The 288,358-nt window shown below is 45.1% G+C and overlaps 3 protein-coding genes across 8 annotated transcripts; 2 read left to right on the top strand and 1 right to left on the bottom strand.

Moving 5' to 3' along the window:
* Positions 1-12,708: 12,708 nt before the first annotated feature.
* LOC143807966 (uncharacterized) lies at positions 12,709-30,707 on the bottom strand. Its single transcript, XM_077290119.1, has 2 exons — positions 30,687-30,707; positions 12,709-15,390 (listed from the first exon to the last, which is right to left on the bottom strand). Exon 2 carries the CDS (start codon positions 15,271-15,273, stop codon positions 13,351-13,353), a length of 1,923 nt encoding a protein of 640 aa, XP_077146234.1. The 5' UTR covers positions 15,274-15,390; positions 30,687-30,707; the 3' UTR covers positions 12,709-13,350.
* A 34,892-nt stretch (positions 30,708-65,599) lies between these two features.
* On the top strand, positions 65,600-266,170 carry CCDC150 (coiled-coil domain containing 150). 6 transcript variants are annotated; one of them, XM_077290128.1, is made up of 28 exons: positions 65,600-65,735; positions 69,176-69,324; positions 71,773-71,984; positions 73,349-73,527; positions 80,099-80,167; positions 88,139-88,255; positions 88,328-88,457; positions 121,910-121,953; positions 144,966-145,058; positions 156,950-157,057; positions 157,148-157,272; positions 160,702-160,879; positions 178,912-178,980; positions 187,258-187,350; positions 211,497-211,580; positions 212,518-212,625; positions 213,399-213,461; positions 214,213-214,341; positions 214,455-214,624; positions 240,934-241,027; positions 241,200-241,369; positions 241,456-241,582; positions 245,843-246,034; positions 255,507-255,575; positions 255,682-255,831; positions 255,909-255,995; positions 262,746-262,850; positions 265,672-266,170. In XM_077290128.1, exons 2-28 carry the CDS (start codon positions 69,179-69,181, stop codon positions 265,798-265,800), a joined length of 3,240 nt encoding a protein of 1,079 aa, XP_077146243.1. In that variant the 5' UTR covers positions 65,600-65,735; positions 69,176-69,178; the 3' UTR covers positions 265,801-266,170. The 6 variants fall into 6 exon arrangements, with proteins under 6 accessions (XP_077146243.1, XP_077146248.1, XP_077146246.1 ...); XM_077290129.1 differs by having other exon boundaries at positions 65,676-65,790; XM_077290127.1 differs by having other exon boundaries at positions 65,676-65,847.
* LOC143807972 (uncharacterized) lies at positions 172,413-176,259 on the top strand. The gene is made up of 2 exons (XM_077290134.1): positions 172,413-173,771; positions 173,866-176,259. The coding sequence occupies exons 1-2, from the start codon at positions 172,874-172,876 to the stop codon at positions 175,881-175,883; spliced, it is 2,916 nt and encodes a 971-aa protein (XP_077146249.1). The 5' UTR covers positions 172,413-172,873; the 3' UTR covers positions 175,884-176,259.
* Positions 266,171-288,358: the final 22,188 nt, after the last annotated feature.

Raw genomic sequence — 288,358 nt, 5'->3', positions numbered from 1 at the left:
CGGAGTGTCTCACAACTCTGCCCCCGTGCCAGAAACCAGTCCGGGTGCTGCCGCTCTGTCCTCAGAGTCCGCCCACGTCTATAGTTGAGGAGGAAGCCGGAGGCGGGCGGTGAGGCAACTCAAGGGGGCGTGGCTACAACGCAGTCCCAGGGAACGGAACGAACAGCGGCAGGGGCTGGCTGGCAAATTTTAGCCAGGGGGCAGGCACACAACAGTGGCCCACAAGTTGTGGCGGCCTGTTTTTAAACAACTTACCTCATGCTGCTGCATAAAACAGCAACCAAGCTTACCAAATAGATATGGGAGCAAAACCGAGCTTAACATAGTAAGGCTGGTTTCACACTTGCGTTTTTGTCTGCAGCGTTTTTTGCACAAAAAACGCATGCGTTTTTTTTCCCTATATTTAACATTGAAAACGCATGCGGTTTTTTTGTATGCGTTTGGTCGCGTTTTCAAACGCATGCGTTTTTTTTCTGCATGCGTTCATTTTCAAAAAAGCAACCTGTAGTATTTTTTTGCGCTTTTTTTTGCCGCGAAAAAACGCATGCGTTTTTTCGCGGCAAAAAAGTGCATTGCTGTCTATGTAAACGCATGCGTTTTTAAGCACATGCGTTTGTTTGCGTTAAAAACGCATGCGTTTTTATAGAAAAAAAACAGAAAACACACTGAAAAGTCACCCACCACCATCAAGGTGATAAAGGGATCCAAACCCTAACCCTAACCTCACCCCTAACCGTTTAATGAACATTTTCTGACAGTCATAGTGCCACGTATTTCAATGCCATGTATTTCAATGCCACGTATTTCAGTGCCACGTATTTCAGTGCCACGTATTTCAGTGCCACGTATTTCAGTGCCACGTATTTCAGTGCCACGTATTTCAGTGCCACGTATTTCAGTGCCACGTATTTCAGTGCCACGTATTTCAATGCCACGTATTTCAGTGCCACGTATTTCAGTGCCACGTATTTCAGTGCCATGTATTTAAGTGCCACGTTCTATAAATACTATACCTACGTGGTTATACGTGGCACTGAAATATCGTGGCACTTAAATACGTGGCACTTAAATACGTGGCACTTAAATACGTGGCACTTAAATACGTGGCACTTAAATACGTGGCACTTAAATACGTGGCACTTAAATACGTGGCACTTAAATACGTGGCACTTAAATACGTGGCCACTGATTAGGGTTAGGGGTAGGGTTAGGGTTTTTTGTTTTTTTCTTGTTTTATTGTGTTTTTCTATAAAAACGCATGCGTCTAAAAAACGCATGCGTTTTACCGCGTTTACATGCGTTTTTTCACACATGCGTTTTTAAAAAAACGCATGCAGATAAAAACGCAAGTGTGAAACCAGCCTAACATAGTTAGTAAGGCCGAAAAAAGACATTTGTCCGTCCTGTTCAGCCTATATTCCGTCAGAATAAATCCCCAGATCTACGTCCTTCTACAGAACCTAATAATTGTATGATACAATATTGTTCTGCTCCAGGAAGACATCCAGGCCTCTCTTGAACCCCTCGACTGAGTTCGCCATCACCACCTCCTCAGGCAAGGAATTCCAGACATATCACATTGATATGGGAACAGAACTGAGCTCAGGACATGTATATGGGAACAGAATCAAGCTTACTACAGACACACAGATACAAGAACAGATTCGGTTATCAGAAACATCATTTTGTGGCCTGGAAGTTGCATTTTATCCACATAATTTCTGCCATATTCAAACTGCATATTTTCTGTACTTGTCACGTGACTGCTCCATACATGATGCATACGCAAGTATGAGCCAACCTCTTATTTAAATTTCTCTCAGTTGTTACCCCAACATTTGCTCGTGATTGGTTATATGCAAACTGAATAAAGACTTGATGAGCACAGAGAGTGAAATCAATGATATGTTAGTTGTATATTACAAACTGTGAGGGGATGTGCCCACGATCAGTAATTGCTGCAGGTTTGACGCTGCGTACTTATGCAGCGTCAAACCCACAGCGGAAGGATGGTACAGCGAAGTGGATGGGATGTCAAGACATCCCATGTCCATTATGCGTCCATAGTCACCTGCGGATCACCCGCGGACTCGGACATGCAGCGCGTCTCTCCAGACCACAGCCTGTCTATTTCTCTTGTGGAGCAGCTCGTGACTGCAAGAGAAATTTCACCAATAGAATGTATTAGACGCGGTGAATCTGCACGGTTCAGTGAACACATACGGATTCACCTGCATTCAATAGACAGCAGCGCTTTGGACATAGCGGACATGCACTGCATCCACAGCGCTGCTAATTCCCGATCATGTGCACCCGGCCTTAATCTTCTGCATGTGAAAGCAGATTCACACAAGTGTACATAAAATCATTTAAAGAGTTTCAATCCAGAAAAGTCGGATGACTTTTTCTCACTTGTCATCTGTGTGCTGTCCATTTTTTTACAGTAGCAGCTATTAATCATTGACAGGAACATTTACAATTTCCTATGTTACAGGATTGCAATGAAGTAGCAAAAATTGGATGTGGCATCTGATTTTTTTTTTGTAACCATAGACTTGAATGGGCACAGTCAAGAGAAAAATCTATCCATCACCATTATAAAACATAACAAAAACAGTCATCTGAGACATCCTATAGTTTATACACTGCTCAAAAAAATAAAGGGAACACTTAAATAACAGAAAATAACTCCAAGTAAATCAAACTTCTGTGAAAGGAAACTGTCCACTTAGGAAGCAACACTGACAATCAATTTCACTCACTCGGATTCATTTGCCAATCCGCTCCGGATCCGCAGCCAAATCCGCAACATGTGCACATAGCCTTACATTTCTTTGCCACCGCAACATAGCAATAAAATGCATTAAGAGACGATCAAAAAAATCAATAAATAATAAAAACGTCAGCTCAGGATACAAAAAATAAGTTATTACCTAGTCCCTAATCCCAAAAAGCTGGAAACGCTACGTGTCTCTGAAAATTATGATAAACTAGATGGCAGCCCGATTCTAAAGAATCGGGAGTCTAGAATCCATATATACTTTATTTATTAAAATGTAAGAATAATACAATTAATAAATAATAGTAAGAAAGAACAAAAAATGGCTGCACTCACCAGCTCTTGACAATTCTTGACAGTACGGCACATTTCTGATTGGTCGCTCGCGGCAGGCGGCAACCAATCAGAAAAGTGCCGCGCACCACGAAGGCATATATCTTTGTCCACCCTGAGCGGGTGTAGGACGCTGGTGACGTCACTTATCTCCGGACATTATCTCCGGACAAAGCCACGGAAGTTGGCACAAATTGCCGGAAGTAGTATTCTAGGCAATTATATATTAGATTTTAATGTTATCAGTGTTTACCTTTGAACGTTTATATTGTATTGTCCTGTCACCAGCCATGTGTACGATTATCGGCCGAAAGCCTCTCTGGAACGAATAATCACCCCATGTAAAGGTATCTTTATAAGTTAAAGATTCAGAATACTATGACTTTTATCATATCCTGAACAGTCAAGTTTTTTATGAACCGTTAAGGTTTTCTGGTTGAAGTAAAAAAAACTCTGAGTGTTTACAGTTTGAAACCATAAAATGTTGAAAAATTATGTCATTCTTGAGTATATCACTCAATGGTGCTCATAAACGTGTCAAATTTGATCTATAATATACTTTAATATACGTTACTTTAATCTTTAATATACTTAAGAACAGGGCCCCAGACATCACACAGGGGGTCTGAAACACCGCACAGTGGTCCAAAATATCGCTGTGCTCTGCCTGGGGCCCCATATGCTGCCTGGGGCCCCTGTGCTCTGCCTGGGGCCCCATATGCTGCCTGGGGCCCCTGTGCTCTGCCTGGGGCCCCTGTGCTCTGCCTGGGGCCCCATGTTCTGCCTGGGGCCCCTGTGCTCTGCCTGGGGCCACTGTGCTCTGCCTGGGGCCCCATATGCTGCCTGGGGCCCCTGTGCTCTGCCTGGGGCCCCATATGCTGCCTGGGGCCCCTGTGCTCTGCCTGGGGCCCCATAGGCTGCCTGGGGCCCCTGTGCTCTACCTGGGACCACTGTGCTCTGCCTGGGGCCCCTGTGCTCTGCCTGGGGCCCCTGTGCTCTGCCTGGGGCCCCTGTGCTCTGCCTGGGGCCACTGTGCTCTGCCTGGGGCCACTGTGCTCTGCCTGGGGCCACTGTGCTCTGCCTGGGGCCCCATAGGCTGCCTGGGGCCCCTGTGCTCTGCCTGGGACCACTGTGCTCTGCCTGGGGCCCCATATGCTGCCTGGGGCCCCTGTGCTCTGCCTGGGGCCACTGTGCTCTGCCTGGGGCCCCATATGCTGCCTGGGGCCCCTGTGCTCTGCCTGGGGCCCCATATGCTGCCTGGGGCCCCTGTGCTCTGCCTGGGGCCCCTGTGCTCTGCCTGGGGCCCCATGTTCTGCCTGGGGCCCCATGTTCTGCCTGGGGCCCCTGTGCTCTGCCTGGGGCCACTGTGCTCTGCCTGGGGCCCCATGTTCTGCCTGGGGCCACTGTGCTCTGCCTGGGGCCCCATAAGCTGCCTGGGGCCCCTGTGCTCTGCCTGGGACCACTGTGCTCTGCCTGGGGCCCCATATGCTGCCTGGGGCCCCTGTGCTCTGCCTGGGGCCACTGTGCTCTGCCTGGGGCCCCATATGCTGCCTGGGGCCACTGTGCTCTGCCTGGGGCCCCATATGCTGCCTGGGGCCCCTGTGCTCTGCCTGGGGCCCCTGTGCTCTGCCTGGGGCCACTGTGCTCTGCCTGGGGCCCCATATGCTGCCTGGGGCCCCTGTGCTCTGCCTGGGGCCCCATATGCTGCCTGGGGCCCCTGTGCTCTGCCTGGGGCCCCTGTGCTCTGCCTGGGGCCCCATATGCTGCCTGGGGCCCCTGTGCTCTGCCTGGGGCCCCTGTGCTCTGCCTGGGGCCCCATGTTCTGCCTGGGGCCCCTGTGCTCTGCCTGGGGCCACTGTGCTCTGCCTGGGGCCCCATATGCTGCCTGGGGCCCCTGTGCTCTGCCTGGGGCCACTGTGCTCTGCCTGGGGCCCCATAGGCTGCCTGGGGACCCTGTGCTCTGCCTGGGACCACTGTGCTCTACCTGGGGCCCCATATGTTGCCTGGGGCCCCATATGCTGCCTGGGGCCCCATATGCTGCCTGGGGCCCCTGTGCTCTGCCTGGGTGTAGGACACTGGTGGCGTCACTTATCTCCGGACATTAGCTCCGGACATTAGCTCCGGACATTAGCTCCGGACATTAGCTCCGGACATTAGCTCCGGACATTAGCTCCGGACAAAGCCACGGAAGTTGGCACAAATTGCAGGAAGTAGTATTCTAGGCAATTATATATTAGATGTCAAAAAAAAAAATGTATACAAATTTTGGAATTTTTTTGCACCACTTAAATAAAAAATGAACTACATATGTTGGGTATCTGCGCACTCATACTGACCTGGAGAATCATATTGCCAGGTCAGTTTTACCATATTATAGACATGGTACATAAAAACATCCAATAAACAATTTTGGAATTGCATTGTTTTACAATTTCGCTGCACTTGGAATTTTTTTCCCCCATTTCCAGTACACTATATGGTAAAATCAATGGTGCCATTCAAAAGTACAACTCGCCCTGCAAAAAATTAGCCCTCATACAGCTATATTGATGAAAAAAATAAGAAAGATATGGCTCTAGGAAAAAGGAGAGGAAAAAATGAAAACGGAAAATGGCCCCTGGGTTGAAGGGGTAAAAGGGGGTGGTCTGAAACGAAATTTGAAGTTCATCCTAAATGTCTATATCTAATGTAATCATTGAATCACATTTCTAAAAAATTTTAAGTAACAATGTCCGACGGCTCCCTCTCTGCTGTAACTCTTCTTTTTTTTCCACTTCCATTCTGAATACACTAAATTTGTGACCCCTTAGAGCATGCTGGGATACAACAACGGATCTTATCAGGGGGCTCGGCTGAGGTCACTAGGGAATTTTTAATTAAAAGTATACTAGAAAAATGATTCTAATTATTAAATTAAAGGGGTTGTCCAGCTTCGGCTACAAGTCTGCAGTCACTCTATGAGACTGCAGACTTGTGAATCTTCACATTGGGTGAACCACATGCTGTGAGGATTCTCAGGAGCCAAAAGCGGCAGACACGTCTGCGAGTATGTGGTTTACATACTTCCGTCCACATTCCAGCTAGCCTGTTTCTGGCCTCGCTCACTACACTGGCATGGAGTGAAGCTGCGACCATCTAGTCGGCATGTGACCGCATGTATGAAAATGATACATACTGTCAGTCATGCGCCCACAGCTCCTGGCTCCAGAGAAGCCTCACACCGTGCAGCGTCACATAGGTTACAAGTCTGCGGTCACTCTAAGGCCAGACAAGTAGAGAACCCCTTTAAATAGACATTTAGGGTGAAATGTTGTTGCAGACCACCGCTTTAGCTTCTGCATGCTTTCATCCAGATCCACAAACTTCTCATTTGCTCAGGGAAAATCCACAGAGCTCCTGACACAGAGTGTACAGTGTAACACCCCCAGCCCATCACACCACATACAGTGCAGCACAGTGTAGGATTCTCCAGCCCATAGCATTACATACAGTGCAGCACAGTGTAGGATTCTCCAGCCCATAGCATTACATACAGTGCAGCACAGCCCAGTGTAGGATTCCCCAGGCCATAGCATTACATACAGTGCAGCACAGCACAGTGTAGGATTCCCCAGGCCATAGCATTACATACAGTGCAGCACAGCACAGTGTAGGATTCCCCAGCCCATAGCATTACATACAGTGCAGCACAGCACAGTGTAGGATTCCCCAGCCCATAGCATTACATACAGTGCAGCACAGCACAGTGTAGGATTCTCCAGCCCATAGCATTACATACAGTGCAGCACAGCACAGTGTAGGATTCTCCAGCCCATAGCATTACATACAGTGCAGCACAGTGTAGGATTCTCCAGCCCATAGCATTACATACAGTGCAGCACAGTGTAGGATTCTCCAGCCCATAGGCCCATAGCATTACATACAGTGCAGCACAGCACAGTGTAGGATTCCCCAGCCCATAGCATTACATACAGTGCAGCACAGCACAGTGTAGGATTCTCCAGCCCATAGCATTACATACAGTGCAGCACAGCACAGTGTAGGATTCCCCAGCCCATAGCATTACATACAGTGCAGCACAGCCCAGTGTAGGATTCTCCAGCCCATAGCATTACATACAGTGCAGCACAGTGTAGGATTCTCCAGCCCATAGCATTACATACAGTGCAGCACAGTGTAGGATTCTCCAGCCCATAGCATTACATACAGTGCAGCACAGCACAGTGTAGGATTCCCCAGCCCATAGCATTACATACAGTGCAGCACAGCACAGTGTAGGATTCCCCAGCCCATAGCATTACATACAGTGCAGCACAGTGTAGGATTCTCCAGCCCATAGCATTACATACAGTGCAGCACAGCCCAGTGTAGGATTCCCCAGGCCATAGCATTACATACAGTGCAGCACAGCACAGTGTAGGATTCCCCAGGCCATAGCATTACATACAGTGCAGCACAGCACAGTGTAGGATTCTCCAGCCCATAGCATTACATACAGTGCAGCACAGTGTAGGATTCTCCAGCCCATAGCATTACATACAGTGCAGCACAGCACAGTGTAGGATTCCCCAGGCCATAGCATTACATACAGTGCAGCCCAGCCCAGTGTAGGATTCCCCAGGCCATAGCATTACATACAGTGCAGCCCAGTGTAGGATTCCCCAGCCCATCACACCACATACAGTGCAGCACAGCACAGTGTAGGATTCTCCAGCCCATAGCATTACATACAGTGCAGCACAGCCCAGTGTAGGATTCCCCAGGCCATAGCATTACATACAGTGCAGCCCAGTGTAGGATTCCCCAGGCCATAGCATTACATACAGTGCAGCACAGCACAGTGTAGGATTCTCCAGGCCATAGCATTACATACAGTGCAGCACAGCACAGTGTAGGATTCCCCAGCCCATAGCATTACATACAGTGCAGCACAGCCCAGTGTAGGATTCCCCAGCCCATAGCATTACATACAGTGCAGCACAGTGTAGGATTCTCCAGCCCATAGCATTACATACAGTGCAGCACAGCACAGTGTAGGATTCCCCAGCCCATAGCATTACATACAGTGCAGCCCAGCACAGTGTAGGATTCCCCAGCCCATAGCATTACATACAGTGCAGCCCAGTGTAGGATTCCCCAGCCCATCACACCACATACAGTGCAGCACAGCACAGTGTAGGATTCCCCAGGCCATAGCATTACATACAGTGCAGCACAGTGTAGGATTCCCCAGCCCATAGCATTACATACAGTGCAGCACAGCCCAGTGTAGGATTCTCCAGCCCATAGCATTACATACAGTGCAGCACAGCCCAGTGTAGGATTCCCCAGCCCATAGCATTACATACAGTGCAGCCCAGTGTAGGATTCTCCAGCCCATAGCATTACATACAGTGCAGCACAGCACAGTGTAGGATTCCCCAGCCCATAGCATTACATACAGTGCAGCACAGCCCAGTGTAGGATTCTCCAGCCCATAGCATTACATACAGTGCAGCACAGCCCAGTGTAGGATTCCCCAGGCCATAGCATTACATACAGTGCAGCACAGTGTAGGATTCTCCAGCCCATAGCATTACATACAGTGCAGCACAGCACAGTGTAGGATTCCCCAGCCCATAGCATTACATACAGTGCAGCCCAGCACAGTGTAGGATTCCCCAGCCCATAGCATTACATACAGTGCAGCCCAGTGTAGGATTCCCCAGCCCATCACACCACATACAGTGCAGCACAGCACAGTGTAGGATTCCCCAGGCCATAGCATTACATACAGTGCAGCACAGTGTAGGATTCTCCAGCCCATAGCATTAGTCTCACATCCCCACACACAGTGTAGTAGCACCCCAGCCCCTTCTAACATACATGGTAACATACAGCCATCACCTCATATACCTGTTAGCAGCAGACCCTTATTATAGCCCCTCACCCCGCCCACCTCAGTACACAGTAATGCACACAAGGCCACCTGTTACCACACAGACAGTAGACACCTCAGTAACACACCACCTTCCCTCACTGCACACAGACTATTAGATGCTTTTTGCATCTTACTATTATTTCTCGTCCAGAGGCTGCTGTGTGCAGCAGGAAGAGAAGCCCCGACGGCAGCCCAGCAGGAGGAAGAGCCAGCACCGAGCACCGCACATGTCCCGGCTGCAGGGGTCCAGGGAAGGGAAGGAGCCCCTGAATCCTCCTCACCAGCCGCTGCTGCTGACAGGAAGTGCCGGCGTCCTTGCTGCAGAATTTAAAGGTGCAGTGCTTCTAAAGCAGCAAGTGGTCAGGAGGCCCTAAATAGCTGCTCAGGGACTGGCCCGGGGGGCATATGCCACCCTGCCACCTAGCCCAGTCCGCCCCTGAACAGCGGGTACTAATCGGGCTCTCTCTACGTCCCGGAAGTGGGCGGGGCTTCACCGGCGGCCGCAAATTCGGGATTTTAAATGCCCGAAGCGGGACAGCGGGACCCCGGTGCCAAAGCGGGACTGTCACGCTGAAATCGGGACGGTTGGGAGGTATGCTTACATTAAGGGTATGTGCACATGTTGAATTTGATAATAATTTGATAAATCCGCAGGGCAAAAACGCCGCGTTTTTCCTGCGGATTTATTGCGGATTTACCGCGGTTTTTGTGCAGATTCCACTGCGGTTTTACACCTGCGGTTTTCTATTATGAAGCAGGTGTAAAACCGCTGCGGATTCCGCACAAAGAATTGACATGCTGCGGAATGTAAACCGCTGCGTTTCCGAGCGTTTTTTCTGCAGCATGTGCACTGCGGATTGCGTTTCCCATAGGTTTACATTGTACTGTAAGCGCATAGGAAACTGCTGCGGACCCGCAGCTGCGGAAACGCTGCGGATCTGCAGCAAAATCTGCAGCGTGTGCACATAGCCTCAATGAGTGATATGTATTGTAACTTCTACAATGCTCTACAGCAGAGGGGATTCAGGTGATCAAGCGTCCACATGTTCAGGGTTTCAGTACCTGTAGTATTAGAGGTAATGCTGACGTCATCCGCCTGCGCAACTGTCTCAGAGAGCGCGGGAAGGAAGCAGAGGACGGATCCTTGCAACTCTGCTGTCATTTTCTCCTGTAGGCAGCGGAGCTGCAGGGATCGCTCACTGGCCATGGGCCCCCTGAGCCTTCGGAGCCGGAGAAATAGGCCACATTGCCCTCTTTATTAGCCGCCCGGCAGGGGCCCCCCTCCACCTCTGGGCCCCGATGCAGCTGCATCGGCGGTATGTCCGCCTCTGCTCCAGAGCTTTTCTTTAATAAAAGGAGGCATTACCAGTGTGAGACATGTAACTAGCACAGAACAAGAGAACTCTGCTGTATTGCAACCCTAAATAAGAATAGAGGTGACAAAGGGCAAAGAAATATAAATCATGGTCTGGGCAGTTATAAATAAGTCAAAAACTAGTGCTAATAATCTATTGCCCAGCTTCAATCTATGCCATGGATTCAAAAAATCAGACCGGTTATCAAATAACTTGCAAGAGAAAAAGGGGGAGGAAAAGAAATCCAAAAGATAATCTATGGTCTTTCAGTAAAATATGCTTTATTGTGGAAGGCACAGAAGCAGTGGCAGCAACGGATAGCCACCAACAAGGTATAGAAAGGGCACTGAGAGACCATGCATGCCATATTTATAAATATTTTATACACAACGTATGTAAATAACAAAGGGCAAACGATGTATTCAAAAGCATGTACAAATTGGTAAAACTTTACATAGACATGTACCAAATTAGATCACATACAGGTCAGTGCCGTTACAGCTCCTAGTAGAGCCTAAAAACATGCTAAATACAAGATGGACATATTCTATTTTAGATAAATAATAAGAATACATCACCCAAAAAGTGCAGGCAAGTGCTGGCAGGTAGAGGGTCCCAGTGCCCGCCCCAACGCGCGTTTCGGAACACCTTCGTCAGGGGGCACATTATACAGCAAAAGGAAGTGGTATAAAAAGGCCACGCGCAGGAAGTGAACTGTGCAAGTGCTCCGGATGTGGTTCGGCGCTCCCTAGCAACCACACACACCGCAGAAGAAGGCATCGTCCAGGCTGTACGTATGGAAAACACGTGGGGCCCCACGTGATCCGCTCACAACAAAAGCCATGGGCGGCGCCGCCTGCAGAGGGTAGTGGGTAGGCGCATGCGCCGAAGTAATTGCGAGATGAGAGCCGCCATATCATCTGAGGGCAAAACATAGCCTGTCATGATGGTAGCCAAAGGGCAAGTTAAGCCCATACAGAAGTCGCGGCGGCTCAAAGACAACATACTGGTTAAAGTGTAAAGGGCAATGACAGAAAAACAAAAAGTGGAACAGACCAAACGATACATACATAAAACACACCAGAGGTGCTTCTGCTAAATAGACTAAGGACAGGGCAACAGATAAACGAATCTACCCAATTTGAAACTATAATTTACTATAAATTTCTTACTAATTTCGTAGAAAAGATAAAACATCTCAACAGTACATAAAGAGCCATAAACAATGCAGATTGCTATATACCCCACCCCCCACCTATCACCACCTCACATTGCACATGAGTCCCTGAAAAAATAACATAAAGGTCCAAAGACCATAACCCTGAGGGAGCAGTGCATCCAAAAGTGGACACCTGGAGGTCAGCATGCATCCATAAAGTGACTAAGGATAAAGTAACACCTGTCTATCTTTCATATAAAGTGCGGAAGTAACTAGCAAAAGGTGCAATGCTTACCAGCAGATGAGTGGGAACAAGGGGGGTCGGATGCACTGCTCCCTCAGGGTTATGGTCTTTGGACCTTTATGTTATTTTTTCAGGGACTCATGTGCAATGTGAGGTGGTGATAGGTGGGGGGTGGGGTATATAGCAATCTGCATTGTTTATGGCTCTTTATGTACTGTTGAGATGTTTTATCTTTTCTACGAATTAATAAAGTTATATGACTATTTTTACCGGATGTAATCAGTTTGCTCCTTTTTCTCCTATTTTTGTCTGATGTTTATTGGAGCTGAGGTTGTTTGAACAGGGGTTGCGGACAATTTGTGTCGCTACCCCTGTTTCTCAAATATGTATATGGGATTTCTGTTGCCACTTTCTTTTGCTGTATAATGTGCCCCCTGACGAAGGTGTTCCGAAACGCACGTTGGGGCGAGCACTGGGACCCTCTACCTGCCAGCACTTGCCTGCACTTTTTGGATGATGTATTCTTATTATTTATCTAAAATAGAATATGTCCATCTTGTATTTAGCATGTTTTTAGGCTCTACTAGGAGCTGGGACAGCACTGACCTGTATGTGATCTAATTTGGTACATGTCTATGTCAACTTTTACCAATTTGTACATGCTTTTGAATACATCGTTTGCCCTTTGTTATTTACATACGTTGTGTATAAAATATTTATAAATATGGCATGTATGGTCTCTCAGTGCCCTTTCTATACCTTGTTTGGTGGCTAGCCGTTGCTGCCACCGCTTCTGTGCCTTCCACAATAAAGCATATTTTACTGAAAGACCATAGGTTATCTTTTGGATTTCTTGTCCTCCCCCTTTTGTATTGCAACCCTGTCTACTGTTATATGGAAGTTGAGGCACTGAGCGTAACCTGCAGATGTTATAATCACACACAGCTCGGCAGTGAGATGAGCAGAGCAAAGAGCAGCCATTACACTGGTAACTCCCCCTTTTATGCAAAATAATCTATGGAGGCAGACTCTCAGGCAGATCAGTGTTCAGCCCATAGCCCTGCACAGTTCATTTACATATAAGAAAAAACAAGGATTTTTCTGGAATAAAACATCAGATTGCAGATATCAAGGTATCATTTTATTCAGCTTCCTATGACCTTTGTGCCCATTTAGACCGCTTGTGAGAGGTGATCCTGCTGACAGATTCCCTTTAACAGAGAAACCATGAAATAGAGTTTTAAGAAGCTCATTGTTATTTAATTAAGAACGTAAACCTACATGTTCGGAAAGTTAGCAGAAATCCCTTTATAACCATTAGCTGAAATTAGCCTTACTTATAATATGCAGGCCTTAGCATGGATTGTAGCAAATGTATATCATACAGGATCATCGTGTCTTTACAAATGATTGACAGTACAGTTAGGCTGGGTTCACATTGCGTTGGTGCAGGGCGTTCAACACATGCGTTAAACGGACTGCACCAAAGCTAGTGCCTTTTAAAGATCGCGTTATGCGATCACGATAGCGCAGATGCTCCACCTTATACAGCTAGTTAGATCATTCTTCCATTACATCATTTCTCTTTTCAGGGTCTAATGGAACACTGGCTGGATTTGATTCAATCTTGTTTTTTTTCAAGTAAGGTAAAATGTTATTAGTGTAGAATGTTTCCAGTGTCGCCTCTGTTTGCTTCCAAAACTCAAAGTCAAAATTTACAGGCAGAATAGTGGTCTCTTTTCGTGTGTGGACAACAAGCTCTGCATATGAAGTGTCAGTAACAGCCATATGACACTGAATTTGAGTGTAGTAGGCATGGTCCAATCGTAAGGCGTAAGATGTCCCATCCCACCTCAAGCAGAAGGAGCGATGTTTGCAGGCCTGTCGTAGTGTACTATCAGGATGTTTGTGCAAACACTTCACCAGAAGAGGCCAGCTCTTATTATCCTTCCGGTTTACTGCTGTTCTGTTGGTACATGCTAGCCAAACTTTCTTGTTGTGGTGCAGCACATCATGCTCTTTCACTTCTAATCTCTGATTGTGTTTTTCCAAATTCATCTTCTTGTACTTATGAATGGCATCTTCCTCCATTTGTTGGATCCACTCACTTCTTTTTCTCAATTTCCAGTCACCTGAGCTCAGCATAGCTCTTAACTGTGATACAGGCATTCGCTCATTTGGGTTCTTAGCATAGCGACTGTGAATAATCTCATGTACAGAGGAAGCCATTATGTAATTTTTACACTCACTACTCAACTTCGATTTTTTCCTACAATGGTAAGGATGTGGTCTACGTTGGAAGGGTCGAAGGAATGCCCAACTATTTTTGGAACCAAGAGACACTTGCCCAAAAGTCTTTTTTTTGGCAGTTTTCTTTTTTAGATTTTTTTCTAAAGAAATAACAGTATAAACTGCTTTGCTGAAACTCAGAGATGGCAGCTTTTCTTTTTTTTTTAATTGTGGGAAATATTTTTTCTTGGGATCCGACAACACCTGAATGATTTCAGTATTATTTTCTGCATGCTTGCTGGAAAATTTTGTTTTATCAAGGGCGAGAGACACATCCTGAGGAAATAGAAGGTGTTCAAAATTAATTTGGATAGGCTGTATAAACTTGATCAGGTGAAGCAGATGGAATTTGTAGTATGTAAATGATTTTCCATTACTTTTTGTAGAAAGATTGTTATTGGGATGGATGATTTCTTCAGATTTTTTTGAAGTGTGGGTTGTTAAAGCTGTATTTTTGAAGCTTGGAGAAGGATTGTTTGTGATTAAGGAGAGCTTTGGCTTGATGAGCACAGTAGACTTCTTCAGTTTGCTTGAAACAGATTTTGTCTTCGAAATTGGACATGAGTTTTTCTCCAAAGGCACAGATTTATCTTTTGCTTTTCTGGTACATTTCTTCTCTTTTTTCTTTTTGTCTGGATGAGAACTACCCTGAAGGTTTGTAGATAAATTATTTGCAGGTTGTGAAAGTGAATTGGCTTGAGCAGATGTGTCAGTCTTGTTTTTAGATGCTTTTTTTTTCTTGGTATTGGGTTTTATTGAAGCACTGCTTCCCTGGATAGGTTGATCTGCCTTCTTGACATTGAGATTTTTGTTGCAAGGCACATTGGAAATTATTGAAGAGTTATTACTTTGAATATGTTGAGCTGTGCAACTTTCAATAGTCAAATTTAAATCACCATTTTCCTGTTTATCTGTGTTTTTCGTATTTACAGTGAATTTCTGCACTGTGCGTGGTGTAGGATAGCCCGATTGCAAAGAAGAATCCTTTTCTTGATTTAAAGATGAAGTATTGGCAGACAGTGGAATAAATTCAATCATTTTCCGGTACAAAGTGCCTGTTGAAGTGCAATATAGATTGCCTGTTGCTGGGCATTGTAAGTATATTCCATTTGGGTTTTGTGGGTCTGTCGGTAAATGCACAAATAGATATGATTTATCCAAAATTGGAAAGATTGGAGCTACTGAGCGATGCATGATCAGAGCAGCGAGATGGTTAGATGACTAGAATCCAAATGATGTGAGCACCGACATGGGTCGCTGTACATAAACAGATGAGCCAATATCGAGTTTGATAAAGAATGAAGAAAAGACCTGGGGATCAAATAGGATCATTAATATTTATTATATGGTCATTTTATAATTTACTAAAAAACATAAATGTACACAAAATTGACAGATACCCTACAACAGTGTTCCCCAACTCCGATCCTCAAGCGCCACCAACAGGTCATGTTTTCAGGATTTCCTTAGTATTGCACAGGTGATGGAATTATTGCCTGTGCAGGTGATGCAATTATCACCTGTGCAATACTAAGGAAATACTGAAAACATGACCTGTTGGTGGCTCTTGAGGACCGAACTTAGGGAGCACTGCCCTACAAGATTGACACGCATGCATGATTTGTATATTACTAAACATATTCCACATTTTAGAGCTCCAAATCCCCTGATTTTCTTCTTACAGCCAAAAAGCGCTAATTGTAAGCAGCTACCACAATGTAAGCCTCTGAATTTACTAAAGATGGGTTCACTATTGTGTTGGGTTGCTGAAAAGGAGATATATAAATCTGTATGAGGTAAGCTGGTTTTAAGGAATGGAACCACGTATTCCCTGCAGTGGACACCATTTATTCCTGTCAGAAGTGCTCAGTATATACATTTTTAGCAAAGTGCCAGCCAGGGCGCAGACCAACTAAAGCCCTCTACAAACCCAGCGCTGAGCAGTCAATTTGCATCCTGATCGGCACTGTGATTGTACCTATACTTTATAAGCTAAGCATTGCTGACAATACTAACACTGCACAATAAATTATAGGGATATTTTTATACAGCTCTGGCAAAAATTAAGAGACCACTGCACAGCTTTATAAAAATCAGCTTCTCTACATGTCTGACAGCCATTCCATTCCAGTGTCAGTTGAATTCCAACCAGAGGTCACCTCATTTTATTTAATGTGCTTCTGATTAGGTGATCATTAGTGATGAGCGAACCTACTCGCCACTACTCGGTACAGTATCACTGTACTCGGCGAGCATTGAGCATTTCCGGGATTACTCGGTGGGAACTCGGGTCTCCACCCTGCATTTTTGGCGGTCTTTAGAGACCCAATCAACATGCAGGGATTGTCTGCCAGGCACTGTAACGCCACCGCCATCATTGTTGTGGTTTTACAGTGATTGGCTGGCCTCACAGCATCATCAGGGGTTTATCAGCTCCGGAATCGGACAGTGTAGGGAGAGCTGCTGCTGAGATAGGGTCAGATTTGTGGATTTCTTACTTAGTGTGTGGTCTACCATCCTAAACTACCGTACTCAATCCAGCTAAACCAACAGTCCTTGTAAGGACTAATTCCGGAGTATATAGGTTGCAGTGTTAGGTAGGCAGGGGAGTGTACGTCGCTCTATACATATCAGTGCAGGGCCTGCAGGCACTGTATGTGTGTATATAGATACATCAAGAGGGTCCATTCCATTACTGTCTGCTGCTGCTACCTATAGCATATATTGACCATATACACCTTTTTTTTGCCAGGTTAATAGAGATTATTTTATTGCAAAGCAATCCAGAGCCCTTTTTTTTCTCCATTTTCTTTTTGAAACTGCACAATACAGCCAGATTCTTTTCCTAGCACAGCGTGAAAAATCCAGCAATTTTAAAGGGGTCACAAAAATAACTTATGAGTGCGCAGAAAAATCTTTCATTTTTTTTTGTGGTACGGTAGAGTAGAATTTTTTTTGAGTGTCTTACACAATTTCTTGACACCATTTTGCTGAACGCAAAAAAAATACATACAGGCCACATATTTTACATTGTGGTATATCTGTGACACGCCTCATACATCCGTATTCTAAAAATGTGGGAATTTTAGGCCTAAATTCCATTTTTTTTGCTGTCTGTTACTTTAGCTATATACATTACTATTTTGCAAAGCCCCCCCAAAATGCAGGCCACATATTTGGCAGTGGTATTTCCGTGACAGGCCTCATATATCTGCGTGCTCCAAGTTTGGGCATTTTAGTCCGGTATTCCATTTTTTTTCCTGGCTGTTACTCTACTTACAGTGGGGCAAAAAAGTATTTAGTCAGTCAGCAATAGTGCAAGTTCCACCACTTAAAAAGATGAGAGGCGTCTGTAATTTACATCATAGGTAGACCTCAACTATGGGAGACAAACTGAGAAAAAAAATCCAGAAAATCACATTGTCTGTTTTTTTATCATTTTATTTGCATTTTATGGTGGAAAATAAGTATTTGGTCAGAAACAACATTTCATCTCAATACTTTGTAATAAATCCTTTGTTGGCAATGACAGAGGTCAAACGTTTTCTGTAAGTCTTCACAAGGTTGCCACACACTGTTGGTGGTATTTTGGCCCATTCCTCCATGCAGATCTCCTCTAGAGCAGTGATGTTTTTGGCTTTTCGCTTGGCAACACGGACTTTCAACTCCCCCCAAATGTTTTCTATAGGGTTGAGATCTGGAGACTGGCTAGGCCACTCCAGGACCTTGAAATGCTTCTTACGAAGCCACTCCTTCATTGCCCTGGCGGTGTGCTTTGGATCATTGTCATGTTGAAAGACCCAGCCACGTTTCAACTTCAATGCCCTTGCTGATGGAAGGAGGTTTGCACTCAAAATCTCACGATACATGGCCCCATTCATTCTTTCATGTACCCGGATCAGTCGTCCTGGCCCCTTTGCAGAGAAACAGCCCCAAAGCATGATGTTTCCACCACCATGCTTTACAGTAGGTATGGTGTTTGATGGATGCAACTCAGTATTCTTTTTCCTCCAAACACGACAAGTTGTGTTTCTACCAAACAGTTCCAGTTTGGTTTCATCAGACCATAGGACATTCTCCCAAAACTCCTCTGGATCATCCAAATGCTCTCTAGCAAACTTCAGACGGGCCCGGACATGTACTGGCTTAAGCAGTGGGACACGTCTGGCACTGCAGGATCTGAGTCCATGGTGGCGTAGTGTGTTACTTATGGTAGGCCTTGTTACATTGGTCCCAGCTCTCTGCAATTCATTCACTACGCGGGGGGCGTGGTTCTGGGATTTTTGCTCACCGTTCTTGTGATCATTCTGACCCCACGGGGTGGGATTTTGCGTGGAGCCCCAGATCGAGGGAGATTATCAGTGGTCTTGTATGTCTTCCATTTTCTAATTATTGCTCCCACTGTTGATTTCTTCACTCCAAGCTGGTTGGCTATTGCAGATTCAATCTTCCCAGCCTGGTGCAGGGCTGCAATTTTGTTTCTGGTGTCCTTTAACAGCTCTTTGGTCTTCACCATAGTGGAGTTTGGAGTCAGACTGTTTGAGGGTGTGCACAGGTGTCTTTTTATACTGATAACAAGTTTAAACAGGTGCCATTACTACAGGTAATGAGTGGAAGAAAGAGGAGACTCTTAAAGAAGAAGTTACAGGTCTGTGAGAGCCAGAAATCTTGATTGTTTGTTTCTGACCAAATACTTATTTTCCACCATAAAATGCAAATAAAATGATAGAAAAACAGACAATGTGATTTTCTGAATTTTTTTTTCTCAGTTTGTCTCCCATAGTTGAGGTCTACGTATGATGTAAATTACAGACGCCTCTCATCTTTTTAAGTGGTGGAACTTGCACTATTGCTGACTGACTAAATACTTGTTTGCCCCACTGTATATATCAGCACTGTTTTGCGTCTAAAAAAATAATTAAAAAAAGGCCACATATTTGGCAGTGTGGTATTTGCGTGACAGGCCTCATATAGCTGCGTGCTCCAAGTTTGGGTATTTTAGGCCGGTATTCCAGTTTTTTTCCTGTCTGTTACTCTACTTATATGCAGCACTTTTTTTGCATTTAAAAAATACAGGCCACATATTTGACAGTGTGGTATTTCCGTGACAGGCCTCATATATCTGTGTGCTCCAAGTTTGGGCATTTTAGGCCAATATTCCAGTTTTTTTTCTGTCTGTTACTCTACTTATATACAGCACTTTTTTGCATATACAAAATACAGGCCACATATTTGACAGTGTGGTATTTCCGTGACAGGCCTCATATATCTGTGTGCTCCAAGTTTGGGCATTTTAGGCAAATATTCCAGTTTTTTTCTGTCTGTTACTCTACTTATATACAGCACAATTTTGCATTTAAAAAAATAGAAAATACAGGCCACGTATTTGTCAGTGTGGTGTTTCCGTGACAGGCCTCATATATCTGCGTGCTCCAAGTTTGGGCATTTTAGGCCGGTATTTCAGTTTTTTTTCGTGTCTGTTACTCTACTTATATACAGCACAATTTTGCATTTAAAAAAATAAAAAATACAGGCTACATATTTGGCAGTGTGGTATTTCCGTGACAGGCCTCATACATCTGTGTGCTCCAAGTTTGGGCATTTTAGGCCAATATTCCAGTTTTTTTCTGTCTGTTACTCTACTTATATACAGCACAATTTTGCATTTAAAAAAATAAAAAATACAGGCCACATATTTAGCAGTGTGGTATTTCCGTGACAGGCCTCATATATCTGCTACTAGTCTGCCTGTGGGGGGTGCTGCCTTATACTACAGAGTCTGCCTGTGTATGTGGGTGCTGTCTTATACTACAATCTGCCTGGGGGGGTGCTGCCTTATACCAGAGTCTGCCCATTGGGGGTGCTGCCTTATACTACAGAGTCTGCCTGTGGGGGTGCTGCCTTATACTACAGAGACTGCCTGTGAGGGTGTGTGGAGCCTTATACTACAGAGTCTGCCTGTGGGGGAGCTGCTTTATACTACAGGGTCTGCCTATGGAGTGCTGCCTTATACTACAGAGTCTGCCTATGGGGTGCTGTCTTATACTACAGGGTCTGCCTATGGGGTGCTGTCTTGTACTACAGAGTCTGCCTATGGGGTGCTGCCTTTTACTAGAGGGTCTGCCTATGGGGTGCTGTCTTATACTACAGAGTCTGCCTATGGGGGAGCTGCCTTATACTACAGGGTCTGCCTATGAGCTGCTGCCTTATACTACAGGGTCTGCCTATTGGGTGCTGTCTTATACTACAGGGTCTGCCTATGGGGTGTTGCCTTATACTACAGTCTGCTGCCTTATACTACAGGGTCTGCCTATGGGGTGCTGCCTTATACTAGAGGGTCTGCCTATGGGGTGCTGTCTTATACTACAGAGTCTGCCTAAGAGGGTTCCTTTTACTACAGGGTCTGCCTATGGGGTGCTGCCTTATACTACAGGGTCTGCCTATGGGGTGCTGCCTTATATTACAGAGTCCGCTGCCTTATACTACAGGGTCTGCCTATGGGGTGCTGCCCTATAGTACAGAGTCCGCTGCCTTATACTACAGGGTCTGCCTATGGGGTGCTGCCTTTTACTAGAGGGTCTGCCTATGGGGTGCTGTCTTATACTACAGAGTCTGCCTAAGAGGGTTCCTTTTACTACAGGGTCTGCCTATGGGGTGCTGCCTTATACTACAGGGTCTGCCTATGGGGTGCTGCCTTATATTACAGAGTCCGCTGCCTTATACTACAGGGTCTGCCTATGGGGTGCTGCCTTATATTACAGAGTCTGCTGCCTTATACTACAGGGTCTGCCTATGGGGTGCTGCCTTTTACTAGAGGGTCTGCCTATGGGGTGCTGTCTTATACTACAGAGTCTGCCTATGGGGGTGCTGCCTTATACTACAGGGTCTGCCTATGAGCTGCTGCCTTATACTACAGGGTCTGCCTATTGGGTGCTGTCTTATACTACAGGGTCTGCCTATGGGGTGTTGCCTTATACTACAGTCTGCTGCCTTATACTACAGGGTCTGCCTATGGGGTGCTGCCTTATACTACAGGGTCTGCCCATGGGGTGCTGCCTTATACTACAGGGTCTGCCTATGGGGTGCTGCCCTATAGTACAGAGTCTGCCTATGGAGTGCTGCCTTATACTAGAGGGTCTTCCTATGGGGTGCTGCCTTATATTACAAAGTCTGCCTATGGGGTGCTGTCTTGTACTACAGAGTCTGCCTATGGGGTGCTGCCTTTTACTAGAGGGTCTGCCTATGGGGTGCTGTCTTATACTACAGAGTCTGCCTATGGGGGTGCTGCCTTATACTACAGGGTCTGCCTATGAGCTGCTGCCTTATACTACAGGGTCTGCCTATTGGGTGCTGTCTTATACTACAGGGTCTGCCTATGGGGTGTTGCCTTATACTACAGTCTGCTGCCTTATACTACAGGGTCTGCCTATGGGGTGCTGCCTTATACTACAGGGTCTGCCCATGGGGTGCTGTCTTATACTACAGAGTCTGCCTATGGGGTGCTGCCTTATATTACAGAGTCCGTTGCCTTATACTACAGGGTATGCCTATGGGGTGCTGCCCTATAGTACAGAGTCTGCCTATGGGGTGCTGCCTTATATTACAGAGTCCACTGCCTTATACTACAGGGTCTGCCTATGGGGTGCTTGTTATGACCCCAATGGCGAGGGTCTCAGAGGAACGTGGAAGTCTGCAGAATACAAAAATCCAGCTCATAGGGCAGTGGTAACTGGGTTGACCATATATCTACTCCTAACGCCAACACTAGAAGTAGCCGGGGATCATTCCTACGTTGATTCTAGATGACACGCGCCAGCCGGAGAATCTAGCTACCCCTAGTAGAGGAAAACAAAGACCTTTCTTGCCTCCAGAGAAGGGGACCCCAAAGCTGGATAGAAGCCCCCCACAAATAATGACGGTGAGGTAAGAGGAAATTACAAACACAGAAATGAATCAGGTTTAGCACAGAGAGGCCCGCTTACTGATAGCAGAATAAAGAAAGGTAACTTATATGGTCAACAAAAACCCTATCAAAATCCACACTGGAAATTCAAGAACCCCCGAACCGTCTAACGGTCCGGGGGGAGAACACCAGCCCCCCTAGAGCTTCCAGCAAAGGTCAGGATATAGATTTGGAACAAGCTGGACAAAAATACAAAACCAAAACAAATAGCAAAAAGCAAAAGGCAGACTTAGCTGATATAACTGGAACCAGGATCAGTAGACAAGAGCACAGCAGACTAGCTCTGATAACTACGTTGCCAGGCATTGAACTGAAGGTCCAGGGAGCTTATATAGCAACACCCCTAACTAACGACCCAGGTGCGGATAAAAGGAATGACAGAAAAACCAGAGTCAAAAAACTAGTAACCACTAGAGGGAGCAAAAAGCAAATTCACAACAGTACCCCCCCCTTAGTGAGGGGTCACCGAACCCTCACCACGACCACCAGGGCGATCAGGATGAGCGGCATGAAAGGCACGAACTAAATCGGCCGCATGAACATCAGAGGCGACCACCCAGGAATTATCCTCCTGACCATAGCCCTTCCACTTGACCAGGTACTGAAGCCTCCGCCTGGAGAGGCGAGAATCCAAGATCTTCTCCACCACGTACTCCAACTCGCCCTCAACCAACACCGGAGCAGGAGGCTCAGCAGAAGGAACTACAGGCACAATGTACCGCCGCAACAAGGACCTATGAAATACATTGTGAATAGCAAACGACACAGGAAGATCCAGACGAAAAGATACAGGATTAAGGATTTCCAATATCTTGTAAGGCCCAATAAAACGAGGTTTAAATTTGGGAGAGGAGACCTTCATAGGAACAAAGCGGGAAGAAAGCCATACCAAATCCCCAACGCGTAGTCGGGGACCCACACCGCGGCGGCGGTTGGCAAAGCGCTGAGCCTTCTCCTGTGACAACTTCAAGTTGTCCACCACATGATTCCAGATCTGCTGCAACCTATCCACCACAGAATCCACCCCAGGACAGTCAGAAGGCTCCACATGACCCGAAGAAAAGCGAGGATGGAAACCAGAGTTGCAGAAAAAAGGCGAAACCAAGGTGGCGGAACTAGCCCGATTATTAAGGGCAAACTCAGCCAACGGCAAGAATGTCACCCAATCGTCCTGATCAGCAGAGACAAAACACCTCAAATAAGCCTCCAAAGTCTGATTGGTTCGCTCCGTCTGTCCATTAGTCTGAGGATGGAAAGCAGACGAAAACGACAAATCAATGCCCATCCTACTACAAAAGGATCGCCAGAACCTGGAAACGAACTGGGATCCTCTGTCTGACACAATATTCTCAGGGATGCCGTGCAAACGAACCACGTTCTGGAAAAACACAGGAACCAGATCGGAAGAGGAAGGCAGCTTAGGCAAAGGAACCAAATGGACCATCTTGGAGAAGCGATCACATATCACCCAGATAACGGACATGCCCTGAGATAGCGGAAGATCAGAAATGAAATCCATGGAGATATGTGTCCAAGGTCTCTTCGGGACAGGCAAGGGCAAGAGCAAACCGCTGGCACGAGAACAGCAAGGCTTAGCTCGAGCACAAGTCCCACAGGACTGCACAAATGACCGCACATCTCTTGACAAGGAAGGCCACCAAAAGGACCTGGCCACCAGATCTCTGGTGCCAAAAATTCCCGGGTGACCTGCCAACACCGAGGAATGAACCTCGGAAATGACTCTGCTGGTCCACTTATCCGGGACAAACAGTCTGTCAGGTGGACAAGACTCAGGCCTATCAGCCTGAAATCTCTGCAACACACGTCGCAGATCCGGAGAAATAGCTGGCAAGATAACTCCATCTTTAAGAATACCAACAGGATCAGCGACTCCAGGAGCATCAGGCACAAAGCTCCTAGAAAGAGCATCGGCCTTCACATTCTTTGAACCTGGTAAATACGAGACAACAAAATCAAAGCGGGAGAAAAACAATGACCAGCGGGCCTGTCTCGGATTAAGGCGTTTAGCAGACTCGAGATACATCAGATTTTTGTGATCAGTCAAGACCACCACACGATGCTTAGCACCCTCGAGCCAATGACGCCACTCCTCAAATGCCCATTTCATGGCCAACAACTCCCGATTGCCCACATCATAATTTCGCTCGGCAGGCGAAAACTTCCTAGAGAAAAAGGCACAAGGTTTCATAACAGAGCAACCAGGGCCTCTCTGCGACAAAACGGCCCCTGCCCCAATCTCCGAAGCATCCACCTCAACCTGAAAGGGAAGTGAGACGTCAGGCTGGCACAAAACAGGCGCCGAAGTAAACCGGCGTTTCAACTCCTGGAAAGCCTCCACGGCAGCAGGAGCCCAGTTAGCTACATCGGAGCCCTTCTTGGTCATATCCGTCAAAGGTTTCACAATGCTAGAAAAATTAGCAATAAAACGACGGTAGAAGTTAGCGAAGCCCAAGAACTTCTGAAGACTCTTAACTGACGAGGGCTGAGTCCAATCAAGAATAGCTCGGACCTTGACTGGGTCCATCTCCACAGCAGAAGGAGAAAAAATGAACCCCAAAAAGGGAACCTTCTGTACACCAAAGAGACACTTTGAGCCCTTGACAAACAAAGAATTTTCACGCAAAATTTTAAAGACCAACCTGACCTGCTCCACATGCGAATCCCAATTATCAGAAAAAACCAAAATATCATCCAGATAAACAATCAAAAATTTATCCAGATACTTCCGGAAAATGTCATGCATAAAGGACTGAAAAACTGAAGGCGCATTGGAGAGCCCAAAAGGCATCACCAAGTACTCAAAATGACCTTCGGGCGTATTGAATGCGGTTTTCCATTCATCACCTTGCTTAATGCGCACAAGGTTGTACGCACCACGAAGGTCTATCTTGGTGAACCACTTGGCACCCTTAATCCGGGCAAACAAGTCAGACAACAGCGGTAAAGGATACTGAAATTTGACAGTGATCTTATTTAAAAGCCGATAATCAATACAAGGTCTCAAAGATCCGTCCTTTTTTGCCACAAAAAAGAATCCCGCACCAAGAGGGGAAGAAGACGGACGAATATGTCCTTTCTCCAGAGACTCCTTGATATATGAACGCATAGCGGTATGTTCAGGTACCGACAGATTAAACAGTCTTCCCTTAGGAAACTTACTGCCTGGGATCAAATCTATAGCACAGTCACAGTCCCTATGAGGAGGCAGTGCACTGGACTCAGACTCACTGAAGACATCCTGATAATCAGACAAATACTCCGGAACTTCCGAAGGCGTAGAAGAAGCAATAGACACAGGCAGGGAATCCCCATGAATACCACGACAGCCCCAACTTGAGACTAACATAGCCTTCCAGTCCAGGACTGGATTATGGGTCTGTAACCATGGCAGCCCTAAAACAACCAAATCATGCATTTTATGTAAAACCAGGAAACGTATCACCTCGCGGTGTTCAGGAGTCATGCACATGGTAACCTGTGTCCAATACTGCGGTTTATTTGCTGCCAATGGTGTAGCATCAATACCCCTAAGAGGAATAGGATTTTCTAATGGTTCAAGAGTAAAACCACAGCGCTTAGCAAATGAGAGATCCATGAGACTCAGGGCAGCACCTGAATCTACAAACGCCATGACAGGATAAGATGACAGTGAGCAAATCAAAGTTACAGACAGAATAAATTTAGGTTGCAAATTACCAACGGTGACAGGACTAACAACCTTAGCTATACGTTTAGAGCATGCTGAGATAACATGTGTAGAATCACCACAGTAGTAACACAAGCCATTCCGGCGTCTATGAATTTTCCGCTCATTTCTAGTCAGGATTCTATCACATTGCATTAAATCAGGTGTCCATGAGGGAATTTGCGGTTTTGCGCTCCCGCAACCGCCGGTCAATTTGAATAGCCAGTGCCATAGTATCATTCAGACCTGTGGGAATGGGAAAACCCACCATAACATTCTTAATGGCTTCAGAAAGGCCATTTCTAAAATTAGCGGCCAGTGCACACTCGTTCCAATGTGTCAGCACGGACCATTTCCGAAATTTTTGGCAATACACTTCAGCCTCGTCCTGCCCCTGAGACATAGCCAGCAAGGCCTTTTCTGCCTGAATCTCAAGATTGGGTTCCTCATAAAGTAAACCGAGCGCCAGAAAAAACGCATCAAGATCAGCCAATGCCGGATCTCCTGGCGCCAGCGAAAAAGCCCAATCCTGAGGGTCGCCCCGTAAGAACGAAATAACAATTTTTACTTGCTGAGCAGAATCTCCAGATGAACAGGGTCTCAGGGACAAAAACAATTTACAATTATTCACGAAATTCCTAAACTTAAACCTGTCTCCGGAAAACAGTTCAGGAATCGGTATTTTAGGTTCTGACCTAGGATTTCTGATAACATAGTCTTGTATGCCCTGCACACGAGTAGCCAGCTGGTCCACACTTGTAATCAAGGTCTGGACATTCATGTCTGCAGCAAGCATAGCCACTCTGAGGTAAAGGGGAAGAAGAAAAAAAAAAAAAAAAAAACTCAGAATCTTCTTTCTTATAATCCCTCTTCTGCAATGCATTAAACATTTAATACTGGCCTGGCAAACTGTTATGACCCCAATGGCGAGGGTCTCAGAGGAACGTGGAAGTCTGCAGAATACAAAAATCCAGCTCATAGGGCAGTGGTAACTGGGTTGACCATATATCTACTCCTAACGCCAACACTAGAAGTAGCCGGGGATCATTCCTACGTTGATTCTAGATGACACGCGCCAGCCGGAGAATCTAGCTACCCCTAGTAGAGGAAAACAAAGACCTTTCTTGCCTCCAGAGAAGGGGACCCCAAAGCTGGATAGAAGCCCCCCACAAATAATGACGGTGAGGTAAGAGGAAATGACAAACACAGAAATGAATCAGGTTTAGCACAGAGAGGCCCGCTTACTGATAGCAGAATAAAGAAAGGTAACTTATATGGTCAACAAAAACCCTATCAAAATCCACACTGGAAATTCAAGAACCCCCGAACCGTCTAACGGTCCGGGGGGAGAACACCAGCCCCCCTAGAGCTTCCAGCAAAGGTCAGGATATAGATTTGGAACAAGCTGGACAAAAATACAAAACCAAAACAAATAGCAAAAAGCAAAAGGCAGACTTAGCTGATATAACTGGAACCAGGATCAGTAGACAAGAGCACAGCAGACTAGCTCTGATAACTACGTTGCCAGGCATTGAACTGAAGGTCCAGGGAGCTTATATAGCAACACCCCTAACTAACGACCCAGGTGCGGATAAAAGGAATGACAGAAAAACCAGAGTCAAAAAACTAGTAACCACTAGAGGGAGCAAAAAGCAAATTCACAACAGGTGCTGCCCTATAGTACAGAGTCTGCCTATGGAGTGCTGCCTTATATTACAGAGTCTGCCTATGGGGTGCTGTCTTGTACTACAGAGTCTGCCTATGGGGATGCTGCCTTATACTACAGGGTCTGCCTATGAGCTGCTGCCTTATACTACAGGGTCTGCCTATTGGGTGCTGTCTTATACTACAGGGTCTGCCTATGGGGTGTTGCCTGATGCTACAGTCTGCTGCCTTATACTACAGGGTCTGCCTATGGGGTGCTGCCTTATATTACAGGGTCTGCCTATGGGGTGCTGTCTTATACTACAGAGTCTGCCTAAGAGGGTTCCTTTTACTACAAAGTCTGACTATGGAGTGCTGCCTTATACTAGAGGGTCTGCCTATGGGGTGCTGCCTTATATTACAGAGTCTGCCTATGGGGTGCTGCATTATACTACAGAGTTTGCCTATGGGGTGCAGCCTTATACTACAGAGTCTGCGTATGGGTTGCTGCCTTATACTACAGAGTCTGCCTATGGGGTGCTGTCTTATACCGCAGAGCTTGCCTATGGGGTGCTGCCTTATGCTATAGAGTCTGCCTATTGGGGTGCATTATACAATATAGAGTAGGCCTATGGGGAGTGCATTATACTATATGGAGTCATATGGGGGGTGCATTAGACTATATTGAGGACTATTTGGTGCATTATACTATATGGAGGCTATCTAGGGGACCATCATACAGTGTGGAGATTACAGTGAGGGGGTCATCTTACAGTATTGGAGCCATCAAACAGTTTTGGGGCTACTATGGGGTCAGTATACTGTGTGGGGGTGCATTACAGTGAGGAAGCATCATGTTATGTGTAAGAGAGCATCATACTGTGTATAGGGGAGCTGTTCAGGGGGAGACTCGGGACATTATTCAATGTAAAGTAGGCACTTATTGTTATAGGGGAACTCAGGCTACTGTGACTATCAAAGGGGCACATAGGGCAATATTACTTTCTAGGGGGCAAAATGTGGGCACTGCTTTCTAGGGCACTTGTACCCGGCATTATTATATTATAGAGGGTTGCTTTAGAATTTAGAGAGCACAGAGAACCACACAGCAGGGGCAGTAATAGGGACACATACAGCAGCAGCGGCTCTGCATTGGGGTATCAGCAGGATGAGGAGTTTGTGCAGGTTGGTGATGGCTGAAAATATGAGGCGTGAAACGTGTCTTTGTTGTATTCTCAGCAGCTGAGTCCTGACTGGAAGAAGTTGTCATGTCGGTCTTGGGCAGATGGAAAAAATGCGAAAAGTGACGACTCCATCAGAAAAAACGTCAGCGGTAAGTCATTATCTGTAACTGTGCTGTAATCTCTTATATGTTCTGCCACTGACCATATAGCGGTAATATCAATATTGGTTTTTATATAAAGATTATTTACAGTAATATCGCTGTCATCTGCTGAGGTTCTCCTCCACTATTAGGGTGCGTCACCCAGTTGTAATCAAGGCTACCTGGTTAGGGGCCCACTCAGAAGCTTCACCCCCCTGAACCAAAACCCTAGCTACGCCTCTGCCTGGTGCCTTTACTGTGCTGTGTGGGGCTTTGCAGTAGAGAAAGCTAAGTGTTTATTTCCTCATCCGTTTCGTGTTTGTCACTATCCCCATGTGTTAATATCTGCAGTAGTGCGGCTAGTGCCTGTCGCCAGCCAGTGTACTAGCCAGGGCAGAGTTATGTGACAGTTAGGGACGAGGTATCTTGTCGGCGGCGGGGGGAAGGACCTGCATAGGGCGTTAGGGGATTGCAGGGTAATGCTCAGGGCCATCCGTTGAGTCAGATCACACCGTGACAGAGAGCATAATTACGGCCATCGCGGTTGGAAGGATCTGACAATTTTCTGGAGCACATACCTCCCATATTCCGACAAAACAAGAAGCCATGGGCCAGGAATGATGTGTTCCTGAAGATTCATAAACCTGTTTAATCAATTCCCGACATATGAAGTACAGTTACGTCATATGCCGGCTCCCTGACTTTGATGCAGGTTCGTAAGCTAAGCCTACATTGTTCCCTAAGATAATGCCTGAATTGTGCAGCCATTATGTGCCCTTGACAGCCACATGTGGAACGGAGCTCTGTCCATGAATGTTATCTTGTTAAATGCCGCTGTCAATCTCTGACAGCGGCTTTTAATGTGTGACAGTATGGGGGCACGTCATTCCATACGTCCATCAGTACGCATGAAATGATCGTAGGGCATCGATGGGATTCCATGGCAGCTGGTGGTTTGCTGAAAACCTCTGAGCTTGTCATGACAGTTCTCATGTGAATCCCAGAGTGTAGTTGAGGTTTAAAGGAGATCATTATTTTCACTGCTCTGTATAGTACAAGCAATGGATAATCACAGATTCAAGTCCCCCAAGGGAACAAACATGTACAAAAGAAGAAAAATGTTTTTAAAAATGTGAAAGCTCAAATCACTCCCTTTTGCCCCATCAAAATGATGCAATTAAAAAAATACACGTATTTGGTATAGCTGCATTCATAAAGGTTAGAGCTATCAAAATATTAATTTATCTGATTGGTAAATGGAGTAACGTGAAAAAAATCAAAACGCTAGAATTACGTGATTTTGCCCGTTGCAACATTGCAATGAAATGCAATAAGAAGCGATCAAAACATTGTATCCTTCTCAAAATGGTATCAGTAAAAATGTCAAAAAACAAGTCCTCACACAGCCACATATCCCAAAGAATTAAAACATTATGAGTCTCGGAAAATGGTAACACAAGCAAAAAATTATTTTTTTTTATAAAATTTCCACATTTTTTTCACCACTTAAATAAAAAAATTAGGCATTTTTGGTATCTGCTTAACCATAGTGACATAGAGAATCATATTGCTAGGTCACTTTTACCATACATTGAACAAGGTAAATAAACCCCTGGAATTGCTCTTTTTTGCAATTTCAACACACTTGGATTTTTTTCACTGCTTTCCAGTACATTATATGATAAAATAAATAGGTTAATTAAAAAGTACAATTTGTCCTGCAAAAAAAAAAGCCATGATACAGCTATGTTATAGCTCTTGGAAGAAGGGGAGGAAAAAATGAAAACGAAATAACAGAAATTGGCTGCGGCGTGAAGGTGTTCAGGAGGAAACTTGCATGCGTGTCTATTAGTGAGAATCAGATATATCTATTGATAGCTAAATAATTTGTATGTAAAATATGAAAATCATCTGTATATTACATGGATGGAGAATCTGAATGCATATTTGTACAGTAAATCCCATCCTACCTTCCTGTTCCCCTGTTTGCTACAGAACATTCACGAGACTTTGACAGCCGTTTCCTACCTTTGCTCTCCAGCAACTCAAGGTTGCTCATTGCTCTCTGAATGTTGTACTCTGAATTCAGTAGATCCCAATCCTGTGGTTATTACATTCCTAAGTTTCGTTTTCCTTTCTATGACTTCACATTTTCTCAACCCCTAGTGGTGAGCTATAAATAACACTCCTTATCCCCTTCAGTAACATAGGTAAATATACACGGTGACTTGCAAAAGTGTTCAAAAGACCTAAGATGCGGGAAGAACGCGGCGCTCCATTTTTAAGTGCTGCATAGCAGGTATATAGTGGAAAATGTTGTAAAACTATTGCACACTTAGAGATCAATTTAATGTATTTTTATTTACTTACTTATTTACATCAATATACAGCGGGTGAAATAAGTATTGAACACATCACCAATTTTCAGGTCACCAAGTAAATGTATTTCTAATGATGCTATTAACATGAAATTCTCACCAATCCATCACACAATCTGCAACTAATGCAGAATTCTATGAGATGAGAATCCTTCAGCTATTATTTGATGTACTCTACAGACCATCCAAAAACCAAAACATACTAGTGCAAATAACAACAACACAGACTCAAACAACAGCGATCGACTTCCTGGGATAAAGGCGTCATTTACTCGCACATCAAATCTCTTTTGTAGTGCAGCGTGGTTGGTGCAGTGTGACAGATAGGCAGGGGCCACAGGAAAGTTCACAGCAAACGTCTTTAATGTCCAAACAACTCACACAATGAACAGCACACAGTATCCTCCGGATCGCAGCCGGGCATCTCAACAGTCCGTATACGAGACTAATTCTCGAGGGCGACATGCTGCAGGGGTGCCAGACGTTCGCTGATCTTGGCTCTGTTACCTCACACACAAGCTGGACGCTGCAGAGCCACCTGTTCTGCCACTTGCAAACAAACACTGACACACCCAACCCTTTGCTGCAGGGTTTTTAAGTGGTCCACTTGTAAGACCCGGTCCAGAGGGAGTGAACTGCCCCACTACCATCCAGTAGTTCACTCCAAAAATAAAAAACCCTTAACGGGTTTTCCTGAACAATGCCTTGGTCAAATAAGGCTACTTTCACACTAGCGTCGTGCACTGCACGTCGCTATGCGTCGTTTTGTAGAAAAAACGCATCCTGCAAAAGTGCTTGCAGGATGCGTTTTTTCTCCATTGACTTGCATTAGCGACGCAGTGCGACGCATTGTCACACGTTGCAACCATCGTGTGACGGTTGCGTCGTGTTGTGTCGGACCGTCGCCACCAAAAACGTTGCTTGTAACGTTTTTTGATGAGTCATTCCCATCTTTTCCGACCGCGCATGTGTGTAGCGCCCCCACTGCCGCAGGGCCGAGGGGTACCCGGTACCGGGCCTCTGAGTCTCTGTTCTGGGGTTGTCACGGTGGCTAGACCCAGTCCGTGACCCTGCTGGGAAGGGGGGTGCATACAATTAAAGGTGAAAGTGTGGTGGTGAGGTTGCGGTGCTGTGCAGGTCGCAGTAAATAACGAGGACACCAGGTTGCAGTCTCTTTACCTCTTTACTGAAGGATTCTCAGTCCTCAATCCGGAATACGGTTAACCGGGCTGCGCAAGTCCGGCCGGTCCAATGGCACCTCCAGAGTTCCCTTTACAGGTGGAAATATGTGCCTTCCTGCTAGCGCTATGTGTTGTGGTCCTCCCCTGCTGTGCTTACGGGATAGTCCCCACAACTGTTGTGTCTGTTTCTCGTGTTCCCTCACAACTCAACTCGATTAGGTGATGTTCTGCTAATCCTCCGTCCCTCCCTGATGTTACGGTTGGGACGCACCCGTATGACGGATAGGCTCGGAGCTCTTCCAGGACCCTAGAGTCGCCCCTCTCCACAGGTTGCCCCCTATGTCTTCTTAGGTGATTTAGGTGAGACAGCCCGCCTATGACTGACTGTCCTGCCGTTGGTTTGAAGTATTGCTTGGAGCTAGACATATAAATACTTCCTCGGCGTTCCGGCCGCCGGCTGTGCGCCTCAGTAGGATGTTGCCTCGGTCTTACAGCACGACTCCTACTGGTATTCTCCTTCTTGCTTTGATCTCGTTTCTCACTCAGCACAATAAATCTCGCTTCTGATCCTTTCTTAGGGCACCGCCGCTATGCTGAGCAGGCACAGTCCCGTGACGTTCTTTCTCGTTGCCAGGCCTCTGTCAGGATCCCACCCCTGACAGGGACCCTACCGAATGTTCCCCCACAACACCCTCCGCCACAAGGTGTTGCCTGGTTCCAACCCAGTCAGCTTTCTTTCTAACTTCCTGCCTGATCCCCAGTTTTACCAAAGTGTGCCTGATCCCCAGTTTTACCAAAGTGTGAGGAGTGGCCTATTAAATAGCACCCTTACCTCCCCCTGGAGGCCAGACTGTGAAATGTATTGGTGTCTGTGATGCCTGGTCAGATGAACTCCTTCAGTGCCATCAGACGTAACATCACTCCCCTTAGCGGCAGAGCGACATTACTGCAATGACCAGGACTCTGGGGCGCTGCACTCCCCCCCGGTTAAATCCAGTACTCCTGGACTGGGAAGAAAACAACAATACATGTCAGCAAAAAGACATACAATTTTTGTGAGTGCAATAACAAGTAAACTTTAACAGAGCTTCCCTTTATGGGAGGTGAGGACACTTGAACGTTACAAACATGGTTAAATACTTTGAATAACTTAGTATAAATAACTTTTCTTACCCAACCGGGTATTCTACTTAGTACAAATTCTCGAACAATAATTTGACATTGCCTTTAAGGACGTACACTCTGCATCCACCAAAGACCTTCTTATAATCAAATTATAAGGCAATTAACTTCATTCTCCTTCTTTAAGTCTGCAGGACCGCCTGTCCTAACTGCTCCAGGCCTGCTGCCTCTCCTTTCTATACAGGACCGCCCCTTTCCGCCCGAGCCTACTGCCTTTTTCACTACTATACTGTTATGACCCCAATGGCGAGGGTCTCAGAAATATCAGCAAGTCTGCGAAGTACAAAAATCCAGCTCATAGGGCAGTGGTAACTGGGTTGACCATATATCTACTCCTAACGCCAACACTAGAAGTAGCCGGGGAACATGCCTACGTTGGTCGCTATATGTCTCGCGCCAGCCGGAGAGCTAACTACCCCTAGAAGAGGAAAACAAAGACCTCTCTTGCCTCCAGAGAAAGGACCCCAAAAGTAGGATACAAGCCCCCCACAAATAATAACGGTGAGGTAAGAGGAAATGACAAACACAGGGATGAACTAGGTTTAGCAAAGAGAGGCCCACTTACTAATAGCAGAATGTAGTAAGATAACTTATATGGTCAACAAAAACCCTATCAAAAATCCACACTGGAGATTCAAGAACCCCCGAACCGTCTAACGGCCTGGGGGGAGAACACCAGCCACCCTAGAGCTTCCAGCAAGGTCAGGATACAGATTATATACAAGCTGGACAGAAATGCAAACAAAAACAAAATAGCAAAAAGCAAGAAAGCGGACTTAGCTTAATCAACACAGGAACCAGGATCAGTAGACAAGAGCACTACAGATTAGCTCTGATATCAACGTTGCCAGGCATTGAACTGAAGGTCCAGGGAGCTTATATAGCAACACCCCTGACCTAACGACCCAGGTGAGCATACAAGGGATGAATGACATACCCAGAGTCAAATCACTAGTAGCCACTAGAGGGAGCCAAAAGGTAAATTCACAACACTATACGCAGTATAGAACATATCATTTTTCCTTCAGTTCAAGATCACTGAGCCATCTCTATATGGCTCCTAGGAGGACTCACTAACTAACCCCATCCGGGTTCACTTTCTGTCCTCATTCTTCCATCAACATTATCAAACATTTGTCACAGTTAACTAGTTAGTTACATATAACTTCTTCATATCAGCATCATCACTTCTTCTCTCAAGACATTATTGCCATTCAACCATCTTAAGGCAACGCGGTTCATAAGTGCAACACGTGTGAACATCCCCTTTAAGAGGGGACCAAGTCTCTGAGGTAGTGCAACTTCTCAAGCTGCAAGTCTGTTCACTGTAAGGACTCCAGTGCTGTTTCCAGGAACAGTTTCTTCGCAAAGAGTCCTTCTTTTAAGTAAAACCAGTAAAGAGCACCCTTAAGAAGGTGCAAACTATTTACAATAAGTTTGTATCATGCATTGTTCATGATTCGGCAGTCTTTATAACTGGTGCAAAAAGTGGAAACAAAAACAAAAGCAATAGGGATCCCGGGTCAACAAAGGGATCCCTTTAAGAGTTAACCCTGGACGGGTTTTAGCAGCAAACTCAGGAAACAGTTAACTGAACTATATACAATCCATAAAACATTCCTGCTTACTCATTTTCTGGTGGTTCCCCCCTGGGGCTTTACCTGGCAGGTGGCCCTCTGCGGCCCAGGCAGGCCGGACTCCAAGTCTACTCCCGATGCCAGGTGTACCCCATGGGTTTGGGTCTTCTGCACAACCAGGTCGTGCGCCGCGATGAGTGTCTGCGTAGGGCGATGGATAGTACTGGCGACGGCGGAGGCTGCAGCAACCGCTTCAGCAGCAAGCTCCTCCCCCTCGGTTCTGGATACTGCCAGGACGGCCGTACAGCGCTGCATATCCCGGGTCCACCAGCCGCTCCCCTTCAGGCACCGGCGGTATGTCACTACGTCTCCCGGTTCCAGGAGGGACTTTGCGCCATCCCCACACAGGCAGGGCTCCACCTCGTCCCTGGTGATGCGAACCCTCAGGGCCGTTCCAATCTCCTGGACGAAGCCTTTCCCTACCTGGGGCTGGTAGACGATCACAACGCCCCACTTCGGCAGGGAGCCCTCCAGCAGCTCACCTCATGCCTCCCGCTTCACTTCTCGCTGGAACTCCGCAATCAAATGGTTCCGATATTCTCCCCATGGGAAGGACCCGAGATCGTGCCCCCCCGGTGCTTTGGTGCCAGATGGTGGGGACACCGGGGCACCAGAGGTCGCAGCAGCGGCCGGGTTGGGTGCCGAGGTGAGGCAACCCCCCCGGGGGTTGTGGCACTGGAGACCTTCACTCGAGGTAGCTCCCTTGGTGCCACTCCACTCTCCTGAGGGCGGCACATGGGCTGGGGACTGCTCAAGCAACGGATGCTCCATCAACAGCTCCCATGGGTCCAAATCCTCCAGCGGGGGCATATCGGAATAATCCTCCGGTGACGGGAGCCGATGCGGGGCCATCCTTTTCCATAGGCCTTCACTGGTCTCCCGTCCCACCTCATCTGAGTCATAGTTTCGTTTCTTCGGTCTCCGCCCGCCATAGAAAATCAGTAGGCGGATCTCGTCTGCTGACGGACACGTCCTCAGGATGCAGAAATATTTAGACTGGGCGGCCATTATCTTTCGCTCTCTCCAGCTTGTCTACGCCCACTCCACGCCCTTCTTCTTCTCCTGCGCTTCTCCTTAGCGCTACAATGGCGGCGGTTTTGGCGGTAATCCTTGTAGTAATGGCAATACACAGTCTTTCCAATAAAGCACAGTCCAAGCACAGTAAATCACAGTTCCAAGGCACACGTGACCTGATTCTTCAGGCTTAAGTAGATCCTGTTCGTGACGCCAAGTTTTGTAGCGCCCCCTGTTATGATCCTTAGTGGTTGAGGATCACAAATTACTCCAGCAAGGAAACTAACAAAGGACAAGCTCTAGGGAGGTGGAAAACTGGACTGACCGCAAATCTGAACCTATCCAAACACACTAGAGGTAGCCGGTGAACGTGCCTAAAATTCCTAGACGTCTCGAGCCAGCCTGAGGAACTAACTACCCCTAGAGAGAAAGAAAGACCTCTCTTGCCTCCAGAGAAATAATCCCCAAAGATATAGAAGCCCCCAACAGATAATAACGGTTAGGTAAGAGGAAGGCACATACACAGGGGTGAAAGCAGATTCAGCAAATGAGGCCCACTAATACTAGATAGCAGAAAATAGAACAGGGATCTATGCGGTCAGTAAAAAACCCTTACAAAATACCCACACTGAGATTTCAAGAACCCCCGCACCAACTAACGGTGTGGGGGGAGAAACTCAGTCCCCTAGAGCAACCAGCAAGCGAGAAATCACATTTTAGCAAGCTGGACAAAAAACATGATGTACACTGATAATCAGAAAATGAACAAACAAGAACTTAGCTTGTCTTGGAGAGACTGGGAGCAAGGTAGTCACAAGAAATCTGAAGAGCACTGAATACATTGATAGCAGGCAAGGAACTGAGTATCCAGGTGACTTAAATAGGAAACCAACCAAGGATAACGAACCAGCTGATGCAGCCAACCTGCAGAAAGACAACACTACACAGTACCGCTTGTGACCACTAGAGGGAGACCAAAAATAGAGTTCACAACAGTACCCCCCCCCCTTGAGGAGGGGTCACCGAACCCTCATCAAAACCCCCAGGGCGATCAGGATGAGCCGCGTGGAAGGCACGAACCAAATCGGCCGCATGAACATCAGAGGCGACAACCCAGGAATTATCCTCCTGACCATAGCCCTTCCACTTTACCAAATACTGAAGTCTCCGTCTAGAGATACGAGAATCCAAAATCTTCTCCACCACGTACTCCAATTTGCCCTCGACCAGCACCGGAGCAGGAGGCTCAACAGAAGGAACCACAGGTACCACATACCTCCGCAACAAAGACCTATGGAACACATTATGGATGGCAAACGATGCTGGGAGATCCAAACGAAAAGACACCGGTTAAGGATTTCCAAGATCTTATAAGGACCGATGAAGCGAGGCTTGAATTTAGGAGAGGAGACCTTCATAGGAACATACCGAGAAGACAGCCACACCAAATCCCCAACAAGAAGTCGGGGACCCACACCGCGGCGGCGGTTGGCAAAGCGCTGAGCCTTCTCCTGTGACAACTTCAGATTGTCCACCACATGGTTCCAAATCTGCTGCAACCTATCCACCACAGAATCCACCCCAGGACAGTCAGAAGACTCAACCTAACCCGAGGAAAAACGAGGATGGAAACCAGAATTGCAGAAAAATAGGCGAAACCAAGGTAGCAGAACTAGCCCGATTATTAAGGGCAAACTCGGCCAATGGCAAAAAAGTCACCCAATCATCCTGATCCGCAGAAACAAAACATCTCAGATAAGTTTCCAATGTCTGATTAGTTCGCTCGGTTTGGCCATTAGTCTGAGGATGGAAGGCCGACGAAAAAGACAAATCAATGCCCATCTTAGCACAAAAAGTCAGCCAAAACCTGGACACAAACTGGAATCCTCTATCAGACACAATATTTTCAGGAATGCCGTGCAAGCGAACCACATTCTGAAAAAATAGAGGAACCGGGCAACTTAGGCAAGGGCACCAAATGGACCATCTTGGAAAAACGATCACACACCACCCAGATGACAGACATTTTCTGAGATACTGGAAGATCCGAAATAAAATCCATGGAAATGTGCGTCCAAGGCCTTTTCGGCGGGACAGGCAAAGGCAAAAGCAAACCGCTAGCACGAGAACAGCAAGGCTTAGCTCGAGCACAAATCCCACAAGACTGCACAAAGGAACGCACATCCCGCGACAAGGAAGGCCACCAGAAGGACCTAGCCACCAAATCTCTGGTACCAAAAATCCCAGGATGACCCGCCAACACTGAAGAATGAACCTCGGAAATAACTCTGCTGGTCCATCTATCCGGGACAAACAGTCTCTCTGGTGGACAACGGTCAGGTCTATCCACCTGAAATTTCTGCAGCACTCGTCGCAAATCTGGAGAAATGGCAGACAAAATCACTCCCTCTCTGAGAACACCAGCCGGCTCAGAAACTCCCGGAGAGTCAGGCACAAAGCTCCTAGAAAGTGCATCAGCCTTCACGTTCTTCGAACCAGGCAGGTATGAGACCACGAAGTTGAAGCGGGAGAAAAACAACGACCAACGAGCCTGTCTAGGATTCAGGCGCTTGGCAGATTCGAGGTAAATCAGATTTTTGTGATCAGTCAGGACCACCACACGATGTTTAGCTCCTTCGAGCCAATGACGCCACTCCTCAAATGCCCACTTCATAGCCAACAACTCCCGATTACCAACATCATAATTTCGCTCGGCAGGCGAAAATTTTCTAGAAAAGAAAGCACATGGCTTCATCACAGAGCCATCAGAGCTTCTCTGCGACAAAACAGCCCCTGCTCCAATCTCAGAAGCATCAACCTCGACCTGGAAGGGGAGAGAGACATCTGGCTGACATAAGACTGGAGCTGAAGAAAACCGGTGCTTCAGCTCCCGAAAGGCCTCCACGGCCGCAGGAGACCAATTAGTCACATCAGAACCCTTCTTGGTCAAATCCGTCAAAGGTTTAACCACGCTAGAAAAATTAGCGATGAAACAACGGTAAAAATTAGCAAAACCCAAGAACTTCTGAAGACTCTTAACAGACGTGGGCTGAGTCCAGTCATGAATAGCCTGGACCTTGACTGGGTCCATCTCCACAGTAGAAGGAGAAAAAATAAAACCCAAAAAGGAGACCTTCTGTACTCCGAAGAGGCATTTTGAGCCCTTCACAAATAAAGCATTAGCACGCAGGACCTGAAACACCATCCTGACCTGCTTCACATGGGACTCCCAATCATCAGAAAAGACCAAAATGTCATCCAGATAAACAATCATAAATTTATCCAGATATTCTCGGAAAATGTCATGCATGAAGGACTGAAACACAGAAGGAGCATTAGAGAGTCCAAAAGGCATCACCAAGTACTCAAAATGGCCTTCGGGCGTATTAAATGCTGTTTTCCATTCATCTCCCTGCTTAATGCGCACAAGGTTATACGCACCACGGAGATCTATCTTGGTGAACCAACTGGCACCCTTAATCCGAGCAAACAAATCAGACAATAGTGGCAAAGGATACTGAAATTTGACTGTGATTTTATTCAGAAGACGATAATCTATACAAGGTCTCAAAGAACCGTCCTTCTTGGCCACAAAAAAGAATCCTGCACCAAGAGGGGAAGAGGATGGGCGAATATGTCCCTTCTCCAAAGACTCCTTTATATAACTCCGCATCGCGGCATGCTCTGGTAGAGACAAATTAAAAAGTCGTCCCTTAGGGAATTTACTACCAGGAATTAAATTTATAGCACAGTCACAATCCCTATGAGGAGGCAGGGCACTGGACCTGGGCTCATCAAATACATCCTGGTAGTCAGACAAAAACTCAGGGACCTCAGAAGGAATGGAAGAAGCAATAGACACCAACGGAGTATCGCCATGAATTCCCTGACAACCCCAACTTGACACAGACATAGCTTTCCAATCTAAAACTGGATTATGAGCCTGCAGCCATGGCAGACCCAAAACGACTACATCATGCAAATTATGCAGAACAAGAAAGCGAATCACCTCCTGATGTACGGGAGTCATGCACATGGTTATATGCGTCCAATACTGAGGCTTATTCTCAGCCAATGGCATAGCATCAATTCCCCTCAGAGGAATAGGAAATTCCAAAGGCTCCAGGACAAAACCACAGCGCCTGGCAAACGACAAATCCATCAGATTCAGGGCAGCACCTTGTTATGACCCCAATGGCAGAGGGTCTCAGGAATAATGCTAAGTCAGTAAATACAGAAAACCAGCTCATAGGGCAGTGGTAACTGGGCTGACCATATAACTAATCCTAGCACCACAAATACCAGCAGCCGGGGAACGTTCCTACGTTGATCCTAGACGTCTCGCGCCAGCCGGAGAGCTAACTACCCCTAGAAGGGAAAAGAAAGACCTTTCTTGCCTCCAGAGGAAATACCCCAAAAAGTTGGATAGAAGCCCCCCACAAATAATAACGGTGAGGTAAGAGGAAAAGACAAACATAAGAATGAGCTAGGAATTTAGCAAAGAGAGGCCCACTAGCTAATAGCAGAATATAGAAAGATAACTTATATGGTCAGCAAAAAATCCTATCAAAAATATCCACACTGGAAATTCAAGAACCCCCGAACCGTCTAACGGCCCGGGGGGAGAACACCAGCCCCCTAGAGCTTCCAGCAAGGTCAGGAATCACATTTAGTACAAGCTGGACAAAAATGATAGAAAAACAAATAACCCAAAAAACAAAGAAGCAATACTTAGCTTAATTTAACACGAACCAGGACCAGCAAACAGGAGCAAACAGAATGTGTCTGATAACACCGATGCCAGGCACTGGACTAAGGTTCCAGGAGGTTTATATAGCAACACCCCTGAAGTAACGACCCAGCTGGGTGCAGACAGAGAGAAGGAAATCCCAGAGTCATATCACTAGTAACCACTAGAGGGAGCCAAAAAAGTCTAATTCACAACAGCACCTGAATCCACAAAAGCCATAACCGAGTAGGACGACAAAGAACAAATCAAAGTAACAGACAAAATAAATTTAGGCTGTATAGTACCAATGGTGACAGGTCTAGCGATCTTTTTTAAGCGTTTAGAGCATGCTGAGATAACATGAGTAGAATCACCACAGTAAAAGCACAACCCATTTTGACGTCTATGACTTTGTCGCTCAATTCTGGTCAGAGTTCGGTCACATTGCATAGACTCGGGTCTCTGTTCAGAAAACACCGCCAAAGGATGAGCAGATTTGCGCTCCCGCAAACGCCGATCAACCTGAATGGCTAAAGCCATAGAATCACTCAGACTTGTAGGGGTGGGAAACCCCACCATAACATTCTTAATGGCTTCAGAAAGACCTTCTCTGAAATTTGCAGCCAGGGCACACTCATTCCATTGAGTAAGCACTGACCATTTCCAAAATTTTTGACAATACACCTCTGCTTCATCCTGACCTTGAGAGAGGACCAGCAACGCTTTTTCTGCCTGATTCTCAAGATTAGGCTCCTCATAAAGCAGTCCAAGAGCCAGAAAAAATGCATCTACATTAAGCAATGCAGGGTCTCCTGGCGCCAGAGAGAAAGCCCAATCCTGAGGGTCGCCACGCAACAAGGAGATAACAATTTTAACTTGCTGAGCGGAATCACCAGAGGAACTAGGTCTCAGAGATAGAAATAACTTACAATTATTCTTAAAATTTAGAAACCTAGATCTATCTCCAGAAAACAACTCAGGAATGGGTATCTTTGGTTCTGACATAGGGCTATGAATAACAAAATCCTGAATACTTTGCACCCGTGCAGTAAGATGATCCACACTAGAAGTCAGAGTCTGAATATTCATGTCTGCAGCTGAGCTCAAAACCACCCAGAGTTCAAGGGGATGAAAGAAGCTGAACAGACTGCAGCAAAGGAAAAGCGGGAGGAGAAAAAAAAAAAAAAAGTACTCAGGTCTTCTTTTAATCCCACTTCTGCGATGCATAAAACACTTTTTGGCCTGCTATACTGTTATGATCCTTAGTGGTTGAGGATCACAAATTACTCCAGCAAGGAAACTAACAAAGGACAAGCTCTAGGGAGGTGGAAAACTGGACTGACCGCAAATCTGAACCTATCCAAACACACTAGAGGTAGCCGGTGAACGTGCCTAAAATTCCTAGACGTCTCGAGCCAGCCTGAGGAACTAACTACCCCTAGAGAGAAAGAAAGACCTCTCTTGCCTCCAGAGAAATAATCCCCAAAGATATAGAAGCCCCCAACAGATAATAACGGTTAGGTAAGAGGAAGGCACATACACAGGGGTGAAAGCAGATTCAGCAAATGAGGCCCACTAATACTAGATAGCAGAAAATAGAACAGGGATCTATGCGGTCAGTAAAAAACCCTTACAAAATATCCACACTGAGATTTCAAGAACCCCCGCACCAACTAACGGTGTGGGGGGAGAAACCCAGTCCCCTAGAGCAACCAGCAAGCGAGAAATCACATTTTAGCAAGCTGGACAAAAAACATGATGTACACTGATAATCAGAAAATGAACAAACAAGAACTTAGCTTGTCTTGGAGAGACTGGGAGCAAGGTAGTCACAAGGAATCTGAAGAGCACTGAATACATTGATAGCAGGCAAGGAACTGAGTATCCAGGTGACTTAAATAGGAAACCAACCAAGGATAACGAACCAGCTGATGCAGCCAACCTGCAGAAAGACAACACTACACAGTACCGCTTGTGACCACTAGAGGGAGCCCAAAAATAGAGTTCACAACAGCCCCCACTGCCGCAGGGCCGAGGGGTACCCGGTACCGGGCCTCTGAGTCTCTGTTCTGGGGTTGTCACGGTGGCTAGACCCGGTCCGTGACCCTGCTGGGAAGGGGGGTGCATACAATTAAAGGTGAAAGTGTGGTGGTGAGGTTGCGGTGCTGTGCAGGTCGCAGTAAATAACGAGGACACCAGGTTGCAGTCTCTTTACCTCTTTACTGAAGGATTCTGAGTCCTCAATCCGGAATACGGTTAACCGGGCTGCGCAAGTCCGGCCGGTCCAATGGCACCTCCAGAGTTCCCTTTACAGGTGGAAATCTGTGCCTTCCTGCTAGCGCTATGTGTTGTGGTCCTCCCCTGCTGTGCTTACGGGATAGTCCCCACAACTGTTGTGTCTGTTTCTCGTGTTCCCTCACAACTCAACTCGATTAGATGATGTTCTGCTAATCCTCCGTCTCTCCCTGATGTTACGGTTGGGACGCACCCGTATGACGGGTAGGCTCGGAGCTCTTCCGGGACCCTAGAGTCGCCCCTCTCCACAGGTTGCCCCCTATGTCTTCTTAGGTGATTTAGGTGAGACAGCCTGCCTATGACTGACTGTCCTGCCGTTGGTTTGAAGTATTGCTTGGAGCTAGATATATAAATACTTCCTCGGCGTTCCGGCCGCCGGCTGTGTGCCTCAGTAGGATGTTGCCTCGGTCTTACAGCACGACTCCTACTGGTATTCTCCTTCTTGCTTTGATCTCGTTTCTCACTCAGCACAATAAATCTCGCTTCTGATCCTTTCTTAGGGCACCGCCGCTATGCTGAGCAGGCACGGTCCCGTGACGTTCTTTCTCGTTGCCAGGCCTCTGTCAGGATCCCACCCCTGACAGGGACCCTACCGAATCTTCCCCCACAACACCCTCCGCCACAAGGTGTTGCCTGGTTCCAACCCAGTCAGCTTTCTTTCTAACTTCCTGCCTGATCCCCAGTTTTACCGAAGTGTGAGGAGTGGCCTAATAAATAGCACCCTTAGCTCCCCCTGGAGGCCAGACTGTGAAATGTATTAGTGTCTGTGATACCTGGTCAGATGAACTCCTTCAGTGCCATCAGACGTAACATCACTCGCCTTAGCGGCAGAGCGACATTACTGCAACGACCAGGACTCTGGGGCGCTGCACTCCCCCCCCGGTTAAATCCAGTACTCCTGGACTTGGAAGAAAACAACAATACATGTCAGCAAAAAGACATACAATTTTTGTGAGTGCAATAACAAGTAAACTTTAACAGAGCTTCCCTTTATGGGAGGTGAGGACACTTGAACGTTACAAACATGGTTAAATACTTTGAATAACTTAGTATAAATAACTTTTCTTACCCAACCGGGTATTCTACTTAGTACAAATTCTCGAACAATAATTTGACATTGCCTTTAAGGACGTACACTCTGCATCCACCAAAGACCTTCTTATAATCACATTATAAGGCAATTAACTTCATTCTCCTTCTTTAAGTCTGCAGGACCGCCAGTCCTAACTGCTCCAGGCCTGCTGCCTCTCCTTTCTATACAGGACCGCCCCTTTCTGCCCGAGCCTACTGCCTTTTCCACTACTATACACAGTATAGAACATATCATTTTTCCTTCAGTTCAAGATCACTGAGCCATCTCTATATGGCTCCTAGGAGGACTCACTAACTAACCCCGTCCGGGTTCACTTTCTGTCCTCATTCTTCCATCAACATTATCAAACATTTGTCACAGTTAACTAGTTAGTTACATATAACTTCTTCATATCAGCATCATCACTTCTTCTCTCAAGACATTATTGCCATTCAACCATCTTAAGGCAACGCGGTTCATAAGTGCAACACGTGTGAACATCCCCTTTAAGAGGGGACCAAGTCTCTGAGGTAGTGCAACTTCTCAAGCTGCAAGTCTGTTCACTGTAAGGACTCCAGTGCTGTTTCCAGGAACAGTTTCTTCGCAAAGAGTCCTTCTTTTAAGTAAAACCAGTAAAGAGCACCCTTAAGAAGGTGCAAACTATTTACAATAAGTTTGTATCATGCATTGTTCATGATTCGGCAGTCTTTATAACTGGTGCAAAAAGTGGAAACAAAAACAAAAGCAATAGGGATCCCGGGTCAACAAAGGGATCCCTTTAAGAGTTAACCCTGGACGGGTTTTAGCAGCAAACTCAGGAAACAGTTAACTGAACTATATACAATCCATAAAACATTCCTGCTTACTCATTTTCTGGTGGTTCCCCCCTGGGGCTTTACCTGGCAGGTGGCCCTCTGCGGCCCAGGCAGGCCGGACTCCAAGTCTACTCCCGATGCCAGGTGTACCCCATGGGTTTGGGTCTTCTGCACAACCAGGTCGTGCGCCACGATGAGTGTCTGCGTAGGGCGATGGATAGTACTGGCGACGGCGGAGGCTGCAGCAACCGCTTCAGCAGCAAGCTCCTCCCCCTCGGTTCTGGATACTGCCAGGACGGCCGTACAGCGCTGCATATCCCGGGTCCACCAGCCGCTCCCCTTCAGGCACCGGCGGTATGTCACTACGTCTCCCGGTTCCAGGAGGGACTTTGCGCCATCCCCACACAGGCAGGGCTCCACCTCGTCCCTGGTGATGCGAACCCTCAGGGCCGTTCCAATTTCCTGGACGAAGCCTTTCCCTACCTGGGGCTGGTAGACGATCACAACGCCCCACTTCGGCAGGGAGCCCTCCAGCAGCTCACCTCGCGCCTCCCGCTTCACTTCTCGCTGGAACTCTGCAATCAAATGGTTCCGATATTCTCCCAATGGGAAGGACCCGAGATCGTGCCCCCCCGGTGCTTTGGTGCCAGATGGTGGGGACACCGGGGCACCAGAGGTCGCAGCAGTGGCCGGGTTGGGTGCCGAGGTGAGGCAACTCCCCCGGGGGTTGTGGCACTGGAGACCTTCACTCGAGGTAGCTCCCTTGGCGCCACTCCACTCTCCTGAGGGCGGCACACGGGCTGGGGACTGCTCAAGCAACGGATGCTCCATCAACAGCTCCCACGGGTCCAAATTCTCCAGCGGGGGCATATCGGAATAATCCACCAGTGACGGGAGCCGATGCGGAGCTATCCTTTTCCATAGGCCTTCACTGGTCTCCCGTCCCACCTCATCTGAGTCATAGTTTCGTTTCTTCGGTCTCCGCCCGCCATAGAAAATCAGTAGGCGGATCTCGTCTGCTGACGGACACGTCCTCAGGATGCAGAAATATTTAGACTGGGCGGCCATTATCTTTCGCGCTCTCCAGCTTGTCTACACCCACTCCACGCCCTTTTTCTTCTCCTGCGCTTCTCCTTAGCGCTACAATGGCGGCGGTTTTGGCGGTAATCCTTGTAGTAATGGCAATACACAGTCTTTCCAATAAAGCACAGTCCAAGCACAGTAAATCACAGTTCCAAGGCACACATGACCTGATTCTTCAGGCTTAAGTAGATCCTGTTCGTGACGCCAAGTTTTGTAGCGCCCCCACTGCCGCAGGGCCGAGGGGTACCCGGTACCGGGCCTCTGAGTCTCTGTTCTGGGGTTGTCACGGTGGCTAGACCCGGTCCGTGACCCTGCTGGGAAGGGGGGTGCATACATTTAAAGGTGAAAGTGTGGTGGTGAGGTTGCGGTGCTGTGCAGGTCGCAGTAAATAACGAGGACACCAGGTTGCAGTCTCTTTACCTCTTTACTGAAGGATTCTGAGTCCTCAATCCGGAATACGGTTAACCGGGCTGCGCAAGTCCGGCCGGTCCAATGGCACCTCCAGAGTTCCCTTTACAGGTGGAAATCTGTGCCTTCCTGCTAGCGCTATGTGTTGTGGTCCTCCCCTGCTGTGCTTACGGGATAGTCCCCACAACTGTTGTGTCTGTTTCTCGTGTTCCCTCACAACTCGATTAGATGATGTTCTGCTAATCCTCCGTCCCTCCCTGATGTTACGGTTGGGATGCACCCGTATGACGGGTAGGCTCGGAGCTCTTCCGGGACCCTAGAGTCGCCCCTCTCCACAGGTTGCCCCCTATGTCTTCTTAGGTGATTTAGGTGAGACAGCCCGCCTATGACTGACTGTCCTGCCGTTGGTTTGAAGTATTGCTTGGAGCTAGATATATAAATACTTCCTCGGCGTTCCGGCCGCCGGCTGTGCGCCTCAGTAGGATGTTGCCTCGGTCTTACAGCACGACTCCTACTGGTATTCTCCTTCTTGCTTTGATCTCGTTTCTCACTCAGCACAATAAATCTCGCTTCTGATCCTTTCTTAGGGCACCGCCGCTATGCTGAGCAGGCACAGTCCCGTGACGTTCTTTCTCGTTGCCAGGCCTCTGTCAGGATCCCACCCCTGACAGGGACCCTACCGAATCTTCCCCCACAACACCCTCCGCCACAAGGTGTTGCCTGGTTCCAACCCAGTCAGCTTTCTTTCTAACTTCCTGCCTGATCCCCAGTTTTACCAAAGTGTGAGGAGTGGCGGGTATACAAGAACACATATGAACACAAAAATAAATTGGTGATAAAACCAAACACAATATAGTGTACAAATATAGACACTCACAACATGCGACCTACCCAAAACAATTTTTTACAGTAATAGAAAAAATAATCGAGTAGTGGAGTGATCACATGATAAGTATGTAACCAATTATAACACATATAACGACAACAACATCATATACAACATATAAACAAATACATTTGGTAACAAAACATAGATACAATCTGTATAGATCATCACAAATAATCGGACGCCGTGGGAACCAGCATCAAGAAACCGCATCAACTCAGAAACCGCAGACACATGTGCGTAACAGGCATCACTTGGACCGCTCCTTCCCATAGTATAAACAACATATATGGCAGATGAAACATTGTCACTGAAAAAATAGATAAAAACACAATTAAAAACAAATAAATAACACACAAGTATATGGAAAAAAACCCCGCACTAATTAGTGCACATCACCCGGGAGACCCCAAGAATGGAGCAAACGATAGGCACTCATTAAGGCCAAATGGGTGGACCGTATTCAACGTCCAGATCCACCTTGTCTCCAGTCTTGCCAGGCGCCCAGATAAACCACCACCCCTAATGTTGATTTTCAGCATATCGATACCACGTACCCTAAACAGGGTACTATCACAATTGTGCAGATTTTTAAAATGTCGTGGTATCGTCTTGAGGGTGGAGGCGTCCGTGTGACCGGCCGCCGCCTGAATGTCCAACACGTGCTCCCTCGTACGATCCGCTTTCTAGCACGCGGATATAGTCGCAGGGTAGTTAAGACTGCCTACCATCGAGCCAAGCATGCTGTGAGAAATGATTTATTATACAACACGAGTCACAAAGGGAATTCTAAAAGGACGGATGACCAAGTAAGGTTTGTTACGACATTTAGCTCGCAGTCCAATAGGGTTCGTTCCATTTTGGAACGGACCTGGCCAATTCTTAGGGTGGACCCTGTGTTGAAAAAGATCATACCATCTAGACCTTCTATGTCCTTTAGGCGGGCTAAGAATCTGAGGGACCACCTTGTCTCCAGCCATTATCCTGAGCGCCCGCTTCCCACCTTTCTTGATAGATTTAGAATGAGGGGTGGATGTGTTCCGTGTGGCAGGTGCGTCGCCTGTCCTAATATTGACCGTTGTGACAGATTCTCTAACTCTGGTGGCACAAGGTCTTTTGAGATTCGTCAACGTATCACGTGTACCACGAGGTACGTAATTTACTATGCCACGTGCCCATGCGGCCTTATTTATGTTGGTTTAACAACACGCCAACTTAAGGTTCGTACGAGGGAGCACGTGTTGGACATTCAGGCGGCGGCCGGTCACACGGACGCCTCCACCCTCAAGACGATACCACGACATTTTAAAAATCTGCACAATTGTGATAGTACCCTGTTTAGGGTACGTGGTATCGATATGCTGAAAATCAACATTAGGGGTGGTGGTTTATCTGGGCGCCTGGCAAGACTGGAGACAAGGTGGATCTGGACGTTGAATACGGTCCACCCATTTGGCCTTAATGAGTGCCTATCGTTTGCTCCATTCTTGGGGTCTCCCGGGTGATGTGCACTAATTAGTGCGGGGTTTTTTTTCCATATACTTGTGTGTTATTTATTTGTTTTTAATTGTGTTTTTATATATTTTTTCAGTGACAATGTTTCATCTGCCATATATGTTGTTTATACTATGGGAAGGAGCGGTCCAAGTGATGCCTGTTACGCACATGTGTCTGCGGTTTCTGAGTTGATGCGGTTTCTTGATGCTGGTTCCCACGGCGTCCGATTATTTGTGATGATCTATACAGATTGTATCTATGTTTTGTTACCAAATGTATTTGTTTATATGTTGTATATGATGTTGTTGTCGTTATATGTGTTATAATTGGTTACATACTTATCATGTGATCACTCCACTACTCGATTATTTTTTCTATTTCGCATGTTGTGAGTGTCTATATTTGTACACTATATTGTGTTTGGTTTTATCACCAATTTATTTTTGTGTTCATATGTGTTCTTGTATACATCTGTTCCATTGGTTATTGTTCGCATTACTGTTGATGCACATTGGCCGTGTGGCACTTCTGCCCTTATCCCTGGTCCCGCCCACTGTTTGACACGGGGTCCATGTGGGTCCCCATGTGATCTGGTGTCTGCAGTGGTGCGATGCCGTTGGATGGGTGGCGGGTGCCTGTCGGCTACTGTGTGCCGCAGTCCTGCGATTCCAGTGTGTCCGATGCCGTGGTTATTTGTATCCGGCTCCGCACTTTTATTCTTAGCCGCTGGCTATGTATGTACTAAGGGCTGTTGCCCCATACCAACATGGCTGCCGGTATTTGCTGTGCAGTGGGGGTTGCTCCGTCTTACCTCTTGGCTCCGCCCGCTATCTGGCGTCCTGGTCACATGGGGCCCCATGTGTTCTGGCGTCGGCAGCGTTGTGCGGCGCTTCTGGGTGGGCGGCGCTTCTCCTGCTGGCCGGCGCGTACTTCCGGCCTGGGGCTCTATTTAATTGTAGTGGTGTCTCCTCACCCATACCCCCTGAGGAAGGAAGTTCTCACTTCCGAAACGCGCGTTGGGGAGGGCGGGAGAGTACGTGTGTCCCTACTGTGATATCAGGTATGTGATCAGAGACGCGGCCACTGTGTGTTATGGTCCGGTGCACTGACATTTGTTACTTTGCGATGTCTCCTAGGGCTCCACATATATTCTCTCTCTGCCTTGTGTATATTGGTAAAATCCGTCACTTTTTAACCATGTGTTCTGCCATTCATCTTGTGTAAATTATCAATAAATATCTTTTGCATATATGTTTGCAACTCTTGGACTTTATTACACTGAATTATGTTTGTGGTGTTTTCCAGTTGGATTTCAGTGTGTCAGGATATGTCCTGAGATTTACTATGGGTCACATATATATTTGTGGTTTTTAATTACAACATGCTGCAGCCCCATAGTTGTGTGTGTTTTTCCGTTTATTACTATATTTTTTCTCAGCCGGGGTGAGTTTCCTACTTAGGTAGGTGACTGGTTGTTCCTCTCCGTTCACCTCCCGCAACAGGACCACTCCTAGGCCTACGTTAGAGGCATCCATCTGCACGATGAAGCTTTTCTAGAGGTTGGGGATAATGAGGACTCGTAGTATAAGGTAGCACCCCCCACAGGCAGACTCTGTATTATAACCCCTTTCTGCCATTGGACATACTATCCTGTTCATATGCCCGGGGACTTAATTCCCAGGGATGGGATAGTACGTCATAGGCGATCAGCCGTGTTCATGGGGGAACGCGGCCAATCGTGGCCGGGTGTCAGCTAATTATCACAGCTGACATCTGGCACTATGTACCAGGAGCGGTCACGGACCGCTTCCGGGACATTAACCCCCGGAACACTGCGATCAAACATGATCGCAGCTTTCCGGTGGCATAGGGAAGCATCGTGCAGGGAGGGGGCTCCCTGCGTGCTTCCCTGAGACCCTCGGAACAACGCAATGTGATCGCGTTGTTCCGAGGGTCTCCTCCGTTCTCCTCCCTGCAGGCCCCGGATCCAAAATGGCTGCGGGGATCCTTCCGGGTCCTGCAGGGAGGTGGCTTGCGAGCACCTGCTGAGAGCAGGCGCAGGAAAGCCTCCTGTACTGCCTTTCAGATCGCTGATCTGACACTATACAGTGATCAGTGATGTCCCACCCTGGGACAAAGTAAAAAAAAAAATAAATTACACTGTGTATATATATATATATATATATATATATATATATATATATATATATATATATATATATATATATATAATCTCCAAAAAAATATATATATATACCTAACGCATCGGGTATTCTAGAATATGTATGTATGTATGTATGTATATAGCAGCCACATAGTATATAGCACAGGCCACATAGTATATAGGAGCCATGTAGTATATAGCAGACAAATAGTACGTGGCCTGTGCTATATAGTATGTGGCTGCTATATACATAGATATTGTAGAATACCCGATGCGTTAATACAGGCCACGCGATATATAACAGTGGCCACGCAGTATATAACACAGCCCAAACAGTATATATCACAGTCCACGTACTATATAACACAGGCCACGCAGTATATAGCAGCCACGTAGTATATAACACAGGCGACGTAGTATATAACACAAGCCACGCAATATATACACAGCCCACGCAGTACAAAATACAGGCCCCATAGTATGTAACACTGGCCACGTAGTATATAGCAGCCATGTAGTATATAACGCAGCCCACGCAGTATCTAACACTGCCCACGTAGTATATAGTACTGCCCACGTAGTATATAGCAGCCATGTAGTATATAGTACTGCCCACGTAGTATATAGCAGCCATGCAGTACTGTATATAGTACTGTCCACGTAGTATATAGCAGCCATGTAGTAAATAGTAGTGCCCACGTAGTATATAGCAGCCATGTAGTATATAATACTGCCCACGTAGTATATAGCAGCCATGTAGTATATAGTACTGCCCACGTAGTATATAGCAGCCATGTAGTATATAGTACTGCCCACGTAGTATATAGCAGCCATGTAGTATATAACGCAGCCCACACAGTATACAGCAGTGTGGGAACCATATCCCTGTTATAAAAAAGAATTAAAATAAAAAAGTTACATACTCATCTCCTGGGATCCAACGGCGCGCTGGCGATGTATGCGCGGCTGCCGCCATCTTCCGTTCCCAGGATGCATTGCGAAATTACCCAGAAGACTTAGCGGTCTCGCGAGAACGCTAAGTCTTCTGGGTAATTTCGCAATGCATCTCTGGGACCGGAAGCTGGCGGAAGGCGCGAGCGCATCCTCGGACTACGGAGGGTGAGTATAGCAGGTTTTTTTTTATTATTATTATTTTTAACATTAGATTTTTTTACTATTGATGCTGCATAGGCAGCATCAATAGTAAAACGTTAGGGACACACAGGGTTAATAGCAGCAGTAACGGAGTGCGTAACCCACGGCATAACGCAGTCCGTCACCGCTGGCATTAACCCTGTGTGAGCGGTGACGGGAGGGGAATATGGAGCGAGCGGGCGCCGGGCACTGACTGCAGGGGAGTAGGGAGGGACTAATCGGACTGTGCCCGTCGCTGATTGGTCGCGGCAGCCATGACAGGCAGCTGGCGAGACCTTTTGTCTCTCACTAAGATGCGGTCTCCAAACTGAAGATCTGTCGACCATGATGGGGTCCTCTCAGCATGCTCTGACTCCCGAAGCTTGGTCTGTACCAACTGATGCAAAGTCTGCAGGCGATAACGATGTTCTCAAACCCAGGAGGACACCTCTGTCCGTGGGTAGCCTTTTCTGGATCCAGCTCCAACTTGGTGATTCCCTTTCCAGCCCGACCAAACGAGAGAGAATAGGGAGTGTGGCCCGTAGTTCGGTGCACTTGATTGTTGTATAACCAAATCTGATACATACTCAGGCCACCGGGCTTTCCGGTCTTCTTCTAGGGTTCTCAACATTTGAATTAACGTTCGATTGAATCGCTCACAGGCGCCGTTTCCCTGAGGGTGATATGGTGTGGTGCGGGACTTGTCAGTCTGGTACATACGATGTAATTCTTCCATCACTTTTCCCAAGAAACAGGAGCCCTGGTCAGAATGGATCCTTGTTGGACATCCATACAGTGGAATGAAATTTTTACAACTTGCATGTGCGGCTGATTCTGCGGTCTGGTCTCTAGTAGGAGTCACCACAGCAAATTTTGGGATATGATCCACCATTACTAAACAATGTTCATACCCCGGGTGGGCGGGCCCCATGATTAGATAGTCTATCATTACCTGCTTCAAGGCGGGGGATGTCACAATGGACTGTATGGGGGCCCTCTGCTCCAGTGGCTTAGCCAATTTGCATGCCCTACAAGCCTCTTCCACGACCGTCTTTAGCTGGGGATGAAAAATGAACCGTTGTAACCACTGAAAAGTCTGAAAAGTCTTCTCCTGACCGAAGTGTGCTACTTTTTCATGTGCTTTGGTGGCTATCTCAGACAACAGTGATTCTGGAACCAAGACTTGTCAAGTGGCGCCCAGCTCTGCCTGAAGTTGCACCTTTCAGTATAGTAAACCATTCTTCATCTGAAGGCGTTCCCACTGTCGAAGAATCCGCAGAGTTCCTTGGGACAGGGTACTTCTCTCCGATGAACTGGGGAGTCTCTTTGAGGTCACACACCGTCTAAGCAGAGCAAGCTCACTATATTCCTGTTGTAACTGGATCCACTCATCCCGAGACCGGCCCAAGACGCCCTCCTGAGCAGGGATTTGTACCTGGTTCAGCGATGACCCCACCATCCTGGCAAGGTATAGGAACCTGGGGACCTCCTCACTTTCGAGTTCTTCATCTCTATTCCGATCAGGTTTCACATGTTTCACCCTTGATAGGACATCTGCGTGAGTGTTCTCTACTCCCCTCTTGTAAGCAATTTTGTAATGAAATGTTGCCATCCTGGCCACCCATCGCTGTTCCAGAGCTCACAGTCTTGCATTTTCTAGGTGAGCCAATCGGTTGTTATTGGGGCACACCAGAACCTCTGAACCAGCCCAATATGCTGCGAACCTCTCCGTCATAGCCCACACCGCCAGTAGCTCCAACTTAAAAGAACGGTAATTGTCAGGATTACGTTCGGAAACCAGGGGCGTTGGCCAGCCCGAAAGGCATTCGGTTGAATTCGTACAGGCCAATGGGTAGAATAAATGTGGTCTTTGCTCGATCCTGTTCAGACATTGGCACTTGCCAATAACTGCTGGCGAGGTCCATTGTAGAAAAGAATTTGGCTTTTCCTAATGCAGACAGAGATTCCTCAATCCTAGGTAAAGGGTACGAGTCTCGCACGGTACACGCATTGAGTTTCTGGTAATCCACACAAAAACACAGAGTCCTGTCCTTCTTCTGCACCAGCCCTATTGGAGCAGCCCAGGGACTCTAACTCTCTCTCATGACACCTTTCTGCAGCATCTGTCCCAACATGCCCTTCACCTCCTGGTACAGCTGTGGTGGAATTTGCTGATACGTTCTCTAATGGGCGCGGTATTTCCAGTATCTCATGGCCGCGGTGCAGCCAAAATAGTCTTCATGGCAAGCGAACACGTCCCTATATTGCCCTATCAGAGCTTCCACTTGTTGCACCTGAGCCTGAGTGAGTCCAGCCAATTCGGCCCGCATTTGTTCCAGCAGAAGTCATCCATCCTGAATATGTCAGTGCTCTGATGTCAAAGAGGAGTTCACCGTCACAGTCCAGGGGTCTCCTTGTTGTACGTCCAGCTGCACAGACTGAGTTGGCACTATCTCTTCAGGCATCAAGAACCGTGATGTCCTCATCCTCTAAATCAGTGTTCCCCAACTCCAGTCCTCAAGGCCCACCAACAGATCATGTTTTCAGGATTTCCTTTGTATTGCACAGGTGATGCAATTATCACCTGGGCAAGACTAAGGAAATCCTGAAAACATGACCTGTTGGTGGGCCTTGAGGACTGGAGTTGGGGACCCCTGCTCTAAATTGACGCAACGTACAGGAACAGCTCCATCACGTACAATGGCTAACTTTTGGACCACCAAGAATCCAGAGGGAAGATGCTCTGAGGAAGAAGGCTCAATTTGAATCTCGACTCCTTCCAATGGGACATGAGCTAGGATGGGCAGAGTGAGTACTGTTTGTCCGTGTTGTAGAATAAGCTTATTAGAAGCAGGAACAATCACTTTGCCTAATATTCCTCCTTCATCACAATTCACTTCAGCTTGAGATGCTCGCACTAACTGTTGGAATACTTTTCTTTGAGGTGTATGTGGACTCCATTGCTTCAGAGTCTCATTGGAGGGTTCATTGATGAGGAGACTCCAAAATTCCTTTAAAACGTTCATCCCTAAAGTGGCTGTATGTCCGCCACTCACTTCTCCCTGGTTTAGCATCACACCTGTCCGTCCTAGATCCTTTCCACAAATGGAGACTTGCATCCATGCCCCCCCTTTGAGTGGGATGGGCAGTTGGTTGGCAGTGATTAACTTTATCACTGGGATACACTCAGGCCGTCTTGCTTCAGGAAAATGTTGCCGAAGTAAGTTTCAGGCATCGTTGTCACTTGTGAACCAGTGTCCACCAGGCAGCGCACGGCACGACCATCATACTCGGCCCAGACTAGAGGGCACACTGACGCTAAACTTATGGGACTTCCACTACTCCTCTGCATCTGTTCTGGCTGCGGGCGGCGTCCCCCCAGCTTGAAGCTTTTTTAATGGATGACGGGGTGGCACTCTTCCCCGGCATGTACACTCCTGCGCTATGTGTCCACTCTCGCCACAATTAAAGCAAGTGAGAGGCCTCTGCCGATGGAGTATTCTATTATCACGGCGGGACTCTGGGCCTTCCCTGTTCCCGGAAGCATTTGTGGCAATCTCTGACTTCTTTTTAATGTCAGCCAATTCTCCTTTAATATTCAGAAGTTCTCTCCTTAATTCTTCCACCCCTTGGGGTTCGGTGATTGCACTCACGGTCACCTCCCTGCTTTGGACCTTCCCCACCGGGACTGTCACCCTCTGCTCCTGTTCACAAGTGCACGCTTCACTCCCTATTTCAGCAAAAGTCACCCGGGGGTTTACCTGCACATGCTCTCCCAGGGTCTGTTTCGTCATTATGTCCTGCAAACCCATCACTAGAAAGTCTTGCGGCATTATGTCGGTAGGGCCTATATCAACGCCATCTTTCCTGACAATCACAGTTTGTAATTCCTGCAGTGCATTCATATACTGATTCACGGTCTCCGCCTCCCTCGGCATGTGACTAAAGAGACGTGTCCGCAGTTCCCCTACGTCTGTGGGGTCTCCATGAGTTTCTTCCAGAATATGCAGCACTTTGCTAAAAGTGTCTCACTTCCTGGGGGTCCGCAACATAACTGAGTCTCTGGCTTCTCTGTCCAATGCCATAATAGCCACTTCGGCTTCCAATGCAGGGGTCATGGGATGCATCCTCATCATACCCCTTATGTGATCAGTCCTGCTCCACAACATAATGTTACGCCCCATAAACTTCAGTAAATTATTCAACATTGCTCGCATCGAGATAGTGGACCTAGGGCCTCCCCCAACTGCTTGGTCTGCCGCCTCCATGCTGTTACACTGCATCCTGCCGAATACGCCAAATGTAAGGTACTAGCAGGAACGTGGGATGCAGTGACGAGCAGGAGGCAGAGCAAGAGTTAACAGATTTCATATCACAATATATGTCCCAACAGTAAATACTCCACGCAGGGAGAAAGGGGGTGTAAGTATACAGGCCCACAAAATATATTAATCAATAAGGCTACGTTCACATTTGCGGTCAGCGCCGCAGCGTCGGGCGCCGCATGCGTCATGCGCCCCTATATTTAACATGGGGGCGCATGGACATGCGTTGTGCTGCGTTTTGCGCCGCATGGCCGCAAGCGTTGGATGCAAGAAACGCTTCAAGTTGCATTTTTTTTGCGTCCAACTTTCGGCCAAAAAGGACGCATGCGGCGCAAAACGCAGCGTTTTAGCGTGCGTTTTGCCGCGTTTTTGTTTGCGTTGTGCGCTGCGGCGCCGACGCTGCGGCGCACAACGCAAATGTGAACGTAGCCTAAAGGAATTGCAACAGGTGTAAAACAACGGGTTAACTTATCAGTTTCTGGTTCCTGTATGATGGTGGTTGGAAGATCCCACGATGGCGCCGTAGGTGGCGCATGATGTCCGGAGCTGGTCCTGGAGAAAGGTGAAGCACTGGAACAGAGTTGCGTAAAGAGTCAGCAGGGGCAAGTTGAACCGAACAGTTAGTGTTGTCAAGGTCGGGGGTTAATGGGGGATTAGTCTCTAGAATTGCACAGTCTGTGTATGCGGGGGATGTTATGCCGGGAACGGGCCTATAAGCTGGCGTCGGTCTGCGGAGAGGGAGTCAACCTTCTTCTGTTGCACACACTCCCCTCCAAAAGCCCTGTTTTCGTGCAGCAGTTGCCTTTATATATCACACCTGCCCCCAGAAGTCAGGTGCAAAGGTTTATCCCAGTCTATCCCAGTCAGAAAGTGCTTTACCCCAGCAACAAACGTGACAGACCCGATAGTTCCGGCCCGGACACGTAGGAGAGACTACTATTCTGGTCCATCTTCCTACATATACATAAAAGGAACAGGGCTGGGATTTATACATCACATGAGACATGGGGCTTGGGTATATACATCACACGAGACACGGGGCTTGGGTATATACATCACAGGAGACATGGCACTTGGGTATATACATCACAAGAGACATGGGGCTGGGGTATATACATCACAGGAGACATGGGGCTGCGGTATATACATCACAAGAGACATGGGGCTGCTGTATGTACATCACAAGAGACATGGGGATGGGGTATATACATCACAGGAGACATGGGGCTTGGGTATATACATCACACGAGACACGGGGCTTGGGTATATACATCACACGAGACACGGGGCTTGGGTATATACATCACAGGAGACATGGCACTTGGGTATATACATCACAGGAGACATGGGGCTGCTGTATATACATTACAGGAGACATGGGGCTGCTGTATATACATCACAAGAGACATGGGGCTGCTGTATGTACATCACAAGAGACATGGGGATGGGGTATATACATCACAGGAGACATGGGGCTGTGATATATACATCACAGGAGACATGGGGATGCTGTATATACATCACAGGAGACATGGGGCTGCGGTATATACATCACAGGAGACATGGGGCTGCTGTATATACATCACAGGAGACATGGGGCTGCTGTATATACATCACAAGAGACATGGGACTGCTGTATGTACATCACAAGAGACATGGGGATGGGGTATATACATCACAGGAGACATGGGGATGCTGTATATACATCACAGGAGACATGGGGATGCGGTATATACATCACAGGAGACATGGGGCTGCGGTATATACATCACAGGAGACATGGGGCTGTGGCATATACATCACAGGAGACATGGGCCTGCGGCATATACTGTACATCAAAGGAGACATGGGGCTGGGGCAGAGGCATAGCTAGGGTTTTGGTTCGGGGGGCAAAGCTTCTGAGTGGGCCCCTAACCAGGTAACCTTGATTACAAGATTATAAGAGATCACAGCACAGTTACAGATAGTGACTTACCGCTGATGTTCTTTCTGATGGAATTGTTCACTTTCCCGTCTTTTCCATCTGGCCCAGACCGACATGACAATTTCTTCCAGCCAGGACTCGGCTGCAGAAAATACAACAAAGACACATTTCACATCTCATATTTTCAGCACGTCACCATCTATTCCCAAACTGCACAAACTCCTCATCCTACTGGTACCCCAATGCTGAGCCATATGTGTCCCTATTACTGCACCTGATACCCCAATACTGAGCTGCTGCTGCCGTATGTGTCCCTATTACTGCCCCTGATACCCCAATACTGAGCCGCTGCTGCCGTATGTGTCCCTATTACTGCACCTGATACCCCAATACTGAGCTGCTGCTGCCGTATGTGTCCCTATTACTGCACCTGATACCCCAATACTGAGCCGCTGCTGCCGTATGTGTCCCTATTACTGCACCTGATACCCCAATACTGAGCCGCTGCTGCCGTATGTGTCCCTATTACTGCACCTGATACCCCAATACTGAGCTGCTGCTGCCGTATGTGTCCCTATTACTGCACCTGATACCCCAATACTGAGCCGCTGCTGCCGTATGTGTCCCTATTACTGCACCTGATACCCCAATACTGAGCTGCTGCTGCCGTATGTGTCCCTATTACTGCACCTGATACCCCAATACTGAGCTGCTGCTGCCGTATGTGTCCCTATTACTGCACCTGATACCCCAATACTGAGCTGCTGCTGCCGTATGTGTCCCTATTACTGCACCTGATACCCCAATACTGAGCTGCTGCTGCCGTATGTGTCCCTATTACTGCACCTGATACCCCAATACTGAGCCGCTGCTGCCGTATGTGTCCCTATTACTGCACCTGATACCCCAATACTGAGCTGCTGCTGCCGTATGTGTCCCTATTACTGCACCTGATACCCCAATACTGAGCCGCTGCTGCCGTATGTGTCCCTATTACTGCACCTGATACCCCAATACTGAGCTGCTGCTGCCGTATGTGTCCCTATTACTGCACCTGATACCCCAATACTGAGCCGCTGCTGCCGTATGTGTCCCTATTACTGCACCTAATACCCCAATACTGAGCTGCTGCTGCCGTATGTGTCCCTATTACTGCACCTGATACCCCAATACTGAGCCGCTGCTGCCGTATGTGTCCCTATTACTGCACCTGATGCCCCAATACTGAGCCGCTGCTGCCGTATGTGTCCCTATTACTGCACCTGATGCCCCAATACTGAGCTGCTGCTGCCGTATGTGTCCCTACTACTGCACCTGATACCCCAATACTGAGTCGCTGGCGCCGTATGTGTCCCCATTACTGCACCAGATACCCCAATACTGAGCCACTGCTGCCGTATGTGTCCCTATTACTGCACCTGCTGTGTGATTCTCTGTGACCTCTAAATTCTAAAGCACCCCTCTATAATATAGTAATGCCGGGTGCAAGTGCCCTAGAAAACAGTGCCCACATTTTGCCTCCTAGAAAGTAATATTGCCCTGTGTGCCCCTTTAATAGTCACAGTAACCTGAGTTCCCCTATAACAATAAGTGCCCACTTAACATTGAATAATATCCCGAGTCTCCCCCTGTACAGCTCCCCTATACACAGGGGATGCTCTCTTATACATAACATGATGCCTCCTCACTGTAATGTACCTGCACACAGTATACTGACCCCTTAGTAGCCCCCAAACTGTTTGATGGCCCCAACACTGTGTGATGGCCCCTTCACTGTAATCCCCACACTGTATGATAGCCCCCTAGATAGCCTCCATATAGTATAATGTGCCAGATAGTCCTCAATATAGTATAATGCACTCCCCATAGACCTGTATAATATAATGCACTCCCCATAAGCCTGTATAGTATAATAAATATCAAGAAACAGAAAATAAAACGACCAGAAAGTCCAAACTACAGTATATTGTAAAATTAAAATATATAATTTTATTGAAGAACAGATTTAAAACAATAAGATCACAGGATCTATACATATATTAAAACATGACTTCAGATATTGTATATTATTAAAGGAACGCAACCAATTCCAGTAAATGAATGATAAATCGTGGACTACACTGATAGTACATATGGCTCATGGATGTGTGCTAATAAATATTCAGTGCAAAAAAAGGGTAAGTATAAAGTGCTTAAAAAGTGTTACTGACACTGCAAAATTAATATAAACTATATAAAGTGCACATATAAAAAATTATTTCAAACAAATCCATATAAAAAATGAATAAGTGATTAAGAACAATCCTATTTTTACAACTATATTTAAAGGGAACCTGTCACCCCGTTTTTTCGGTATGAGATAAAAATACTGTTAAATAGGGCCTGAGCTGTGCATTGCAATAGTGTATTTTGTGGACCCCGATTCCCCACCTATGCTGCCGAAATACGTTACCAAAGTAGTCGTTTTCGCCTGTCAATCAGGCTGGTCTGGTCAAAAGGACGTGGTGTCTTCCCCCAGATTTTGCTTAGTTTTCCGTTGGTGGCGTAGTGGTGTGCGCATGTCCAAGGTCCCGAATCCTCTGCCAGGGGATTGAAAAGAGCGAGATGTGCGTTATTTCCCTGTTGATCGGTGGGGGCGGCCATCTTCCTTTGGCCGCGCGTGCGCAGAAGCGGCGCTCTGCTGGCCGCGGCTTCAAGAAAATGGCCGCGGGATGCCGCGTGTGCGCAGATGGATATGGCGGCGGCCATTTTCCTGAAGCCGAGATGCGAACTCTGCTTCAGGAAAATGGCCGCCATTTTTATCTACATCATAATGGGAATACTGCAGCTCTTAGGGTTCATGGTATAGAGAAAATTTATATGTCTGGTCGAGGTGGAGATATTAGGAGACGTTTACTTACAAGAGAGGCTTTCTGGATTTTTAACCTCAACACTCGTTCCCCACTAGGGCTAAATAAAAGAAATGAAATGATGTATCATTATTGCTAAAAATTGGCATTGTTTTTATGTGTATTTTACATGTTTGTGCACTATATACTCACAGGACCTTTCCTGGAGTCATGTGACGAAATAGGGGAGTGGCTTGGGTCTGTGAGTACTATATGTATGACTCTCATTTTAAATTGTATGTGGCATGAGTAAGACCTGCATAGGTTGAAACGCGTTGCCGTTACATATGTACAGACACTTATGTGGTCCACCGCTTGTAAGGACTATTTTTAATATTTTGGACTAATAAAGTTTTCACTGGTTTTACTGGAGCTGGAGTAACCACTTTTTTTTTTTGGATCGCTATATGTGGTTACACTGACCCCTACTGGCTGCTTGGTCGATTGCACTATTGCACTTTAAATATAGTTGTAAGTATAGCATTGCACTTAATCACTTATTCATTTTTTATATGGATTTGTTTGAAATAATTTTTTATACAGTTAGGTCCATATATATTTGGACAGAGACAACATTTTTCTAGTTTTGGTTATAGACAATACCACAATGAATTTTAAACAAAACAATTCAGATGCAGTTGAAGTTCAGACTTTCAGCTTTCATCTGAGGGTATCCACATTAAAATCGGATGAAGGGTTTAAGAGTTTCAGCTCCTTAACATGTGCCACCCTGTTTTTAAAAGGACCAAAAGTAATTGGACAGATTCAATAATTTTAAATAAAATGTTCATTTTTAGTACTTGGTTGAAAACCCTTGGCTGGCAATGACTGCCTGAAGTCTTGAACTCATGGACATCACCAGACGCGGTGTTTCCTCCTTTTTGATGCTCTGTAAGGCCTTCACTGCAGTGGTTTTCAGTTGCTGTTTGTTTGTGGGCCTTTCTGTCTGAAGTTTAGTCTTTAACAAGTGAAATGCATGCTCAATTGGGTTGAGATCAGGTGACTGACTTGGCCATTCAAGAATATTCCACTTCTTTGATTTAATTAACTCCTGGGTTGCTTTGGCTTCATGTTTTGGGTCATTGTCTATCTGTAGGATGAAACGACGACCAGTCAGTTTGGCTGCATTTGGCTGGATCTGAGCACACAGTATGGCTCTGAATACCTCAGAATTCATTCGGCTGCTTCTGTCCTGTGTCACATCATCAATAAACACTAGTGACCCAGTGCCACTGGCAGCCATGCATGCCCAAGCCATCACACTGCCTCCGCCGTGTTTTACAGATGATGTGGTATGCTTTGGATCATGAACTGTACCACGCCTTCGCCATACATTTCTCTTTCCATCATTCTGGTAGAGGTTGATCATGGTTTCATCTGTCCAAAGAATGTTCTTCCAGAACTGTGCTGGCTTTTTTAGATGTTTTATAGCAAAGTCCAGTCTAGCCTTTTTATTCTTGATTCTTATGAGTGGCTTGCACCATGCAGTGAACCCTCTGTATTTACTTTCATGCAGTCTTCTCTTTATGGTAGATTTGGATATTGATACGCCGACCTCCTGGAGAGTGTTGTTCACTTGGTTGGCTGCTGTGAAGGGGTTTCTCTTCACCATGGAGATTATTCTTCTATCCTCCACCACTGTTGTCTTCCTTGGATGCCCAGGTCTTTTTGCATTGATGAGTTCACCAGTGCTTTCTTTCTTTCTTTCTTTCTCAGGATGTACCAAACTGTAGATTTTGCCACTCCTAATATTGTAGCAATTTCTCGGCTTGTTTTTTTCTGTTTTCGCAGCTTAAGGATGGCTTGTTTCACTTGCATGGAGAGCTCCTTTGACCGCATGTTTACTTCACAGCAAAACCTTCCAAATGCAAGCACCACATCTCAAATCAACTCCAGGCCTTTTATCTGCTTAATTGAGAATGACATAACGAAGGGATTGCCCACACCTGTTCATGAAATAGCCTTGGAGTCAATTGTCCAATTACTTTTGGTCCCTTTAAAAACAGGGTCGCACATGTTAAGGAGCTGAAACTCCTAAACCCTTCATCCAATTTTATTGTGGATACCCTCAAATGAAAGCTGAAAGTCTGAACTTCAACTGCATCTGAATTGTTTTGTTTAAAATTCATTGTGGTAATGTCTATAACCAAAATTAGAAAAATGTTGTCTCTGTCCAAATATATATGGACCTAACTGTATGTGCACTATATAGTTTATATTAATTTTGCAGTGTCAGTAACACTTTTTCAGCACTTTATACTTACACTTTTTTTGCACTGAATATTTATTAGCACACATCCATGAGCCATATGTACTATCAGTGTAGTCCACGATTTATCATTCATTTACTGTAATTGGTTGCGTTCATTTAATAATATACAATATCTGAAGTCATGTTTTAATATATGTATAGATCTTGTGATCTTATTGTTTTAAATGTTTTTCAATAAAATTATATATTTTTATTTTACAATATAGTTTGGACTTTCTGGTCGGTTTTTTTCCGTTTCTTGATATTTACTGCTTGCATTACAGGCTGTCCTTCCAGTCTTTGTATCTCCTAATACCTTATATGTAATATACACATATTTATATACATATATAAATTGAGAGATTTAATACCAATTATCATAATTATACTAAGAGACACCCCTGTTTTGTGTTAACTATCTGTATAGTATAATGCATTCCCCATAGGCCTGTATAATATAATGCACTTCCCATAGGCAACCTGTATAATATAATGCCCCCCATAGGCCTGTATAGTATAATTCTCTCCCCATAGGCAGCCTGTATAGTATAATGCACCACCATAGGCCTGTATAGTATAATGCACTACCCCATAGGCAGCCTGTATAGTATAATGCACCCCCATTAGGCAGCCAGTACAGTATAATGCACCCCCATTAGGTAGCCAGTATAATTCAGCCCCATTAGGCAGCCAGTATAGTATAATGCACCCCCATTAGGCAGCCAGTATAGTATAATGCACCCCCATTAGGCAGCCTGTATAGTAAAATTCACCCCCACTAGGCAGTCTGTATAGTATAATGCACCCCCTTTAGGCAGCCAGTACAGTATAATGCACCCCCATTAGGCAGCCAGTACAATATAATGCCCCCCATAGGCAGCCAGTACAGTATAATGCACCCCATAGGCAGCCAGTACAGTATAATGCTCCCCCATTAGGCAGCGAGTACAGTATAATGCACTCCCATTAGTCAGCCAGTATAGTATAATGCACCCCCATTAGGCAGCCAGTACAGTATAATGCAGCCCAATAGGCAGCCAATACAGTTTAATGACCCCATTAGGCAGCCAGTACAATATAATGCACCCCCATTAGGCAGCCAGTACAATATAATGCACCCCCATTAGGCAGCCAGTACAATATAATGCACCCCCATTAGGCAGCCTGTATAGTATTATGCACCCCCATTAAGCAGTCTGTATAGTATAATGCACCCCCATTAGGCAGCCTGTATAGTATAATGCACCCCCATTAGGAAGCCAGTACAGTATGGTGCACCCCCCATTAGGCAGCCTGTATAGTATTATGCACCTCCATTACGCAGCCAGTACAGTATAATGCACCCCAATAAAAAAACAAATAAATCCAATACTCTCCTCTCTTCCTCCTTGTTCCCACGGTGCTCCGAGCTCCAGCTCATCTCCGGACCGTGTGCGCCGAATACTGACGTCATTGCTACCACCTGTCACTGTTGGCGTCGTCAGACGCTGACAGGGGGATTATGGGAGGAGCGTAATGCTCCCTCTCTCATCACTGCGGTCAGCTGTATCAGTATCGATTCTCCCCGCTCTGCCGCAGAATGTAATTGTGTCGGCGCAAGGTGCTGGCCAATACAGTTACACAGCGTAGCTCCGAGTGGGCCTCATCAGAGCGCGGCGCCCTGGGCCACCGTCCCCGCTAACCCTCTGTGCTTCTGGGCTGCAGCATATACATCACAGGAGTTAAGTGCCCCGAGATCGCTCTGCGCTGCAGCTACATTGCGGTGCCATATAGGTGAATGGGGTCAGATTCCCGACTTGAATAAAACGCCAAGATCAAAAATAGGAAAAGTTCCATGGTGGTTAGCTCCTTGAGTTAGAAGTTACATTGTCTCCACAGCTGATTCCTGTAATGGGTGAGTTTATCATCTTATCCTTGGAAGCAGCAATAATCCACTCAAGAAAATTAATAAACGTAGCAAATCAGCCCAAAAGAGAGAGCGGTGTGAACCCGCCATGTTTGTGAGGCCACTAATAACTTCATACAGCTCACTCTTTCCCTCTAGCGACAACTACCTGTAGTGGAACCTATCAAGCTCCGCTCTTGTTTGAGCATGCGCGGTGGAGACTACCTTTACAGCGGGACAGTTTGAAGGAAGAAGCGGCTGTATCTCCAAGGTAACGGTGCAGGAAAGACTGCGGGAGCATCAGGAGCGCAGACGTCAGAAGCCGCGTATGTATCAGGAGGAGACGTGTCAGCAGTGCGCACATCGCGGGACCTTCTGCTGCTGTAAGGCCGGCATTGCCTCTATCATGGCGGCTGCTTAGCTGTCATTGAGTCTGGCGATTTCTGCTTGTGTGCTGGGTGCCTTTCTCTGGGGGATTAGTGCCCGTTAGTGACTGCGGTGTTTATCTGCGCTTTATGGGAGCACTCAGGACACTGCCGCGGTATATGTGTGCTGCACAGAGCCCCGGCTCTCACACACCGGCTGGGTTTACCCTGCACATGGATCAGGAGCGCTCATCTCACAGAATCGCGCAGTGTAAACGAGCGACAATTCATCGGACGAGTAAAGCCCTTATAGTCCTCATTCTCGGCAGCACAGCGCCCTGTGTATATGGGAGATGTGCTGCCGAGAACCATTGCAGTCTATGTGCACAGACCGATCTATTACTGACTGTTCTGTGCACGCCACTCCATCCTTTATTTTTCATTTATTGTTTTTTATTTCAGCGCTGGAGTGGTGTCACTAATGTAAGTTCCCGGTCCCCAGAATTATACTCACCAGCCGCCATCTTCTGTTATCGGCACCGCTCCACTCGGTCTCCAGCTGTTGTGACCTGCCGTTATCTCTCCAATGTTTGCTGAGGGGGTCCGGAAGACACAGCTCAATGTAAGTCTATGAGAGGGAGGCCAGAACGAGGGTCTCATAGACTATAATGAGAGCTTGTGACCATTACCTCCGACTTCCAGTCAGTCAGAAGTTGTGGTCACAAGATGGCGGCATGGGAAGAGCTGAAGAATAGAGATGAGCGAATTTCTTCGGAAATTATCGCTGAATCTGAATTTGCCATATTCGTGCTGCATTTATGTTTGAATATCAGAAAATCCTAAATCAAATTATTAAACCAGGGTAACCATTAGTTTACTAATCATAATATACCCCATAAGACCAATTTTATTAAATAATGTTAAAATACCACCAACCTGTGGTCATACCATACACACCATACACACCCTGAAAATTGGTATAGGGATGAGTGCTCCTACAATTAATCCTAACCTGGTGCCTGCCTATCTGCGGGAGTTGTCGCCCTAGGGGAAGCGTTGTGGCGCCCCCGCTCAGCGATGGCTGGCCCTGGGGTCCCTCGATAAACCCTAATGATCCAATTGGGTCCCTCTACCCAGACATTTAACTGAAGGTACCCCTGACAACTATACATAGATCACTCCTATATCTAAGAAATCCTAATCCCCACACCGTGCTATAAAAACAATAGAGAACATGTGAGAAGGCATAAGACGGCAATTAGATAAATACAGCACAATAGCTATCAATGTTGTACCCAATGTACTATCATAGACTTCTGGATCTCAAATATCTTAGCATTCCAATTTGCACAGATAACAGTACAAATAATAGATATACTCCATCATGCAGTTAGTACCCCTCTATGACACGCTGTACAGGTGCTATCATCATGAGTAAACTGGTAAGTTCAGATCAAATAGAGTACTCACCTCAAACATAACATGCCGCCCGCCTCTCATAAGTACCGCCTCAACGTGTTTCACCCCTCTGGCTCATCAGGAGGCCCGATTCCATAACATGTATCCTGATGGTATGTGATACAGAAGTCTATGATAGTACATTGGGTACAACATTGATAGCTATTGTGCTGCATTTATCTAATTGCCGTCTTATGCCTTTTCACATGTTCTCTATTGTTTTTATAGCACGGTGTGTGGATTAGGATTCCTTAGAGTGATCTATGTATAGTTGTCAGGGGTACCTTCAGTTAAATATCTGGGTAGAGGGACCCAATTGGATCATTAGGGTTTATCGAGGGACCCCAGGGCCAGCCATCGCTGAGCGGGGGGCGCCACAACGCTTCCCCTAGGGTGCCAAGCCCCGGAGATAGGCAGGCACCAGTTTAGGAATCATTGTAGGAGCACTCATCCCTATACCAAATTTTCACGGTGTGTATGGTATGACCACAGGTTGGTGGTATTTTAACATTACTTAATAAAATTGGTTTTATGGGGTATATTATGATTAGTATGTATGAATATCAGGTCTGAACATATTCGTTCATTTCAACTCTCATTGACCTCAATGAAGTTCATCAAGTTTTGCAAATTCAGTATTCGCTGCCGATCATAATCTGAACTGAATTTTAAAAAGTTTGCTCAACTCTACTGAAAACTGCTGCAGGTGAGTATAACACTAGGGTCAGGGAACTTATATTACTGGCACCACTCCAGCCCTGAAATAGAAACAAACAATCGCTGGAGCGGTGCTTTAAACGGCCACAGATGTACAGACCTGTAAACATCATTGGTCTTTTATGTCCTTGATGGAGGTGGTGGAATGGGTAATGATGGGGTGGTGGGGGAGAAGGCAATGGTGGTGGCAGTGGAAAGGACAATGATGAGGGTCGTTGGGAGGAGGCAATGATGGAGGTTGTGGAATGGGCAATAATGGGGTGGTGGGGAGAAAGCAATAATGGGGTGCGGGAGTGGGCAATAATAGGATACGGGGGGAGGAGGACAATGAGGGGTGTGGGGAATTGGGATGGGAGGAAGTGGGATTTATAATGGATTTAGGAACAGGGATAGGGGGAGGTGGAGGAAGACGTTATTATTGATTATTATGTCTAACACAGTCCCTTAGTATAAAGTGTACTCATTTATTATGTATAGCACAGTCCCTTAGTATATAGTGTACTCACTTATGTATAGCACAGTTCCTTAGTGTATAGTGTACTCACTTATTATGTATAACACCATCCTTAGTTACATACTTAGTTATTACGTACCATCCTCTCTAGTTATGTATGATGCCCTCCCTTATTATATAGCTTCCTCTGCTGTTATGTACAGTGCTGTCTCTTACATAGTGTATTCTTGTTATTTTTGTTATTCACAGCGCCCTTTTATTACATAGTCCCCTCTCTGGTTAGATATAAAATGATTACTGATGGAGGAGCCGGTGACCAGACTATCAGTTCATCAGCTCCTCCATTAGAAAAGAAGCTTTCCCATGCTCCATTAGCCACCATTGCATTATACAGCTAACAAGATAGGATGGTATGTAATAAAAAACAGGGCTCTATAAAATCCAATATGTAAGGGACGGCAATATACATAATAAAGGAGACTATGTAATATATACATGTATGCGTGTGTTACTCTAATATATAGATAGATATATATATTATGCAGTTTTGTCGCCTTAAAAGGAGGGGGGGCCCAGACACATTTCCTGAACAGGGGCCCCAAGCTGTCTGTGTCCGCCCCTGTAGTGTGTGCTACAATGACACCGCTTGGTCTGCGGTAGATCTTGTCGTATAAAGGTACAATGGTCATCTGATGTCATTTTCCTTCCTGTACACAGGGAATGGATCGACCGGTGATCCCTCCGCTCACTATCCTTCCCACCGCCCCGGAAACCTTCTCTGTGCTGGAGCAGCGGATGCGGGTAGCAGAGGAGCAGACGGCCTCTCTGATGAGTGACCTGCAGGCACTGGGTGTGAGCAGCCACCGGTGAGGGGATTTGTGGACTTCCATCTCCATACTATAAGGAGGGTCGATGTGGTCATAGATGCGGAGTTCGCCATTGTATATGGGTTGACATTTTTGGCTGTATGACGCATATTGAAACATAACGGCTTCATAAAGGGCAGATTGGCGATTTTGAAAAATGAAAACAGTCATTGCTCGATTTTAGGAAAAAGTTTACAGGAGTGTGCTCAGCCGCGAATTTACATGTAACAGAAAGGATATCCTTACTGTGTGAACCCGGCCAAACCAAAAATAATAGCCCATATTTCCATCTCACACATTTATTACACATAGACCGCATATGCCATCAATGTATGCTAGATGCTGGTCAGACTAATATGGGGCATGGGAATAGCCCTTTCCTAAAGTGCGGCCTGTCTTTCCTGAAAGATGGTATTTACTACTGTCCTTAGAGCAGAAGATCCTCACACAACAGAGGTGAAGTGTAAAATTCATCTATATAGGGTAACTTATCCATCTTCTGCCGCCCGGCATTATTACTTCTGCTCACCGTTATGCTAATATAGTACAGTAGATTAAATCTACTTTCATAATTATTTCTTGAAAAAGTCCAGTGTTTAAGTTAAAGGTTAGAATATAATGAGATGTCAAAACGTCTAGAGGACCAGCCATCTTGTTAATGTGAACAGTTCATGAGTAGGGATGAGCGGACCCATGGCTGTTCGGGTTCGACCGGACTTTTTAAAGAATCCGCTTCGGGACCTAAACTTGACACCGAACCCTATATAAGTCAATGGGGATCTGAACTTCAGTGCTGTAAAATGGTCGTAGTAAGGGCTAGGGGGCTGCAAAAGGTGGAAAATGGGGATAAGATTAGGACAATTGCCCTGCAAACAAATGTGGATAGGGAAATGACTTAAAGGGGTTCTGTCACCATAACAATCATGGTAAAATAAGATGTAAATGAATAACATAAAATTAGTAACTTCCCTCAGAGAGACTGAGGCTTACTACTGCCAGTCCATTTAAAAATGTCACCCACAGAGCATGGGGTAGAGAACCCCTACAGAAGTAGCTTGCAAACTTCACCCACAGAGCCAACCTTCCAAAGCGTTTAGTAGAGCAGCCACAGATAAAAAAAAAAAAAAATCCCTCCCCAATAAATTTGTCATTTTCCAATACCCGTAGCATCTCCATTTTTCGTGATCTCGGGTTGGGTGAGGGCTTATTGCGTGCTGAGCTGACGTTTTTACTGATACCATTTTGGTGCAGATAAGATCTTTTTATCACTCATTGCATTTTAATGAAATTTGCGGCGACCAAAAAAACATAATTCTGGCAATTTGATTCTTTTTCTCGTTGCTCCATTTACCTATCGGATTAATTTTTTTAATGTATTCATAGATCGGGCGATTCTGCTTGTGGCGATACCAAATATGTGTATTTCTTTCTTTTTTTTTAAATTGTTTTATTGCAAATGGGGGGTGATTTAAACTTTTTTTTTTTTTTTTATGTATTTTTAAAATTTATAAATTTCTAAATCCATTTTTTTTTAAACTTTTTACTGGCTTCAATAGTCATCAAAAGTCATCACCGATTGGATTTTTTGTATATTTTGATAGATTAGACGTTTCTAAATGCAGCAATGCTAAATATGTACGGTATATTTTTTATTATTTTTTTATTTTTAATGGGGCAAAAGGGCAGTGATTTGAACTTTAGTTTTTTTTTTTCATATTTTTGTAAACTTTTTTTTTTTTGTCACTTTTTACTGGAAGCTGCAATCTTCTGATTGCTTCTGCTTTACATAATAGTTCATCAGCTTTGCTATGTATAACAGAAATCATGATCTTCTATGAACGCCGGCCACATGACAAGCACAGGGGTCATCACCAGACCCTCGGCTCAGCGCATCCCTGCTGACGAGTGTAAAATGCCACTTTCAGAGATTGACTGCAGCATTAACGGGTTTACAGCTGTGAGCGGAGCACTACTCAACCCATGGCTGTGAAAGGTGTGTGATAGCTGATTAAATCAGTCGTGCGAGCCTGCATCAACGGCAGGGACACGACTTTAGACATACATGTACGTCAGAAATCGTGAAGGGGGTAAAGGAAGTACCCCACTAGAAATTGAGTTAAAACATATTGTGAATCATCAGTCGCCAACATAGGTCAGACCCGCAGAAATCTTTAGCACCAGAAAGTTATACAATCTCTTAAGAACCACCAGTGCCGGACTGTTGGAATATTTCTCAGTATGGAAATATTCCGATACTCTCATCACATGTTAAATTATCCTGATTTGACTACTAGGTATTGAATTTAATGTAACTTTTCCTTGTAATATCTGTCACCCTGAACCCTGGATTACCATGCCGCTGCCTTGCTTGCTTTGATAGGGCGGGTTTAGACAGAACGTCTTTTGCTCTTGGACATCCAGTTATTTTTCTCTATTGATTTCCATTAGATTTGCGAAATGTGAAAAGTTAAAAGCGCAACATATCCGTCCAATCAGCCCAGTGAGGGCCCGGCCTGCGTTCACTGGAGATGGTGATACCTTGTGGAAAAACTGTGAAAATCTAGTCACTCGCATGTGTCATATGGAAAGCATGCTCCAGACTCTGAAACTCAATGTTTTCCGCCTGCACACAGATCGAGAATTGAGCACAAAACACTCAGGTAAGTGGCTCCAGGAGCCGTTCTTATACGTGCCATGTTTTAATAGCCCTCCGGGCGCCTGCATTCTACCCCTGTCCTGTCCTGTGATGGGGAACTGAAATAGTTGGTTCACTGTCAGTAAAAGATCTGAAAGCAACATGCGTATTAAAAGGGAATCTGACATCACCAAAATCGTTTTTACCTGCAGACATTGGGTCATATAGCGATAGCAATTTTGGAGATGTCAGGTTCCTTATAAAGGTGTTGTCTACTAGGACAACCCCCTCTCAATCCTTGTTTCCCCCTTGTAAATTAATAACACCTATACTAACCTTCGGCGCCAATCCAGCGCTGTCTGCATTGGATCTCATGGGGATCACCTGACTTTGTTATTTTCATCAGTATTTGGTCAGTGTGTCTGGTTTTATCATCTGAATTTCACCAGTTATTTTTTTTTTGCACATGAGGAGGTTTCTTTACGACTGTAATTTTAATTTTTATTTCATAAATCAATAGTGATCATGAAAATAAGTGAGTTTGTAATATATCATGTGTCTATGTAATATACCAAAGAAATCTGTTTTTTCTTCTACTGGACTGATCTTTATTCTCAGAATTCTCAATTCAAGGGTAAAATCTGTATTCGGTGAAGTCAATTTTTTACATTACGGAGATGGCAGCTACTACTTCTATGTATAAGATTCTATAACACGATGATTACTCTTTAAAATTTCTCCTGTCAAACAAACATGAAAATTGGACAATACTAGAATACAACTAAGATGGCATTTGAGTGCTGTCTGAGTTTTTTATGGACCTATTTATTTGAACTGGCGCGTTTGATCTTTGACTAGTATAGTTGGTGCAAATCTATACGTCCCGTTCCATCCACTATGACAGTGGTCTGTGGTTGCCGCATGGAAGCCGGAGTACTGCCTCTTACCTGCTGGTATTTCGTGGGCCTTCTTTGGAATAGCAGGCCTGGTGCAACTCTCATTGTGGCGTGATGCTGGCCATTCTAAAGAATAACTGCGACTGTTGGCGGGTAATAGGAGGTACTATGGCTTCCATGCTGTGGCCTCCGTCGTAGCAGATGGAACATGAGGTGTGAATCTGTTTACACCAACTCTAAAAACTAGGATCAAGAACTGGTCTCTGTTTTGGTTTTTTTCTGGACAACTTGGTCTGCAAAAGACTTGTCGATGTGAACAGCCCCAGACTACAATGGTTAAGCAATCTATTGGTGAAAATCACAAATAGAATTTGTACATAAGAAGCAGATCTCTACATGAGACCTGATGCTTAAGGGTTAGAGATTCATTTGAAACTATCCAGGAGGATCCAGCACTGGTCAATCTAAGATTTTAATAATTTAATACCTGTAGGTGAACTTGAGCATCGTTTACTTCACATGCAAGAAGAGCATGCCCAAGAACTGAAGGAATCACAGCTGGAGGTTATGAGGTTGCGCCAAAGGTTGAACTGTGCGATTGGAGAGCGGGAAAGAGAACAGGAAGCCAAAGACCGGCTGAGTGCAGCTCTTGAGATTGCTACAACCACCAAGGTACCTTAAGAAATATATATAGTAATGTCCTAGGTGCTGCAAATAGATTCATTTTATTTCCTATATAGCCTATACATACTTCATTTTGAACTGATTAGTTTACTGGAGATTATTAAGTTGTTGCTACGGTTATAGAAAAGTTCTGACATGGGATATAGACCGATGAGAATTGTTTGATACTAGAGGGCTGCACACTTTGACCCAAACTAAATCTCATTAAGTTTCATTTGCATTGTGTCCAATATTTGGCATGTCGTCACCAGTAGAGGAATCCTAATGGGGCTCCGGTATGTGATCCTGAGGGTAATAATGGCATTGAGTCCATGTTGGTTAGGGCCAAATTCTAGGAAGAGGTGTATCTATTAATACGCTGTCATTGGAGCCCACTATACATATATTTAGTAGTTAGTACTGCTATTTATTTTTAGAGCTCCGTTGATTCCATGGTGCTGTACATGAGGAGGGGTTACATATAAATTACGATGAGCAAACTAAGAGTGACAGACTGATACAAAGGGGCAAGGACCCTGCCCTTACATGAATTGACACAGTCTTATTGAAAGTAAGGTTAAAACGTCCATTCAAGAGTTTTCTATACACATCCTCAAAGACCAATATGAGGAAAGAAGATGAATCCCAAAATGTGAAGTTTAAAAATACGTCTTTATTAAATCTTAAAATATAATTATATTAGCATGCTCTATGCTTTATATTTAGCGGTTCCATGTTTTTCGTCCTCTTTTAATTCCTATTGCTTTACTCATGCATTTCATTTTCATTTTATATTTTAAGATTTAATAAAGACTTATTTTTAAACTTCATATTTCTCCTTCGCCTCATTGGGGGACACAGACCGTGGGTGTATGCTGCTGCCACTAGGAGGACACTAAGTGATACAAAGAAAGTTAGCTCCTCCTCTGCAGTGTACACCCTCCTGCTGGCCCTCAGCTAACCAGTTCTTGCTTAGTGTCTGTAGGAGGCACTTGGGTCTGTTTTCAGACCCCAACTTTCTTATTTTAATTTTTATTTTTCTGTAAATTTTTATTTTTTATTCAACGGAGTGAAGGGGGCGACGGATCCCTTTTATAGGGCCCGCTCTCCCCCGAACCAGCAACAGGCGAGCACGGCGAGTATACCTCCCCGTCCCTCTCCTGCGACGCTGGAGCACGCCAATTTTTACTGGGGCGACGGGTTTCCATCTTTGGTCCCGATCTCCCTTCCCCCTGCAAGACGGCGAGTACTTGGAGCCTGCTCTAATGTTCCTTTCCGGGGGCCCGACATACAAGGCCCACATCACATGGCGTTGCACAAAGGGATTACAGAAGAGGATGACAGGATGGATGGAGCGCGCAGGGACAGGGGGACCTGCATTACCAGACTGTGAGTACATCAGGAGTTCCCCTCCTGCGCTCCGGATCGCTTTGCGGCCGCGCCGCCGCACACCGCCGGGCAGGCCGGAAATTTAGTCCCCGGCTTTTCAGCCGGAGTAGGCCGCAGTGGCCTCTATGGGGCAGGCGCCGGCGGTACTTGCGGCAGAGTCCCTGGGGAGAGGCGCCGGCGGTCAGGGAACTGCGGCGGTTAGCGTCGCTCCGTTGCGGCCGCCGCGCATCGCCAGGCAGGCCGGAAATTTAGTCCCCGGCTTTTCAGCTGGAGTAGGCCGCAGTGGGCAGATCCCTCCCACGGCCGTAACCCCGCCCCCTATATCGGCGCTTCTCGTCTGGGACGAGAGGCGCCCTGCAGATCTCGGGGGCCATTCTTCCTCACGCTGCCTGCGTGGAAGATGCGGTCCTGGGGGTGCCACTGGCCGGTACGCCAGCGGCAATCATTCGGCGCGCGGCCCGCTGACGCGCTCCACCGGCAGGCTCCATAAATTTAGTTCCCGGCTTTTTCAGCCGGACTAGGCCGCAGTTGAAATCCCCTTCAGGGGCGAAGGTGCCTTCACGGCCCCGATGGGCTGAACTTCGTGGATATACAGAAGCCCCTCTCCATGGTCCGGGCAGCCCCCACTGTCCCATCACTGTGAAAGCAGATGGCACAAGGAGGCGGACGGTTCCTCTCCACCTCCCTAACAAAAGGGATGATGGATTGAGGTTTATCCCTCTATCTCTGCACCTGAGGTAACGCCCATCCACGCTGCAATACCCGACATCCGCGGCGGCTCCATGCCGGGACGCGCACCGTTGGTGAGTGGATCCTGCCAGCGATGGGTTTCTGCAGCGGGATATTCACAGGCAGTCTCAGGCTTCCCTGTGGCCCACCTCCCTGAGGTAACGCTCCAGCCGGCTACAAAATTTAGCTCCCGGCTTCGGCCGATGTGTAGGCCGCACCCCAGAAGCGCACTGTGGCGCCTTAAGGCGGCTCTGCCTTTTTTCCTGGCGCTTTTCGCCTGGCACGGAAGCGCTCAATTTTCTCGAGCAACGGGTGACCACCCCTCACTTCTACGCTGGCGCCGGCTGCAGAAATTTACGCCCCGGCTTGGGCCTATTCATGGAAGTCTCGAGGCTCCGCCCACATCGTGCCTGTGGCTCCGCCCCCTGAATTGGCGCTTCTCGCTCGCTGCGAGATTTTACCTAAACCCGCATGACCAGTATTCCTGGTCTTAAAGGCACACGACCAGTATTCCCTGGTCTTAAAGGCACACGACCAGTATTCCCTGGTCTTAAAGGCACACGACCAGTATTCCCTGGTCTTAAAGGCACACGACCAGTATTCCCTGGTCTTAAAGGCACACGACCAGTATTCCCTGGTCTTAAAGGCACATGACCAGTATTCCCTGGTCTTAAAGGCACGTGACCAATCCGAAACTGGTCATAAATGAGGAGCCCTCTGCCGCTGATCCCAGTTTATCCCAGTGTAACTAGTTGCCTCAGTCTAAACTCCCTCGTAGAGCTTTTGCCATCCAGTCCGGATATGCGATTAACTGGACAGAAGCCTCTACGTGGGACGCTATGCCTGGTCTGATTTTTAAGGGCGACAGGCACTTTAAAGGGCGCCGGTCTCCCCACACCATCAACAGACGGGCACATGAAGGTCGCCTCCAGGTATCCTTTTCTGCATCCAGGCCTAACGCCAGACAACCTGTCCTGTCCACCCGGAGACCTGAACTCTGTGGATGTACAGAGGCACCCTTTTTCGGGCGTCTGAGCACCCCCCTCTGCATCACCACTATTTAACAGAAGATGCAAGAAGGCGAATGTTCCCTCTCCACTTCCCTGTTAAGAGGATGGTGGATCGAGGCTCCTAATTTTTAACTCTGCAATGACCTGCTGGAAGCAGCGGCGCATTCTGCCACTTGGCAGATTAACCGGGTACAATCTCCTGTGGTTTACCTACCAGTATCCCTGCCCGATATGTCCTCAATTAAAAATGCCACGATCTGTCAAATAGCAAATCTGGTTTGTTCCGTTTTGCGGCTACGGGTCCAGCCCTCTACCCTCCCTAGCCGCTGCATGGATTGCTAGAGCAACGGTCTCCTGCCTGGAGACCTTAACTACTTTGATTCACACCAGTACCCCTTTCCTGAAGACAGTTCAGCTGGTCAATCAAATTTTTGAGCGGGAGACTAATGAAGGATCGTACGTTCCCACAGCCCCGACCAACAGTGAAAGGGTTGTCCAGGACAGTCTAGATCTAAGGGATCTTGGTTCCTAAAAGGGGAACGAGAAGTAGGACCGATCCCGGACCTCAAACTTCTAACAATTTTTTCACAAGGTTCTTCTTCGAATGGAGTTCCTCCGCTCAGCCATTACTTCAACAAAAAAGGTGCAGTTTCTAGCATCAATCGACATTCGGGATGCCTAACCTCTTCAAAAATTCCTTTGCTTTTCCATTCGTGAACAGCATTTAAGTCACGACCTTGTCCTTCGGCCTTGCTACCGCACCCAGAGTGTTTGCAAGGGCATGGCGGCTGTCATCTTGCACCTAGAGGCGTGGCCGTCCTGCTCTGTTTGGCCGACTGTTTACCCGCCCTTGCAGGACTACGCTAAGTCGTCTATATCACTTGCGATACCCTCTCACCTGGGCTGGTGGCTAGACTTAGACAACTTCTCATTTCCAGCCCAGCAGATACCCTTTTTGAGGATGATCCGGTACTCTTCCAGAAGGGTGGTAAATCTCCCTCCAGACAAGGTCATGGTTTTTCAACAGGGAGCTCGCGCTCTTGCTCACTCATCCCCTCATTTCATTCGATTTGCTGGGAGGGTTCTAAAAAAAAAAATAAAAAAAAAAATGGAGACGACAATGGAAGCAGTTTCCTTCGCTCCGTTAGTTTTCAGCAAGTCAAGCAGCCTTTCAGACGATAGTCTGAGCTCCTTCTTCATCCAGGGTTTTTTCTCCCGGTTCCATGGTTATTAGTAACTTCCAATGCCAGTCCTCTTCTCCCGATCATTGCTCTGGAGATCTCAAAGGTAGTCCTATAGTAGGTCCACTACCTTATGGCGGGTCAACCCATCCGAATTCAATTGGACAACGCCACGGCTGTGTCATACGTCAATAATCTAGCGAGTACCCACGTTCAAGCACCATGGCCAAGGTACCTCACATGGGCCGAGATCTATCACTCGGTGATCTTGGCAGTACATATCCCAGGAGTAGAACTCTGGGCTGCGAACATATTTAGCCATCAGGGTTTCACCTCAAGTGAGTGGGAACTTCACCCGGAAGTCTTCCATCAGACCCGCCTTCACTGGAGCTCTACAGTTGTAGTTCGGATGGCGTCCTGACTGATCGCCTGTGTACTCGAGTTTGTTGTTCGGCCTCGAGATCCAAGAGCCATCGCACTGCATGCTCTGGTTATTCCGTGGTACCAGTTTCCACTTCCGAAAGCTTTTCAGAAGCAGAAAGGGCCCCAGTGATCCTCGGAAATCCGCACTGACCACGTCAGTTCGCTTGCGGAGCTGGTAGCTTTCTGTCTTTCTGCAACAAAACTGCAAGTAGGGACCACCTCGCAGGATGTTTTCACATGTAGTTCTTCCCTATTGCATACCGTTAGATCATTGGGATCTATTCTATTAGGGAAGGTCGCCCCCTTTTTTCTCGGCGATATCCTCATCCTGACGAGTCTTCGGTGCTAACGGGTCTTTTCAGACTTTTTTCCCTTATTTCCTTCAAGGCAAGGTTGTCCTCAGGCCTTCCCCGTCCCTAGTTACCAAGGTGGTATTGTATTACTACTGTCATGAGGGCATAGTTCTTCCCTCATCTCTTTTGGCACCAGTCCACAAAATGGAATGAGTTCCCCATATTCCGGACGAAGCGAGTGCTCTGAGTAGGTACGTCTTGAGGACCGCGTCCTTCCGAAGGTTGGACACTGTATCTTGGGTTTCCTAACGGTAAGAGGAAGGCTTCCTGACGTTTACAGGAAGGGTTTGGCCGTCTTCATCGGCCATTTAGCCTGGTGTATTCCTTTCACCATCCAGGAGTCCTTCCGTGTTAGATGACAGCCTATCTCCCTGTCTATCGTGGGTTCTAGGCACCAGGCGTCGACAAGACACGCCTGCAAGCTTGCGGATTCGTCCAGTCCGCATGCATTCTTGAAGCATTATAATTCCCAGACTTCCACAGATGTGACTCTGGGCAGGCGGACTCTGCAGGCCGCGGTGGCGCACTTGTAAGTAGCAGTTACACAGGGCCTGATCTGACGTTGTCCCCACCCAGGGACTGCTTTGGTACGTCCTACGGTCTGTGTCCCCCAATGAGGCGAAGGAGAAAGAGGGATTTTTGTGTACTCACCGTAAAATCCTTTTCTCCGAGCCAATCATTGGGGGACAGAGCTCCCACCCTGGTATTGGCTTATGCTTGTTCTTATAATCCGATATGCTATACTCATATATAATATGACATGCTGTAAGCTAATATGTTGTTACTGATCTCCTACTGCTTTTTGCACCGAACTGGTTAGCTGAGGGCCAGCAGGAGGGTGTATACTGCAGGGGAGGAGCTAACTTTCTTTGTATCACTTAGTGTCCTCCTAGTGGCAAGCAGCATAACACCCACGGTCTGTGTCCCCCAATGATTGGCTCGGAGAAAAGGATTTTACGGTGAGTACACAAAAATCCCTCTTTTGCGATTCATCGTCTTTCCTCATATTGGTCTTTGAGGATCTGTATAGAAAATTATTGTGGGCTTACAGTCTACAGTAGACTCTACAGGATAATGGGGAAGGATACAGTAGGTCAGAAGGTTGCGGCAGCTTCGGTGAGGTGGCAGCTTCGGTGATGGCGATGTGGCAGCACATTGCGGGCTGTAAGCTTTCTTGCAGAGATGGATTTTCAAGTTCCATCTGAATGTTTCAAATGTGGGAGATATCGGATATGTTGGGGACCCGGAATTCCAGGAGATGGGGGATACTCTGGAAAAGTCTTGAAGGCGATTGTGTGAGGAAGCTATGAGTGTGGAGGAGAGAGGGAGGTCTTGGTAGGACTGGAGATTACGTGTAGTTATCAGATTACTGTATATAATATAGTACATCATTTATCATATTAAACATTTGTTCTGCTGTATGTTATTAAAGACTACAATATATTGCAATTTTAGTCCTCATTCCCCCAATATCTTCTTTTCCTTTTCTATATAGACTGACATGACTATCGCTGCGGAGGAGCTCAAAGCTACTAAAGCTTGTATGAGCCAAAGGCTGGCTAAGGTACTGGTGGCTCCTTATTAAAACTGTGAGGCTAGAAATACCTAATGGCAACATAAATAGATTTTATTTACATGCAGTTTAGGATTTTCTCTTTCTTAAATCAATGAAATCTTTAGGATAGCCCCACCACTGATCTAGGGAGGCCTGCTGTAGAGGCCTCTCTATTATATACACTATTTCTATGAGTGAACGTCTCTGGTATGAAAGCTTAAAGGGTATATATGGGGCAGTATAAAAAACAAAAATTGTACCTAAGCATTAACAGGTAAGTAATTGCATCTTGCCTGCCTGCCGTGCATAGCGTCATTCTTCCTTTTGCCTATTTTATAGAATTTTAATGTTTATATCCAAATGGTGCATTGCAGTGCATTATACCAGCAATCAGGCTAATAAAAGTGAGCATCCCATAGAGGCACTAAATTTAAAAAAAAAATAAAAAAAAAAAATGTAGAAACATATTGTAAAAATATTTTTAAAAATTCTCACAAATTAAATTAAAATAAATGAAAATGATAAGAGTACACATATTTGGTTTCACCGTGCCTGGAATGACCCAATCTATAACTTTCAAATTAGTTAACCCCTTCAGTGAACAGCATAAAAAGTAGAGAAAAAAAACTGCTAAAAAACTATGCTTTTTCATCATAGTGCCGAACAAAAAAAAAAAAAAATGCAATTGAAAATGTCAAGTGAAAAAAATAAAACTGGTATCTCTAAAAATGACATATTGGGGGGTGTAGCTATGTAACAGGAGCGAGAGGACGCACTCGGCTAGAGCTCCTGATATCCTGATTATATTCTGGCACTTTAACCCCCTTCAGTGTGAAGCACTTACTGCCTGCTGATCCCCTGAGACCCCGGGAGGTGAGCGGCTGCTGCGGAGAGTGTACCGAGGCTTGGAGACGGCTTGGGATCCGGAGGAACCCGTGAGAGCGGTGGGACACACGAGGCGGCGGCCATTTTCTGAAGACGCGCGCTCAGGCTAACACTGAGCGGCGCCACTTCTATCAACGCTGCTGGGGCTCTTCTGAGTTCGGGAGGCTCTACGGTATAGGTGGCGGTGTGTACTAGGACTCCGTTGCGCCGGTGACAGGGAGAGTGGATTGGTGGCGCCGGTGAGAGGTGGCGGTCACTCTGCAGGCGCGCACTCAGTCAGGAGGAGCTGCTGCGCTGAACACTGTCCTGACAGCGCTATACGGGAGGTGGCCATAAACTCCATTCTAAACAATATAGTGGGGATAGTCGGTGTGTGCTCTGAGACATTGGGCCCCGATCTTCCCCCCAGTCTGAAGACACCTACCTCCGTTGGCGCTAGAAATTTGGAGGGCTTGGCCCCCCTCCTTGCTGCTTTCTCTGCGGGGCTGCGGTCCTTCTCCTCCTCCCTGGTGCGCTGAGTTTCGGACTGGACTGGCATTGCTGCGCTTAATTTGTTCTACCATAATTATAAATATCCCACCTATCTTGTGCTGCCTCACAATTACCTTATTGTCTTCCACCTCGACTAGCTATGCAGCACTCTAAGGGTTCAGGAGCTGCCGACAAACAAAAAAAATATGCCAGAGAAGACCCTCCGGATGGTGGGCGAAATCTTAGGAATAACCCCACACAGGCTTCACGTAAAGGTCGCCCATCGGACAGTAATGAGGAGGGGGAACAGGAAGAACTAACTCTCAAACAAGCCTCTGAACAATTAATGCAGGCTATCTCCTTGACCAGATCTTCTCTTACAGAAAAAATAGAGGATGTGCACACTGAGGTGGACCGCCTGAGACATGATATGCAAGCTATGGAAAGACGCATTACGGAGGTGGAAACAAGAGTATCACAGATGGAAAATACTATCCCCCCCATGGAGGCCAAATTGACAAAGGTGGCTGGCTCCATAAACGCTTGGAAACAAAAAGCGGATGATCTGGAAAATAGACTGCGTCGGAACAATATCCGGATTATTGGTCTACCAGAACGCTCCGAGGGCCAGCGCCCTGAAGAATTTTTAGAGGACTGGCTCAAAACCTCCTTGGGAGGTGAATTCTCCTCAACTTTCTCCGTGGAGAGGGCCCATAGAGTTCCCACGAGACCTCTTCCTCCCGGAGCCCCGCCGAGGCCTTTTCTGGCACGCCTTCTCAACTGCAAAGATAGAGACACTATCCTGCGTCTGGCAAGGCAGAAGAGCCCTGTTAAATTCCACAATGCCACTATTTCAATTTTCCCAGACTTCTCGGCAGAGCTTCAGAAACAGGGCACGCTTCATGGATATAATGAAACAACTCAGAGATCGTAACGTTATATATTCCATGATCTACCCTGCTCGGTTGCGGGTTGTCTTTGAGGGTACCTCTGTGTTTTTCACTGATCAAGAAGAGGCGGCTGGGTGGCTGCGAACCCACGGGGCAGCCAATGCAAAATAATCGTAATGTATTGGTGCTATTAACAGCATAATGGAGCTTTCTATGAGGGCGTCGAACTTAACAATACCGGACGCTGACACCAGTGAGGGTATCCCCGTTTTTTCTTGTTAATAGGAGCACAGGACTTCACTCCTATACTGTGGTTTTTGCTCTTTTTTTTATTTTTATGTTGGTCTTACTTGTTCTGTAGGTAGAAATCGCCACCAGCAAATACTCTGCCCTACGTGGGTTATCCTCAGATTTTGCTCGGGTACTACTGTTTACCATGTTTTGATGTACGAGTATGGGATCTGAAATAATTTGTATGTCTTGGAATGTACGGGGGATTAAGTCACCTCGGAAGAAGATTAAGGTTTTCTCACAAATTAAGCGTCACTGTCCCCATGTTGTGGCACTGGTAGAGACTCATTTGACCAGAGATTCGGTCCGTTGTGTACAAAAGCCATGGGTGCAGTGGTCCATTCACTCGTTCCACACTAGTTATTCCTGAGGGGTCTCACTACTTATTCACAGGGACGTTAGATGGGAGGCCAAAGAAGCTAGAAGAGATTCCGAAGGCCGTTTTGTCTTTGTACATGCCCTAATCAACTCTCATGAATATGTTCTATTGTGTGTCTACAAACCCCCCCCCCCCCCCAGCCAACATCTCTATCCTACGGAAGGCATTGAATTTTGCCCTAAGCTTCCCAGAAGCTAATGTCATTTGTATGGGGGACTTTAACCTGGTCATGGACCACCGCCTTGATAGGTTGAGATTGGGCGATGAGGCAGCTGGGGAATCTCCCTCTCGAGCTCTTTCACAATTGGCTTTGTTTATGGAGGGCAGTGGGTGGTTAGATCTGTGGAGAATACGCCATCCTGAGGTACAGAGATATACATGTCACTCATCTACTAGACTCTCTCTCTCCCGGTTAGATTACATATTTGGCTCTGAGCGGGTGGCAATGTGGGTAGATAGCATTGAACATGGCAATAGGGGAATATCTGACCACAGGCCAATTATTCTTAAGCTTAAATACGGACAATCCAACAATGGTATAATCTGGAAATTGAACCCATTTTGGCTTAAATTAATAGACTCTAGCGATAGAACTGTTGATCAGCTGAAATGTTTCCTCTTGTCCCATCCGGAGCCCCAAGACCTTAATACGTTTTGGGATACCCTCAAAGCATATTTACGGGGTTGTTTATCTTCCACAATTTCTTATATAAAGAGAACGACCTCAAGGGAGGATGATGAGGTGGAGAGGCGTTTAAAAGATTCGGAATATGCATATATATCTGACCCTACTAATGGCAATAGAATTGCATGGTTATCTTCCCATAGGCTATATGTACAGCATGTAGACACTAAGTCCAAGCGTAAACTATTCTTTGCGCGTCAGTCTTACTTCGAACTAGGAAACCAAGCTAGTAAATTTTTGGCCTTTTTGGTACGTCAACACAATACCTCCAATACTATATTGCAGATCCGAACACCAGACGGATCTTTGACATCCTCTACCGAGGAGATACTCCACTGCTTCCATGAATATTATAAGTCATTATATTCCTCTAAATATGATCTTGATATTTCGGAAAACTTAAACTACCTATCGGATATAACATTTCCTGTACTGAGCCGAACTCAACGGGCCTTTATGGATGCTGAGTTTACCTGGGAGGAGGTTGAATATGCTATGGCAGATATTGCTTCTGGGAAAGCTCCTGGCCCAAACGGGTTCCCTGTTGAATTATATAAGAAATACCGCGACATACTTGCACCGCTTTTGTTAAAAGTATTTCGAGGGATGTGGGAGAGAGGCTCTATGCCTAATACTTTCTATGAGGCAAACATTGTTGTACTTAAAAAGGAGGGGAAGGACCCTTCGGAATGCGGATCTTACCGCCCTATATCATTGGTCAACGTGGACTACAAAATCTTTACCGAAATTCTAGCCATCAGACTGAACTCAATTATACTAGACCTTATACACCCAGACCAAACGGGTTTTATGCCGGGCAAAAACACTTCTATTAACATTAGACGAGTCCAATCGATAGTCCAATACAGTTCATTGGTACCAGATAACTCCTGGGCGTTGGCATCGCTGGATGCAGCCAAGGCCTTTGATTCTCTCGAATGGTCCTTTCTTTCAGCCTGCCTGCAAAAATTTGGTTTCGGAGATAAATTCTTAAAATGGGTGGGTCTACTATATATCAAACCTAGAGCTCGTCTGGTAGTAAATGGCACAATTTCTAGCCCCTTTTCACTACATAGAGGAACCCGCCAGGGATGCCCCCTCTCCCCGGCTCTTTGCTCTCGCGATAGAGGCACTGGCGATACATGTAAGGTCTTCCCCGGATATTAAAGGTATAGACATAGCTGGTCGGGTGGACACTATCGGTCTGTATGCTGATGACATGGTAGTGTTTATGGATAAAGCGGAAGAAACATTGCCACAGGTAATTGCTACTATAGATACATTTAGTAAATACTCAGGTCTATATATAAATTGGGACAAATCGGCACTGATGCCCCTCTCCCATACTCCAATACCCCGCCTCGAGAGCCTCTCTCCTCTCCCTATTGTATCGAGCTTCAAATACCTGGGCATACATATTTCCCAATTTAGCAGACTTGACATACAACTCAATATATTTCCTTTGATAGAATTGGTTAAATTTAAATTTGCGACTTGGTCTAAACTTCCGCTCTCTGTAGCTGGTCGTATTAATTTAATTAAAATGATACTGCTCCCTAAACTTAGTTATTCCCTTCAGCATAGTGCAACGCCGATCCCTAAATCCTTTTTTGCCACCCTAAACTCTCAAATTACAACTTTCATTTGGGGGAATTCTAGGCCTAAACTTAAATTATCCACGCTACAGAGACCAAAACAGGAGGGATCTCTATATTATCTGGCTGGCCAGGCTAGAGCTCTCAATAAGTGGATGCCGGGTGAGTCTATTCCTAACTCTGAAAGCTACTTACTTCAATCGGCCCATATTGACTGTCCACTAAATTTTTTGGAGATGGAGAAAACTAATGTTCCCCGTTTGCTGCCTCTACTTCGTTTGGCCCCTTCAGTTTGGAGGCAAATAAAAAAAGATTATTAGTTTTACAGCCATTATAGCAGAAATGCCTTGCTGGAACAACGGCTATTTTCCGGCTCTATCTGGCCACCCGTCCACGGTTTTTTGGGTGACGCATGGTGTCTCTTCAATAGGCGATCTTTATAATGGGGGAATTTTTGTATCTTTTGAGCAGCTACAAGCTAAATATAGTATACCGAGGTCCCAGTTCTTTCGATTCTTACAATTGAGGTCAGCCGTGCAATCGTATATGAGACACTCGGGCGCAAACCATGCTATATCCTCTCTACCCTTGATAGGGATTCTCAATTCTCAAGGTCCTCAGGGTCTCATCTCCTCCCTCTATACTTATTTACTATCTATGGGAGGTACACCTACTCTAGATTCTATTAAAGGGAAATGGGGGAGACTCCTTTCCGGTATACAGGAAGAGGATTGGGATGATGTTCTTGAATCTCCAATTAAAGTATCCCCATCAGTTAACAACAGGATGACCCAGCTATATATAATACACCAAGCATATTTAACTCCGGTACGGCTCTTTAAAATGGGTCGTTTCCAAACATCAGAATGTTTGCGATGTCATTCACCGGATGCAGACTTCATTCACATGATATGGAGCTGTCCTTTCATGTCTCATTATTGGAGGGATGTGACGTCCTTGTTGACGTCGTTACTATCAACCCCTGTTCCCCTTGACCCACTAACTTGTATATTCGGTGTGTGGGGGGAGGAGAATTGGGATCACCACACTGGGATTCTCTTGCGGGAAACTCTCTTTATGGCACGGAAAGTATTGGCGCTGCGGTGGATGGGAGGTTCACACCCCTCCCTGAGATCTTGGATTGACCTGGTAAACTCGATCATTCCATATGAACGTACACTATATCAAAACAGGGGGTGTCCGGGAAAATTTGAAAAAATTTGGGGTAGATGGAACTCTTCCCATCTCACTCTGTAGTTACAACATGACTGCTTTTGGTACTGGTATAGATATTACATGGGCGGCAGATATGAGGTAACGCAGCATATTAGTAGTTAGAGTAGAGATAGGTATAATTCACGATTGACTTCTTTATTTGTTACAAATAATTTGGTATCCTTACTCCATAGCTTCATGAGAATGTTTGCTATAATATTCTATTATAGGTTTGCTAAATACATAATTTAGCTGTATGGTTCATTACGTTTAATTGTTTGAAAGCAAATATGAATGTAACGTAATTTCATTTTGTTCTTAATAAACGAATTTAAAAAAACCCAAAAAACGACATATTGTTCCAAAAAGCCGCCATACAGCTTTATGAGCAGAGAAATGAAAGAGCCATAGCTCTCAGAATATAGTGATGCAAAGACAATGCTTTTTTTTCTATAAAATAGTTTTTATTGCGACAAAACATAAAAAAAAAAATTAAATAAAATGTAAATGTGGTATCGCTGTAATCGTACTGACCCGAAGAATAAAACTTCTTTATCAATCATATGATGAACAGCATAAAAAAGCTTCAAAAGAACAATTCCTGAATTGCTGGTTTTTGTTCATTCTGCCTCCCAAAAATTGGAATAGAAAGCAATAACAAAAAGTTGTTCCCGAAAATGGTACCAATAAAAGCGTAAACTCGTCCCGAGTGGGAAATAAAGTCGTCTTTTAGTATGTGACAGCAGACAAACCTAAAAACCTGATGTTCCCAAACAGTAGTTTTCCACCACATGTAGAGTATCTGCGTACTCAGGAGAAACTGTACAACAAATTGTACAGTCCATTTTCTCGTATTACCCTTTTAAGAATTCAAAATTTGGGGCTAAAGCAATATTTTTGTGGGTAAAAGTAAAATTTTTATTTTTTTTCTTCCACCTTGCTTTAATTTTGGTGAAGTCCATGAAGGGTTAATAAACTTGAATTTGCTTTTGAGCACTTTGGGGAGAGGGGGGTGCAGTTTCTAAAATGGTGTCACTTTTGGGTATTTTCTGTCATAGGTCCCTCAAAGTCCCTTCAAATTGGTTTCATATATTTTGTTGGAAAAATGAGAAATTGGTGATGAACTTTAAAGCCTTCTAGCTTCATAAGAAAAAGAAATCTGTTTAATGAATGATGCTTATGTGAAGTAGACATGTTACGGTATTTATTAGCAATTTTATGTGACATAACGATCAGGTTTAAGAGTATAAAAAGGAAAAGTTTGAAAATTGCAACATTTTCATACATGCAAAAAAGATTAACTAAAATTCATCACTAACATGAAGTACAATCTCAGAATCACTCTGGAATTCTTCATCAGATCCCAGTTATTACCACATTAAGTGACACTGGTCAAAATTGATAACATTTACCTGGTCAGGAAGGTGTAAGCAGGCTGGGGGTGGGTGAAGGGGTTAATTCTTACTAGGAAAAGGGCTAAATAATGGGTTTTTCAGTTTTAAGGAGAACACTGTAATTGACGATCGTGTGTGACTGTGTATATTGGTGATATGTTTCTTACTTTCCCAGTTACAAGACAAGTTATCCCAAGAAGCTACTCTGCGGGCATTGCTTGAGGAGGAGCAGGCTGCGCTGCTCCTTACAGTGCAGGACATGAAGAATATTGTAGAGGAGGAGCGCACGCAGGTTGGTATCAGACCTAGACTGACTACACTGACATGTGGTGTAGTACTGAGATGCTTTCTGTATGACTCGTAGGTTCAGGAGCTGCAGCATTACTGCCAAAAAATCAGCAAAGAAGACAAAGACATAAAAGACAAGCTAGAGGCTGCAGAATCCAAGTGCCAGGAAGTTGAAAAGGACAATCAGCAGTTGCGGAGTGAAATAGGTAATTTATTAGATTGCTTTATAAAACCTGCCATGTTTTATCTGAACAAAAGTGTGTCACATCCCAGTTTACCTAAATTGATTGCATACCCTTCGGGAAAAAAAATGTAATCATTTTCGTTATTGCTACAGTTCATAAAAAATATAGCAAATTTGATAATGTTCTTAAATTTAATGTGTTACTAGGTTTATGCTGCCCAATTTGACAATCTGGCAGCATAAAGTACGGGCACAGACTGTGATTCCAGCATTGATTACTTACTGGGTTCCTTGTTGTGTCAGCTGCAGCTCTGCTAGTCCTCTCAGTGATGAGATTCCACTTTGTAGTCTTTGATATTCATTAGATTGGCTAGTCCTGCCTCTGCCATTGATTGACAGATTTCAACCTGTGCACAGTATTTTTCTGTACATGTTATTTTTGTTTGGCATGGCCTAATTAATAATTTCCAGTACATGATAGACTTATGGGCGAATGTTTGGCCCCTGGCTGAGTACAGCATTTAGTTATGTCCACTAGTCAATATAGACAATAAATGGAGTGGAAGCATGTCCACCCCTGATCCATTCAAGATTCTGAACCCAATCTTGAAATAGCTGAGATTTTTAGTGGTAGGACCCACCATTTCTTTTAAGGGAATAACTTTTAATTGTGGGAATACCCCTTAACGCCAATACTAGCTGTTTAAAAAAGGGGTATTGGCTGTATGTAACAGCTGACACCCAGTGTTAATGGTGTAGTCTCAGGAGCTAGTCAATCTTATTAATTTGCTATTTTGTGGGATGGGGTTAAATGCTGTAAATTACATTTTCTTAAACCAAGTTCCTGCAATGTGCAGCAAAAAAGCAGAAATACTTTTTTTGGCAGTGGATTCATCTTTGTACAGTTCAGCCATTCAACAGTGAATATTTATTCAGGAACAAAAATAACACAGCTTACAACTGGTGTTTCTTATAGCTTAGAATCATAGCGTCTTGTCTGTCAGCTTGCAAAGTGAAAGTAAAGTGTGATCCAGCTACACACACACTGACCAGGAATGTTCTGCTTTTTTAGTTTTTTTTCTTTTTCTCTTAACCGTTTTTTACTGGCAAATTAACGCTATAGCTGGAAACAGAAGCTCATTCACTATTAAACAGTTGTAAATAATAGTTGATTCAATATTAGAAGACATTATTCCATTTCGCCCCTTCCCCAAATACTTCTTATTCTGTCACATAGTGGTTCTCAATACTTCAAACTTGGCTCTTGGAAGTGGCTTCAGCTATCATCTGGTCAGTCTTGCAATAAACAAACTCGATTATGCGACATTCTATTAAATCACACAGGTGATGATGTTTAACGTTAATATGTTTGGTTCTCGCATTGATCTTCTCACTAATGATGATGTTGATGGCTTACCGAGATCGCCTAACAATTGGTTTAACCAAATGACCTCTTGAATTGTGTAGGCTGCAGACACATCCTCTACTTCTGTAGATGACATAGCTACAGACACCTATTTTCTGCTAGACCAGGAACTTGAACTTTCTCCAAACTTGAACAAATATCTGGTTGTAGATTATATGATCACTAAAGTCACCAGCCCAGTCTGCATCCACATAGCCTGTGAGTATTAGATCTTTTGTTGCAGATATCCTTAAATGTCTGCCTTGAGTCTTTTTGGTGCGGTTTTTACATATATCTGCAGAGAATTCCAATTCTTGCAGCGATATGACACATTTCCTTTGTATTTTAGGCCAAACAATTATATGTATATATTAGTTTCATCTTTAACACTTTCAAGAATGAAAATGGGCCAATGCAAAAGTTTGGGCACCCTGCATGGTTAGTACCTACTAGCACCCACTTTTGCAAGAATCACAGCTTGTAAACGCTTTAGTAGCCAGCCAAGAGTCTTTCAACTCTTGTTTGAAGGTTTTTCATGCATTCTTCCTTGGGAAATTCTTCCAGTTCTGTGAGATTCCTGCATCATCTTGCATGCACTGCTATTTTGAGGTCTAACCACAAATTTTTGATGATGTTCAGATCAGAGGACTGTGAGGGCCATTGTAAAATTTTAAGCTAGTTCCTTTTGAGGTAGTCTTTTGTGAGTTTTGATGTGTGCTTAGGATGATCATCCATTTGTAGAAGCCATCCTTTTTTTTCATCTTTAGCTTCTTTACAGATGCTGTTATGTTTGCATCAAGAATTTGTTAAATTTTCATTGAATCTATTCTTCCCTCTACTCGCAAAATGTTCCCTGTGCCATTGGCAGCAACTCAACCCCAAAGCATGATTTATCCACCCCCATGCTTAATGGTTGGCGAGATGTTCTTTCCCTGAAATTCTGTGCCCTTTTTTCTCCACTAATGCCTTTTGATCATTGTGGTCAAAGAGTTCTATTTTAACCTCATTGGTCCACAGAACTTGTTTCCAAAATACAAGTGCTTTTCACTAAATTAGAATATCATCAAAAAGTTAATTTATTTCAGTTCTTGGGTTTTCAGACTTCTGGTTTTTCATTGGCTGTAAGCCATAATCATCAACATAAAGAGAAATAACCACTTGAAATAGATCACTCTGTTTATAATGATTCTATATAATGAGTTTCACTTTTTGTATTGAAGGACTGAAATAAATTAACTTTTTACCCTTCGCCATGACAGCACCCACTGGAGAGATAGGGATCCGCCCCACGGAACAGGAAACCTACAGAGACATAAAAGGGGGCGGTCCCCCTCTCCTCCTCAGTTCCTCCTCAGTTTAGGTTTCCTGTTCCCAGGGGACAGGATCTCTGAAGACTACAGAAATCATACCTGGGCTAGGAGCATCCGCCTGTGCGGTTTCTGCGCGAACGGCAGGGGATGCAGTCCAGATGCAGCGTCGGGGGAGATTCCGTTAGACGGCTCCCCCCTCGTCTGGCCGGCATGTGGGATGGCTGAGTCCGGGAGAGATGACGCCGATTCCACAGGAGCAGCGCTGCAGAGGTGCGGCTTGAACAGGCTCCAGACGCGGACCACCAGGTAAAAGGGTCCGGGATCTGCGGCACAGCTGCAGCGGCAGCCGGTACACCGCTCCATAGCGCAGGCCGGGATAATGGCGGCCGCACATGCGTGGAGCGGTGTAAGAATCCCCAGAATGACCCGGAAGTAGAGGAGCACTTCCGGGTCACTCACACAGCGGTGGAGGGAAAAGCGCGGTTTCGCGCATGCGCAGTGCACCGCTGCAGAGTAAAAAAAAAAAAAAAAAGTTTACTGACCGGATCCTGGCCTATAAAAAGGGGGAAGTTGCAAACGCACAGGCGATGCAACATGTCGTCCCCAGGCAAGACTGTGGACCCAGCAGGTGAGCCAGCCAGCAGAAGGTCCTCAGATGCCAGCCACAGGAGTGAGACCAAGGATTCAAGATCCAGAAAGTCGCAGCCTCCTATTTCGGTACCGTACAGCTTCACTGGGTGAGTGTGATTTCCCCTCTGCCTATAAAGCTGACACCCTTTTCCACAAATGTCTTCTTCTCCCAGGCCAAAAAGAGACAGAAATCTAAGCACAAGCAATGTGCGTTATGTGACGAGCCTCTCCCAGATTCCCACCCCAAAAAACTCTGCAATCAGTGTATGGCGGAAACAATGCAGAGTCCATCTATGTCGGTCACAGATATACGGGCCATAATTAGAGAGGAATTACAGGCCATCTCACAAGCCAGTACCCCCCTAAAAAATCCGGGAAAGAAAAGGCTATATCCAGCTCTGAGTCCGAGGAGGAAGGCGTTATCCACTCAGACTCCTCGCAGGCGTCATCCTCTTCCTCAACACATTCCGACATTGAGGGTCGAGCTTGTTTTCCTCTTGATGGGGTGGACAACCTAGTAAAGTCCATCAGGAATACTATAGGTTGTGAGGATACAAAAGACGACCAAACTGCACAAGACATCATGTTTGCAGGGTTGGCGGAGAGGAAGAGAAGAGCATTCCCAGTAATTCCTGCGGTTAAGGCTCTGATAAAGAGGGAGTGGGAGAAACAGGACCAGAGAGGTTTTCTCCCGTCAGCCTCCAAAAGGAAGTACCCCTTTAATGATGAGGAGTTAATTTCATGGACTAAAATCCCTAAGGTGGACGCTGCAGTCGCCTCCACCTCAAAACAGTCAGCCCTACCAGTCGAGGATGCGGGCCTACTTTCTGATCCTTTAGATCGGAAGGCAGAATCGTCACTGAAACGATCATGGGAGGCTTCCACGGGCATATTTAAGCCATCAATTGCCAGCACGTGCACAGCTAGATCCATGCTTGTGTGGATTGATCAGCTGGATCAACAAATCGAACAGGGGGTCTCCAGACAAAAATTGCGGGATGCGATACCACTAATTAGAGGTGCAGCAGCATTCATGGCTGATGCTTCAGCTGACTCTCTTCGCCTTGCAGCAAGGTCAGCCGGTCTAATTAATAATGCCAGACGTGCGTTATGGATGAAGAGCTGGAAGGGGGATACGCAGTCAAAGGCTAAGATCTGCGCTATTCCGTGTGAGGGTGAGTTTTTGTTTGGGAAAGCATTAGACGAGATCCTCAAAAAAGCAAAAGAGAGGAAAAAAGCCTTCCCTGACCCCTCAATTCCTTTCTATAGGAAGACCTTTAGGAAGAGGCCGTTCGGGAAAAGAACACAAAATGAAAGATCGTCACGATGGGCCACAAGAGAGGGAAAACAGGGTGGCACTATGTTCAAAGGCCCCCCCTTCCGTAGAGACAACAAATTCTGAAACACCAGACACCCCAGTAGGGGGCAGGTTAAAATTTTTCTTTCCCCAATGGCGAAAAATCACGTCAAGTTCCTGGGTGCTAAATATTATTAAGGAAGGAATGAAAATAGAATTCCTCCAAATTCCCCATGATTCCTTTATTTTAACAGCCCTTTCCTCACCAGTGCAACAGAAGGCCCTTGAACTGGAAATTAGAAGTCTTATAGTTAAAAATGTTTTAGTTAGGGTGCCAAAGGGACAAGAGGGTAAAGGGTTCTACTCTCCGTTATTTTTAATCCCTAAACCCGATGGTTCATTTCGAACAATTATAAATCTTAAAAAACTCAATACGTTTATTAAAAATTATACGTTTAAAATGGAGTCTATTAGATCGGCCATTAAGCTCCTTTTTCCAAATTGTAGAATGGGCGGCATTGATTTAAAAGATGCCTACTACCATCTCCCTATCCATAGTAGGTATCAAAAATACTTAAGAGTGGCAGTAACTCTTGAGGGGGAGATTCATCATTTCCAGTATACAGCCATGCCCTTCGGTCTCTCCACGGCACCCAGGATCTTCACGAAGGTAATGTTAGAAGTAATGGCCTACCTTCGCCAGAGAGACACATTAATCATTCCCTACTTAGATGATTTTTTAGTTGTAGGAAACTCATCCCTTCAGTGTGCGGAACGATTAGCTGACACTGTCTCGTCCTTAGAAAGCCTGGGCTGGATCGTCAACTATAAAAAATCCAGACTCACCCCACTTTCTCTTCAGACATTTTTGGGATTTAGTCTAGATTCCATAAAGCAAAAATGTCTACTTCCCCAAGAAAAAATATCTCTTATAGAGGGTAAAGTTGTGGCGGCCATTCACAAACCTCAAATGTCCCTGAGAGCAGGAATGTCCTTGCTAGGATCCCTCTCCTCCTGTACTCCAGCCGTTCAGTGGGCACAACTTCATACCCGAACATTACAACATCAGATACTTCGGGAACAGAGAAAATTTCTGGGGCACCTTGAATCGAAAATAACTTTATCCGAGAAAGTCTTATCCTCCTTAGAATGGTGGCTAAATAAAGACAACCTAGCGGGGGGTGTCCCTTGGGTAATATCACCATCCCACACGATAACTACGGACGCTAGTCCCCACGGGTGGGGCGCACACATGGGAGATAGATTCTGCCAGGGAACCTGGGATAAGAATGAGGATTTATATTCATCAAACCTAAAAGAATTGAATGCGGTAAACTATGCACTGCGTCAATTTCTCCCACAGCTACGAGGAAGCCACGTCCGAATCTGTTCAGACAACACTACGACAGTGGCGTATTTAAACAAACAAGGCGGCACAAGATCAGACGCTCTAATGTCTTCCGCAAACAGTACCTTAATCCTGGCCGAAAAGCATCTGTTGTCCCTCTCGGCAGTCCACATCAAAGGAGAGGACAATCAACAAGCGGACTTCCTAAGTCGACACACTCTTCATCAAGGAGAATGGTGTCTCAATCCTCACATTTTCCACAAGATAACATTGTTATGGGGCAAACCCCAAATAGACCTGTTCGCTACAAAACAAAACAAACAAGTCCAGAAATTCGCATCTCGGTCCCGTGCAGATCACCCGGACATTCTAGATGCTCTTCAAACACCCTGGCAATTCAAGCTGGCGTATGCTTTCCCTCCGATAATTCTGCTGCCACAAGTAATACGGAAAATCAGGGAAGAGCAGGCCAGGATAATACTAATAGCGCCATTCTGGCCCAAGAGACCATGGTTCTCGTGCCTGCGGTCGATGTCGGTGACGGATCCTTGGGTCCTTCCCTCAATCCCAAACCTTCTCTCCCAGGGACCTTTCTTCCACCCTCAGGTGGACAGCCTCCACCTGACGGCCTGGAATTTGAAAGGCAGATATTAAATTCCAGGGGTTTTTCAAAAGGCCTAATTGATACACTCCTGCTTAGCAGGAAACCATCTACAACAAAAATTTACACCAAAGTATGGAAGAAGTTTCTTCAGTTCCATACTAGTTCAAACCCTTCTGAAGTCCCAATAAAATCTATACTAGAATTTCTACAGAAAGGGAAAGAGTTAGGTCTGTCAGTTAACACACTAAAGGTCCAGGTGTCCGCTCTGGGTGCCCTCTATGGCCATAATATTGCTGGTAATAAATGGGTATCCCGCTTCATCACGGCCTGTGAACGAGTTACTCCTGTCCACATACCTAGAGTAGCTCCGTGGGATCTAAATCTAGTCTTAGACTCTCTAACAGAATCCCCATTTGAGCCTATAGACACAGCATCTTTAAAACACTTGTCGTTAAAAACAGCCTTCTTAGTAGCCTTAACATCGGCTAGAAGAGTCAGCGACATTCAGGCCTTGTCGATAGATCAACCTTACCTTCTCACATTTCATGACAGACTAATCTTAAAACCGGACCCCCTATACCTTCCTAAGGTAGCAGGGAAGTTCCACAGGTCACAGGAGATACATCTTCCTACTTTCTTTAAAGATCCCTCTACTCCTGAAGAACAAAAATTCCATACTCTAGACGTCAGGAGAGTTGTTTTGCAATATATTGAGAAAACTAGTAGTTGGAGGCAGAGTAGGGCTCTGTTCATATCCTTCCAGGGCAAAAAGAAAGGATATGGAGTCACAAGAGCAACATTATCCAGGTGGATAAGAGACGCTATCCGGTTGGCCTATTCCATGAAAAACGAAGAACCTCCGGAGGGCATCAAAGCACATTCCACCAGAGCCATGGCTTCTTCCTGGGCCGAAAAAGGGAACGTGCCAATCGAAGATATATGTAAGGCTGCAACTTGGTTGGCTCCTTCCACTTTCTATAATCACTACAGGCTTGACCTGTCTTCTGACTCTGACCTACACTTTGGCAGGACTATCCTCAGCACGGTGGTCCCCCCCTAGGTGTTGGTCTCTGGAAATCTCTCCAGTGGGTGCTGTCATGGCGAAGGGTAAATAGCCGGATTACTTACGGTAATGCTCTTTTAATGAGTCCATGACAGCACCCAGTCACATCCCTCCCTAATAAAAGCCAATGTAATTACTTCTATGAAGTTTATATTCTGATGATACATTGTGATGATTGACTAACACTGGCGGTCCTCCGGGTACTCTGAAATTAAACTGAGGAGGAGAGGGGGACCGCCCCCTTTTATGTCTCTGTAGGTTTCCTGTTCCGTGGGGCGGATCCCTATCTCTCCAGTGGGTGCTGTCATGGACTCATTAAAAGAGCATTACCGTAAGTAATCCGGCTATTTGATGATATTCTAGGTTTGTGAGAAGCGCCGGTAGTTGTTGCATCTCATCCCATGATAGTGGCTCTGATTCGGACAGTGTTTTGACAAAGTGGGATAAATGCTTAGCTAGCTGGTATACCCTTGTTTGATCTCAATTATCTCCTGTCTTCAGATTCACTTGATTTTTATATTGCTTCTTCAGTGGTTGAATAACTTAACCAAACTTCTATATCCTTTTTCTTGTTATTTTGAAATTGTGACTGATATTGTTGTTTCAGCTGGACTACTGGTATGATGTCGTGGAACTTAAGCGACACCAAGTTCTCATCAAATATCAAAAGACTGACCGTCACTTCTAAGCAGAAATCAGGTGTGAACAGGTGCTTTCTAAGAGTAGCTATCTCCAAATATAACCAACAAATAAAGTAGCACTATAGCATGGAAACATGAAATATATGAAATTTGAATTGCATTGCTGCACTAGAAAATGTGAAAAATGTAGAATACTTAGCACATAAATTGGCCAATTCATGTGTGCCCTGTAGTCACGATAAGGTGATTTTCATTGCTGGGAACATGCTGGGTTTGCCATATCATGGCTGCTGGGTTCTCATGAATTGGCCTATCTATGAGCCAATTTTTTTTCATATTTTTTAGTGCAGTAATTCAAATTCCATATATTTCATGAAATATATACAAAGTTTTCATCAATCATTACATATCTGCTTAGGCTACGTTGACATTAGCGTTGTGCGGCGCAGCGTCTGGCGCAGCCGCGGCGACGCATGCGTCATGCGCTCCTATATTTAACATGGAGGGCGCATGGACATGCGTTGTCTTGCGTTTTGTGACGCATGCGTCATTTTGGCGCAACTGTCAGGGCGCAGAGGACGCTGCATGATGCAGTTTTTTTCTGCGCCAAAAATCATGCAAAAAATGAACGCATGCGTCACAAAACGCTGCGTTGTGCATGCGTTTTGCATGCGTTGTGCATTGCGTCGCCGATGCTGCGCCGCACAACGCAAATGTGAACGTAGCCTTATTGTGACGTTGTTCGTTTCTGGGTGCAGGATTCTATATCCTTTCTGAGTTTCACTGTAGCCCACTAGGACACCTAATTTTGCATGAGATTCACACTTGGTACTTTTTTGTTTGGGAATATGTACCAATACTTTACTTCCAAATATTCTTAAGTGTTGTAGTTCAGACTTTTTACTGTTACATTGTTCAAATGGAGTTTTCTCAGTAGCTTTACCTGGTAGTCTGTTTTGAAGATTGCAAGCTGTCATGGTTGCTTCACCCCATATGTTGTTGGCAAATCTGCATCAAATAGAATACTTCTTCCACTTTTACAAAGTGTCCAGTTCCTTCTTTTCACTACACCATTTTGTTCAGGGCTGTATGGTACAGTGGTCTGAAACACAGTTCCATTTTTCCTTAAAAAGCTGTGTGTCATTACTTTTATATTCAGTTCCATTATCTGCACACAGAATTTTTGGCATTCTCCCAAATTTGTTACATACTTCAGCTAGATATATTTCAAGTTTCTGTGGAACCTCATCTTTGCTGTGAAGCAGATAGACAACTGATATCTTGAATAATCATCGATAAATGTGATAAAAAACATCTGTTCATTCAAGGAGATTTTAGTAAAATGTGAGAAAATATCTGTTCGTTCAAGGAGTTTTAGTACTTATTGTACCACATAAATATGATCTGATTTTATAGTACTATTCTTAGTAAAGGATTTTCTTGACATTTTCACTTTAAGACAGCTAGTACACTTCATTGTCTTATTACACTGATCGACTGTAATACCATCAGTAAGTTATATTTGGAACTAACTTTCTTGTTGCTTCTGAGTCTCTGTGCAAGACGCCTGTGCCCAATATGGATACAATTCTTGTGCTGCTTTTTAGCAGCGTATGCACTTTCCTTGCATTTTAGCTGATACAGCTCATCTTTGATTTTTCCTTCTGTTAGTGTGTTACCTTCTTTTGAGATTATACAGCTGTCCTCTTGAAATGTAATTTCATATCCTTGTCTTGTGAGTTTCTTCTCAGATAAAAGATTGCTTCCAAGACTACTGAATTAGAGCACATCCTTTACTGGGATCTTTCTGCTTTGTGTTGGGGACTTGCCAATAAATGTAACCATCTCCTATTCCATCTGAATTCATGTACTGACCATTAACCAAAAATACTTTTTCTCAGACTTACTTTGGTCAAGGTTAAACACAACTTCAGTATATTATTCAGTAATGACACTTTGAACCCCTTGATTATTTTGCGATTTCAACTGATTCATTCTAGCTTTCCACACTCTGCAGTCAGCCTTTAGGTGCCCTGATTTCTTCCAGACAAAACACTTGTTTCCTTGAAATGACTTTTATTTTTGGTAGATCTTGGGTTTTTTAACCCCTTAACGACCGCCGATACGCCTTTTAACGGCGGCAGTTAAGGGTACTTAAACCACAGCGCTGTTAATTAACGGCGCTGTGGAAAAAGTGAATAGCGCCCCCCAGAGTCGGATGTTCTCTGGGGTCTCGGTTACCGGGGGTAGCCGAGACCCCAGAGAACATGATTCAGGGGTTTTTTTACCGACCCCCGGGTTGCGATCGCTGGTAATTAACAGTTTACTGGCTGTCGCAAAAAAAAACCTACAAAAAAAAAGCGATTTCCTATTTAATTTCTCTGTCCTCCGATGTGAGGATTAGGGGTGTATTGGGATTAGGGTTAGGTTTGAGGTTAGGGTTGAGATTAGGATTAGGGGTGTGTTGGATTTAGGGTTTTGATTAGGGTTATGGTTAGGGTTGAGATTAGGGTTGTTTTGGGGTTAGGGTTGTGATTATCGTTAGAGTTGTGATTAGGATTATGGATCGGGTTGGGATTAGGGTTAGGGGTGTGTTGGGGTTAGGGTTGGAGTTAGAATTGGGGGGTTTCCACTGTTTAGGTACATCAGGGGGTCTCCAAACGCGACAGCCAATTTTGCGCTCAAAAAGTCAAATGGTGCTCCCTCCCTTCTGAGCTCTGCCGTGCGCCCAAACAGTGGTTTACCCCCACATATGGGGCATCAGCGTACTTGGGATAAATTGGACAACAACTTTTGGGGTCCAATTTCTCCTGTTACCTTTGTGAAAATAAAAACTTGGGGGCTAAAAAATCTTTTTTGTGGAAATTTGTTTTTTTATTTTTTTTTATTTTCACGACTCTGCATTATAAACTTCTATGAAGCACTTGGGCATTCAAAGTTCTCACCACACATCTAGATAAGTTCCTTGGGGGGTCTAGTTTCCAAAATGGGGTTACTTGTGGGGGGTTTCTACTGTTTAGGTACATCAGGGGCTCTTCAAACGCAACATAACGCCGGCAGACCATTCTATCAAAGTCTGCATTCCAAAACGGCGCTCCTTCCCTTCCGAGCTTTGCCGTGCGCCCAAACAGTGGTCCTCCCCACACAAGGGGGACCAGCATACTCAGGACAAATTGGACAACAACTTTTGGGGTCCAATTTCTCTTGTTACCTTAGTGAAAATAAAAACTTGGGGGCTAAAAAATCTTTTTTGTGGAAATTTTTATTTTTTTTTTATTTTTTTTATTTTCACGACTCTGCATTATAAACTTCTATGAAGCACTTGGGCATTCAAAGTTCTCACCATACATCTAGATAAGTTCCTTGGGGGGTCTAGTTTCCAAAATGGGGTCACTTGTGGGGGGTTTCTACTGTTTAGGTACATCAGGAGCTCTGCAAATGCAACATGACGCTCCTTCCCTTCCGAGCCCCGATGGGTGCCCAAACAGTGGATCTATTAAAGCGTTCCAGAGTTATAACCTGACATGCGCCGAATAAACACTGACCACCAATGAGCGCTCTGCACTGACCTATAGAATGAAGGCAGTTCCGTCCAAAATTATCGCCCCCTTTTTGAAGAAGCATTTGGCGAAACGGCGTCGTCGGGGTGGTGGCACCTATATCTTCATCTCTTTTGGCTCTCAGGCACTTTATGAGAGTATTCACAAGCATTATATTGTTCACTCTTGTTCTATCTTATGAAGGAAAAATCTCTCTGGCTTTATGCAATGTCAGGCATAGGAAAGCCCTATTATTGTTTTGCACGTGCATTTGATATGGTAATGATGGGCGGTACCCTGACAGTCATAAAAGAGGACTGTTGAGTGATATATTTCATCAAACCTTATGAGTTAATGTCCACTTGGATTAATTATATATAATATAGTGTCAATTTTTTTGATTATTATGGGTTATTATAGTTTGAGTGATGTATTTCATCAAATCTATTAACTAATGTATATCTGAATTTATTATATATAATATATATTTTTCTGATTGATATGTGCCACGATGTTAGTTCTGCTTGAATTTTTAAATCTGTTTTAATATTTTGAATAAATATTGATTATTTTATTTTCTTGAATGGACCCTCTTTTTCCCTAATTACATTTTTTCGGGGGAGGTGTAGTTACTAAGGGGTTAAAGCAGATTTTGCTTTGGATACCCCACTGCTGCTTGCACTTTCTCTCTTAGGCTTCTACTCCTCTACATCTTTCCTCTGACATACTTCAATGAAAACTCATAATCTGGGCGTGCACCTAGTGCACGTACAAGTGTGTCATAGCTTTCTGGTAGACTGCTTAGTAGTAGTGCAGCAACATGGAAATCCTTTAGATCTTCCCCAATGCTCCGCAGGCCCTTCACAATTTGTAGTGTATTTCTTATGTAATTCCACATATCTTGGCCCTTATTTAGCTAAGACTGATACAACTTTCTCATTTGATAGAGCTTATTGCTGAGTTTTTTTTATGCACTTTCTGCAGCTATTCCCATATTTCTTTTGCATTTCTCATTTACATACATTCACAATCTGATCATCATCTATACTGAGGGATATAGCGCTTTGTGCTTTTTGATCCTTCTCTACCTAGTCTTCTGGTAATGGGTCAGGTCTAGACCCCTGTGTGTATTTCCACATACCTTCTCTTGTCAGCAGCATCATTACCTTGAATTTCCAGGGTTGCTAGTTCTGTTTAGTCAGATTTGGCACTGAGAATGTCACACAGTTGCTACTGGGCCCATAAACTGTTTGCATTGTATTAATGTCTCTACTGTCCAGCCACTCAACAATGAATAGAGGGATTTTTGGTTCTTACCGTAAAACCTCTTTCTTGGAGCCTTCATTGGCGGACACAGGTAACCATGGGTGTATGCTGCTGTCACTAGGAGGCTGACACTATGCAAATAAAGAAGAAGTAGCTCCTCCCCGGCAGTATACACCCTCCGACAGGCACCAGGCAACTCAGTTGGTGCAAAAGCAGTAGTAGGAACAGGTAATATAAAACTCAACCTATGTACCAACCCACAACAACGGCACGTTAGCCAACACAGTACAACTTTAAAGGAGGGTGCTGTGTCCCCCAATGAAGGCTCCAAGAAAGAGATTTTACGGTAAGAACCAAAAATCCCTCTTTCTTTCTCGCTTCATTGGGGGACACATGTAACCATGGGATGTCCAAAAGCAGTCCCTAGGGCGGGATATTCTGCAGAAAAAGAGGAGTTAGGTCGGCCGGTCAGAAACCGCCGCTTGCAGTATCCTCCTACCCAGGCTCGCGTCCGCAGAAGCCTGAGTATGCACCTTGTAAAATTTTACAAAGGTGTGAATGGATGACCACGTTGCGGCCTTGCAAACCTGCGAGGCTGAAGCTTGGTGACGAACTGCCCAGGAAGCTCACACAGCCCGGGTAGAGTGGGCCTTCACCCCCGACGGAGGCAGTTTGTCTTGAACACGGTATGCCCCTTTCGCCGCCCTTCCGAGACGATGAACGGAGAATCGGCCTGACGAAAAGAGGCAGTTCTGGAGAGGTAAATCCGGATAGCCCTGACCACATCCAACTTGTGAAGAGATTTCTCCAAGGGATGAACGAGGGAGGGGCACAAGGATGGGAGGACAATGTCCTCATTGATGTGAAAAGCCGAAACCACCTTTGGTAGAAAAGAAGGAACCGGTCGAAGAACCACTTTGTCCTGATGAAGGACTAGGAAGGGAGAATGACAGGATAATGCCGCCAGCTCCGACACTCTTCTAATGGAGGTGATGGCGACCAAAAAGGCCACCTTCCAGGATAGAAGCGAGAAGGAAGAGTCCTGAATCGGTTCAAAAGGCGCACGCTGGAGGAGGGCGTCCAAAACGAGGTTGAGGTCCCAAGGCTCGACAGGAGGACGATAAAGGGGAGCTATATGAGCGACCCCCTGGATGAAGGTTCTCACCTGAGGCAGGGAGGCCAGGTCTCTTTGAAAAAGAATGGACAGAGCGGAAATCTGACCCTTCAAGGTGCTAAGGGAAAGACCCGAATCTAGACCCGCTTGAAGGAAACTGAGAAGAGATGGAAGAGAAAAGGTCATAGGAAACAGATTGTTGTCCTGACACCACCGGAAAAAGGCCTTCCAACACCTGTGATAAATATGCGAGGAAGCCGGTTATTCTCGCCCTTATCATAGTCTGGATGACGCTATGAGAAAAACCCGCGTCCTTCAGGACCGCGGCCTCAACGGCCATACCGTTAAATTCAGAGACCGAGAACTGGCGTGGAAGAGGGGCCCCTGCGAAAGAAGGTCCGGACGATCTGGTAGCCTCCACGGAACGTCCGATAGCATGTTCACCAGTTCCTCATACCAGGCCCTGCGAGGCCAATCTGGAGCTACTAAGAGTACGGGAACCCCTTCTGTCTTGATCTTTTTTACGACCCTTGGGATCAAGGGGAGGGGTGGGAACAGATAGGGCATCTGGAACTGAGTCCACGGGATCACGAGTGCGTCGCATCCGACTGCCATCGGATCCCGAGACGTACTGGGGAACCTTGTGGTTTGCCCGGGAAGCCATCAAGTCGACGTCTGGGACGCCCCACCGCTGGCAAATCTGGCAGAAGATTGAGGGGAGAAGAGACCACTCGCCCGCCACGATGCCCTGGCGACTGAGAAAGTCGGCTTCCCAATTGTCCACCCCTGGGATGTGGACGGCTGACAGAGAGGGAACGTGATCCTCCGCCCAATGCAGAATTTTTGCCACTTCCGCCATGACTTGTGTGCTGCGAGTCTTTCCCTGATGGTTTATGTAAGCCACGGCCGTGGCATTGTCCGACTGAATGCGGACCGGTTTCCCTGAAAGGAGAGACTCCCAGCAGATGAGGGCTAGGAAGATGGCTATGATTTCCAAGAGGTTGACATGGAGGCGCGCCTCCTGAGCAGTCCAGCGGCCCTGGGCTGTGAGGTGGAGAAAAACTGCTCCCCAACCTTGGAGACTGGCGTCGGTTGTGATCACCTGCCAGCGGGGAGGGAGGAATGACCTCCCGCGCAGCATGGAGGTGGACAGCGCCCACCAAGAGAGAGACTGTTTCACTCTGGGGGAGAGGCGAAACGGGCGATCCAGGGAAAGTGGATTCCTGTCCCAGGCCGACAGAAGGGCCAGCTGGAGGGGACGAGAGTGGAACTGGGCATAGGGGACCGCTTCCATGGAGGTGACCATCTTTCCCAGAACCCTCATGGCAAGGCGGAGAGACGGAGGATTCAGGCTCTTTAGTGCCCTGACCCCTCGACGAAGAGAAAGGAACTTCTCTTTGGGAAGAAAGACCTGAGCCAGAGAGGTGTCGAATTCCATGCCCGGGAACTCCAGCCGCTGAGTTGGAATCAGGGAAGACTTCTGGTAATTGATTATCCAGCCGAGGCGAAGAAGCGTGTCCAGAGTAAGCTGGAGGCTCTGGCTACAATCCCGACGGGAAGGACCCTTGATCAAGAGGTCATCGAGGTATGGGATTACCAGAATCCCCTTTGAACGTAGGATGGCCATGACCGCTGCCATGACATTCGTAAAGACCCTGGGCGCAGACGCCAGACCGAAAGGGAGGGCCGTGAACTGATAGTGATGACCTTGGATCGCAAACCGGAGGAATCTCTGATATCGTACGCAAGTAGGGACGTGAAGATACGCATCTCGGATATCCACAGAACACAGAAACTCTCCCGGTTCCATGGACGCGATAACCGAACGTAGAGATTCCATCCTGAAACGCCGAATCCGGAGATGGCGGTTCAGCCGCTTGAGATCCAAAATTGGACGGAGAGAACCGTCCTTTTTTGGAACCACGAACAGGTTTGAGTAAAAACCCAAAAACCGCTCGCGATGAGGCACCGGAACTACGACTCCTGAGGTGAGGAGCGAATCAACGGCCTGGAGAAGTCCTGAGAGGTGGGAGGGCTGTTTGGGAGGACGAGAGAGCAGGAAACGTCTTCCTGGGGGTGAAGAAATTCTATCTTGTAGCCCGAAGTGATGATCTCCCTGACCCAGGCGTCGTCGACTACCGAAAGCCACACCTCTGAGAACAGGAGAAGTCGGCCTCCCACCCTGGAGGGATTTCCAGGTGGGGGTGACCCGTCATTTATTAGAGAACCTGTGGCCCCGAGATTCAGATGGTCTTGCGGGGTGGCTCTTAGCCCTCCAGCGCGGTGGAGGCCTGAAAGAAGGCTTTCTTCGGTCTCCTTGCGAGGAAGAACGGTCCTGGTTGGGGTTTCCTGAGGGGGCGAAGGACCGAAAGGGACGAAAGGACTGGGGGCCCCTACAGTTGAAGGGACTTTTCGGCTTGGATTGGGGTAAGGAGGTACTCTTACCACCCGTAGCGTCCGAGATCATTTGATCCAGCTGCGTGCCGAAGAGTCTAGAACCCTGGAAGGGCAGACCAGTGAGGGATTTTTTAGAAGCGGGGTCAGCGTTCCACTCTTTTAGCCAGAGAATCTGGCGGATGGCCACAATGTTGCCGTTAGCCCTGGTGGAGCAGGCCGCTGAATCAAGGGAGGCAGTCATGAGGTATTTCCCCGCAAGAGAAATCTGATCCGCCAATTCAGACAGTTTCTCAGCAGGAGCATAGGCCAAAAAGCTCCTGTGCAGGGTTTTGGCCCAGGCTTACACAGTCTTGGCTACCCAGGACGAGGCGAAACTAGGGCAGAGGGAGGCTCCGGAAGCCTCAAATGCCGATTTTGCTAATGCCTTGATTTGCCTGTCCGTGGGGTCCTTATGGGATGCCGCGTCCGGGATAGACAGAACCGTCTGCGAGGATAGCCTGGAGACGGGCGGATCGACCTTAGGAGACTCGGACCATTTGGTCAGAGTGAAAAGGGTATAACACGTCAAGCCGTTTCCTGCCAGGGAAACGCTTGCCAGGATTTTCCCAGTGTGTAGAGGTAGTGTTGTCAAACTCCCTGTCATTAGGAAAAAACCTAGAAGGACGTTTAATCTGTTTAAATGCAACAGAGACGTCCTGAGAGTTTGCTTCAACCTCCTTAAGATCAAGCGTCTGAATGATAGCCTAAATAAGGTTATCAACCATCTCCTGTGTTCCGGAAGTCTGATCTGCATCTGAGTCAGATTCCGACTGAGAGGATAGATCAGACCCCACGTCCGCCTGCGAGGAGGGGGAAGGGGCAGAAAGGGGAATCCCGTCCAGGGAACTGGACGAGGATCTAAATAAGGTCCGTTTTCTGTCTCTTTTGTCCGGTCCGCCTCTGTGATGGTCTAGGACAGGTGCGAGCGAGTCGCTGTGTGAGGCGTTCGTGGCACTGGTGGCATTAGAAAGAAGCGGGATACGTTCAAGTGCCTGGACCAGGGACTGAAAAACCTTAGTCAGGTCGGACACTGATTTGAGACATAGCAACAGCCCACTCCGGGGGAGGGGGGGCGCACTCATCCCGGGACCTAGGAGCTTCCTGAGGGATGGACATGGTGGGAGGAACGCAGGACGGGCAGAAGGGTGAAGGCTGACCTGAGGCCCACTTTTTCTTACAGTGAGCGCAGGCGTAATGGATGGCCGTAGTGGAAAAGGCCGGGGTGGGGTCGGACATAGGTGGATATTACCTTGTCCTGGAGCGGAGAAGTACTGCCGGGAGGAGTAGAGCCCGAGAGAGCAGTAGCGCTGAGCCTGCTGGAAAACAGCGACAGCGGTAGCCGCAGGTGCCTGTGTTCCCCCGAAAATCTTCTGTCCCACGCGGTGTGCTGGTAGAAAGAGCGCTGAGACAGCGCGACGCTGTGGGCGGACACAAGCGCTGAAGGGGGAAGCAGAAGAAATGCCCCCAGCAGCGCTGAAAGATTCCCGGCCGCAATACTGCCACCTGCCACCAGAGGGCGCTCAAGCGCCAAATAGAAAGTGAAGAAAAAACGGGAACTCCTGGCCGCAATACTGCCGGCTGCCACAAGAGGGCGCTCAAGCGCCTAAAGGAGAAAAAAACCCCAGGTGAGACAGAAAAGAATGGCGGGCCCGCTGCAAGTTTAAATAAAAAGGAGGGAAAGAATGCCGGCGTTATGTGAAGCCCTTTCCCCGTGGTTTAGCACGTCCCAGCGCCTGAAAATGCGACCCTCTACCCTATCAAAAGGGAAGCCTGGTAGGATATATGGAAATCGCTGTCGGGAAGGGGGCGGGGGGGGGGGGGCTTTGTTGATTGAAGATCCCCTACCTGGAGATGAGGAACCATCAGGATCCCTTGTAGACTAGAGGGTCCTGGAAGAAGTCCTCCTTCCCGCGCCACGAACTCTCCGGCGCAGAAGACGGCGTCGACCCCTAACCAGGGGGAGAGGGTCACTGGAAGTGACCGCCGTCTTCCTCTCGGCCCACTCCGAGGAGAGGGATGAGGAGGGGAAACGGGCAGGACCGGCCACCTAGGAAGGTCACCCTGAACACCCGAATGGGTGACAGGGGACAAAGTCCTGCCCAGCGGGTCCAAGAGGGTGCGATGTGGGTGATACCACACTGCTCTCCCGGCCGCTCAAAGTGGGGAAAACAGGGAGAGAAAACTGCACCCTGTTACCCTGAAGAAAAAAGTCTGAAAAAGAAAGGGGAAATGATTAATAACAAACAATAAATCCCTGTAAAAAAAAAAAGCGGATCTGGGGTTAGATCCAGGTCCGCCTCCTACAGACACTAAGCAAAAACTGAGTTGCCTGGTGCCTGTCGGAGGGTGTATACTGCCAGGGAGGAGCTACTTCTTCTTTATTTGCATAGTGTCAGCCTCCTAGTGACAGCAGCATACACCCATGGTTACCTGTGTCCCCCAATGAAGCGAGAAAGAAATATACATTCAGGAACAAAGATAACACAGCTTACAACTGGTTTTTCTTATAGCTTAGGATCTTAACATCTTGTTTGTCAGCTTGCAAAATGAAAGTTAAATGTGCTCCAGATGCACACACTGAGTGTGCAGGAACTTCTTGTTATTTTGTTTTTTCTTAACTGGGTCATTCCATATCAAGTGATCCAAATATGAATATTTTTTTTTACCTGACGTCTTTAGATTTTTTTTTTGTTTTTTTATGAAGTACAACTTTAGTGAATTGCAAATTAAAAGTTTAGAATTTTTTTCTTCATCAGTTAATTTTTTACAGATTTTTAAAGTTTTGAAAAAGCATGGATTTTGGCCTGGTATGGCTTTACATTTTTTATCATATCTTGGGCTAGAATTAAGATAAAGAGGTGGGAGAGGCATCATTTTTCTCAGAACGGTGCCAGCTTTCATTTGATATGTCACAAGACTGTTTCTTTACATTTTGTTTTGGAGAAATCAAATTCAAAATTTTGATGCGCAATTGTGAAAAAAACATATGTTTTAAAATTATGAAAACATGCATGTGTGTTACTTGTGTCCTTGTTTATATTTGTACAGGGATTCAACTTGGGACCTGTCAATTTTTTTTATTTATTTTTTTTGTTTTAAAGCCGTGAATCATCTGATTTTATGTTTGTGTGAGTTTCTTCCCTTTTTCTTTTCAAATTACAACTTATTGCATTCAACATTTCTATGTAACAATAAAGACACACAAAAAACAAATACCGAAGTGCCAGAATAAATACATCTTAATCATCATAACACAACTTGCGCCGCATTTTCAACCTATATTCATTGAACAAGCCAAAAGAAAAAAGGTGATCACATCCTCAAGTGTGGTTTTCTAAATACAGTCTCATCCTAATATGTTAAAAACAAGATTAAAATAACTAATATTTTTACCACCCATTTATACATTTAACAATTTTTTTTCTTTTATAATCACTAAACATATAATTTCTATATTTTTAAGAAAGTGTTTAACCCCTTTCTGTCATTAGACGTACTATTCCGTCCATGTGGGGTGGGCCCTACTTCCCAAGGACGGAATAGTACGTCATACGCGATCGGCCGCGCTCACGGGGGGAGCGCGGCCGATCGCGGCCGGGTGTCAGCTGACTATCGCAGCTGACATCTGGCACTATGTGCCAGGAGCGGTCACGGACCGCCCCCGGCACATTAACCCCCGGCACACCGCGATCAAACATGATCGCGGTGTGCCGGCGGTATAGGGAAGCATCGCGCAGGGAGGGGGCTCCCTGCGGGCTTCCCTGAGACCCCCGGAGCAACGCGATGTGATCGCATTGCTCCGAGGGTCTCCTACCTCCCTCCTCGCCGCAGTCCCGGATCCAAGATGGCTGCGGCATCCGGGTCCTGCAGGGAGGGAGGTGGCTTACCGAGTGTCTGCTCAGAGCAGACACTTGGTAAGCCTGCAGCCCTGCACAGCAGATCACAGATCTGGCAGAGTGCTGTGCACACTGCCAGATCAATGATCTGTAATGTCCCCCCCTGGGACAAAGTAAAAAAGTTTAAAAAAAATGTCCACATGTGTAAAAAAAAAAAAATAAAAAAAAATTTCCTAAATAAATAATAAAAAAAAATAAATATTATTCCCATAAATACATTTCTTTATCTGAATAAAAAAAAATCAAACAATAAAAGTACACATATTTAGTATCGCCACGTCCGTAACGACCCCACCTATAAAACTATATCACTAGTTAACCCCTTCAGTGAACACCGTAAAAAAAAAAAAAAAAAAAAACGAGGCAAAAAACAACGCTTTATTCTCATACCGCCAAACAAAAAGTGAAATAACACGCGATCAAAAAGACGGATATAAATAACCATGGTACCGCTGAAAACGTCATTTTGTCCCGCAAAAAACGAGCCGCCATACACCATCATGTGCGAAAAAATAAAAAAGTTATAGTCCTCAGAATAAAGCGATGCCAAAATAATTATTTTTTCTATAAAATAGCTTTTATCGTATAAAAGCGCCAAAACAAAAAAAAATTATATAAATGAGGTATCGCTGTAATCGTACTGACCCGAAGAATAAAACTGCTTTATCAATTTTACCAAACGCGGAACGGTATAAACGCCTCCCCCAAAAGAAATTCATGAATAGCTGGTTTTTGGTCATTCTGCCTCACAAAAATCGGAATAAAAAGCGATCAAAAAAATATCCCGTGCCCGAACATGTTACCAATAAAAACGTCAACTCGTCCCACAAAAAACAAGACCTCACATGACTCTGTGGTCTCAAATATGGAAAAATTATAGCTCTCAAAATGTGGTAACGCAAAAAATATTTTTTGCAATAAAAAGCGTCTTTCATGTGTGATGGCTGCCAATCATAAAAATCCGCTAAATAACCCGCTATAAAAGTAAATCAAACCCCCCTTCATCACCCGCTTAGTTAGGGAAAAATTAAAAAAATGTAAAAAATTTATTTATTTCCATTTTCCCATTAGGGTTAGGGCTAGGGTTAGGGTTAGGGCTAGAGTTGGGGCTAAAGTTAGGGTTAGGGTTTGGATTACATTTACGGTTGGGATTAGGGTTGGGATTAGGGTTAGGGGTGTGTCTGGGTTAGAGGTGTGGTTAGGGTTACCGTTGGGATTAGGGTTAGGGGTGTGTTTGGATTTGGGTTTCAGTTATAATTGGGGGGTTTCCACTGTTTAGGCACATCAGGGGCTCTCCAAACGTGACATGGCGTCCGATTTCAATTCCAGCCAATTCTGCTTTGAAAAAGTAAAACAGTGCTTCTTCCCTTCCAAGCTCTCCCGTGCGCCCAAGCAGGGGTTTACCCCAACATATGGGGTATCAGCGTACTCGGAACACATTGGAGAACAACTTTTGGGGTCCAATTTCTCCTGTTACCCTTGGGAAAATACAAAACTAGGGGCTAAAAAATAATTTTTGTGGAAAAAAAAAATTTTTTTTATTTGCATGGATCTGCGTTATAAACTGTAGTGAAACACTTGGGGGTTCAAAGCTCTCACAACACATCTAGATGAGTTCCTTAGGGGTTCTACTTTCCAAAATGGTGTCACTTGTGGGGGGTTTCTACTGTTTAGGTACATTAGGGGCTCTGCAAACGCAATGTGACGCCTGCAGACCATTCCATCTAAGTCTGCGTTCCAAATGGCGCTCCTTCCTTTCCGAGCCCTCCCATGCGCCCAAACGGTGGTTCCCCCCCACATATGGGGTATCAGCGTACTCAAGACAAATTGGACAACAACTTTTGGGGTCCAATTTCTCCTGTTACCATTGGGAAAATACAAAACTGGGGGCTAAAAAATAATTTTTTGGGGAAATTTTTTATTTTTTTTATCTTCACGGCTCTGCGTTCTAAACTGTAGTGAAACGCTTGGGGGTTCAAAGTTCTCACAACACAACTAGATAAGTTCCTTGGGGGGTCTAGTTTCCAATATTGGGTCACTTGTGGGGGGTTTATACTGTTTAGGTACATTAGGGGCTCTGCAAACGCAATGTGACGCCTGTAGACCAATCCATCTAAGTCTGCATTGCAAATGATGATCCTTCCCTTCCGAGCTCTGCCATGCGCTCAAACGGTGGTTCACCCCCAGATATCAGGTATCAGCGTACTCAGGACAAATTGGACAACAATATATAGGGTCCAATTTCTCCTGTTACCCTTGGAAAAATACAAAACTGGGGGCTAAAATATAATTTTTGTGGAAAAAAAATTTTTTTTATTTGCACGGCTCTGCGTTATAAACTGTAGTGAAACACTTGGGGGTTCAAAGCTCTCACAACACATCTAGATGAGTTCCTTAGGGTTCTACTTTCCAAAATGGTGTCACTTGTGGGGGGGTTTTACTGTTTAGGTACATTAGGGGCTCTGCAAACGCAATGTGATGCCTGCAGACCATTCCATCTAAGTCTGCATTCCAAATGGCGCTCCATCCCTTCCGAGCCCTCCCATGCGCCCAAACGGTGGTTCCCCCCCACATATGGGGTATCAGCGTACTCAGGACAAATTGGACAACAACTATTGGGGTCCAATTTCTCCTGTTACCCTTGGGAAAATACAAAACTGGGGGCTAAAAAATAATTTTTGTGGGAAAAAAAATTTTGTTTTATTTTTATGGCTCTGCATTATAAACTTCTGTGAAGCACTTGGTGGGTCAAAGTGCTCACCACAGCCCTAGATAAGTTCCTTAGGGGGTCTACTTTCCAAAATGGTGTCACTTGTGGGGGGGCTTCAATGTTTAGGCACATCAGTGGCTCTCCAAACGCAACATGGCGTCCCATCTCAATTCCTGTCAATTTTGCAGTGAAAAGTCAAACGGCGCTTCTTCCCTTCCGAGCTCTCCCATGCGCCCAAACAGTGGTTTACCCCCACATATGGGGTATCAGCGTACTCAGGACAAATTGTACAACAACTTTTGGGGTCCAATTTCTTCTCTTACCCTTGGGAAAATAAAAAATTGGGGGCGAAAAGATCATTTTTGTGAAAAAATATGATTTTTTATTTTTACGGTTCTGCATTATAAACTTCTGTGAAGCACTTGGTGGGTCAAAGTGCTCACCACACATCTAGATAAGTTCCTTAGGGGGTCTACTTTCCAAAATGGTGTCACTTGTGGGGGGGTTTCAATGTTTAGGCACATCAGTGGCTCTCCAAACGCAACATGGCGTCCCATCTCAATTCCTGTCAATTTTGCAGTGAAAAGTCAAACGGCGCTCCTTCCCTTCCGAGCTCTCCCATGCGCCCAAACAGTGGTTTACCCCCACATATGGGGTATCAGCGTACTCAGGACAAATTGTACAACAACTTTCGGGGTCCAATTTCTTCTCTTACCCTTGGGAAAATAAAAAATTGGGGGCGAAAAGATCATTTTTGTGAAAAAATATGATTTTTTATTTTTACGGCTCTGCATTATAAACTTCTGTGAAGCACTTGGTGGGTCAAAGTTCTCACCACACATCTAGATAAGTTCCTTAGGGGGTCTACTTTCCAAAATGGTGTCACTTGTGGGGGGTTTCAATGTTTAGGACTTACTAATCAAAAAATATGTAACGGAGGAAAAACCAAAAATAGCTTACAAAAAGAAGAATAACCCCCATAAAATGGAATACTTTATTGAATAATACTAAAAATCCCTATCCAATGAATCAGTGTAATGGGGCAAATAACCCCACCATATATAGAAATACGCCCTATACTAAGAACATACCAAAGATAACATCATAAAATGTCCTACTCAAGTGATATAGTAATAGTGGTATACAATATATACCTAAAAGGGTGTCAAGATAAATGTGAACTACCCCTAACAATAATGCAATACTCAATATGCAACCCTATGGTATTACCCTACCTAGATGCGGGGGTTGGCACCCTAAGAAAAAACGAGAACGGCGCCCCCGCTCGTACGGTGGCTACCCCTGGTCTCCTAAGAATTCCCTATAAGGGATAGAATGTGAAACAGAAGGCCAGTTGGCTGTATATAACTTGTCAAAAATATGTGATATCATTAACACAGCATATCCGGCCCAAACCCCCCAATGTGCTGTAAGGTAGGGATAGAGGTATAAGCTAAATATCACTGATTACAGGACAATAAAATAGAAAAATGCAAGATACATTCAGCATAATAAGGGACCAATAACATAAAACATATTAATGCCATAAACAGCAATAACCAAAGCAAGCCCCCACAAAGTGAACCTAGATGTAAGCAAGTAAATATAGTCAGCTTAGTAGGGAATGCAGTAATTGATAGAGATACACGGTTGTAGTATACTCATCTGCTGCAAAGATCAACCCCAGCCAAACGTCCATCCAACAAGTGGTGGTTCACACAGTGGATCGGGGCAAGCCAGCTCCGTAGATGACCTCTCGACGCGTTTCCCCCAAAAACATGGGTTCATCAGGAGAGTTAGAATATCAACATGGCAGTAAACGATATATATAGATACATGCAAAGATAGGGCTGCAGCGACATACCAGAGGCTATCGTTTAAATAGATGGTCTCCCAGCAAGGAAGAAAAGTGCTTCCTGTTTCCTGATACAAAATCCTTAGCCGTCCCTTAGTCCAGAATAAGCGATAGCAGGTATAGGTAAACCCATACAGACCGCCATATTGATGGAGTATGTGGCGGCCCCACACGGAAGTGTGAGGTAAAAACTGCCTCTACTAGTGTAAACAAGCCGACAGTGTCCGGTATCAGCGCTACACACTGCGCATGCGCCGAACTAAATCAGGAAGGTAGAGTAAAGCCTCACAGACCGCCATAATGGTGGAGTCCAGAGGTACGCTGTGGAGATAGTACAAACAGCGCATGCGCCGGACCGCACCAGATAGATACGATAAATCCCCATAGACCACCATGATTCTGGGGTACAGGGGGGACCATATCCAAAGAATATATAAATATGGAGCGTCCATTACGGCGATAACTCCTTCCCTTCCGAGCTCTCCCATGCGCCCAAACAGTGGTTTACCCCCACATATGGGGTATCAGCGTACTCAGGACAAATTGTACAACAACTTTCGGGGTCCAATTTCTTCTCTTACCCTTGGGAAAATAAAAAATTGGGGGCGAAAAGATCATTTTTGTGAAAAAATATGATTTTTTATTTTTACGGCTCTGCATTATAAACTTCTGTGAAGCACTTGGTGGGTCAAAGTTCTCACCACACATCTAGATAAGTTCCTTAGGGGGTCTACTTTCCAAAATGGTGTCACTTGTGGGGGGTTTCAATGTTTAGGACTTACTAATCAAAAAATATGTAACGGAGGAAAAACCAAAAATAGCTTACAAAAAGAAGAATAACCCCCATAAAATGGAATACTTTATTGAATAATACTAAAAATCCCTATCCAATGAATCAGTGTAATGGGGCAAATAACCCCACCATATATAGAAATACGCCCTATACTAAGAACATACCAAAGATAACATCATAAAATGTCCTACTCAAGTGATATAGTAATAGTGGTATACAATATATACCTAAAAGGGTGTCAAGATAAATGTGAACTACCCCTAACAATAATGCAATACTCAATATGCAACCCTATGGTATTACCCTACCTAGATGCGGGGGTTGGCACCCTAAGAAAAAACGAGAACGGCGCCCCCGCTCGTACGGTGGCTACCCCTGGTCTCCTAAGAATTCCCTATAAGGGATAGAATGTGAAACAGAAGGCCAGTTGGCTGTATATAACTTGTCAAAAATATGTGATATCATTAACACAGCATATCCGGCCCAAACCCCCCAATGTGCTGTAAGGTAGGGATAGAGGTATAAGCTAAATATCACTGATTACAGGACAATAAAATAGAAAAATGCAAGATACATTCAGCATAATAAGGGACCAATAACATAAAACATATTAATGCCATAAACAGCAATAACCAAAGCAAGCCCCCACAAAGTGAACCTAGATGTAAGCAAGTAAATATAGTCAGCTTAGTAGGGAATGCAGTAATTGATAGAGATACACGGTTGTAGTATACTCATCTGCTGCAAAGATCAACCCCAGCCAAACGTCCATCCAACAAGTGGTGGTTCACACAGTGGATCGGGGCAAGCCAGCTCCGTAGATGACCTCTCGACGCGTTTCCCCCAAAAACATGGGTTCATCAGGAGAGTTAGAATATCAACATGGCAGTAAACGATATATATAGATACATGCAAAGATAGGGCTGCAGCGACATACCAGAGGCTATCGTTTAAATAGATGGTCTCCCAGCAAGGAAGAAAAGTGCTTCCTGTTTCCTGATACAAAATCCTTAGCCGTCCCTTAGTCCAGAATAAGCGATAGCAGGTATAGGTAAACCCATACAGACCGCCATATTGATGGAGTATGTGGCGGCCCCACACGGAAGTGTGAGGTAAAAACTGCCTCTACTAGTGTAAACAAGCCGACAGTGTCCGGTATCAGCGCTACACACTGACCATATCCAAAGAATATATAAATATGGAGCGTCCATTACGGCGATAATGATATCACATTTTTGACAAGTTATATACAGCCAACTGGCCTTCTGTTTCACATTTCCTTGCTGGGAGACCATCTATTTAAACGATAGCCTCTGGTATGTCGCTGCAGCCCTATCTTTGCATGTATCTATATATATCGTTTACTGCCATGTTGATATTCTAACTCTCCTGATGAACCCATGTTTTTGGGGGAAACGCGTCGAGAGGTCATCTACGGAGCTGGCTTGCCCCGATCCACTGTGTGAACCACCACTTGTTGGATGGACGTTTGGCTGGGGTTGATCTTTGCAGCAGATGAGTATACTACAACCGTGTATCTCTATCAATTACTGCATTCCCTACTAAGCTGACTATATTTACTTGCTTACATCTAGGTTCACTTTGTGGGGGCTTGCTTTGGTTATTGCTGTTTATGGCATTAATATGTTTTATGTTATTGGTCCCTTATTATGCTGAATGTATCTTGCATTTTTCTATTTTATTGTCCTGTAATCAGTGATATTTAGCTTATACCTCTATCCCTACCTTACAGCACATTGGGGGGTTTGGGCCGGATATGCTGTGTTAATGATATCACATATTTTTGACAAGTTATATACAGCCAACTGGCCTTCTGTTTCACATTCTATCCCTTATAGGGAATTCTTAGGAGACCAGGGGTAGCCACCGTACGAGCGGGGGCGCCGTTCTCGTTTTTTCTTAGGGTGCCAACCCCCGCATCTAGGTAGGGTAATACCATAGGGTTGCATATTGAGTATTGCATTATTGTTAGGGGTAGTTCACATTTATCTTGACACCCTTTTAGGTATATATTGTATACCACTATTACTATATCACTTGAGTAGGACATTTTATGATGTTATCTTTGGTATGTTCTTAGTATAGGGCGTATTTCTATATATGGTGGGGTTATTTGCCCCATTACACTGATTCATTGGATAGGGATTTTTAGTATTATTCAATAAAGTATTCCGGGTTTCAATGTTTAGGCACATCAGTTGCTCTCCAAACGCAACATGGCGTCCCATCTCAATTCCAGTCAATTTTGCATTGAAAAGTCAAATGGCGCTCCTTCGCTTCCGAGCTCTGTCATGCGCCCAAACAGTGGTTTACCCCTACATATGGAGTATCAGCGTACTCAGGACAAATTGTATAACATCTTTTGGGGTCCATTTTTTCCTGTTACCCTTGGTAAAATAAAACAAATTGGAGCTGAAGTAAATTTTGTGTGAAAAAAAGTTAAATGTTCATTTTTATTTAAACACTAGCTGTACTACCCGGCTTCGCCCGGGTTAATGACTGCTGTTAGCAAAATAGAATGTGTTAACAAAAATTTATTCTGCACACAAAAACCACAAAACAAATAGATAGAAATGTAATTATTAAAAGGCAAAAACCAAGCTAATAGAAGAATTTCACAACATATATTAGCTTTGTGATACTGAGAATGTCTTTGTTGCCTATATTAACCAATCAGAGCTCAGGTTAATTAACTGTAGCAAAATAGAAGCTGAGCTGTGATTGGTTGCTATTGGCAGCCTGATAAATCCCCAGCCAACAGGAAGCCCTCCCCCCTGGCAGTATATATTAGCTCACACATACACATAATAGACAGGTCATGTGACTGACAGCTGCCGTATTTCCTATATGGTACATTTGTTGCTCTTGTAGTTTGTCTGCTTATTAATCAGATTTTTATTTTTGAAGGACAATACCAGACTTGTGTGTGTTTTAGGGCGAGTTTCATGTGTCAAGTTGTGTGTGTTGAGTTGCGTGTGGCGACATGCATGTAGCGACTTTTGTGAGATGAGTTTTGTGTGGCGACATGCGTGTAGCAACATTTTGTGTGTCGAGTTGCATGTGACAGGTTAGTGTAGCAAGTTGTGTGCAGCAAGATTTGTGCATGGCGAGTTTTGCGCGTGGCGAGTTTTATGTGTGGTGCGTTTTGAGTATGTGCAAGTTTTGTGTGAGGCAACTTTTGCATGTGGTGCAACTTTTGTACATGTGGCAATTTTTCTGTGTGTGCAAGTTTTGCATGAGGTGAGTTTTCCATGAGGTGAGTTTTGCGCGTTGCGAGTTTTGAGTGGTGACTTTTGTGTTTCGACTTTTATGTGGCGAGGTTGGTGTGTGTGTGGTGAATTGTGTGCTGAGGGTCGTATATGTGTTCAAGCACGTGGTAGTGTGTGGTGCATTTTGTGTTTGTGTTCATATCCCCGTGTGTGGTGAGTATCCCATGTCAGGGCCCCACCTTAGCAACTGTACGGTATATACTCTTTGTCGCCATCGCTCTCATTCTTTAAGTCCTCATTGTTCACATCTGGCAGCTGTCAATTTTCCTCCAACACTTTTCCCTTCACTTTTTCCCCATTATGTAGATAGGGGCAAAATTGTTTGGTGAATTGGAACGCGCGGGGTTAAAATTTCACCTCACAACATAGCCTATGACGCTCCCGGGGTCCAGACGTGTGACTGTGCAAAATTTTGTGGCTGTAGCTGCGACGGTGCAGATGCCAATCCCGGACATACACACATACATACATACACACATTCAGCTTTATATATTAGATATACCTGTATGTAATCTCCTGTATATAGTATATATCTGTGTGTCATCTCCTCCTGTATATAGTATATACCTGTATGTCATCTCCTCCTATACATAGCATATACCTGTATGTCATCTCCTCCTGTATATACTATATACCTGTAGGTAATCTGCTCCTGTATATAGTATATACCTGTGTGTCATCTCCTCCTGTATGTAGTATGTACCTGCATGTCATCTCCTCCTCTATATAGTATATACCTGTGTGTCATCTCTCCTGTATATAGTATATATCTGTGTGTCATCTCCTCCTGTATATAGTATATACCTGTGTGTCATCTCCCCTGTAAATAGTATATAGCTGTGTGTCATCTCCTCCTGTATATAGTATATAGCTGTATGTCATCTCCTCCTGTATTAGCCCTCGTTCACACGTTATTTGGTCAGTATTTTTACCTCAGTATTTTTAAGCTAAAATGGCAGCCTGATAAATCCCCAGCCAACAGTAAGCCCACCCCCTGGCAGTATATATTAGCTCACACATACACATAATAGACTGGTCATGTGACTGACAGCTGCCGGATTCCTATATGGTACATTTGTTGCTCTTGTAGTTTGTCTGCTTATTAATCAGATTTTTATTTTTGAAGGATAATACCAGACTTGTGTGTGTTTTAGGGCGAGTTTCGTGTGTCAAGTTGTGTGTGTTGAGTTGCGTGTGGCGACATGCATGTAGGGACTTTTGTGAGATGAGTTTTGTGTGGCGACATGCGTGTAGCAACTTTTTGTGTGTCGAGTTGCATGTGACAGGTTAGTGTAGCAAGTTGTGTGCAGCAAGTTTTGCGCATGGCGAGTTTTGCGCGTGGCGAGTTTTATGTGTGGTGCCTTTTGAGTATGTGCAAGTTTTGTGTGAGGCAACTTTTGCATGTGTTGCAACTTTTGTGCATGTGGCAATTTTTCTGCGTGTGCAAGATTTGCGTGTGGCGAGTTTTCCATGAGGTGAGTTTTGCACGTGTGGCGAGTTTTGCATGTGGAGAGTTTTGCGCGTGGCGAGTTTTGAGCGGCGACTTTTGTGTTTCTACTTTTATGTGGCGAGGTTGGTGTATGTGTGGTGAAATGTGCGCTGAGGGTGGTATATGTGTTTGAGCACGTGGTAGTCTGTGGCGCATTTTGTGTGTGTGTTCATATCCCCGTGGTGGTGTGGCGATTATCCCATGTTGGGGCACCACCTTAGCAACTGTACAGTATATACTCTTTGGCGCCATCGCTGTCATTCTTTAAGTCCCCCTTGTTCACATCTGGCAGCTGTTAATTTGCCTCCAACACTTTTCCTTTCATTTTTTCCCCATTATGTAGATAGGGGCAAAATTGTTTGGTGAATTGGAAAGCGCGGGGTTAAAATTTCACCTCACAACATAGCTTTGACGCTCTCGGGGCCCAGACGTGTGACTGTGCAAAATTTTGTGCCTGTAGCTGCGACGCCTCCAACACTTTTCCTTTCACTTTTTCCCCATTATGTAGATAGGGGCAAAATTGTTTGGTGAATTGGAAAGCGCGGGGTTAAAATTTCACCTCACAACATAGCCTATGACGCTCTCGGGGTCCAGACGTGTGACTGTGCAAAATTTTGTGGCTGTAGCTGCGACGGTTCAGATGCCAATCCCGGACATACATACATACATACATACATACATACACACACACACACATTCAGCTTTATATATTAGATTCCAAAAATTCCTGTGAAACACCTGAAGGGTTAATAAACTTCTTGAAAGTGGTTTTGAGTACCTTGAGGGGTGCAGTTTTTAGAATGGTGTCACACTTGGGTATTTTCTATAATATAGACCCCTCAAAATGACTTCAAATGAGATGTGGTCCCTAAAAAAAAATGGTGTTGTAACAATGAGAAATTGCTGGTCAACTTTTAACCCTTATAACTCCCTAACAAAAAAAAAAATTTTGGTTCCAAAATGGTGCTGATGTAAAGTAGACATGTGGGAAATGTTACTTATTAAGTATTTTGTGTGACATATCACTGTGATTTAATTGCATAAAAATTCAAATTTGGAAAATTGCGAAATTTTCAAAATTTTCGCCAAATTTCCATTTTTTTCACAAATAAACGCAGGTAATATCAAAGAAATTTTACCACTATCATGAAGTACAATATGTCACGAGAAAACAATGTCAGAATCACCAGGATCCGTTGAAGCGTTCCAGAGTTATAACCTCATAAAGGGACAGTGGTCAGAATTGTAAAAATTGGCCCGGTCCATAACGTGCAAACCACCCTTGGGGGTGAAGGGGTTAAGAAGAATAGTACAGTAGTTAAATCCTCGTTTTATAAAATATGAACTAATCAAACAATAGTAGGTTTTTACACTGGCCTTTTATCATCAATGTGTCCCTTCTAGTGGGTGAAATGTCATCTTGTCCATCAGCGCTCACTATCAAAGGCCGTTTCCTTTTGTGTCAGAGTATGTGCGGCTGTCATGGTGCTCGGCTCCACCTGAGTTACATCTGATTTTTGTTCCCTTTTAAAATGTCTGATTTTCTTGGATACACAAAGGACAGCGCTGGGCCAGAAGGTGCAAAAAAAATCACTTCTACTACTTCATTTTCACAATCTTTGGAGAGTCCAGAAGCCACCAGCGCCGATCATATTCACAGGTCACATCACCAGTTCTGTCATCCATGGCCGATCTTGTGCCGCCTTCTACCACTTCATGGACGTCACTGTCTTTGTTTTTATTTCTGTTTCACTACATGGGATGACAGTCCGGTATTGCCGAGTCCCTGTGATGGGTTCTGCTTCCTGTAACCGAGGTTTTCACAAACTCTCCTCCCCTTCGTAATCCTGGTTTGCACAATACATGAACTGGATGTTAAGAGTAGGTTTCTCCCTCCATTTGAGAAGTTGCATGGATGATAAGCTTTGGTGCGAATATGGCCTCTGGAGGCCCGAGCTGCCGGACGGTCATCTGCTCTGCAGTTACTTTCTACCCCTGGTCATCCTCAGCCCTAACAAAGCTTCTCCTCTGTCCTCTCCTGCTTCTAAGCTGTAACATAATAAAATAATACCGTAACATCTAAAAATCATGAATTATTTGGTAAATATGGACCCCACACTTTTAGACCACAGGCTGAACAGATCTGAAATCAAGATTTTTGAACTGACACTGTAATAGTTTTATTTTTTAAAATATGATCCCATCGCGATCCCAGCTTGTATTTTGGTACAGATGTGGCTAGGAGCATAGCAGACACGTGCAGTTCTTGAAATTTTGAAATTAAACGTTTTTTAAATACGTTTTAAAGTTTTGCACTTGCGTTCGCATAGGTAAATTAATATTAAAGATACTCTTGTGACATATCTGGTGGAAGCCTGTACAGTTCTGAGTAGAATGGTGTTTATTTTGTTTCTCTATCTTTTTTTTTTCGAGCCTGAGTTATGGAGAGAAATGTAAAGGCAGGCAACACCGAAATTCGCACTCTTTCCAAACTTTGAAAATCAATAAAAAAAAATCTAGAATTTTTTTTTTTTCCACATTTTGAATTCTCTGACACACTATTACCAAATAACAAAATCTCAAAAGAATTAAAAATATGGTGGTAAAAATGATTGGTTCACTTGACATGGAATGACCCAACTGTGCTTTTCTGGCAGTATAACGCTATTGCTGGAGACAGAAACTCATGCATTATTAAGCAGTAGTATATAGTAGTTGATACAATATGTACAATAATAAGCATTATTCCAACAGTTTTATTAATGTCTGGTGATTTATTTATTCATAGAGGCGAAAGTCTCAGAAGTGAGCCAACTGCAAGAGGACATCAAGGTAAGGATTTTAGGTGTGTAGTAAACGTTGCTTGGCTTGTCCAATTGTTTAGGAATAGTAAACTAAACTAATGACTATAAGTGATGCCCGAGAAGTCAAGCCGCTGCCTTATTCTTTACGTACGTCATATTAATTTTTCTCACGACTTCTTTGGCAATATTAACTCCTTAACGCAATATCACCTGTAGGTGCATCATTGCCTGTTTATGAAGAGGACTCTGGAGCAGAGCTCTCTCCAAAATCATTTTCTCAGCATTTTATCTCACTTGAATTTTTTTTCCCAATTTCATGTACAATGTATGGTAAAATTAATTGTGTTGTTCAAAACTATAGTTTGTTTTGCAAAATACAAGCCCTCATGTGGCTTTATTGGTGGAAAAATAAAAAAGGTACGACTCTTGGAAGAAGGATGGGAAAAAAATGCTAACATAAAAATGGAAATCCTCCTTGTCATTAAAGGGCTAAACTGGACCTTAGCTGGGAAACAATGGCCCATCTGCCCTAGATGTTGGGTGTAAAGCTATGTGCGCCCGTTGAGTATTTGCTTGCAGAAATTTCTGCATCTCTAGACAGCAAAAAAGCTGCTGCAAAAACGTGCGTTTTGCCGCAGTTTTTGGTGCGGTTTTGCCACGGTTATGTATGTGTTTTTTGCATGCGTTTTTGTACAGCAATGATGGCTTTTTTGAGCTAAATAAAGATATTCGAAAGAAAAATAGTTTTGTAATGTCATTTCTTGGTTCAACACCACCTTTTTCATTTTGATGCAGTAGCATTAGAGTAATGGGACTAGGGCTTGGTGTTGGCAGCTGTCATTGACACCAAGCCCTAGGCTTAGTAATGAAAAGGTGTCAGCCAGGCGCCCTCATTACTAAGTCGGTAAGTAAACACAAACACACACATTGTCACTAGCCTATGTAGGAGCTTTAACAGAATGAACCTAGATAGGCTGCATCCAAACAGCAACTCTTAAGTTAAAGAAAAAAAAAATTGTGTGGGCTTTCACATAATTTTCATAACCAGTAACTAGTGATGAGCGAGTATACACCATGTTCCAAATTATTAAGCAAATTATATTTTTCTCGGATTTTCCTAAATGATCGGTGCAAATGACAGTCAGTCTAACAAAAGTCATCACCCGTTAGATTATACATTGAATTTTATTGAAGAAGCCTCCCAATGATAACAGTATAATCTCCAAAATGAATAAAAACTCAAAATGCACTGTTCCAAATTATTAGGCACAGTAGAATTTCTAAACATTTCATATGTTTTAAAGAACTGAAAATGCTCATTTGTGGAATTTGCAGCATTAGGAGGTCACATTCACTGAACTAAAAAGCTATTTAACTCCAAAACATCCTAACACGCCAAGTTACATGTTAACATAGGAACCCTTCTTTGATATCACCTTCACAATTCCTGCATCCATTGAACTTGTATTTCTTTGCATTAAGTCAGAATAGCCTCCCAGAGCTGCTGTTTTGATGTGAACATGGACATCATGCCTTTTTGTATGATTCTTTGAACCTGCTGTGGGCATTATATGTCCCGTCTGCATTCTTGGGTCACTTTTTGCATCTGTGGATATAGTCGCATTGATGATAAAATCCATATGCTTCAATTTTTGTAATATTGTGAAATTTTAATGTGTAAACTAGTGTTTGATTGTTCAAATAAATAGTTATTTTTGTAACTTATTGGCAACTTTTTGGACTTTTTTTTTTTTTTTTTCTCCTGTGATCACATACATAGCAAGCAGCTTTTGTTTTGGCGAAAAGATTTTTATTTTTTTTTAAGCTGTCACCACAACAAGGTAGACTCTTTTGGCCAGGCCCTACTCTAACCTATTAAACATTTGTTATAATTAATGATGAGCGAATATACTCGTTACTTGAGATTTCCCAAGCACGCTTGGGTGTCCTCAGAGTATTTTTTAGTGCTCGAAAATTTAGTTTTTGTTTCCGCAGCTGAATGATTTACATCTGTTAGCTAGCATAAGTACATGTGGGGATTCCCTAACAACCAGGCAACCCCCACAAGTACTTATGCTGGCTAATAGATGTAAATCATTCAGCTGCGGCAAGAAAAACTAAATTTCCGAGCACTAAAAAATACACGGAAGACACCCGAGCGTGCTCGGGAAATCTCGAGTAACGAGTATATTCGCTCATCACTAGTTATAATATCCTGAACTTTTATTTATTTATTTTTTGTATTTTTTTATTTGTTTATTTAAGGCAATGTCGCATACATTTTTTTAAAATGAACAATAGTACCACATAAAAGGGACAAATACGGTCACACCGTGACCAGTCCACATATTACCACCACATAGTGGCCGAATAATACCACATACAGGGGACAAATACGGCCTCACGATGACCAGACCACATATTACCACAACATAGTGACGGAATACTACAATCAATACTGATCATTAATTAACCCCTTCCCGACCTGTGACACAGCGTATGCGTCATGAAAGTCGGTGCCAATGCGACCTGTGACGCATATGCTGTGTCACAGAATGATCGCGTCCCTGCAGATCGAGTGAAAGGGTTAACTCCAATTTCACCCGACCTGCAGGGACAGGGGGAGTGGTACTTCAGCCCAGGGGGGGTGGCTTCACCCCCCCGTGGCTACGATCGCTCTGATTGGCTGTTGAAAGTGCAACAGCCAATCAGAGCAATTTGTAATATTTCACCTAAAAAACTGGTGAAATATTGCAATCCAGCCATGGCCGATGCTGCAATATCATCGGCCATGGCTAGAAATACTGGTCTGCCCCCCCCCACCGCCCCCGATCTACTCCCCAGTCCTCCGTTCGGTGGTCCGCTCCCCTCCGTCCTCCTGTCCGCTCCCCCCGTCCTCCTGTCTGCTCCCCCTGTGCTGCGATCCACCCCCCCTGTGCTCCGATCCACCCCCCGTGCTCCGATCTCCCCCCTTTATACTTACCGAGCTTCCCGGTGTCCATCCGTCTTCTCCCTGGGCGCCGCCATCTTGCAAAATGGCGGGCGCATGCGCAGTGCGCCCGCCGAATCTGTCGGCCGGCAGATTCGTTCGATGTACATTTTGAGCACTGTGATAAAACCTATCACAGTGATCAAAATAAAAAAAATAGTAAATGAACCCCCCCCCTTTATCACCCCCATAGGTAGGGACAACAATAAAATAAAGAAAATAATTTTTTTTTACTTTTTCCCCACACTAAAGTTAGAACTAGGGTTAGGGTTAGGGTTAGAACTAGGGTTAGGGTTAGAACTAGGGTTAGGGTTGGGGTTAGAACTAGGGTTAGGGTTAGGGTTAGAACTAGGGTTAGGGTATGTGCACACGTATTCTGGTCCTCTGCGGATTTTTCTGCTGCGGATTTGTTAAATCCGCAGTGCAAAACCGCTGCGGATTTATCGCGGATTCACCGTGGTTTTTCTGCGGATTTCACTGCGGTTTTACAACTGCGGTTTTCTATTGGAGCAGGTGTAAAACCGCTGCGGAATCCGCAGAAAGAAGTGACATGCTCCAGAATGTAAACCGCTGCGTTTCCGCGCATTTTTTTCCGCAGCATGGGCACAGCGTTTTTTGTTTTCGATAGGTTTACATTGAACTATAAACTCACGGGAAACTGCTGCGCACCCGCAGCTGCGGAAACACTGCAGATCCGCAGCGTTTTCCGCAGCGTGTGCACATAGCCTTAGAATTAGGCTATGTGCACACGGTGCGGATTTGGCTGTTATCCGCAGTGGATTGGCCGCTGTGGATTCGTAGCAGTGTTCCATCAGGTTTACAGTTCCATGTAAACCTATGGAAAACCAAATCCGCTGTGCCCATGGTGCGGAAGATACAGCGCGGGAACGCTGCGTTGTATTTTCCGCAGCATGTAAATTCTTTGTGCAGATTACGCAGCGTTTCCAGGACGTCCCCCTGACAGCACTCTGGAGGACGTCCTCCTCCTCCTTGCAGGGACAGGAAACAACACGAGAGGTTAAAAGGTCCCACTCCGCCCCCTTTCCTTTAGTGTTTTTCCTGTCCCTGCATGGAGGGACACGCGAGAGAAGCAAGCTTACCGGACCGGAGGGCTCAGGGGGATCGTGCGGCTGGTCCAATATCCTTCCCCCTCGTCGATAGCCCAGGGCACATACTTCCCGGGTGGGAGTCCCTGTGCCCAGAGACCAGTCGAGCGGACGAGCTCCTGGGTGAGCCGCTTCCTCCCAGGGGGAGGCTCTCGGCTCGGGCGCCAGGAGGAACAAGAGGCGCCGGCGCCAGGAAGGTGAAAAGGCGCATAGGTCCACATGCTCTCAGGCGAGCATGCAGGGACGGCAGAACCTCCCGGCTTCAGCGTGCATTCCACTGCGTGGAACGCGGAAGTAAGTGTATATCGTCACTTCCGGTGACGTCAGCGGCGTCATTTCCGGCGGATTCGGCGACAGAACATGCGTTCCACAGTGTGGAACGCTGAAGCATCTATAAAAAGGCGCCGGTTATGGGAATGAGCGTCCAGCGTTCTACTCGGCAAGCGCTACAGTGAACCGGGACGCACATTCACAGGCACGAGCCGGAAAGGAGGTCTGCAATGCCAGAGACAAGGGGTAAGTGCAGCAGTGCTGCTAAATCCCTATATGTATATCTGGCAGGGGATGTGCTATTTATATGGTATATTTATATTTATATTTAAACAGAGGATATGGATCCCAGGAGTGAGGAGACTGGGGTAAGTGCGCATAGCGCATATTACCTTTCTCACTTATTCCTAAGTCACTAAGATGTACTCACTCTTATACTTAGGATAAGGAGACTGAACAGACATCCCTGCCAGTGGCAAAAAAGTCAGGCAAGGCACTGACAAAGTCCAGACGATGCTCCATATGTAATGCAAAGTTACCAGAAGCACATAAAAAGGAGTTGTGCGGGGCCTGCATCTCTAGAGTTGTAAGAGAAGAGCAACCGTCGTTATTATCCGAAATGAGATCCTTAATTCAGGAAGAAGTACAGAATTCATTAGCTACCATGACACAACGGTACCCCTCCAGCCCAGGTCGAGGTCGCAAGAGACCACGGATGGACCTGGACCAGGATGATGTGGAGGCGTCATCTAAGGAAGAATCAGACGGGAGAAGTTCGGACCAAGAAGAAGGAGAATTACCATTGGAGGAACAGGACCAAGGAAGGAAGTTTCTATTTCCCGTGGAAGAGACAGAAGATTTAGTGCAAGCAGTGAGGAATACGATGCAGATGAAAGAAGAGCCGCGGCCAAAGTCCAGACAAGATTTAATGTTTAGAGGGCTTACGTCACAAAAACAGACGGTATTCCCTGTAAGCGATCACCTAAAGCAGATGATATTGCAAGAATGGAGGGATGCGGAACGTAGACTGATAGTGTCTCGGGAATTTAAAAGTCGTCTACCATTTGATCCGGAGGATATCAAGTCATGGGAGGAAATTCCAAAGGTTGACGTACCCATAGCCAAGGTTACTAAAAAAACGGCTATTCCTTTTGAGGACTCATCTAGCCTCAGAGACGCTATGGATCGCAAAGCAGATATTCTGTTGCGCCGTTCCTGGGAAACATCGGCAGCACTGATAAAAGCTAACATTGCAGCCACGTCAGTAGCTAGATCAATGTATTTGTGGATGGGGCAGTTAGAGGAACATTTGGTGAATAAAACCCCGCGGGCCGATATAATTTCTTCCTTACCCATCATAAAGTCTGCCACTGCTTTTATGGCTGACACGTCAGCAGAATCCGTGAGATTTGCGGCCAGGAATAGCTCATTATCCAATGCGACTCGTTGGGCTATATAATGCAAAGCGGCTGACAGCACTGCTGTATAAGGTGATGCACGTCCTAGTTCCACCGGACCCAGGTGGAAAGGTACATACCAAAGCTTCAAAGTGAAGGACAGCATCCAATCCAGGTGAAGACAGAAAACACTTTATTGTGCCAGTAGTGCAACGTTTCAACCTCACAGGGTCTTTATCAAGCATACATAACAATCCAAGTGACGGCCTTAAATAGGAAGTGGGTAATCACCACCTATTAGGTCCGCCCCCATCATTTACATATATAATATCTTGGTGATCAAAAATAATAACATAAATATATAAAAAGTGAACCATATACATTTAAAACTTAATCATAATGTCACTGGAAGTATCGGTTATACACAATGTTACATACGATCACAGTAGCAGGCACATGTGGAAGGTTAAAACATAAATAAACAACACTATCTGTCATTCCTCAGCCTATCAGAGCAATTTATACATAAAGTACCTATCCCTGGGCTTGTACCATACCCACCAATCGGTACCTGTGATGATGAACCAATACAGGACCGCGATGCATAGACACCTACTTAGAATGAAGCCAATCCAGGCTTCATAACGGCTTCTAACGAACCTCCTCCCAAGCTAAACATCCATCGCAGCGGAGGCAAGGTCCTAGGTCTATTGCGCATGACCGTCGGCTCCACAACTGCGCAGTACATGTAAAACATGCAGCGCCGCTGTTAAAGGCCGGCGGCCACGCCCACCTGCATCGCTACTAACCCCATATGAGAGAGCCAATCCAGGCTCATTCTACTTCAATTGGAGACGCCCTTTACATCGGTCACATGATCGGCCCTCAATGACATCAGCAAGAAGATCACCAGGCCAGTGCGCACGCTCCACGGCTCTCCAGCAGCGCACAATCACATGATATAGCGCTACCACGGACAGTCGAAGGGCACGCCCACCGGCCAGCAGATCCTATCCACATATAGGCTTCCCAAAGACCACATATAACAGTATATCCCACATATATACATCACATCATATGATACATGATATGATGTATTATAGCATGGCATATACAAAATATAGCATATAAAAAGATCAGATAAATATGAATACTTATACCTCCATTTCCCTTTTATTAAAGTAACCCCTATATATATAAAAAAGGAATCCCATTTCCACATTATCATATCCATGGTTATAGAACCACTAGCATTAGAAAATTGCTCCTCAAAAAGAGGAAAAAAAGGGGGGGGGGAGAGGGTAAAACATACAATATAGATCAATCAATTGTATATCAATATGTAACCGAAGACAACAGTAGACATACCCATTCACCAATTAAAAACATAACTATACGAATGTGGGCCACACGAACCACAAACAGGTTGATCAAGCTACACACAGTAGAAGATTGTAGTCAACATTTAACCCTCCAGGTTGACGAGAGCCCAACCTCGAGATCCATTTCAATTCCTTCTTTTTTAATAATTTAACTCTGTCGCCCCCCCTGCGAAGAGGAGGCACACTGTCTATCACCCTAAATCGTAACTGACTGATAGAATGTCCACTCTCAATAAAATGTTTGGGTATCGGCAAATCCACCTTCTTAGTTCTAATTGTACTCTTGTGTTTGCCAATGCGTGCTTTTATTTCCATAGTTGTCTCCCCCACATATGTCAAACCACAAGGACAAACAATAAGATAAACAACAAAACTTGAGGTGCAGGTATATCTTTCTTTGATTGGAAAACTATGGCCTGTACGGGGATGATTAAAGGAATCCCCCTTAATCATATTGCTGCAGCATGCACATCCCAAGCATGGGAAGTTCCCGAATTTCGGGGGGCCCAGGGTTCTCTGCACACTGCCTGCTGTAGGACCAACATCCGATTTTACTAACTTGTCCTTTAAATTGCGTCCTCTCTTATAGGACAAAATCGGTGGCAGAGTGAATTCTTTAATTTCAGGTAAACCTTGATGTAAGATGTGCCAATGTTTCAAAATAATATTCTTCACATGTCCACTAGCTGTACTGTAAGTGGACACAAATGGGATTCGCTTGTCTCTAACCCTAACCTTCTTTTCCCTTACATCAGCCCTTGAGGTTACCCTAGCCTTATACATGTGTTTTCTAACTCCATTCTCCGGGTAGCCTCTGTTAAGAAACTTCTTACACATGTCCTCCAGTCTAGAATCAAGACGTGACTCCTCCGAGACTATCTTTCTTACTCTAAGCATCTGGCTCCAAGGGAGCGACTCCACCATGCTTCTTGGATGATAACTGTTAAATTGCAATAGGCTGTTCCTATCCGTGCTCTTAATATATGTCAGTTTTCAATGTGGACCCAACCTTATACACCAGTGTGTCTAAAAATTGTATCTGTTCCTGGGAATGTGTGATCGTGAAACTGAGTTCTGGGAAAATGTTGTTTAGCTCATGGTGAAAATCCAGTAGCTCACTAAGTTGTCCCTCCCAAACTACAAACACGTCATCGATGTAGCGCCACCAGGCCCGGACACAGGACCAGAACCGGGAGACATACACGTGCTGGTCCTCGAGTACCGCCATGTAGATGTTTGCATAAGTGGGGGCCACGTTGGACCCCATGGCGGTACCCCTCAGCTGCAGGTAGTAGTCATCCCCAAACAGGAAATAGTTCCTTCTGAGGATGAACTCCAGCAGCTGGAGGACCAGACGTGCACAGCCCGGCCCCATGTCCGAGCCCGATAGCGCCACATCGACAGCCGCCAAGCCCCTATCATGCTCTATAGAGGTATACAACGAAACCACGTCAAAAGACACTAGCAACGTTTCGGTTGTAACACTTAGGTTTTCAATTTTATTCAAAAAGTCATCCGTATCACGAATGTAAGATCTTGCCATTGAGGCAAACCCAGATAACACCTTATCAAGGAAAATTGACACTTTATTAAAGATGGAGCCACTCCCCGAAACTATCGGGCGACCCGGGGGGTTAAAATAATCCTTGTGGATTTTAGGCAAAACATACATCAGTGGTCTTACAGGACAATCAGTGATCAAATACTCGGACAGCTTAGAGTCAATCAGGCCATCTGTTAAGGCCTCATTGACTATAAGCTGTAACTCTCCTTGGAAACGCGTCGTAGGATCCCCTGTCAACTTACAGTAGACATTCATATCTGCCAGTTGACGTAATACTTCCGCTTTATATTTTATGGTATCCATCACAACCACTGCCCCACCTTTGTCGGCGGTCTTGATTGTGATGGATGTATTATTAGAGAGATTATCCAATGCTCTCTTCTCGTCTATAGTAAGGTTATGTTGACCACGATTTCTATGCGACCTTCTCAAGGTCTCAAACTCTTTTTCCACCAACTGGATAAAGGCCTCCACTACATGGGTTTTAGTAGGTGGCTGAAACTCACTTCTATTGTAAAGGCCAACACCCTGTAAAGAAAAAACATCAGTGTTTGCCGCATCAACAGAATTTGTTGTTATATCTTGTTTTTTATCTGCAAAAAAAGTTGTTAAACGACACCTCCTAAAAAAAGCAAAAAGGTCAGTCTCAAGTGCAAACCAGTCCGGTGTATTAGTGGGACAAAATGTAAGGCCCTTTTCTAAAACACTCAGTTCAATTGTAGATAAATTTACAGAGGAAATATTCACCACAAGAGTTCCTTCTTTTAGTTGTTGAACCTCCGTTTCTCCTCTCCATTCCTCTGTTTGGTTGCGGTGTTCCGTGTCACTCTCTGAGCTTGTACTGGCCTTGTTCCTTTTATGTTTCCTACCGCCCCTCCGATATTTCCTCCTGGGGTGGTATCCGTCGGTGTCTCCTTTTCTAAAAAATGCATAGACGTTGAAGCTCCCATATTTGAGTCATCAGTGGAGTCAGACTCTCCAGTAGTGAAACCAAATTGTTGTTTATTGCCCTCATGGGCTCTCCTTCGTCGGCGTGGTTGAAAAGTTTTATGATTCTTATATGCGGACGTCTGTTTCCCCATGTGCCATGGAAATACACGTCCCGTTTTATAGTCCTCATTATCACGGAACCACTTGGTCCTTTTTGTGCTCTCATTGTCTGCACGAAATTTAGACAAATTTATATTCAGCCGTGTCATATAGGCACTCATATCCGCTGCCGTCAAATGAGTTGTAAGTAACTGTTCACTTTCCGTGATGTTCTTTTTAAGAGTCTCAATCTCTTTGCTTAAAAACTCAATGTTTAACAGCATCAAATCAAAGCAATATTTGTTTGTTATAAATTCAAATCTTGAACAAAATAGCACATTATCCGCCATCAATGTGGGTCGGAGATGCGGACGTAGTCCACGTGGTATCCTATGCACTTTATAATACTCAGTCAGAGTTGAAACATGCAGTTCTAATGAGATCAACCTCCGTTTCTCATTTTCAAATTTCCTTTTCAACATGTCACCCGAAGGGACACTCAAGAAAGTCACATCTGTTTGTGCAGCATTAATGATTCGTGCAGCGTCATCCTCCGTATAGGAAAAAATACTATTGGCACCATCCAGTTCACCCATATCTGGATTTAAATTAAAATCAGTCATATTTCACAGGTGCACGTCAACCAAGGATCCAAACACAGTCCAAGTAATGCAAAGCGGCTGACAGCACTGCTGTATAAGGTGATGCACAACTCATGTGACGGCAGCGGATATGAGTGCCTATATGACACGGCTGAATATGAATTTGTCTAAATTTCGTGCAGACAATGAGAGCACAAAAAGGACCAAGTGGTTCCGTGATAATGAGGACTATAAAACGGGACGTGTATTTCCATGGCACATGGGGAAACAGACGTCCGCATATAAGAATCATAAAACTTTTCAACCACGCCGACGGAGAGCCCATGAGGGCAATAAACAACAATTTGGTTTCACTACTGGAGAGTCTGACTCCACTGATGACTCAAATATGGGAGCTTCAACGTCTATGCATTTTTTAGAAAAGGAGACACCGACGGATACCACCCCAGGAGGAAATATCGGAGGGGCGGTAGGAAACATAAAAGGAACAAAGCCAGTACAAGCTCAGAGAGTGACACGGAACACCGCAACCAAACAGAGGAATGGAGAGGAGAAACGGAGGTTCAACAACTAAAAGAAGGAACTCTTGTGGTGAATATTTCCTCTGTAAATTTATCTACAATTGAACTGAGTGTTTTAGAAAAGGGCCTTACATTTTGTCCCACTAATACACCGGACTGGTTTGCACTTGAGACTGACCTTTTTGCTTTTTTTAGGAGGTGTCGTTTAACAACTTTTTTTGCAGATAAAAAACAAGATATAACAACAAATTCTGTTGATGCGGCAAACACTGATGTTTTTTCTTTACAGGGTGTTGGCCTTTACAATAGAAGTGAGTTTCAGCCACCTACTAAAACCCATGTAGTGGAGGCCTTTATCCAGTTGGTGGAAAAAGAGTTTGAGACCTTGAGAAGGTCGCATAGAAATCGTGGTCAACATAACCTTACTATAGACGAGAAGAGAGCATTGGATAATCTCTCTAATAATACATCCATCACAATCAAGACCGCCGACAAAGGTGGGGCAGTGGTTGTGATGGATACCATAAAATATAAAGCGGAAGTATTACGTCAACTGGCAGATATGAATGTCTACTGTAAGTTGACAGGGGATCCTACGATGCGTTTCCAAGGAGAGTTACAGCTTGCTTATAGTCAATGAGGCCTTAACAGATGGCCTGATTGACTCTAAGCTGTCCGAGTATTTGATCACTGATTGTCCTGTAAGACCACTGATGTATGTTTTGCCTAAAATCCACAAGGATTATTTTAACCCCCCGGGTCGCCCGATAGTTTCGGGGCGTGGCTCCATCTTTAATAAAGTGTCAATTTTCCTTGATAAGGTGTTATCTGGGTTTGCCTCAATGGCAAGATCTTACATTCATGATACGGATGACTTTTTGAATAAAATTGAAAACCTAAGTGTTACAACCGAAACGTTGCTAGTGTCTTTTGACGTGGTTTGTTGTATACCTCTATAGAGCATGATAGGGGCTTGGCGGCTGTCGATGTGGCGCTATCGGGCTCGGACATGGGGCCGGGCTGTGCACGTCTGGTCCTCCAGCTGCTGGAGTTCATCCTCAGAAGGAACTATTTCCTGTTTGGGGATGACTACTACCTGCAGCTGAGGGGTACCGCCATGGGGTCCAACGTGGCCCCCACTTATGCAAACATCTACATGGCGGTACTCGAGGACCAGCACGTGTATGTCTCCCGGTTCTGGTCCTGTGTCCGGGCCTGGTGGCGCTACATCGATGACGTGTTTGTAGTTTGGGAGGGACAACTTAGTGAGCTACTGGATTTTCACCATGAGCTAAACAACATTTTCCCAGAACTCAGTTTCACGATCACACATTCCCAGGAACAGATACAATTTTTAGACACACTGGTGTATAAGGTTGGGTCCACATTGAAAACTGACTTATATATTAAGAGCGCGGATAGGAACAGCCTATTGCAATTTAACAGTTATCATCCAAGAAGCATGGTGGAGTCGCTCCCTTGGAGCCAGATGCTTAGAGTAAGAAAGATAGTCTCGGAGGAGTCACGTCTTGATTCTAGACTGGAGGACATGTGTAAGAAGTTTCTTAACAGAGGCTACCCGGAGAATGGAGTTAGAAAACACATGTATAAGGCTAGGGTAACCTCAAGGGCTGATGTAAGGGAAAAGAAGGTTAGGGTTAGAGACAAGCGAATCCCATTTGTGTCCACTTACAGTACAGCTAGTGGACATGTGAAGAATATTATTTTGAAACATTGGCACATCTTACATCAAGGTTTACCTGAAATTAAAGAATTCACTCTGCCACCGATTTTGTCCTATAAGAGAGGACGCAATTTAAAGGACAAGTTAGTAAAATCGGATGTTGGTCCTACAGCAGGCAGTGTGCAGAGAACCCTGGGCCCCCCGAAATTCGGGAACTTCCCATGCTTGGGATGTGCATGCTGCAGCAATATGATTAAGGGGGATTCCTTTAATCATCCCCGTACAGGCCATAGTTTTCCAATCAAAGAAAGATATACCTGCACCTCAAGTTTTGTTGTTTATCTTATTGTTTGTCCTTGTGGTTTGACATATGTGGGGGAGACAACTATGGAAATAAAAGCACGCATTGGCAAACACAAGAGTACAATTAGAACTAAGAAGGTGGATTTGCCGATACCCAAACATTTTATTGAGAGTGGACATTCTATCAGTCAGTTACGATTTAGGGTGATAGACAGTGTGCCTCCTCTTCGCAGGGGGGGCGACAGAGTTAAATTATTAAAAAAGAAGGAATTGAAATGGATCTCGAGGTTGGGCTCTCGTCAACCTGGAGGGTTAAATGTTGACTACAATCTTCTACTGTGTGTAGCTTGATCAACCTGTTTGTGGTTCGTGTGGCCCACATTCGTATAGTTATGTTTTTAATTGGTGAATGGGTATGTCTACTGTTGTCTTCGGTTACATATTGATATACAATTGATTGATCTATATTGTATGTTTTACCCTCTCCCCCCCCCCCTTTTTTTCCTCTTTTTGAGGAGCAATTTTCTAATGCTAGTGGTTCTATAACCATGGATATGATAATGTAGAAATGGGATTCCTTTTTTATATATATAGGGGTTACTTTAATAAAAGGGAAATGGAGGTATAAGTATTCATATTTATCTGATCTTTTTATATGCTATATTTTGTATATGCCATGCTATAATACATCATATCATGTATCATATGATGTGATGTATATATGTGGGATATACTGTTATATGTGGTCTTTGGGAAGCCTATATGTGGATAGGATCTGCTGGCCGGTGGGCGTGCCCTTCGACTGTCCGTGGTAGCGCTATATCATGTGATTGTGCGTTGCTGGAGAGCCGTGGAGCGTGCGCACTGGCCTGGTGATCTTCTTGCTGATGTCATTGAGGGCCGATCATGTGACCGATGTAAAGGGCGTCTCCAATTGAAGTAGAATGAGCCTGGATTGGCTCTCTCATATGGGGTTAGTAGCGATGCAGGTGGGCATGGCCGCCGGCCTTTAACAGCGGCGCTGCATGTTTTACATGTACTGCGCAGTTGTGGAGCCGACGGTCATGCGCAATAGACCTAGGACCTTGCCTCCGCTGCGATGGATGTTTAGCTTGGGAGGAGGTTCGTTAGAAGCCGTTATGAAGCCTGGATTGGCTTCATTCTAAGTAGGTGTCTATGCATCGCGGTCCTGTATTGGTTCATCATCACAGGTACCGATTGGTGGGTATGGTACAAGCCCAGGGATAGGTACTTTATGTATAAATTGCTCTGATAGGCTGAGGAATGACAGATAGTGTTGTTTATTTATGTTTTAACCTTCCACATGTGCCTGCTACTGTGATCGTATGTAACATTGTGTATAACCGATACTTCCAGTGACATTATGATTAAGTTTTAAATGTATATGGTTCACTTTTTATATATTTATGTTATTATTTTTGATCACCAAGATATTATATATGTAAATGATGGGGGCGGACCTAATAGGTGGTGATTACCCACTTCCTATTTAAGGCCGTCACTTGGATTGTTATGTATGCTTGATAAAGACCCTGTGAGGTTGAAACGTCGCACTACTGGCACAATAAAGTGTTTTCTGTCTTCACCTGGATTGGATGCTGTCCTTCACTTTGAAGCTTTCGTAGGGCTATATGGCTTAAATCTTGGTCAGGAGATAATGCATCTATAAATAAATTATGTGCTATTCCCTTTTCAGGATCCAAGGTATTTGGACAGGCATTAGATGACATTCTAGAATCCGCTTCAGACAATAAAAAAGGGTTTCCAGAGGAAAAACCGAAAAAGTTTCAGCCATTTCGGAAAAGACCCCCACCTCGAAGTTCTTATAGAGGCAAGCAGCCTGACTATAGAGAACAGTGGAGATCCAACAGAGGTACCTATAGAGGAGCATACTCTCAGAACCGAAGGGGAAGAAATTCCCTGTTTGGATCAAGCCCTAGATCTAGGAGACAATGACGCCATAGGTATAGGGGGCAGACTCAGTTTTTTCCTGAACTGGAAAAAGATTACAAAAAATGCCTATGTCCTCAAAATAATTGCAGAAGGATACAAAATAGAGCTCGTATCCACAGCACCACAGAGGTGTATACCACCCACCAGTGTGGCAAAAAATTCACCAATGTTCTCGGACCTTCTGAAGTTGTTCAGGTCTCAGGTTATAGTGCGGGTTCCCAAAACAGAAATAGCCAGAGGTCACTACTCTTCACTATTTTCAATTCCAAAGCCATCGGGAAAAACTCGCACAATAATAAACCTAAAACCCTTGAACGTCTATGTAAGATACAAAAGATTCAGAATGGAATCAATAAAAACAACTGTCCACCTCATAGACAAAGATGCGGTAATGTGTACGCTCGACCTAAAAAGTGCGTATCATCAGGTACCAATCCATGCAACATCTCAGGAGCTTCTGAGGTTTTCTGTAAAGATTCCGGACCAAACCTGCCACCTACAATTTCAGTGTCTCCCGTTCGGCCTGGCCTCAGCACCAAGGATATTTACAAAACTGGTAGCAGAGGTGGTGGCATACTTAAGAAACGAAGGAATTACAATAATTCCTTATTTGGACGATTTTCTGCTGGTAGCCAGAACAAAAAACACCTTAATCCTACACAGGGATCGAGCCATTTCAGTCCTAGAATATCTAGGTTGGGTTGTAAACCAGGAGAAGTCACACATAAAGCCCGAATCTCGGAAGGTGTTTCTGGGAGTCCTTCTAGATGCCACCTCAAGACAATCTTTTTTGCCAAGAGAAAAGCAGGTGTCAATGAGAGCGTTAATAGTGCAATTCCTAAAACATCGGATTACTATAAGATCGGCCATGAAGATCTTAGGGAAGATGACGGCCTGTATCACTTGCGTAAGGTGGGCACAGGCTCACTCAAGATTGTTACAGGATCAGGTTCTCTCGACATGGGATCGACGTCAGTCATCACTGGACAAAGTAATCCATCTGACAGGAGCAGTAAAAAAGTCATTGCACTGGTGGACTCAATACAGCAACCTAAGAGTGGGTGTTCCATGGACCTTGAACCCTTGTGTGGTGATTACTACAGACGCCAGTCAGTGGGGTTGGGGAGCCCATCTAGAAGGATCATTCATCCAGGGCAGATGGCCAGAAGATATCAGTCAAAGATCTTCAAACTACAGAGAGCTTTACGCTATTTGGGAAGCTCTAAGAAGGAATCGCTCTCGCTTGAAGAACAAGCATGTGAAAATCCTAACAGACAACATGACAGCGGTATCCTTCATAAGACATCAGGGAGGTCCCAGACACAAACCACTTCAAGAGTTGGCACGAAGAATATTTTTTTGGGCAGAGAACACAGTCCTGTCGATCACAGCAGTCCACTTAGAGGGATCTCAAAACGTCCTGGCAGATTATTTGAGCAGAAAAGAAGTCTGTCCGACAGAATGGGAATTAAATCAAGAAATCTTTCACCGATTATGTCATCATTGGGGAACTCCCAGGATAGACCTATTCGCTACAAGAAAAAATTCGAAGGTGGCAAGATTCTATTCCCTCAACCCTATGGACATGCCGGAAGCAGTCGACGCCTTGAGTCAAACATGGGTCGAGCCACTCTTATGCATTCCCTCCAATAGTACTCATTCCGAGAGTGCTCAGGAAGATTCAGGAAGACCGAGCAACAGTGCTGATGGTTGTGCCATTCTGGCCGAGAAGGAGCTGGTTTCCGTTGTTAGGACAAATGACAACAGACAGTCCAATCAGACTTCCCCTATGGAAGGACATCGTTCATCAAGGGCCCGTGTTACATCAAAACCCGGAACGATTACACCTTTCAGCATGGATCCTGAGAGGGACATCTTGAAATCGCGGGGATTATCGGATGAAGTCATCTCAACTATCCAAGCTAGTCGTAAGCCAGTGACTTCAGCTATTTATTACAAAATTTGGAAGAAATTCTGTATGAAAGGTGGCAGGTCGGCCGTGACGGCGGAGAACCCAGATGTTCCCAGAGTTCTGGATTTTCTCCAATCTGGATTCAATATGGGGCTGAGACCTAGTACCCTTAATGTGCAGATTTCGGCTCTTAGCACATTCCTGGATTATCCATTGGCCTCTCACCCTTGGATAATCAGATTCGTAAAAGCAATCCAGAGATTACGTCCCACGTTTAGACAAATAACTCCCACTTGGGATTTAAATTTAGTGCTCAGAGCCCTATGTAAAGATCCCTTTACCCTTAAAGGTGACATGCCCATTGCAATACGAACTTGGAAAACAGCTTTTTTGGTAGCAATTACAATGGCCAAAAGAGTAGGGGAGATACAAGCCCTGTCAATTAGGGACCCGTACCTCCAGGTTCGTGAGGATCATATAATCTTAAAACTAGATCCATCATTTATTCCCAAAGTAGCTTCAGTACAAAACAGAAATCAGGAAATAATTCTACCTTCCTTTTGCAATAAACCCTCTAATACAAAAGAACAATCCTTGCATTCTCTTGATGTCAGACAGGCAGTACTAGACTATTTAGAGGCCACTAGTACTTGGAGAAAAGATCCCAATCTATTTATCCTTTTTGGAGGTAAAAATAGGGGTAAAAAAGCATCCAAAACCTCTATAGCTAGATGGAAAACTACAGTTATCTCAAAAGCCTATGCATCAGAAGGGGTAGATTGTCCTGTGGGAATAAAAGCTCATTCCACTCGGGCCATTTCAGCATCATGGGCTGAACGGGCGGGGGCATCATTAGAACAAATCTGTAAAGCCGCAACATGGGCTAGTGTGAACACATTCTGTAAACACTACAAACTAGACGTGTTAGCAACACAGCAAATGTCATTTGGGAGAAAAGTTCTCCAGGCAGTTGTCCCACCCTAAAGGAGTTTCTTTGGTATTCTCCAGAGTGCTGTCAGGGGGACGTCCTGGAAAATGGGTATTATACCTACCGATAATTCGGTTTCCAGGAGTCCATCCTGACAGCACCGTTACTTCCCCCCCTATGTATACTATGTCATATGCTGTAAATATGATTTGGTTAATAAAATTCAAATGGTATCTATCCATGGTGTGGTACTTGTCAAAACACTAAAGGAAAGGGGGCGGAGTGGGACCTTTTAACCTCTCGTGTTGTTTCCTGTCCCTGCAAGGAGGAGGAGGACGTCCTCCAGAGTGCTGTCAGGATGGACTCCTGGAAACCGAATTATCGGTAGGTATAATACCCATTTTTACACCTGTTACTCAATAGGAATCCGCAGGTGAAATCCGCACAAAAAACACTGGAAATCCGCAGTAAGTCTGCAGGTAAAACGCATTGCCTTTTACCTGCGGATTTTTCAAAAATGGTGCGGAAAAATCTCACACGAATCCGCAACGTGGGCACATAGCCTTAGGGTTAGGGTTGGAATTAGGGCTAGGGTTGGAAATAGGATTAAGATTAGGCTTGTGGTTAGGGTTATGGTTATGGGTGTGTTGTGGTTAGGGTTGGGATTAGGGTTAGGATTATCGATTAAGGTTAGGGGTGTGTTGGGGTTAGGGTTGTGGTTAGGGGTGTGTTGGGGTTAGGGTTGTGGTTAGGGTTATTGCTAGAGTTGGGATTAGGGTTAGGGGTGTGTTGGGGTTAGTGTTGGAGTTAGAATTGAGGGGTTTCCACTGTTTAGGCACATCAGAGGTCTCCAAATGCAACATGGCGCCACCATTGATTCCAGCCAATCTTGCGTTCAAAAAGTCAAATGGTGCTCCCTCCCTTCCGAGCCCCGACGTGTGTTCAAACAGTGGTTTACCCCCACATATGGGGTACCAGCATACTCGGGACAAACTGGGCAACAATTATTGGGGTCCAATTTCTCCTGTTACCCTTGTGAAAATAAAAAATTGCTTGCTAAAACATCATATTTGAGGAAAGAAAAATGATTTTTTATTTTCACGGCTCTGCGTTGTAAACTTCTGTGAAGCACTTGGGGGTTCAAAGTGCTCACCACATATCTAGATAAGTTCCTTGGGGGGTCTAGTTTCCAAAATGGGGTCACTTATGGGGGGATTCTACTGTTTAGGCACATCAGGGGCTCTGCAAACAACATGATGCCCGCAGACCATTCCATCAAAGTCTGCATTCCAAAACGTCACTACTTCCCTTCCGAGCCCCGACGTGTGCCAAAACAGTGGTCCCCCCCACATATGGGGTATCAGCGTACTCAGGACAAACTGGACAACAACTTTTGGGGTCCAATTTCTCCTGTTACTCTTGTGAAAATAAAAAATTGTGGGCTAAAAAATAATTTTTGAGGAAAGAAAAAAGATTTTTTATTTTCACGGCTCTGCGTTATAAACTTATGTAAGCACTTGGGGGTTTAAAGTGGTCACCGCACATCTAGATTAGTTCCATGGGAGATCTAGTTTCCAAAATGGGGTCACATGTGGGGGAGCTCCAATGTTTAGGCACACAGGGGCTCTCCAAAGGTGACATGGTGTCCGCTAACGATTGGAGCTAATTTTTCATTCAAAAGTCAAATGGAGCTCCTTCCCTTCCGAGCCCTGCCGTGTGCCCAAACAGTGGTTTGTAACCACATATGAGGTATCAGTGTACTCAGGAGAAATTGCCCAACACATTTTAGGATTCATTTCATCCTGTTGCCCATGTGGAAATGAACAAATTGAGGCTAAAAGAAATTTTTTGTGAAAAAAAACAGTACTTTTTCATTTTTACGGATCAATTTGTGAAGCACTTGGGGGTTCAAAGTGCTCACTATGCATCTAGATAAGTTCCTTGGGGGGGGGGGGGGTCTAGTTTCCAAAATGGGGTCACTTGTGGGGGAGCTCCAATATTTAGGCACACAGGAGCTCTCCAAACACGACATGGTGTCCGCTAAAGATTGGAGCCAATTTTTCATTGAAAAAGTCAAATGGCGCTCTTTCCCTTCCGAGCCCTGTCGTGTGCCCAAACAGTGATTCCCCCCACATATGGGGTATCGGCGTACTCAGGGCAAATTGTACAATAACTTTTGGGGTCCAGTTTCTCTTTTTACCCTTGGGAAAATAAAAAAAATGTTGCTAAAAGATCATTTTTGTAAATAAAAAGTTAAATGTTCATTTTTTCCTTCCATGTTGCTTCTGCTGCTGTGAAGCACCTGAAGGGTTAATAAACTTCTTGAATGTGGTTTTGAGTACCTTGAGGGGTGCAGTTTTTAGAATGGTGTCACTTTTGGGTATTTTCAGCCATATAGACCCCTCAAACTGACTTAAAATGTGAGGTGGTCCCTAAAAAAATGGTTTTGTAAATTTTGTTGTAAAAATGAGAAATCGCTGGTCAAATTTTAACCCTTATAACTTCCTAGCAAAAAAAAAAATGTTGTTTCCAAAATTGTGCTGATGTAAAGTAGACATGTGGGTAATGTTATTTATTAACTGTTTTGTGTCACATAACTCTCTCGTTTAACAGAATAAAAATTCAAAATTTGAAAATTGCGAAATTTTAAAAATTTTCCCCAAATTTCCATTTTTTTCACACAAATAAACGCAAAAATTATTGACCTAAATTTACCACTAACATGAAGCCCAATATGTCACGAAAAAATAATCTCAAAACCGCTAGGATCCGTTGAAGCGTTCCTGAGTTATTACCTCATAAAGGGACACTGGTCAGAATTGCAAAAAACGGCCAGGTCATTAAGGTCAAAATAGGCTGGGTCATGAAGGGGTTAAAAAAAAAAAAACAATACAAATTTTACCATAAATGCCTTTATACACAGGAGCTTTGTACATAGTGTATAGTGTCAGTGATCACCGGTGACATTATACACGGATGCTCTGTATATAGTGTCAGTGTACAAGTAATACAGTGATCTCCAGTGACATTTTACACAGGACTTCTGTATATAGTATACAGTGTCAGTGCACACTGACTCACCGTTGATGCCTATAATTAAAGTCCTTCATCTTCATCCAGCAGAGATCGCCATCATTTCTTCCAGCTAGGACTTGTCTCTGCAGAAAATAACAATTATCTAGAGCACATTCTTCAATTTTTCCCCAACCTCTACACTATGCCAGATGAAGAAATAAAGCGACCGTGTCGCTCTGCACATTAACATGACCTCTCCTCCCCCACACTAAAAATAATATCCTCAAAAATAATATCCTTTAAGTAGCCCCTACAGTAATAATGTCCCACATCCTGTGTCCCGTTCTGGACACCACGTGTCGTCCCGTTCTGGACCCCCGTAGTTCGGCTTTACAAAAAAAAAAGTTTCTCCTTACCTGGCTGAGATCCAGCGATGTCCTCTGCTAGATTCATGTGAGGTGCAGACTGTCGTCCCGGCGTATGGCAGTGACGTCATACGCCAGCAATGTGCACGCTAACGTCAGCTGTCAGCCTGTGTTTGGCTGGCGGCTGTTAACTGTTGCCATGTGGGAGGATATCCTCCCGCACGGCAATAGATTCTAACTGAATGTGCATCTGATGACGCTCGTTAAGTTACTGAACCCCTGGAGCCCGGTGAGCAGAAGAGAAGGAGCCCGCTCCAGGCTCCTTCTGCTCGCCGGGCCCTATACACCAGTAAAGGCAGTAATGCCCTGATGGGGGCCCTGACTGCGGTTTTCGGGAATTTGCCCAGGGGCTGGACAAAAGGTAATTGTACGCCGTTTCGGCCCGTGGGCCTGCGGTTACCCAACTCTACTTTATAAACTTCTGTGAAGCACCCTGGGGTTCATGCTGCTCACCACACATCTAGAGATACATTCCTTGAGGGTGCTATTTTACAAAATGGCATACTTTGTTGGGGTATCGGTGTACTCAGGAGAAATTGCGCAACAAATTTTGTGATCCATTTTCTCCTGTTACCCTTGTCAAAATAAAAAAAAATGGGTAAAGTAACATTTTTGTGAAGGAAGGGGGGGGAAGTAAACTGTTAATTTTTTTTTTCCTTGCGCATTCCATTAATTCCTGTGAAGCACATGTAGGGTTAATAAACTTGTTGAATGTGGTTTTGAGCACATTGAGGGGTGCAATTTTTTAGCGTGGTGTAGCTTTTTGGTATTGTCTGTCATATAGGCCCCTCAGTCACTTAAAATGTGAGGTGGTCCCTGAAAAAGAAAAGTTTTTGTAAATTTTGTTGGAAAAATGAGAAATCGATGGTCAACTTTTAACTCTTTCAACTTCCTAACAAAGAAAATATTCTGTTTTAAAAATTGTGTTGCTGTAAAGTAGACATGTGGGAAAAGCTAATTATTACTGTATTTTTTGCTTTGTAAGACGCACTTTTCCCCCTAAATTTAGGGGGGAAATGGGGGAGCATCTTACATTGCGGATATACCTCTTACTGGTACCGTTGCAGGTTGGAATGAGGGGGTGTCCACCACCGCTGCCCAGAATGATGCTGGCGTCTCCGGTGCTGCGGGGGGCTCTGCTGACATTTCGTGAAAGGCCAGAGCCCCAAGGCAGTTCGTCCATGCTTTCCTGCGCAGTGGACATCGGTAAAATGGCCGCCGAGAGGCAGATCTCGGGACCAAGATCTTGAGAGATGAGATCTCAGCGCTGAAATCTCATCTCCCGAGATCTTGGTGCCGAGATCTCCTCCCGGCGGCCATTTTCCTGAAGTCCACCGCACAGGAAAGCACAGGACACTTGCACACCCCCTCATCCCAGCCTGCAGCAACGCTCCACTTCTGCCTCCTCCGGCAGCGACCCTGGGACCCCGCTTCACCGCAGCCACCACCCCCGGTAAGCAAAAAGACGCATGGATTATAAAAGCACCACCATTTTATTAAAAAAAAAAAGTTTTTGTCCTATTTTTATCCTCAAAATTTGGGGTGCGTCTTATAATCCGGAGCGTCTTACAAAGCCTAAAATGCGGTAACTGTTTTGTGTGAGACATCTCTCTGCTTTAAGGGCATAAAATTAAATGTTGCCAAATTTTCAGCAAATTTCCTATTTTTACACAAATAAACACAAGTCATATCGAAGAAATTTTAGAAAGTACAATATGTCACGAAAAAAGAGTCTCCGAATCAGTGGGATCCATTGATGTGTTCCAGAGCTATTTCCTCATAAAGTGACAGTGGTCAGAATTGTAAAATTTGGCGTGGTCATGAAGGTGAAAACGGGCTTCAGGGTGAAGGGATTCTAGAATGTGTTACTGGTGATTATATATTTTTTGTTTGTCCTCTCTGTAACAACATCAGACTTATGATTCTTCCTTTCTGTTAGATTATTAAGCAGAAGTGTGAAGAAGCTCAGGCCGAGATAGCACAAATGCGAGCCGACTCTGTTGCTCTGCGGGAAGCAGCAGAAAAAGTTCAGGTAACGTTCAGTAAATTGAATTGCACTCTCATTTGGTAGCAGCAGAGTAAATTAGGTCAAAAGGTAGCGATATAAGTCCTGAGTTATCATTTGCACTTTTTTTTTTTTTTAAGTCTTTTTCTTTTTTGTCTTGAGGTATTCATTGAAAATTGTTTTCTATTTTTTTATTTATTTATTTTTTCCATATTCTTTAACCCTTCATGGTATTATTGTTTTGACTATTGAATCATGCCAAAAGTCTAAAAAAATGATTTAAGAATATTAAAAAAATAAATAAAAGTTCAAATCGCCCCCCCCTTTCACCCCATTGAAACATGACATGTGCCGCTAACAGCTGCGGGAGGAATCGCGATCCTCCCGCATCTGTTAACCCGTTAAATGCCACTGTCAAACTCTGACAGCGGCATTTAACACATGCTTGCCAGAAATCCCGCCCATCGGCGCCTGTGTCACATGACCGTGGATCACCGATGGGTTGGCATAACCAGAGGTCTCCAGGAGACCTCTATGGTTGTCACTGCCGGATTGCTATGAGCGCCACCCGGTGGTCGGCGCTCATAGCAAGTGAGCATTTCTGCTGCATACAGGTGATCTGATCATTGCCTGCATGTAGCAGAGGTGATCGAGTTATGGCAGCTTCTAGCCTCCTATGGAGAATATTGAAGCATGCCAAAAGTAAAAAAAAAAAAAAAGGTTTTAAAAATATAAAAAAAATATATAAAAAGTTCAATTCGCCCCCCTTTTGTCCCATTAAAAATAATAAAAAAAAAAAAATCAAACATTCACATTTGGTATCGCTGGTTCAGAATCGGCCAATCAATATGAAAAAGAATTACCGTAATCGATCATTAAATGGTGCAACGAGAGAAAAAAAAAAGTCAAATCGCCAGAATAACGTTTTTTTTTGGTTCGCCACAACATTGCATTAAAATGCAATAACGGGCGATCAAAAGATTGTATCTGCTCCAAAATGGTATCATTAAAAAAAAATAAGCTCAGCACGCAAAAAATAAGCCCCCAACCCCAGATCATGAAAAATGGAGACACTATAAGTCAAAATTACGCAAATTTTTTTTTTTTAAACAAACTTTATTTTTTCACCACTTAAATAAAAAAGAACCTAGACATGTTTGGCATCTATAAACTCGTAATGACCTGGAGAATCATAATGGCTGGTCAGTTTTAGCATTTGGTGAACATGGTAAAAAAAAAGAAAATCCAAAAACAGTTGTGGAATTTCAAAAAACAAGCCCTAATATGGCCATATTGACGGAAAGATAAAATTATGGCTCTGGGAAGAAGGAGAGTAAAAAACAGAAATGCAAAAAACGAAAAAGGGCTCTGTCATGAAGTGGTTAAAGATGAAAGAATCATGACATAGCCCCTTACTCTGTCGCCTCATTGGGGGACACAGGACCATGGGTGTTATGCTGCTGTCCACTAGGAGGCGACACTATGCATAATCTGAAAAAGATTAACTGTGGCTCCTCCTGTGCAGTATACACCCCTGGACGGCATCAGCCTTCTCCAGTTTTTGCTTAGTGTCGCAAAGGAGGCACACCTAAAGATTTTTACTCCGTTTTACTCCGTTTCCCGTTTTCCGACGGGATTACAGATGAAGAAAAGAGGGTCTCCTGTGAGACCCCCGGCATGGCTCCTTCCTCGGCCCCCTATTATGGGGTGCCCAGTTGAAGTTGAGATGGCTATTCCCCATGCTGCTCCTTCCCCAACCTCTCGGGTGTTGGTTCGAAGTCGAGACCCCCCTCCTTCCCCAATTCCTTTTGGTTTCTGGGTTGAGGTCGAGGCGAGGATAAAGGCCCCTGAAGGTGTGTGACAAAAGCACCCTCCCTATCCCCCTCTGGGGGTATTAGGTTGAGACACCTCAGGTAAGGCCTGTACAGGCAGCATCCTACAGCTCCCAGCAATGGGCCAGCACACTGCGCCTGCATCCAGGGACCCCAGCCCAGCTGCGGGCTCCTGTTGGGGCTGGGGGGAGTGCAGGCAGGCATGGCACATACAGACACAGGGTTCCCTGCGTCCCTGTCTCTGTGGCAGCACCAGCTCTATACTGCCTCAGGGGGACCCCAGCCGGGCTCCCCCTTCCGCTTATAGCCCCACCGCCATCCTGCCTTCAAATCCGGAGGGGTCCGGTTCAGATCCGACCCCCTCCCGGACTTTCGCGCCGGCCTGGAGCCCTTCTGGGCCTCAGGCACCTAATTTAGGCCCCGGCTTCGGCCTAGCTGAAGCAGCAGCCTCCTCTCCGCCCCCCGGCCCGCCCCCCGGCCCGCCCCCCGGATGACAAATATGACACTCTACAGTGTCATACAAGGGGCGGATCGAGACAGAAAGGGCGGGTTTTTTATAGCCTTGCCGCCTTTTTCCAGCTCTCCGCCCCCTTCTCCTCCTCTCTCCTCTGTCTCTGCAGCCATTTTCGGCTGCAGATTAACCCTGCATCTCCCGGTCTGCAGGACCAGGCAGCCAGTCTCCGGGGGGCACAGGACTGTGGATTTTCGGCGCTGGACCTAGGGGTACACTGGTGGGGTAAGATCACAGCTGGGTTATCTTTACTCAGCTGTGAATCCATATTACCTATAAGGCTCCCCTGTAGGTTCTCTACCCCTGTAAGGTCCATCTGCTGGCAGCACTTCTGCACTCTGTGCACTATGCCGGGCTCAAGGTCTAAGAGAACCAGGCAGAACTGCTATTATGCATTCTGCACAGCCTGCGGGACCGCTCTCCCCAGTAGCAGCACGTACCCGCATTGTCAGAACTGTATACAAACTACTGTGTCACAGCCTCAAGAAGCCCCTGCCAATGCCTCGGTGTCTAATGCCACACCGGAATGGGCTACTCAGTTATCGCAATCTATGACGCAGTCTATAGATAACCTAACTTCCACATTGCTTCAGGCTCTGCAGGGTCATGCCCCGGCTATGACCGTTACCCAACAACGGGAGAGCTTGACTCAGGAACAAGATGCCCCTGGCACATCCACGTCTAGGTCAGGACGCAAGCGGATCCATAGATCAAGTCCATCTGCGTCATCCCATAGCACACGGTCATCCCCCTCTAGGGAGAGACACCCGTTGCTCCAGGTCATCTAGACCGTCCCATTCCAGGGACAGACAATGCAGATCTCCGCAATCCCCAACCAGAGAAGGCCTCCTCCCCAGCTCACCCAGCAGGGGACGCCTCAGTGATACACAGAATTCGGAAGGCATCTGCGACTCTGACTCAGACAGAGAAACTGAGGGTTCCCTGATCCCAATCCCTCCTAGCAATACAGCGCTAGTTGAGAACATAATATCGTCCATCCATCGGGTGCTGGACATTTCTGATCCGCCACCAGAGGCCCCAGAACATCAGATTTCCTTTGAAGGACCTCTGAAGCCGCCTAAGGTTTTTTCTAACCACCCAGAGTTTAAGGCGATCCTTAAAAAAACAGCTCTCACAGCCTGAGAAAAAATTCGCTAATCGCAAATATCTGGAGGCGAGGTACCCCTTCCCACAGAAGGACACCAAGGAATGGACAGATCCACCTGAAGTGGATCCCCCAGTCTCCAGGCTAGCAGCACAGACCCTCCTTTCACTGCCAGATAGCTCAACCCTAAGGGACGCAGCAGACCGGCAGGTAGAACGCATGGCTCGTTCAATTTTCGAGGCTGCAGGGGCATCCCTGGCTCCCGCGTTCGCCTCAGTTTGGGCTGCCAAGGCCATCCTGGCCTGGGCAAACAATTTACAAGCCTTCCAAGCATCCGCTCCTGAACTGTCGGACCAAGCGGTTCAAATTGCTGTTGTAGCAGATTACATGCTCCATGCAGCTCTGCATTCAGCAAGGGGAGTCGCGGGGATAGCATCAAACGCCATCACGATTCGGCGTATCCTCTGGCTGCGGGAATGGAAAGCGGACGCAGCCTCAAAGAAGTCCCTCACGCACCTCCCCTACCTCAGTGGGAGACTTTTCGGTGAACAGTTGGACACTATGATATCCAACGCCACAGGGGGTAAGAGTACTTCTCTTCCCCAACTGAAACCTAAACGCACTTACAAGAAGCGTAACCAAACTCGATTCCGATCCTTTCGGAATTCCTCCGGCTGGTCCGTCTCGCGTCCAGTACAAAATCGTAACCGTTCCCCACGCAGGGACAACTCACGATCGACGCAAAGGTCGGACAAGACCTGGCAGTCAAAAGCAGGCCAGTCTAAGCCCAGAGGAGGAAAATATCAGACCTTCTCCTCCTCATGACTCACGGACTCCGGAAGACACCACACCAGTAGGCGGCCGACTTTTGCTCTTTCATCAAGTCTGGCTGCCTATTACAGAAGACAGGTGGGTCACGGAACTAGTGTCTTCCGGATACAAAATAGACTTCACCTCCAACCCACCGGACCGGTTCTTCCTCTCTGTCCCCCCAAAACCGCCAGCCAAGGCTCGAGCCTACCACCAAGCGGTCTCCTCGCTTTGTCAATCAGGAGTCATAGTACCGGTACCCACGACCGACCGTTTCCGAGGGTTCTACTCCAATCTGTTCGTAGTTCCCAAGAAAGGAGGCAGTGTACGGCCCATACTAGACCTAAAACAGCTCAACAAATATGTACGGGTCCGTCATTTCCGCATGGAGTCCCTTCGGTCCATCATTGCGTCCATGGAGAAGGGAGAATATCTCGCCTCCATAGACATACAAGACGCATACCTGCATATACCCATTGCACCTGCCCATCAGAGGTTTCTCAGGTTCGCAATAGGCCAGGACCACTACCAATTCGTGGCTCTCCCCTTTGGACTCGCCACGGCTCCCAGAGTGTTCACCAAGGTCATGGCAGCCACCATGGACGTCCTGCACTCCAGAGGCATAGTAGTCGTTCCATACCTGGACGATCTACTCATCAAGGCTCCCACCTTCAAGGACTGCGAGCTCAGCGTCTCAATCACAACCGATACTCTCAGTCGCATGGGCTGGTTAATCAACCTACAAAAGTCATCACCAACCCCGAGTCAGTCCCTGACCTTCCTGGGAATGTTATTCAACACCTCCAGGGGTCTAGTGCTCCTTCCCAAGGACAAGGCACTGGCTCTCCGACTAGCAGTTCGCACCCTCCTCCGCAAACCCCCTCGATCTCTCCGGTTTGCCATGAGAGTTCTCGGCAAGATGGCAGCGGCAATAGAAGCTGTCCCATTTGCCCAGTTTCACCTCAGACCTCTCCAACTAGCCATTCTCAAGTCCTGGGACCGGAATCCTTTTTCTCTCGACAGGGAGTTCCAGCTAACGTCGTCAACCAGGAGGTCCCTGCACTGGTGGCTCAAGCCAACCTCGCTAGCAAAGGGGAAATCCTTTCTCTCAGGTCAATGGAAGGTCCTGACCACCGACGCGAGCCTGACGGGTTGGGGTGCGGTGCACCTACACCACAGGGCACAGGGCAAATGGTCCCCAGCGGAAGCGACCATGCCCATCAACATCCTGGAAATTCGTGCCATCCTACTGGCATTGAGGGCCTTCCATCACTTACTGGCAGCCTCTCACATCAGGATACAGTCGGACAATGCCACGGCTGTGGCATATGTGAATCATCAAGGGGGGACCCGCAGTACCCAGGCGATGCGGGAAGTGTCACATATCCTCCGCTGGGCGGAGGACACAGGGTCGGTTCTTTCGGCGGTCCACATTCCGGGTGTGGACAACTGGGAAGCAGACTTCCTCAGCCGACAAGGAATAGACTCGGGAGAGTGGTCTCTCCATCCCGAAATTTTTCAACAGATCTGTCTCCGCTGGGGGACCCCGGATGTGGACCTAATGGCATCCCATTTCAATGCCAAGGTCTCCAACTTCATTGCCAGAACACACGATCCGCGGTCGCTCGGAGCAGACGCTCTGGTTCAGGACTGGACCCAGTTCCAGCTTCTGTACATTTTTCCACCTCTCCCCCTGATATCCAGAGTGGTGAGGAAGATCAAACAAGAGGGAGTTCCAACCATCCTCATTGCACCAGACTGGCCCAGACGCACATGGTACGCCGACATCGTACAACTCACAGCAGACGCCCCTTGGCGTCTCCCCGACCGCCACGATCTTCTATCACAAGGGCCATTCTACCACCAGAACTCAGGGGCTCTCAATTTGACGGCGTGGCCCTTGAGACCTGGGTTCTAACCCAGGCAGGGCTCTCGGCAGATGTCATTGGAACCATGATCAGAGCACGGAAACCAGCCTCTGCCAAGATTTATTACCGTACCTGGAAAGCTTTCTTTACCTGGTGCGAATCTCGTGGCCAGATCCCACTCCCTTATTCCATACCCAAAGTACTTGGTTTTCTCCAATCGGGTCTGGAGGCCAGGCTGTCCTTGGGCTCGCTTAAGAGCCAGGTGTCAGCCCTCTCAGTGCTTTTCCAAAGGCGCATTGCTACCAAGCCGCAAGTAAGGACTTTCCTTCAGGGGGTTTCCCGATTGGTTCCCCCCTACAGACGACCACTAGAAACGTGGGACCTCAACCTGGTCCTGACAGCATTGCAGGAACCACCCTTCGAACCTCTTAAGGAGGTCCCGCTCCGCCTTCTTTCCCAGAAGGTGGTTTTCCTGGTGGCAATCACCTCGCTACGCAGGGTGTCTGAACTGACAGCACTTTCCTGCAGACGGCCTTTCCTGGCATTTCACCAGGACAAGGTAGTTCTTCGTACGGTCCCATCCTTCCTCCCGAAGGTTGTGTCCGACTTCCACCTCAATGAGGAAATTTCACTACCATCCCTTTGTCCGGTTCCGGTTCATAGAGTGGAGAAGGCTCTGCATACGCTTGACCTTGTCAGGGCTTTGCGTATATACGTGTCTAGGACTGCGTCCTTCCGGAGGTCTGATTCCCTTTTCCTCCTTCCGGAAGGCGGCCACAAGGGTATGCCAGCTTCCAAAGCTACTCTTGCCAGGTGGATCAAATCCACCATACAAGAGGCGTATCGCCTTAAGAATTCTCCTCTTCCAGCCGGCATTACGGCACACTCTACACGGGCGGTAGGGGCCTCCTGGGCCATTTGGCACCAGGCTTCGGCACAACAAGTGTGTAAGGCGGCCACTTGGACTAGCTTACACACGTTTACTAAACACTACAGGGTTCATACCCAGTCCTCAGCGGACGCGAGCCTGGGTAGACGTGTCCTGCAGGCGGCGGTGCCCTAAGTGTACGGGCCTGTCTGCACAATATTCGTCCATTGCTTCCCACCCAGGGACTGCTTTAGGACGTCCCATGGTCCTGTGTCCCCCAATGAGGCGACAGAGTAAAGGAGATTTTTGTGTACTCACCGTAAAATCTCTTTCTCTTAGCCTCTAATTGGGGGACACAGCTCCCACCCTGTTGCCCTTTCCGGGCTGTTGTAACTGTTGAGTTCTCATATTGTTTCTTGAGCTCGTACATAGTTGCCTTCTTACAGGCATAATTATGTTATTCATGTTACGTTCCTCCTACTGCTTTTGCACAAAACTGGAGAAGGCTGATGCCGTCCAGGGGTGTATACTGCACAGGAGGAGCCACAGTTAATCTTTTTCAGATTATGCATAGTGTCGCCTCCTAGTGGACAGCAGCATAACACCCATGGTCCTGTGTCCCCCAATTAGAGGCTAAGAGAAAGAGATTTTACGGTGAGTACACAAAAATCTCCTTTTCTCACCTGACCTAATCCCTATTGAGAACTTGTGTGTCCTTTTAAGACTAAGTGCACACGTTGCAGAATTGCCACGGAAATTTCTGCGGCAATTCTGCAGCTCCTGCCGCGGGTATATCGCATGCGGAATTGGCATGCATATTCCCGCAGAAAACTAGCGTTTTGCAAGCATAATTAGCTTGCAGAATGCTAGCGTTTTCCAAGCGATCTGTAGCATATCTTGGAAAACTGATTAACAGGTTGGTCACACTTGTCAAACATAGTGTTTGACAAGTGTGACCAACTTTTTACTATTGATGCTGCCTGTGCCGCATCAATAGTAAAAGATAGAATGTTAAAAATGGAGCACCCCCACAGTCGCAGGGCCGAGGGGTACCCGGTACCGGGCCTCTGTCTCAGTTCTGGGATTGTCACGGTGGCTAGACCCGGTCCGTGACCCTGCTAAGGGGCGTCCAATGAAAGTTGAGAGTGATGATGTGTAGTGCAGGTTGCGATGAATAAGGAGGACACAGGGTTGCAGTCTCTTTACTTCTTTACTGAAGGCTTCAAGATCCTCAGTCCAGAGTACGGTTAACAGGGCTGTCTGAGACCGGCCGGTCCGATGGCACCTCCAGAGTTCCCTTTGCAGGTGGACATCTGTGCCTTCCTTCTAGCGCCTGTGTGTTGTAGTCCTTCCCTGCTCAGCACCACGGGATAGTCCTCACAACTGTTGTGTCTGTTTCTGATGTTCCCTCACAACTGATTCTGATGTTCTTCTCCGTCCCCCAGATGATATGGCTAGGACGCACCCGTATGACGGGTAGGCCTGGAGTTCTTCGGGGACCCTAGAGTCGCCCCTCTCCACAGGTTGCCCCCTATGTCTTCTTAGGTGATTTAGGTGAGACAGCCCGCCTATAACTGACTGTCCTGCCGTAGGTTTGAAGTAAGGCTTGGAGCTCAATACTTCCTCGGCGTTCCGGCCACCGGCTACGCGCCTCAGTAGGATGTTGCCTCGATCTTACAGCACGACTCCTACTGGTGTTTTCTCCTTGTTGCTTCGATCTCGTTTCTCACTCTTCACAATAAACCTCGCTTCTTGTCCTTTCTTGGGGTACCGCCGCAATGAAGTGCAGGCGCGGTCCCGTAACGTTCTTTCCTGTTCGCTAGGCCTCTGTCAGGATCCCACCCCTGACAGGGACCCCCCTGAATCTTCCCCTGCAACACCCTCTGCCACAGGATGTTGCCTGGTTCCAACCCAGTCAGCTTTCTGTCTAACTTCCTATCTAACCCCCAGTTTTACCAGACTGTGAGGAGTGGCCTAATGCATAGTGCCCTTTGCTCCCCCTAGAGGCCAGACTATAAAGTGTATTGGTGTCTGTGATGCCTGGTCAGATGAACTCCTTCAGTGCCATCAGACGTACCATAGCCCCCCTTAGTGGCGGAGCAACGGTACTGCAACGACCAGGACTCTGGGGCGCTGCAAAAATAATAAAAAAAAATGGTTATACTCACCTTCCGCAAACAGCCGATCTCCTCAGCGGCTTCCGTTCCTATAGATGCTGTGTGCAGGACCTTCGATGCCGTTACGGTCACGTGACCGCGACGGCATTGCGGACATGTGACCGCGACGTCATCGCGGGTCCTTCACACACACCATCTATAGGAACGGAAGCGGCCACATGCACCGCTGAGAGGCGGGAAGACTCCAGGGCCAGCAGAGGGTGAGTATATCACGATTTTTTATTTTAATTCTTTTTTTTTTTAACAATTATATGGTGCCCAGTCCGTGGAGGAGAGTCTCCTCTCCTCCACCCTGGGTACCAACCGCACATGATCTGCTTACTTCCCGCATGGTGGGCATAGCCCCATGCGGGAAGTAAGCAGATCAATGCATTCCTAGGTGTGCGGAATCCCCGCGATTCCGCAAATTTAATGAACATGCTGCTTGTTTTTCTGCAATGCGATTCCGCTCAGGAAAAAAATGCAGCATGTGCACAAAAAATGCGGATTGCATTCTATTAAATAGGATGCTTAATGTGAGCGTTTTTTTTGCGGTTTTATAGCGTTTTTATAGCGAAAAAATGCGAAAAAAACCGCGAAAAATCTGCTACGTGTGCACACAGCCTAAAACGGAAGATTTTCGGTGAAGAAAACGGTGACCTCCCTGAGCAGTGTCTAGGTGGCTGTGGTTGGTGCTGCCCAAAAAGTTGATTGTCAACAGAATAAGAAACTAACAAACTCCATGGATGGAAGGCTTATGAATGTTATTGAAAAGAAGGGTGGCAATATTGGTTATTTAGTTTTTTTTAATGTCAGATGTTTTTCTTACCACATTTTGATTTGTTTGGTTATTATAATTACTTTAACAGATGTAAATGTTGCTACTACAGTGTTATATTTTCATTTATTTGCTTAATAATTCTGCACACATAGATATTCTCCCGAGAAAGACAAAACTGCACTTTTACTTTCCTAGATATTCAGGGTTATTAACCTTTTGGGTTGACAAGCAGCAATGTAATTGGTCAATAATACAGTTTATCATCAAAAATCCATATTGCCTAAAAGTTGTGCACACAGGGTAGTGTCCCCTGAGTTGAGAACGAACAGGAATTTCTGGATTAAATGCAGGTTGTGCAGGATTTTCTCCCACAAAGCTGTGTCCAGCTCCTCCGGCTCTATAACAAGATGCTGGCAGATCGGACCGTATGTATAATATGACAGGCTCATTTGTACTTCAGCTCCAAGATGGCCTGCCGGCAGCAAAGGAGACTTAACCCCTTTTTTTTACAGTCTAGTTGTGCCATATATATTGCCACATAGTAGTGAATGGGATTCGTAAAATGCTGAGTCCATATATTGTTTTAACAAAAGTATTTCAACGCTCCGGTATTGATGGGCTGTCGTTAGGATGAATATATGATTGGTTGGGTCCATCAACTGGCACTCCACCAATCGGTGGATTAATGCCGCTGCCATGTTCTGGCAGTCGCTGTGACCCAGTCATGGATAGCTAGTCACAGCATACAATTTACAGATTTTGGACCCTTCTTAAAAATGTATGGAACACCTAGTTACGTTCCATACAGTAGAGCGTCTCTCTCTCTCTATGACGTTCTATGTCATCCAATAATAAATACCATTGCAGAGTATTTTTCTTCAATACTTTATTTATGAAACGTAAGAAATTGCACTACAAATACGTGATGTCAAACGATCCATCGCCAGTTTCACCTAAGTAAAATCCCTACATTCCAACATGTTCATGGCTCCGTTTCAGCCAAGTTCTGCAGAGTCCAGCCATTAGGGTCATCCCATATGTGCCTATAGCAATGTTTGGTAAAGGAGTCAACCCCAAAACATTGCAACAAGTGCAGATGGAGTGTCCTGCGGCATCCAGGCAGAACATGGCTTAATGACTGATTTCATGTCAGGGAAACTAGTGATGGATCATTTTGCATCCTGTATTTGTACTCCAATTTTTCAAGTTTTCTATATAAAGAGGTATTGAAGAAAAACACTCTGTACCAGCATTTATTGTAGCCAGGCACAGCTCCTTACATTCTGTAGTGGCTGTGTCTGGTACTGCAGTTTCTGCAGTCCAATTCCAGCACAGCCGCTACAGAATGTACAGTATTGAGCCTTGGCAAGAATTAGAAGACATGCATCTAATTTCTGTGAAATAAATCTGCTCTCTTCACATTGCATTGGCAATGTGTGCTGCCGTCTTCACTGCGAGTCCATAGATTGCCATTAACCAGACAGTCCATAAGGTCCCCCTCATTGAAGCTTCAGACGCACACTAAAAAGTATTTTCTCAACTTTCTTGTGTAATACAGAATGATTATTAATGTACTGCCTTTAAACTGTGCAAAGTTTGATCTCCAGTGTGGTTTATAATGGCTTGTGTAGTAATACATTATTTTGATTGGATTTTTTGTTTTTCATATTATGAAGAATAGTTAGAGAACCTGTCACCAGGTTTTTCCCATATAAAGTACTGCTAGCACCTGTATGCCCTTATATACAGCATTCTCGATTGCTGTATATAAATCCCCAATGTGCTGTGCAGAACACAAAGACATTTTATTATACTCACCTGCAGCACGGTCACATTGGGGACTCATGTACAGAATTCGAGAATGCTGTATATATAAGGCTGTACAGGTGCTGGCAGTATTTTCTATGGTAAAAACCTTTGGTTCCCTTTTAATATCTGACAACGCGATCTCACACAGATGCTGATACAGTTATTCTGTATTCTGTAGTGTCTAAATCAGCAGTTGGAGAATCAGTGCTCTGAACTCACCGAGACTGTGCAGAAGGTAACCAACCAAAACCTCCAACTTGTGAGCCAACACCAGCAGGAGCTCAAGGTACCCAAATCCAGCATTACTTGACGGTTTAAAGCTCCATTCAGTTTCTTTTAGCTATTTGTTTTTTGCTATCTTTAATCCGACTACCAGGTATCACAAGACACTACGGCCAAAAAACTGCAGGAACAGGAAACCTTGCTGAGTATTGTCCAGACAAGCCTAAGTGGGGAAGTGCAGAAAATACTTAATGAGCGAAATCAGATGGAGAGAGAACTGTAAGCTACTCGCCTCTATATTATTAACACTGAGATTGATAAGTAAAATTAGTGCTGAGAAGTGATATTGGTTTTGCCTATAGTAATCAGTAAGATTTATTGTGCCACTCACCCCTGCATGACGTCAGTGGTGCTCCTGGATTGGCTTCGACAATTGCTTGCCTGGATATATGCCGGCAGGTATCATTCACCTATCCTATTCATTAGAATAGGACTCATACACAATACCTGCCGGCTGTGCACATGTCCTGGCAGGCACCTGTAGATGGAGTATAGCAGGGGAAATTTTTACATTTCATTTTCAAAGTTACACTTCAGTGGGTTTTTTGTTTTGTTTTTTGCTTTTTACTATGTGTAACTCACAACTATTGGAGATTATTGGGATTCTGAAATGATGATCCAGAGTTAACCTCTTCCCGACACAGCCGTCATCTGCTGGCAAAGATGCAAAGTCAGGGAGCCTGCATATGATATAACTGTAAGGGATTAAAGGAGTATTTCCACATTACAAATGAATGACATATTCCTGGGATATGATCATCCCTTTATAAACAGTGGGGGTACAAGTTATAGTGACACTATCCAGCTCTCTAGAGATGAATAGGGGGGTGTTTGTCTTGCTCTCATACAGCTCTACTGAAAGTATGGTAGATGTCAGACCCACACAAACATTATTTTTATAACCTGTCTGATTTCACTGGTTTTAAAAGTAAGAAAAGGGGATTATCAGTCTTTGCTGCAACATTTCTTGTCAGTTACTGTATATTGCAAAATACTAGTGATCATGAACAATTGCTGTTTGGCCTGGGACAATTCATGAAGTGCCATGGCTTCCATTACTACCTATATGCTGATGACACTCAAATCTACCTCTATGGCCCAGATATCACCTCTTTGCTGTCCAGAATCCCAGGGTGTCTCTCAGCCATATCCTCCTTCTCCTTCTCTCGCATCCTAAAACTCTGAACTCATCATCTTTCCTCCATCTCGCCTAACTCCCATACCCTATCTATCGCCATTAATGACATCTCGCTCTCTGCAGTACCAGAAGTTCGATGCCTTAGAGTTACGGTACCTTTTTAGTGCATGCCCTCATCATCTCCCGACTTGACTACTGTAATGTCCTCCTCTGTGGCCTCCCTGTTAACACTCCCACACCTCTCAAGTCTGTCGTTAATTCTGCTGCTCGACTAAAGGCCCCGTCTCACATAGCGAGATCGCTAGCGAGATCGCTGCTGAGTCACAAGTTTTGTGACGCAACAGCGACCTCCATAGCGATCTCGCTATGTGTGACACGTACCAGCGATCAGGCCCCTGCTGTGAGATCGCTGGTCGTGTCGGAATGGCCTGGACCTTTTTTTGGTCGTTGAGGCCCCGCTGACATCGCTGAATCGGTGTGTGTGACACCGATCCAGCGATGTCTTCACTGGTAACCAGGGTAAACATCGGGTTACTAAGCGCAGGGCCGCGCTTAGTAACCCGATGTTTACCCTGGTTACCAGCGTAAATGTAAAAAAAAACAAACAGTACATACTCGCCTTTCGGTGTCCAGGTCCCTTGCCGTCTGCTTCCTGCTCTGACTGAGCCGCTGTACAGTGAGAAGTGAGAGCACAGCAGTGACGTCACCGCTGTGATCTGCTCTCACTGTACGGCCGGATCTCAGTCAGAGCAGGAAGCAGACGGCAAGGGACCTGGACACCGAAAGGCGAGTATGTAGTGTTTTTTTTTTTTTACATGTACGCTGGTAACCAGGGTAAACATCGGGTTACTAAGCGCGGCCCTGCGCTTAGTAACCCGATGTTTACCCTGGTTACCCGGGTGCTGCAGGGGGACTTCGGCATCGTTGAAGACAGTTTCAACGATGCCGAAGTCGTTCCCCTGATCGTTGGTCGCTGGAGAGAGCTGTCTGTGTGACAGCTCCCCAGCGACCACACAGCGACTTACCAACGATCACGGCCAGGTCGTATCGCTGGTCGTGATCGTTGGTAAATCGTTTAGTGAGACGGGGCCTTAATCCACCTCTTACAACACTACCCCTCTGCTTCCCCCCTCTGCAAATCCCTTCATTAGCTCCCAATTCCCCAGTGTATCCAGTTCAAACTGCTAACACTGACTTACAAAGCCATCTATAACCTGTCTCATCCGTATATCTTCAAAGTAGTCTATTGATATCTACCAGCACGCAACCTCCGGTCCTCCCAAGACCTCCCTTTCCCCTCCTCACGCATAGGTTCCTCTCTTAATCGCCTCCAAGATTTCTCTCGAGCTGGGATGTGGAGTCTGTTGGTGTCAATTTTGGTGGAGTCTGTATAAAATTGACCAACTCTGACTCCGGAAATATATAATAAATTGGGTACAGTAGTACAATGCAGAATGTGCTGTAGATTGTTCCATCAAAAATTTGGAAAAGTTATGAAATGTCTTCTAAATGTCTGTTCTATTCCTGATCTAATGAACTCAGCTTATAGGAGAGATGAATCTATGCTGCACTTTATGTACATGCTCACTAGTGAGGCAGTGCTGTCGAGTCATGAAATCGGAGTTGGAGTCGGGAGTCAGGGCAGGGCCTTCTCCCCTCTTTACCAATCTGTCATTCTTAGTGTGTTCACTTTAGGCTTCTTTCACACTTCAGTCGTTTGGCGTCAGTCACTTCCGACAAAGTGACGGATCGACGGATCCGTCACAATTGTTGAGAAAACGGATGTAACGGATCAGTTTTTTTGACGGATCCGTTACTCGGGGGTTGTATATACTTTTTGGAGCATGCGCAATTGAAAAAACGGATTGAGGCGACGGATCCGTCGAAATGACGGTCGCGACGGATCCGTCGCCCATAGGTGCCCATTCTATAAAATGACGGACGCGACGGATCCGTCGCGATCCGCCATTTCAACGCAGACAAAAAACGTTGCAATGACCGTCAATGTCTAGATGACGTCCGCCAAATTTTGACGGATCCGTCGCATGACGGATGGAACGGACGACCATCCGTCACAATCCGTCGCTAATGCAAGTCTATGGGGAAAATAACATCTGTCACAAAAAATGACGGATCCGTTTTTTGAGGAAAATGACGGTTTTAGACTGACGCCAAACAACTGAAGTGTGAAAGAGGCCTTAGTTTCTATTTGTATGTAACTCTCATTCATGTACAGTACAACACCATGGAATCAATGGTACTCTAAAAATAAATAGTAAAGTCGATTCGCATGACCTCATCCATTAGCCAGATTAATCTGTGGCCACTGGACAGGAGTCAGGAGAACCACTTCTATCTGACGGCATCCGCGACTTTTGTTCTGATTAGCCATGGATGGCATAAGGTAAGAGGCAGTTCTCATGGCTCATGCCCAGCGGCCACAAATTACTCACGTGTCCCATCTGGGTCATGCAATTTAAATTTCACCAACTCTACTATCTAATTTTCAGAGAAACACTCCGTACAGAGAACATCAAATTTAAAGAAAAAGCGAAAGATACAGAGAAGGAAAACGCGGTCAAAATGGAAATGCAAGAAAACACCATTGCTAGTCTGAGAGCTGATCTGGACTCTGCACTTCAGAATAAGACTGTTTTAGAAAATGAAAAGATGATGCTACAGGAGGAGGTATCACACTGTAAAATCTGTCTCACTTCTATTAATCGCATTGTTTTGTGTTGCTTAGCAGACAGTGTACATAACACCTGAGATAATGAGGTGTAACAGATATTTTGAGATATCATTTGACATCTTATTTTGGATCATATTTGCTAACTGTTCATGTTAAAGAAGTTGTCCACTACTATAACCTTTTTTTTTTTTTTTCATAAATCTTGCTATTATGTGCCACTGAAAACATCTACTGTGTTTATTTTAGCAATATTACCTTTTATCATGCTGTAGCAGCCCACTTTAGTGCTGGATTCAGCTCTCATGGGGTTAATCGACAACTTCCTTTCTCCTGAGTCATTGTGCTCTAATACTACAAGTTCCATGATGCATTGCACTGCTACTAAGCCTGAACCTAGCACACCCTCTCCAAAACACACCCAACCCCTCCCTCCTCTCCCTCCTCTAGCTTCAAACAGATTTGTGATGTCATTTCTGTCCAACCTCCTCTTTTACATTTGTCCAACCCACACTCCATTACACACAGATAGAGGGATAGATAGATAGATACAGATATATGTCTATTTCCATAGATATGTCCATATCCATGTTTCTAAACCCCTTCACCCCTGCAGCTTTTTTGTTTTCGTTTATCGCTCCCCTTCTATCCAGAGCCATAATTTTTCCGTCAATATGGCCATGTGAGGGATTATCTTTTGCGGGACAAGTTCTACTTTTGAACGACACCATTGGTTTTACCATGTCGTGTAGCAGAAAATGTGAAAAAAATTCAAAGTGCAATGAAATGGCAAAAAAAGTGCAATCCCACACTTGTTTTTTGCTTGGCTTTTTTGCTAGGTTCCCTAAATGCTCAGGCTGTGAGCACACGTTGTGGATTTGATTGCAGATCCGCAGCGTTTTTTGCCGCACTGAATTGCATCAAATCCGCAGTGTAGTGCACAACCATTGTAAGTCTATGGGAGCCGCAGACTTGTTGTGCACATGCTGCGGAAAAGGCTGCACCGGAACGCAGCTTTTTTTTCTCGCAGCATGTCACTTCTTTTGTGCGGAACTGCAGCGTTTCTGCACCTTTAGGCTATGTGCACACTTTGCGGTGTGCTCTGCAGGTTCTCCCGCAGCGGAATTGATAAATCTGCAGGGCAAAACCGCTGCGGTTATCCCTGCAGATTTATCGCGGTTTGTTCCGCTATTTCCGCTGCGGGTTTCCGCCTATACTATTGATGCTGCATATGCAGCATCAATAGTAATGTAAAAAATAATAAAAATTGGCTATACTCACCCTCTGACGTCGCGATCTCCTCGGCGCTGCACCCGGCGGTCCAGTTCCAAAGATGCTGTGCCGAGAAGGACCTTCGTGACGTCACGGTCATGTGACCCAGGCGTCATCAAGGTCATGTGACCGCGACGTCACCACAGGTCCTGCTCGCACACCAACCCTGATACCGGACGGCCGTGTGCAGCGCTGAGAGGTGAGTATAGCATCATTTTTTATTTTAATTCTTTTTTTTTACACTATTTATGCTTCCCAGGGCCTGTAGGAGAGTCTCCTCTCCTCCACCCCGGGTAGCAACCGCACATGATCTGCTTACTTCCCGCATCGTGGGCATAGCCCCATGCGGGAAGTAAGCGGTTCAATGCATTCCTATGGGTGCAGAATCGCTGCGATTCTGCACAAAGAAGTGACATGCTGCGGGTTTTAAACCGCTGCGTTTCTGCGCGGTTTTTCCCGCAGCATGTGCACAGCGGTTTGCGGTTTCCATAGGGTTTATATGTTAATGTAAACGCAATGGAAACTGCTGCGGACCCGCAGCATCAAAATCGCCGCGGATCCGCGGTAAAAACCGCTATGTGTGAACATGGCCTTAGACTTTCATTGAGTCGGGCACATCCGCCGCAAAACCGCAGATGTAAAAAAGATCTGCAGTTTTGCTGCGGATGTGGGTCCGAGAAACGCAGCAGCTCGGGAGGATGGAAGTGTGTGGGCGGTGACGGTGTGCGTCTATGTGTGGGCGGGCGGGGTCTGCGGGCTGTTCGGATGTGTACTGCGCTGTGCGGGACTGTTCAGGTGTGTGCGGGGTCTGTGGGCTGTTCGAATGTGTGCGGGGCTGTGGGGGGGGGTCTTTTGGGGTGTGTGTGCAGGCATCATCCAATGGAACTACAAGTACGCAGCATCCAATCTGCAGCTCATTCGGATGTAATCCGGACAGTGGACACACACCCTACGCTATCCATACATCTATCAATAGATATATCTATCCAGACACATCTACAGATAGATATATGAATAGATAGATGTATGCATCTATAGATCTATCTATATGTAGATCTGTCTATCCATTTCATCTATCATCTATCTGTCTATCTGTGTGTTTAAAGGAGTGTGGGTTGGACAAATGTAAAAGAGGAGGTTGGACAATAATGACATCACAAATCTTTTTTTTTTTGTTCAATAATACATCTTTATTTACCTTTCAAAAACGCACCAAAACGCCTAAAAACCGCGCAAAAACCGCAACAAAAGCGAATTAAAAAATGCATCAAAACCGTGCAAAAAACTGCATAAAAAATGCATCAAAACTGAAAAAAATCGCATCAAAACCGCACCATAATTGCATCAACACTGCACCAAAAACTGCATCAAAACTGTGCAAAAACCGCACCAAAATCGCACCAAAAACTCCATCAAAACCACACCAAAACCACACTAAGAACTGCATCAAAACCGCACCAAGAACTGCATCAAAACCGCACCAAAAACTGCATCAATACCGCACCAAAACTGCAAACTGCACCAAAACTGCAAAACTGCACCAGGTTTTGATGCAGTTTTTGGTGCAGTTTTGATGCAGTTTTTGGTGCAGTTTTGATGCTTTTTTTGGTGCGGTTTATGCGCGGTTTTAATGCCGTTTTTGGAAATAAGTAAATAAACGGAAAATGTGCATGATTTGAATGGAAACATGCATGAAAAAACGGATTCCAAGGCCGGATTCATCATTTCACAGCTCAGTTTCATAGTTTTTTTGCCGCAAAAAAACGCAGGCGTTTATTTGCGGCAAAAAAATGCATTGCTGTCTATGTAAACGCATGCGTTTTTATAGAAAAAAACAGAAAAAAACACTGAAACACCACCCACCACCATCAGGGTGATAAAGGGATCCAAACCCTAACCCTACCCCTAACCGTTTAATGAACATTTTCTGACATAGTGCCACGATATTTCAGTGCCACGTATGTAAGTGCCACGTATGTAAGTGCCACGTATATAAGTGCCACGTATGTAAGTGCCACGTATGTAAGTGCCACGTATGTAAGTGCCACGTATGTAAGTGCCACGTATTTAAGTACCACGTGACACGTATTTCAGTGCCACGGATTTAAGTGCCACCTATGTAAGTGCCACGTATTTCAGTGCCACGGATTTAAGTGCCACCTATGTAAGTGCCACGTATTTTAGTGCCACGTATTTCAGTGCCACGGATTTAAGTGCCACGTATGTAAGTGCCACGTATTTCAGTGTCACGTATTAAAGTGCCACGTATTTCTGTCACGTTTACGGTTAGGGTTAGGGTTGATGTCACCGCTCTATAGGACCCTCAGTGACACACTGACAGGAGGCAATGGCTCCTGCAGTGTATCACTGAGATTACTAAAGTTCACTGGTCTCACTTTATGGCAAAAAGCTGCGTGGGAACTTTCTCATACAGCATGCCATAAAGTGAGACTAGGGACTATTTTCTCACAGGGGCGTAGGAATACATTGTGGGGAATACATTGTGGAAGGATACCTTCCTCCCCTCATTGTCTTCCTGGAGCCCCTGGTGAGTGGTTGCATCAGCAGATGCTCCAGCTCTCCACGGGAGATCGTCGAGGGACACTCGCTTTAATTGGATTTCTGCGGATCAGGGAGTATAGTGTTTGTTTATTATTTTAATATTTTTTTACAGATGACAATGGCTTCGGGGATCAAAGTGACAAGTGATGGTGAGTATGTAATCTATGTTTAATGTACTGTATGTCTATATGTATGTATGTATGTAATGTATGTATGTATGTACTGTATGTATGTACTGTATGTATGTACTGTATGCGCATGTCGTCGCATGCCGCATGTCGTCGCATGGCGCATGTCGTCGCATGATGCATGTAGTTGCATGGCGCATGTCGTCGCATGGTGCATGTCGTCGCATGCTGCATGTCACATGTCATCGCATGCTGCATGTCGCATGTTGTCGCATGGCGCATGTCATCGCATGGCGCATGTCGTCGCATGGCGCATGTCATTGCATGGCGCATGTCATTGCATGGTACATGTCGCATGCCGTCGCATGGCGCATGTTGCCGCATGGTGAGTGTCGTTGCATGGTGCATGTCGCCGCATGTCGCATGTTGTCGCATGGCGCATGTCATCGCATGGCGCATGTCGTCCCATGGCGCATGTCGTCCCATGGCGCATGTCATTGCATGGTACATGTCGCATGCCGTCGCATGGCGCATGTTGCGTGTCGCCGCATGGTGCATGTTGTCGCATGGCGAGTGTCGTCGCATGTCGTGTGTTGTATGTATGTATGTATGTATGTACTGTATATGTGTATTTTTTATTTTTTTTTTACATTCAACACATTAGCCGGATGATGGGACTACTACTGTCCCATCATTGGCTAATGTGTCACTCACTGCCACTGTAGCAGGCAGAGCCCGATGGGACTTGTTGTCCCATCGGACGATGCCTGCACACAGAGACACACACACACACACACACACACACACACACACACACACACACACACACGCGCGCCGGCGACCGCACATGGCCGGGGACCGGGACCGCACAGCACCGGCGCCCGGGACCGCACAGCACCGGCGCCCGGGACCGCACAGCCCCGGGGACCGGGACCGCACAGCACCGGCGCCCGGGACCGCACAGCCCCGGGGACCGGGACCGCACAGCACCGGCGCTCGGGACCGCACAGCCCCGGGGACCGGGACCGCACAGCACCGGCGCTCGGGACCGCAAAGCGCCGGCGACCGCACATCGCCGGCGCCCGGGACCGCACAGCACCGGCGCCCGCCCGCACATCCCTGCCTAGCCCCGCCCGCCCCCAGCACAGCCCCGCAGGCAGCCTCAGCCCCGCCCACAGCCCAGTCACTCTTTGAGTGACTGCTCTCTGTGGAGCCTGGGGACACGCCTGCTACTGACGTCACGTCAATTTCCAGAGTCTGGAAATTGACGTGACGTCGGCGGAAATGAGCGGCGGCTGAAGCCTGGGGGTCACGTGACCCGGACTCAGGCACCAGCATAGCGCCGCTCACAGGCGAAAACGGCTAAAGAAGGTATTTACACAAATCATCAGGGGCCCCGGGGGGATACATAGGGGGGTTAATTGAAAGTAGTGGACAACCCCTTTAATTTAATGGGGAAAAGGGGAAGAAGTCATTGCCAGACATTTGGCAGTGCTACAGTGCCAAAAAAAAAAATATTCATACCCTGTGAACGTTTCCACATTACACCCACAAACTTTAATTGATTTACTTGAGATTTTATGTGATACAGCCACACAAAGTAGCAAGTATTTGTGATGTTTAAATTTTAAAATATATTTTAAAAATATAAATCTGAAAATTGTGACATGCATTTGTATTCAGCCCCCTATAGTCTGAAGACCCTAAAAAAAAACCATAAGTTACCAAATGCCTATAGAAGTCACTTGATTATTAAATTGAGTCCACCTGTGTGTAATTTATTCTCAGTATAACTACAGCTAATCTGAGGTTTGATTGAGCACATTAGGGATCAAACAGCATAATGCAAACCAAGGAACACACCAGACAAGTCAGGGATAACGTTGTAGAGAAGAGTAAAGCAGGGTTAGGTTATAAATAAAAAAAAAAAAAAAAAAAAAATAGCCCAAGCACTGAACATATCATAGATAGTGATGAGCGGGTATACTCGTTGCTCGGGTTTTTGTTGACACAGCTGCATGATTTATGGCTGCTAGACAGGCTGAATACAGGTGGGGATTCCCTAGCAACCAGGCAACCCCACATGTACTCAGGCTGGCTAACAGCCATAAATCATGCAGCTGTGTCAACAAAAACGAAATCTCCGAACACTAACAAATACTCAGAGATCACCCAAGCGTGCTCCGGAAAACCCGAGCAACGAGTATACTTGCTCATCACTAACCATGGACCATTGTTCAATCCATCATACAAAAATGGAAGGAGTGTAGCACAACTGCAAACCTACCAAGACATGTCTGTCCACCTAAACTGACATCCCAAGCAAATAGAGCCCTAATTAGAGAAACAACCAAAAAGCCCATTGTCACTCTGGAGGAGCTGCAGAGATCCACAGCTCAGGTTGTCCACAAGACAACTATTAGTCATATACTCCACAAATCTGGCCTTTATGCAAGAGTGATGACAAGAAAGACATTTTTAAAAGCAAGCCATAAGAAGTCCCATTTGCAGTTTGTAAAAAGTCATGTAGGGGACACAGCTACCATGTGCAAAATGTGCTCTGGTCAGATAAGACCAAAGTAGAACTTTTTGTGCTAAATACAAAAGGTTGTGTGTGGCGGAAAACTAACGCTGCACATTACCCTAAAACACCATTCACACTGTTAAACATGGTGGTAACATCATGCTGTGGGGATGTTTTTCTTCAGCAGGGACAGAAAAGCTGGTCAGACTTGATGGAAAGATAGATGGAGCTAAATACAGGGTAATTGTGAAGGAAAACCTGTTAGAGGCTGCAAAAGACTTGAGACTGGAGCATAGGCTCGCATTCTAGCAGGAACAGTATAATAAACATACTGCCAGTCCGATGTGCCATTTAATTTCTCTCTTCTCTAATGTGATCGCACATCAGAGGAGAGAGAAATAAGGTCCCTGATTCCTTCCCCCCCCCCCGGTACCCTGCTGCTCCCCCCTCCCCATGGGCGCTGCCATCTTCCCCCGGGAAGAAAATGGCCCACCGAGATCTGCCGGCTGGCACCCAGCAAATCTCAAGGTCTTGCTGCTGGGGGTAGCCGAGACCCCAGAGAACCGTGTAGCGGCGACCACAAAAAAAAAAAAGTCCGATGTGCCATTAAATTTCTCTCTCCTCTGATGTGATTGCACATCAGAGGAGAGAGAAATAGGGTCCCCGATTTACCCCCCCCCCCCCCCCCCCGGTACTTCCTGGTGCTCCTTGGCCCTCCTGCTTTCCCCCGTGGGCACCGCCATCTTCATCCGGCAAGAAAATGGCAGGCGCATGCGCAGTGCGCCCACCGAGATCTGCCGGACGGCACCCGGCAACAGTAGGAAGATTTTTCCTATTGGTTCATTTTGGTCACTGTGATAGACCCTGTCACAGTGATCAAAGTAAAAAAAATAGTGAATTATCACCCCCTTGGTTAAGGGAAAAATAAGAACATAAAGAAAATGTATTTATTTCCATTAGGGTTAGAGTTGGGCTAAAGTTAGGGTTGGGGCTAATATTATGGTTAGAGTTGGGACTAGGGTTAGGATTAGGGTTAGGTTTGGGATTAGGGTTATGGTTAAGGTTGGGATTAGGGTTGGGGTTAGGATTAGGGTTCTGATTAGGGTTAGGTTTGGTATTAGGGTTAGGTTTGGGATTAGGGTTAGGGTTGGGATTAGGGTTAGGGGTGTGGTTAGGGTTATGGTTAGGGTTGGGATTAGGGTTAGGGGTGTATTGGGGTTAGGGTTGGGGTTAGGGGTGTGTTGGGGGTAGGGTTGTGATTAGGGTTGTGATTAGGGTTAGGGTTGTGATTAGGATTATGGTTAGGTTTGGGATTAGGGTTAGGGGTGTATTAGGGTTGGAGTTAGAATTGGGGGGGTTTCCACTGTTTAGGTACATCAGGAGGTCTCCAAACGCGACATGGTTCCACCATTGATTCCAACCAATTTTGCTTTGAAAATGTCAAATGGTGCTCCCTCCCTTTTGAGCCCTGCCGTGCGCCCGAGCAGTGGTTTACCCCCAGATATGAGGCTTCAGTTTACTCAGGACAAATTTGACAACAACTTTTGGGGTCGAGTTTCTCCTGTTACCCTTGGGGAAAAAAAATGGGGGCTAAAAAATCATTTTTGTGGGAAAAAAAATAGTTTTGTTTTATTTTCAAGGCTCTGCGTTATAAACTTCTGCGAAGCACTTGGGCGTTCAAAGTGCTCACCACACATCTAGATAAGCTGCTTGGGGGGGTCTAGTGTCCAAATTGGGGTCACTTTTGGGGGGGGTTTCTACTGTTTAGGCACATCAAGGGCTCTGCAAACGCAACATGATGCCCGCAGACCATTCCATCAAAGTCTGCATTCCAAAACTGCGCTCCCTCCCTTCCGAGCTCTGCCATGCGCCCAAACAGTGGTCACCCCCCACATATGGGGTATCAGCGTACTCAGGACAAATTGCACAACAACTTTCATGGTCCAATTTCTCCTGTTACTCTAGTGAAAGTAAAAATTTGGGGGTGAAAAGATCATTTTTGTTGAAAAAAAATCAGATTTTTTATTTTCACGGCTCTACGTTATAAACTTCTGTGAAGCAGTTGGGGGTTCATAATGTTCACCACACATCTAGATAAGCTCCTTGGGGGTCTAGATTCCAAAATGGTGTCACTTGTGGGGGGTTTCTACTGTTTAGGCACATCAGGGGCTCTGCAAACGCAACATGACGCCCGCAGACCATTCCATCAAAGTCTGCATTCCAAAATGGTGCTCCTTCCCTTCCGAGCCCCGATGTGTGCCCAAACATTGTTCCCTCCCCACATATGGGGTATCGGCGTACTCAGGACATACTGGACAACAACTTTTGGGGTCCAATTTCTTCTGTTACCCTTGTGAAAATAATAAATTGCGGGCTAAAGAATAATTTTTGAGGAAAAATTATTTTTTATTTTCACGGCTCTGCGTTATAAACTTCTGTGAAGCACTTGGGGGTTTAAAGTGCTCACCACACATCTAGATAATTTCCTTGGGGGGGTCTAGTTTCCAAAATGGCATCATTTGTGGGGGGTTTCCACTGTTTAGGCACTTCAGGGGCTCTCCAGACGCGACATGGCGTCCGATCTCAATTCCAGCCAATTTTGCATTGAAAAAGTCAAACGGCGCTTCTTCTATTCAGAGCTCTGCCGTGTGCCCAAACAGTGGTTTACCCCCACATATGGGGTATCGGCGTATTCAGGAGAAATGGCGCAACACATTTTGTGGTTCATTCTCTCTTTTTACACTTGTGAAAATAAAAAAATTAGTTCTGAAGTAAAATGTTTGTAAAAAAAAAAAAAAAAGTTAAATGTTAATTGCTTCCTTCCACCTTGCTTCAGTTCTTGTGAAGCACGTAAAGGGTTAATAAACTTATTGAATGTGGTTTTGAGCACCTTGAGTGGTGCAGTTTTTAGAATGGTGTCACTTTTGGGTATTTTCTGTCATGTCCACCCCTCAAAGTGACTTTAAGGCTGTGTGCACACGTTCAGGATTTTTCACATTTTTTTTGCGATAAAACCGTGAAAAAAATGCATACATTAAGCATCATATTATTAGAATGCAATCCTCAATTTTTGTGCACGTTGCGTTTTTTTCCGCGCTGGAAAAAAAACGCAGCATGTTCATTCTTTGTGCGGAATCGCGGGGATTCCGCACACATAGGAATGCATTGATCCGCTTACTTTCCGCATGTGGCTATGCCCACCATGCGGGAAGTAAGCGGATCATGTGCGGTAGGTACCCAGGGTGGATGAGAGGAGACTCTCCTCCAGGCCCTGGGAACCATATACCTTAAAAAAAAAAAAAAAAGAATTAAAATAAAAAATCATGATATTCTCGCTCATCGCGATGCTCCTGTTCCCAGGGATGCTTTGTGGCAATGACCTGTGATGACGTAGTGGTCTCGCGTGATGCTATGTCATTTGGGGTCATTGCCGCGAGGCATTATTGGGAACGGCAGCATCATGAGGAGCGGGAGGGCTGCAGGGGACGCCGGAAGGTGACAATATCACGATTGTTTATTTTTTTATTATTTTTAACATTAGGCAGCATCAATAGTAAAAAGTTGGTCACACTTGTCAAACACTATGTTTGACAAGTGTGACCAACCTGTCAATCAGTTTTCCAAGCGATGCTACAGATAGCTTGGAAAACGTTAGCATTCTGCAAGCTAATTACGCTTATAAAATGCTAGTGTTTAAGAAGAAAACACATGCCAATTCCGCAAGCGTTTTACCCGCGGCACAGTTGCAGAATTGCCGCGGACTTGTGCACATAACCTAAATGTGCGATGGTCCCTAAAAAAATGGTTTTGTAAATTTTGTTGTAAAAATGAGAAATCGCTGGTCAACTTTTAACCCTTATAACTTCCTAACCAAAAAAATTTTGTTTCCAAAATTGTGCTGATGTAAAGTAGACATGTGGTAAATGTTATTTATTAACTATTTTGTGTGACATACAAATTCAGAGTTGGAAAATTGCTAAATTTTTAATTTTTTTTGCCATATTTCCATTTATCTCATAAATAAACGCAAGTAATATCGAAGAAATTTTACCACTATCATGAAGTACAATATGTCACGAAAAAACACTCGAATCAGCGGGATCCATTAAAGTGTTCCAGAGTTATAACCTCATAAAGTGACAGTGGTCAGAATTCTAAAAATTGGCCTGGTCATTAAAGGGAACCTGTTACCCCCAAAATCGAAGGTGAGCTAAGCCCACCAGCATCAGGGGCTTATCTACAGCATTCTGTAATGCTGTAGATAAGCCCCCGATGTATCCTGAAAGATGAGAAAAAGAGGTTAGATTATACTCACCCAGGGGTGGTCCCGGTCCGGTTCTGGTCCGATGGGCGTCGCGGTCCGGTCCGGGGCCTCCCATCTTCTTACGATGACGTCCTCTTCTTGTATTCACGCTGCGGCTCCGGCGCAGGCGTACTTTGTCTGTCCTGTTGAGGGCAGAGCAAAGTACTGCAGTGTACAGGTGCTGGGCCTCTCTGACCTTTCCCGGCTCCTGCGCACTGCAGTACTTTGCTCTGCCCTCAACAGGACAGACAAAGTACGCCTGCGCCGGAGCCGCAGCGTGAATACAAGAAGAGGATGTTATCGTAAGAAGATGGGAGGCCCCGGACCGCGATGCCTATCGGACCAGAACCGGACCGGGACCTCCCCTGGGTGAGTATAATCTTAGCTCTTTTTACCCTTCGCCACGACAGCACCCCACATGAGAGAGAGGGATCCGCCCCATAGGAACAGGAAACCTACAGAATAAAAGGAGGCGGTCCCCTCTCCTCCTCAGTTTAGGTTTCCTGTTCCTACAGGGACCCAGCTTACCTACAGATGAAGAGGATCCCTGGGCCATGCACCCGCCTGCGTCGGTCTCTGTGGGAACGGCAGGGGCTGCGGTTCCAGAAGCAGCGGCGGGGGAGCCCCTGCTTGCAGCCTCCCCCCTCGTCTGGCCAAACATCCACGGTCCGGGTCCGGTCACCGTGGGTCCGCCCGGCACCGTGAGGACGCGCGCGCTGCTGCGGCTGGCATAATATCCCCAGCCGCCGCATGGTGAGTGAGAGCGGCGCGTCTAACCCGGAAGTCGCTGGAGCACTTCCGGGTTGGTCCGGGGAGGCAGGAGAATGGGCGGCAAATTTAAAAAGGCAGCGCTAGCGTCGGGCCGGTGTGTGTAAGATGGCTTCACCGGCCGACGATGCGCACTTGCCCGCAGTGCAACAGCGTTCTCCCAGCAAGGAGAGAAGCGCTAGGAGCAGCACAAAGAGTTGTGGTCGACCTCCAGAGAAGGGTTCTACCACCAAACGAAATCCGCCTCCAGAACCGGTACCTGTCAGCTTCACTGGGTGAGTTTTTGAAAGAGTCTCTACCTATATGCTGATATATGTTCCTCCTGTATCTTTCCTAGACTAAGAAAAGGACACACAAATCCAAGCACAAGGAATGTGCTTTATGTACGCAGCCCCTCCCGGATGATTATGTTAAAAAACTGTGTTCGGAGTGTATCATGCAAACCTTACGGCAGGAAAACATAATGACTCCATCAGATGTCAGAGCTATAATCCGGGAAGAAATGCAGGGGTTGGCGCAGACTAGTACCACCAGTACCCGTCAGCTTAGTAGGTCCAAATCTCCGGTCAGTTCACAGTCAGAGGACGTATGTATATCCTCAGGCGAAGCGGAATCCCAGCCGAGCTCATCCGAGACTGAAGGGGGACTTTGTCTTCCCAACAGCAGTGTGGACAATTTAATAAAATCCGTCAGAAGCACGATGGGGTGCTCAGATGAGAAAGAAAGTAAATCGGCTCAGGACATCATGTTCGCGGGGTTAGGACAGAGGAAACGTAGGTCCTTCCCCGTCATAAAAGCTATTAAAGAAATAGTAAAAAAAGAGTGGGATAAGCAAAATAGAGGTTTTCTACCATCATCCTCTAAAAGACGCTATCCCTTCAGCGACGAGGAGTTAAATACCTGGTCGAAGGTGCCGAAAGTGGATGCCGCTGTAGCCTCCACAACCAAGCAGTCGGTCCTACCGGTGGAGGATTCAGGAGTCCTGACAGACCCGCTGGACCGTAAAGCGGAAGCTTTACTAAAAAGGTCATGGGAAGCCAACACGGGGGCGTTCAGGCCCGCCATATCTAGCACCTGCACTGCGAGGTCACTACTAGTGTGGATGGAGCAACTGGAGGAACAGATTAGAGGTAGAACTTCGAGAGAGTCAATCCTGCCGAAATTCCCTCTAATCAAGGAAGCAGTAGCATTCCTGGCTGATGCCTCTGTGGATTCGCTACGCCTAGCAGCCAGGTCAGCCGGCCTAGTGAACACAGCCCGGCGAGCACTCTGGCTAAAGAACTGGAAAGGGGACGCACAGGCCAAAGCAAAACTTTGTGCGATCCCCTGCCAGGGTGAGTTTCTTTTCGGAAAAACGCTGGATGAGCTCCTGAGTAAAGCAGGAGAAAGGAAAAAAGGCTTCCCTAACCAGTATCTTCCATCCTACAGGAGAGCCTTCAAAAGACGTCCCTTTACCAGGAACAAGCCGTTCGAACAAAGGGAGCGATGGGAGTCGAAGGACCCGAAGCAAAAAGGTGCCTTTTTTAGCGGGTCCCATAACCCGAAACGTAAATACCGCTAACCAGGAGGTAGGCGGCAGATTAAAATTCTTCCTCCCCAGATGGGAACAAATAACATCCAGCCAGTGGATTCTGGACATTGTACAATACGGCCTAAAATTGGATTTTGACCGAATCCCTTGGGATTCCTTTATAGTAACATCTCCAAAAGGTCAAGACCAACAAAGGGCTCTGGAATCAGAGATCCTATCTCTTCTGTCTAAAAAAGTCCTGATAGAAGTTCCCCAGGATCAAGAAGGGAAGGGGTTCTATTCCCCTTTATTCTTGATCAATAAGCCTGATGGTTCATTTAGAACCATCATAAACCTCAAGAGATTAAACGCCTTCCTGCGTAATCATACCTTCAAAATGGAATCCATTAGTTCAACCATAAAACTCTTGTTTCCTAGGTGTGTCATGGCCGGAATAGACTTAAAGGATGCCTATTATCATCTTCCCATACATGCCGAACATCAAAAGTATCTAAGGGTAGCAATCATCCTGGAAGGACAGGTTCGTCACTTTCAGTATGTTGCAATGCCATTTGGGCTTTCTATGGCTCCCCGCGTCTTCACTAAGGTGATATTAGAAGTGATGGCTCATCTACGTCAACGAGATACCTTGATAATACCCTACCTAGATGACTTTCTAGTGGTGGGAAACTCTATGCTCCAGTGTAAAACCCGTCTATCTAATACGATCTCGTCCCTACAGGAGTTAGGTTGGATCGTCAACTTCGAGAAATCCCGGCTGGATCCAGAAACCGTCCAGACATTTCTAGGAATCCAGCTAGACTCCGTAAGTCAGAGATGCTTCCTCCCCCAGGCAAAGAAACTGACTATACAATCAAGGGTATCAGACGCAATACGCAACCCCTACATGACACTAAGGAAGGGCATGTCTTTGCTGGGGTCATTATCATCATGTATCCCTGCTGTACCATGGGCACAATTTCATACTCGTCAATTACAGTATGAGGTATTGTCGGCTCAGGGAAAAGACGGACATCTAGAAAGCAGAATATCTCTTTCCAAAGATGTCTTAGAATCACTATCCTGGTGGCTAGACATGGACCACCTCTCAGAGGGTGTGCCATGGATAATAGACCCGTCTAAAATAATTACCACCGACGCCAGCCCTATTGGGTGGGGAGCACATATGAAAGACAGTCTGGCCCAAGATACTTGGGACCAGGCAGAATTGTCATGTTCCTCCAATTGGAAGGAGCTAAAAGCGGTAGAATATGCCTTAAATCACTTTCTTCCGCAGATTCAAGGAGCAAATGTAAGAATTTACTCGGACAATTCCACCACAGTGGCATATGTGAACCGTCAAGGTGGTACAAGGTCAGGAAGTCTAATGACCATAGCTGCAGACATCTTCCAGCTGGCAGAGACTCATCTAACATCCCTAACAGCCCTGCACATCAGAGGTGTAGAGAACATCAGGGCAGACTACCTCAGCCGAAACGAGTTACGTCAAGGGGAATGGACCTTAAACAGATCCATATTCAGTATGATAACAGAATCATGGGGGATACCACAAATCGACCTATTTGCCACAAGAGACAACCGGCAAGTAAGAAGGTTCGCTTCCCTGAACGCCATGGATCACCCAGATATGTTGGACTCTCTCCACCATCCTTGGAGGTTCCAGCTGGCATACGCCTTTCCTCCGATGTCTCTGATTCCACTAGTGATCAGAAAAATCAGGAGGGAACAAGCAAGAGTGATCCTCATTGCACCATTCTGGCCGAAAAGACCATGGTTCTCTTGTCTCCAGACCATGTGCCTATGCGATCCATGGATTCTCCCATCAGACAAGAAACTGCTGTCCCAAGGCCCCTTTTTCCACCCGCAAGTGAAAGGTCTTCACTTGACGGCGTGGAATTTGAGAGGCAACTACTAAGATCAAGAGGGTTCTCAGCAGAACTAGTAAACACCCTCTTATTGAGCAGGAAAAGATCTACCACCCTGATATATAGTAGGGTATGGAATAAATTCTTAGACTTTTACACGGTACCGTTCACTAAGCAAGTTCCAGTCACACCTATTCTAGAGTTCTTGCAAAAAGGCCGAGAGTTGGGGTTATCTGTAAATACCTTAAGAGTTCAGGTCTCGGCATTGGGAGCCCTATATGGATGCAATATAGCAGCTAATAGGTGGATCTCCAGATTCATAAAATCTTGTGAACGTAGTAAACCGGTCCATATTCCCCGTCTACCTCCGTGGGATTTAAATCTAGTGCTAGAAGCCTTAACCAGCTCCCCATTTGAACCACTAGATTCAATACCTTTAAAAGTCCTGACATATAAAGTAGCCCTCTTGGTAGCCCTAACCTCAGCTAGACGGGTTAGCGACATCCAGGCCCTATCAGTAGACCCACCTTTCTTACTGATATTCCATGATCGGATAGTCCTAAAACCAGACCCCTCATACCTCCCTAAGGTAGCGTCCACCTACCACAGGTCCCAAGAGATATTTCTCCCTTCCTTTTTTGATTCACCTGTAACTCCAGAACAGCATAAATTCCACACCTTAGATGTCAGAAGAGCCATCCTGACCTATATAGAAAGGTGTCAGACATGGAGGGAGAGTAGGGCTCTGTTTATCTCCTTTCAGGGCCACAAGAAAGGACATGGGGTCACGAGAGCTACCATATCTCGATGGATCAGAGATGCTATCTGCTTGGCCTATACGTCAAAAGGCGAGATTCCTCCAGTGGGTATTAAAGCGCATTCAACACGAGCCATGGCTTCCTCCTGGGCGGAACAAGCGGATGTACCGATCCATTTAATATGTAAGGCCGCAACTTGGTCTACACCTTCTACCTTTTACAACCATTATAGACTTGATCTATCTGCATCTTCTGATCTGACCTTTGGGAGAGCTGTTCTTAATACAGTAATCCCACCCAAATAATGAATCTCTGAAAATCTCTCATGTGGGGTGCTGTCGTGGCGAACGGTAAAAAGCCGGATTACTCACCGGTAATGCTCTTTTAATGAGTCCACGACAGCACCCATTTACTACCCTCCCTAAGTTATGCACAGCTCTTCCTTTTAAATTCACAAATAATGGTTGTATAGAGTTTAAGATATTTTGCTGAATAAGAATTAATACTAAAGCTTTTGCGGTTCCCTTTTTGTACTCTGTAAACTAAACTGAGGAGGAGAGGGGACCGCCTCCTTTTATTCTGTAGGTTTCCTGTTCCTATGGGGCGGATCCCTCTCTCTCATGTGGGGTGCTGTCGGTCGTGGACTCATTAAAAGAGCATTACCGGTGAGTAATCCGGCTTTTTCTCATCTTTCAGGATATATCGGGGGCTTATCTACAGCATTACAGAATGCTGTAGATAAGCCCCTGATGCTGGTGGGCTTACCTCACCTTCGATTTTGGGGTTGACAGGTTCCTTTTAAGCTGCAAATTGGCTCAGTCACTAAGGGGTTAACATTATGATTAGACTGTATGAAGCCAACTGCCATGTTTTGGGGAACCTCTCGGTGGGTCCTAACTTTTATTGCTTTAAAGGAGCAGCGTCGCGGCGACAATGCACCAGCAGGGCTGGCGTCCTGGTGCCTCACAGCGCCCATGCTGCAAAACTCATGACTCCAGACTGCACTGCTCACCATGCACAATACCACAGCAGCAATGGCCGCCACAAAGCACCAACACCAAGTGAAAAGAGCATTGAAACTCTCCTTCCTCAAGCTCTCAAATGAGAGGTTCGTGACAACGTAGCAGTGGGCTTCATACAGTCTGATCAGATAGATATATATATATATATATATATAAATATATATTTTCATTGAATGAATGTATGGATTTTTGGAGGTTATGTCCATTCTCTCTTTTTTAAGCATAGTGTGGGTAAAGAAACTTGCCTACCGCCACCTTCTCCAGTATTGAGTGCTGTTCTGCTCCTCTTCTCGGTGACATCACCGCACTTCAGACTCTCCAGCTCACTATGCGTGAGCCGAAAGTCTCTTTTACAATGCAAGTCTAAAGCTCCCTGTTCTGACGTTCCTTAGGCTTACATTGTAAAAGCCACTTGCGGGTCACGCAGAGCGCAGAGTGAACCAGAGAGTCTACAGAGGGTGACATCACTGAGAAGAGGAGCGGAACAGCTGTACACTGGAGAACGTGGCGATAGGTGAGTATCTTAACACACACTAGACTACATATACCTATTTAGCAAAAGAAAACTTCAGGAGTCCTTCTTTAACTTGGAATTATATTGCCATGCTTAAAGGGGTTGGCCACTTTCCTTTATTTTATCAAGTTCACTAGGGACATGATTTAATTTATTTTACTCACTTAACTTAAATAGCGCCATTAATTCCTCAGCGCTTTACAGACATTATTGGCACTGTCCACATTGGGGCTCGCAATCTACATCCCCTATCAGTATGTCTTTGGATTGTGGGAGGAAACCGGAGAACCTGAGGAAAACCCATGCATACACGGGGAGGACATACAAACTCCTTGCAGACGTTGTCCTAATGTATAAGTATTACAGGTTCTCTACTTGCACTCGTTAATTTACCCTTCTTCACAGACTGCACAGCTCTCCTATTCACAAAATGGCAGTTTATGGAGGAGCATGTGACCCTCATCCTCCAATTGAAAAACACTTCAGATGGGAAAGCGGGCTTTAAATTGGAGAAAGCTGAATGACCGGATTGGTCACGTGCTGCTCCATCAGCTGCCATTTTGTAAGTAAAGCTGTACTAACAAGTGCAGGAGGAGAACCTACAATACTTAAAGGGCTAGGCTAATTGCTAATATTTAAGTGTTTCCTTAATTTTTTTGGAGCAATGTATCATTATTTTATACTCTATAGAAGAATGACTGTAGTAATTGATGTAACCTTGTCCGTGTGTTCACATTTGCAACGTACTATACACACTGGAAGTAATAATGTGTGTTTTATGCAGTTTTATAAGACTCTTAATGATTTTATGGAGAAAAATCAAAACCTGGAAGTTCACTTGACTGAAAGCAAGGTAATTATCTTCACCTTGAATGGGTTGTCCACCACTTTTTTGTGTTTAAAAAAATAAATAAAAATCTCTGCATCTAAAAAAACATTGTATACTCTTCTACCGATCTCCTACCTCTCCTTTTTGTAATGTTTTTTTGGCCCAAATCTTTTGGGTCTTTGCTTCCTGGTTTCATCCTTGACTCGATGGAAATGGACAGGAATGCCTGCTTGCTGGATGAGACTGGTCACAGCTACGGCCAGAGACTGGCTGAGCTGGCATTTTCAGCCATTTTAAGGCATGCTGAGGACAGAATCTGAGAGAAAATACCAGTGGGTGGCTCTTTTAACCCTTTTAGATTATTTTAAACCGTTAAAGGGGTTATCCATAACTTTTGTTTTTCTTTATCGCATGATTGGGGGGAGACAGGTAACCATGGGTGTGTGCTGCTGTTGCTAGGAGGCTGACACTATGCAAAAAAAAGAGTTAGCTCCTTCTCAGCAGGGTACACCCACCAACTGGCACAAAGCTCGTCAGTGTTTGCTTGGTGTCAGTAGGAAGCAGACCTGGATCTGATCGTAGATCCATCTTTTTCTCCTTAGGTCACCTTGTTTGTGTGTTATTAATCTTTTGCTTTGTTTTTCCAGATTCTTCTCTTCAGGGTAGCAGGGTGTTAATTCTCACCCTGTTTTCCCAAAATATGAAACCGAGAGAACAGTTTGGTGCCGTCCACATTGTACCCTCCTTGGGCAGAGCCTTACCTCTTGACACTTGAAGTATGTCTCAGGGTGGCTTGTGGCGACAGTCCTTTCTTTTTTCCCACCTCAGGCCTCTACTCGCAGCAGTGCCAGGTGGAATACTGTGGTCACTCTTCAGTGACCCTCCCCTTCTCAGGGTCGACACTGTCTTCTGCACCGTCTGGGCCTACGACGGTGTGGGAAGGAGGATCCCCTTTTTTCCAGTGATGCCATCCTCACTTGGGTGGGCTCATGATGCTGTCCTCTTGACTGAGAAGAGTGAGTCGGGACCTAGATCACACAGGTACTGTCCCCCCCTTCTTCTCCACAGTTACTCTTCAGATGGCGGGGGAGTATCCACAGGGACTATGGATGCTTCAGCTTTGTTCCTTACATCACGTGTTCTCTACACACCGATATCTAAGGAAAATTTACTCCTCTGCTTCTCAGGCCTCCACTTCCCCTGGCCACGCCCAATTTTTCCTCGTGCGCACCAAACAATCAGCAAGCGAGTGCCCACGCGTGTACTCCAGCCTTTGGAAGCGCTAGTCTCATTCCTCAACAGCGCTGACTTGTTCACGCCCCCCCCCCACCCTTCATCCTCACCAGCCAATCAGGGCTCTCTCGAGCGTTTTCCCTCCTATGGGAACGCTTGTCTTTTTTGCCACAGCGCGGCAGTGCCTGGGGGCGAACTGCTGGGGGCAAAACATCCAAATCCCATTTATTATATACCTCAGGAGTTGGTCCATTTTATATCAACTCTGCCTCCATGATTTCTACCCCACAGCCCTGGTAGGCACAGTGAAATAGTCTCTGATCCTGGCCCAGCACCTAATTTTCCTAGGCTTGCTGTTTGATACCGCTCCCCAGTTTTATCAAGAAAATCAAGGCGAAAATGGGAATATTGTAACACAGGGGGCCCAAATCTTGGAAGGGTTCAAGGGATTTTATAGTAAATTATATGCATCGCACACGGGGCAGAGGGAAGATGAAATTGATAGATTTTTAGAGGAGGCAAACTTACCTAGGCTGGATGCTGAGGATAGAGATTTATTGGATAGGCCGCTTACGGTGGAGGAGTTGGAGGGTGCCTTGAGGTCAATGGCGGGGGGGAAGGCTCCGGGGGCAGACGGCGTCCCTGTTGAGATCTATGATGTCCTTTCTGACGAGTTGTTGACCAGACTGTTGGGGGTGTTTGAGGAGTCACTGGAGAGGGGAATATTGCCTGCTTCCATGAGGGAGGCCACTATTGTGGTCATTCCTAAACCCGATAAAAACCCACGGTTGCCGGAGTCATACAGACCGATATCACTCCTGACAACAGATGTTAAGATTTTGGCTAAAGCCTTGGCGAACAGACTGACTCGGGTGATAGAAAAGGTGGTTCACTCGGACCAATCCAGCTTTATGCCTAATAAATCCACTGCCATCAACTTGAGAAGGCTACTCTTCAATATGCAGATACCGGCGGAGAATGCTGGTAGGAGGGTGGTAGTTTCCCTCGATGCACATAAGGCCTTCGATAGTATAGAATGGCAATACCTGTGGTCGGTTTTGGGTCGCTTTGGGTTTGGACCAGGTTTTGTGTCGTGGGTGAGACTCCTATACTCCTCTCCAGTGGCTAAACTTAGGGTGAACAACGCACTGTCGGAGAGCTTTCAGCTCTTTCGAGGTACAAGGCAGGGGTGCCCGTTGTCCCCGTTGCTGTTTGCTCTGGCGGTGGAACCACTGGCAGCGGCTATCAGAAGGTCTCAGTTAGTAAAGGGGTTTGTGTATGGGAAAATGGAGGAGAAAATTGCTCTGTATGCCGATGATATTTTGCTTTTTCTTGAGGATCCTGGGGAGCCTTTAAGAAATGTGATTTCATTAATTGAAGGATTTGGGCAAATTTCTGGATTGATTATCAACTGGGATAAATCAAGTGTTATGCAGGTGGACAGGGAAGTGGACTGTACGGGGGAGGTGGAGCAAAGTACGAAATTAAGGGTGGTGTCGCAATTTAAATATCTGGGGATTCAGGTTTCTCTTCCCTTAACTAGATTTGAAGAGCTTAATCTTGAGCCATTAATAAACAAACTACGCGCCAAAATCTCAGCTTGGAATAGGCTACATTTGTCGGTGGTGGGTAGAGTAAATCTACTTAAGATGGTGGTGATGCCACAGGTTTTGTATATTTTGCATAATTCTCCGGTATGGATCCCTATGACCAGATTTCGTAAATTAAGATCATTATTTGGGGAATTGCTGTGGGGTGGGAAGAACCCTAGAATTAGGCAGGAGATACTGCAGAGACCTAAAGACGAAGGGGGACTTGCCCTGCCTAATCCCTGGTTATACTTTTTATCTGCGCAAAGCCAGCATCTTAGGGGATGGGGGGAAGGACTTGAGAAAGGTCAGGGGCATAGTAGCCTGGTACATATTATTGGCAGGTGGCCCTTGGGTCAGGGTCTAGAAGCAGGAATATTTAAGAAGTTGGGAACTTGTTTTCACACCATAAATTTAATTCATAAGGTATGGCAGACGATTAAACGTATAAGGGGGGTTGTGAAATTCACTGAGTTTTCGCCTATCTGGGATAACCTCTCTTTTCAAGAATTTAATCATATGGAAGGAATGACGGGAATCTTAAGTCTTTTGATATGCTGCAGCAGGAATTTCAGTTCCCAGGGTTGAAGTTGTATCAATATAGACGGGTTCAGCACGCATTTCAGGCACAAAAAAAGAGAGAGCCTATAGTGATTCAGAAAGATCTAATGTTGGACTTTATACTAAATAACAACGGAACAAAAGGGGCAATATCCGAAGTATATGGCGATTTACTACATACTTTTCTAATGGATTACCCTATTAAGGCCAGAGGGAAATGGGAGGATGAACTGGGGCAAATAGACGATGATAGGTGGGAGTCTATATTGGAATACATACCCAAGCTGTCGATGAGTGAACCTGGGAGACTGTCGCAACTATATGTGATAAATAGGGCCTACAGGACACCTGACATGTTGTTTAAAGCTGGGCTCAGAGACGACTCTGGGTGCCCTAGGTGCTCCCAGTCTCAGGCGGGTATACTGCACATGTTGTGGCTGTGTCCCAGATTGTTTGCATACTGGGTTGTCGTGCTGAACCAGATAGGGGTGATTTATGGGTGTTCGATTCCTAGGGATCCGGTGGTGTGTGTACTTGGGTACGTGGAGGAAATCCTGACCGACGAAACTGCCAAAATGGCAATTGCTAGATTATTGTTCATTGCGAGAAAGGTGATTGCAAGGTATTGGATCAGGGAGGAACCTCCTACTAGACGAGAGTTTATCACACAAGCGAATCATATTGTCCAGCTCGAAAAAAGCATATACAATAAGAGGAATAGGATGGGGTTTTTTCAAAAGCTGTGGCAGCCATGGCTGGATGGGAATATCTGAGGGGTGGTGGTAAAATGTTGCTAATAGTAAATATGTATGTAATGTTTAATCTCTTCTTTCCAAGAGTATTGTATGGTTGGAGTTGGTCTTTAAGGGGGGAGGGGGGTGGGTGGGTGGATCTGTTTCTCTGAAATCAAAAACACTGATGTACCTTGTTATTTAAGTGGATTTTGTTGTATTTCTTTTGTACAATAATAAATATTTGGTTTAAAAAGAAAATCAAGGCGAAAGGAGTTCCAGTCATCCTAGTGGCTCCAGATTGGTCCAGAAGAGCCTTGTATGCAGAGTTAGTCAACCTACTCGCTGATGTACCTTGGAAGCTCCCAGACCGACCAGACCTACTCTCTCAGGGTCCCCTATTCCACCTGAATTCTCAGTCTCTTAATCTAATGGCATGGCCGTTGAGGTTGCATTCCTGAGAGGGGCAGGTTTCTCATCTCAGGTCATACAGACCATGATTAGGGCAAGGAATCCTTCATCCTCACGCATTTATTATTGGACAAGGAAGGCCTTCTTTCGCTGGTGTGAGGATAGCCACACAGCACCTATGTCCTTTTCCCTTCCATCTTACAATCAGGGCTGGATTCCAGTTTGCCCCTTAGTAATCTCAAGGGGCAGGTATCCGCACTTTATTCAGGGTGTTGCCTGCCCAGCACCAACATATCATCCGCCTGTGGACCCGTGGTACTTTAACCTAGTCTTGAGCGTTCAGGGACCCATTCAGGATATTGTGTCTTCTCTCCTGGAAGGTGGCCTTTTTGGTTGCAATCACTTGTATCAGACAAGTCTCAGAATTAGCAAGTCTTTCTGGACGCTCTCCTTTCCTTGTATTACTAAGGTTGTCTCCCCGTTCCACATCAACAAAGATATTGTCCTTCCTTCCTTTTGGTTGTTACCAGTCTATCCCCTGAAATGGTCTCTCCACAGGCTGTATCTAGTCCATGGCTTACGTCTCTACCTCTCAAGGACAGCATTTTACAGGTGCTCAGATGCCTTGTTTGTCATCCCTGAGGGTCGTCATAAACGACTCCCTGCCTCCAACTCTATGATCACCCGCTGGATCCATTCGGCTATACTGGAGGCTTAGTGAGTTGGGGTAAACCACCCCCTCCGGGAGTGATGGCTCATTCCACCCAGTGGGGGCCTCCTGGGCTGTTCGCTACCAGTCATCTGCAATATTGATTTGCAAGGCCGCTCCCTGGCCATCTCTTCATACTTTTGCTGATGCCTGACTAGGTAGGAAGGTGTTGCAAGCGATGGTTGCCCGTTGTTTGACAAGATTTGGGCTAACGATAGTACGTTCCTTCCCTTGGGACTGCATTATGATGTCCCATGGTTACCTGTGTCCCACAATGAAGCGATAAAGAGAGAAAGATTTTTGGTACTCTCCATAAAATCTTTCTTGGAACCTTCATTGGGGGCACATAACCCATCCTTATTTTGTTGGGCCTGTGGGCCTTGGTTGGGCCTGTATGTGGTTATTTGTTTTGACTCTCGTACTGCGTTTTCACTAACTGACGAGCCTTGTGCCAGTCGGTGGGTGTAGCCTGCTGAGGAGGTGCTAACTTTTTTTTGCCTAGTGTCAGCCTCCAGGCAACTGCAGCATACACCCATGTTACCTGTGTCCCCAATGATTGCTCCAAGAAAGAGATTTTACAGGCAGTACCAAAACTCTTACTTTTTTTTCCCCTATGTGGCTAAGCACTAATCGGCCGGTAGTTAGTACCTACCTGCAATCTCTCCCAGCTCACAGCTTCTGCTGGCGATTCTCCAGCATCCTGTGATGTCAAGTTAACAGCAGTTCTTTCTCTCTGCTCTGTGGATGGAGCATTCTTACCAAGGTAATGTTGATTGACAGCTCGCTCCCCATTGTCTTAGGCTCCGCTTGCTCTCAATCAATATTCCTTCGATAGTGATGCCCCATTGACAGAGCAGAAAAGAAAGAACTGCTCTGATGTCGTGATGTTGCATGATCAGGAGAATTGTCGATAGAAGCGGTCTGTGACTGCTCTGAGCAGGGAAATAACATTACAGGGCAGCACAAGGCAAGTAAGTAGCTACCCTCCGATAAGTGCTCAGCCCCATAGGGAAAAAAATGTCCGGGATAACCACCTTAATAATGTCCTTTATAATTATTTTCTGGTAAATTTATTTAAAAATTGCCTCTTTCAAAGTCAGCATTAGTGATGAGCGAACATGTTCAGGTAACGTTTTATCCGAGTACGCTCGAGTGTTATCCGAGCATCTGGGAGTGTTCATATGTGGCAGCATGATTTGTGGCTGTTAGACAGCCTGAACAATGTGGGGGATTACCTGTTTGTTACACAATTCCCATATGTGTTGAGGCTGTCTAACAGCCGCAAATCATGCAGCCACAGAGACTCGAGCATAATATATGGTGGGGGAAATAATTATTTGATCCCTTGCTGGTTTTGTAAGTTTGCCCACTGACAAAGACATGAACAGTCTATAATTTTAAGGGTAGGTTAATTTTAATATTGAGAGATAGAATATCAAAAATCAGATCCAGAAAATCACATTGTATAAATTTATTTGCATTTTGCAGTGATAAATAAATATTTGATCCCCTACCATTAAGAGTTCTGAAACCTATAGACCAGTTAGACGCTCCTAATCAACTCTTTCCCTGCATTAAAAACAGCTGTCTTACATAGTCACCTTTATAAAAGACTGCTGTCCACAGACTCAATTATTCAGTCAGACTCTAACCTCTACAACATGGGAAAGACCAAAAAGTTTTATGAGGATGCCAGGGACAAGATCATTGACCAGCTTTGTAGCTGTAATGGGCTACAAAACCATACGGGAGAAGGAGACAACTGTTGGTTCAATAGTAAGAAAATGGAAGAAATACAAAATGACTGTCAATCGATATCGATCTGGGGCGTGGGGTATCTTTGATCATGAGGAAGGTGAGCCTAAAACTACACGGGGGAACTTGGTAATGATCTCAAGGCAGCTGGGACCACAGTCACCAAGAAAACCATTGGTAACACACTACGCCGTAAAGGTTTAAAATCCTGCAACGCTTGCAAGGACCCCCTGCTCAAGAAGGCATATGTGCAGGTCCATCTGAAGTTTGCCAATTAACACCTGAATGATTCTGTGAGTGATTATGAGAAGGTGCTGTGTTCAGATGAGACAAAAATTGAGGTCTTTGGCATTAACTCAACTCGCCGTGTTTGGACGAAGAGAAATGCTGCCTATGACCCAAAGAACACCATCCCCACTGTCAAGCATGGAAGTGGAAGCATTATATTTTGAGGGTGTTTCTTTGCTAAGTATACAGGACTACTTCACCGCATCAATGGGGGAATGGATGGAGCCATGTACCATAAAATCTTCAGTGTGCAACTTCCTTCCCTCCGCCAGGACATTAAAAATGGGTTATGGCTGGGTCTTCCAGCAAGACAGTGACTCAAAACATACAGCCAAGGCAACAAAGGAGTGGCTCATAAAGAAGCACATTAAGGTCATGGAGTGGCCTAGCCAGTCTCCAGACCTTAATCGCATAAAAAACTTATGGAGGGAGTTGAAGCTCCGAATTGCCAAGCAACAGCCTCAAAATCGTAATGATTTAGAGATGATCTGCAAAGAGAAGTGGACCAAAATTTCTCCTGACATGTGCACGAACCTCATCATCAGCTACAAAAAACGTCTGACTGCTGTGCTTGCCAACAAGGGTTTTGCAAACCTCATCATCAGCTACAAAAAACGTCTGACTGCTGTGCTTGCCAACAAGGGTTTTGCCACCAAGTATTAAGTCTTGTTTGCCAGAGGGATCAAATACTTATTTCTCACTGCGAAATGCAAATAAATTTATATAATTTATACAATGTAATTTTCTAGATTTTATTTTTGATTTTCTGTCTCTTAATGTTAAAATCAACCTACCCTTAAAATATAGACTGTTCATGTCTTTGTCAGTGGGCAAACTTACAAAATCGGCAAGGGATCAAATGCTTATTTACCCCACTGTATGAGCACGCCAAGATGCCCGGACAACACCCGAGCCTGCTCTGATAAGACGTTGTATGAGCATGTTCTCTCATCACTAGTCAGCATTTTTTTTTCATCTATCTGTCTCTTGCATTATTTTCCTAATGACATACATTATTTTGCAGTTGGAACAAGAGTTGCTCCAGAGTTCTCTGTGGGTACAAGAGCAGGAGAATAAACGTCTTGCAGAATGTGTGGCATTACAAGAGCAAGAACAGGTAAACTTTTGTTTAAAAATTATCTTAAAGGGGTTGTCCACTATGTAGATATTGATGGCCTATCTGATGGATAAGTCTTCAATATCCGATTAGTGGCCTCCGACACCTGACACCCCCACCCTTCAGCTGTTTGCAGCGCACGTTCAATTGAATGGCCACTGAACTGCAGTACCCGAGAATGGCCACTAGACACTGAGGCTGTTCTGTGTCGGCTCTGTACACTGTGTACATTGAGCTGCAAAGAGCTGAATGGAGGTTGGGCCTTAAAAGAAGTTGTCCACTTTATTGCAGTATTTTCTAACATGTCCTAATATGTTAAGGTGGATCACAGTAAGTCTTACAGTGCCAACTGATTACGTGAATGCTTCATTGGAAGGCCCATGTAATCCATGGATGTTACATTTTAGCAATGGACAGTAGTGATCCCTGTATCCATAGGAAGTAAAATGGTGGTGGTCATTGACTTAAACCCGTCACCACTTTCCCAGGTTTTGCTGGTCTTGCCTCAATTTGTACATGTGCTGAATGAGTGCGGATACATGAGATTGATCAGGTACAAATGTAACATAGAGTGGGACAAAGGCAATGAGTGGTCACACTGGTAAATTACATCACTAGCGCCAATTTATTTCTCCTTCGCCTCATTGGGGGACACAGACCATGGGTGTTATGCTGCTGCCACTACGAGGACACTAAGCAAATAACATAAAGAGATTAGCTCCTCCTCCGCAGTATACACCCTCTGCTGGCTCTACCCTGAACCAGTTCTTGCTTAGTATCTGTAGGAGGCACTAGGGTCTGGCTTCAGACCCCTACGTTATTATTTTAACTTTTTCCTTTTTTACTTTTTACCCTTTTTTCTACGGATTCAAGGGGCTACGGGGCCTTTCAAAGTCCCGATCTCCCAAAATCAGCAACAGGCGGGCATGTGGAGTGTCGCCTCCCCGTCTCCTCTCCTGCAACGCCAACCTGAGCTCTCATCGGGGCGACGGATTCCTTTAATGGGTCCTCTCTCCCCATATCAACAGCAGACGAGAACATGGGGTGTCGCCCCCAAGTACCCCCTTCTGGATCCAGGTTCTTCAGCCGCACATTCCAGCTTGCCTCAACAATCCTGACAAGAAAATTACCTCAGGTAACATGCAGAGGCTCTATGCGACGTCCGTCGGCCTCACTGCACCACCACTGACAAAGTGGATGGTTACTGGAGGCTAACAAATCCTTTCCACCTACCTATCAAAGGGATCTGGATTGAGGAGATAATCCATGCGGATGGCGAGTGGTTTTACATCTCCTGGTGACCTTTGCGGCCAATGCTACATTGCGGCCTCAGCCGCCCCCTTTGCGGCCTCTCAGGCGGTCTCTGACATTGCGGCCTCCGCCGCTTACCAGCATGGTCACCCCCGGGCTCGTGGCCGCCGCCATCACTATGACGCGGCCGCCATTGCAGTACCACGGCCGCCGCCATTACCGCGCCAGCCGCCCTCATCTCCATGACGTGGCTGCCATTGCAGTGCCGCTGCCGTCATTACTGTGACGCAGCCGCCATTGCCGCATTGCGGCTGCCCACGCCGTGCTGCGGCTTCCGCAGACATCTGCGCGATCAAAAATTTAGTTCCCGGCCTCTGGCTGGGTTAGGCCTAACTCCGCCCTCCCGGCCGACTCCACCCTCATTTCTAGTGCCTCGTGTTCCTCACGAGAGGCACCAAATCTGCCTTTAATTACAGTGGAATCTGTATTACTGGCTGCAAAGTTCCACTTGCCTGCATACGCATAAAGTGCTTCAGTGCAGAGATATGAGCATGTGTAATGGGCTAATATTCCCTGCTGCAGACCAGCAGAATCATCCACAGGTGCACAGACGGACCCTGCATTATATCAGACCCCGACGTGCGGCACTTTGCCGGAGGGCAGTCTTCCAGGGAGCTTTCCACCGCAAGGGTCGTTTCGGACTGTAGATAATTACTCGTCTGCCACCGCTACGCAGACTGCCGTCTCTGGAGGCACGGACATATGACCTGGGAGCACTGTCTGATGGAACGCACGATTACGCCTCTTGTACTGCGTGTAATGCCCCTCCAGTTTACCTTACGATGAAGGCCCCTCTGCCATTCAAGTTTCTTCAGACAGAAGCTCACAGCAGCAAAGAATGTCCAATTTTCTGGCTAACGTCTCAGTAGCTCATCCCCAAGGCATTCTGCTGGTTTTTTGGTGTACGTGAGCTCCGTTTCCAACTCTCCCGTCTCTGGGGGTTGCAGCGAACATTACTCAGCAAGTGGCTGTATACCTGGGCTCGCTAGAGTACCATAAGAGCCGTACAATGTCAGGAATTAGTCCTTATCTCACTGGGACCTTCAAACGTCTTTACACGAGTTTCTGACATTGGTCAGAGACATAGCAGTCGCCGGACAAATGATTTTCAGGGCTAAAGCCGTTAAAGCACGGTACCCCTTTGTCCACACACTATAAAAAGAGAGTGGAAGGTGTCTCCAACAATGGATCCTATATTGCGGTTCGTTTACTAAGCTCTACTGTCTTTGACCGACGGCTTGTCTATTAAAATCTCCACTGACCGCCCAATTGGAAATCTTCCGCAGTCAGTCTATTGAGGCTTCTGGGGCAACTCTCTTCCCTTCCCTCGCCATCTTCTAGGCAGCACGAGCCATGATGGTCTGCGCTAAGGCCCTAGCCAAGAACGGTGAAGACAATCGTTTGCCTCACTAGGTGGTCATTCTGGATTACCAAATAGCCTAGGCCGGGGATTATGGGTACATGCATCCCTGGATACAGCAGATGACGACGCTCTTATATCCCAAACGCCATTACCATCAGGGGAGTCTTATGGCTCCGGGAGTAGCGAGCAGATTCTGCTTCCAGAAAATCTCTAACTGCCTTCCTTTCCAGAGTGGGCGTTTATTACGCTACTGGAGGTAAGAGCTTCTTCAGTCAGCCCTGTCTAATCATCAACAGGTTCACCACAAGCTGTCTTACACTAACGCAGGCTGGTCATCCTCTGGGACAAGGATTCACATCCTTCATTCAAGCTCTCTCATTCCTGGAAACGCAGACCTTCATGGTCCAAACCCAAGGGTACCCCTTCCCACAAGTTTCTCTGCTCAAAGACTCATTGCAGTATCTGAAAGACACGGACAGGGTAGGCATCCATCTACTCCTGTTTTTATCAGGTCTGGCTGGCAGACATTCTCGACCATGGGTCGGAAATCTAGTGGTTTCCTGATGCAGACATGGAATTCCTGTCCCCCTCGCCAACACGTTTTCTCCGGTCCTGTCTTTCAAGGACAGAAGGAGCAAGCGGCTCCACCTTATCAGCCCATTTATGTACCCCGCATCTACGGAACCATTGTCCCGGTCCCACACACAGACAGGTTCAAACAGTTTTACTCAAACCCGTTCGTGGTTCCAAAGAGGGATGGAACCATGCGTACCGTCCTAGACTTAAAACTGTCGAACAAGTTTGTCAGGGTGCGTCATTTCTAAATGGAATTTTACCATTCTGTTATCACCTCACATTCCAATCCTTCTCAGGCCGACAAGGATGTCTCCGCTTCGCCATCGGTGATAACCACTTCCAGTTCATTTGACTTTACCCTTTGGCCTCGCCACGGCTCCCAGGCTGTTCTCCAAGGTCATGGCAGTCTTTATTTCTATACTGCACTCTCGGGGAGTGGTGATTCTGCCCTACCTAGACTACCCCCTTATCAAGGGATCATCCCTTCAAGCCTACGCAGAGTGTGTCAGCATCACCGTGGACACTCTCATTCGTCTAGGTTTGTTAGTGAACCTGAGCAAGTCCTTTCCAGGCCTATCCCAGAGAATCCTTGTTTTTAGGCCTGGATGCTTTTCAAGGGTTGATAATTCCCCCTTTCAAGAAAGATTTCCACACTTATCCAGGAAGCTCGGAAGCTTCCCCTCGGCCGTTCTCTTTCCCTGCAGTTCGGAACGCAGGTCCATGGAAAAATGGTGCTCACAATCCAATCAGTACCGTTCGCTCATCTACATCTCCGTCCTCTGCAGCAGGCATTGCTACCAGCGTGGGACAGATAGCCATCCTCTGGACAGCCTTTTTTCGCCACTCTCTCCGGATCAGGCGGTCTCTGAGGCAGTGGAAATTGTTGTCCTCATTGATTCGGGTAAAGTACTTCTTCCTGATCGCTCGCGGGTGTTGACCACTGATGCCAGTCTCCTAGGTTGGAGAGTGATCTCCCACCACCACACGGTACAGGGACGCTTGCCCCTTTGGTAATCAGATTTCCCGATCAATTTTCTCGAGATCCGGGCAATCAGACTAGTCCTTCAGCATTTCCGCCGGCTTCTCGACAGTCGTCCCCTCCGGATCCAACCAGTCAACTCCACGGCTGTGGCATACATCTGTCGTCAGGAGGGCTGAGGAAGCACAGGAGCTATGCTTGATGTAGTTCACAATCTGCAAGGGGCCGATACAAACCATTTACTGGTTTTCACAGTTCATGTTCTAGGGGTAGGGAATTGGGCGCACTTTTCCTCAGCCGCCAGGGCCTGGTCTCAGGACACTGGTCCCTTTCCCCGGAAGCCTTTCAGCACATTTGGCAATGCTGGGTAACGCTGCATACAGACCTCATGGCCTCCACTCTAAACGACAAAGCCTCGGCTTTTCTAGCACCGTTCTGTGACCCAATTGCCCTCGGGTCTGATGACCTGGTGCTTCCATGTCATCAGTTTCGCTTCCATTAATTCTTATCCGCCGTTTCTGCTAATCCCAAGGGTCATCTGGGAATATCAAGGCGGAGGGAATCCCAGTGTTTCTCGTCGCCCCAGTCTGGCTACGCAGAGCACGGTACATGGATCTAGTTCAACTAGTCCCCTCCTCCAGCGGTTACCAGACCATCCAGACCTTCTCTTTCAAGGGCCAATCTTTCACCAGGACTCCAGGGTTCGGAGTTCAACGGCTTGGCCATTGAATCCTGTTTTTTTTAGCCCAGGCTGGTTTTCTCGCAATAAGTGGCTTCCACTATGATTTATGCGTGAAAACCTACATCCATGCACATTTACCTTCGCAACTGCAAGGCCTTTTTTCTCTTGGTGCAACATCCGTGGATGTTCAACTGTTGTTTTTCTATTTCTTCCATCTTGCAGTTTCTCCAGGCTGGATTTGACTCAGGTCTGATACTAGCTTCTCTTTAAGGCAAAATTTCAGCTCTATCTTTCCCGTTCCACCGAAGAATAGTTTCCAAATCACGGGTTAAGACCTTCATAAAGGGGGTGTTGCATCTTGTCCCTCTTTATAAGATGCTACTGGATACTTGAGATCTTCATCTGGCCCTAGGTGCCATCCAGGAGGCTTCCTTAGAACGCCCTGCAGGATACGTTGCTTCCCCTTCTTTCTTGGAAAAGTTGCTTTCGTTGTGGCAATGATATCCATCAGGCGGGTTTCTGAGTTAGCAGCTTTGTCTGGCAAAGCTCCTTTTCCGGTTTTCCGCCAGGACAAGGCGGTGTTGAGGACGTTTCCATCCTTTTATTTGTCTAAGACCGTTTCTTCCTTTCATCTGAATTAGGACATAGTTTTGCCCTCGTTCTGCCTAGCTCCGGCTCATCGTACAGACAAGGTTCTCCACTCCTTGACTTGTGAGGGCACTCAGGAAATACTTTCCCAGGATAGCATCTTTTCACTAATCTGATTCCCTTTTTCCATGTTTCCAAAGGGAAAGAGAAAGGGGCCTACCTGTTTCTAAGGCTGCTATAGCAGAAGGATCACTTCAGTGATCCATGACGCTTACCGTGCCAGAGTTCAGCCTATCCCTGCGAGGATCAAGGCACACTCCACTCAGTTAGTGGTGGTTTCCTGGGCCATTCAGCAGCAGGCATTGGCACAGCAAGGGTGCACGGCAGCGGCTAGTTCAGCCTGCACGTGGTTGTTAAGCATCACAACATTCTTTCGCAAGCTACTGCAGATGTGGCCTTTGGCAGACGGATTCTGCAATCGGCAGTATCGCATCTGTAGGGCAGATTTGACCTGGTGGTACACAAGGTTTCAGCTCTCACGCTGTTTCTCACCCATGGACTGCTTTGGGACGTCCCATGGTCTGTGTCCCCCAATGAGGCGAAGGAGAAATAGGGATTTTTGTGTACTCATCGTAAAATCCTTTTCTCTGAGATGCCCATTGGGTGACACAGCACCCACCCTATTAGCCTGTTGGCTTGTGGTTTGCTCTTTGGTTTTTGACATGTTGCCTTATTATTTACAATTTATGAGCTCCTACTGCTTTGACACCGAACTAGTTCAGGGTAGAGCCAGCAGAGGATGTATACTGCGGAGGAGGATCTAATCTCTTTGTTTTTTGCTTAGTGTCCTCCTAGTGGCAGCAGCATAACACCCATGGTCTATGTCCCCCAATGAGCTTCTCGGAGAAAGGGATTTTTGTGTACTCACCGTAAAATCCTTATTTCCTATAGAATCTGGAACTGCTGATGTTCAATGCTTATATATTTCTTCCATGGGCAGCAATGGGCCTTCCAGTGCTGGGGTAAGAAATCGCTATAGTACCGCACAGTGTGACACATCATAACACGTTATCACTTGCTTTACATTTTGCTGTAAGGTAGACAACCCCTTTTAATTCCTGCAATGACTGAAAATATGTATTTTAAATAACCTGTATACATATACAGTACAGACTAAAAGTTTGGGCACACCTTCTCATTTAAAGATTTTTCTGTATTTTCATGACTATGAAAATTGTAAATGCACACTGAAGGCATCAAAACTATGAATTAACACATGTGGAATTATATACTTAACAAAAAAGTGTGAAACAACTGAAAATATGTCTTATATTTTAGGTTCTTCAAAGTAGCCACCTTTTGCTTTGATGACTGCTTTGCACACTCTTGGCATTCTCTTGACGAGCTTCAAGAGGTAGTCACCGGAAATGGTTTTCACTTCACTGGTGTGCCCTGTCACGTTTAATAAGTGGGATTTCTTGCCTTATAAATGGGGTTGGGACCATCAGTTGTGTTGTGCAGTGTTGAGAAGTCTGGTGGATACACAGCTGATAGTGTTACTGAATAGACTGTTAGCTGCTTTTTTCTTGCCATTGTGAAGGGTTAAACTAAGATCAAAATTAAAGCAGGCTTCATTTTGTGCTTTTTGACTATCTTGCTGCTTTGAGATAAATTTTTGTTGCTAGGTAAAGTTCACAGCTGTTATGAGACCTTGATTGTTTCCACCTGGACAGGACAAGAGACTGAGGGTGTATTGTTCTACGAGACTTTGATGTACAGACTGTTCCTGCATTCTTATAGGTTAAGAACTCTGAGCGTGTTCTTGTGCTGATTGGTTGCAGTATAACTTCTATGATTATGAAAAGTGATACACAATAAACGGGGGTCAGAGATCTGCTCGATTCCCCCCCAAACAAAGACACACGTCTCCGTCTGGTCATTTTCAGTTGCCGGCAGCACTCTGTAGATCAATTTCAAAATCACTGAGTCAACCGTGAAGGATTACTTTAGATCCTCCCTCAACGTGGGGCCCCAAACAGGAACACTTCTGCCCCCCGGAGGACAACAAGACAAAGGACCCTCGGATCGGACACAGGCACTGGAAATTGGGACTGATCATCCCCCACAACAACCACGTAAGTTGGCAGTTATACTGTTCAGACTGACCGTTTGGTGTGGTTTTTCAGTGTTAGTTGCTGCAAAGAGGATCTGAGGTTTGTCCCTGATGGTGGGGTGATTTTTGGGTGGAATCATATAGAGGTGTAGTTCCGTTGGGGGCCCAATGCTCGAACCGTACCTCATAAGGGACGGACGCCCCGGATTGACCAGTGATGTAATTCTCTTTATAGTCAAAATATGCTGAAATCCTGATCACTGTTAGAATCAGGCGTGGTGAGGTAATCGAAGATGGGTAGGATGCGTAACTCAGGAATATATAGATATATATCTATGTCCAGAGGTGTCCGGAGGGTTAGTCTGAGACTCCCTCCTCCTTTCACTGAGTACCGCGTTTTTTGGGTTGTCCCAGTGGAGGACAGGTAGACCCGGTGGAACAGACTCTACGGCCGCTCTAGTACTGTGCACAACAAAAGTAAGGATATTTAGCTCTAAAGGAGAATCGGTTTCCATGGAAGAACAGTTTGAATTTGTGTGATGAAGGTTTTGTAGAAATTAAGTCTGAGAACTGCTGCATTCTGTTTCTGTGTGAAATTTCTAAATACCTGATGGGAGGGGTGAGTCAAACAGCTGCATGATTGCTTTCTCCGTTCTGTGTTGAGGAATGTTGTGATGTTGTGAATTCTTATCTCTGCTCAAGTCTCGGATGGGAGAAGGCACATAGCTGTGCTCAAGATTCTCTGTATATTCTGTCCTTGGTGTAGTACGCGCTGGGAGATCTGTGTTTTGTTTAAAGCAACAATACTGTATTGACATAGAAAGAAATATTGTAAGTTGAAGTTGAAAGTGAAATATGGTGCCTAGTTTTAGAAGGAAACTTGTAAGTGATTGTTTGGTTATCAGTGTGATTGAAGGATTGGTAAAAGATTCACCTGCTTCAAGTTGAGTGATTGATATATAGCAAATTGAGGATCAACAGAGGAAGTGAGTTCTGATTGTTTCTGTTATTGTTACGTTGAAAAAGGAAAGTTGTCTACTACTATGACAAAAAACTGGATGTTTTGTGGTGCAAGAAGGAATTGAGAAAGTGCTTGAGGGTAATGTGCCAGAGAGATAAACAGTTAAAAATGATGATTTGGGACAGGGAGCCTCCCTGTTAGATGATATGGTCCCTCCCCAGGAAAATAAGCCTCTTCTCCTGACTGTAAGCCCTGTGCCCCTTAACCCCAAGACACAAATATGATAATGTGTGCAAAAATGTAAAGCGCTGCGGAATATGTTAGCGCTATATAAAAATAAAGATTATTATTATTATATAACCACTAATAAAAGTAAAAAGCAGAACGGCACTAGAGCTGTGTAAATTCCAATAGACCGGACTGGAAATGGACAGCTGATAATCAGGCGTCACGAATGCTTGAGGGTTGTATGGTGCTCAGCATGAAACAATGAAGCAAATGTCCAAATACATGAAGAAAAGAATATGCGGCACTCACCCCAGAGTAGCAGTGAAGATCATTGACTTTATTGGAAAAGAAAGTGGAATATATCCATCAGGACATCAAAAATACAGGTATGAAGGAGGGTGCGGTATTGGAGTGCGGACGACGGCCGTTTCGCACACAAATGTGCTTCAATGGGTCCAGAAGGTAGATTACACCACGTCATTTCCTTTTAAAGGATCTGTGACTAGTATACATAATTAAACAGCGTGAACATTTCAAATTGTGATTACTTTGTGACTGTGACATATTAATTATAAATAATCTACATACAGACATACAATATAAATGCAGAACTTCTATTTGTCTATTCTATTTGGACATCATGTAATATGATATTATTTATCAATACCACTTAGTAACTACTCAAATTGCGACTATATTATAACATACTAAATAGTTCTATAAAAATAGTTCTATAAAAATACAGACATGTCCAACTTGTCATTAAGGCCAATTGGCCCCTGAGCGTTTGCATTTAGGATCCATTTGGCTTCTTTTTGTAAAAGAAATCTTTTCTGATCGCCTCCCTGTAGGGGATATGTTACAATTTCTATACCAGCAAAACTAAGCAAGTTGGGATTGGCATCATGTCTATCTTTCATATGTTGAATTAATCTTAGGCAACCTTTACCTGTTGTAATTGAGTTATAATGTTCTCTGAACCTCTCAATCAGAGGTCTTATTGTTTTTCCGATATAAAAATATCGGCAAGGGCAGACTAAAACATAAACAACGAACTTAGTCTTACAGGAAATAAAATCTTTGACAGCATGGGTTATAGAGCCTATTTGTAAAGGATTTCTTGTTACATGATGGCTACAAAACCTACAATTACCACATTTATAATTGCTGGTTGATGTATTACTGGTGAGCCAGTTACTATTGGGTACAGGCAGGGCCGGACTGGCCATTGGGCACTTCTGGCAAATGCCAGTAGTGGGCCGCTCGATCCGCCTCCCCCCGCCGTCGCATTCAACTATACCGGCGTATAGACGCCGGTACAGTTGAATTCAATGATGGAGGAGAGCGTCTACAGACGCTCCCTCTCCCATCATTCCCCGCTCTGCCTCTGACACTGCGGGTGCGCGATGACGTCATATCATCGCGCACCTGCTGTGTCCCGGGCAGACTGCAGCTGCTGAGACAGGAGCAAGAACCAGGAAGCAACGCTGGGCACGAGGAGAGGTGAGGAGAGTTTTTTTTTTTTTCTGGACTGTGGGGCCATTCTCGGAGGAGGGGAGGGGAGGAAGAGAAGAGATGTGGGCTGTATATAGTTCTCTGTGGGCTGTGCTCTGTGCTGTATACCACTGTGGGCTGTATATAGTTCTCTGTGGGCTGTGCTCTGTGCTGTATACCACTGTGGGCTGTATATAGTTCTCTGTGGGCTGTGCTCTGTGCTGTATATCACTGTGGGCTGTATATAGTTCTCTGTGGGCTGTGCTCTGTGGTGTATACTACTGTGGGCTATATATAGTTCTCTGTGGGCTGTGCTCTGTGCTGTATACCACTGTGGGCTGTATATAGTTCTCTGTGGGCTGTGCTCTGTGCTGTATACCACTGTGGGCTGTATATAGTTCTCTGTGGGCTGTGCTCTGTGCTGTATACCGCTGTGGGCTGTATATAGTTCTCTGTGGCTGTACTCTGTGCTGTATACTACTGTGGGCTGTATATAGTTCTCTGTGGGCTGTGCTCTGTGCTGTATACCACTGTGGGCTGTATATAGTTCTCTGTGGGCTGTGCTCTGTGCTGTATACTACTGTGGGCTGTATATAGTTCTCTGTGGGCTGTGCTCTGTGCTGTATACCACTGTGGGCTGTATATAGTTCTCTGTGGGCTGTGCTCTGTGGTGTATACCACTGTGGGCTATATATAGTTCTCTGTGGCTGTGCTCTGTGCTGTATACCACTGTGGGCTGTATATAGTTCTCTGTGGGCTGTGCTCTGTGCTGTATACCGCTGTGGGCTGTATATAGTTCTCTGTGGCTGTGCTCTGTGCTGTATACTACTGTGGGCTGTATATAGTTCTCTGTGGGCTGTGCTCTGTGGTGTATATCACTGTGGGCTGTATATAGTTCTCTGTGGGCTGTGCTCTGTGGTGTATACCACTGTGGGCTGTATATAGTTCTCTGTGGGCTGTGCTCTGTGCTGTATACTACTGTGGGCTGTATATAGTTCTCTGTGGGCTGTGCTCTGTGCTGTATACCACTGTGGGCTGTATATAGTTCTCTGTGGGCTGTGCTCTGTGCTGTATACTACTGTGGGCTGTATATAGTTCTCTGTGGGCTGTGCTCTGTGCTGTATATTACTGTGGGCTGTATATAGTTTTCTGTGGGCTGTGCTCTGTGGTGTATACCACTGTGGGCTGTATATAGTTCTCTGTGGGCTGTGCTCTGTGCTGTATACCACTGTGGGCTGTATATAGTTCTCTGTGGGCTGTGCTCTGTGGTGTATACCACTGTGGGCTGTATATAGTTCTCTGTGGGCTGTGCTCTGTGCTGTATACTACTGTGGGCTGTATATAGTTCTCTGTGGGCTGTGCTCTGTGGTGTATATCACTGTGGGCTGTATATAGTTCTCTGTGGGCTGTGCTCTGTGGTGTATATCACTGTGGGCTGTATATAGTTCTCTGTGGGCTGTGCTCTGTGCTGTATACCACTGTGGGCTGTATATAGTTCTCTGTGGGCTGTGCTCTGTGCTGTATACTACTGTGGGCTGTATATAGTTCTCTGTGGGCTGTGCTCTGTGGTGTATACCACTGTGGGCTGTATATAGTTCTCTGTGGGCTGTGCTCTGTGCTGTATACCACTGTGGGCTGTATATAGTTCTCTGTGGGCTGTGCTGTATACTACTGTGGGCTGTATATAGTTCTCTGTGGCTGTGCTCTGTGCTGTATACTACTGTGGGCTGTATATAGTTCTCTGTGGGCTGTGCTCTGTGCTGTATACTACTGTGGGCTGTATATAGTTCTCTGTGGGCTGTGCTCTGTGCTGTATACTACTGTGGGCTGTATATAGTTCTCTGTGGGCTGTGCTCTGTGCTGTATATCACTGTGGGCTGTATATAGTTCTCTGTGGGCTGTGCTCTGTGGTGTATACCACTGTGGGCTGTATATAGTTCTCTGTGGGCTGTGCTCTGTGCTGTATACTACTGTGGGCTGTATATAGTTCTCTGTGGGCTGTGCTCTGTGCTGTATACTACTGTGGGCTGTATATAGTTCTCTGTGGGCTGTGCTCTGTGCTGTATACTACTGTGGGCTGTATATAGTTCTCTGGGCTGTGCTCTGTGCTGTATACTACTGTGGGCTGTATATAGTTCTCTGGGCTGTGCTCTGTGCTGTATACCACTGTGGGCTGTATATAGTTCTCTGTGGGCTGTGCTCTGTGCTGTATACTACTGTGGGCTGTATATAGTTCTCTGTGGGCTGTGTTCTGTGCTGTATACTACTGTGTGCTATGTGCTATATATAGTACACTGTGGGCTGTGCTGTATGTAGTACTCTCTGGGCTGTGCTGTATATATTACTCTGTGGGCTGTGCTATATATAGTACTCTGTGGGCTGTGCTGTATATAGTACTCTGTGGGCTGTGCTGTATATATTGCTCTGTGGGCTGTGCTATATATAGTACTCTGTGGGCTGTGCTGTATATAGTACTCTGTGGGCTGTGCTGTATGTAGTACACTGTGGGCTGTGCTGTATGTAGTACACTGTGGGCTGTGCTGTATGTAGTACTCTGTGGGCTGTGCTTTATGTAGTACTCTGGGCTGTGCTGTATATAGTACTCTGGGCTGTGCTTTATATACTTCTCTGTGGGCTGTGCTGTATATAGTTCTCTGTGGGCTGTGCTGTATATAGTTCTCTGTGGGCTGTGCTGTATATAGTTCTCTGTGGGCTGTGCTGTATATAGTTCTCTGTGGGCGGTGCTGTATATAGTACACTGTGGGCTGTGCTGTATATAGTACTCTGGGCTGTGCTGTATATAGTTCTCTGTGGGCTGTGCTGTATATAGTACTCTGTGGGCTGTGCTGTATATAGTACTCTGTGGGCTGTGCTGTATATATTACTCTGTGGGCTGTGCTGTATATATTACTTTGTGGGCTGTGCTGTATATATTACTTTGTGGGCTGTGCTGTATATATTACTTTGTGGGCTGTGCTGTATATATTACTCTGTGGGCTGTGCTGTATACTACTGTGTGGACTGTGCTGTATACTTCTACGTGGGCTGTGCTGTATACTACTGTGTGGTCTGTGCTGTATACTACTGTGTGGTCTGTGCTGAATACTGCTCTGTGGGCTGTGTTATCTACTACACAGGCTGTGCTATAGTATGCAGGCTGTGCTGTATACTATGCGGTTTGTGCTATATAATATGCGGGCTTTGCTATATACTATGGGGAGTATATTATATTCTATACTATGGGGGGCTGCATTATATTCTATGGGGGGCTTTATTATATATTATGGGGAGGTGGGCTGTATTATATTCTATGGGGGTTACATACTCTGGGGTGGCTGCATTATACTCTGGGGTGGCTGCATTATACTCTGTGGTTGGTGTATTATACTCTGGGGTGGCTGCATTATACTATATGTGGGCTGCATGATACTGTATCGAGGACTATGGGGAATACGTTATACTATATGAAGAACTATGGGGTGCATTATACTATGGGAAGTGAATTGTACTACATGGATGACTGTGGCGGTGCATTATACTATATGGAGCACTATGAGGAGTGTATTATGCTATATGGAGGACTATGAGGAGTGTATTATACTATGTTGAGGACTGAGCAGTGTATTTTAATATATGGAGGACTATAGGGAGTGTATTATACTATATGGAGGACTATGGAGCACATTATAATATATGGAGGACTATGGGGTGTATTTTACTAAACAAGTAAAATGCTGCATATTCAGATTGTTTTTGCTGGAACAAAAAGCCTTGTTGTCAGCAGCACATTGCCAGTGTAAACTGTAGATGTGCTGCTGAAAACATGATACTGTATGGTGATCTGTTAGTGATCTATTAGTGATCGTTCTGTCCCATCATTATTCCTCAGCTGGTGGAAAGAGGCCGGGAAACAAGCGTTGAACAACTTCAGTATTGTCGATCAAACTCATTTAGCGGCCTGAACTCAGCGCACGTAAATACAACAGAAAGGCTTCTGTGTGATGTGGAATATGTTAGCTTTTGGGGCCCCATTTTAAACTTTGCCTAGGGCCCCACTTTGCCTAAAACCGGCCCTGCCTACAAGTGTACAAAGATATTATACAGTCACCATGTGACAAGTGGGCCTGTGTAACTTCAAATGCCAGGGCTGAATTTTAGTCCCAGTCCGGCCCTGGGTACAGGTAATCTATTGTATACCAATAAATCTGATGGATTATGAGCACGTTTATATGCGAATTTTGGGGCATTCTTATAGATCGATGACAAGTCTTTATCATTTTGTAACACATGCCAGTTTTTGCGGATAGAGGTATGAATAACTTTATCTAAATTACTGTGCTTGAAGCAGAATGAAAAATTCTCTGTTTTTTCTAGATGAGATTTATTTGTTCTTTTTATTTTTCTTTTTAAGAAGTCATGCTGTGAAAATTTTTCTATACGGGTTTCAGCCTCTTTCAATATTTGTAGGGGATAACCTCTTTTTAGAAAACGGGATTTTAACTCGCCAATTTGTTCATGGAATATTCTATTACAGTTATTGATTTTTCGTAATCTCACTATCTGGCTATATGGCAGGCTTCTTTTTGTATGGAATGGGTGAGCGCTATCGAAATGAAGTATATTATTCGTTGCGGTTTGTTTCCTAAAGACCTTTGTCTGTATGTCACCTTCTATAATTTCTATTTTAACATCCAAAAAATCTAGATTATTATAACCATAACAAGAAGTAATTGCCATATTTTCATTATTCGAGGTATTCAAATATTTCACAAATTCCTCAAATTCCACTTCACTACCGTCCCAAATAATCATGACATCATCCACAAATCTAGTATAAAAGCGAATTTGCTTTAGGAAAGGGTTATTGATGTTATTCACATATGTATCCTCGAAAACTGCTAAGAAAAGGTTTGCATATGTGCAAGAAGTGGGCGTACCCATTGCAGTTCCAACTAATTGTGTGTACCATTTATTCATAAATTTAAATGAATTATTAGACAATATAAAGTCCAAGCTTTCTGAAATAAAGGAAATTATGTCCTGATCTACGCCTCTTTTTTGTAGTATACTTTGAATTGCCTGTATACCTTTTTCTTTTGGGATGCGGGTGTATAGATTTACTACATCTATGGATGTTAAAGCAAAGGTAGGCTGCCAGTCTATTTCCTTGAGAGCCAACATTAAATCTCCAGAGTCTTTGATATATGAAGGAATACTTTGTAATGGTGGTTTTAATAACCAATCGATGTACTGAGAAAGTGCTTCAGTAACCGAATTGATCCCTGAGATTATAGGGCGCCCTGGTGGTTCTCTTATGTCTTTATGAATTTTTGGTATACTGTACCAGTTTGGAAATTGTGGATGTTCAATTAATAAACTTTCAGCACGTTTTTTAGGTAACACTCCTTTCTCCACATATTTTCTCAATAGCGATCTTAATTTAGTTACATATTTGTGGGTGGGATTGTTGGGAAGCACGCAATAAGTAGACCGATCATTTAACTGTGTCAAAGCTTCCTTTACGTAATACTCCTTATCTAGCACAACAATATTGCCACCTTTATCCGCCCTCCTGATAACGACATCGTCCCATCTCTGCAACTCTTTCATAGCCGAGAATTCTCTATTATTTAAATTATTTTTTGGATTTTGGTAAATGATTGCTTCTATATCCTTTATGACGAGATCTTGGAAGAGATCAATGGCGTTACCAGGAGAGACGGGGGGCATAAAGCGAGATTTAATACCACCTAGAAAAGGTTTATGTTCTTGTGTAAATATATGAGCAGTTTTTGTTTGCTGTAATATTGAAGGATCATTTAGGCTAAGTAGTAACGATGCTTCATTCTCATCTACATCTGTTTCGGGAGGGTATATCATAAAACCCAAAGTGCCTATCTTATTCTCCGATGAACCCGGGGTGCTTGATATCGTTTGAGAGCTGCTAATCTTTTGAAGTTGTTTTTTGTCTTTTTGGAAATGTTTATGGAGATGAAGCTTTCTCACACTTTTAAATAAGTCTATCTTAAAGTTAGTTAAATCAAAAGATTCTGGAAGACAATAATTTAATCCCTTGGATAATAAAGAAATATGGTCAGCATTTAACGTTCTTTTTGATAAATTCAATATTTGTAATTCATCTTTTTCTGCTTCATTCTGTAAATTTGTTTCATTCATCTCCTCCATGAGACTTGCTTGCGTTTTTTCTTGGTAGGTACGTTTTCTTCTCCCTCGTCTGACCTTTCTTCTAAAGGGAATGATGAACCAGCTTTCAATGGAGTGGTGAGATTGGCTTCACCTGATTCTTCTGCTGCACTTGATTCAGAGTCCGTAACCCAACCATCTTGTTTCTTTTTCTTGTAGGTGCTCAGAATCTATCAGATTTATTGGTATACAATAGATTATCTGTACCCAATAGTAACTGGCTCACCAGTAATGCATCAACCGGCAATTATAAATGCGGTAATTGTAGGTTTTGTAGCCATCATGTAACAAGAAATCCTTTACAAATAGGCTCTATAACCCATGCTGTCAAAGATTTTATTTCCTGTAAGACTAAGTTCGTTGTTTATGTTTTAGTCTGCCCTTGCCGATATTTTTATATCGGAAAAACAATAAGACCTCTGATTGAGAGGTTCAGAGAACATTATAACTCAATTACAACAGGTAAAGGTTGCCTAAGATTAATTCAACATATGAAAGATAGACATGATGCCAATCCCAACTTGCTTAGTTTTGCTGGTATAGAAATTGTAACATATCCCCTACAGGGAAGCGATCAGAAAAGATTTCTTTTACAAAAAGAAGCCAAATGGATCCTTAATGCAAACGCTCAGGGGCCAATTGGCCTTAATGACAAGTTGGACATGTCTGTATTTTTATAGAACTATTTTTATAGAACTATTTAGTATGTTATAATATAGTCGCAATTTGAGTAGTTACTAAGTGGTATTGATAAATAATATCATATTACATGATGTCCAAATAGAATAGACAAATAGAAGTTCTGCATTTATATTGTATGTCTGTATGTAGATTATTTATAATTAATATGTCACAGTCACAAAGTAATCACAATTTGAAATGTTCACGCTGTTTAATTATGTATACTAGTCACAGATCCTTTAAAAGGAAATGACGTGGTGTAATCTACCTTCTGGACCCGTTGAAGCACATTTGTGTGTGAAACGGCCGTCGTCCGCACTCCAATACCGCACCCTCCTTCATACCTGTATTTTTGATGTCCTGATGGATATATTCCACTTTCTTTTCCAATAAAGTCAACGATCTTCACTGCTACTCTGGGGTGAGTGCCGCATATTCTTTTCTTCATGTATTTGGACATTATTATTATATATCCTGGACTGTCGAGAAGTTTTATGGGTGTCTTATGGTAGTATTTAAAGATCTGGGATTCTCATTCTAAAATAAAGCCCATTCATACATTTTTGTGGCAGCTTTAATGTCCGGCCTTAAATCTGAATTAAAAGAGGCAATAATGTCAGTTAGACCTGATATCGAGACTTCCACTCCAGATGATGCATTGAAAATAGTAAAAAAAAAGTTTTCAGACGAACTTAGCCTGCTCTGCATCAGCAGGGAAATTAAAGGTTAAACCAGTAGCAGCAACGATTCCTGCTCCAACCTCAGCCCCCACCCCAGCTACAAAGACACAGCTTGTTCCTTATCAGTGGCCTGGCAGCAGTAGACTCCAGCTCCAGGCCTCCTCCCATACACAAATCCAGTCCCATACTCCAATATCCCTTTTAACCCTATGTCTGGGAATCTCACTCCCCAGCCCCGCCATGTCAATTCTCAGACCAAGAGCTTGTTTTAATCGGTGTAGATGGCAGACCCAATAAACATACTCTTACAAAACCCATCCCTGTGGGACCTTTCCCTGAAGTTACGGCCCACTTCCTAATCTCTCCCACATGTCCGGTAAATTTACTAGGGGCAGATTTATTATCACAGTTCTGCTCCAGAATACAATTCCAAGATGATGGTCAGATGGTCCTCACATTATATAACCCCTATGCAGATGAACACAATGAGGAGATCTGTATCCTACATGCCCTTCCCGCAGTTATGATGGCCCTGATAGGCCCAGATCCACCCCCAATAATGCCTGTAGAACCAGTAAAAGTGTTTCTCAAACCTGGTGCCCCTTTTCCCGGTCCATCAATACCCTCTGAAACATGATCAGTAGCGGGGCCTCAAGGGACAAATACAAACGTTACTCGATAATGGTGCCCTGGTACCCTGTGTTTCCCCATGTAATACGCCCTTGTTTCCCATTAAGAAAAAGACCCCACCCGGCCAACCCCCTGTGGATCGGCTGGTACAAGATCTACGGGCAGTTAATGCAGCTACTGTTCTGGAAACTCCGGTGGTGCCTAATCCACATACTCTTTTGTCCCAGATACCTCAGGATGCTGCTTGGTTCACAGTCATCGACCTTGCCAATGCCTTCTTCAGCATTCAATTACACCCAGATTGCCAGTTTCTATTTGCATTCACTTATCAAGGACGACAATTGACGTGGACAGTTATGCCACAAGGGGCCCAAAACAGTCCTAATCAGTTTGCAAAAAATATGGGCCAGTGTCTTTTTCCCTGGCAGTTAAATCACCCCTATGTCACACTGCTTCAGTATGTGGATGAGCTTTTGTTGTGTGCACGAACAGAGCAGGAAGCCATTGCTGCCACTGTTAGCCTCCTCAAGTATCTGGCAGATCTGAACTGTCGGATTTTGGCCTCAACTTCGGTTCTGCCTTGGTCAAGTGACATTTTTGGGTCACTGTCTCCTTCAGGGTGTCAGACACCTCACAAAAGAAAGAAAAATAGCCGTCAGCTCCCTTCCTTTTCCGAAAGATGAGACTGAACTCCAGCGTTTTCTTGGACTAAGTACTTATTGTTGTCAGTGGATACCGGACGCATCCCGCATTATGCAATCTCTCTACAATGCCCTGAAAGATGGTATAATGAACTATAAGGAAAGATCACCGGTTTGTATGGAAAGCCTTTATCGTGCCTCCCCTGATCTGGTGTTATACACGGATGGTTCAAGATATGCTGATGAGTTTGGCAGATTCCACACCGGATACCCTGTTACTACGGAAGGCACTGTAGTGCACGCAGCTGCACTCCCTCCCTCACAGTCAGCACAAGAAGCAGAACTACAGGCTCTGTCTACTGCATGTGTTCTGGCCAAAGACGGGCGGGCTAATATATACACGGACTCACAGTATGCATTTGGTATTGCTCATGATTTCGGAGCCCTATGGGCCAATCAAGGGTTTATTACTTCCGCCGGGACTCCAGTGAAGAATGCTGAAGCTGTTAAAACCCTCATGGACTCAATCAAATTACCTACCCAGGTGGCCATTATCAAAGTTAAGGCACACGGTCCTAGGAACAGTCCACAGAGTGTTGGTAACGCCTTTGCAGACCACACGCTCTCAGCGTAAACAGTTACAAGAAACACTGACTCTACAGGAACCTGATTATCTGCGCCAGACTGAGGTTTTCTGCCGGAGACCGCTTAATGACAAAGCAGAGAATGTCCCCAAAGGAAGAAGTGAAGCAGTGGAAGGCTGATGGAGCACGTATGGACAATGGTCTCTGGAAGAAGGACTTGTGTGTCTCCCTAAGCGGATGTACCCTGGTATTGCCACGTGGGCACATGGGCCCACACATCGAGGGGAAAAAAAAAACAGGCCCTAGCTCTGGTACAAAAATTCTACTGGGCTCCAGGTATTTCTATAGTCCTGACAGCACTCAACCATGCATGTAACATCTGTCAGACCTGCAATCCCGGTCAACTTCAACGTGTATCCCCGAAGCACCTTGCTAAGCCCGACTATCCTTTCCAAAGGCTCCAGGTGGACCATATCACGTTGCCGAAGTCTGGAAGGTATGAATATTGTCTGGTGGTTGTCGACATGTTCTCCAGTTGGCCGGAAGCATTCCCCGTTACCAACATGACTGCAAAAACTACAGCAAAGAAACTGGTAATGGAAGTCATATGCAGATATGGTGTCCCTGAAGTTGTTGAAAGTGACCAAGGTCCGGCCTTTTCTTCTCATGTGTATCAGGAGGTTCTGACAATGCTTGGATCCACTGTAGCCCTCCATACTCCGTACCATCCACAATCTAGTGGGAAAGTTGAGAGGCTGAACGGCACACTGAAGGGACAATTGACCAAAATGATGCATTCGTACTACCCCTATTGCAAAACATGGCCTCTCCCCATATGAGATATTGTTTGGTGCTAGGCCCCCAGTTGCAAATTTCCAGCCTCAGCAGTTGTCAGAGGAAACTGACTGTGCTGTTCAATATGTTATTCAGCTTAGTAAAAATCTTGCTAACACCCATGCTCTAGTTTCTTCTTCCCTTCCAGATTCAGCAGAAACCGTCACTTGTCACAACTTGAAGCCTGGTGATTTTGTGGTCGTGAAAAGGCATGTCAGAAAACAGACTAGAACCCTTGTATATAGTATAGATGGTTAGCACTCAACTGGAAAGGATAAGGTGCTAGTGAAAGGGAACCACTGGTCCCATAAAACTGAGTCCAGTATAGAATCACTGCACACAATTGGGGTAGTATGCTTCAAGTGAGTATTTTATTGATGGTGATAAATAGCCGTCTCTACACTTATCACCATCAATAAAATACTCACTTGAAGCATACTACCCCAATTGTGTGCAGTGATTCTATACTGGACTTAGAACCCTTGTATGACAGTCCCTATCAGGTCCTTATCACTCCTACGTCAGTAAAGCTGGAAGGAAGACCGACGTGGATCCACGCATCGCACTGCAAGCTGGTCAAACAGACTAGTGGCAGATAAAGGGGCATAATGTTTTGGTTTTTCTCTTTGGGGAGACCACATGTAGTACAGATGGGTATAGCCAATAAAATTGTCAGTTCTAGTTCCATTTACCCTATGATTAGATTACACAAATGTGGGATAAACTGGTTAGGGCCACAAACTATGTAGATGATCAAATTTGGGATATATTGGATATACTTAATGCTACTGTTGCTGTCCAAAACCAACTTATCATAGTCACTAATCAACATACTGTAGTACTGGATTACTTAACAGCAGCACAGGGTGGTATGTGTCAGGTTATTGGACACGCTTGCTGTCATTATATAGATCCCAATAGTACTATGAAGTTAAAGTTAAAGGATATTCAAAGACTCAGAGATCAATATGATAACAACAATGACCGTAATAAGGACAGTTGGTGGGCAGACACCTTCTCCTTTCTCAATCCAGCCAATTGGTTTAAGGGAGTTGGGTGCTGGATAGCTGGAATCTTGCAAAGTTTGTTACACATCGTTGCCTTTATCCTTGTCATGTATGTAATACTAAAACTTGTTCTTTGGTGTATTTCTGTATGTATTCTGCACTAGGACAACTAGTGATGATACCAAAAACGTTGCCACCCCTGCTCTTCTCTACATCGATTTCACAAAGTTACCTGATGAAGATGTTGAAGCCAAGCGCATAGCTACCTTCAAAAGACCTCCTCCACCGTTATCAAAAATTGTTATCCGTAAATTGTAGCATACAGGGAGGACGGGTGCGCCGCAACAGCCATGGCTGGTAACATGGCACCATTCATGTGAAGACAGTACCCCTCGAGCTTATATATCGGGATAGTACCTCTGATGCTGCATATTAGTTAACAAAATTTATCTAGGGGCGAATGTGAAGGGTTAAACTAAGATCAAAATTAAAGCAGGCTTCATTTTGTGCTTTTCAACTCTCTTGCTGTTTTGAGATACATTTTTGTTACTAGGTAAAGTTCACAGCTGTTATGAGACTTTGATTGATCCAACCTGGACAGGACATGAGACTGAGGGTGTAGTGTTCTACGAGAATTTGACGTACAGACTGTTCCTGCATTCTTATAGGTTAAGAACTGTGAGCGTGTTCTTATGCTGATTGGTTTTAGTATAACTTCTATGATTATGAAAAGTGATACACAATAAACGGGGGTCAGAGATCTGCTCGATCCCCCCAAACAGAGACACACGTCTCCGTCTGGTCGTTTTCAGTTGCCGGCAATGCTCTGTAGATCAATTTGAAAATCACTGAGTCAACCGTGAAGGATCACTTTAGATCCTCCCTCAACACCATGATATAAATTCTAAGTAAAGAAAAACGAGTGGCCATCATTGAAATGAAATGAAATGAAGGTCAGTCAGTCCAAAAAATTGGGAAAACTTTGAAAGTGTCCCCAAGTGCAGTGGCAAAAACCATCAAGCGCTACAAAGAAACTGGCTCGCGTGAGGACCGCCCCAGGAAAGGAAGACCAAGAGTCACCTCTGCTTCTGAGGATAAGTTTATCCGACTCACCAGCCTCAGAAATCACAGGTTAACAGGAGCTCAGATTAGAGACCAGGTCAATGCCACACAGAGTTCTAGCAGCAGGCACATCTCTACAACTACTGTTAAGAGGAGACTTTGTGCATCAGGCCTTCATGGTAAAATAGCTGCTAGGAAACCACTGCTAAGGACAGGCAACAAGCAGAAGAGACTTGTTTGGGCTAAAGAACACAAGGAATGGACATTAGACCAGTGGAAATGTGTGCTTTGGTCTGATGAGGCCAAATTTGAGATCTTTGGTTCAAACCACCGTGTCTTTGTGCGATGCAGAAAAGGTGAACGGATGGACTCTACATGCCTGGTTCCCCCGTGAAGCATGGAGAAGGAGGTGTGATGGTGTGGGGGTGCTTTGCTGGTGACACTGTTGGGGATTTATTCAAAATTGAAGGCATACTGAACCAGCATGGCCACCATAGCATCTTGCATCGGCATGCTGTTCCATCCGGTATGCGTTTAGTTGGACCATCATTTATTTTTCAACAGGACAATGACCCCAAACACACCTCCAGGTTGTGTAAGGGCTATTTGACCAAGAAGGAGAGTGATGGGGTGCTACGCCAGATGACCTGGCCTCCACAGTCACCAGACCTGAACCCAATCGAGATGGTTTGGGGTGAGCTGGACCGCAGAGTGAAGGCAAAAGGGCCAACAAGTGCTAAGCATCTCTGGGAACTCCTTCAAGATTGTTGCAAAACCATTCTCGATGACTACCTCTTGAAGCTCATCAAGAGAATGCCAAGAGTGTGCAAAGCAGTCATCAAAGCAAAAGGTGGCTACTTTGAAGAACCTAGAGTATAAGACATAATTTCAGTTGTTTCACACTTTTTTGTTAAGTATATTATTCCACATGTGTTAATTCATAGTTTTGATGCCTTCAGCGTGAATGTACAATTTTCATCGTCATGAAAATACAGAAAAATATTTAAATGAGAAGGTGTGTCCAAACTTTTGGTCTGTACTGTGTGTGTATGTATATATGTATATATATATATATATATATATATAGAGAGAGAGAGAGAGATACTGTATATATATCTCTGTATATATATATCAATATATAAAACAATGTCTCTGTTGCCCATGCGTCTCTAAACAATGTTAAGGATAAAATCATATATTACTTACAAGAAAAATATCATGTTTAAAAAAAAGGAGCTTGAAAAAACTGATAAATCGATACTATGTAAGGCCGAGTGCATTATCCTCCATGTCTGATGATTCTTACACCAGGTCTATATTATGGCACTGTGTAATTGCTTTCTGGACATTGTTTAGTCGATACTTGGCTCTAGTGTTCTAATTAATTGTTTTTGTGCAGGGCTGTTCCTAAGCACTCTGGGCTACCCGTCACATACTTTCTGTACTTACTATACTAAACCGATTCATTTGTATTGCGACCATCAGAACTGCCTTCTTCACTAACATTTTTTCCATTCTTTTGTTTTAGTACAACAAGAGACAAGTGGAGTCATTATTGAATGAACTGACCGATAGTAAGAACAAGCTAGCATATGAGAAAGGGAAGCTTCAGGTGAGATCTTTTGGATCTGTTGTGTTGTGAGAAAGAAATCAGTGGTATCCATTACATTTCCTGGAAACTTGTAGTTACAGGACATAAATCTAGTTTTACGTCCGGTCCACCACGGTCATCTGCATCTATGTAGAGGTCATCTAGAACACTATGGACCGGCTTCAATAAGACTGATGTTGTATATGGCAGTCTGGCTCGACATTTATTCTCAATGAATTAGGAACATCTTTTAACTGGTGTGTGGCTCCTCCAGATATTTTATGCAAAATTTGTAAGGAAATATGAGATATTCAGGTGTTAAGATAGGGTCCTACCCTATAAGATTCATGTGTAGACAGAATTTGGCACTTTATTAAGATGCTAAAGAAATTGTTTGTGTCATCTGAAAAACCGTGTACAAGCTAGATGTTTCAGCCTTACCGACATTTATCAGACATACAGATAGTGAAGCAAAGATATTTAATGGCATAAGGCGTCAATGTTGAGTTGGATTCTTTCTACACTCAAAATGTTCTCCAATGAAGAACATTACCAACAAAGTTTACGTTACTAAAATAGCACAAATATTAATGAATTAGATGGGCGGGATAGGCCAAACCCTGTTCCGCCTGTGCATCACCTATTTTGGTGGAGCTGGCTGGGACCAACGTGAAAACACCAAATATCACAATTTTTTACCTACTTCCGATTTGCTCAAAAATTTTGCAACGAATGAGGTGTAAACAATGTCATGAATAGGGCCCTTTTTCCTCCATTGTTTGGTTAGTTATCCTCCATTGTTCGGTTAGTTATCCTCCATTGTTCGGTTAGTTATCCTCCATTGTTCGGTTAGTTGTCCTCCATTGTTTGGTTAGTTATCCTCCATTGTTTTGGTCATACAGATGATCCTTGTCTTACTTGGATTCTTGCTGATTTCTTTCTTCTCTTCTCTTTCTAGAGCACAGTTCAGCAGTTGCAGTCTGATCTGGAGTCTTTTGGTGAAGCTCATTCCGAGAATTCGAAACTCTGTAAACTGAATTCTGCCTTACAGGCTAGGTTCATACAGGTAAACATTTACACAGTGACAGTTTTATAATGAGGCCTTATGCACATGCCAGTGCAGTGTGGAGGACTCGTCACATCTGAGGCCAGTAACTGGCTGAGCGGACATTTCCAGCCATGTTGTTTACAGCACATGCCTAGGAGACCGACCACTGCTGCTGTGATGAAGCTGGCCAGGCTTACAAGGTAACAACAAGCTCCAGTGAGTCTTGCCAGCTGCACAAGAGTTCTTATAGCCTATAGAAAATAGCTTGTAAGCATTAGGCATAATTCTGCTGTCGAGCAGCGGTGGTCAGTCTCCAAGGCAACAAGCTGTAAACAAAGAAAAGTGTTCGTATTTCAAGAATATCTGAAAATTTGCAAAATTGCTTAAAGTTACAAGTGCTATCTGATAATTCCCATCTATGAAGGTGGAAATAACCTTTTGAGACCATCTTACACATTGGATGAAAATGGTCCGAACCCAACTGTTTCAGCTGGACCTGCCAAAAGTCTGATTTATATGGTGGGGCCTCTCGTCTCTCCACCAATAGATAAGGGGGAGATAAAAATCAAGCAGTTGAAATTTAAAGCCAGTACATTTTGTTTTCAGGGGAGCCAGACACCTCTGTCAATGCATTTATCCCCACTGTCCATTGAAAATATATGTACACTCTGCCAAGGTGAGCGTTCATGCGTATGGGAGAGCCGAGACAGATTGCTGTCGGCTGACAGCAGTATCATGTATATGGCCAGCTTTAGGTTGCTAAGAGTTTCTTTCCCTTTTTGTTAATGTAGGTAAATTCAGAACTTGACTCCAGCAAAATCCGTCTGCAGAGACTGCAAGCAAAATTACAGAAGGTCAGTTAGGATTGCAGTTTGGGAAATAGTTTCTTTTTTTATTTAAAGCAATTGATTAGATGCAGTAGGTGGGTCGCGTCTTCAGTGGGCAGGGGCATCTAGGAGGTGAAACTGCAGCAATCGTGCTTCATAAGAAATTCAATATACTGTAGATCACTGGAGATTGTTCAACTTCCCTAAGGGCTTTAAAAATGTGTTAAAAAAAAAAAAAAATGAAAAACACTTTAAAAACTAATGTAAAATCACTCCCCCTGTTCGAAGTCCTCTACCTCCATCCACTCAAAAAAAGTTAAAAGTAAGCATATTTTGTGTCACTAGGTCTGTAAAAGTTTTATATTTCATATGGAAAATTATTTATCTAACACCGTGAATGCTATAAAAATGTCAAATCTGCAGCTTTTCGGTCACTTTGCTTCTCTCAAAAATTGGAATAAAATGTGATCACAATATCATATTTACTCTAATATGGCACCAATAAAAATAACAGCTCCCGGTGTCATTTTTACGTGTTTATTTATACATGCACAAAAGTATGCTCTCTGATTAGTGTCAGAGGTGCCAATAACGGACTGGAGTCTTTTTTTTTTTCCTGATGTCAATGTTAACTTTCTCTCCCATTAGAGAAGTAAAATCTGTTATGCTGTGGCCCGAAATTCCACCCAGAGAGCTGAGCTTGGTATCAATAGCTATGATTTTACTACATTACTTTTGTAACTATTTGCCATGACACTGTGTGTTATATTATCAACAGACAGAACACGTATTACTTTCTAAAGAGGAAGAGCTTTCATTAGCGGTTCAGGCCAGGGATGAAGCCAAGAAAGAAGAGAGAAGGCTCAGGCAGCAGATTGACACTTTCGAGGAGATGGAGGAGCGCAATGTGAGTGACGCTAATGAGTTTCCATTAGCAAATGTAGGAGAGGACTTCTTTCTAGCACTTTCCTATAACATTCTTCTAACATTCTTCTACTTCTTTCAATGTTTTCCTTATAGAAATCCGTCATTCAGCAGCAACTGTCTGATGTATGTGAGGAGAGGGCTAGAATGTCTGAAACTTTAGAAAATGTCTTGTCCTCTCACTCCAAGCTCCAGAAAGACCTAGAAACACTGCAGACCGAATTAGGCCGGAAAGATAATGACCTACTAAGTTTACACAAAGACAGGTAATGCATGGAGTGTTTTCTGAGTAGACTTATTGATAAGCTGACAAATATTTGGAAAGAAGAGAAGCTGTTAAAATACAGAAATAATAAATGACACATGCCGAAGGTAACAGGGCAGTTAGTGTGGTTTATAGATGTTGCTGCTTCGATACCGGCACCCAAAAGGTGACACTAGTCAGCAGGGTCTTGTCCTAACGACAGCTGCCCAACCTTGCGATTTTTTTCGTTTTTTTCCGTTTTCATTTTCAGCTTTTTCTCCCTTTCTTCCAAGAGCCATAACTTTTTAAATTTTTCTGTCAATAATGCCTTACTAGGGATTGTTTTTTGCATGATGACTTGTACTGTTGGATGACGTATTTTTTTATCATGTGATGCACTGGAAATCGGGAAGAAATTCCAAGTTTGTTGAAACTGCACCCATACCAGCGCCTATTAAAGAAGTGGTCCACTGCAATGTATATTGTGGACATCGATTTAAACCTTTAAAATCCTTTTTTTTTAAATACCTTACATTGACATTTTTGCCTCTGAATGGCGCTATCGCTGCTTGCTCAGTCCTGATCATGTGACCCCCCCAGCTGCAGCCGCCAGTGATATCACGTCAACTTCCACGCTCTGGAAGTTGACCTTGCATCACCGACGCGTGACCCAGTCTCACCCACTCTCCCTGATTTGGCCGGGCTGTGGGGGCAGTTTCCCTGCACGTCACAGCCCAGTATCCAGCCCATCTGCAGGGCTTTGCCAATGAAAGCAGAGGAGAGAGCCTGCATTAAAGGCAGGGACATGACCTTTGACATATATACAAATATGTCAAAGGTCATGAAGTGACTAAAGGGAATCTGTCAGAATAAACCCTTCTAAGCCATCTATATGAGCATGTAGGTCAAAGGAAGCTGAATAACATGATATCTCTACCTGCAATCCGTTGTCTTATTCCACAAAATCTACATTTTCTTATGTGTAAATGAGCTGTGAACATCTCCACCAGAATCTGCCTCTAGAGCTTATTTTAAATGGTGGTGATACCAGTGTAAGACACTTAAGGTACCGTCACACTAAACGATATCGCTAGCGATCCGTGACGTTGTAGCGTCCTCGCTAGCGATATCGTTTAGTTTGACACGCAGCAGCGATCAGGATCCTGCTGTGATGTCGCTGGTCGCTGAATAAAGTCCAGAACTTTATTTGGTCGTCCGATCGCCGTGTATCGTTGTGTTTGACACCAAAAGCAACGATACCAGCGATGTTTTACACTGGTAACCAGGGTAAACATCGGGTTACCAAGCGCAGGGCCGCGCTTAGTAACCCGATGTTTACCCTGGTTACCAGCGTAAAAGTAAAAAAAACAAACAGTACATGCTCACCTGCGCGTCCCCCAGCGTCTGCTTCCTGCTCTGACTGAGATCCGGCCCTAAAGTGAAAGTGAAAGCACAGCGGTGACGTCACCGCTGTGCTGTTAGGGCCGGCGCTCAGTCAGTGTCAGGAAGCAGACGCTGGGGGACGCGCAGGTGAGTATGTACTGTTTGTTTTTTTTACTTTTACGCTGGTAACCAGGGTAAACATCGGGTTACTAAGCGCGGCCTTGCGCTTAGCAACCCGATGTTTACCCTGGTTACCCGGGGACCTCGGCATCGTTGGTCGCTGGAGAGCGGTCTGTGTGACAGCTCCCCAGCGATCAAACAGCGACGCTGCAGCGATCGGCATCGTTGTCACTATCGCTGCAGCGTCGCTTAATGTGACGGTACCTTTAGCTAACAAAGAAAAGCAGATCTGAACGTTATTTAATTGTAAACACAATTGCAGCTCTCACAGCTCCTCTGTATTGCAATACTGACAGCCTGTGAGATGGAAGCTGAAGCCCTGAGAGGAACCTGCAGATCTTGTAATCACACAGAGCTCTGCAGTGAGATCAGGAGAGCAGAGAGCGGCTATTACACATCAGTCGTAGCTCCCCTTTTCTCCTCGCCACGACAGCACCCACTGAGAGAGGGGATCCGCACCTAGGTTTCCTGTTCCTAAGGGAACTCGTGGAGAGAAGAGGATGCCTGGCCTAGATGCCGCTTGCACGGTTACCTTGAGGACGGCAAGGGCTCCAGTCCTGTCTTAAGCTCCCCCCTCTGCTGGCAGGACACCGTGAGGCCAGGTCCGGGGAGTCGCCTAGCTCACAGAGGATAAGTGGAACGCTCGTTGCCTGCGGGAGGGCAAAACACGCAGGTAAGCGCGCGGCCACGCCGTGTTCGGCGGGCGCACGAGCGGGTGTGTAGCCCTGTGAACCTTTCCCCCAGAAGTGATGCAAAAGCTTCCGGGGGGAGAAACTGCACCTGCGCTGGAGTAGCGGTGCTGCGCAGGTGCGCACAGCATTGCCATGACCCAGAAGTGACGAGTATTTCTGGGGCACAGAAGAAATGGCGGCCTCCAGTATAAAAGTCACCGGCGGTGATTTCTCCAGTGTGCAACATGGCATCTCCCAAGGACTCAGCAGTGCCTTCCTTAGAAGACACAGCGATAACAGCACGCAGCCGTACAAGCAGCAGTGGATGCTCCAAGCAGAGTAGATCTTCCACAAGGAGCACTAAGGAAAAAAGATCTGATTGGTCCACATCACAGCCTGTGCCTTCGTCTCCTCCTCTTCAACCGATGCTCTCAGCCCCTCCCGGATAGCTATACAAAGAGGATGTGTCATACATGTATTGAGACCACCCTACATGAAGAATCCTCTATAAGAACAGAGGTTATCAGACTAATGATCAGAGAGGAATTATGAGCCTTAAAAGGTTCTGATAGTATTCCAGAAATAAAAACCAGGAAAAGATATGATTTGCCAAAATCCGACAATACAACGGATAATGAGGATAGGGATACAGATATTTCCCAGGAATTCCTTTCCTCAGATGGGGAACAGGACACATGTTTTCCAACGGAAAGCATTGATAATCTCGTTAAATCTGTCCGAGACACCATGAGTATTACAGATGCCAAAGACCCCAAAACCCCACAGCACATCATGTTCACAGGTTTATCTGAGAAAAAAGACCAACCTTTCCAGTGATTACAGCAATTTAAAAATTTGGTCAATGGGAAAGTCAGGGACAAAAAGGGTTGCCTTCATCATCAAAAAGGCGCTACCCCTTTAATGATGAGGATCTGTCTACCTGGACAAAAGCCCCAAAAGTAGAGGCAGCGATAGCATCCACATCCAGAAAATCCTTGTTACCAGTAGAGGATTCGTGTTCCTTACAAAACCCGTTGGATCTTAAAGCTGATTCTCTTCTAAAGAGATTGTGGGAATCATGTACAGGGGCATTTATACCGGCAATATCCGCTACATGTAAGGCAAGATCCATGTTAGTCTGGTTAAATGATCTGGAGAAAGGTTTAAAAGGTGGTCTCTCCACAGATAAATTAATCTCTTCCATACCTTTTGATTAGAGGCGCTACAGCCTTCCTGGCGGATTTCTCTGCTGACTCTATTCGTTTAGCAGCTAAATCAGCAGGCCTGACCATGGCAGCACGCCGAGCACTTTGGCTAAAAGGAAAGGAGATGCTCAGACTAAATCCAAAATCTGTAGCCTACCATGCCAGGGTGAGTACCCGTTAGGTACAAAACTAGATGAAATTCTCACCAAGGCGGGTGAGAGGAAAAAGGGATTCCCTAATAATTATTTTCCGTCTTATAGGAGAGCAATTCCAGAAACCCGTATTTAATACCGTATTTTCCGGCGTATAAGACGACTTTTTAACCCCTAAAAATTGTCCCAAAAGTCGGGGGTCGTCTTATACGCCAGGTACGGCATGTGCAGGGAGCGATCCTGGATGTTCCCAGGGTCTGAAGGAGAGGAGACTCTCCTTCAGGCCCTGGGATCCATATTCATGTAAAAAATTAAGAATAAAAATAAAAAATATGTATATACTCACCCCTCCGAGAAGCCTGGCTGTCACCACTGCAAGCATCTGCCTCCGTTCCTAAGAATTGCAGAGCGTGAAGGACCTTCGATGACATCACGGTCAGGTGACTGGTCACATGAGCGGTCATGGACCAATCACAGGCCAGTCACCTGACCGTGACGTCATCGAGGGTCCTTCATGCTCTGCAATTCTTAGGAACGGAGGCAGACACTTGCAGCAGTGACAGCAAGGCTTCTCGGAGGGGTGAATATATACATATTTTTTTTTTTTATTCTTTATTTTTAACATGAATATGGATCCCAGGGCATGAAGGAGAGTCTCCTCTCCTTCAGACCCTGGGAACCACACGCCGTATAAGATGACTGGGCGTATAAGATGACCCCCGTCTTATACAGCGGGCATATCCCAAATTCCATATTTTATATGGAAAAGTTGGGGGTCGTCTTATACACCCAGTCATCTTATACACCAGAAAATACGGTATTTGAAAGGATTTTAGGAACCAGGACCGCTGGGCCAATAAAGAGACCAAACAAAAAGGTGCATTTTTCAGAAAACGTCCATTTAGAATGGAAGACAAACCACGTTAGAACAGACTTACCAGTGGGTGGTAGGTTGTCCTTTTTCTGCCAACAATGGAGAGGAATAACATCCAACTCATGGGCAACTAGCCTCGTAACTTCAGGCTTAAAATTAAAATTTGCCCAGGTCCCTCCGGACACCTTCCTGTTGACTTCTCTAAAATCCCAATCTCAACAGGGGTTTTTGGAGCAGGAAATAAGAAGTCTTTTATCCAAACTGGTTTTAGCAGAAGTCCCGTTTCATCAAAGGGGGAAGGGATTTTACTCCCCTTTATTTTTAGTTCCAAAACCAGATGGGTCATATAGAACTAAAATAAATCTAATGAAATTTAATATCTTCTTAGAAAACCAGACCTTCAAGATGGAGTCTATCCGATCCACTATAAAACTTCTGTTTCCTAAGTGCTTTATGGCGGTCCTCGATCTCAAAGATGCGTATTACCATCTACCAATTTATATCGAACATCAACAGTATCTTCGTGTGGCGGTCATGATGAAAGGACAAGTATGTCATTTCCAATATACAGCAATGCCCTTTGGATGGTCAATAGCTCCCAGAGTCTTCACCAAATTAATGTCAGAGGTGATGTCATACTTGAGGTTAAAAGATACTCTTATAGTCCCATACTTAGACAACTTCCTAGTGGTAGGAAATTCCCCCTCAGTGTCAGCAATGCCTGTTTGATACAGTCTCATCTTTGCAGGAATTGGAATGGTTAATCAACTGGGAAAAATCCAGATTGTCCCTAACAACCCGCCAAACATTCCTAGGTCTTCTCCTAGACTCCTTAAGTCAGAAGTGTTTCCGTCCAGAATCTAAACAACTGACAATAATGAATAAAGTACAATCAGTAGTCAGTAACCCTACAATTTCCCTCAGGGAAGGTATGTCCCTTCTTGGTTCCTTTACATCGTGCATGCCGGCTGTCCTATGGGCTCAGTTCCATACTAGATGGCTACAGTATACCATACTGCAGGAAGAAGAGAGACTACAGGGTTATTTAGGAAGTTGTCTATCCCTACCAGTAGAAGTAATTGAGTCTCTTACCTGGTGGCTAGAGCCAGATCATCTCGTAGGTGGGGTTCTTTGGGTAGTTAAACCTTCAAAAACAATTTTTACAGATGCCAGTCCTAGAGGTTGGGGAGCACATCTAGGAGATCAGATAGTTCAGGGGCAATGGTCTATTAGTGAGTCAAATGATTCCTCTAATGAAAGGAAACTAAAAGCCATCAATCATGCCATATGTAAATTCCTTCCGCAGTTACAAGGAACACACACAAGAGTACTATCAGACAACATGACATCCGTCGCGTACATAAATAATCAAGGAGGAACTATATCAGGAGCTCTCATGTCTATAGCAGACGACATCCTAACAATAGCTGAGAAACATCTTCTATCCTTGTCAGCTCTGCATGTCAGGGGAGTAGACAATTCCAAAGCAGATTTCCTCAGCCATCACACCCTGCACCAAGGAGAGTGGGTACTCAACTGTCGCATCTTCAGGATGATAACAGAGAGATGGGGCACACCCGAAATAGACCTTTTCACGACAAGGAGCAACAGAGAAGTGGAAAAATTTGCTTCTTTGTTTCTGACGGACAACCTCAATATTCTCAATGCCCTCCAAGTCCCATGGACATACTGGCAAGCATATGCATTTCCTCGAATGATAATCCTACCGGCAGTCATCAGGAAGATAAGGGAGGACAGAGCAAATGCGATACTCATAGCACCATTTTGGCCCAAGAGGCCATGGTTCTCCTGGCTTCAGAGCCATGTCAATCTCGGATTTGTGGATTCTCCCGGATGATCGGGATCTCCTGTCCCAGGGGCCCTTCCACCACCCTCATGTGAAGGGCCTTCGGTTGACCAGCTGGAATTTGAAAGGCAGTTACTAAGACGAAGAGGCTTTTCAGAAAAATTAATTGATACCCTTCTACTGAGCAGGAAAACGACCACAACAACAATATATGTAATGGTATGGTGGAAATTTCTTAGTTTCCACTCAGCAGGTCTGTCCAAAGAAATTCCCATTCCCGCTAGCTTAGAGTTTCAACAAAAAGGGCGTGAATTAGGCTTATCCGTCAATACTTTAAAAGTACAAGCATCTGCTCTAGGGGCCTTATATAGTCACAATATTGCAGGAGACAGGTGGATAGCCCGATTCATTTCAGCATGTCAAAGGTAAGAACTAGTCCAGATTCCCCAAATACCACAATGGGATCTCAATCTAGTCCTCGAAGCCTTAACAGGGGACCCAATCGAGTCACTGCACTCAGCCCACATAAAATACGTCTCCCTTAAGACATCTCTTCTGGTGGCCCTAGTGTCAGCAAGAAGATTAGGTGACATTCAGGCATTATCGATAGATCCTCCTTTTCTGTCAATATTCCAGGATAGAATTGTCCTAAAAACAGACCCTTCTTACTTGCCTAAAGGAGGCACTAAATTCCATAGGTCTCAAGAAATCTTCCTTCCTTCCTTCCATAATAACCCCGAAAATTAGAAAGAAGAAAAATACCATACACTAGATGTGAGAAGGGCTATAATAGCTTACTTAGACAGAACTAGCCGATGGAGGAAGAGCAGGGCTTTCTTTGTTTCCTTCCAGGGCCATAAGAAAGGATCTGAAGTCACGAAAAGTACGTTATCCCGGTGGATTCGGGACGCTATATGCCTGGCTTATTCATCAGAATGGGAGAATCCGCCTGAGGTCAGAAAAGCACACTCCTCCCGAGCGATAGCATCATCCTGGGCTGAAAGAGCGGATGTCCCAATTGAACTAATATGTAAGGCCACAACTTGGTCTTCTCCTTCTACCTTTTACAGTCACTATAAATTGGACTTGTCTTCCTCTCCTGACTTAACTTTCGGTAGATCAGTTCTTAACACGGTGATCCCCCCCCCCCCAAGTGATTGTCTCTGAAAGTCTCTCAGTGGGTGCTGTCGTGGCGAGGAGAAAAAAAACTGATTACTTACCGGTAATAGAGGAAAAAAATCATCCCTGAGGAAGGAGCACGTTCCCTTGCTCCGAAACGCGTAGGAATTGGCCCTCTACACTCTCCATAGGCTGTCACGTGAGCTATCACGTGTACGTGACGTCACGGAAGGTCCTGCGGTCAGCAGTGTACCTATCAGCCCAGCCGAGCAGCGTGCAGAGACTGCACAGAGATAACGAGTGCGAGATTTTCTGTTACCGGCCGGGACAGTATCTGCACCTCGTAAATCTAAAAGATTTTGTTGCCAAGCCTGCAAAACAGACTGCATTGACCTTGGATTACATGAACGAACAGAACATCACCAAGACACAGCGGAGAAAGACAACTATATCAGCGGTCGTACCTTTCTGGTTCCTTCATCACCAGGTTATTACACATATGTTTCTATTATATTTATTCGTAGTAGTTTTAATGAGTTTATGAGTCATTGCCCACATATGGTCCTCTTACCGTTTTGACTCCAGCGCAGATAGTTTTTTTTCCTCTTTTAATTGATTATTTATATTGTCACAGTTGGTAGTACTGTGCAACTATCAGCTGCAGGTCTCAAAGGTGTGTTAGCGCTTTTTGGTATATATATCCTTATACTTACCGGTAATACTCTTTTATAGAGCCACGACAGCACCCACTCACTTCCCTCCCTAATGGTTGTTATGCATAGAGCACTGATAAGGGTGAGTGGTTCAATTAGTTAGTCATACTTAGTTAAGTAAATATAAATAAAAATATTGGATTGCCTACTAAAACTGGTGGGCGGTTCCTCTCATTCTCTGTAACCCAACTGTGGGAGCGAGGGGGGCCACCCCTTTTATCTCTCCATAGGGTTTTCTGTTCCTAGGGGCGGATCCCCTCTCTCAGTGGGTGCTGTCTTGGCTCTATAAAAGAGTATTACCAGTAAGTAATCCGTTTTTTCATTTATAATAATCTCTGGAGGCAGATTCTCAAGCAGATAAGTCTGTTGCCCACAGCCCTGAACAGCTCATTTACATATGAGAAAAACAAGATTTTTCTATGGAATACGACATAGGATTGCAGATATCAAGGTATGATTTTTTTTTCACGTTTCTGTGACCTACATGCCTATATAGATCACTTAGTGGAGTTGATTCTACTGACAAATTCCCTTGAAATATAAAATGTCACGTAATCCCAACAACCTCTTCAGATGCACTGTCTTTAATCCCTGGTGGCTTGATGTAGAGATGACTTTGTGAATCCAATGACTTGAAGCAAATTTATAATCACAACAGAAGAATGATCCATCTCCACCTCAGCTGGGTCCACTTTCTGCTGAAATCATGTTTGCCTCATCAAGCTTAGGACATTAGCACACAAAGAATTCCTTTAGCTTATAGGGTTAAATAACACTTCCAGTAACTCAATAATAGAATATGAACATCAAAAAATTCCTTTATGAGCTATTTAAAGCAAAAGGACCAAAGAGTATATTTGGAAAAATATATTTTATTACAAAATTCAATACATTACACAATTAAAATTCAGAGCAGCACTCACTAAGGCCGGTTTCACATTTGCGGTTGAGTCCGCAGCGTTTCTTCCACAAAATCCGCATGCGTTGTGTATTCCTATATTTAACATTAGGGACGCATGTGTCTGCGATTGGTAGCGTTTTGCCGCGTTTGACGACGCATGCGTTGTTTCGTCGTCTGCGGTTTGGCGCGGTAAACACTACATGTAGTAATTTTAGAGGCGTCAATTTGCCGCCTAGAAACGTATGTGGTTGTTAGCAGAAGAAATGCGGCAAAAAAACGCATTGCTGTCTATATGAACGCATGCGGCCGCAAGCACATTCGTTTGCTTGCATTCGTGAACGCCTGCGTTGCACCAGAGAAAAACATGTCTATACACTGATAAGCCAACCCCCACATACAAGGTGATAAAGGGAGGGAGTGGACAGTTGCAGGTCACTACTCAGCAGACAGAGAAGCAGAGCAGACGCAGGCAAGAACCTTGGAGGAAACAAGACCCTGAACAATGTGAGTATATCCTAGCCAATGCCTTTATTTTCTATTTTCTGTCTCTACATGTCCTAATTTCTGCCATTTCTTTCTTTCTGCATGCATCAGAATGTCGTCGTCTTCTGATGAGGAGCAACGTCCTGGGCCTTCTCAAGCCGAACATGTCATTGAAGTGAGTACTCACCTCCTCAGATTGGTAAGTATTCACTGTCACATCTACACATATGACAATTTTTTTTCCTTTTTTTAGAGCACTTCTTCCACTGCGGCAGAGGGTGAGCAGGAGCAGCGGGTTCATGGTCAGGTGTCAAGGCGGCAGCGTGTAAGTATACCTGGGTGACTGTTTACTGTATCCTCACTTTAGTATTCTTGAATCTTCCTTTCTTTACTTTCCTCTTTCTTTACATTTTTCTTCTGGACTCTTTTTTTTTTTTATCTTGACTTTCCTTATTCATGCCATTTCTCAGCCTCTGTTTTCTTTCTTTTCCTTATGTTAATGTATACAACATTTAATGTCTTCATTTATGTTTTAGGTTCCAGAACGGGATGAGGACCTCATTGACAACGATATCCTCATCTCCCTGGTCCATGAGTGAGTCCTGTTGTGGGACACCCGGGTTCCACAGCACTCAAACAACATGACGATCCGGCGCCTATGGAATGAGGTGGCCAAAGCGATGTGGGATGGCTGGGACAACGCCCCGACTCTGGTCCGAACTGCATTTTGTAAGTATTGCAATGCAGTGTGAAGCAGCAGAGACCTTGGCCGTGCTCACACAACTGTGTGTGATGAGAGAAACTCTCAGGAGTTTCTCTCATCACACACAGTTGTGTGAGTACGGCCAAAAGTACATTGTCTAACCATTATGTTTTGTTTTTTCAACAGTGCTCAAAGTCAAAACATGTTGGCGTTCGATGAAGGACCGCTTGAACAAGGACCTGCGTCAAGAGAGCCGTGTTCCCAGTGGTTTTGGAGCAAGGATCCGAAAGTATAAATACCATCGTATTCTGGCATTTTTAAGACCGGTCCTTGCCCAGAGAATGTAAGTATTTCTCCTGTGCATTAGGTTGTGTTGTATTGCCATAATCTGTATGTTTCTATTCAACAGGAGTTGGCATTTATTCAGTTTTTGGTACTATTTTTTTTTCCTTTGTTCACAGCACATGGAGCAGCACTGTTGACCCAGGTTCTGGAGCGGTCCTTCATCAGACAGCCACGGACCCGTCCCAGCCATCCAGCAGGGCTGCAGCAAATGGGCCTGCCACACTAACTGGAGACCAGGAAGTTGGTCCATCCGGTGTGTTCCCCTTTTCCAGTCCTCTGCCTCTGCCCCTTTTTTTTGCGCTCCTCCCGGCAGCGGCAGAGGGCATCGGACAGGTCACTCATGCCTGAATTTTTGCTCGGTTTTTCACGATGGACTCAAGGCTTTGGGTGACCGACTGGATATTGCCATTAGCCATATGAATACACGTATCCAGGAGGTCACCAAAAGCCTTGACCAAGTAAAAGCCGACCTCCAGAGGCCAGCACATCATTTTTTAAAATCAAATTGAACAGGGCATGTCGGAACACCTTACTCCTGATCTCCAGCTTAGTGTCATGCAGGCCTGCAATGCTGCTTAGGTGCAGGCTATGCAGCAGAGTCGGTATTTTCAGCAGACAGTGGCGGCATATCCACCTGTGCCAACACTGTCACGATTGACCTCAATGCTGACCTCTGCTGCATACCACTGCACGGCCACCTCCATTCCTAGCACTGCCGGACACCACTACAGCACCACCATGCTGAGTGCTGTAGGACAGCCTACCGCCACCAACCAACCACTGCTTCTGCTTGGACCTCCTCCACTGACACCACGATGCAGCAGCAGGACCCTGGCATGGCCTTCCGCTCCACCACGATGCAGCAGGACCCAGGCATGGCCTTCCGCTCTACCACCACCACGAGGCAGCAGGACCCAGGCTTGGCCTTCTGCTCTACGAGCACTATGGACCCTGGCATGGCAGCACGCTCTACGAGCACTATGGACCCTGGCATGGCCTTCCGCTCTACGAGCACTATGGACTCTGGCATGGCTGCACGCTCTACGAGCACTATGGACTCTGGCATGGCAGCACACTCTACGAGCACTATGGGCTCTGGCATGGCTGCACGCTCTACCAGCACAGTGCAGCCGGACCCTGACAGGTCACCCACCACGACCATGCCACGACAAATGAGCCCACCGAGGCTTCCCAGAACACGTCGATCCCAGAAAGGGAAAAAAATAAAAAAAATTATACTTGTATTTTCTCCATAATCTCTTCATTCTGCTTAGTCTGTGATTAGTGTTGCAGACTGAAGAGAAAATGGTGGCAATACAATGCAGAACTATACTCAACAGGTCAGGTGTCCAAAAACTCATTAGTTAGGACACCTGACCTGGTGAGTAGAGAAGTGCATTGTATAACCTCCTTTTTCTCTTCAGTGTACGTAATCTATTTCACACAAAGTGAAGGGACCATGGCGGTCATACAAGGCATATCTATGCTCACCTGGACATGTGTCAGAAATAGTGAATTCAGGCTGTTATATGTGCATCATGAATTCATTATTTCTGACTCCTGACTTGATGAGTATAGATCTGTTTTGTATTAAACAGCCATTGTCTCTGCAGTCTGCGTCCAATGGATATTGCAGAACAGAATCAGGACGCAATGACGTCAACAACCTTACCACTAAAACAACCTGGCTGCCGTCACACTAGCAGTATGTGGTCAGTATTTTACATCAATATTTGTAAGCCAAAACCAGGAGTGGAACAATTAGAGGAAAAGTATAATATTAACATATTTAGCACCTCAGCATATATCACCCACTCCTGGTTTTAGCTTACAAATACGGATATAAAATACTGACCAAATACTGCTAGTGTGAGGGCAGCCTTGGTTTGTAGAGGAAATACATAGGCGACACGGTCAAGATACCAAAAAATAAAGTTTATTAACAACCAATTATTTGTAACATTTAAGAAAATAACTGGTACAGACAAAATCCCAACAGGACATTTACACAACATTGTCCTGCCATGACACACGTCCAATATCTGATTAAAAAAAGGCAGCAAATTGGTCCCTATGGGATTTGCGGTACTTGCCATGATCTGGCAAATGCGGTACCATACCTCCCAACTTTTGAAGAAGGGAAGGAGGTATAAAGTTTGCGGCGCGCGTAGTGTGCCGCGGCAAATTTTAGGCCACGCCTCTGACCACACCCATTTCACAACTAGTCACACCCATATCCACGTCCCAACCACAGCCATTTAGCACTGCTGATCACACTGTTTTATATACAATGATTATAAACAAAAAAATATGGACACACAGTGCTCCATACTGTATAATGGCCACACACAGTTCTCCATACTGTATAATGGCCACACATGATGCTCAATACTGTATAATGGCCACACAAGATGCTCCATAGTGTATAATGGCCACACATGATGCTCCATAGTGTATAATGGCCACACATGATGCTCCATAATGTATAATGGCCACACAGTGCTCCATACTGTGTAATGGCCACACAGTGCTCCATACTGTATAATGGCCACACATAGTGCTCCATACTGTATAACGGCCACACACAGTTCTCCATACTGTATAATGATCCCACATGATGCTCAATACTGTATAATGGCCACACATGATGCTCCATACTGTATAATGGCCATTGGCCACACATGATGCTCCATACTGTATAATGGCCACACATAATGCTCCATAATGTATAGCGGCCACACATGATGCTCAATACTGTATAATGGCCACACACAGTTCTCCATACTGTATAATGATCCCACATGATGCTCAATACTGTATAATGACCCCCCCCCCGTATGCATGGCTCATATCCCCCCCCTCCTGTATGCATGGCTCATGTTCCCCCTTCTGTATGAATGGCTCATATTCCCCTTCTGTATGCATGGCTCATATTCCCCTCCTGTATGCATGGCTCATATTCCCCCTCCTGTATGCGTGGCTCATATTCCCCCTCCTGTATGCGTGGCTCATATTCCCCCTCCTGTATGCATGGCTCATATTCCCCCTCCTGTATGCATGGCTCATATTTCCCCCTGTATGCATGGCTCATATTCCCCCTCCTGTATGCATGGCTCATATATATCCCCCCCCCCTTATGCATGGCTTATATTCCCCTCTGTATGCATGGCTCATATTCCCCCTCCTGTATGCATGGCTCATATATATCCCCCCCCCTTATGCATGGCTTATATTCCCCTCTGTATGCATGGCTCATATTCCCCCTCCTGTATGCATGGCTCATATTCCCCCCCGTATGCATGGCTCATATTCCCCCTCCTGTATGCATGGCTCATATCCCCCCCCCCCCCCTCCTTTATGCATGGCCCGGTCTGTTGGGAGGTGACCCAGGACTTATATTCCCCCCTGAATGCATGGCTCATATATATTCCCCCCCTTATGCATGGCTCATATTCCCCTCCTTATGCATGGCTCATATTCCCCCCTGTATGCATGGCTCATATTCCCCTTCCTGTATGCATGGCTCATATTCCCCCCCCTGTATGCGTGGCTCATATTCCCCCCTGTATGCATGGCTCATATATATTCCCCCCCTGTATGCATGGCTCATATTCCCCCCTGTATGCATGGCTCATATTCCCCCCTGTATGCATGGCTCATATATATTCCCCCCCTTATGCATGGCTTATATTCCCCCCCTGTATGCATGGCTCATATATATTCTCCCCCTTATGCATGGCTCATATTCCCCCCTGTATGCTTGGCTCATATATATTTCCCCCCCTTATGCATGGCTCATATTCCCCCCCTTATGCATGGCTCATATTCCCCCCCCCCCCGTATGCATGGCTCATATTCTCCCCCCCCCCCCCCCCCCCCCGTATGCATGGCCCGGTCTGTCGGGAGGTGACCCAGGACTTATAAAAAAAAAAAAAAAAAAAAAACTTGCGCATTGTCCCTGCCCTAGGCACGTGCCCTCAAGTGCCTAGTGGCAAATACGGCCCTGGTCGCTCCTTAGCCATTATGTAATTGTGCAGAACCACACAGGCTTTGACCACCTCGTCGACTGTCTCCATTTTTAGATTAATGGCTGTTGCAAGAATGCGCCATTTTGACACTAGAATCCCAAAGGTACACTCTACTGTTCTTCAGGCCCTGGTCAGTCTGTAGTTAAAGATCCTTTTAGGGTATGTGTCCACGTTCAGGAAACGCTGCGTTTTTGACGCAGCGTTGTGCCGCAGCGTCAAAAACGCAGCGTCCAGATGTTACAGCATAGTGATGGGGATTTTATGAAATCCCGTCTCCACTATGCATTAAAAAACGCATGCGGAATTCCCGCAAAAACGCACATGCGGTGCGTTTTTTAAGAACGCAGCATGTCCTTACATAGCATAAAAAACGTAAGACAGCGCAGGTGACCTGCCAGTGACCTCAGGTGCAGATTTGGTCAGGATTTTACTTGCATAAAATCCTGACCAAATCCTGAAACAATCCTGAATGTGGACACATACCCTTAGTGTGGTTCAAGTCCCGACTGGAATATGGCTTCAGTAGGTTTTCACACATTTGAAAGGCCTCATCCCCAACCATAACAAATGGCATTGGTGGGCATTGAGTGTTGGGGAGAGGTCGTGGCCGTGGAAAATAAAAATTTTTGCCATACAAACGGTGGCCCATATCAGAGTTCTTAAAAGTCTGGGAATCGTTGCCACGGCCAAAAGCTCCAATGTCCACGGCAATGAAGCGACAGTCCGCATCGGCTATTGCCATGAGCACAACAGAAAAATATTTTTTATAATTAAAGTACTCCGATCCTGTTCTGGCTGGTTTGATAATGCGGATGTGCTTTCCATCCCCCGCTCCCAAACAGTTGGGGATATCACACACTCCAGAATTTTTCAGCAATTGCCATCCACATGTCCGCGGTGGGTAGGGGTATAAACTCATCACGGAGAACATTCCACAATGCCTGGCAGGTGTCCGCAACTATTCCAGACAGGGTGGAAATTCCAAGCCGGTATTGGAAGTGGAGGGATGATAATCTCTCTCCGGTTGCCAGAAATCTGGAAGAAAATAAAAAAAATAAATAAATTACAATTAATTCTATTTATGGTGTTGTTATGCTAAAGACATAAAGGAAAATTCAAAAAAATACATGTCAGAACACCCAAAATTAGAACTGGCATTTGTTTAGATTTGTTACATACCTTAATGTAACCAGCAGACGTTCTTCTGGTGTAATCGCTCTACGGAGCTGGATGTCCTGTCTCCGTATGGCTCCTTGGACACGAGCAAGCAAATCCCGGAAAGAGTCTTGCGACATCTTTGTATATTCTGGGAATTTGTCCAGGTTGGCATTAACCCCTTCCTGACATTTGACGTACTATCCCGTCGAGGTGGGGTGGGCCCGTATGACCGCCGACGGGATAGTACGTCATCACCGATCAGCGGCGCTCACGGGGGGAGCGCGGCCGATCGCGGCCGGGTGTCAGCTGCATATCGCAGCTGACATCCGGCACTATGTGCCAGGAGCGGTCACGGACCGCCCCCGGCACATTAACCCCCGGCACACCGCGATCAAACATGATCGCAGTGTACCGGCGGTATAGGGAAGCATCGCGCAGGGAGGGGGCTCCCTGCGGGCTTCCCTGAGACCCCCGGAGCAACGCGATGTGATCGCGTTGCTCTGAGGGTCTCCTACCTCCTTCCTGGCTGCAGGTCCCGGATCCAAGATGGCCGCGGCATCCGGGTCCTGCAGGGAAGGAGGTGGCTTACCGAGTGTCTGCTCAGAGCAGACACTTGGTAAGCCTGCAGCCCTGCACAGCAGATCGTCGATCTGGCAGAGTGCTGTGCACACTGCCAGATCAATGATCTGTGATGTCCCCCCCTGGGACAAAGTAAAAAAGTTAAAAAAAAATTTTTCCACATGTGTAAAAAAAAAAAAAAAAAAAATCCTAAATAAATAATAAAAAAAAAATATATATTATTCCCATAAATACATTTCTTTATCTAAATAAAAAAAACAAAACAATAAAAGTACACATATTTAGTATCGCCGCGTCCGTAACGACCCAACCTATAAAACTGCCCCACTAGTTAACCCCTTCAGTAAACACCGTAAGAAAAAAAAAAAAAAAACGAGGCAAAAAACAACGCTTTATTACCATACCGCCGAACAAAAAGTGGAATAACACGCGATCAAAAAGACTGATATAAATATCCATGGTACCGCTGAAAACGTCATCTTGTCCCGCAAAAAACAAGCCGCCATACAACATTATCAGCAAAAAAATAAAAAAGTTATAGTCCTGAGAATAAAGCGATACGAAAATAATTATTTTTTCTATATTTTAGTTTTTATCGTATAAAAGCGCCAAAACATAAAAAAATGATATAAATGAGATATCGCTGTAATCGTACTGACCCGAAGAATAAAACTGCTTTATCAATTTTACCAAACGCGGAACGGTATAAACGCCTCCCCCAAAAGAAATTCATGAATAGCTGGTTTTTGGTCATTCTGCCTCACAAAAATCGGAATAAAAAGCGATCAAAAACGGTCACGTGTCCGAAAATGTTACCAATAAAAACGTCAACTCGTCCCGCAAAAAACAAGACCTCACATGACTCTGTGGAGCAAAATGTGGAAAAATTATAGGTCTCAAAATGTGGAGACGCAAAAACTTTTTTGCTATAAAAAGCGTCGCTGGTTTCACACTTGCGTTTTTGTCTGCAGCGTTTTTTGCACAAAAAAACGCATGCGTTTTTTCCCTATATTTAACATTGAAAACGCATGCGGTTTTTTTGTACGCGTTTGGTCGCGTTTTCAAACGCATGCGTTTTTTTTCTGCATGCGTTCATTTTCAGAAATACAACCTGCAGTATTTTCTTGCGTTTTTAAGCACATGCGTTTGTTTGCGTTAAAAACGCATGCATTTAAACACACTGAAAAGCCACCCACCACCATCAAGGTGATAAAGGGATCCAAACCCTAACCCTAACTCTACCCCTAACCTCACCCCTAACCGTTTAATGAACATTTTCTGACAGTCATAGTGCCACGTATTTCAGTGCCACGTATTTCAGTGCCACGTATTTCAGTGCCACGTGTTTCAGTGCCACGTATTTCAGTGCCACGTATTTCAGTGCCACGTATTTCAGTGCCACGTATTTCAGTGCCACGTATCACGTATTTCAGTGCCACGTGTTTCAGTGCCACGTATTTAAGTGCCACGTATCACGTATTTCAGTGCCACGTATTTCAGTGCCACGTATTTCAGTGCCACGTATTTCAGTGCCACGTATTTCAGTGCCACGTATTTCAGTGCCACGTATTTCAGTCACGTTTAGGGTTAGGGTTAGGGGTAGGGTTAGGGTTAGGGCTAGGGTTGGAGGTAAAGTTAGGGTTGGGGCTAAAGTTAGGGTTGGGGCTAAAGTTAGGGTTAGGGTTTGGATTACATTTACGTTTGGATTAGGGTTGGGATTAGAATTATGGGTGTGTCAGGGCTAGGGGTGTGGTTAGGGTTACCGTTGGGATTAGGGTTAGGGGTGTGTTTGGGTTAGGGTTTCAGGTAGAATTGGGGAGTTTCCACTGTCCAGGCACATCAGGGGCTCTACAAGCGCGACATGGCGTCCAATCTCAATTCCAGCCAATTCTGCGTTGAAAAAGTAAAACAGTGCTCCTTCCCTTCCGAGCTCTCCCGTGCGCCCAAAAAGGGGTTTACCCCAACATATGTGTTATCAGCGTACTCGGGACAAATTGAACAACAACTTCTGGGGTCCAAGTTCTCTTGTTATCCTTAGGAAAATAAAAATTTGGGGGGCTAAAAATCATTTTTGTGGGAAAAAAAAGATGTTTTATTTTCACGGCTCTGCGTTATAAACTGTAGTGAAACACTTGGGGGTTCAAAGTTCTCACAACACATCTAGATAAGTTCCTTGGGAGGTCTAGTTTCCAATATGGGGTCACTTGTGGGGGGTTTGTACTGTTTGGGTACATCAGGGGCTCTGCAAATGCAACGTGACGCCTGCAGACCAATCCATTTAAGGCTGCATTCCAAATGGCGCTCCTTCCCTTCCGAGCTCTGTCATGCACCCAAACAGTGGTTCCCCCCCACATATGGGGTATCAGCGTACTCAGGACAAATTGGAAAACAAATTTTGGGGTCCAATTTATTCTGTTACCCTTGTAAAAATACAAAGCTGGGTGCTAAAAAATCATTTTTGAGAAAAAAAATAAAAATTATTTTCACGGCTCTGCGTTATAATCTGTAGTGAAACACTTGGGGGTTCAAAGCTCTCAAAACACATCTAGATAAGTTCCTTAGGGGGTCTACTTTCCAAAATGGTGTCACTTGTAGGGAGTTTCAATGTTTAGGCACATCAGGGGCTCTCCAAACGCAACATGGCGTCCCATCTCAATTCCAGTCAATTTTGCATTGAAAAGTCAAATGGCGCTCCTTCCCTTCCAAGCTCTGCCATGCGCCCAAACAATGGTTTACACCCACATATGGGGTATCAGCGTACTCAGGACAAATTGCACAACATTTTTTGGGGTCCAATTTCTTCTCTTACCCTTGGGAAAATAAAAAATTGGGGGCGAAAAGATCATTTTTGTGAAAAAATATGATTTTTTATTTTTACGGCTCTGCATTATAAACTTCTGTGAAGCACTTGGTGGGTCAAAGTGCTCACCACACATCAAGATAAGTTCCTTAGGGGGTCTACTTTCCAAAATGGTGTCACTTGTAGGGGGTTTCAGTGTTTAGGCACATCAGGGGCTCTCCAAACGCAACATGGCGTCCCATCTCAATTCCAGTCAATTTTGCATTGAAAAGTCAAATGGCGCTCCTTCCGTTCCAAGCTCTGCCATGCGCCCAAACAATGGTTTACACCCACATATGGGGTATCAGCGTACTCAGGACAAATTGCACAACATTTTTTGGGGTCCAATTTCTTCTCTTACCCTTGGGAAAATAAAAAATTGGGGGCAAAAAGATCATTTTTGTGAAAAAATATGATTTTTTATTTTTACGGCTCTGCATTATAAACTTCTGTGAAGCACTTGGTGGGTCAAAGTGCTCACCACACATCAAGATAAGTTCCTTAGGGGGTCTACTTTCCAAAATGGTGTCACTTGTAGGGAGTTTCAATGTTTAGGCACATCAGGGGCTCTCCAAACGCAACATGGCGTCCCATCTCAATTCCAGTCAATTTTGCATTGAAAAGTCAAATGGCGCTCCTTCCCTTCCAAGCTCTGCCATGCGCCCAAACAATGGTTTACACCCACATATGGGGTATCATCGTACTCAGGACAAATTGCACAACATTTTTTGGGGTCCAATTTCTTCTCTTACCCTTGGGAAAATAAAAAATTGGGGGCAAAAAGATCATTTTTGTGAAAAAATATGATTTTTTATTTTTACGGCTCTGCATTATAAACTTCTGTGAAGCACTTGGTGGGTCAAAGTGCTCACCACACATCAAGATAAGTTCCTTAGGGGGTCTACTTTCCAAAATGGTGTCACTTGTAGGGGGTTTCAGTGTTTAGGCACATCAGGGGCTCTCCAAACGCAACATGGCGTCCCATCTCAATTCCAGTCAATTTTGCATTGAAAAGTCAAATGGCGCTCCTTTCCTTCCGAGCTCTGCCATACGCCCAAACAGTGGTTTACCCTCGCATATGGGGTATCAGCGTACTCAGGACAAATTGTACAACAACTTTGGGGGTCCATTTTCTCCTGTTACCCTTGGTAAAATAAAACAAATTGGAGCTGAAATAAATTGTGTGTGAAAAAAAGTTAAATGCTCATTTTTATTTAAACATTCAAAAAATTCCTGTGAAACACCTGAAGGGTTAATAAACTTCTTGAATGTGGTTTTGAGCACCTTGAGGGGTGCAGTTTTTAGAATGGTGTCACACTTGAGTATTTTCTATCATATAGACCCCTCAAAATGACTTCAAATGAGATGTGGTCCCTAAAAAAAAATGGTGTTGTAAAAATGAGAAATTGCTGGTCAACTTTTAACCCTTATAACTCCGTCACAAAAAAAAATTTTGGTTCCAAAATTGTACTGATGTAAAGTAGACATGTGGGAAATGTTACTTATTAAGTATTTTGCGTGACATATGTCTGTGATTTAAGGGCATAAAAATTCAAAGTTGGAAAATTGCGAAATTTTCAAAATTTTCGCCAAATATTCGTTTTTTTCACAAATAAATGCAAGTTATATCGAATAAATTTTACCACTAACATGAAGTACAATATGTCACGAGAAAACAATGTCAGAATCGCCAAGATCCGTCAAAGCGTTCCAGAGTTATAGCCTCATAAAGGGACAGTGGTCAGAATTGTAAAAATTGGCCCGGTCATTAACGTGCAAACCACCCTTGGGGGTGAAGGGGTTAAGCTTGCCATACAGCGTGTGATAGGCTCCACGGCTCTCACGTAGTTCGATAATAGGGTGTCTCCAAAAACGCCTACGCCGTCTCCTTCTCCATCTTTCGCGATTTCTGTCTTGCTCCCAAGCAAACGCACAGGCAAGAAACAGCTTGATGCTTAAATCCAGGTTGAAATAAAAGCTCTCCATGCGAAGATCCTTCATGACACAGGATACAGTAGCAAACTGTTAAGATTTCAGCAGTCTTAGAGTCTATATATAGAGATCCCATAATACACGCCCTCTGTAGTCACATTGGCGGTGTCTGGTTATCTAGATTTTTCTCCTGTAAAATTTTTCACCATGTGCACCAAAAACGCAAACGCATGACAAAACGCATGGAAAAGCGTGCAAACGCTGCGTTTTTTTAACCGCATGCATTTAAAAAACGCTGCGTTTGTACGTGTTTCTATGCTTTTTTTCCTGCACTTGCAGATGCGGATTAAACTCTGCGGATTCTAACACAAATGTGAAACTAGCCTAAGCAGGCAAAAAACTCTCAAGGGGAAAATCCACACAATAATTTCTGAATTATGCTCACAAGAGTCGCTATATACCGTATTTTCTGGTGTATAAGACGACTGGGCGTATAAGACAACCCCCAACTTTTCCATATAAAATATGGAGTTTGGAATATACTCGCCATATAAGACGGGGGGTCATCTCATACGCCCAGTAATCTTATAGGGTGTGTGCGGTGCGGATGACTCTCCTTCAGGCCCTGAGATCCATTTTCATGTAAAAAAAAAAGAATAAAAAAAAAAAAATGGGATATACTTACCCTCCGACGGCCCGCGGCTCTCAGCGGTGCAAGCGGCGGCCTCCGTTCCTAAGGATGCATTTAGCGAAGGACCTTCGATGACGTCACGGTCACTCGCTCAATGCATCCTTAGGAACGGAGGCCACCGCTTGCACCGCTGAGAGCCGCGGACCTTCGGAGGGTAAGTATATCCCATATTTTTTATTTTTATTCTTTTTTTACATGAATATGGATCCCAGGGCCTGAAGGAGAGTCTCCTCTCCTCCAGATCCTGGGAACCATACAGGACCGCTCCCTGCACACGCCGTTCCCGGCGTATAAGACGACCCCCGACTTTTGAGATGATTTTCAGGGGTTAAAAAGTAGTCTTATACGCCGGACGATCTGACGATTCCTATGACGCTGCACAGTAGGAAAGAGATAAAAGCAGATTGTTAAATACATAATCATGCAGAGATACCCATACACAAGAGTGTAAGTAGAAAGAGTCACAGGTGCCTCAATGCATGTATATCCAGACCGTAATCAGGAAACAACTGCCAACCATATGGTACAAAACTGAGCACACTTGCAGTCAAAACTTGCCATAAAAATATAACTTTATTAATACATAAATACACATATAAAAAGCTGTAGAGCAGGTTAGTGGACAGCAGGGAAGACCAAGACACGCACTATATATCGGTCCATATGCCCACAGGCTCAAAGCAGACTAGCTGCAACGACATCGGTATGGTAGAATCAATCTAATGCATTAAATATAGGGCCCATGCTAAATAATATGAAAAATCAATGCCCCAGAAAGCACACATAGTAGTATAGCATTAGGAAGCCAATATGTAAGTTTTGACTGCAAGTGTGCTCAGTTTTGTACAGTAGGAAAGAGGCAGAGGGAGAGCCGCAGAGAAGTACTGCGCATGCCCAAGATTCCCAGCCCCGCAGTGTGAATAAATCAGAAGAGACTGTGGGGCGTGATCTCGGGCCGCGCGTCCACGCGTCCACGCAGGCGCAAGAAGGAAGACATCATGTGATGTCAGTGGACGGGCAGTGCTAGCTGCGCATGCCCAAGAAAAAAGATTATAGCGCAGGCGCCAGGTAAATAACTGAACGCTGAGGAGGCGGCACCCAGAAGAAAGGAGGAAATGACTGATGGCTGTGAGATGTCTGTGTCAGGGGGGAAAGACCTGCCCCACTGATAAATTAGAGGTATGAGGGACAAATTATAAAAACGATTCTTTCAGCGGTGGAAGGGACCCGAACTAAAAGAGCCACCTTGGCAGAATGCAGCATTAGTGCTGCACACGGTGGCTCTTTTAGTTTAAAAACGCATGGGGGGGGTGACAGGTTCCTTTTAAGGATGGTCTGGAGAGGTGTGAGAGTGTTAGCAGGGAGGCTACAGAGGAGGATGTTGCAGTAGTCGAGGCGGGAGATGATGAGGGCATGCACAAGCATTTTAGTGGACTGAGGGTTGAGGGAAAGGACGGATTCTGGAAATATTTTTGAGCTGGAGGCGACAGGAGGTGGAAAGAGCTTGGATGTCCGGTTTGAAGGACAGGGTTACTCCGAGTCAGCGGACGTCTGATATGGGGGAAAGTGTGATGTCATTTATTGTGATAGATAGATCAGGTAAGGAAGATCTGTGAGATGGAGGAAAGATGATGAGTTCAGATTTGTCCACATTGAGTTTGAGGAAGAGAGAGGAGAAGAAGGAGGATATGGCTGATAGACACTCCTGGATTCTGGACAGCAGAGAGGTAGATCTGAGTGTCATCAGCTTAAAGGTGGTACTCGAATCCATGGGACTTCATGAGTTTTCCCAGGCCAAGTGTATAGATTGAGAAGAGTTAGGGGGTCTTTGAACAGAGCCTTGGGGTACTCCCAACAGAGAGAGGTCGGGATAAGGAGGTAGTGTGGGATTGGGAGACGCTGAATGTGGGGTTGGAAAGGTATAAGGAGATTCAGGATAAGGCAAGGTGTTTGATGCCAAAGCAAGAGAGGATCTGTAGTAGGAAGAAGTGGTCAACTGTGTCGAAAGCAGTAATTTTGGTCAGGGCAGTCTCAGTGGAATGATGGGAATGGAAACCAGATTGTAGATTGTCAAAGAGCAAGTTAGATGAGAGGTAGGAGGAAAGCGAATGTCCAGCAATATTGAGCGATAGCTGGACATAGCGGTTGGGTCGAGGGTTGGCTTTTTTTAAGGCTAGGCGTGATTATGGCATGTTTGAAAGCAGAAGGGAAGGTACCAGAAGTTAGTGATAGGTTGAAGAGATGGGTTAGGGATGGGTTAAGTGTGGTGTTGAGGTTGGGGAGAAAGTAGTATGGGATGGGGGGGTCCAGTGCACAAGTGGTGAAGTGTGATTTGGAGAGGATACAATTAAGCTCCCCTTCAGTGATGTTGGAGATTGAGGTTATGGGGGAGGGGCATTGGTTTGGTATACAAAGGGGTTGTGGTGGTCAAAATGAACCAATAGGAAAAATTTCCTATTGGTGCCGGCTGGCAGATCTTGGTGGGCACACTGCGTATGCACTCGCCATTTTGTTCCCAGAAGAAGTAGACGGTACCGGGGGGCTCCGGGGACCCCATTTCTCCTTTGATGTGCTTTCACATCAGAGGAGAGCGAAATTAAATGGGAAATAGGACTTTTTTTTTTGCAGTCACCGTTATTCCATAAATAACGGTGATCACAACACTGGGGTCAGTAAAAACAAACCCAAATCATGTTCTCTGGGGTCTCAGCTACCCCACGGTAGCCAAGACCCCATAGAATTTTTGAGGCAGTGCCGTTAAACAGTGGCACTGAGGAATAAAACCCCTTAACTACTGCCATTAACAGGCGTATCAGCGGTCGTTAAGGGTTTAAGCATAACTTGTTTGTTTTTTATTTGCAAACCTTGTAAACCAATACTATGTAGGGAAGCAAAATTGTGCTGTTTGCAGTTTTCAAGGATTGTGTCTAATGACGCTTTCATCCTTGTCTAATACGAGACTTTGGCTCTGCTCACATCTGTAAGGGTACCGTCACACAGTACCATTTTAATCGCTACGACGGCACGATCCGTGACGTCGCAGCGATCGTATGATTATCGCTCCAGCGTCGTAGACTGCGGTCACACGTGGCAATCACGGCGCTGGAGCGATGCCGAAGTCCCCGGTAACCAGGGTAAACATCGGGTAACTAAGCGCAGGGCCGCGCTTAGTAACCTGATGTTTACCCTGGTTACCAGCGTAAACGTAAAAAAAACAAACAGTACATACTTACATTCCGGTGTCTGTCCCCGGCGTTCTGCTTCTCTCCACTGTGTAAGCGCCATAGCCGGAAAGCAGAGCGGTGACGTCAGACGTCACCGCTGTGCTCGCTTTCCGGCTGGCAGGCGCTCACACAGTGCAGAGAAGCTGAGACGCCGGAGGACAGACACCGGAATGTAAGTATGTACTGTTTGTTTTTTTTTTACGTTTACGCTGGTAACCACGGTAAACATCGGGTTACTAAGCGCGGCCCTGCGCTTAGTTACCCGATGTTTACCCTGGTTACAAGCGAACACATCGCTGGATCGCTGTCACACACAACGATCCAGCGATGTCAGCGGGTGATCAAGCGACGAAAGAAAGTTCCATACGATCTGCTACGACGTACGATTCTCAGCAGGATCCCTGATCGCTGCTGCGTGTCAGACACTGCGATATCGTAACGATATCGCTAGAACGTCACGAATCGTACCGTCGTAGCGATCAAAATGGTACTGTGTGACAGAACCCTAACATCCTGGTTTTAGTGGTGTCTGCAAACAGATGTGTTACACAATGGACACAGACAGCACTGAACCCTATTGACTTATAATGGGGTCTGACTGTTCCGCTGAGATGACCATGCAGCACTCGTCTTACCTTCAGAAACAACAGAATTTGCACTGTAAGCCCCTAACCCAGCCTCTGATACAGATGTGAGCATAGCCTTAAAAACTTGACCAAAATTTTATCTTATGTCTATGAAGTAGAAATGCAGGATTATCACCAATTGTAGACTTAAAACTACACATACTTTGAAGGTCCCAATATCTATCATATACTTCTCAGAATCGCTTGTCCGCATGTGCTATACACGTTAAAACTAGATTGTTTGACCCAAGTATCAAATGGTGAGCAATTTATTAGCTAAATTATTTATGCAAATGAGCAGCCTTCTATTAAGGCCCTCATATACTTTTGATTTTTGTAGGCCAAATGATTGTTTAGTTGACGGCTATCCTCCCTGACTTCCCCAAAACTAGGAACGCTCGGCTACGCCAAGTACCTCTGTATTGTGAAAGTTGTCAAATTCCTCTGGCAGCATCTTATTTCTCTGAGACCAAAAGGATCAGCCATTGGAAATGCCAACAGGCTGGATTCTTCTCTCCCCAGACCTCATATGTTAGGGTAGAGTCAGGAGGACCCTATACATATTAGACTGTCGGAAGATATTAGTGGGCATCGCCAACATTAGTGTAATGTGTATGTAGGATTTTAGTCCTTTCTCACACTACTTTTATCCAAAAATACCATTCTTTATTTCTCTTGTTGTGCTTGTGTGTTTCTTGCCCTCCTTGCTTTTTCTTAGGTCTCAGAATCGGGAACGTTTTGAGAAACTGAAGGCTGAACTGTTAGAGTGCAATGCAAAGCTACAGACCGCAGAGTGCCAGCAATACAGAGAGGTGCGCAAGTCTTATTGTTGGTTTTATTTATTTATTTTTTTTGGCTTTTTTTTAAGGTAACCCTACTGTATAAAAAAAAAAAAAAAAATCAAGATTCATCTGGTAAAGTGTGTAGGAGCACTTAGGTGTACTTTGTCAGCGGAGATTATCATTTGCTTTATTTTCCAAACAGATGGAACCACTGCAGAAATTTGTTGAAGTTACTCGTGAGGATAACCGAAAGCTTGCGCAAACGTTGAACCTGACTTTACAGAGAAACTCAACTTTACAGAATCGTGTCAATGAACTACAAAAAGAGCTACAAAACAAAGAATTACAAGAGAAGCAGCTGATTCTGAATCAGTAATATCACTGTGATTCTAAAGAATATTTATTGTGATGTACATATGGACACAGTTCACTAAGATTATGTCTTGTATTCTTTATAGGGCAAAAGCTGCAGAAGATTACAGCGTGAAGGAAAAGTTATTAGGGGAGCAACTTGTATCACTTCAGAATAAGCATCGGGTGGAGAGTAAGGAAGCAAAGAAAGCAGCAAGAAAAGAGCTTACAGAGGTATCTTCTGTTATTTAGTAACACTATGCTTTTATTTTTATCCTTATACACCATTTTTTTTATCAAGTTAGTTATGTAAAGTATGTCTCATACAGCAAATAGCGCGTGCTCTTGCTATTCTAACTGTAACTGATCCAAATGACTAATTTGATCCTTTACCCTTACCATAATTGTAACATTATTCACTTTGAGTTTGCAGTGTAAGTTGTATGATGGAGGCAATCTGCCCAAAGTGTATGAGTGTATAGGTATCAAGTGAGAAACCTCACCCAACATCTATTGTTTCTCCAGATGAAGAAGTTATAGATACTTTGAAATGCATTGAGATTAAAACCACAATTATTTCAGAATATACAACAGAGAAAAACGAGAGACCAAAAATTCCAACAAAAATATACAACTCATTTTATTGAATTATTACACCTATAAACCGCACCTAAATCATTATTACGCCAGGCAAGTAGTCATAAATACACCAAAGAAAAAGCACTAAGCGAAAAATAATAAAATATATACATTTTATTATAACATCAATAAAATCAATCAAGTAAATACCATATATAACCAAGGGGAACCAAAAAATACAGAAAACCACAAGGTATGGCTGGAAAAAGTGGTAACAGTCAATATGGAGTAACCTTCATAATATCAACATCATCATAATGACAGCAAAGTAATCACATATTCAAAGAACTTATATATAAAACATTAGTAATACACCTGATACCACAGCCGTCAATGACAATGAACCCAAAGCCAGTGCATATATATGATAAAATAATAGTTTATATAAAGATAAAATGCAAAGTACCAGCTAGGAATAAATATACGGTAAGTATCAACAAATGGAAACGTTTTTAAGGGTTCAGAATCATTGTAAGCCGAAGCATCAGAGGATATAATAGCAGCATTAGAAAAAAGCAAGTAAAGGGAACATATTTACCCAGTATAGACCACCAGCCAGGGACCCACGACACCCGACGCACGTTTCGCTCAGGAAAGCTTCGTCCAGGGGTGGTGGGTAACTGGAAAGGAGGCCCTTTTATGATTGTCATTGGCCAATGACAGAGAGGCATATTGACTCTCTGATACTATACCCCCAAAAAAAGACCTTTATGAGATATGCAAACCACAGACGCATTGTCCAAAACATCTAATATATACATAAAAATAGATAAATAATAAATTAAACATCTTAGTAAAACACTAATGTCACTAATCAGGCAATCACTTCAGGGGTATCTCCATTTGTTTCCTGCTCCTGTGAGTCCGTGTACTGCTGTAGTCATAGTGATGGAGCTCCAGTCACGTGGGTCCCTGGCTGGTGGTCTATACTGGGTAAATATGTTCCCTTTACTTGCTTTTTTCTAATGCTGCTACTATATCCTCTGATGCTTCGGCTTACAATGATACTGAACCCTTAAAAACGTTTCCATTTGTTGATACTTATATTTATTCTTAGCTGGTACTTTGCACTTTCTCTTTATATAAACTATTATTTTATCATATATATGCACTGGCTTTGGGTTCATTGTCATTGACGGCTGTGGTATCAGGTGTATTACTAATGTTTTATATATAAGTTCTTTGAATATGTGATTACTTTGCTGTCATTATGATGATGTTGATATTATGAAGGTTACTCCATATTGACTGTTACCACTTTTTCCAGCCATACCTTGTGGTTTTCTGTATTTTTTGGTTCCCCTTGGTTATATATGGTATTTACTTGATTGATTTTATTGATGTTATAATAAAATTTATATATTTTATTATTTTTCGCTTAGTGCTTTTTCTTTGGTGTATTCATTTTATTGAAGACAAATTAAAAACATATACTTATATTACACATACAGTGAAGCATGACAAGGATAAATAAAATGGAAAAAAGGTGAAAAAGACAGCACCAAACCCCAGAATATAATATGGAGTGGATGGGAGACTCTTCAAAACATAATAATCAAATTATATATAAAGTGCTAGTGCCAATATAAATCCTGAGTACCAGCTCTGAGCTAATACAAAGTATAAAATCTAGTACCCGTCAATTCCTAGTTCAAAGGAACACACAAATATCCGGACCTCAGTCATAGTGACTGGAAGACAGGGTACAGCAGTGTAAACGCCAGGAGCACTAATAATCAGGACTCAGATAAGATTGTCATATAATGAAAGTCTTACCCATAGTCTCCACACAAGGGGTTAAACGCTGGCAGCCCCGACGCGCGTTTCGCGTATACCCTGGACTCTCTGGATATCTTTTATTCATACCAACCAGCAGCGCAGCACACCCCTATCTGCTACAATAAACACCGCCCATTGGCTCACATGAAAGAAAAAAAGGATTTGTTTTTTAAGTGATACCTCTATATAATATAACAACGTTAAACATTTTAACAACATATGCTATGGATTTGGGGCCTATGTATAAATATCACATGTAAGCGGGGAGCTTTTGTGACATGCTGCAAAGCAAAAGGTTTAAGCAGGTGTGGAAAAAAAATGCTGCAAATTAAGAATTTTTTCAAAAATAGAACTGTTTAAAATTTCATTTTTATCAATTGGTAAAATACAAAGTAAAAGAACAAAGAAATCTAAATCAAATCATTATTTGATTTTACCACCTTTTGCAAAACAGCAGCAATTCTTCTAGGTACACTTGTACATAGTTTTTGAAGAAACTCTGCAGGGAGGTTGTTCCAAACATCTTGCAGAAGAACCCACAGACATTCGGTGGATGTAGGCTTGTGCAAATCCTTCTCTGTGTAGTGTCAAGCTGGGTTCACATAGCACTGATGGACCCTCTGAATGTAGTGGCAAACGCTTAAATCCGAACCACCGCAAAACGGGATTTGAGTGTATGTGCCGACGGGGCTGTTCACTATACTGATGTACACCGAGTCTCCGGGTGTTCTGTTGGGCATCCTTAACTGCTGTGGCCGCAGCAGCAAGACAGACAACTACAACTTGATGCCTTCCGTCAAAAGGCGCTACCGGCCAAAAATGATGCACAACAGAACACACTGTGACCCCGTGTACATCATTATAGTCATTTGGCCTGACGGAGCATACACCCAAATCCCGTTTTGTGAGTGTTTGGACTTGAGCCCCAATGGAGCCCCTGAATGTAAGGCAAACACTATGTGAACCTTGCCTTAGAGAGACTCGATGTTAAGATCAGGGGTCTATGGAGCCCATATCGTCACTTCCAGGACTCTTTGTTCTTTATGTTGAAGATCTTGATGACATTAGCTATATATTTAGGGTCTTTCTCTTTCTGCAAGATAAATTTGGAGCCTGATGGTATTCCATGATGGATAAGTATCTGTCTGTATTTAGCACCATTGAGAACACGATTAATTGCCATTAATGGTTAGTTCTCTTAGATGATGGGAACAACCTCCCTGCCAAGTTCCTTCAAAAATTTGGGGCAACTGTATCTAGAAGAACTGGTGCTGTTCTGAAGGCAAAGGGTGTTAACACCAAAATTTGATTTGCTTTTCATTTCCTTTTTCATAATTCACTCTGCAGTTTAAATTAATAATTTATTAAAAAATAATGTATTAAAGGGGTTGTCCTCTTTCAGAAATTGTTTCTTTGACTGCAGTTTGTTATAAAATAACAAACAGCTCTTTACTCACCCTCCCCGGGGCCAGTGCAGCCATTCAGTGAGCTCAGCAGCTCGGCTCATGTAGATGGAACGACCCCTTCAGAGCTCAGTGAATGGCTACCATGCTGTTGACGTGATGTCAGCGCCCCAGACAAATCAGACACCAGAAGCAGCATAAGAGACTCTGCACTGGACCTGGTGACGGTGAGTAAAGAGCAGTTCGGTTTATTTCATGACAAACTGCAGGCGGTAACCATTCTTTTCTGAAAGGGGAAAAACCCTTTAATATTTCTATTTTTGAAAACATTCTTCATTTTCAGCATTTTTTCCACGCTTGCCTAAAACGTTTGCATTGTATTGCACTCATCTATTCTCCACACTGGACTCAAAGCCCCCTTTTTAAAGCCAATTTGCGTTTATGTAGGAAAATAATGAATTTTTTTTAATGCAGATTTATTTGTGAAAATCAAAGAATAGGTATAGATTTTTTGATTCTGAGAAGTGTGATCTGTGAGTATATTTGAAAGCAGTAATTCTATGGTGCTATAAACCACTGTACAAGCCGCCACATATATTCCTGTTTCAAGCAAATCTCATTGTCAGTGAGAGGTGATCTAATCTTTGCCTTTATTCTATTATATACCACACAGCTGAAGAAAGCATTGGACTCTGTTACCGCAAAATCAACGGAGCTTTCAAGGACAAACCGAGAACTGAGGAACAGGGAGTCTATGCTGGAGAAGGAGACCTTACACCAAAAAGACCTTATTCGCAACCTGAAAATACAGCTGAAATCTCACATAGAGAGCCAAGGGGTCAGAAAGCAGAATGAGAGAATACAAGTGAGTTACATGCTTACATTGTATGCACTGTCTATGGAATAATAAGAAAAACCAGAACTATAAAAGCAGCCAGTAGAATAACTGTATTAACTAAAGATCCTCGCTATTCTCTGTCTGCTTTTTCCTTGCTCTCATACGCTATTCATCATTGGTTTTTTAATTCACTCCTCCTCTTTCCTACTATTCTTTGCCCAAAGCATGCCCAGCACTACAGATATCTTGGCCTAAACTGATCTGGGCTTCTCATCGCCTCTTAAATGCTGTTACGTCTTTTTTTAACAAGTTTTTACAAGTTTCCCATTAGGGAAAGGGTGCCCCTAATTCAGGACTTTATCATTGCTTCCTTTCTTATGTGGTGGCGCTGGATTTGGTACCAGGCTTCTATAGAGATTACAGCTGGAGGTTCAAGTGGTTTGACATTCTGTGGTGGGATTTTTATGTGGCCCTTCCAACAAAACTGATTTTACAATAACAATACTCAAATAACCATTGAGTTTGGCATGCGTTGTCCCCAACAGGAGTCACTCCATTAGAGTATGAAGTTTCCACTGGCTACAACCAAGGTAGTTTACTGATACTTTTCTATATGGAAAAGTGGAAATATTTTTTTACTCTTCTTACATAAACTGTGTTGTGCAATTAGCTGCATTGATGAATACGGCCTGACTGATATAGTCACGCTGTCTCCAGTTTGGTGTGGCCATAAGATTACTTTGTCTGTTTTAAATGAGAGGTCCAAAATAAGAAAAAAGAACCAAACCACCTTGTGTCTGACACTGCAGTTCTTTCCAGCCAAAGGTAGCCTACAATACGAGACAGCTCATGGGCAGCCACTGCTTGAGGAGTGAATAAGCAGATCCTTTTGTCCAATTCTGAATATATATATATATATATATATATATATATATATATATATATATATATATATATATATATATATATATATATATATATATATATATATATATTCTTTTTTTACCACTCTTACCTTTTTAAAATCTTAAAGCGGTTCGCCAACAGTGAATTGATGGCATATTTCTAGAAGGTAGCAAGAAAAAACAGAAACCTCACTTGAGGGATTGAGAGCTCCAAAACAAGTGTGCACAGAGAGAAATATGTAAATCATGGGGATTACCCTGTCGGGATCTAGTGGGAGAATCCCCGAACGACGTATCACCCGAAAGGGGGGTTGAATGATAGTCTAGAGAGCCCACATTGGGTTAATGCTCACGTGCCTGTTGCATTCTGCGAACCATACAAAATTACTACCAATGCAACATGGCTAGTAGTGTAAAGGCCCGCAATGGGTTAATGCTGACCTTGTATATTAGCTCCTGCAAGCTACATCAAGTGACTGTCAATCAAAGTCAATAGTGTCCCCAAGTAGGATAAGAATAGAGAAACTCTGTATGCTATAGGATGAAACAATATATGGAAAGCCCCGGCAAGTGGCATCCCTGGATGCGAGCGTGGGAGAAAGGTGGCCGGCGGAGGTGCCTAGCGTGTGACGTCACAGGGGCTACGGAGCAGCACTGGGACCAAAGGAGTACCAACGCGTTTCAAAGGAACTGCGTCCTTATTCGTCAGGGTTTCAGCAAACATGAATTCCAAGCTATGGAAGTAGCTAGTATTAGGACTAGTATGGATACCAAAAGGACTGTGTCCCAGCTGTTCTAGTGGAGGTCCTAGTGATTACGCCCCCACTGATCACATATTTACAGCATATCCTATGAAACTACTTAAAGAGAACTTGTCATCTAGATCAGGCATGTTAAACAAAAGGTATGGGAATAAAAGAGCTGTCTAGCTGGTTTATTGAGCACATTCATGGTAGAAATCTGCAGCTTCTTTGTTCTGTAATTATCTTTTGAAGCTTGTGTGCAATAAGGTGTCCGTGCATGGGGACAGGACAGTGGGTTTGACTGTGGATAGGGTCTTCGGCTGTGTTCCGGCCCCTCGATTGCCTCCGGTATCTTTTTTTTTTTTTTACATTCGTTTAATAATTGCAGAATAAAACATACACACGTTATCCATAAATTACAGATAATTACCATGCATTGCCATGTCTAAAGTATTACAAAGGTAACAAACAGTGCATGTTGATCATTAAAGGGCCACTGTCACCCCCTCCAGCCGTTATAAACTAAAAGAGCCACCTTGTGCAGCAGTAATGCTGCAGTCTAACAAGGTGGCTCTTTTAGTTTTTGATTAAGTTATTACCTCAATAAAGCAATTTGAAAATTGTCCACAAAGACCAGCTATTGTACCGGGAGGCGGTCCGAAGCGTCCTGTATGAATCCCCCAACGGCCGTCACTCTTCTCTTCAGGGGCGCTGGTTTCCGCCCCCTGAGCGCTGTTATCTTCTGAAATCCGGCGCTTGCGCTGTTCTTTCCTGCCTGGGGCCTGCACAGTGTTTACTGTGAGTCACAGCACAGACGCAGGGTGCCTGACTGCGCCTGTGCCGGCAGTGCGGCCTCCCTGTTACTGAATCCCCGCCCCGCACTGTGTTATTCATTATGCACAGTGCGGGGCGGGGATTCAGTAACAGGGCGGCCGCACTGCCGGCACAGGCGCAGTCAGGCACCCTGCGTCTGTGCTGTGACTCACAGTAAACACTGTGCAGGCCCCAGGCAGGAAAGAACAGCGCAAGCGCCGGATTTCAGAAGATAACAGCGCTCAGGGGGCGGAAACCAGCGCCCCTGAAGAGAAGAGTGACGGCCGTTGGGGGATTCATACAGGATGCTTCGGACCGCCTCCCGGTACAATAGCTGGTCTTTGTGGACAATTTTCAAATCGCTTTATTGAGGTAATAACTTAATCAAAAACTAAAAGAGCCACCTTGTTAGACTGCAGCATTACTGCTGCACAAGGTGGCTCTTTTAGTTTATAATGGCTGGAGGGGGGTGACAGTGGCCCTTTAATATCCTATTTTATAACCTTAACTACAATAACTTCTAATAAAATCTCTAAAACTAATACAGTGCCGCCAAAAGGAGAATTCTATATAAATTGCGCCCTGCAAGTAAGTAATGCCTCCAAAATCGTACACCCCACTTCTTACGCATATACTGAGTTATTACAACTTATAAAGTATGGCAGGAGGAGTTCCATCTTCCCCATATTTTCTCAAATTTAGCTGGACATCCTCTATTTTGATACAATGTCCGCTCATACGGAATAATTGAATAATTGAATTCACTAAATCAACCCATGCTCTGAGAGATGGACAAGAACCACCACCATCCACCGCAGTGCCAACACCTTTCGCGCCATAAACAGCGTCTCCCTCAGAAAAATCCCAGTATAATGGTCCCAGGCCTCCGCTTCCCATACTCCAAATAAACATATCAATGGCTCAAGTGGGACAGGGATCGACACCAAGGATGTCAATAATGTCGTCACCTCTTTCCAATAATGAAAAACAAGAGGACATTTCCAAATCATATGAATGAAATCCGCATCACTGGAGTGACATCTCAAGCAGTCTGATGAGTGGAGGCGACCCATTTTAAAAAGACGAGTCGGGGTCAAATAGGATTGATATATAATGTACAATTGGGTCATCCTATTATTGATTGATGGGGAGACTTTAGTTGGAGATTCCAAGATTTCATCCCATTCTTCTCCCAGTGTATCTGGAAGGAGCCTCCCCCACTTCCCCTTAATTGAGTCTATAATAGATCCTCCACCTATGGATAATAGATAGGTATATAAAGAGGAAATAAGTCCTTGAGGGCCTTGGGAATTAAGAATTCCTATTAACGGTAGAGATGAGATAACTCGACCTGCACCCATATTCCGTACGTGTGATTGGAAGGCTGATCTTAGTTGTAAATAGCGGAAAAATTGAGACCTCGGTATATTATAAGTATTTTGTAATTGTTCAAAGGAGACAAAAATCCCCTGGTTATGTATATTACCCACTGAGAGAGCACCATGCGATTTCCAAAATTCAGTTGACGGGTGGCCCAATAATCCCGGAAAATAACTGTATTCCACAGTGGCATTTCGGCCACTGTCAACAAATTTTGTTATTTTTTTAATTTGCCTCCATATTGATCGTGCCAACCGGAGCAGAGGTAGCAAACGAGGAACATTAATTCTCTCCAGTTCCAAAAACCCCAGCGGGCAATTGATTCTGGCTGAGTGTAGCATATGACTTTCAGAGTTAGGAAGGGAGTTCCCGGGCATCCATTTATTTATCATTTTAGCAAGGCCGTCCACCCCCTGCTTGGGTCTCTGCAGAGTGGATAGCCTAAGTTTAGGCCTAGCCTTCCCCCATATGAAAGATGTAGTGAGGGAGTTTAGGGTTGCAAAGAAAGATTTAGGTATTGAGACCGCGCTGTGCTGAAAGCAGTAGCTCAATTTGGGGAGCAGTATCATTTTGATCAAGTTGATACGACCAGCAACAGGGAGTGGGAGTTTATCCCAGGTAGCAAATTTGGATTTAACCAGGTCTAGCAGTGGGTATATATTAAGATGTAAATCTAGTTGACTGCGTTGAGACATATGTATTCCCAGATATTTAAAATTGGAGACGATGGGTAATAGCGAGAGAGTTTCGAGGCATGACATTGGGGCATGGGAGAGAGGCATCAGGGCAGATTTATCCCAATTTATATAGAGACCAGAAAATTTACTAAATTTATCAATCATCGTTATTACTTTTGGTAACATATCTTCTGTTTGGTCCATAAACACCACCATATCATCAGCATAAAGACCAATAATGTCCACTCGATCTGCGATATGTATCCCCTTGATGTCTACAGAGGACCTCATCCATATTGCCAAAGCCTCTATCGCCAAGGCGAATAAAGCCGGGGAGAGAGGGCATCCCTGGCGAGTTCCCCTATGTAAAGAAAACGGTGCAGACATAGAGCCATTCACCACCATACGCGCCCCAGGCTTCACATATAGTGTACCTGTCCCTCTTAGAAATTTGTCCCCAAATCCTTATTTCCGCAAACATGCAAAGAGGAAGGACCACTCAAGGGAGTCAAAAGCCTTGGCTGCGTCCAGCGAAGCCAACGCCCATTTATTATCCGGTTCTAGAGAGCTATATTGAATGACCGATTGCACCCGCCTGATATTAATGGAAGTACTTTTCCCAGGCATAAAACCAGTTTGGTCCGGGTGTATGAGATCTAATATAATCGTATTCAGTCTGGTAGCTAGAATTTTAGTAAAGATTTTGTAGTCCACGTTCACTAAAGAAATTGGTCGATATGATCCACAATCTAGAGGATCCTTCCCCTCTTTCCTGAGCACGATGATGTTGGCATCATAAAACGTTTCAGGCACAGACTCTCCTTCCCATATTCCCCTGAGTACCTTCAGTAGGATAGGTGCTAATTTGTCACGGTATTTCCTATAGAATTCAATGGGAAACCCATCAGGTCCCGGGGCCTTCCCAGTAGCCATGTCTGCTATAGCATGTTCTACCTCCTCCAGAGTAAATTCAGAATCCATAAAGGCTTGCTGGGATGGGCTCAGTGAGGGGAACGTTATATCCGATAAGTAATCTAAACATTCATAAACATCAGAACCGCTACTAGACTTGTACAATGAGTTATAATAATCGTAAAAACCTTGAAGCATTTCATCAGTAGAGGACACTAATGAGCCATCGGACACACGGATCTGCAATATTGTGTTGGAGGCGTTATGTTGGCGCACTAAGAAGGCCAGGAGTGTACTGGCCTGATTCCCCAGCTCAAAGTAGGACTGACGGGTGAAGAATAGTTTGCGTTTCGATTTAACGTCTGCATGTTGGGTATATAGCCTCTGGGAAGTAAGCCATTCAATTCTGTTACTGCAAGTCTGATTAGCTATATAAGTGGCCTCTGAGTCCTTTAATCTTTGCTCTATCTCATCATCCTCCCCCGCCGTCACCCTCTTGATATAGGAAATGGTAGAGGATAAGCATCCCCTCAAGTATGCCTTCAGGGTATCCCAAAATAAACCAAGGTTCTGGTGTTCCGGATGTGTTAAAATAAAACAATTTAACTGGTCGACTGTCCTATCACTAGAGTCTATTAATTTTAACCAAAAGGGGTTCAATTTCCAGGATCTATTATTATTATCGGACTGCCCGTATTTAAGTCTAAGAATAATTGGACTATGGTCTGAGATCCCTCGATTACCATGTTCAATACTATCCACCCATAATGCCAAACCACCCGACCCAAATATATAGTCTATTCGAGACAAAGACTGCTTAGTAGATGAGTGGCAAGTATACCCCCTAACCTCTGGATGACTTATTCTCCATAAGTCCAGCCAACCGCTACCATCCATAAACAGTGCCAATTGAGAGGGGGATTGAGGTAAAGCTTCTCCGGATGCTGCGTCATCTAATCTCAATCTATCCATGGATTGATTCATAACTAGATTAAAGTCACCCATACAAATAACATTGGCGTCCGGATATTTTAAGGAGAAGCCCAGAGCCATACGGAGGACCGACATATTAGCGGGGGGGGGGGGGGGGGTGGGGGGGGTGGTTATAGACACACAATATCACATACTCTCGTGAATTAATGAATGCATGCGAGACAAAACAACCCTCTGGATCACGTCTCGCCTCCCTAACCTCCTTGTGTATCAACAGAGAGACCCCTCTTGAGTAGATAGTGTGAAAGGCATGTAAAGACCATTGTACCCACGGTTTTTGCATACATCGAGCCGTGTCCCTCTTTAGATGTCTCTATGACCCCATGTTTACATTTAAAGGGAGAATTAATGTATATCATTATTATTCGGGTGCAGTACAGAGACATCACGCAGAGCAAAGAATTGGTATTGGCGGCAACCATACCTAGCAAACAATCAAAACTGGTACATAAAACCAAACCAAACAAAATTTGAACAATAGAGGAGCATATCTCCATGCTCCCACAGTCAAGTTGAAAAGGGGATACCCTCACTGAATTCAGTGTCCGGTATTGTTGACATCTTTCGCACCCAGACAGAGAGCTCCATTTATATTGCCGTTAGTCAAAGAACCCAGATTAGGAGTCTTCCACATTAGACCCCCCTTGAGACCGCAACCATTCGGCCACTTCCGCTGGGTCTGTAAAGAATAAAGAGGAGCCCTTATGGACAATACGGAGCCAGGCTGGATAAAGCATGGAGTAGATGATATTCTTAACTCTACGTTGTTTCTTGATATCCATAAATCGTGCCTGCTGCTTTTGGAGCTCCATGGAAAAGTCTGGAAAAATCGATATGGTAGCATTATTGAATTTAATGAGGCCCTTCTGCAGCGCCAGACGAAGAACGGCATCCCTGTCTCTACAATTAAGGAGACGTGCGAGAAAAGGTCATGGTGGAGTTCCAGGAGGAAGATGTTTCGTCGGGACCCTATGGGCCCTCTCCACCGAGAATGTCGAGGAGAATCCGTCTCCTAGTGAAGACTTAAGCCAATCTTCCAGAAATTGCTCGGGCTGCTGACCCTCCGACCGCTCCGGGAGACCTATAATTCGGATATTGTTGCAGCGTAGTCTGTTTTCCAAATCATCTGCCTTTTGCTTCCAAGCATTTACGGAGCCGGCAGCTTTTGTCAGTTTAGCCTCCATAGGAGTGATAGTGTCTTCTATATGAGACACCCTCGTTTCAACCTCCGAAATACGCCCTCTCATAGCTTGCATATCATGTCGCAGGCGGCCCACTTCAGTATGCACATCTTCTATTTTCTCCGTAAGAGATGATCTAGTGAGGGAAATAGCCTGCATTAACTGCTCGGATGCCTGTTTAAGAGTCAGTTCATCTTGTTCTCCCTCCTCGTTACTATCAGAGGGACGGCCTTTGCGCTGAGATGGTGCAGGATTATTTCTAAGATTACGCACATTATCAGGAGGATCATCCTTGGCGTATTTCTTTAGTTTTTCAGCAGCCGCTGCTCCTCTGGAGTGTTGCATGGTGGGCAGACAAAAGGGGACTCCACAAAGCGATCTCAGAGGTAATTATGGGTAAGCTGGACTCCGATTTCAGGTCCTGTATTATTAAGCACAAGACTGTATCTCAAGAGACCACTGAACAGGCAATTTAAATTATAAGATTTATAGAGATAACTGCTTCAACACACAAGCTGTGTGGTCTCACAGTCACCACAGGGGGAGCAGCAGGAAAGGGGTTAATCCCTTTGATGTTATGGCGTTAGTAAGTAAGGTGTCACCCGATAGGGGGGCGCAGGACCCAATCTCTCAGGGCACACACCGCACCACCTCTATTTCCTTCAGGTATGCGCTCACCTTCCCAGCGCCGCTGATATAATTAGGAGCGCAACTTCCCTTTCTGTTAGGGTGTGCGCTATGTTAGGGACCGCTGCCCCAGGCACTTACCGCCGTTCACTTCAATCCTCCCAGCTCCTGTATGCAGGCGCTCCGCAGCTCTCACCAGTGCAGTCCGACCACCGCCGCCTCCAAGAGGAAGGAGCCCGGCTCCAGCAGAAAGCAGCGCCACGTCCTGTATTCCTGGGCGCGCGCTCTGAAAATGGCCGCCGCTGCACGTGGAGTCTCCTGATCACTTCGGCTCCCGCAGCTCCCGGTTTCCCGGATCTCCACAGCAGCCTCCCGGAGGGTCCACAAGGCTCCCAGGTATATGGGGTTCCAGTTTCAGTCGGTACCGCTCGGTCACGCACAGTGTGTACGACAGGATAGGCTCAGGATATACGGAGCTCTCATGAGATGCGTCCTTCTTCCTCGGCTACATAGCCACGCCCCTCTGCCTCCGATATCTTATTACTGGTTTAAATTTTGCATCGGCGCGGTCCTTGGCGGGCTTCAGTAAAATGACACCATATCAGCGCATGCATACATTGATCTCCTGCCAGTCATTAGTAAAAATGGCGCCAGAGGCGACGCATGCACAGATTGAGATCTTGGCTCGTCATTTTCCTGAAGCCCACTGCAAGGTCAATCGCCTCCCGTAGCGTTGGGCTTTAATTTAAAACAACAAGGTACACGGACACCTGAGACCACAGTCCCGCCATGGTGCACAGACCGCTTATTGCACACAAAAGTCTAGAGATAATTAAAGAACTACTAGGCTACGGATTTGTACAGAGAAGGACAAACCAGGAGGACTGCTCCTTTATGCCCATACATTTCGTTTAACATAAAAAAAAAAAAAAAGAAACAAACTGAGCCGGAGTATGACTTTAAAACATGCATGATGTAAAGGTATGTTCACAATGGCCATGGAAACAAACAAAACCAAGGAAAAAACAATATGTGCATATATCCTAATGAAAATAAATAAGTAAAAAGCAAGTCCGCTAAATAATTAACGTAGGGTACTTAGTGAACACTGTTTTTGATGAAAAAAAGCATAAAGCTGTCTCACTGCGGCAAGGTGTGCCCAATTGGGACAGTATCTACAAGTTTGAGGTGTTTTTTTTTACAGTTTTTGTCTTCATTGAATAGTGTATGATGTTGACTTTAAATTCTTGTGTGCGATAATTATTCAGGATCTAGAGGCTGAGCTGACACGTATGAAGAATATGAAGGAATCCTATGAGAAGAACAATAATGAACAGGTGAGAGCAGTGCAATGGTTAATAATGCGTAAAACTGACACCTTGTCCAAATGTATCTTGATATATATCTTGAAAATTGTACAAAGAACTATTGTTTTCTCTATAGTGTAAGCGCATTCAAGAGTTTATGAATGAAGTAGACAACATGCGCAAAGAGATTAATGCAGCCGCATCACAGGATGCAAAAGAACCTAACGTACAGAGTCAGCTGGAGGAAGAGGTAACATACAGACAAAAGCTGGAGCAAAGGTGTAAGGTAATAAAATATTGTAAGCCTAGGATGCCAAACACATTCACACAACATATGATGGCATAAAACCTATCTCCTATTAGGAACTGGAAAGCAGAGTTCAGGAGCTACAGCAAGTAAAGTTGGACACGGAGATCAGTTTTAGAGCTGCTAATGAAGACTCTGAACAAGTAAGACCTTCTTGACTTAATTAAATGGTCACTGTTGTTTCTACAAACTTTTCATACATCAATACTATTAGCAAATATAATAAACCTTGTAATGTATATCATTAGAGAACTCTGCTTCCCTCTACACATATAAGCCACATTATCCCCTACTTTCTACACTTGCCTTTCAAAAAACAAACAGCTAAAACCAGTCTTTGTCAAGAAATGACCGACTACCGACACAGTGAGGTTACATCATCTATTTACTTAATGGAGATGGGAGGAGAAGTGAGAGCACTTGGCACAACGAGAAATAGGCAGACATATATAGATTTAAGAAGACACATGCACCTGGTGCTGCAGCTTCAAGTAACTATATTGGCTCACTCTAGAGCTGGATTCACAGCCATAATGCACAGTACTACTGTATCATTTTCTTCATGCTGCTGCTGCATGCTTCTTTTTTCATATGCCACAGAGAAATAAGAGAATTCCCTCTGTCTTTGTGGGCATCATAGCAACTAGTGTTCACTCACTAGCTCAAAGATAGCTGAAAATTGGAACCAACAAAGAAATAAACTGTAATAAAATAAAAATTACAAGTCATAAAAATATCCTTATATTCCTCATATATATACACACACAGGACAGCTTATTCAGAAAATAAATCTGAAAAGGATATGATATAATTATACATGGCATATTTTATAGGTCTATTCTTTTCTGAAAATGGAAAATAACGAACTTGCACAAAAATGACAAATTAATGCTAACTTTATTTCCTAAGGCATTTGTTTTACTCTACCAACATTTCTTCATGTTTAAGTTCTTCCTCTTCTGTTTTGCCTATTGTATGGAGAATAGTTTACGTTCTGTTACATGCAATGTGTTTATCATTTTGATGAAGTGAGCAATGTTACATGTGATTAGGTACTACGCTGGTATGATAGATGGTCGCCACTCGTCCCACACCTTGGCAGTGGCCAAAAGTGTGCTGCACTCATCCTGTGTATATGTATATGTACGTATAACAAATATATATATATATATATATATATATATATGTGAATATATATATATATATATATATATATATATATATATATATATATATATATATAATCATAATTTGTAGCAAAGCCAGGTAGGCCAGGAGTTAAATCTTAGCACTTACAGGTCTGATTAGGTGCACCTTGACAGCTATGTCTAGAGCCAGGCCATGTGTTCATGCTGGCCAGTCAACTGTGGGAAGCTGGGCAGGCACAGTTGTGTTGGAGCTGGAGACAAAGAGAGCAGATTCTCTTTGAGAAGGGACTGCACAGGCTGGTCAACTGGGGAAAGCTGAGCACAGGCTGTTGTGTTGGAGCTGGATAGAAACAAGCTAGAATCTCATTGAGAAGAGACCGCAGAGCAATTTTCTCCAAGGCCTCCTGTATTGTTCGCCTCACACAGCTTTGATTGGTGGGAGGTGCAGTTTCTCTGGTCCATTCACTTTCTGTAAAGAAAGCCATCTGCTGAGACTGCTTTTGTGGCTACTGCAGACTGTACTGGACCAATTGCCTAATAAGCTCCTCCATGCTTTCAGACCATGCTTGCAACGATTTTGCGGTTTTTACCCATGATATCCATTTCTCAGACTGTAAACACCAGTGTCCCTTGATGCTTCTGCCCGCATTCTCCACCAATTGTAGAGGTTCACAGTCTCAGGTAACAGCTTGGAACACAAAGGCACAGGCTTTTAACATATCACACACAGAAGTGTGTTTATTTCCACAGATTGTACAGTACTGAAAACAAAACCATACACACAAAATCCCTAGCCTTGTCAGGCACTAATTAAACAATATAGACCCTAGCTATTCAAACACGACTGAGCTATCCCCAATTTAGTCATACATAAAACAGCAATAGTTCATAGCAACCAGTGATACTTGCAGTTTGGTACACACAACCTCTGGAGGATGACTTTGAGGCATTCCTGACTATCTTTGAGAAGGTGGCAGACCGGGTGAAACTGCCCCCAGAGCAATGTGCAGAGGTCCTAGCTAAGTACATCACAGGGGAACCGCAGAAAGTGTTCTACAACCTTGTACTGCAGGATGCCAAGGAGTACAGCAAGTTGGCATGTTTGGGCATAACCCTGGCAGACAGGGCTCAATGGATTCACCTCTGGCACTACCAAAGAAACATGCCTCCCTGGTCCCTTTTGATAGTGCCCACATTAGAGAGCCAATTCCTTACCAGATAGCAGGGAATCTATGAGGTCGTGAAGACAGTGGTACAGGTCAACTATAAATATACCCACCATTATGGCAACCCACTAAAACCCTGTAAGGATAGGGACCCTCTTAAAATCTCCTACTTGTTGGCCCAGTCAGAAGTCAACATTGCGAATGTCAAACTGACAGAAACGTTGTCGTCTTTACAAAAACAGCACAGATGGAAAATAGAACTCAAAAATAGGTGCAATTTCTTAGAGTTACTAGGTTACCCGTGTGTCATCAAGCATGAGCCTCATGCTCAGGTCATTTTGAAGCCCTGTAGGACTCCTGAAAATGGTAGTCTATTTCAGGAGCTTAAATTGGCCCCTTGTAGGCACTGTGAGTTGGTAGACTGTGCCGAGACTCGGCATTGGCATAGGGGTATGTAGGAAAACTAGGTAGGCTAGGGGTGAAATCCTAGGACAACGGGTCCTGATTAGGTGCACCTTGATTGCTATTACTAGAACCAGGCCATGTGTTCCCTGGTCAGTCAGCTTGAGAAAGCTGAGCAGAGTGGCTTGTGTTGGAGCCTGAGAGAGACAAGCCAGAATTTCTCTGACAAGAGACTGCACAGGTCGTGTGCACCAAACTGCAAGTATCACTGGTTGCTATGGACGATAGCTATTTTGTGTTTGACCAATCTAGGGCTAGCCCAGCCGTGCCTGAATAGCTAAGGTCTGTATTGTTTAGTAAGTGCCTTGACAAGGCTATGGATTTTATGTGTGTTGTTTTTATTTTTGGTACAGTACTGCCTGTAGAAATAATTTCTACTCTAAGTTATTTCAGTGATTATTGTGGTATTTTCTTACTTCAACAGAAGGGTACCAACAATTTTCTGAGTGCGTGTATATGCATGTACAGTCATGGCCAAAAGTGTTGGAATCCTTTAAATTGTTAGAGAAAATGAAGCATTTCTCCCACAAAATTATTGCAATTACACATTTTGTTATACACGTTTATTTCCTTTGTCTGTATTGGATCACCACAAAAAGACAAGGCAAATTGGACGTAATTTCACACCAAACCCCATAAATGGCAGGACAAAATTGTTGGCACCTTTCCAAAATTGTGGGTAAGAATTTTGGCTTCAAATATGTGATGCTCATTCAAACTCACCTGTGGCAAGTAACAGGTGTGGGCAATATGAAAATCACACCTGAAACCAGATAAAAAGGGAAGAACTTGATTCAATCTTTGCATTGTGTGTCTGTGTGTGCCACACTAAGCATGGACAACTGAAAGCGGAGAAGAGAACTGTCTGAGTACTTGAGAACCAAAATTGTTGAAAAGTATCAACAATCTCAAGGCTACAAGTCCATCTCCAGAGATCTTGATGTTCGTTTGTCCACGGTGCACAACATAATCAAGAAGTTTACAATCCATGGCATTATAGCTAATTTCCATGGACATGAATGGCAGAGAAAGATTGATGAAAGATTGCAATGCAGAATAGTCCGCATGATGCATAAGCAGCCCCAATCAAGTTCCAAAGAAATTCAAGCTGTCCTGCAAGCTCAAGGTGCATCAGTGTCTGCGTGAACTATCTATCGACATTTGAATGAAATGGAACGTTATGGTAGGAGACACAGCAGGACCCCACTGCTGACACAGAGTCCTAATAAAGCTAGACTGCAGTTTGCCAAAATACACGTAAGACAAAATCCTTCTGGGAAAGCGTCTTGTGGACAGATGAGACCAAGGTAGAGCTTTTTGTTAAAGCACATCATTCTACTGTTTACCAAAAACATCATGCGGCCTTACCAAGAAAAGAACACAGTACCTACAGTCAAATATGGTGGAGGTTCAAAGATGTTTTGTGGATGTTTTTGTGCCTCTGGTGCTGGGTGCCTTGACTGTGCGCAAGGCATCATGAATCTGAAGTTCACCAATGGATTTTGGGTTGTGATGTAGTGCCTAGTGTCAGGAAGCTGGGTTTGCGTCCTAGGTCATGGGTCTTCCAGCAGGACAATGACCCCAAACATACTTCAAGAAGCACCCAAAAGTGTTTGGAAACAAAGTTCTGAAGTGGTCAGCAATGAGTCTGGCTCTAAATCCTTTGAACGTGTGTGGAGAGATCTTAAAATTGCTGTTGGGAGAAGGCACCCTTCAAATATAAGAGATATGGAGCAGTTTGCAAAACAAGAGTAGTCTAAAATTCCAGTTTGAAGGTGTAAGAAGCTTGTTGATGGTCATAGGAAGCGATTGATTGCAGTTATTTATTCCAAATGGTGTGCAACCAAATAGTTGAAGGTTTCAACAATTTTGTCCTGGCCATTTTTGAGGTTTTGGGTGAAATTATGTCCAATTTGTCCTTTTCTCTCTGTATTTTTTTGTGTTGTTGAAATACACACAAAGGAAATAAATGTGTATAGCAATAGCAAAATATGTGCAATTGCATTAATTTTCTGGGAGAAATGCTTCATTTTCTGGAATGGTTTGAAGGGAGCCAACACTTTCGGCCATGACTGTATGTGTTTGCCTGTCTTTCTATGTTGCCATTGCAGGCATGGCTTTTTGTTTTGCAGATGTATGCATAGAGTTTATCAATTCCCTTTTTTATTGTAAAATAAGGTTGAATTGTACTCCAATTTCGGCTAGAATTGATTTTATGTATGCTTATACTTTTTGCACAAAATGTGCAACATTTTAGCAGAATCTGTGATTTAGTTTTTATACAGTACAGACCAAAAGTTTGGACACACCTTCTCATTTAAAGATTTTTCTGTATTTTCATGACTCTGAAAATTGTAAATTCACACTGAAGGCATCAAAGCTATGAATTAGCACATGTGGAATTATATACTTTTTTTAAAATCATGTATTTTTTATTAAAGCACGCCATATGACACGCCATTAACACAGTCCGATACAATTTCCAGACAAATACCGTACATTAGATACATGACCTGATAATATATTTTCATTTTACTAAACACCCTTACCACCTAACCAACCCCCCTCTCCCTCCCCCCAATCTCTTGCCCATTATCCAATACAACTATCTGACAGCATCACCTCTTAAGAAAAGATAACAAGCTTTACAAAAACTATAAAAAATATCTCTGCAGTATTGCTAATATTTGGCATAGTTGCCAATAACTTGTGTTTGGTATTCTTAAATAGTTTTGAAAAGTCTCCCTAATGAACAGTAAGGCTGTGTGCCCACGTTGCGTTTTGTATGCATTTCCGTCGCAGCGGAAACGCTTAAAAAACGCATTCTCATGCAGCCCTTTGGGATTCCGCAGTTGCTGTGCCCATGCTGCGGATTTTCCCGCTGCGGAATCGCATAGCTGTGAAATCCCCAGCATGTTCATTATTTCTGAGGAATTACGGTAATTCCGCCGCCATAGGATTGCTTTGAAATGCTCACTTTATGCATGTGGCTATGCCCACCATGCGTAAAGTGAGCGCTTCATGTGCGGATGGTACACAGAATCTGGAGGAGAGGAAACTCTCCTCCAGGCCCTGGCTATCATATTTAAAAAAAAAAAAAAGAATTAAAATATAAAATAGGGATATACTTACCTTCTGATGGCCCCCGGAGTCCTCCTGGCTCTCAGCGGTGCACGCGGCGGCTTCTGTTCCCAGGGATGCATTGCGCGAATCACCTGAGATGACGTTGCGGTCACGCGACTGTGATGTCACAAAGGTCCTTCGCGCAAAGCATCCCTGGGAACGGAACGTACCGGGAATGCTTCTGAGGAGATCGGGGGCCATTGGAAGGTGAGAATAACAATATTTTTTATTTTTTTATTATTGTTAACATTCTATCTTTTACTATTGATGCTGCATAGTCAGCATCAATAGTAAAAAGTTGGTTACACCTGTCAATCACTTTTCCAAGCGATGCTTCAAATCGATTGGAAAAGCGCAAGCATTCTGCAAGATAAAAACGCTTGTAAAACACTTGTGTTTTGCAGGAAAGCGCATGCGAATACCGCATGCGTTTTATCCGCGGCAGGGAGTTGCGGAAATGCTGAGGACATTTCCGCAGCATTTCTGCAACGTGGGCACACAGCCTAAGGCTGCTTTCATGAATCAGTTTTTTGCCGTCAGGCACAATCCGTCGAACAGATCTGGCAAAAGTTGCCGCTTGATCCGTTTTATTCTCATAGACTTGTATTAGCGATGGATGGCCTTACTTTTCATCCCTTTTTCGACGATCCGTCGAAAATTATATTTCCGGCGGCCGTAAAAAACTGACATAGTAAAGTTTTTTTGTGTCCGGCGAAAAAAACGGACCGCCACGGATCCGTCACATGACCGAATTTGTTTTTTTAAACTAAGCATGCAGCTTCCACTCTGGGGTCTCTCTCTCTCTCTCTCTCTCTCTCTCATCCAGCGAAAAAAACGGATCCGTAGTTTTTCACAATTTGCGACTGATGCGTTTTTTCAAAATCCACTGGATCAAGCTTTTGGCAGCAAAAATTTCCAAATTTTACTGTGATTTTGAAAGTCGCAGCAGATCCCACATCACATAAAGGACTCATGTGAGCATGCCTTTATTCAGTCACAGATCACAGTTAGACTTCAGGAAGCCCACAGTTGGTTGCAGTCCAATTTCGATGAGCGGCAGTTAGATATTCTGAAGAACAGACAAAAAAGCGTAAAGGAGGTGAGCTTAGTATAAAATCACAAAATACACCAAACTTCTATGTTATGTACAGTGACTAAATATGTATATAACTAGATGGAGGCCCGATGCCAGAGGCGTATCTAGGGTTTCTGGCACCCGGAGCAAGAATTCATTTTGGCGCATCCCACCCCACAACCCCCCCAGGACACATGCGATTTTCACACTTAGTCATGTACCCACGAGCTCCTCTCCCTAATGCTCTCAATGTTCAGTGAAAAACAGACAAGCAGAAAAGAAGCTCGTTGTCACAGGACCATAAGTATGAAAGTCGCATATGAGTGAAGTGTCCATGTGATGACTACTGGAACCTGCAGAGCTGAATCTTGACATCGCAGGCTTCTGAATTCTCACAACTAATGCGCTGCACATTTTTAGGATTCTCCCTTGCCTGTGGACAGTCATGTCAGCACAAGTATGTGATTTGTATACTTCTGACCACATTCCGACTAGACGTGTCTGACCTCGCTCAGTTTATTTTCATTGAGTGAGGCCACACATGTCTAGTCAGCATGTGACCGCATGTATGTAAATCGCCAGCACGAGAGAATCCTGACAGCGTGCAGTGCGCACTGTGAGAATTCAGAAGTCTGCAGTCACCCGCATACATGTTTCCTCATACATGCCCTCATTCCCCAATACTGTTTCCTCATACATGCCAACCCATTCCCCTGTACTGTTTCCTCAAATATGCCCCCCATCTCCCCCTTTGCCCTTCATTTTGTGTCCTTAAATCCCCCATCTCCTCTCCAAATCTCCCCACACAATAAATCCCCCCGTTCTCCACACAGCTCCGCATCATTCCCCCTATTCCCCACACAGCGTCTCATCATCCCCCTATTCCCCACACAGCGTCTCATCATCCCCCTATTCCCCACACAGCATCTCATCAGCCCCCATTCCCCACACAGCGTCTCATCAGCCCCCATTCCCCACGCAGTGTCTCATCAGCCCCCATTCCCCACACAGCGTCTCATCAGCCCCCATTCCCCACACAGCTCATCATTCCCCTATTCCCCACACAGCTCCTCATCATATCCCCATTCCCCACACAGCGTCTCATCAGCCCCCACTCCCCACACAGCTCCTCATCATTCCCCTATTCCCCACACAGCTCCTCATCATTCCCCTATTCCCCACACAGCTCCTCATCATTCCCCTATTCCCCACACAGCTCCTCATCATCCCCCATTCCCCACACAGCTCCTCATCATCTCCCCATTCCCCACACAGCGTCTCATCAGCCCCTTTCCAAATTACATCCTGAGAGCCTCACACCGAGGAATATATATATATTCTTTTATACACTACAGCAGCTATGGAGTGGAGCCAGTGGATAGTGGTGCTGTCTGAGTGCATGCAGAGTTCGCAGAGCTGGGCTACATTGCTGCCTTACAGATCCTGCACATTGTAGTGTGGACAGCGACAGGTGGTGAAATCTTTGCCTGCATTGTAAGCAGAGCTGCTGGGACACATCTACAGCCCCTACTGTACACTGGCATTGTCATGTCGGGCCATTATACAGTACGCAGCATCAAGTGGGGCCATTATGCAGTATGCAGCATAATGTGGGGCCATTATACCGTATGGAGCATCATGTGGAGCCATTATACAGTATGGGGCATCATGTGTGGCCATTATACAGTATGTAGCACTGTGTGGCCATTATACAGTATGGAGCACTCTGTGGCCATTATACAGTACAGCATTGAGCATCATGTGGGGCCATTATACAGTATGGAGCATCATGTGGGGCCATTATACAGTATGGAGCATCATGTGGGGCCATTATACAGTATGGAGCATCATGTGTGGCCCTTATACAGTATGGAGCATCATGTGTGGCCATTATACTGTATGCAGCATCATGTCTGGCCATTATACAGTATGGAGCATCATGTGGGGCCATTATACAGTATGGAGCATCATGTGGGGCCATTATACAGTATGGAGCATCATGTGTGGCCCTTATACAGTATGGAGCATCATGTGTGGCCATTATACTGTATGCAGCATCATGTGTGGCCATGATACAGTATGGAGCACGGTGTGGCCATATTTTTTTTTGTTTATAATTATTGTTTATGAAACAGTGTGATCAGCAGAGCTAAATTGGTGTGGTTGGGGCGTGGATATAGGTGTGACTAGTTGTGAAATGTGTGTGATCAGGGGTGTGGCCTAAAATGTGATTCTGCGTTCTCTGCTACCTTTGTCCCTCTTTGCCTTCTTCAAAAGTTGGGAGGTATGGTGTGAGTGTGTGTGGTGCATACGGCATATAGAGTGTGTGTGGTGCGACTGTGTTCCACTGGTAGTAACACGCAATAGGTTAGTACCAACAGCAGTTTCCATATTGAGACACTCATCACTTGGGTGTCTCAATATGGCTGTCGGTGAACTTCCTCCGCTTGGTATTCTGGGATACGGTGACATCTGGACAGAACAGGAAATGAAAACATTACAAGGCATTTATATACATAGATGGTGTTTTCCCCACTCAGGTGTATTGTTTGTACTGGCATGCTTGTGTATGATATAACAAACCAACCTTGTATCTTAAGTGTGTTTTATAGGCCAACGGTGTCTCATTACGTTGAGCTTTAGATAGCTGAAGAATGCAGCAAGATCCTCGACAAAATCTCATGTCTAAAGACCCAAGGAGGGATCTATATTGCTATTAGCCATTACGTCCAAGATTGGGCAAGGACTTCATAAATTATCAAAATTCTCTAGATTGTCCAGTAGATGTCAAGTGATTATAATTATCTTTACCAGAATAGTGTTTTCTATCTCTTTTTTTTCATAGGATTTAAACAATTTGAAAACGTCACCATACTTTCCTACCTCCGCTGTGGAACACTGGGAGACCAAACAGAAGCTTCAGTTGATTTCCAGAAATTTGCTGCTTGAAGATAAAAAACAACTAAAATTATGATGTTACTGCTATGATTAGTGCTGCTTGGACAATTCACGAATTTCACTTATTATGTACAAAGTAATACTACTATTTTTCTAGTCAAATATACATTTTTTTTCTCTTCTTGCTGATTTTTATTTTCAACAGTGTAGAAAATGAGGGTTGAGTAAGTAACCGGTCTCAGAACCACAGTCAGCATGACTCACTTCTCCGTTTTTTGTTAATGTTTTTTCTATGTCACAATCTATATTTAAAAAAAATATTCTCAAATGTTGCAGATTTCACTTTGGTCATTTGAAACTAAAGGCAACTATTTACATTAGGTAAAAGTTGGCCTCCTGATTCTCCTGTTGGGGAAAAGAGAATTTATCAATGGGAATTATAAAACTTTTTTTTTCAGAGGGGATAAGCTTTCTCACCCCTCCCTGTTGAAAATACCTGAACTCTTGGCTAAGCCAAGTGTTTTCATGTGAGGAAAGTCAAGAGAGGTGGCTGTCTATCTCTTTTGTATGTCCGGCTTTACAATAGATTGATATCTCATGTGTTTAGTAGAGATCACATTTCATTATCTCAATGTTATCTAAGGCCGAATTTTGATATCTTGATACAACAGGATCACACTATTCATAATTTGTGAAGTCATAGCTCACCTTGCCCCCTCCCTGCAGAGTAACCTCTCAGTAACCCACTCAGGTCAGACCATGCCTAGAAATCTCTCCCATTGTAATCAAAAATACTTACATTTTATACATATACTGTATATATCTACTATATAATTGTCTAAGGGTCACTTCCGTCTGTCCTGTCTTTAACGGTTATTCGTTCGCTGATTGGTCTCGCCAGCTGCCTGTCAAGGCTGCCGCGACCAATCAGCGACGCGCACAGTCTGGAAGAAAATGGCCGCTCCTTACTCCCCGCACTCACTGCCCGGCGCCCGCATACACCCCTCTGCTCACCGCTCACACAGGGTTAATGCCGGCGGTAACGGACCGTGTTATGCCGCGGGTAACCCACTCCGTTACCGCTGCTATTAACCCTGTGTGACCAAGTTTTTTACTATTGACGCAGCCTATGCAGCGCCAATAGTAAAAACATCTAATGTTAAAAATAATAAAAAAATAAAAAATTATTATATAGTCACCTACGCCGTCTTTCCCGCTCCTCGCGATGCAACCGCCACGTTCCGTTGGCACGGATGGTCTGGCAGAAGGACCTGCCGTGACGTCACGGTCATGTGACCGCGACGTCATCACAGGCCCTGCGCGCCTGGGCGAGCAGGACCTGCCATGACGTCACGGTCATGTGACCGCGACGTCATCACAGGCCCTGCGCGCCTGGGCGAGCAGGACCTGCCATGACGTCACGGTCATGTGACCGCGACGTCATCACAGGGCCTGCGCGAGCAGGACCTGCCGTGACGTCACGGTCATGTGACCGCGACGTCATCACAGGCCCTGCGCGCCTGGGCGAGCAGGACCTGCCATGACGACACGGTCATGTGACCGCGACGTCATCACAGGCCCTGCGCGACCAGGCTTGGACCGGAAACTGCCGCCTGTACCTCGCACAGGCGACAGAACTACAAGTATGGTGAGTATGTTAGAACTACAAGGGGCCCTCGGATCGGAAGGTGAGTATGTTTATTTTTTATTTTTTAACCTGTGACATACGTGGCTGGGCAATATACTACGTGGCTCTGTGCTGTATACTACATCGCTGTGCAATATACTGCGTGGCTCTGTGCTGTATGCTACGTCACTGGGCAATATACTACGTGGCTGTGCAATATACTACATGGCTGGGCAATATACTACGTCGCTGGGCAATATACTACGTGGCTGGGCAATATACTACGTGGCTGGGCAATATACTACGTGGCTGGGCAATATACTACGTTGCTGGGCAATATACTACGTTGCTGGGCAATATACTACGTGGCTGGGCAATATACTACGTCGCTGGGCAATATACTACGTCGCTGGGCAATATACTACGTGGCTCTGTGCTGTATACTACATCGCTGTGCTGTATACTACATCGCTGTGCAATATACTGCGTGGCTCTGTGCTGTATACTACGTCACTGGGCAATATACTACGTGACTGGGCAATATACTACGTCACTGGGCAATATACTACATGGCTGGGCAATATACTACGTCGCTGGGCAATATACTACGTCACTGGGCAATATACTACGTGGCTGGGCAATATACTACGTCACTGGGCAATATACTCGTCACTGGGCAATATACTCGTCACTGGACAATATACATCACTGGGCAATATACTACGTGGCTGAGCAATATACTACGTGGCTGGCCAATATACTACGTGGCTGGCCAATATACTACGTGGCTGGGCAATATACTACGTGGCTGGCCAATATACTACGTGGCTGGCCAATATACTACGTGGCTGGGCAATATACTACGTGGCTGGACAGTATACTACGTGGCTGGCCAATATACTACGTGGCTGGGTAATATACTACGTGGCTGGACAGTATACTACGTGGCTGGGCAATATACTACGTGACTGGGCAATATACTACGTAACTGGGGAATATACTACGTGACTGGGCAATATACTACGTGGCAGGGCAATATACTACGTGGACATGCATATTCTAGAATACCCAATGCGTTAGAATCGGGCCACCATCTAGTACATATATATTTGCTGATTTTTTTTTTCTATGAACTTTGTCTATTATTTTGATATTGATGATCTACCCTTAGGATACAACTGATACCCCCACTAGTGGCTGCTCTCTTGTACTGCAGATAGCTCCCCTTCAAATATGGGGTACAAGGTGTTGAACCCCCACCCATCAAGACATTAATAACATATCCTAAGAATAGCTAACAAAGTTGCACTCTGCAGCACTATAGCATGGAAACATGAAATATATGAAATTCCTGTATGCCGAGCAGCCATGGCAAGGTGATCTTCATTGCTGGAAACCTAATCTAATATGACTCCTCATGGGCGGATAGCCTACATTTATATGGGTAGGTAGGATCCTGCCTTGATTAAAAGCCTCATAGGCTAATGGGTGGAGTGCAACTTTGTTTGTTAGGTATATATGGAGATGGCTTCTTAGTTCGCACCAAACTGGATTTCACACCAAACTGGACACTAAAGTTATAAGACTGCAATGGAAGACATGGAAATAAAATGCTTCAAAACACTAATTAAAATCATGTCAAAAACTTCATGTCAAAAACTGCATCTGAATTTAGCAACTCAAAAAATATACTTGATGGATTTTGGATGTGAATTTCTCTTGAAAACTATGTTGGATTTTTCCTCCTCTAAAAATATTAAAAAAAAAAAAAAACTCCATGTAACTGTTACTTCAGTTTTCTCTCTCATATCTCAGCTAGGGTTATTGACACAGTTGAGCCACTATACTGGTGGCACTCAGGTGGGGGTGCTAGGAAAATTGGTAAGCTGTAATGGTTTTTCCGTTTGTCCATCATGTAGCCCCCTCTGCCACAGCTAATACTGTCACGGTTTGTGCCAGGGATGACCCCGCAAGCACCATTAGACCCCTGACAGTTATGTGCTGCCTTGTCCTCTTCCCTTTTTCTCTTTTGAAATTAAAGATCCAATAACAATGGCTACTTTCTGTGTTCGAGAAACTGCTAACTGCTGCTATACATCACTCTATTTGGCTAAAGTGTAGCAAGTCACACTTTGCTTCCCCCCAAAAAAATCTCACAGTCCTTCCTGTCTTTGGAAGTAGAATATTTGAAGGGAAAAAATAATCTTCTCATCTTCTGGTAGCCAGAATTCTCTTAATTCTGGTTCTTTTCATAATTCTTTCTCTAAGAGAACAAAGAAGATAACCATGCTACAAACAAAAGCTTTCCTGCTTGTATTCTTAAAGGGAACCTGTCACCCCCAAAATCGATGGTGAGGTAAGCCCACCGTCATCAGGGGCTTATGTAGAGCATTCTGGAATGCTGTAGATAAGCCCCCGGTGTATCCTAAAAGATAAGAAAAAGAGGTTATATTATACTCACCCAGGGGCGGTCCCGCTGCGGTCCGGTCCGATGGGTGTCTCAGGTCCGGTCCGGAGCCTCCCATCTTCATTCCATGACGTCCTCTTCTGGTCTTCACGCTGCGACTGCGGTACAGGCATACTTTGTCTGCCCTGTTGAGGGCAGAGCAAAGTACTGCAATGCGCAGGCGTCAGGCCTCTTTGACCTCTTTTAGGTAACATCGTGGGCTTATCTACAGCATAACAGAATGCTGTAGATAAGCCCCTGATGCTGGTGAGCTTACCTCACCATCGATTTTGGGGGTGACAGGTTCCCTTTAAAAATCCACTTCATAGAGTTGTCCCCACTTCTGTTTTAAAAATGGATAACGATCATGTGGATGGTGCTTGGGTTTGAGATGTGGTGTTGATGGCTACTATGTAAGGGTACGTGCCCACGTTCAGGATGACCGGCGCTTTTGACGGAGCGGAAAACCCGCTCCGCCCCCATCTGTAGATGCGATGATGCCGGATGTGTTCATTGCACACATCCGGCATCATCGCACCCCACACATAGGGCCCTGTGCTTTACCTTGCGGCGGCGCAGGGGCGCCGCAAGGTAAACGGACATGCTGCGATCTAAAAAGAAGCACCGCATGTCCAGAATCGCAGGGCCGCCGGATGCGTGTTACCACGCATAGTGGAGACGGGATTTCATAAAATCCCCTCCACTATGCTGTAACATCTGGACGCTGCGTGTTTAACGCTGCGGCTCTACGCAGCGTCAAACACGCAGCGTTTCCTGAACATGGAAACATACCCTAAGAATGTTAGTTTTTCCTTCCTTTGCCCCACTCCATTGCCCCAAGTCACACCCATCCTGGACCCAAAATAGCTGAACTGGCTCAGTAGTTAGCATTGCAGCCTTACAGTGCTGGGGTCCTGAGTTCAAATCCCACCAAGGACAACATCTGCAAGGAGTTTGTATGTTCTCCCCGTATGTGCGTGTGTTTCCTCTGGGTTTTCTGGTTTCCTCCCACACTTGAAAAACATTCTGAGAGGGGATTTAGATTGTGAGCCCCAATGGGGGCAGTGCCGATAATGTCTGTAAAGCGCTGTGGAAAGGCGCTATATAAGCGAGTTAAATAAACTCTTTTGTTGCTCACTTGCAAGTTCTGCATGCAATTCCTACAATCCATGGCTGCACTGCTGGAAAAGAGCGAGTTCCTTCCCTCCAACGACATATTAATAGGGATATGAAGGCAGGCATTATGTAAGGCTTGTACGAATTCCAAGTTTATTACTCCACTTAGCCATAGCTGTAAAGCCACCTGCATCATACTGTCTAGCCTTGTGCCTCCAAAATAGCTTTTCCCCATTGTGACCTGGCCTCCACAAGACCTCTGAGGGCGCCCTATGGCATCTCAACCCTACGACACCTCTTTGGAGAGTGCAAGGTAAATGTCAATGAAAGTAGACAAATGCTTTGGGTGAGTTTTTGATGATGCATATTTTCTGCACTTAAGTAAATTAGGTTACTTGCGTTTTTGAGTTTGTTTTCATCTCGTTTTTTTTTATATTCCTTTGTACTTGACTTTGACAAAACTTTATTGATTTATTCATGTGCAGAATACATTCCCTTTGCAGCTTTTCCGCCTTGGCAACGCACTAAAAACATGTGTTTTTTTACCTGCAAATTTTTGGTATCTAATGCAAGTCTCTGGGGAAAATGTGCACAGAAAACTCAGCGTACCTGCAAGAGAAATTCATATGTTGCAAAATTTGAAACCTGCACCCCAGGAGACATTAGAGTTCTATAAATCCCATCTACTTTGCTGGAACTACAAGACGCTGCATGTTTGATGCAGCACCAAAAACTCATTGTGGGCACACTGCGTTGGTGGGTGGAAGGGACAGATTTCTGCTTTCTACCAATTTCTTTATTCAAAAACTATACATTTTAGCGACTCTTGTTAAAAGGTTTTGCTTCTCAAATTTGTGACAAAGTCCATTAAATACCTCCTGGTCAGATAGATAATTTCAGTGCAAGTGTACTTGTATTCGACCATGGGCCAGGAACTTCAAGTCCTGTAAATTATGAGGGGCTTGAATTTATCTGACTTGGCAAAATGAATATCTGTGGAATGTTCTGGAAAAGCAAGTTCAAATTATAAATTTCCTTCTACTTCATACCATTTTCCCTTCCCCCATGACAGCACACCTGAGAGAGGGATCCGTCCAGTCAGGACAGGAAACCTACTGAAATAAAAGGGCGGTACCTCTCCCTCGCTTCAGTTGGCTTTCCTGTCCTGGTGGGAGCCCTTGTGCGGAATCACGGCATTTTTTTTGCTGGAAGATTTCTACTCACCCACTCCTGTCCCGGCACTGGAAGTGCAGGCAGGGCGCCTGTATGCCAGCCTTCAGGATGGTGGAAGTGCCGTTCTCAGATCCTGTGGGCTCTTGGGCACGTGCAGGCGTTGGTCCAGCACAGTCCGTGGGGGCGTGCATGTGCAACGTCAGAGCTGCGCGCCGGATCCAAAATGGCGGCGCCCATGGCTCGGACGCCGGCTGCAATACAGTAGTTCCCGGTGGGATGCAGGGGGGGAAGGTGCATATCGGATACCGGAAGAGGCGGTGAGCGTTACAGATCACTCTTTTAAAGGGTGAGGTATCCTCAGAGATATCGCTCACTTCTATAGAGCTCTCCAATATGGAGGATTGTATGGAGCAGCAGCAGCCTTTACAGCAGCAGCAAGAGCCCTTATCAGGTGTTGTACTCGCTCACCAGCATATGAAGAGGAGTAGCCGCTCGAGTGGAAGGAGCCGCAGTTGCCCTCACCGGAGATCACAGGACTCAACTTCTAGGAGGGACGTTGTCCGTGCTCCTATTCAGCCTGAGAAACCGGTACCCTTCATGGTCAGCAGGTGGTGAGTGATCTACGTGAATGTCACCCTGGTGGTAATGGGCTACATTTTCTGTTTACTTGGCAGGCGCCAAGGAAGACTAGTACCAAGTCAAAGAACAAGGAATGGTGCCCTCTGTAGAGTTCCGTTGGCAGTCCAGTGGCAGAAAAATCTCTGCGTGGATTGTATCCAAAAGATTTATCCAGAAAGAAACCCCTGACTGTGCCTCTAGCCTTAGGGCCATAATTAGAGCAGAGGTAGAAGGCTCTTTAAAATCTGTCCTTAAAAAGAAGGGTAGTAAGAACCCAGAACCTATTTCAGATTCCGACATCTCTCATTCTGGCGAGGAATATCAGGAGGAACCCTTATCTTCCTTCCCCTCTTCCATATCCTCTGGCTCCTCTTCAGATAGCGATGTTGGGGGCCGTCCATGCTTTCTAACTGAGAACACGGATAAATTAGTAAAGGCCGTCAGATCCTCAATGGGCCTAAAGGATGATAAAGCGACTAAATCCTTAGAGGACATTATGTTTGGAGGAGAAAAGGAAGCGTACATTCCCAGTTAACGCTAAAGTAAAAGCCCTTATAGAAAAGGAGTGGAAGAAGCCTGAGAAATCTGGTAGTCTCCCCTCAGCTTCTAAAAGACGTTACCCCTTCGAGGAGAAAGATTCGGAGATGTGGGATAAGGTTCCTAAAATTGATGGTGCGGTAGCTAGGTCATCTAAAAAGTCATCCCTTCCCTTAGAGGACTCTGGCGTGTTAAGGGACCTCTTGGACAAAAAGGCGGATGGGTTCTTAAGACACAACTGGGAGGCAACCGCAGGGGGTTTAAAACCGGCAATAGCTGGAACTTGTGTTGTCTGCTCTCTTATAGTCTGGCTACAACAGATAGAGGATCAACTGAAATCTAAAGCGCCAAGGGAAGAGATCCTAGCCAATATGACAATGGTTAAAGGAGCGGCAGCCTTTATAGCAGATTCCTCAGCAGACTCCGTAAGGCTAGCAGCTAGGGCAGCAAGCTTATCCAATGCAGCTAGACACGCTCTATGGTTGAAGGGGTGCCCGGCCGACTTGCCTTCAAAAAATAGACTTTGTTCCATACCGTGTGACAGCCATTTCCTCTTTGGTCAGAAGCTGGAGGACATTTTTGAAAAAGGGGATAGGAAAAAGGGTTTTCCTCGCTTTCCAGTGGACATTAGAAGACCTTATTTTCGGAGAGGAAAATTCAGTAGAGGTCACCCCCCCGGGAGATAGAAGAAATTGGGACTCCAGAGGCAGAAAAGTTTCTGGATACATGTTTAAGGGTCCCTCTACAGCAGCAAAAAAGCCCTCCCAATGACGCCAGGTCCGAGGTAGGGGGAAGACTCTCATTCTTTTTCCCCGCCTAGGTAAATATCTCCCCCAGTCGTTGGACACTGAATGTCATCAAAGACGGCCTAAAAATAGACTTTATTTATCCACCGCGACAGACTTGTTTTGACATCCCAAAGAAAATCCCCGGAAGAACAGCTAGCCTTGGAAACGGAGGTATTGGAACTAGTGTTAAAACGGGTTCTGATAGAAGTCCCTGGGGAAGAGGAAGGAAAAGGTTTTTATTCCCCTCTTTTTTTTTTAATACGAAAATCGGACGGATCACTAAGGACTATTGTCAACTTAAGAAAACTCAGTCAGTAGTAAATTGCTCCTTCAAAATGGAGTCGGTAAATACAGCAATAAAGCTTTTGTTCCCAAACTGCATCATGGCGGCTATAGATTTAAAGGATGCTTACAACCACGTCCCAATCCATCGGGACTACCAAAAATTTCCTAGAGTAGCAGTTTATGTCCAATAACGACTCAGGCACTACCAGTATGCTGCCCTCCCATTCGGCCTTTCTATAGCGCCAAGAATATTCATCAAGTTAATGTCAGAAGTCATGTCCTTCCTCCGTTCTCGGGACGTAGTTATAGTCCCATACCTAGACGACTTCCTTATAATAGGGAATTCGGCAGTTCACTGTCTAGCACAAATAGAAGAGGTGACAGCAACACCTATTGGTGGAGTTGTTGGGTTGGAAAATAAATTTCACTAAATCAAGGTTGATGCCAGAGGTAGTTCAGTCCTTTCTGGGCTTGGTTCTGGACTCCAGGCGTCAGCTTTGTCTCCTACCAGAAAACAAACTAGTCAAAATACAAAGTATTGTGGAGCTAGCAATACAACACCCTGTAATGACACCAAGGAAGACGATGTCCCTGTTAGGTTCACTGACATCCTGTATACCCGCTGTGAGATGGGCGCAATTTCACCTAAGACAATTACAGTGGGAGGTCCTGTCAACACAAAAGTTGTTAAAAGGGCATTTAGAGGGGAAACTACACCTTTAAGTGAGTGTAAGGGATTCCCTAAAATGGTGGGCAGTAAGAGATCATTTGGCGTCGGGGGTCCAGTGGGTAACTCCGGTAGAGTATGTGATCACGACAGACGCAAGCGGTACAGGATGAGGTGCTCATTTAGGAACCCTCTCGATACAGGGATCCTGGTCCCGACTGGAATCACATCAGACATCCAATGTAAGGGAATTATGGGCTGTAGAGAGAGCTGTAAAACATTTCCTCCCTATCCTTCAGGGTCACCATACCAGAATCATGTTGGACAATTATGCAGTGGTAGCTTATATCAACCACCAAGGGGGAATGAGATCCTTTTCCCTTATGAAGTCAGCGTCTGTCCTCCTACAGCTAGCAGAGCATCACCTACTATCCCTCTCTGCTCTTCACATAAAGGGGCTCGAAAATACGAAGGCGGACTACCTAAGTCGCAAAATGCTAAAACAGGGAGAATGGTCATTGAATCCCCTGGTGTTTCAACAGATAGTGCAGGCCTGGGGCGTACCCATAATAGACTTATTTGCCACTCTTCACAACAGAAAAGTGGAGAGTTTCTGCTCGTTAGACCCGAGAGAGAAACCATTTGCGGTAGATGCCCTTCAAATTCCATGGAAATTCAGTCTCGCTTATGTATTTCCACCGATAGCAATGATTCCAGTAGTAGTAAGAAAGATCAGAATGGAGCAGGCGAGGGTAATTCTGATTGCTCCATTTTGGCCGAAAAGACCTTGTTTTTCCCTCCTAAGACAGATGTCAGTAACCGATCCATGGATTCTACCAGAGATTCCGGACCTGCTTACCCAGGGACCAATATGCCACTCTCAGGTGAAGGGCTTCCATCTTGCAGCCTGGAATTTGAGAGGGCATTACTGAGTCAGCAGGGGTTTTCACCAGGGCTAGTCTCCACCTTGTTGAAAAGTAGAAAACCGAATTTATGGTAGAACATGGAAAAGGTTTCTAGATTTTTTGGGACAACCTTTGGGGGATGAGGCTACTGTGGGTGCTATTTTAGAGTTTCTACAAGAGGGTTTACAACTAGGGTTGGCAACCAATACGCTCAAAGTACAAGTGTCGGTGTTAGGGGCCTTTATATAATTGTAATCTAGCTTCCAATAGGTGGGTGTACCGCTTTATAAAATCATGTAGTAGATCTAGACCGGTGGTAGTTCAGAGGGTTCCCCCGTGGAATTTGAATCTGGTTTTAGAAGCTGTAACTGGGACTCCATTTGAGCCTTTACAAGAAGCATCAGTAAAACTCCTCACTAGTGTTGAGCATTCCGATACCGCAAGTATCGGGTATCGGCCGATACTTGCGGGTATCGGAATTCCGATACCGAGATCCGATACTTTTGTGGTATCGGGTATCGGTATCGAAACAACATTAATGTTGCGACCAATCACAAGCCGTGACGTCACGGAAGGCAGTAAACGCGCGCATTTTAAGCAAAGAACGCTGCCGGTTCCCTCGGTAAGGTCCAGGCTGCGTCGGAGAGGTGAGTATATCAATATTTTTTATTTTAATTCTTTATTTTACACATTGATATGGATCCCAGGGCCTGAAGGAGAGTTTCCTCTCCTTCAGACCCTGGGAACCATCAGGGATACCGTCCGATACTTGAGTCCCATTGACTTGTATTGGTATCGGGTATCGGTATCGGATTAGATCCGATACTTTGCCGGTATCGGCCGATAATTTCCGATACCGATACTTTCAAGTATCGGACGGTATCGCTCAACACTACTCCTCACTCTTAAAACAGTGATTCTGGTAGCTTTGACATCAGCCCGTAGGGTGAGTGACTTACAAGCCCTGTCTATTTCCCCTCCTTACACACAAATATTTGAGGACAGGGTGGTTCTGAGACCAGATCCGGCGTATCTACCTAAGGTAGTGCTTAAATTCCATAGGAGTCAGGAAATTGTATTACCCTCTTTTTGTGATAATCCTAGGAACCCAGGGGAAGAAAAGTTTCATACACTAGATGTAAGAAGGTCCATGTTACAGTACATATCCTTGACCAGTCAGTGGAGGAAGGATCAGTCCCTATTTGTAGCTTCCCAGGGTAGCAAGAAGGGATATGGGGTATTCAACAGTACTATTGCTAGATGGATTAGGGAGGCTATTACCTTATCCTATGCTGCATGTGGTGCCCTGATCCCTAAATGCATCAAGGCTCACTCCACCAGAGCTGTGGCTACTTCCTGGGCAGAAAAAGCAGAGGTATCGATTGATCAGATTTGTAAGGCCGCTACCTGGTCCTCACTGTCTACCTTCTTTAAACACTACCGACTGGATCTATCCTCCTCGACTGACCTTACCTTTGGTAGAAGGGTGCTGCAAGCGGTGGTCCCTCCCTAAGGTGTTTCTTTCTCCAAAAATATCATGTGTGCTGTCATGGGGGAAGGGAAAACACCAAGGTTACTTACCGGTAGCCGTTTTTTCCGGAGCCCATGACAGCACCTGTATATTTCCCCCCCCCCCCCCTTTTTTTTCACCCTTTGGTGCGCACTTTTAGCTGGGTGTTTTTTGTTATTAATATAATGTGGTGGTAGTTTGCCATGTGAACTAACCAGGGGGGCCTCTCATGCTCTGTAAACCAACTGAAGCGAGGGAGAGGTACCGCCCTTTTATTTCAGTAGGTTTCCTGTCCTGACTGGACGGATCCCTGTCTCAGGTGTGCTGTCATGGGCTCCAGAAAAACCGGCTATCGGTAAGTAACCTTGGTGTTTCTGAACAATGTTTGCAGTGTGGCAGGGTGCATTATCCTCCTACAACAGGCCACTGCCATTAGAAAATACCAATACCATGAAGGGGTATTCATAGTCTAAAAGGATTATACCTAGCGGCCCCAAAGACTGCCCAAATGGATGCTGAAAAACAACCGATGTTTAAAAATACTGAGAAAAGTGAGGAAGTATTAATCTATTGCAGGCGTCATTTTGGCGTTTGGCGTTTTCTCTGACGAAGGAAATGGTGTTTCCACAACGGATAAGCGAGAGTACGTAAGGGAGTACGGCACTTCCAAGCATTGTGGCGTCACACGCCGTCTGCTTCAACACGCGGTTTCTCTTAGTTTCAGGTGAGTCACCAGGCAAGACTCGCTGAATACTTCAACGCGCATCTGTGACAAACGCAGTGAGTTATATCACGGACATTTTTCTCGTACCTGAAATTTTTCTATTTGCTTGACATCATGTTCATAGATAAATGAATGGTTATGTTGAGTGTGCGCAATCAATGTGACTAGCGCATTAGCACATACCCGTGATATTGCCGTTATGCATACCAAACAGGTTGCGTTTTTATAACCTTTAGAATTTTATACCTGGCACCTTTAGTTATTTGTGGTAGTCCTTGCACGGACTATTTCTTTCATTTGTGCAGTGAATGTTATTTAATGTAAGCTGCTAGCGGTGGTTAGCTGAATGAACACCCCCAACTGATTAATACACCCTCATTTTTCTCTGTAATTTTATACATTGGTTGCTTGTTTTTTCAGCATCCACTTGAGCATTCTTTGGGGTTGCTAGATATAATCCTTGTAGCTCAGTGGTTTTTGTTACTTATGGTTTTATATATAACCCATTAAAGGGAATCTGTCACCCCAAAATTCGCCTATAAGCTATAGCCACCGCTATCAGGGGCTTACCTACAGCTTTCTGTAATGCTGTAGATAAGCCTCCAATGTAACCTGCAAGATAAGAAAAACAAGTTATATTATACTCACCCAGGGGCGGTCCCAGTTCGGTCCAGTCCGATGGGCATCGCGGTCCGGGTCCGCCGCCTCCCATCTTCATACGATGACGTCCTCTTCTTCATGCTGCGGCTCCTGCGCAAGCGTACTTTGCCCTGTTGAGGGCAGAGCAAAGTACTGCAGTGCGCAGGCGCCGGGCCTCTCCGACCTTTCCCAGAATGCTGTAGATAAGCCCCTGATGCTGGTGGCCTTAGCTTATACACTGTATGCAGAATTATTAGGTAAGTTGTATTTTGATCACATGATACTTTTTATATATGTTGTCCTACTCCAAGCTGTTCAGGCTTGAGAGCCAACTACCAATTAAGTAAATCAGGTGATGTGCATCTCTGTAATGAGGAGGGGTTTTGTCTAATGACATAAAAACCCTATATAAGGTGTGCTTAATTATTAGGCAACTTTCTTTCCTTTAGCAAAATGGGTCAGAAGAGAGATTTGACGGGCTCTGAAAAGTCCAAAATTGGGAGATGTCTTGCAGAGGGATGCAGCAGTCTTGAAATTGACAAACTTTTGAAGCGTGATCACCGAACAATCAAGCGTTTCATGGCAAATAGCCAACAGGGTCGCAAGAAGCGTGTTGGGCAAAAAAAGAACAAAATAACTGCCCATGAATTGAGGAAAATCAAGCGTGAAGCTGCCAAGATGCCATTTGCCCCCAGTTTTGCCATATTTCAGAGCTGCAACATTACTGGAGTAACAAAAAGCACAAGGTGTGCGATACTCAGGGACATGGCCAAGGTAAGGAAGGCTGAAATGACCACCTTTGAACAAGAAACATAAGATAAAACGTCAAGACTGGGCCAAGAAATATTTTAAGACTGACTTTTCAAAGGTTTTATGGACTGATGAAATGAGAGTGACTCTTGATGGGCCAGAGGCTGGATCAGTAAAGGGCAGAGAGCTCCACTCCGACTCAGACGCCAGCAAGGTGGAGGTGGGGTACTGGTATGGGCTGGTATCATCAAAGATGATCTTTTTTGGGTTGTGGATGGAGTGAAGCTCATATCCCAGACCTACTGCTACTTTCTGGAAGGCAACTTATTCAAGCAGTGGTACAGGAAGAAGTCTGTATTGCTCAAGGAAAACATGATTTTCATGCAGGACAATGCTCCATCACATGCCTCCAACTTCACCACAGCGTGGCTGGCCAGTAAAGGTCTCCAAGAAGAAAAAATAATGACATGGCCCCCTTGTTCACCTGATCTGAACCCCATAGAGAATCTACAGGGAGGGAAAACACACCTCTCGGAACAGTGTCTGGGAGGCTGTGGTGGCTGCTGCACGCAATGTTGGTCGTAAACAGATCAAGCAACTGACAAGGGCTCACAGTCTGCAGGGGATCGGTGAGGATACACTAGGAGATGGTAGAGCTGGTTGTGTGGCCACCCAAGTGAAATTTCTGCTGTATGTGGATGACCTCGTGCTGTTATCACCAACTGAGAAAGGCCTCCAAGATCATCTGAAAATCCTAGAGACCTCCAGCAGCACATGGGCACTGCCAATGAACCAGAAGAAAACTAATATCATGGTGTTCCAGAAAAGAAAGCAGAAACCTACTGGCCATCCTACCTTTATGATAGACAACTGTCCACTTACAGAAACCAACAGGTACACCTACCTGGGCCTAGAACTCATCCAGTCAGGGAGCTTCAAGCAGGCCATAGATTTACTAAAAGGCAAGGCATTCTGCCCATTAAAGTGCAGCAAGTTAATTCACAATGTAGTACCAGTTGTCACCATTAGAGGTCACTAGGTTCACATTTATCCTGTTCCTGCATCCAGGAGCATTTTGCTTTAAGCCTGTGTTCTGACTAGAACCGCCCCCCTGGTTTCCCGAGCAAGAGTAGCCATTTTCCCCCAGACCTTGAGTCTTACACACATGTTCCTGTCTCTCTTCCTGCAGTTCATTGGTCTTGATAAGTGGATTCTGGTGAGGCACAAATGTACTTACATGTGTGTGTTATATTAGAACAGTTATGCAGCCACTGTGTAGCAGAGTGTGTAGTTAGGCATGTTGTGCTTTGTTTCATATTGCTGTTTCTCTGTATGCAGATAAATGTTTGCCTGTATAAAGTAGTACAATGCTGACAGCCTGAACTTGCCCTAAGATAGCTATGATAACTGTGTATCTGCCTTGTTCTGTGTTAGCTCTGTAATCTGTTATTCATGTTATTGCATCCTGTAACATGCTGTAATGTGCCAAATACTGATGCACTGTTATTTCCTTTGTATTTTTTACCTGATCATCCATTATATCGCACATCTCACAATATCATCCGCTATTGTTGTTCATCGTTCACCATCTCAATAAATATAGACTTAAGAACCTATACAGTCTATTTACTGAGGAAATGGATGAAGGTTTAGCCGTATGCCAGAATCCACACCGCTGCCTAATAATTCTGCACAGTAATAGTTACCTGCACAAACAGGTATCCTCCTAAGATGGCCAAATCTTTAAAAAAAAAACACTCCATCTTCCAAAAATATTAAGCTTTGATATTTGAGTCTTTTGGGTTGATTGAGAAAATAGTTGTTGATCAATAATAAAAATAATCCTCTAAAATACAACTTGCCTAATAATTCTACACACGGTGTAGGCAAATTTTGGGGTGACAGATTACCTTTAACGGTGTAAGATTCCACTTGCTGCTTTTAGGTTTTTTCTTTTCACCTATTATGGAGAGAGCGGGGTGTTACAACTTTATATAGATTATATTCATGATCTGCCACAATGTTTAGGTAGATGTAGTTGCTGAAGGGGTGTACTTTGTCTGGAACAAAGTTTTAATACTCCGAATGTTCCAAAACATCAACATGAATACCAGGATTCCAAAATTTTACAGCAGAATACTAGCTAGAACAGACCTGGGAAAAGTGCTCTCTATGGCTATGTGGGGACTCATACAGTACATAACAGTGGTATGTGGGGGGATCATACTATATATATGGGACTATGTGGAACTTATAATTTATATAGGGTGACTGTGGGGACTCCTACTGTATTAAGGGGGCTGTGTGTGAGGGCTCACTGTGTATATAGGGGGATGTAGGTGGGATATATATATGATGACTTTGGAAACTCATACTATACATAGGGGGCTGTGTGGGGAATCATGATATATAGGGGGCTGTGTGTGGTCTTATACTGTATATAGGAGGGCTTTGTGAGTGTCAGAATACTTAAAGGGTTATAGCCCTAGGCTATATGTATGCAGTCATGCTATGTGACTGTAAACTTGTGAATCCGAGCACACTGAGAATTCACCACCAGCGGATGCGTGACCGCAAATGTGTGATTTGTATACCTGTGTTCACGTTTTGACTATATGGGCACGGCCTCACTCAATGCAAGTGTATTTAGCAAGTCCGGATACGGTCTAGTCATAATGTGGCTGGAAATATGCAAAATTGAATACTTTTGGTCACATGACCGCCCTCTCCTGGCACCAAAGAATTCTCACAGTGAGCATTATGTGAGGATTCATAAGTCTGCAGTCACATAAAATGACTGTAGATTCGTAGTGTGGCACCCCAGGAATCCGGATGCCACAATGGTATTGCCTGCCTCTCGGGGAGGGTGATTCTATGCCTGGAAGTGAGAAGGAATTCCCTTAGCAGGTAACACTAGCATACAACACTTTCCTGACTCCAGGCCAGAAGGGGGAGCTCTAGACCCGGTTTCAGGGTAGCTTCCCTAGAAATTCTGGTCTGGAGGAGGAGTTCAGTATGTGTGAGACAGTGAAGTGACAGAAAGCACAGGAGGACAGAGAAACTGGAATGGAGCTGCAAATGGGCTCACTCCAGGTTTGAGCGCAAGAAACCCTGGACACAGGAGTCTGAGGTTGTGTGGGAACTGTATGCCCCACAGCGGAAACCGGAGGGCAGGAGATTGCAGGTCTCCTGGCCACAACTGACACCCAAAGTCACAGCAGCAGATTAGAGCCCGGAGTCATCACGAGAGAGGGACACCTGTAAAAAGGCTCGGGCTGCCTGCCATGCGGGTAGAGTTCCACCTAAGGGACAGATTAAGAGAGGGACTTTAGGAAAGCTAATGCATCAAGAACCCAGAATTCAGTGCAGTTCAGGGGTGCCCTGAAAGAACCGATGGTAACCGAACCCTTGTCCCTGGGAGTATGCAGAAAAGGGGAGGCAATCCACTGGAGACACCTGGAGACTGCTTTAATGGGGTTCCCGGAGGAGGCCCAAGCAGGAGCCAACTATGTGGAAGTGATTAGTAAGGAATATTTTTGCCGGCAGCAGATATTAAAACTAGAGGCAGAAAGGTGTGAGCGCAGAGCTCAGTGGGAGGCCATGGAACAGCGTAACATGCAGGCCAAAGCTCAGACCTCAAATACTGGACCAAAACCAACTGAGTCACCTGTTGTGACATCTTCAGAAGGCTATTCCCAACCAGGAGGTTGCAGACCTGAAGATCTCCCTGGAAAAGGCAATAAATAAGTGAATAAATGCGAGTTAACAGTTTGTTACCTGGTTAAGAATGTTTAGTATTGTTTATTAAAGTTTAAAGGACAACAAGGTCATGAACAGTGAATAACCTGAAAACTTTCATTGTAAATAGTTGGCACTTACAGTGCTCCCTATTGGTTTTACCACGCACTGGCAGAGTGGGTAAAACCCTGTTTATTTGAAAGTGACCAAGAACCAAAACAGTTTGGCGCAGCCGAAGAATGGTCTGAATAGTTATGCCTTGCAGCGCGTCTAAGTCCTACGTTGGGGGTTTGGAACGGGTCCCCCATATCACTATATTTGGTGAGGACACCCTGATATGGGATCTCACAACCTGCTACACAGAGCTGTTTAAAATGTTATGTTTTGTACTTAATCGATGTTTTGCAAATCTAACATTTTTGCATTTTTTATATCTATATATTTATGCAACTCTTAAGAGAAGCGCCTCCCATATAGGGAAGTAGAGTTGATGTTTTACCTGTTATTTGTTTATAATTGTTCACCTGTTGATTGTTTGTTTTCCCAGTCTGGGAGTACTGGATTTAACGGGGGGGAATGTGGCCCCCCAGGAATCCGGATGCCACAGTGGTTTTGCCTGCCTCCCGGGGAGGGTGATGCCATACCTGGAAGCGAGAAGGAATTCCCTTAGCAGGTAACACTAGCATACAACACTTTCCTGACTCCAGGCCAGAACGGGGAGCTCTAGACCCGGTTTCAGGGTAGCTTCCCTAGAAGTTCTGGTCTGGAGGAGGAGTTAATTCAGTCTGTGTGAGACAATGAAGGGAGTGGAAGCACAGGAGAGAGAAACTGGAGTGGAGCTGCGACTGGGCTCACTCCAGGTTGGAGTGCAAGAAACCGGACACCGGAGTCTGAGGTTGTGTGGGAGCTGTATGCCCCACGGCAGAAACCGGAGGGCAGGAGATTGCAGGTCTCCTGGCCACAACTGACACCCAAAGGCACAGCAGCAGATTAGAGCCTGGGAGTCACCACGAGAGAGGGACACCTATAAAATGGCTCGAGCTGCCTGCCATGCGGGTAGAGTTCCACCTAGGGAACAGATTAAGAGAGGGACTTTAGGAAAGCTAATGCATCAAGAACCCAGAATTCAGTGCAGAAAGGAAGGCTTTCAAACCAATCTGGCTAGGGGGATTCTGAACAGCTTCCAGGCTGCCCGGATTTCAAAGATCACCTGTAATCTGTGCCCTCGACAACAATTTCACCAGTAAAAGGTAAAGAAATTGCAAATCCTGTGTCCTCCAATTATTTCCTGCACTCCACCATCTATCATCCCTTACCAATTGCACCTGGAGCCCTGGGGACTAAGCTCTGCCTGTGAGGAGCTATACCAACTCTGCTGCAATACCATCAGCCCCAGAGGACCCCTTTAAGCATACTCAGCCATCCCTGGCCGAGTACCACAGGGGACTTCACGAACACTTATCCCATAAGCTCTATTCCCCGTTTCCCCCCTTTTATTGGACGCCCAGGGTCACGGACCGGGTCACTGCTGCCGTGACACATCCCTTTAAGAACCGGCCCGGTACAGAATATCCCACGGCCCTAGCGGGCAGTGGGATATAAGGCCAGACAATTGTGCCCAATATTAGGTGAAACAATATTAATATAAAACAATTATAATTAATATATTATTATAATAATAATATTGAGCAGAATTAACCCCTTAACGACCGCCGATATGCCTTTTAACGGCGGCAGTTTAGGGTACTTAAACCACAGCACAGTGGTTCCAAAACACAGTGGAAAAAGTGAATAGCGCCCCCCAGAGTCGGGGTTTTTTTACCGACCCCCGAGTTGCAATCGCCGGTAATTAACCGTTTACCGTCGGTCGCAACAAAAAAAATGCGATTTGCCATTTAATTTCTCTGTTCTCCGATGTGATCGCACATCAGAGGACAGAGAAATGGGGTCCCCGATCGCCCCCCAATACTTACCTATCTCCCCCGGTGCTCCTCATGGCTCCCGATGGGCGCCGCCATCTTTTTCCGGCACCCGGAAGATCTTTGGGGTCTCGGCTGCCGGGGGTAGCCGAGACCCCAAAGAACATGATCGGGGTCGGTTTTTACCGACCCCTGTTTTGCGATCGCCGGTAATTAACTGTTTACCGGCGACCGCAAAAAAAAGCGATGTCATTCTCTGTCTTCTGATGTGATCGCACATCAGAGGACAGAGAAATAGGGTGATCGGGGACCCTGTTATACTTACCGGTGTCCCTGGGTCCTCCTGCTTCTTCTGCTGGCCGCCGGCTTCTTGCTCCGGTAAGAAAATGGCGGGCGCATGCGCAGTGCGCCCGCCATGATCTGCCGGCCGGCAGAGGAAGATTCTTCCTCTTGTTTTATTTTGGTCACTGTGAGATCCTATCACAGTGATCAAAATAAAAAAAATAGTAAATAACCCCCCCCTTTATCACCCCCTTAGTAAGGAAAAAAATAATAAAATAAAAATGTTTGTATTTCTATTTTCCAATTAGGGGTAGGGTTGGGATATGTGCACACGTAGAATGGTTCTCTGCAGATTTTTCCGCAGTGGATTTGATAAATCCGCAGGGCCAAAACGCTGCATTTTTCCTGCAGATTTATCGCGGATGTACCGCGGTTTTTGTGTGGATTCCACTGCGGTTTTACACTTGCGGTTTTCTATTATGGAGCAGGTGTAAAACCGCTGCGGAATCCGCAGAAAGAATTGACATGCTGCGGAATGTAAACCGCTGCGTTTCCGCATGTTTTTTTCCGCCGCATGGGCACAGCGTTTTATGTTTACCATAGGTTTACATTGTACTGTAAACTCATGGGAAACTGCTGCGGATCCGCAGCAAAATCCGCAACGTGTGCACATAGCCTTAGGGTTAGGGCTAGGGTTACAGCTAGGATTAGGGTTAGAGCTAGGATTAGGGTTGGGGCTAAGTTAGGGTTAGGGTTGGGGCTTAGGTTTAGTGCTAAAGTTAGGGTTTGGGCAAAAGTTAGGGTTGGGGCTAAAGTTAGGGTTGGGGCTAAAGTTTGGATTAGGGTTGGCATTAAGGTTACATTTGGGATTAGGGTTAGGTTTGGGATTAGGGTTAAGGTTAGAATTGGGATTAGGGTTAGGGGTGTATTGGGATTAGAGTTTTTATTAGGGCTATGGTTAGCTTTGGGATTTGGGTTAGAGGTGTTTTGGGGGTTGGGGTTGTGATTAGGATTATGGATCGGGTTGGGATTAGGATTAGGGGTGTGTTGGGGTTAGGGTTGGAGTTAGAATTGGGGGGTTTCCACTGTTTAGGTACATCAGGGGGTCTCTAAACGCCACAGCCAATTTTGCGCTCAAAAAGTCAAATGGTGCTCCCTCCCTTCTGAGCTCTGCCGTGCCCCCAAACAGTGTTTTACCCCCACATATGGGGCATCAGCGTACTCGGGATAAATTGGACAATATCTTTTGGGGTCCAATTTCTCCTGTTACCCTTGTGAAAATAAAAACTTGGGGGCTAAAAAATCTTTTTTGTGGAAAAAAATGTTTTTGTTTTTTTTCATTTTCACGACTCTGCATTATAAACTTCTGTGAAGCACTTGGGCATTCAAAGTTCTTACAACAGATCTAGTTAAGTTCCTTGGGGGTCTAGTTTCCAAAATGGGGTCACTTGTGGGGGGTTTCTACTGTTTAGGTACAGCGGGGTCTCTGCAAACGCAACATAACGCCCGCAGACCATTCTATCAAAGTCTGCATTCCAAAACGGCGCTCCTTCCCTTCCGAGCTCAGCCATGCGCCCAAACAGTGGTCCCCCCCACACATGGGGTATCAGCCTACTCAGCATAAATTGCACAATAAATTTTGGGGTCCAATTTCTCCTGTTACCCTTGTGAAAGTAAAAATTTGGGGGTGAAAATATCATTTTTGTGGAAAAAATATATATATTTTTTTATTTTCATGGCTCTACATTATAAACTTCTGTGAAGCAGTTGGGGTTTCATAGTGCTCATCACACATCTAGATAAGCTCTTAGGGGGGTCTAGTTTCCAAAATGGGGTCACTTGTGGGGGGTTTCTACTGTTTAGGTACATTAGGAGCCCTGCAAATGCAACATGACGCCCGCAGACCATCCCATCAAAGTCAGCATTCCAAGCGGTGCTCCTTCCCTTTGAGCCCTGATGGGTGCCCAAACAGTGCCCCCCCCCCCCCCCACATATGGGGTATCAGCGTACTCAGGACAAACTGGTCAACAGATTTTGGGGTCCAATGTCTCCTGTTACCCTTGAGAAAATAAAAAATTGCAGGCTAAAAAAATCATTTTTGAGGAAAAAGAAAAGGATTTTTTATTTTCACGGCTCTACGTTATAAATTTCTGTGAAGCACTTGGGGGTTTAAAGTGCTCACCACACATCTAGATAAGTTCCTTGAGCGGTCTAGTTTCCAAAATGGGGTCACTAGTGGAGCGTTTCCACTGTTTAGGCACATCAGGGGCTCTCTAAACATGACATGGCGTCCGATCTCAATTCCAGCCAATTCTGCATTGAAAAAGTCAAACGGCGCGCCTTCTCTTCCAAGATCTGCGGTGCGCCCAAACAGTGGTTTACCCCCACATATGGGGTATCGGCGTATTCAGGAGAAATTGCACAACAAAATGTATGGTTAAATTTCTGTTTTTACACTTGTGAAAATTTAAAAAAAAATGGTTCTGAATTAAAATGTTTGCAAAAAAAGTTAAATGTTCATTTTTCCTTCCACATTGTTTCAGCTCCTGTGAAGCACGTAAAGGGTTAATAAACTTCTTGAATGTGGTTTTGAGCACCTTGAGGGGTGCAGTTTTTAGAAAGGTGTCACGCTTGGTTATTTTCTATCATATAGACCCCTCAAAATGACTTCAAATGTGATGTGGTCCCTAAAAAAAAATATGGTGTTGTAAAAATGAGAAATTGCTGGTCAACTTTTAACCCTTAACTCCCTACAAAAAAAAATTTATTTTCCAAAATTGTGCTGATGTAAAGTAGACATGTGGGAAATGTTATTTATTAACTATTTTGTGTGACATATCTCTCTGATTTAAGGGCATAAAAATACAAAGTTTGAAAATTGCAAAATTTTTTGCCATATTTCCATTTTTT

This window comes from Ranitomeya variabilis, chromosome 2 (assembly GCF_051348905.1).
Source record: "Ranitomeya variabilis isolate aRanVar5 chromosome 2, aRanVar5.hap1, whole genome shotgun sequence".
NCBI classification, from domain to species: Eukaryota; Metazoa; Chordata; class Amphibia; order Anura; family Dendrobatidae; genus Ranitomeya; species Ranitomeya variabilis.
Note: the sequence above shows the minus strand (reverse complement) of the source record. Positions and strands in the feature narration are given on the sequence as shown.

Coding starts and splice junctions, on each gene's coding strand:
- LOC143807972 (XM_077290134.1), top strand. CDS start 172,874: ATGCAAACCTTACGGCAGGAAAACATAATGACTCCATCAGATGTCAGA. Junction 173,772..173,865: donor TTGTGCGATCCCCTGCCAGG/GTGAGTTTCTTT, acceptor TCCATCCTACAG/GAGAGCCTTCAAAAGACGTC.
- CCDC150 (XM_077290128.1), top strand. CDS start 69,179: ATGGATCGACCGGTGATCCCTCCGCTCACTATCCTTCCCACCGCCCCG. Junction 88,256..88,327: donor TAGAGGAGGAGCGCACGCAG/GTTGGTATCAGA, acceptor TATGACTCGTAG/GTTCAGGAGCTGCAGCATTA. Junction 255,576..255,681: donor AGAAGAACAATAATGAACAG/GTGAGAGCAGTG, acceptor TTTTCTCTATAG/TGTAAGCGCATTCAAGAGTT.
- LOC143807966 (XM_077290119.1), bottom strand. CDS start 15,273: ATGCATCGCTCAGTAGCTCCAATCTTTCCAATTTTGGATAAATCATAT.